Source organism: Ornithorhynchus anatinus, chromosome 11 (assembly GCF_004115215.2).
Source record: "Ornithorhynchus anatinus isolate Pmale09 chromosome 11, mOrnAna1.pri.v4, whole genome shotgun sequence".
Classification (NCBI taxonomy): Eukaryota; Metazoa; Chordata; class Mammalia; order Monotremata; family Ornithorhynchidae; genus Ornithorhynchus; species Ornithorhynchus anatinus.
In genome coordinates, this window is record NC_041738.1 from 15873776 (window position 1) to 16154949 (window position 281174).

General features: G+C 54.0%; 9 protein-coding genes across 11 annotated transcripts; 8 read left to right on the forward strand and 1 right to left on the reverse strand.

The window, feature by feature from the left end:
- Positions 1–4826: 4826 nt before the first annotated feature.
- DUSP3 (dual specificity phosphatase 3) lies at positions 4827–9311 on the reverse strand. The gene is made up of 3 exons (XM_029074727.2): positions 9166–9311; positions 8742–8965; positions 4827–5214 (listed from the first exon to the last, which is right to left on the reverse strand). Exons 1-3 carry the CDS (start codon positions 9288–9290, stop codon positions 5015–5017), a joined length of 549 nt encoding a protein of 182 aa, XP_028930560.1. The 5' UTR covers positions 9291–9311; the 3' UTR covers positions 4827–5014.
- Positions 9312–12299: 2988 nt separating this feature from the next.
- Positions 12300–14728, forward strand: CFAP97D1 (CFAP97 domain containing 1). Its single transcript, XM_029074728.2, has 6 exons — positions 12300–12462; positions 13077–13147; positions 13311–13429; positions 13782–13905; positions 14375–14431; positions 14598–14728. The coding sequence occupies exons 1-5, from the start codon at positions 12339–12341 to the stop codon at positions 14429–14431; spliced, it is 495 nt and encodes a 164-aa protein (XP_028930561.1). The 5' UTR covers positions 12300–12338; the 3' UTR covers positions 14598–14728.
- Positions 14729–36021: 21293 nt separating this feature from the next.
- Positions 36022–106482, forward strand: SCN4A (sodium voltage-gated channel alpha subunit 4). The gene is made up of 25 exons (XM_029075282.1): positions 36022–36321; positions 36744–36862; positions 45914–46003; positions 47292–47420; positions 49192–49283; positions 50701–51024; positions 56464–56527; positions 57489–57630; positions 58426–58638; positions 60946–61026; positions 61312–61372; positions 65716–65954; positions 66208–66381; positions 70049–70405; positions 78726–79238; positions 81388–81532; positions 82870–83024; positions 83969–84142; positions 84845–84967; positions 97876–98154; positions 99147–99200; positions 99494–99631; positions 100690–100794; positions 103029–103299; positions 105317–106482. Exons 1-25 carry the CDS (start codon positions 36022–36024, stop codon positions 106480–106482), a joined length of 5508 nt encoding a protein of 1835 aa, XP_028931115.1.
- Positions 106483–114493: 8011 nt separating this feature from the next.
- On the forward strand, positions 114494–118695 carry CD79B (CD79b molecule). Its single transcript, XM_029074714.2, has 6 exons — positions 114494–114640; positions 115160–115201; positions 116524–116841; positions 117100–117218; positions 117946–117987; positions 118211–118695. The coding sequence occupies exons 1-6, from the start codon at positions 114574–114576 to the stop codon at positions 118307–118309; spliced, it is 687 nt and encodes a 228-aa protein (XP_028930547.1). The 5' UTR covers positions 114494–114573; the 3' UTR covers positions 118310–118695.
- A 544-nt stretch (positions 118696–119239) lies between these two features.
- Positions 119240–128835, forward strand: GH1 (growth hormone 1). The gene is given in 6 exon segments (XM_029074725.1): positions 119240–119334; positions 124854–125005; positions 127526–127645; positions 128169–128330; positions 128520–128552; positions 128554–128835. Coding segments are annotated over 6 exon segments (660 nt in total). The 5' UTR covers positions 119240–119309; the 3' UTR covers positions 128722–128835.
- A 9560-nt stretch (positions 128836–138395) lies between these two features.
- On the forward strand, positions 138396–146444 carry RDM1 (RAD52 motif containing 1). Of its 3 annotated transcripts, none has more exons than XM_039913653.1 (7): positions 138396–138530; positions 138639–138818; positions 142314–142436; positions 142694–142859; positions 143591–143680; positions 144709–144785; positions 146359–146444. In XM_039913653.1, the coding sequence occupies exons 1-7, from the start codon at positions 138435–138437 to the stop codon at positions 146416–146418; spliced, it is 792 nt and encodes a 263-aa protein (XP_039769587.1). In that variant the 5' UTR covers positions 138396–138434; the 3' UTR covers positions 146419–146444. The 3 variants fall into 3 exon arrangements, with proteins under 3 accessions (XP_039769587.1, XP_039769588.1, XP_039769589.1); XM_039913654.1 differs by having other exon boundaries at positions 138666–138818; XM_039913655.1 differs by lacking the exon at positions 143591–143680.
- Positions 146445–146495: 51 nt separating this feature from the next.
- On the forward strand, positions 146496–203977 carry LOC100087479 (leucine-rich repeat-containing protein 37A2). The gene is made up of 14 exons (XM_029074690.2): positions 146496–146713; positions 155169–155240; positions 156168–156239; positions 158676–158747; positions 170468–170548; positions 180988–181059; positions 182448–182564; positions 186560–186678; positions 194101–195872; positions 196434–196538; positions 197855–197910; positions 199064–199130; positions 200291–200433; positions 203826–203977. Exons 1-13 carry the CDS (start codon positions 146517–146519, stop codon positions 200429–200431), a joined length of 2943 nt encoding a protein of 980 aa, XP_028930523.1. The 5' UTR covers positions 146496–146516; the 3' UTR covers positions 200432–200433; positions 203826–203977.
- A 13170-nt stretch (positions 203978–217147) lies between these two features.
- On the forward strand, positions 217148–229634 carry PLEKHM1 (pleckstrin homology and RUN domain containing M1). Its single transcript, XM_039913650.1, is given in 15 exon segments — positions 217148–217300; positions 217469–217560; positions 218549–218747; positions 218750–218789; positions 218934–219188; positions 219190–219397; positions 219399–219553; positions 220358–220637; positions 223967–224225; positions 226073–226951; positions 227534–227679; positions 227967–228160; positions 228628–228691; positions 228961–229118; positions 229274–229634. Coding segments are annotated over 14 exon segments (2994 nt in total). The 5' UTR covers positions 217148–217300; positions 217469–217512; the 3' UTR covers positions 229383–229634.
- Positions 229635–242844: 13210 nt separating this feature from the next.
- ARHGAP27 (Rho GTPase activating protein 27) lies at positions 242845–276498 on the forward strand. The gene is made up of 16 exons (XM_029074702.1): positions 242845–242941; positions 262493–262882; positions 262992–263186; positions 263570–263650; positions 263769–263873; positions 264628–264695; positions 265381–265471; positions 269515–269619; positions 270126–270218; positions 270500–270605; positions 271115–271243; positions 271460–271558; positions 271816–271893; positions 274050–274184; positions 274525–274630; positions 275085–276498. Exons 2-16 carry the CDS (start codon positions 262811–262813, stop codon positions 275260–275262), a joined length of 1641 nt encoding a protein of 546 aa, XP_028930535.1. The 5' UTR covers positions 242845–242941; positions 262493–262810; the 3' UTR covers positions 275263–276498.
- The last annotated feature ends 4676 nt before the right edge of the window (positions 276499–281174 follow it).

The window sequence follows — 281174 nt, forward strand, 5'->3', positions numbered from 1 at the left end:
AATAAAAATAATGTTGGTATTTGTGAAGCGCTTACTGTGTGCAGAGCACTGTTCTAAGCGCTGGGGGAGGTACAGGGTAATCAGATTGTCCCACGTGAGGCTCACAGTCTTCATCCCCATTTTACAGATGAGGTCACTGAGGCACAGAGAAGTGAAGTGACTTGCCCACAGTCACACAGCTGACAAATGGCAGAGCTGGGATTCAAACCCATGCCCTCTGACTCCCAAGCCCATGCTCTTTCCACTGAACTGAGGCCCAGAGAAGTGAAGTGACTTACCCCAGGTCACGCAGCAGACAAGTGGCAGAAGCCGTGACCTTCTGACTGCCCGGCGGGGATTGTCTCTATCTGTTGCCAATTGTCCATTCATTCATTCATTCAATAGTATTTATTGAGTGCTTACTATGTGCAGAGCACTGTACTAAGCGCTTGGAATGTACAAATCAGCATGTGCTGCGCTCCTGCCCCACTACCTGCCCTCCGTGCCCCAGCAGGAACACGACTGGCAGGGACCAGAGAGGAGATTGGCTCTGCATAAACCACAAGTCCTGTCATCAATTCCTTAGAGCGCTTACTGTGTGCAGGACACTGTGCTAGGCGCTTGGGAGAGTGCAACACAAAACACAGACACATTCCCTGCCCACGATGAGCTTACAGTCTAGAGGGGGAGTCATACATTAATATAAATGACATTTAACTCCCTCCTTAGGCCCCCATCCCCCACCTCTCCCATCCTTTATCCCAGTGACCTGGCCACCTACTTTATTAAGAAAATTGACACTATCGGGAGTGAGCTACCTAAAATCTCCCCTGCCCCTCTTCAGTCCTTCCCCCTTTCTGCCCCCTCTTCAACTCTTCCTTCTTTCCCAGAGTATCTCTACAGGAGATCTCCTGCCTCCTCTCAAAATCCACCCCCTCCACCTGTGCATCTGACCCCATTCCTTTGCACCTTATCAAAACACTTGCTTCTTCCCTTCTTCTCTTCCTAACAGCCATCTTCAACTGTTTGCTCTCCATGCCCATGTCTCCCCCAACCTACAAAAAACCTTTCCTTGACCCCACCAATCACTGCCCCATCTCCCTTCTACCGTTTTTCTCCAAACTCCTTAAGTGTGTTGTCTACACCCGCTGTCTCAAATTCCTCTCTTCCGATTCTCTCCTTAACCCCCTACACTCTGGCTTCCGTACCATTCACTCCACAGAAATTGTCTTCTCAAAGGTCACCAATGATCTTCTTCTTGCCAAATCCAACATCCATCATCTCAAATTTACCATTTCCAAAACAGAGCTCCTTATCTTCCCACCCAAACCCTGTCCTTCCCCTGACTTTCCCATCAATGGAGTCGGCACCACCATCCTTCCTGTCTCACAAGCCCATAACGTTGGTGTTATCCTTGTCTCCTTGCTCTCATTCAACCCACATATTTAATCCATCACTAAATCTTGTCGGTCCCTCGTTCGCAACATAGCTAAGACCCTCTCTTTCCTCTCCATCTAAACTACCTCGTTAATACCGTCACATCCTATCCTGTTTGGATTACTGCAACAGCTTCCTTGCTGACCTCCCAGCCTCTCGTCTCTCTCCGCTCCAGTCCATACTTCACTCTACTGCTCAGATCATTTTTCTACAGAAACGTTCAGGACATGTTTCCCCACTTCTCAAGAAACTCCAGTGGTTACCCATCCACCACTGAATCAAACAAAAACTCACCATTGGCTTTAAAGCACTCAATCACCTTGCCCTCTCCTACCTCACCTCGCTACTCTCCTAGTACAACCCAGCCCACACTCTTCGCTTCTCTAATGCTAACTTTTCAATGGGCCTCCATCTCGTCTATCTCACCGCCAACCCTTCACCCATATTCTGCCTCTGGCCTGGAACACCCTCTCGCCTCAAATCCAACAGACAATTACTCTCCCCACACCCCCTCACAGCCTTATTGAAGACACATCTCCTCCAAGAGGCCTTCCCTGACTAAGCCCCCCTTTCCTCTTCTCCCACCCCCTCTGTAGCACCCTGACTTGCTCCCTTTGTCTCCTCCTTTCCACCTTTCCAGGAAACCTTTCCCAACCAGTCACAGACACTCCAGAGACTCCCAGCCAACAGCCAAGCACAGCGTACGAACCCTGCTCCCAGAATGCTCAGTTGATCTCTCTATGTGCACGTCGTCTTTATTCACCAATTTCAACTTCCGCAGTCCTGCTTTCACATATCCTCGTTCTCTCTGTCTGTCCTCTTCCCTCTTGGAAACTCCTTCAGGTAGTGATTTTTAGTTTTATTGAATTCTTCCAGGCACTTAGTATGGTGCTCAAATAAATACCACTAATCAATCCATTAGTGGCATTTATTGAGCGCTTACTATGTGCAAAGCACTGTACTAAGCGCTTGGAAGAATGCAATACAACAAAATTAGCAGACTTGTTCCCAGCCCATAACAAGATCGATTGATGATCATTATCACTAATCAAGCAATCATATTTATTGAGTACTTACTGTGTGCATAGGACTGTACTAAGTGTTTTGGGGAGTAAAATACAAGAGCTGGTAGACAAGTTCCCTGCCCACAAGGAGCCTCCAGTCTAGAGGGAGAGACAGGTACAAAAATAAGTTTTCCATCAACATCATCAATGTTTATCGAGTAACCTTTATATACCTTTGTTTGCACTGGGTATCTACTGTATTCAGAGAGCTGTACTGGACACCTACTGGACACAAAGCACTGAAAGGGGCATTTGGGAGAATACCAGAAAAAGAAAAGACACAGTCACTGTTTTTGAGGCGCTTACAATCCAAAGGGGGAGGCAGGCTGACACAGATTACGAGCATGAAATAGAAGAGAAAGAACATAATTACAAATGATAAAAATGAAAGTAGACAAATGTATAAATAAAGGGGTGCCCTTCCCCGCCATGGACTGCAGAAATGTGAGCAGGGTGTCTGCGTCTTAATGATAATAATTGTGGTGTTAAGTGCTGGTATAGATACAAGATATCAATCAATCAATGGTATTTATTGTGCGCTGTTTGAAGAGCACAGTACTAAGTGCTTGATAATCAGGTTGGACACAGTCCCTGTCCCACGCGGGACTCTCTACGAGGGAGGGAAAACAAGTATTTAATCAGGTGAGGGAACTGAAGCACAGAGAAATTAAGTGATTTGTCCAAGGTCACACAGCAGACAAAGCAGGGATTAGAACCCAGGTCTCCGGATGCTCAGGTCCATGCTCTTTCTCTTCACCCTTCTGCTTCCTCCTTCCCATGCATTAAACGGGGCCCAGAGTCCCCCAGGGACGCTGTGGTTGGTGTGGAGGCGGCCACCACAGGCTTAGGCCTTCTCCTGCACACGTGCTCTCTCTCTCTCTGTTCCATGGTCAGATAGAGGGATTTCAGGATCTCACCCTCATGGTGGAGGCCGGAACTAACCAACTGTCCGTGATGGAGGTTTCCTGGTGTGGCTAGGCTCCGGGCTTTCCGGTCTGGAGTGGCTCTTCTGGAGGGGGAGTGGCACCCCAGTGAGTCCCGCCGGCTTCGGGGACAGAGTCAGTTTGGCTGGTCCTGCTAGTCGGCCGGGCTCTGTCCGGCAACTGGACAGGGTCCGGCGCGGGAGGAGTGGGGCAATGTAGGACCCCCGGCAGCCAGGGCAGCAGGGACAGCCCCAGAGCTCTCTTCCCGGCTAGGATAAGTTGGCAAGCCGAGGACGGGACGTGGGTGCGTTTGCCTTTTTCCAGCCCTGCCTGCTCCCCTCCCACATCCCACCCTCAACCAGCACACACTCAGCCGCACATGCTGCCTTGCCCCCTCCCTCCTCACTTCCAGCCTAGTCCTGCCCTCTCCCCACCCGCTCCCCATTGGTCCGGGCTGGGCTGGGCCATCCCTCTTAGCAGGTTTGCTAGCCACAGGAGCCCAACTGCTCATCCTCAGTCAGGGAACCCCAGAAAATCAGGCTTCCCTGAACGACACACAGGGACTTAGAAACCATTTTTTTAATGGTATTTACTAAGCGCTTACTATTTGCCAGGAAACACACCAAGCGCTGGGATAGAAACAAGCTAATCAAGTTGGACACAGGTCCCTCTCCCACATGGGGCTCACAATCTTAATCCCCATTTTACAGATGACGTTACTGAGGCAGAGATAATTTAAGTGACTTGTCCAAGGTCACGGAGTAGAAAAGTAGTGGGATGGGATTGGAACCCAGGCCCTTCTGATTCCCAGGTCTGTGCTCTCAAAGGCAGGATCAGAAATGAACATGGTGTGTGGACCTGGGGGCCCAGGGATGTGTCAGGCACTCTGATCCTGGACCCCGGGATGGGGGCCCAGGACAGCACCAGGCCCAGCCATTGCCTGCAAGGCCTTAGCTAGATCTGTCCATCCTTCCAGGCCTCCCTCTTTCCTCCAAGCATACACTCTGTCGCACGAGCTGCCTTGACTACACTCACCCACAGGCTGACACCTGAGTTCCCACCCATCCCCTCAGCGCTCACCTGCACGCTCCAGCCCCCCGCCTCCACCACCGTGCCCACACACGGAGCCAAACGCAGCACCCCATGACTCGGGCTGGGCACAGCATCCAGGTTGTGACCAGCTGGGAAGGGGCAGCCCAGCTTCTGGGATGAGGCTGAGGGGCAGGAGAGTCAAGCTGGGACAGGAGGGGTCAGAGAGGAGAGGGAAGACAGGGAGGAGGAGGAGACCAGTCAGAGGTGGGGGCACCTCTTTTCCCCCAGTGGCCCTCCTGGGTCTCTTTGCCCTATTCCCGGAGACTCAAGGGCTCCAGGGACTCCCAACCGGGGTTTAGGACCCCATACCATGCAGAAAGGACTTGGCAAGGCCTGTGAAGCAACTCCCCATCCAAATACTTTATTGGGCCCAGACAGGACCCTGGGGAGGCTGAGGGTCTGGTGGTCTGTGGGTCTGGGGTTCTGTAGGGCTGGGGAGGTCTGTGGGGCGAGGGGGTGTGTGAAGTTGGAAGCGGCCCGCGGAGCTGGGGGTGCGGCCCGGCCCAAGCCTCTGGGGGCTCAGGCCTTCCTCTCGGCGACGAGCCTCTCGTTGAGCTCACAAAGCTGCGCCAGGAAGCCATCGTTGGGCCCGATGGCGCGGTGCTGGCGTACGGTGCTCAGCGCCGTCCGCACGTCCATGCCCTGGCACAGCATCAGATAGGCGATGGCCAGCGTCGGGGCGCGGCTGTAGCCCTCCCGGCAGTGGACCAGCACGCGGCCTGCGGGCAGAAGGACGGAAGGTTGGATGGGGGTGGGGGGTGGAGAGGATCCACTGAGCTGGCAGGGAGTGACCCCAGTCTGGCAGAACCTTTGTGAAGTGTGCAGGGGCAGTCCCAAGGGTTGCGGGTGGCCGGCCAGGCCCAGGGTTCTCGGGTCCCTGTGGGACCGGCTGAGCAGCTGGACGCAGGGCAGGGGCCAGGGCCCAGGTCCAGGGGACCAGGATGGGGAGCCGGATCATGAGGGCAAACCAGGGAGACTGACGAGGAGGGTGGATGGGACAGCCTTCTTGCATCTCTAGAGTATAAGCTTGTTATGGGCAGGGAATATGTCTGCTACTTCTGTTGTAATGTATTCTCCCAAGTGCTTAGCACCATGCTCTGCACATAAGTGCCCGATAAATCCCCCTGATTGATTTCCCTTGTCCCAGGACTGCACCGTATCTGCAGGTCGGCCCCTTGTCCCCTGAGCCGGCAGGGCAGTGGCCCCCGAACGCCCCTGTCTCTTTGTTGCCCACCAGGCACCCGTCCGACTAGCAGGACCACCAAAGTCAGGGAAGCCGGGACAACTCAGCTGATCCCCGCCTTCTCCATGGTTCCTCCCTGTGGGGATGGTTGGGGGGGCCTGTCAACTCCCCGAGGTCAGGGCCTGGGCCTTGAAGGTTTTCAGGCACTCTTCATTTTCCCAGTCGAAACCTGTCCTCCCCGTGTCTATCCCATCACTATAGACAGCAGCACTTAGTTCAGTCCCTGGCTCATAGTAAGTGCTTAAATACCAAAAAATAATAATAAATAAACAGCACCACCATCCTCCGTCTTACAAGCCCACGACCATGGCATTATCCTCGACTCATTTCTCTCATTCAACCCACATATTCCATCTGTCACCAAATCCTGTCAATCAATCCATCAATGGCATTTATTGAGTGCTTACTATGTGCAGAGCACTGTACTAAGGGCTCGGGAGAGCAACAAACAATGGAATTAGCAAAACAGTTCAACCTTCACAGCATCGCTAAAATCCTTCCTTTCGTCTCCATCCAAGTTGCTGTCATGTTAAATCCAAGCACTTTTCCTAACCCACTTTGATTATTGTATCAGCCTCCTTGCTGACCTTCCTTTTTTCGGTCTCTACCCGCTGCAATCCATAATTCACTCTGCTTTTTCTAAAACATGTCCAGTCCACCTTTCCCCACTCCTCAAGAACCTCCAGTGATTGCCCATCCAACTCTGCATCAAAAAGTATCTCCTTACCATTGACTTAAATGGTAACATTCAATATCGCCAAGATCCGCCCTTGCCTCTCCATCCAAACTTTTACCTTGCTGGTACAATCTCTCGTAATATCCCGACTGGATTATTGTATCAGCCTCCTCTCTGATCTCCCATCCTCCTGTCTCTCCCCGCTTCAGTCTACACTTCACCCCGCTGCCTGTATTATCTATCTACAGAAACACTCTGGGCATGTCACTCCCCTCCTCAAAAATCTCCAGTGGTTGCCTATCAACCTTCGCGTGAAGCAAAAACTCCTCACTCTTGGCTTCAAAGCTCTCCAACACCTTGCCCCCTCCTACCTCACCTTCCTTCTCTCCTTCTAGATCTCAGCCCACACACTCGGCTCCTCTGCTGCTTACCTCCTCACTGTGCCTCGTTCTCGCCTGTTCTGCCATCGACCCCTGGCCCATGTCCTACCACTAACCTGGAATGCCCTCCCTCCTCACAACTGCCAAACTAACTCTCTTCCCCTCCTCAAAGCCCTAATGAGAGCTCACCTCCTCCAGGAGCCCTCCCTTTCCCTCTCCCTCGCCCTCTCCTCCCCATTGTGCTTACTCCCTCCATCTGCTCTACCCCCTTCCCCTCCCCACAACACTTGTGTATATTTGTATATATTATTACTCTATTTTATTAATGTGTATATATCTATGATGGTATTGATGCCTACTACTTGTTTTGTTTCGCTGTCTGTCTCCCCCTGTGAGCCTGTGAGCCTGTTGTTGGGCAGGGATTGTCTCTATCTGTTGCCAAATTGTACATTCCAAGCACTTAGTACAGTGCCCTGCCCATAGTAAGTACTCAGTAAATATGACTGAATGAATGAATGACTTAAAGCAATCCATCACCTTGCCCCCTCCTACTTTACCTAGCTGATTTCCTACTACACAGCCCAGCCCGCACACTCTGCTCTTCTAATGCCAACCTTCTTGATCTTGATCTTGTCTATCTTGCCACCCACTCATCACCCACATCCTGCCTCTGGCCTGGAACACTTTCCCTTTTCATAGATGAAAGACCATCTCTCTCCCCATCTTCAAAGCCTTATTAAAATCCCATTTCCAAGAAGCCTTTCTTGATTAGGCCTTCATTTCTCCCACTCCCTTCTGCCTCGCCCTTCCATTTGGATTTGTACCCTTTAAATACCTCCTATTCACTCCACCCTCAGGCTCACAGCACTTACGTACGTATCTATTTATTTTAATGTCTGTCTCCCCCCCTAGATGGCAACCCCCCCGTGGGTAGGGATTGTGTCTACTAACTCTCTTGTACTTTCCCAAGCACTTAGCACAGTGCTCTGTACACAGTAAGTGCTTAACAAGTACCACAGATTAATTAGAGGGAAGAGGAGATGTGGGACTGGATAGTGGGGGCGGGGGAGAGCTCAAGGCTGGAGAGGTAGATTTGGGAGTCATTAGCAGAGAGGTGGTCGCTGAAGCCACAGCGCAGAGAGCTTCCTGAGAGCACGAAGGCAGAAGGGATCAGCAGAGAACCTTCTGGGACACAAACGGTTAGGGATGAGTGGTGGACAAGGAGTCAGAAAAGGAATCGGAGGAGCGGTCAGTGACGTAGGAGGAGAAACACAAGAGTAACAAGGAGGCAAAACCAACCGGTGTTCTTAGGAGAAGGGGCCAGGGGATCGGTCAGGATTAGGACAGAGTAGAGTCGGGGTGGAGGAGGTGGGAGAAATGGAAACCATTCTAACAGTAATAGTTGAGAGTTGGTGGGGGGCAAGTGGAGACAGTTGGGGTAGACATCCTTTTCCAGATATTTGGACAGGGAGGGAGGAGGGAGATGGGGCGACGGCTGGAGAGGCCTGGGGGATCCTGAGGTTTAGTGGGTACAGGGGAGGCCGGAGCAGGGGAAGGAGGCGTCGGAGATCGCGGTAGGGGAGGGGAGGTGGGTGGAATGGAAGATTGGGTTTTTAAGATGTGAGGCGGGCTGGGGGGCGTTGGTCAGAGAACGATTTGAAGTGGCTGAAGTTAGCCTGGCCTGGTAGAGTGCTCTGCCTGCGGCGGGCTGCCAGTACGGAGTCAGTAAGGGACCTGTGTCCGGTGACGGCTGGTACAGCGCCCGGGGCACAGGGTACGCTCAATAAGTACGGATGGAGGGGGACTGTGTGAGAGAGAGAGAGAAAGGCGGAGGGAGGAAGGGGTTGGAGGGGGGGATTTGGCCCCAGGCTGCCTTAGGGACGGGGCCCGAGGCCCGGGGGGGCGTCAGGGCGCCCCCGCTTGGTGGGGCGTGTGTCGGGCCCTTACCGTCCTGGCCCAGCGCGCCGGCGATGAAGTCGGCGGCGCGGCCGAAGTAGGCGCCGAGGTTGAAGTCCGGCGAGTCGCTGGCGCGCAGGCCCAGGTAGGCGATGTCGGTGCCCGCGTAGAAGCGGGCGCCCGTGTCCACGTGCATGAAGGACTTGCCCTCGGCCGCGTTGAGGACGTGCGTGATGCCCAGCTGCCGCAGGCCCGGGATGTCCCGAGCCGCCGACCTGGGGGGGGGGGGGGGGGGGGGGGCACCCCGGCCGTCACCGGCTCGTTCCTCCGGCCGCCCGCCAGGGGGCGCCGCGCCGAGCCGAGCCGAGCCGAGCCGAGCCGAGCCGAGCCGAGCCGCGCCGCCGGCCCCGTCGCCCGCAACGCAGCCCCGCCGCCCGCCCCGCCGCCCCGCAGCCCCCGGGCCCGCCCGACTCACGCGTCGCCCACGAACAGCCGCGGGGCCACCTCGTTGCACGGCCGGTCGGGGAAGCTGTAGCCGCCGCCCATGTCGGCCAGCAGCTCGTTCAGGTCCCGCACGGAGATGGCGAAGCGGGCGGCCATGGCGGGGCTCGCGCGGGGCGGGGGAGGCGGGGCGGGGAGGGCGGGGCCCCGCGCCCGGGGGCGGGCCGGGCCGGGCCGGGCCCGGCCGGGCCGGACCCGTTCCTCCCGGGCCCCCCTAAGGCGCCGGCCCCCGGACCCGGACCCGCACCGCGGCCAGCCGAGGGCTCAGCGCCCAGCCGGAGGGCGGGGCGCTCTCCTCGAACTCAGATCCGGGGCGGGCCCCGGGCGTGAGCGCCCCCCGCTGGTGGGGGGGAGAGCGGGGAAGGGGCGGGGGAAGAAGGGATTCAGAACAACCGCTATTATTCTGGTATTTGTTGAGCGCTTACTAGGAGCCAAGCACTGTGCTAAGCGCCGGGGTGGGTACAAGGTGATCGGGTTCTCCCACTTGGGGCTCACAGTCTTCCTCCCCATTTTATAGATGAGGGAACGGAGGCACAGAAAAGTTAAGTGAGTTGTCCGAGGTCACACGGCAACCAACTGGCAACCAACTGCCTCGCCCTTCCGCTTGGATTTGTACCCTTTAAATGCCTTCTGTTCACTCCACCCTCAGGCCCACAGCACTTACGTACATATCCGCTATTTATTTTAATGTCTGTCTCCCCCCTCTAGACCGCAACCTCCTCGTGGGCAGGAATCGTTAAGTGAGTTGTCATTCATTCTATAGTATTTAGTGAGCTCTTCCTATGTGCACAGCACTATACCCAGCGTTTGGAATGGACAATTCGGCAACAGAAGAGACAATCCCTGCCCAGTGACGGGCTCACAATCTAAACGGATTAGAACCCACGCCCTCTGACTCCCAAGCCCGTGCTCTCCACTAAGCCACGCTGATAGGCTGAACCCTGTACTAAGCGCTGGGGTAATAACTGTGGGATTTGTTAAGCTCTTACTACGTGCCAAGCACTATACTAAGCACTGGGGTAGATACAAGATAATCAGGGCCCACAGGGGGCTCACAGTCTAAGTAGAAGGGCGAACAGGTCTTGAATCCCCATTTTGCAGACGAGGGAACTGGGGGCCTGAGAAGGGAAGTGACTTGCCCGAGGTCACACTGCAGGTCGAGAAGCAGCGTGGCTCAGTGGAAAGAGCCTGGGCTTGGGAGTCAGAGGTCATGGGTTGAATCCCGACTGTGCCACTTGGCAGCTGTGTGACTGTGGGCCAGTCACTTAACTTCTCTGTGCCTCAGTTACCTCATCTGTAAAATGGGGATTAAGATTGTGAGCCTCACATGGGACAACCTGATTACCCTGTATCTCCCCCGGCGCTTAGAACAGTGCTCTGCACATAGTAAGCGCTTAACAAATACCAACATTACTATTATTATTATTACATGGCAAAGCCGGAATCAGAACCCAGGTCCTCTGACTCCCAGACCTGTGCTCTTTCCGCTAGGTCACCCTGACGTTTTGAGTCGGTCCTACCACATACCTCTCCAGCTCTGGTGGGACCTTCACCCTCCCCCCACCCCGGGGCAGGGGCACTGGGGGATTGAGGATTCTCAGTACTAAGCGCTTGGGAGAGTACAATATAACAGAATTGCCCATAATGAACAGCTCTTATGTACAGATCTGTAATTTAATTCATTTCTATTCATGTCTGTTTCCCCCCTCTAGGCTGTAAGCTCACTGTGGGTAGGGAATGTGTCTATTTATTGTTTTATTGTACCCTCCTAAACGATTAGAACAGAGATCTGCACACAGTAAGTGCTCAATAAATACAACTGAATGAATGAAATAGGAAAATTAAGAATAATTCATTAAATGATTTATCGGACTATTTCTTTCAAGAGGCATAGCTCGACTAAGCACTCATTTCTCCTACCTGCTCTCCCCTCTGCATTGTCCCAGCCCCACAGCACTTCTGTACACATCCTTTTACTCTATTATTTCGCTTATCCGATATTTATTTTCATGTCTCTTCCCCTACACTCCAAACTGTATCCACAGGCAGGAATCATGTCTATCAACTCTGTTGTGTTGTAATTTCCCAAGTGCTTATTAATATAGTGCTCTACACACAGTAAATGCTCAAGAAGTACCTTTGATTGACGGCTGCATCCTTGGGTTTTCCTTCTGCTTCCAGTATTGAGATTTTCGTTTGTCTCCTCCATTAGAGGGAAGGCTCCTGGACGGATGTCTTGCTTGTGTTGTATGCATCCAAGTGCTCGATACAGTGCTCAGGACCCAGTAGGCACTCATTAAAATTAATTGACCCAGCCACACCCTCCCTGACTCTGGAAATTGCAACCCTGCCTCCTCCAGGCCTGCACCTCCCCAGACCGTAGTCAATCAATCAGTCAATTAATCAGTGCGATTTATTGAGCACTTTCTGGGTGCAGAGACCTGACCCTTTTTTGGTCAGTGCCCGCCTTTCCCTGCTCCTCCCCCAGCTCCGCTCAGTCCATCCTGAACTGTGGCCCCCAGCGCTGGCCGCCGCGTCCCTGGTTTAGGAGTCCCCAGGGGTCTCACGGGGGCAGGGCTGGACCTCTGTCCTGGCCTCTCTTCCATCTGGCCGCCACTGATGCCCCCTTCGTCCCTGGGTTGGGGGCACCGAGGGGCCACTGGGGGTGGGGCGTGGGCTCGCTGAGGGGGGTGGGGTGGGACTACCCTGGGGGCCCCCGGGATGTGGGCAGGGGCTGTCTCTCTTTAGTGCTGAATTGTACTTTCCAAGCGCTCAGTACAGTGCTCTGCCCACAGTGGGCGCTCAATAAATAATGAATGCATGTCAGGGTGTGGCACTCGGGTCCGCCTCGGCCCTTGCCAGGGCTGCAAGACGGCTCCCGCCTTTGACGTTGAGGCGGGGGTGGGGGCTCTGAGCTTGTGCAACGAGAGCATCGTTAGCGCCCCGGCCTCCCCGCTTGCCCCCCCCCGGCCCCCTCGGGCCGCGGGGTGGGGGGAGCGGGGGACACTCGGTGCCCGGGGCTTCGTTGTGCGGCGCCGGAGGAGGCCTCGTGACGTCATAGCCGGGTAGCCATGGCAACCGGGGGGGCTCCCGTTGCCGGGGCCGGCCAGCGCATTTCTGGGTGGGGGGCGGGGGTCCGCGCGGGCCATGAGCAGGTCGGTCCGGGCCTCGGCCTGCCTTGGCCAGGCTGGCAGCTCCAAGCAGAGCATGGGCTTCAGGAGTCGGCTGGACTCCAACCTCCTGACCGCTCACAAGAAGAAACCCCAAGTGGGTGCGTGTGGGCTGGGGAAATGCGGGGAGACCCCCCGGCGTCGACGAACCGGGGTGGGAGGGGGGCGGCCCGCGGCTGCGGGGGTCGCTGGGGGCAGGAGCAGCCTCCAGCATCAGGAGAGAGCGGAGGGGCTCTGGCTGTGGCCCCGCGGGGCAGCCCCTTCCCCTAGCCCCCCCACCGACCCGAGAGAGAGGGGTCCGGGAGCGGGGAGGTTAGGGGCGGCCCTCTCGGCTGACCCACCTCAGTGTCCTGTGGGGTCCAGGAGCTCTCTCTACCTCCCGCCGGCAGCCGGGCATTCCCGGATAGTGCCAGGCCCTAGATGGAGATGATACAGGAAAGGAGGCTGGGGTTCACCTTGCAGTCTCCTCCCGGCCCCCGTGAACTCTCTCTCGCCCTAACCGGCCTTAAACCAGAATGGGGATTAGCCGCTCCCCATCCCACCCCCAAGGCCTCCTCTCTCCTGTAAGCGCCCCTTCTTTTATGAGAACGTCCCCCCCCACACCCCACTCACAGGGCTGCCTCTTCCCCTGGAAGCCCCCCGCCCCCGAGATGCCCCTTCCCCCTGAACCCCCAAATTTGGAAGCTCCCCCGGCCGACCCACCCCTTTCCTTTAGTAAAGGCCACGGTGGATACCAGCGCGCCCGTGTTGCAGGTCTACCAGTTCCTGAGACTTTCCAAGCTGCAGGTAAGGGGGCCTGCCCACCCGGGGCAGCTCTCCGCGGGGGCTGAGGGGAGGGGGCTGGCGCCGTCCCCCCCTCCCCAGGGCCTCCGACCCCTGCCCTGCCGGGTCCGCCTCCCGAGCGGGGTCCCGGGGACGGGCCCGGTGCCAGCCGCGCCCCATCTTGCAGGCCGAACAGAAGAGACTCAACAGGATCGAGAACGAAAACAAGCAGCTGTGCATGAAGATCGCCAGCATCCAGCGCGGGCCCTCGCGGGTGGACTGCTGGAACGAGTACTGTTCTCGGAGGTGCGGGGCGGGGGGCGGGCGTCTTCGGGGTCCGGAAAGTGGGCCTCTGTCCGAGGGGACCCACACACGTCTTCAGTCGTCGGGAGAGGGGAGCCAGGGGCCTGCTTTGCCCGACAACACCCCGAGCCCCCGACCCGGCCGTGCTCCGGTCGGCCGGTCCCGGACAGGACTAAGCAGGGAGCAAGGCAAGGGGGAGGGGAGGTAGGCTCGGGGAGGGCAAGCAGGGGCTCCTAAAGGAGGCGGGGGCCAGACAGGGCCGCCGGGGTTCGGGGAGAGTGTCAAGGGCCTCGCATTAACAATCGACGGGCCTGCTGCCCTCCCTCCCCCGGCCCCTCGCTTTCCCGCCCCCCAGTCTGAACCGGGAGTTCCGGAACAGGGAGCTGGTGCGGATCACCGTGGAGAACCAGAACATCCTGAGGAGGCTCGCCGACCGAAAGTCCCACTACGATCGGAAGTCCTTCGAAACGGACTGGCAGGCACGAGGGTTGGAGGGCTCGATTGGGGTTCCCCCTCTCCCTCCCACCCCACGCAGGGACCAACCGGGGGTACGGAGGCGGGCTTGGGGGGTGGGGATCTCAGGAGCCCCGGGGTAGAGAAGCAGCGTGGCTCAGTGGAAAGAGCCCGGGCTTGGGAGTCAGAGGTCATGGGTTCTAATCCCGGCTCCAACACTTGTCAGCTGTGTGACTTTGGGCAAGTCACTTCACTTCTCTGAGCCTCAGTTCCCTCATCTGTAAAATGGGGATGAAGACGGTGAGCCCCACATGGGACAACCTGATCACTTTGTACCCCCCCCCAGCGCTTAGAACAGTGCTTTGCACATAGTAAGCGCTTAACAAATGCCATCATCGTTACTATTCTTATCCTCTGGGGACCCCCTACCCCAGGGTCCCGGGACCCCTCCCGCCGACCCTTGTTCAATCTCCCCCCCCCCCCCCGCCCCTTCAGAACTCGAGGCGCTTCATCCGGAACCACAAGCGGACGCTCCCCGAGCTGGGCCCCTAGGTGCGCATCGGACCGGACCGGACGGATGGCCGGCAGACCCTTCGCCTGGGGCGGGGACCCAGGGGGCCGGGCGGGGGCTGTGGGGCCAGCGGGTCCCGGAGAGAGGCTGGGCCCGGGGGGCTTCGGGCCCGGGTCTCACCGTGCGGCCCCGCTCCTCTCTGCACAGGGCTGTCGGGAGCCCCCACAACGGAGCATCTTGGCCCGTGGGGCTGAATAAACGGTGGCGCCGGGCGGCCTGGGGTCGCGGGGTCGCCCCCACGTTGTATTTCGAGGCTGAAGTGAAGCTCGCCGGGCGTGTGTGTGTGTCCAAGTGTGCTTATTTCTTCAGCGACGTTTAATCGGTGCGGATCTGTGTTCCCCCAGGGCAACGGGACCTCAGGACTCGTCCCTTTGGGGATGGAGCAGCGAGACGGGCCGGGAGGAGGCCCTACCGTCGAGGGGCCGGGGAGGGAGGGAGAGAGGGAGGACTCCGGCCGGGACCCACCCTGCAAGGTGGACCAGAGTGAAGAGGCCGGGACTGTGGGAGCCCTCCACTCCTCTGGGGGGCAGGTGTCTCGGAAGCCCCCCACTCCCAGGTAGGCCAGGACTGGTGCCAGGCTGGGATTGGGAGGAGGCTTTTCACTCGCAAAGCTCAGTCTGCAGTGCCTCAATGCCCGGCCTGCATTGTCCTACCAGCAGCGTGCTTCATTGACCGTCCTGCAGTGTCCACCCCTCAGTGCTGAAATGACTGGCCTGGAGTGTCCAGGCTGCAGTCCCTAGCCTGCAATGATAGGCCCGCAATGCCCAGCCTGCAGTGCCTTGATGCCCTGCCTGCAATGTCCTACCAGCAGTGCTTCAATGACCGTCTTGCAGTGTCTGTCCCCCAGTGTGGTAATGACCTGCCTATAATGTCCTGCCAGCAGCATCCAGACTGCAGTCCCCAGGCTGCAATGACAGGTCTGCGATGCCTTGCCTGCAGTACTGGCAAGTGCCTGGGCCCACAATGCCCAGCCCACAATAGTTAGGCCAGGTCAACCCTGCAGGAGTCCTTGCTGCTGACTTGCTGCCCCATGGCTTTCCTGCCCAGGCCACACTGCATAACAAGGTGACCAAACTGCTGCTTCCCGGTTGCCATCTGCATAGGCCTGGCCAAGCCAGAGTCAATGAGACTGCTGCCTTGCCTGCCCTACCTGCCTTGCCTGTTCCTGGCCCGCCTCCCCCTGCCCTGCCTGCTCCTACCTTGCCCCTTCCCTGCCTGTTCCTGCTCTGCCTGCTTCTGTCCTGTCTACCTCTGCCCCCCCCCCTGCCCCCGGCCCTGCCTGCCCCTGCCCTTTCTGCCTGCCCTGCCTGCCACTGCTTTGCCTGCTGTACCCTGGCTGCCCCTGCCCTGCCTGCCCCTTCCCTTCCTGTTTGCCACTTCTTTGCCTGCCCTACCCATCCTGGCCTGCCTGTCTTGCCTGCCACTTCTTTGCCTGGCCTACCCTGTCTGCCCCTTCCCTTCCTAATAATAATAATAATAATGTTGGTATTTGTTAAGCGCTTACTATGTGCCGAGCACTGTTCTAAGCGCTGGGGTAGACACAGGGGAAGCAGGTTGTCCCACGTGGGGCTCACAGTCTTAATCCCCATTTTACAGATGAGGGAACTGAGGCACAGAGAAGTTAAGTGACTTGCCCACAGTCACACAGCTGACAGGTGGCAGAGCTGGGATTCGAACTCATGAGCCCTGACTCCAAAGCCCGTGCTCTTTCCACTGCGCCACGCTGCTTCTCTGCTTCCTGCCTGCCATGCCTGCCACTTCTTTGCCTTCCCTTCCCTGCCTGTCCCTGCTCCTGCCCCCAGGCTTTCCTGACCCAGTCCCAAACATGGCCTCAGTCTCAGCCGTAACCCTAACCCCCAAACAAGTCCTCCAATCCCTTGGTATGAACCCTGGACTCCCCTGGACTCAGATTCTCAGACCCCTTATTACACAGCCCTGCCTTTCCCCAGCAGCCCTAGCCCACACTACCTCCCCATAACCTTGACCCTTCCCCAGCACTCCAGCCCAGACTACCCCCTCCTTAACCCTGCCCCTCCCCCAGCATCCACAGCCCAGACTACCCCCTTACACAGCTCTGCACTTCAACCCAGGCTACCCCCTCGATAGCCCTGTTCCTTCCCCGGCACCCCCAGCCCAAATTACTCCCTTCACAGCCCTGCCCCTCCCCTGGACCTCCCCAATCCAGACTCCCCTCCTACTTCGCCCTAACTCCTTCCCTCTGGCCCCTAGGCCTGACTCCACCAATATGCAACAAGGACTCTCATCCTCAAACTCCCAGACTTGCCCCCTACACAGCTCTGGATCGCCCCCCTACCCCCACCATGCCACCCCCCACAGTCCAGACATCTCCCCATGGGTTCTAATGCCGTTTCTGCCACTTGTCTGCTGTGTGACATTGGGGAACTCTCTAACTTCTCTGTGCCTCAGTTACCTCATCTGTAAAATGGGGGTTATGACTGTGAGCCCCATATACAACCTGATTAGCTTGTATCCACCCCAGTCCCTGGCACATAGTAAGCACTGAAGAAATACCATTAAAAACTCCCCAAAACACAGCTGCACCCCTCCCCACACAGCTTCCCCAGTCCTGGCTCCCTGGAAACACAGCTGAGATTCTCCTTTCCTTAGATCCAATACGCAATACACAATCCAACACACAATCTCCCAATACACAATCCTGACTCCTGCCTATTGCCTAGTCTCCTCCATTTCAACACATCAATAGTATTTTCTGAATGTTATAGGCATTCAGTGCAGAACTCTAAAGAAAGCACTTAGGAGAATACATTATAATAGAGTAGGTAGACAAGATCCCTGTTCTTAAGGAATTTGCAGTCCAGCAGGGTAGACACAAAATAATCTGCAAATAGAGGAGAAAGGAAAAATAGGGAACTTGAGTTAATTGGTAGGGGTTGAAAATTCATATGGACAGTAGTGCTGCAGGTGTGGTCTAGTGGATAGAGCATGGGCCTGGAAGTCAGAAGGCCCTGGGTTCAATCCTGGATCCAGTACTTGCCAGCTGCTTGACCTTAGACAAGTCACTTCACTTCTCTGTGCTTCAGTTACCTCTTCTGTAAAATGGGGATTAAGACTGTGAACCCTATGTGGGTCATGGACGGTGTCCATGCTGATTAGCTTTTATCTACCCCAGTGCTTAGTACGGTGCCTGGCACATAGTAAGCGCTTAACAAATACCATTACAAAAAGTGCCAAAGTGCTTAAATGGCACAGGAGGGTTGAGGTTTGAGTTGGGGGACATACCTAGGCAGACAAAGATTAATCTGGGAAGGGCTCTGAAAATGGGGAGAGCTGTCATCTGGTGGATTTGAAAGGGCAGAGGGATTTCAAATAGGGGAAAAGGGGTGAGCAAAAGGTTAGTGAAGGGAGAGGCAAAATTGAGGCACAATGGAGTAGTTTGAGAGAAATGAAGTGGACAGTCTGGGGGATGGTTGGGAGAAAGAGGCTGAAGTTAGATATCAAGCTGGGATATGACAAGTGCCTAAATCAGGTGATGACTGTCCAGATCAGATGGAGGGGAAAAGGATGGATCTGTGAATACAGTGGGGAAAAAACTGACAGGATTTAGTGACAGACTGAATGGAGGAGTTGAGGGAGAGTAGTCCGGGATTGCAGGTTTCTGGCACAGGAAGCATGGTGGAAATTTCAAGTGAATCAATGAGAGGATTTGGAAGGGAAGAGTTCAGTTTTGGACATTTTGAGCTTCAGGTGTTGGTGAGCTATTCCTGTGGCCATATTCTGGAGGCAGGAGATGTGGAATTGTAAAGGAGTTGAAAGACCAGAGCTAGTGAAGTCGATTTGGGAGTCATCCTCATAGAGGTGGTAGTTGAAGCCGAGAGGGCGGATAAGTTCTCAAGGCAGTGAGTGTAAAGTGAGAAGAGAAGACTTGAGTAATAGTAGTAGTTAATCAATCAATCAATCAATCAATCATGTTTATTGAGGTTTTACTATGTGCAGAGCACTGTACTAAGCACTTGGGAGAGTACAAAATAACAGAGTTGGTATAGACATCCTCCCTGCCCACAGGGTCCTTACAGTCTAGAGGGGAGACAGACATTAAAATAAATTAGGGATATGTACATAAGTTTTGTGGGGTTGAGGGTGAAGGTACAAATCCAAGTGCAAGTAGAAGTAGTATTTATTAAGTGCCTACTATGTGCAGAGCACTGTACTAAGTGCTGGGGAAAAAACTACACAACTGAGAATTAGACACCATGGGCTCACAGTCTGAAAATAAGGCAGAGAGGGGTTTGGTGACATACACCAGGAAGTAAATTCAAAAACTTCAAAGCTATCAAAGCATAGGTTCAGTGGGCAAAGGGAACTGTTGGGTGGGGAAGGGGAGGAGTAGGGGGAAGCTCAGGGCACTGCCCTCCAAGACCCTCTCCACGCCTCTCTCTCTGAATCTCCATCTCCTTTTAATAATAATAATAATAATAATTATGGTATTTAAGTGCTTACTCTGTGCCAAGCTCTCTTCTAAGCGCTGAGGTAGATGCAAGGTAATCAGATTTTCCCCCGGGGGGCTTACAGTTTTAATTCTCATTTTACAGATGAGATAACTGAGGCCCAGAGAAGTTAAGAGACTTGCCTAAGGTAACACAGCAGACGAGTGGCGGAGGCGGGATTAGAACCTATGACCTCTGACTCCCAAATCCGTGCTCTCTCCACTAAGCCATGCTGCTTCTGGGTTCCTCTCTAGGTGTCTCTTCGCCCTACTCCTCTCTGCATATCTGTCTCCCTGCCCCATCCACTGACTTGCTTCAGCATGGCTCAGTGGAAAGAGCCCGGGCTTGGGAGCCAGAGGTCATGGGTTCGAATCCCGGCTCTGCCACTTGTCAGCTGTGTGACTGTGGGCAAGTCACTTAACCTCTCTGGGCCTCAGTTCCCTCATCTGTAAAATGGGGATGAAGACTGTGAACATCACGTGGGACAACCTGTTGACCCATATCTAACCCAGCGCTTAGAACAGTACTCTGCACATAGTAAGCGCTTAACAAATACCAACATTATTATTATTATTATTAGTCAGGTGGCTGCTGAGTGTCCTGGACATTGAGAGGGGATGGACCCACCAGAGGGTCAATGGAAAGGTGTCGGGGGGGAATGCTCAGGGGGCTGCTGCCCAGGTCATCCAGATTCTGGTCACAACCAATCAATCAGTTGATCAATGGTATTTATTCAACTGTTACTGTGTGCAGAGTACCGAAGCTTCCCGTTCTAAATTTTGTATGGATCGTATGCTGCTGCTACTTAAATCTCTTGCGGCCCTATGGGCATAGGCAAGGCGGGTTGGGGGTGAGGGCCCTGGGTGAAGTGGTGGAAACCCTGAGGGACTCCCACAGTTAGAGGGAGAGCTACTGAAAAATCCCGAGAAGGAGCAATCAAGAGGTGTAAGAACCAGGAGAGGACAGTGTCAGAGAAACCAAGGTTAAAGAATGTTTCCAGGAGGAGGGGTTGTTCTAGTGTCCAAGGCAGCTGAGAAGCTGAACGACCCCTGTACACAACCTGGACTCCCTCTGTAATCAACGTGGACTCCCCCGTACGTGGCCCGGACTCTCCCTGTAACGGCCCGGACTTCCCCTGTACACGCCTGGACTCCCCCTGAACATGGCCTGGACTCTCCCTGTACTCATCCCCGATTCCTCAGTCTCTCCCAGATAAATGTCTCCTCTCCCTTCCGCTATAGGCCTCAATTCCCACCCCTGAAGGTCCTCAATTTCTTCCTTCCCATCCCCGGATAAGAACACATTCCTCCCCCTCACACCTATCATCAAACTGAAGTCTTCATCCTAATCCTCAGTGTGGAGAAGCAGCGTGGCGCAGTGGAAAGAGCACGGGCTTTGGAGTCAGGGCTCATGAGTTCGAATCCCAGCTCTGCCACTTGTCAGCCGTGTGACTGTGGGCAAGTCACTTAACTTCTCTGTGCCTCAGTTCCCTCATCTGTAAAATGGGGATTAAGACTGTGAGCCCCACGTGGGACAACCTGGTTCCCCTGTGTTTACCCCAGCGCTTAGAACAGTGCTCTGCACATAGTAAGCGCTTAACAAATACCAACATTATTATTATTAAATGAGTTTGCAGAGCACCGTATTAAGCACTTGGGAGAGTACAATACAGTCCCCCTTCAAATTGGGCTCCCGGATACACATCTTGGATCCTTGTTTCAGCCATCTCCTTGTCTTGCTCCAAACTTCTCCTGGCCACTGTGTCCCCTCCCGCCTCCTGGGACCCCCTCTTCTGTGGGAGGCTGGAGGGTCTCTCCCAAACCACTAAGGTTTGCACCCCTTCCTTGATCCTGAGTTCCCAGCCAGCCTGAGTTGGGGAGTCTGTCTGGTCTTTGTGGCTCGGAGAAGGGTTGGCTCTCTGCTCTGTGCGCTAGGGGTCACCACACCCACGCTAGGGTCTACCCGGTTGGCCCCCCTGCCCCAGAGGGACGGCCAAACAGGCCTGAACACACTCACCAGTTGATCTAGCTGTGTGGGTGAGCTCTAGGTTCTTGGGTTGTGTGTTTGTGTTTGTGTGTGTGTGTGTGTGTGTGTATCTGGGAGTCAAGGGTTGTGTCTCTCTCCACTTGGGGTGGTCAACAAGGTCAGTGACCCCCTGCCTCTCCCCTCCCCCACCATGCCCGCCCGCCTGAGCGGAGCAAATGTCCAAATGCCCGAAACCGGAGAGGCTGAGCTCCCACCTGAAGATCCGCCGGGTCCTCAGGTTTCACCCAGACCCTCTGACATCAGCAGTGGCGGCGGCGACGGCAGCTGTCTCCCCTCCTCCCCCCCAAACTTCTCCACCCCCCGCCCCCCACCCTCCCAGGCCAAGTGCCCTCCTGCCCGCCCTCCCCGAAGCTGAAGGAGAGTGAGCCAGACAGGCAAGAGCAGAGGCCTCGGGCCACGCCACGTCTACCAAAAAGTGAGTAACGGGCAGGGCTGGTGGGTGACTCTGGGCTCTGCCCACCCACCCGCCCTGGCTCCCCCAGTCAGCTGGTCTGGCCCTTCTCCTCTCCTGCCCCTCCCTGCCCCTGCCCTTACCCCTCTCCTTACCCCGGACTGTGCCCCTTTCCCTCCTTCTGCCCCTGTTTATGTTCTGTCCTTCTCCTTGACCCCGATCTTCTCCCTGCCCCTCTCCACGCCCTTTTCCTGTCCTGATTTCTCTCTTCCTCTCCCTTTCTGCTACTCTCTGTGTGTCTCTCTGCTCTTCTCGGTGCGCCTCCCCCTGCTCCTCTCTGAGTGTATCCCTCTCCTTGTCACTTTCTCTATGTCTCCCTCTCTCTACCCCTCTCTTCGTTTTTTCTTCTCCGTGTTCCTCTCTGAATATCCCCCTCTCCTTGCTCCGCTCTGTATATCTCCCTCTCCTTATTCCTCTCTGGGTTTCTCCGTCTCCCTGCTTCTCTTTGCATATCTCCTTCTCCTTATTCCTCTTTTTATGTCTCCTTTTTCCAGCCCTTCTCTGTATGTCTCCCTCTATCTGTTGTGCCTATCTTTCTGTACCCCTCTCTTGGTTTCTCCTTCTTCGTAATCCTCTCTGGATCACCCTCTCCCTACCTCTGTGTGTCTCCCTCTCCCTGCCCCATCCAGTGACTGGCTTCAGGTTCTCCAGTCAGGTGACTGCTGAGTGCCCTGCGCATTGAGAGGGGATGGCCTGGCCAGAGGGGCAGTGAATGCGATGGTCAGTGGCCCCTTTGGCCCAGTCATTGGCTACGGCCAAGGGAATCTGGAGGTTGGTGAAATCTGGATGGGGTGAGTGGGGGTCAGGGTTAGGGGTTCCAGAAGATCATACTGTGGAGTGGGCTTGGTGGGAGAGGTTGACGTGGCTTAGGGCATTCTAAATATAAACTCTTCTCATCGGGGAGGCAGAAGGGGAGGGAGCAATTCCGGATATCACACGCCACTGGGTGAGCAGGAAGAAGTGTGTATGTGTGTGTGCTGGTGTGTGTGTGTGTGTATGTGTTTATTTGTGTGTACGTGTGTGTAGAGGGGTGAGAGGATGATGAGTCTGTGTTCTTCCCCAGGGAAGGGAGAGAGGAAGATGGGGAAGGAGGGAGAGGGAAGGGGAACATGGCAGCCAGGGCCAGGCATTGCAGTTCTAGGGCTCTCTGAAGTGTTGCGGATGAAGATGGGTCTGGCCAGAAGGGACCAGGCAGAGCCCGAATCAGGGGCTGGTTTGGAAGACAGCAGAACTGGGCACAGTGGGACTCTCCTTGTTGCCCCTCTGCAGGCTGTTCTCATGTCTGACCCTCTAAAGTCAAGCGTTGTTGCTGGCCGGAGCCTGGCCATGGAGCGGCTCTCTGCCCCAGCCTGGTTCTCTGGCCCCAGATGCCGCCCAAGCTGCCTGTGGTTTGGCCCATGCGCTGGGGTCCAAACTGGCCTGGGAGGCTCTCTGAGGGAGGCTGGGCTCCGCTGCACCTGCTGGTCCAGATTGGCCCGTCTCCATGACCTGGGATTCCAGCAGGCGAGGGGTCGCTGCCCTCTGACCCGGTGGCAGGGTTTGCAGAACCAAGGTTGGGCCTCCTGTCCCTGGCTCAGACCCCACAGGCTGCTGGGGTTGTATGCAGAGCCGGCCCAGGGCTAACCCAAAGACCAATCGCAGGGAGGAAATGGCAGCCAATGGTTTGTCAACACTCTGGCTCATCTTCTGGAGACCTTGTGCCTCTGCCCTTCCCGAGTTCTGCCTGCTCTATGCCAGGGGGCTCGGTGCACTTCAGAATGCCAGCTCCACTGTGGCAAAGGCTTTGTGTGGTCAACAGACCAGCCGTGAACTACCCTAGCTCAGCCCTGTTGGCTGTTCAGCCCAGGACCCTACACCTCTGACTATCAAAAAGATGCTTGGCGGGACCATGTGCTGAGTGCCGTCCTGGATACCCATCCCCATGAATAAGGATGGACCATCCCACACCCTGACTCTCTCTTCTCCAAACCCGAGTCTCCTTTCTGTGACCCAGCATGGACCATCCCTACACCCCTGTCTCTCCCCTCTCCATCCCTGACTTTTTCTGGAGACCCAGCATGGACCACCCCACATCTCTGGCTCTCTTCTCTCCATCCCTGACCCTTCTCAGTGATCCAGCATGGACTATTCTACACCTCTGACTTTCCTCTCTTCATTCCTGACTCTCCTCAGAGACTCAGCACAGAACATCCCACCCCTCTAACTCTCCCCTCTCCATCCCTGAGTTTCCTCAGTGACCTCTCCCCTCTCCATCTTCCATGTTCCATCCTGGGAACCAGTGGAGATGCTTGTCCACGGATCTATCCAAAGCTCTCTGGAGTGGTTGGTACCTTCTGTCTGCAAAACTTCCTGTGGGGAGGAATTCCATTTGCTCACCAACAGAAGAATTTCCTTTTATTTGTTTCAAACCTACCACTTCCAGCTTCAGGAGTGCTCCCTCATTCCGATGGCAGGGCATGGGAAATGGACAGGTACAGATTATATACATACAGGGAGAGTGGGAGGAAAGGGGACGCTACAATGGGTAACAGTGAACGTATGGAGAAAAAAATACAATCTCTCACTCCATTCCAGGCTATATTTCACACTGCTTTCCTGATCATTTTGCTTAAAAAAAGTCAGTCCACATTTCCCCTCTCTTCAAAAATCTCCAGTGCCTGACTAGTATGTCCGTATCAATCTAACAGAAACTCCTCACCTTTGGCTTTTAGTCACTCAATTGACATTCCTCCTCTTACATTACCTCCCTGATTTCCTACTACAACTCAGTCCATACATTTCGCTCCTCTAACACCAACCTACTCACTGTTTCTCGATCTCATCTCTCGTCGCTGCCCTTTGTTTGTTCTCCCACTGCCCTGGAACTCTCTCCCCCTTTATAGCCATCAGAAGGTCACTCTCCCCATCTTCAAAGTTTCTCTAAAATGATATCTCCTCCAAGAGCCCTTCCCTGACCAAGCCCTCTTTTCCACCCTATGCGCCTTCCCTTTTATGTCACCTATGCACGTGGGTCTGCGCCCCTTAAGCACTTTGATACTCACGTCACCGTGTCCCCAGCTTCAAAGGACTTATCTACATATCCTTATACTCTGCCATTTCCCCTATCTGTAACTAATTTTAATGTCTGTCTCCCACTAGGCTGTAAGTTACATGAGGGCAGGGATCATGTCTACTAACTCTGTTATATTGTGCTCTCTCAATTGCTTCATACAGTACTCACCATACAGTAAGTGCTCAGTAAATACCACTGATTATTGATAAGTACTAAAGATGGTGGATGGAATACTGGAGGGCTGGAAATTAGTTGTAAAAGTCTCCTGAACAATTGGAATTTTAAGAGGGTTGAAAGGTGGGGAAAGCTGTGGTTTGCAGAGCTGGCAGTAGGGACAGTTCCAGACAACTGGAGAGAGACAGGGGCAAGATAAAAGGAGAATTTATGGGGACTAATTCTCCACCAATCAACAAATCAATAGGGGTCATTAAACTCCTACAGATTGCAAGGCACAGTATAAATCAATCTATTAAAAGTATTCATTGGGTGCTTACTGTATGCTAACTAAGATCTCAAGGATCTTATAATCTTTATTATTATAATTATTATTAATAATATTAACTTCCGTCGAGTCATTTCCAATTCATAGCAACTTGATGGATATACTTTCTCCAGAACATCCTGTCCTCTGCCATAATCTGCAACCTTTCTAATGGTGCTTCTGTTATCGTTGTTACGGTCTCTATCCATCTAGCTGCTGATCTGCCTCTTCCACATTTTCCCTGGACTTTTCCTAGCATCAGTGCTTTCTCCAGAGAATTAGTTCTCCTGATTACGTGTCCAAAATATGCTAATCTAAGTTGAGTCATTTGGCCTGCCAAAGACCACTGTGGTCGATGTACTCAAAGATTCATTTGTTTGTTTTTCGGAAAGTCCATGGTAGACGCAAAAGCCTTCTCCAACAACACCAAAGCATCAATGTTCTTTCTATACTGTTTTTTTCACTGTCCAGCTTCCGGATCCATACACTGTCTTACAGTCTAGTGGAACTAAAATAAATCGCAGGTAATAGGAAGAAATAGAGTATGAAGATAGGGGAGAGCAGCGGTCTGCCAGATATAAAGAAAGAGGAAAGTGCTTCAGAATTAATAACAGATGCGATCCACGCCTTCCTTATCCAGTGGAGAAAACAGATAAAAATTATTTACATGTAGTGAGAGCGGGACAATATAATAGAAAGGAGTTCCCCATAAGGGTGAAATAGCAGAACACATAATTGAATGCGCAAATAAAAATCCAAATAAAAATACACTTATTTATAAAAATAAAGGGGATAGGAATGAAATAAACTCTAAGGGTGAAGTGATTGGGGTGTTGTGAATTAACTGGGGAAGACTTCCAGAGGAAGTAGGATTTCAGGAGGAAAATAAAGATGGGATGAGTCTCTGTGTGTGTGTGTGTGTTGTGTACATGTGTAGAAGTATCTCAGTGTATGGTGTCCAGTTGTCCAAGTAGCATATACATGTGCGTTGTCCACCAATCAATCAATGGTATATATTGAATGCTTACTGTGTGCAGGGCACTGTACTAGTCTTTGGGAAAGTATAATAGCGTTGGAAGACAGAGTGCCTGTCCTCGAGGAGCTTCCAGCTCCTCATGTGTGTGTGTGTTATGTTCATATATACCTTTGGGTGAATTTTACCTCCAGAAGCATCTTAGAATATGCCATGAAGGGTAGCTCTGTAACATGCATGTCAATGTTTTTGTGTGTGTGTGTGTATGTGGCATCTGTGTGCCCAAGAATACAAATCCTAATGCAAAAGCAACACAGAAGGGAGTGGGAGAAGAGGAAATGAGGGCTTAGTCTGGGAAGGCCTCGTGGAGGAGATGTATTTTTAATAGGGCTTTGAAGGTGGGGAGAGTGATCATCTGTTGGATGTGAAGAGGGGGGTGTTCCAGGCCAGAGGCAGGACATGGGCGAGGGCTCAGTGGTGACATAGACCAGATCGAAGTAGAAGTGAGTAGGTTGGCATTAGAGGAGAGAAGTGTGCGGACTGGGTTGTAGTAAGAAATCAAAGAGGTAAGGTAGAAAAGGGGAAGGTGATAGGCATGTATCTGAATTGTGCAGAAATCAGTATGAGGTGCCTTTCTGTGAGTTTTTAGGCAGCTCCTTACCCTATATCATGCAATAAAAAACATCCGTGTGTACCGTACATGTCAGGTTATATTCATTTGTCTTCAACTAAGATGAGGGGAGGAAAAGGTCATCACAGGGAATGTGAGCCCCACATGGGACAGGGACTGTGTCTAAGCTTGTGGACAGGGAATGTGCCTGTCATGTGTTGCATTGTACTCTCCCCAGCACTTAGTACAGTAAGCGCACAATGAATACGATCCACTGACGACTGCTTTAAAGCCTATGGTAAGGAGTTTCTGTTTGATGTGGTGGTGGATGGGTGACCACTGGAAGTTCCTGAGTGGAGAAACATGAACTGAACGGTTTTGAAGAAAAACGATCAGGGCAGCAGAGTAAAGTATGGACTCGAATGGGGAGAAACAGGAAGCAGGGAGATCAGCAAGGAGGCTGATGCAGTAATCAAAGTGGAATAAGATGTCTTGCATTAATATGGTAGTGGTTTGGATGGAGAGGAAAGGGCGGATTTTAGTTATGTTGTGAAGGTTGAACCCACAGGATTTAGTTACAGATAGAGTATGTGGCTTGAATGAGAGAGAGGAGCCAAGGATAACTCCAAGTTTACGAACTTGTGAGACAGGGAAGTTGGTGGTGCTGTCTGCAGTGATGGGAAAGTCATGGGGAGGACACAGTTTGGGTGGGACTATGAAGAGTTCTGTTTTGGACCTGGTAAATTTGAAGTGTTGGCAAGACAACCAAATAGATATGCCCTGAGGCAGGAAGAAATACAAGACTGTAGAGAAGGAAAGAGATCAGGCTGGAGAGGTGGATTTGGGAATCATGTGCATAGAAATGGTAGTTGAAGCCATGGGAGTGAAATGAATTCTCCAAGGCAGTGGGAGTAGATGGAGAATAGAAGGGGATCCAGAACTGAGCCTTGAGGGACTCCCACAGTTGGGGGGGGGCGGTGGGAGGCAGAGGAGGAGCCTACGAAAGAGACTGAGAATGATGGCCAGAGGAGGAGAACTAGCAGAAGACAGTGTCAGTGAAGCCAAGGATGGATAATGTTTCCAGGAGAAGGGGGTGGTCTACAGTATCAAAGGCATCTGAGAGTTGGAAGAGGATTAAGATGGAGTAGAGGCAGTTGACTTTGGCAAGGAGATAAATGGTGACCTTTGGGAAGGAGGTTTTGGTGGAGAGAGGGGGGTGGAAGCCAGATTGGAGGGGGCTGAGGAGGGAATTGAAGGAGAGGAAGTGGAGGCAGTGGATGTAGACAACTCCCTCAAGGATTTTGGAGAGGAATGGTAGGAAGGAGATGGGGTGATAACTGGAGAGAGCAATGGGGTTAAGAGAGGGTTTTTTTTAGGATAGTGGAATAGTGGAATCAGAATAAATAATTCAGTCTTCAATTGAATGTACATATTTATACAAGTGCTAAAGAAATGAATTTATAGATACTAGAAATGGCTGATTATAATAATATAATAATATAATTATGGCATTTGATTCTTTTTATGGCATTTGTTAAGTGCTTACTATGTGCCAGGCACTCTTCTAAGTGCCGGGGTAGGTAATCAGTTTGAATTACAGTGTCTGTCCCACATCGGGCTCACCATCTTAATCCCCATTTTACAGATTAGGTAACTGAGCACAGAGAAGTTAAGTGACATGTCCAAGGTCACACAGCAGGCAAGTGGCAGAGCTAGTGCTAGAAGCCAAGTCCTTCTGACTCCCAGGCCCATGCTCTATCCACTAGGTCACGCTGCTTCTTTTGTTAAGCACCTACTAGGTGTCCAGGACTGTTTTAAGCACTGGGTTAGATACAAGTTAATTAGGCTGATGAGCTGCTGTGATTTGGGGACAAGGAAGTTTCCTGTGGAGATAGGATTTCAGGAGAGCATGGATCATAGGGAGAGCTGTGGTCTGGTGGATTTGGGGTGTTGGAGGGAGGGAGTTCCATCCAGGGGAAGAATGTGATCAAAGTGATAGAAGTGGGAGAATTGAGAGTGAGGTATGGTTTGCTTGGGAGGATTGAAGAGAGTGAGCTGGAGTACAGCAGGTGAGGAGAGCAGACGCATAAGATGAAGAGATTTGACAGAGAGCCTTGAAGCTCGTCAAGGGGAATTTTTCTTGCCTTTGGAAGGAACTGGGAAACCAGTGGAGGTTTTTGAAGAGTGGAGAGATGAGTGCTGAGAGACTTTTCAGGAAGATGATCTGGACAGCAGTGGGTAGTAAGATTGCAGGGAGGAGAGGGTAGAGGCAGGGAGACCAGCGACTAGGATGGTACAGTAATCTAGCCATGATATGACAAGATTTGGACCAGGGAAGTGGCTGTTTGGAAGGAAAGGGGCAGATCTGGGAAACATTATATAGGAAAAACTGGTAGGATTTTGCAGTTGAGTGAATTTTATAGTAACAATTAATAATGATAATTGTGGTATTTGTTAAAGACTCACTATGTGCCAAGCAGTGTTCTAAGCCCTGGGGTTGATACAAGGTAATCAGATTGGACACAGTCCCTGTCCCACATGGGGCTCACAATCTTAATCCTCATTTTACAGATGAGGTAACTGAGGCACAGAGAAGTGAAGTGACTTGCACAAGTTCCCACAGTAGACAAGTGGTGGAATGGGGATTAGAATCCAAGTCCTTTGACTCCTTAGCCTGTGCTCTTGCCACTAGGCCATGCTGCTTCCCACTGGTCCATGTGAGAGTGGAAAGACTGACGATCTGAGGATGACATCGAGAGTGTAGGCTCCTGAGATAGGGGTGGGTGGGGTGGTGTTGGTGCTTGTTACAGCTGAGATGGGAGAGTTGGGAGGAGGACTTGGTTGAGGAGGGAGAATGAGAAATTCACTTTTAGGTGTGTTGAATTTGAGGTGCTGGCGAGACAACCGAATGGAAGTGTGAGGGGAGATTCAGGGTTTCAGGTGAGGTGGGCTAGAGGGGTACATTTGAGAATCATCCATGTTGCGGGGGTGGTGCAGCTGAAACCACGTGAGCAGCTGTGTTCCCTTGTGGGAGAGACCGTAGAGCAAAAATGGAGGGGGCCCAGAACCGATCCCTACTTAGGGTATGAGAGGTGGATGAGGAGCCAGTGAATGAAACCAAGAAGAAGGGCTCACAGTGAGAGAGGATGAGAAATAGGGCCTTTGTGGAGAAACCGAGGCTTGACTGAACCTGTTGTTGGGTAGGGATTGTCTCTATCTGTTGCCAAATTGTACTTTCCAAGCGCTTAGTACAGTGCTTTGCACACGGTAAGCACTCAATAAATACGATTGAATGAATGAAGGGAGAGGGACTGGTCCATAGAACAGAAGGACAGTTGGGTGGATGCTGAGGGAGATGGGTGGAGCAAGATGAGGGGTTTGTGGACAGTCAAAACCTGCACTCTCTGGAACACCAGTCACAGGGGCCGAGACCAGAGGAACACAGACTTAGGCTTGGATGCACACAAGCAACCTGGCTCTTGACCAGCTTCCCGGGCCATTGCTGAAGGTTCTGGTGATTCTGGCCCAGGCATGTGGAACTGCCCTTCCCCCCACCCTAACTTCATGACCTAAGTGTCGGCTCCTTGATCTGACGCCACACCATCTTCTCCCTCTCCATTCTGACAGCCGTCCCTCAGCCTTGGCAAGGGAGGAGGGGAACCCTAGCCACTTCCCCCTTTCCTCTAGGAGTACTTGCCTTTGACCTTTGGCTTAGGAGTAAGGTGGGGAGGTCCTCGCTGAGGTCTGCAGTGTATCCTCTTGGGCCTGTCCACGGGTCTTCAGCCTCCAGGCCCTTGTACTCTTCTCCGGCTGTCTGACCTCTCTGACGACCCCTTCATCTCCTAACCTGGAGCTTCTGCCTCTCAGGCCCTGGCACGGAGTGGCCATGCCTCACTCCTGGGCCTTCTCTTCTCCTCTGTCGGGATCCCACCCACTTCCCTGGCTCCTGCAGTTGTGGACCAGATCCATTTCAGGAAGCATCGTCCATCATCTGAATTTCTGCTCCGGTTTGGGCCTTGTCCACTCCAGTCCACCTTCTCCAGCAGCAGGAACCCTGAACTTCTGAGGCTGAATGAATTTCTACTTCCTCCGTGCTTCCTTCTCTCCTCTTCATTTCATATCTCTCCAGATGCTTCCACAGAAATAAAATCAAAGCTTCCTTCCCCCTCAACCCACCAGGCCTTAACCATTCTGCCCAAACCCAAATGGCCCCACCCCCAACCATAGCACAGGAAACCCATTCCCCATCCCTGTTTCCTTCCTTCATTCATTCATATTTGAGTGCTTACACTGTGCAAAGCACTGTACTAAGCACTTGCAAACCACTTCCCAGCCTTCCCCCCGTCTGGAATGCTCTCAATCACCTCTTCAACAAACCATATCTCTCCTCGCCTTCCAATCCAACCCAAACCCTGGAAACCTTTTCAGATTAGTCCCACCTAACTCTGGTCTCATTAACCACTCTCAAAGCCCCACAGTGCAACACATTTTCATATCTTTGTCCTCTGCTATTGACTGTGATATTTGTTAAGCATTTATGCCTTATATGCCAAGCATTGTGTTACCGCTGGGGAAGATACAATAAAATCAGCCAAGTCCCTATCCCATAGTCTAAGGGGAAGGGGGAACAGAAATTTAATTGCCATGTAACAGAGAAGGAAACTGAGGCACAGAGACATTGTGACTTACCCCAGGTCACCCAGCAGACCTTGGGTGGAGCTGGCATTGGGACCCAGGGCTCCTGACTCCAGAGTCTTGCACTTTTCATTAGGCAACATGTGTGTGTGTGTGTGTTAGGGCTATGTCTAGTAGTAGTAGTCCCTGAGGGGCGGCATAGGAACTGGGCAAGGGGTGAACAGAGTAGGCAGGCATGCCCAGGGAAGGAGGTGTCGGAATTGAAAGAGGACAAACAGATTAGCCAAGGGCACTTGGCAGAGCCCATCTTTGGATGGAGAAGGTCTGGCCTGAGGGCTCCCTGGTAGCCAGGGGCTGGGTCTAAGTTGGGGGTGCAGCAGGGGCGGGGCCCCGGGCACAGGGTCCAGCCTGATAGGGGTCATCGCCCTTCCCCCGGCCTGGCCCTGCCCTGCCCGGCCCAGCCCCCTCTCTCCTCCGAGGAATGAGCGGAGTCATCCTGCTCCGGAAACCCGATTCCTTCAGTGATCTTGGGCGGCAGCTGGTGGAGCCTCGGCCGGGGGTGGGGCAGGGAGAAGCTGCCCTGGCCAAGGCGCCCAGGGACCGGCCGGGGGGCATTGCCCTTGCTGGGTTGGCGCATGGATGTATGTGCGTGGAGGTGTTTGTGTGTGTATACACGGGTCTGTACGCACATGGGTGTGTGTATGTGTAGGTATGTGAGGGTGCTTGCGCGGTATCTGGTCCAGCCCTTTGTCTCAGCCCAGCTGTTCTGTTCAGGAGGTCCCTCAAAGTGCTTTCTAGGCGTGTCCGATGAAGAGGGAACCAGAAACTTGATCACGCCACGCGGGGCCACTGCCCACTGCCCCTCCAGGCCCACGCAGGGCTCCCTTCGTCCCAATCGTCTCTCTGGATCCGGGACCCCAACGTCCTGGCAGAGGTCAACCACCAGTGAGCGTGGCCCAGGGATCAGTCAGGCAGCGGCGGCCTCTGGGGAGAACAGTGGACTAGATTGGGAGGGATTTATTGAGCGTCTCCCTGGCACATACCTTTATACTGACTACTCCCAAATCTACCTCTCTAGCCCTGACCTCTCACAATAATTGGTAAGTGTTTACTATTTGCCAAGCCCTGCACTAAGAGCTGGGGCAGATATAAGCTAATCAGGTCCCACAGTCTAGGCAGGAGGGAGAACATTCAATCTGCAATCCCACACTACCTGACCCCCAGGGACAGCCCCCCCTTCACTCTTCCACAGGCACCTCAACCTCATTATGTCTAAAACAGAGCAAATCTGACCCCTCCTTCCTCCCAACTCTCCCATCTCAGCTAATAATCTCCACAATCCAGAAGCCCACAGCCTCGGCCTAGAGAAGAAGCATGGCCTAGTGGAAAGGGCATGGGCATAAGAGTCAGAGGACCTGGGTTCTAATCCTGACTCTGCCACTTATCTGTTGTGTGATCTTAGGCAAGTCACTTATCTTCTCTCAATCACCCCCTTTTCCTAGAAACATTATCCAACCTAGCTTCACTGACACTGTCCTCTCCTGGTTCAGAGAAGCAGTGTGGCTGAGTGGAAAGAGCACAGGCTTGGGAGTCGGAGGTCATGGGTTCAAATCCTGCCTCTGCCACTTGTCAGCTGTGTGACTGTGGGCAAGTCACTTAACTTCTCTGTGCCTCAGTTACCTCATCTGTAAAATAGGAATTAAGACTGTGAGCCTCACGTGGGACAACCTGATTACCCTGTATCTTCCCCAGTGCTTAGAACAGTGCTCTGCACATAGTAAGTGCTTAACAAATACCAGCATTTTTATTATTATTATTTTTCTCTTCCCATCTCTCTGGCAGCTCATTTTCAGTTTCTCTCTCAAGCTCCTCCTCTGCCTCCCACCCCCTCACTGTGGGTGTCCCTCACTATTCAGTTCTGGGTCCCCTTCTGCCTCCTCTCTCTCCCTACTCCAGTCCACACTTCACTCTGCTGACTGCATCATTTTTTCTACAAAAAAGTTTCCCCACTCCTCAAGGACCTCCACTGGTTGCCCATCTATCTCTGCATCAAACAGAAAATTTGCTTTTTTTAAACACAAATCACCATTCCCCCTCCTACCTCACCTAGTGGCTCTCCTACTACAACCCAGCCCACACGCTTCCCTCCTGTAATGCCAGCCTTCTCACAGTACCTCGATCTCAGCTATCTTGCTGCCGATCTCTCACCCACGGCCTGCCTCTAGCCTGGAATGCCCTTCATTTTCCATATCTGACAGACATTTACTCTCCCCCTGCTTCAAAGCCTTGTTGAAGGCACATCTCCTCCAAGAGGGCTTCCCTGACTAAAGCCTCATTTCCTCTTTTCCCACTCCCTTCTGCATCACCCTGACTTGCTCCCTTTATTCACCCCTCACCACCACCCCCAGCCCCACAACACTTATGTACGTATCCATAATTTATTTATTTATGTTGCTGTCTGTCTCCCCTTCTAGACTGTAAGTTCATTTTGGGCTGGGAATGTGTCTGTTATATTATTGTGCTGTACTCTCCAAGTGCTTAGAACTGTGCTCTTTACACAGTAAGTGCTCAATAAATACAATTGATTGATCCCGCATCTGCAAAATGGGGATTCAATACCTCTTCTCCCTCCTTCTTAGGCTGTGAGCCCTAAATGGGACGTGATGGTCCATAATTACCCCAGCACCTAATATAATGTTTGGCACATAATGGGCGCTTGATAAAAAGCTCCCACACTCTTTGATTCCTCGTTGTCTCTCAACTCTCACATTCAGTCCACTGCTAAATCCTGCTGATTCTTTTTATACAACATTTTTGGATTCTGACCCCTTTTTTTCCACCAGAACAGCTCCTGCCCTGGTTCAAGCTCTGGTCATACCATGGTTAGGCTGCTGTATCAAGCCTTCCGGCTGGTTTCCCAACCGCCAGCCTCTCCCTGCTCTCATCTATCTGTTCTCCATGCTGCTGCTGCTCATGTCATCTTCCCGAGAAATCATTCAGCCCACATCTCCCCACTCCTCAAAACCCTCCACTGGCCCTCTGACTCTCCTCACATCAAACTAAAACTCGCGATCAACTTCAAGGCCCTCCACCAACTGGCCCCACCTGACCTACCAGCTCACTTCTGCTAGTCCACAGCTAGTTGTCTCTGCTCCTCCCAAGCCAACCTTGGCCGGCAGAGACAACACTGGGGGCCGGAACGGACCAGCTCAGCCTTGGGCCTGCCGTGGGACCTCAGGCGTGTCACTATGCCTTTCCAGCCCTCAGTGTCTTTGGCTGAAGGGGGGACAATGACCCTTGTCTCTGAAGCAGCATGGCATAGTGAATAGAGCACGGACCTGGGACGCAGCTGGTCATGGGTTCTAATCCCAGCTCCGCCACTTGTTTGCTGGGTGACCTTGGGCAAGTTACTTAATTTTTCTGGGCCTCCTCTGGGTCAGTTACCTCATCTGTAAAATGGGGATTAATAATAATAATAATAATAATAATGATGATATTTGTTTAGTGCTTACTATGTGCAAAGAACTGCTGGAGGGATACAAGGTGATCAGGTTGTCCCACATGGGACTCACAGTTTTAATCCCCATTTACAGATGAGGTAACTGAGGTGCAGAGAAGTGAACTGACTTGCCCAAAGTCACACAGCTGGCAAGCGGCGGAGTCGGGATTAGAACCCGTGACCTCTGACTCCCAAGCCCGGGCTCTTTCCATGGAAGATTGAGACTGTGAGCCCCACGTGGGACAAAGGACTATGTCCAACCCTATTTGCTTGTATCGAGTCCAGCGCTTAGTACAGTGCTTGGCACATAGTACATGCTTAACAAATACCACAATTATTATTATTAAATTCCACAGTACATAAACACTAATTCTATGATGACTACTACATAGTATTGTTCTAAGCACGTGGGCCTAGTGGAAAGAGCCCAAGCCTGGGAGTTAGAGGACTTGGGTTTTAATCCCAGTACTGCCACTTCTCTGCTGTGTGACCTTGGGCAAGTTACTTAACTTCTCTGCGCCTCAGTTATCTCAACTGTCAAATGGGGATTCAATACAGTTCTCTCCCCTACTTAGACTGTGAGCTCCATGTGTGACATGGACTGTGTCCAACCTGATTATCTTGTCTCTACCCCAGAGCTTAGTACAGTAGCTGGTACATAGTGAGCATTTAACAAATACCATTTTTAAAAAGGGGAGGGAGTGTGTCAAATCTGATTAACTCTTATCTGCCCCAGTGTTTAGAACAGTGCCTGATAGTAAGCACTTTATAAATACCACAGTTATTACTGGGGGAGTGTAAGCTCCTTGTGGGCAGGGCAGACATTCAATAATTAGTATTACTCCTTCTACTGCAACAGAAGTAAGGCACACATTCTCTGTCTTCAAGGCAGAGCTAATTTAACGGGGAGGCAGGGAACTTCAAACTGGCAGGAATTATTCAAAAATAGTGGAAGCAGAAGGATAAGCAAGGGAATATAATGAAGCGGTGCAAGTGTATCACAGTGGAAAATAGCCTGTGGACACACTGGTACCTGTCTGTAACCTGTAGGCACACTGGATACCTGTCTCTCTGGCCTGTGGGCACACCGGGTACCTGTCTCTCGGCATCCCATCTCCCTGAAGCTCCAGGCGTCCCTGCAGCCTCCCCTCCTCCAACTGGAGCAGTCTTGAACAGGGGTCTCCTACCACCCTGGGCCTTCCCCTGGATTACTAGCCCCCAGGGGTGGTCTCTGGGGATGGCATCATCAGACGGAGAGCAGTGGGAGGAGAGGCAGGGCTGGCCTGGGGGTCCTGACTGGGTACGGTGGGCCATGTCTTTGCAGGTGACGGGCTCAGGCTCCGGGTCAGAATGTGAGGATGGCATCCCAGGCGCCCCCCGTGCCTCCTGGTCCCTCTGCACCTCCAGTGCTGGTACCCCCTGGTCCGGAGAGCCTGCGCCCCTTCACCCGAGAGTCCCTGGCCGCCATTGAGCGGCGAGCAGAGGAGGAAGAAGCCCGGCGGCAACGCAACAAGCATCTGGAGGTCGAGGAGCAGGAGCGTAAACCCCGGGGAGACCTGGAGGCTGGGAGAAACCTGCCGCTCATCTATGGGGACCCACCCCCTGAGACTATCGGCACCCCTCTCGAGGACCTGGATCCCTTCTACTGTGACAAGAAGGTGAGGGGAGAGACCCTGGGGTGGGGAATGGTCTGGCAGAGACAGCGCCAGGGGCCGGTCACAGCTCAGTCCCGAGCCTGCTGTGGGACCTTGGGTGAGTCACCTTGCCTTCCCGGGGCCTCAGTGTCCTCAGCTGTAGAGTGAGGACAATGACCTTTGCCTCTGCCTGCCTCCCGGTGGATGCTGGAAATGGGACCCTAGATGTAAGGGTATGTCAGGAAAATGGAGGTGGGACTTGGGCTTTCTAAAACTCTCTCATACCCCCTGTGCCTTGCTGTCTCTCTGTACCTCTCTCTCCCTACCTCCATTTCTCTTCCCCATCTCCATCTCTCTCCTTGCATCTTTTCCTTTCTCTCCATCTCTGTCCTTCTCCCCACTTCTCTATTGCTCCTGCCATCTCTGTCTCTCTCTCCCTGTCTCAGACATTCATCGTGCTGAACAAGGGACGGGCTATATTCCGTTTCTCAGCAACCCCGGCCCTGTATCTGCTCAGCCCCTTCAGCCTGATCCGGAGAGGAGCCATCCGTGTGCTTATCCACTCATATCCTTCTTAGAGCTGGGAGGATGGGAGGCCAAGGGGATGGAAAGCCAAAGGGATGGGAGGCCGAGGGGACGGGAGGCCAAAGGGACAGGAGGCAGGAGACTGAGGGGATAGGAGGATGAGGGGATGGGAGGTTGAGGACCTGGGAGGATGGGAGGAGGAGGGAATGAAAGCTAAGGGGATGGAGGATGAAGAGACAGGAGGCCGAGGGGACAAGAGTCCAAGTGGATGGAAGGGTGGGGGGCTGGGGATGAGGGGTTGGGAGACAGGGAGGACGGAAGGCTGAGGGGATGAGAGGGCAAGATGACAGAAAGCAGAAGGGATGGGATGCTGAGGAGAAGGCAGGCTGAGAGGATGAGAGGTTATGTGGTTGTCTGTGGGAGGCCAGGAGTCCAAAGAGAGGAGAGGCAGAGAGGATGGGAGGCTGAGGTCTAGGAGACAGAAGGTGCAGTGAGACTGGGACCCCTGGGATGGAAGAGAGATGCCATCTGGGTCTAGAGTAGGAGAGGAGAAAGGTGGGCAGACTACAAGGTTGGAGACCCTTATTCAGCCCTGAGCACAAGCCCCAGGATGCTGAGGGTGGGAGCAGTGGAGTTCCAGGATCTAATCCACCCTTGGAGACCCGGCATTCTCAGCCCCACCCTGGGGAGGACTCAGAGTCTTGCGACTGTATGGTCTGGGGAGGATGAGGTCACTACATTCACCAACGGAGCCATACCCTGCGACAATCAATTAGTCTATCCATCACTTACACCTATTGATTGAATGCCAGCTGTCTGCTGAGATCTGTCCTGGGCCCTGGGGACAGTACAATACAGAAAGAAGACACAGTCCCCACCCCTAACATGCTCATGTTACCTCTATGCTAAAAAAACCCTCTCTTGACCCTGTTGCTCTCTCCAATTATCTCTCCATCTCCTATCATTCCTCTCCCAAAGCCTTGAACTAGTTGTCTACACCCACTGTCTCCAGTTCCTCTCCTCCAATTCTCTTCCTGACCCCCTCCACTTTGGCTTCTGCCCCCTTCACTTCACCAAAACTGTCCTCTCAAAGTCACCAGTGATCTCCTTCTTGCCAAATCCACTGGCCTTTACTCCATCCTTTTCTTAATGGTATTTAATTGCTTACTATGTATGTATCAAGCACTGCTCTAAGCGCTAATCCTCCTTGACCTCTTGGCTGCCTCTGACAGTATGGATCACCCACTTCTCTTGGAAACATTAGCCAACCTTGGCTTCACTGACACTGTCCTCTCCTGGTTCTCCTCCGGTGACCCTGGCTGCTCATTCGCAGTCTCTTTCACAGGGTCTTCCTCTGTTTCCAGCCCTCTTACTGTGGGAGTCCTTCGAGACTCAGTTCTGGGTCCCCTTCTATTCTCCAATTCACCCACTCCCTTGGAGAACTAATTCTCTCTCATCGCTTCAACTACCATTATGTGATGACTCAGGCAAGAGCACAGGCTTGGGAGCCAGAGGTCATGGGTTCTAATCCGGTACTCTGCCACTTAGCTGTGTGACTTTGGGCAAGTCACTTCACTGGGGCTCATTTACCTCAACTGTAAAATGGGGATTAAGACTGTGAGTCCCATGTGGGACAATCTGATTACCTTGTATTTACCCCAGCACTTAGAACAGTGGTTGGCACATAGTACTTGCTTAACAAATACCATAATTATATGGGAAACAGTACGGCTTAGTATGGAAAGCAGGGTGGCTTAGTGGAAAGAGCATGGGCTTGGGAGTCAGAGTTCATGCGTTCTAATCCCGGCTCCACCACTTGTCAGCTATGTGACTTTGGGCAAGTCATTTAACTTCTCTGTGCCTCAGTTACCTCATCTGTAAAATGGGGATAAAGACTGTGAGAGCCCCACATGGGACAACCTGATTACCTTGTATCTGTTCTAGCACTTAGAACAGTGCTTGACCATAGTTAAATGCTTAACAAATGCCATTATTATTATTATTATTATTATTATTCTACCTGTCCAGAACTGATCACTTTCCTTCTCTGCAGTCTCATATTTCCTCCTGCCTTAAGGGCATCTCTCCTCTGATGTCTTGCCAAAACTTCATAGTTAACATGTCTAAAACAGAACTCCTCCTCTTCCAACTCTAACCCTGTCCTTCTGCTGGCTTTCCGATCACTGTAGACAGCACCATCATCATCCTTGTTTCACAAGCCTATACCCTTGGTGTTATCCTCTACACATCTGTCTCATTCAACCCACATATTCAGCCTGTCACCAAATCCTGTAGGTTCAACCTTCACATCGCTAAAACTCGCCCTTTCCTCTCCATTCAAATTGCTAATCCAAAAATTTAATCCAAGTATTTATTCATTCAATCGTATTTATTGAGCATGTACTGTGTGCAGGACACTGTACTAAGTGCCTATTTATCCTATCCCGCCTGATTACTACATCAGCCTCCTTGCTGACCTCCTTGCCTCCTGTCTCTCCCCACTCCAGTCCTTTCCCTCAGCCCTAAGTACTCATGTACATATCCATTATATAATTTATTTCTTTATATTAATGTCTATCTCCCTCTTTAAACTGTAAGATCATTGTGTTCCTATATGTCTACCAACTCTGTTAGATTGTACTCTCCCAAGTGCTTAGTACAGAGAAAGGCATGCAATAAGTGCTCAATAAATATGATTTACTGATTGATTGATTGAGGAACTGAATGATCTGACAGAGGAAACAGTCACAGATTACATTCCCGTTAAGAGGAAGAAGAGAATGGAAAGAAAGATATGTAAATTAGTTAAACATATATATATGGTTGTCCTTTGTATTTGAAGACACCACTGACGGTAAAGTTCACCAAAAGTGGGCGTGTAGCTAAAAAGGCCATTGCAGAAGCTACACTGTGCTCATAAAAAGGTTGTTCTTGGTTGTGTTGTCATGCTTAATGTTTCCATCACCTCACGCTGTTTTCTTTTTTGCCACCTTGTCTCTCGCTCCTTACAAAGCTTTTGCTCAAAGAGAGCTGCTCCCTTCTTGACATTTGTGTGCCATGCTGGTCTGTCCTCAGCATTTGACTCCTGGTTTTCAGCTGGAAGGCAGCATTGTCTGACACTTTCTTTTACCCTCCCTTTAAAATACCTCCTCTGCTCTCCTGGCTTTCAGTTTACCAATTTTATCTCTCCAGACGGCAGCCTTTTTGATATCCTGTTGTCACTCATTCTCCTCACATGTCCCACCCAGACAGTGAAGCTGTGTTAAGGTGAGCAGAGCTTCAGCGGTAAACCAACTACAACCCAAAACTTCATTGTTTGTGATATCATCTTGCTATTGGAAATTTAATCTGGCCTGTGAACTGCTCAAGGATCCAGATGTGGCCTCCCTGGAGCCCATGTCTCACAGCCGTAGAGAAGTTTTGGATAACACCACTGCTCTGTAGACTTCCAGTTTGGTTCTGGAGCTGGATCCCAAGGTGCCATCACACACTTTGATGATCTCGCAAAGGATGTACGGACCTCCTTAACTCCATTTTCTACTTCTTTGTCTATCTTTGTGTCACGGGTCTCTGTCCTGCCTACGTAACAGAATTCTATCACAATCTTCAGCTCTGTGTTGCAGGTTTAAATTTTTGATTGTGTGTATGGTTTCCTTGGTGCAGGCTGATTCTCAAGTTCAGTTTTCTTTGAGGAAGCTTGTAATGCCTGCCTGATTCTTTGAAGTGATTTACATCCTTATGTACATTTACATCAGTAAATAAGTGCTTAAACAGGAGATTGCGGAAGCCGACCTGTACAAACATTTATGTGTAGCTGTGAGTACGTAAGTGGTAAGGTAGGAGTATATGACCCGAGGAGAAGAAAGTTAATCTGGGAGGAGGTGGGCTTTCAGGAGGCTTTGAAGATGGAGAGAGCTGGGGTCTGATAGATTTGAAGTGGGAGGGAGTTCCAGGCTGAAGGAATAATGTGCCCAAGAGGAACGATGGGAGGGAGGTGAGAGACACACATAGTGAAGTGGTTAATTTGGGAGGAGCCAAGATTGTGAATTAGGGTGCAGTGGGAGAAGAGAGCCATATTATGATGGAGAGAACTGTTGGAGTGACTCAAGCCTAGAGTCAGGAGTTTCTGCTTGTTGCAAATTTCTCAGTCGGCTTGCATGCACCTGCTGCCTCCACTTCCTCTCCTCCAGTTCCTACTTGACCCTCTACAATCTGGTTTCCACCCCCTTCACTCCCCTGAGACAGATCTCTCCTTCTTGCTAAATATAACAGAATCTATTCTAACCTGATCCTCCTCTACCTCTCGGCTGCCTTTGACATCATAGACTATTCCCTTCTCGCTAGTGATAATGATAATAATAATAGCAATAATATTTGTTAAGTACTTACTCTGAGTCAAGTACTCTTCTAAACCCTGGAGTAGATACAAGTTAATGAGGTCAGATAGAGTCTCTGTCCCACATGGGACTCACAGTCTAAGTAGGAAGGAGAACAGATTATTTAATCTTCATTTTATGGATGAGGAAACTGAGGTACAGAGAAGGTAAGTGACTTACCCAAGTCACAGAGAAGGCAATTCATACTTAGACTGTGAGCCCCAGGTGGGACAGGGTCTGTATCTAACCTAATTAACTTGCATCTTCACCAGCACTTAGAACAGTGCTTGCCACCTAATAAACACTTAACAGATACCATAATAATAATTAGCAGAGCCAGGTTTAGAACCCAGGTCCTCTGACTCCCAAGCCCATGCTCTTTCCATTAGGCCATGCTGCTCTGTCCATTTTCAAAGCCTCCTGAAATCCCACCTCCTCCTGGAGGCTTCCCCAGATTAATTTTCTTCACCCCAGGTTCCGTACTCCTTCCTTACCACTTTGGTGGTAAGAGCTACACATAGCGTATTTGTACATTTCAGCTTATACAGTCTCCTGTTTAAGCACTTAGCCTTGGTTTTACTGACAGTCCTCCTTCCTCTCTGGCCGCTCCTTCTCAGGCTCTTTCACAGGGTCTTCCTCTGTCTCCCACCCCCTAAATGTGAGATGTCCCTCAAGGCTCTGTTCTGGGTGCCCTGCTCTTCTTACTTGATGCTCACTCTCTTGGGGAATCTCATCTACTAACACAGCTTCGGCTACCATGTCTACACAGATTATTACCCAGTGTATCTCACTCAACCTGACTTCTCACCTCCTGGGCCATCTCTCATTTTCTCTGACCTCCAGGTCAGCTCCACAGGGATGTCTCACTGCCACCTTAAGCTCAATATGTCCCAATCTGAGCTCCTTATCTTCCCCACCAAATCCTCTCCTTCACCTAATTTTTCTATCACAGTTGACCACATCACCATCCTCTGCCTCTCTGAAGACCTCAACCTTGGTACAACCTCAAATCTTCCCTGTCTTTCAATCTTGACATTCCACCTACGGATCGTCATCTTCCCCAAATTTCCCAGCTCCACCCCTCCATCTCTATCCAGATAGCCACCACCTCAGTTCAGGCACTTGTCATATTCCAGTTTGACTACTACAGCCCTGGTCTCCCAACCTCTAATCTCTCCTCTCTCTAGTCCAAACTTCATTCTGTGTCCCAGATAATTTTTCTTATAGTTCTGTGCACATCTCCCTACTCCTCAAAAATCCACTCTTCTCCACCTCAAACATCAACCCTGCATATTTTTCACCGCTACCCCTCTTTGTTTCTCTCAAGCTAACCTACTCATTGTGACTTGCCCTGGTTTCTCTTGCTGTTGACCCCTTGTTCATGCCCTTCTTCTTGCCAGGAACTCCCTTTCCCTACAAATCCACCAGACCTCAGAGCTTTCCTCATCCTCAATCCTTCATGAAATCATATCTTCTCCTGGTGGCCTTTCTCTACTCGTTTTTCTTCTCCCCACGTCTTATTCCTTCTCTTCATGCCTTATCTGTCCTGTTCCCCGACAGAGGTCTCTAATTTTTTGACCTGCACCAATTTTCTCAAGTTATACTCCATTTAGTCTGTATAACCAAACTATCTTCCTTTGATGACCAAACTGATACCCTCAACATGACCCTCTGTACTGAACTTTACTCACTCGTTCTCCTATCCTTTCATCAATCTTGTACCACTAACCCAAGCCCTGGATCACCTCCACAGTGCACTTTCTTCACTTCTGTGAATGAGCTTTGGGGCACTGCTGGCAGAAATACAGATATCAGGCTGACGGTGCATCTTAAATTCATTCTCTCCTGCTTTAACTCTGTTCTCTCCTCTGCCCAGGAACAGTATTTCTCCATCTTTAGTGATTCTCATGCCCACTGCCCTTGCCAGTTATTTCAGAAGTTTAACTTTCTCCATAATCCCCCTGTACCCTGCCCCCTATCTCTTGCCCCTAATGACCTGGTCACATACTTTATTGAGAAAATTGAAAGCATCAGGCATGATCTCCCTAAACTCTCCCTTGCTCCTGTCCAGTTTCTCCCTTTTCCTGCCTCTTCTTCAACTTTCTTCATGATTCCCAACAGCATCTCAAGAGATCTGTCGTCTCCTCTCATAATCCACCCCCTCTACCTGATCCCATGTCTTTGCAGTTTATCAAAATACTTACTTCCTCCCTTCTTCCTTCCTTGACTATCATCTTCAACTGTTCTCTTTGCAGTAGCTTCTTAACCACAACTTTCGAACTTGCTTGTGTATCCCTGTCCTAAAAAAACAGACTCCAATTTATGTCCCCATCACCCTCCTACCATTCCTCTTAAAACTCCTTGAGCAAGTTGTTTACACCCACTGCTTCCACTTCCTCTCCTCCAGTTCTCTCCTTGACCCCCTTCAATCTGCCTTCCGCCACCTTCACGCCAACTAAACTGCCCTCTCAAAGGTCACTGATGCTTTCCTCCTTGCCAAATCCAGTGGTTTCTACTCCATCCTAATCCCTCTTGAACTCTTAGCTATCTTCAACACTGTGGACTGCCCCCTTACCCTGGAAACATTATTCAACCTTAGCTTCACTGACATTCTCCTCTCCTGGTTCTCCTCCTATGTCTCTGGCCACTCATTCACAGTCTCTTTCACGGGCTCCTCCTCTGCCTCCAATCCTCCTACTGTGGGAGTCCCTCAAGGCTCAGTTCTGGGCCCCCTCCAGGTACACTCACTCCCTTGGAGGACTCATTTGCTCCTAAGGCTTCAACTACCACTTCTATGTGGAAGATTCCCAAATCTACATCTCCAGCCCTCATTCTTTTCCTTTTCTGCAGTCTTATATTTCTTCCTGCCTTCAGGGCATCTTTATTTGGATGGGCCACCAACACCTCAAACTTAACATGTCCAAAACAGTTAACTCCATCTAAACCCTGCCCTCCCCTAGATTTTCCCATCACTATAGACAGCACCACAATCCTATCTGTCCCACTATCCCATAACCTTGGTGTTATCCTTTACTCCTCTCTCTCATTCAACCGGTATATTCAGTCTGTCACCAAATCCTATCAGGTGTACCTGCATAGCATTCCTAAAATTCACCCTTTCTTCTCCATCCAAACTGCTCTCACATTGATCCAAGCGCACTAATCCTACCTTACCTTGATTACTGTATCAGTCTCCTTGCTGACCTCTCTGCCTTCTTTCTCTCCTCATTCCAGTCCATATTTCACTCTGCTGCCCAGATCATTATTCCAAAAAAAAGTTCATTCTATGTATCCCCAGGCCTCAAGAACTTGCAGTGGTTGCCCATCCACCTCTGCTTCAAACAGAAACTCCTTACCATTGCTTAAAAATATTCAATCATTTCACCCCCTCCTATCTTACCTCTCTGAATTCCTACTACGAGTCAACACATTGACTGTACTCCTCTACACCAGCCTTCTCACTGTATCTCCTTCTTATTTCTCTTGTCTCTGATCTCTCACCCACGTTCTGCCTCTGGCTCGTAACTCCCCCTCCCTTCATATCCTACAGGCTATCACTGCACCCACCTTCAAAGTCTTATTAAAATAACTTCTCCTTCAAGAGACTGTCCCCAACTAAGTCTTCATTTCCTCTTGTCCCTCTCCTTTCTGCTTCATCCTTTCACTTGGATTTCTATTCTTTATTCACCTTACCCTTAGCTCCACAGCACTTACATACATATCTATAATTTATTTACATTAATGTCTGTTTCTCCCTCTAATGTAAGCTCCTTGTGGTCAAGGAACATGTCTATTAACTCTGTTATACTGTACTCTCCCAAGCGCTCAATAAATGATTGATTAACTGATTCCAACAACCATTTTATTACTTCTGCCAACTATGCCCTTACAACCATCTGAGCACTGCTGAGCAAACCAACTTACTTGCTTTAATATTTGAGCACTTACTTATCTACACATTCATTTTCCCTTTCTCTTCTATCTGTAAATTACTATAAGTCTGTCTCCCCCCCACGTTATAGCACCATGTTTTCAACTCTATGATACTCTCCTAAATGTTCTGCTCACGTACATATGATCAATTAGTTGACTGATGCAGAAAGGAATGGGTAACATTTGGAGTTTTGGGAGGTATCGAGAAAAGTGTGCAGGACAATGTTTTAGAAGAATGATCTGGGCAGCAGAGTGAAGTATGGACTAGAAAGGGGAGAGGCTGGATGCAGGGAGAGCAGTGAGGAGGGTGATTCAGTAGTCAAGTAGACAATTGCCTGGACCAGAGTGGTGGCGGCTGTTGGGCTGGGGAGAACGAGGCAGATCCAGGAAATATTATAAAGAAAAAATTTACAGGATTTTAGAAACAGATTGAATGTGAGAGCTGAGAGGGAAGAAGGAGTCAAATAACATGTCACTGTGTGGATAGAAAGAGATGGTTGAGGTTGGGCTAGACTACACAGGGTGTGGTGTGTCCAGGTTCTGGGATCATGAAGACAAAACTCCTTGGAGACAGTGAGGGTGGATTCTTGGAAGTGATAAGGGCACATTTATCTGGGACAGCTCGGATGGACTCTAAGGAATAGGGAAGAGAAGTAGTCAGAGGTTTGGGGAGGCACTGGGAGGGACTGGGATGCACTAGAAGGCATGGGGAGACACTGGGAGCATGGGGAGGCAGGCATAGGAAAGGAGCATGGACCCACTTTTCCTTGACTTTATTTCACGCTGTTCAGCCTTTTTATCATGATCACCATCCTGGCCAACTGTGTGTTCATGACCTTGAGTGATCCTCCATCCTGGGCCAAGATGGTGGAGTGAGCATGGGTGGAGCTGGGCTGGACTGGCCTGGCTAGGGCTGGGCACTGCTAAGGCTTGGTTAGGGCTAGGCATTGCTAGGGCTGGGCCGGGGCTGAGCTGTGCTGGGGCTGGAAGGTCCGAGGTTGGGCATGGCTGGAGCTGGGCAGGGCTGATTTTGGATATGGCTGTGGCTGAGCATGACTGGATTGATACTGGGGATGTCTGGGACTGGGACAAAGGGCTTTGCTGCAGAATCCAGTCTGGGGTGACTACCCTGCCCACACTACTCACTTTGTCCCTCCCACTGATTCTCCCCAGAGCCCCTCGAAGATCATTCCCACATCATCCCCATCCCATCAGTCTCCTCCTGACCACCTCCCTGGATACTCTCTCCTGCCCCACACACTTCCTCTGGACTCCCTGATGACTTCCCCCTCCCCCGCCCCCTCTGCCGCTGAGCCCATCATGGATTCTTCACTGTTACCCCTATTGTCCCACACCCACAGACTCTCCAGGAGCAGGTGCTCATGACCTTCCTCCTCTGTTCTCCCCAAGTGTCTCCCAGAACCCTTTAACCCAACGACCACCAGAGCGGTCACCCTGGGGCAGATCCAGGGGTCAGCCCCCTCAGTCTGCTGCTTCTTCGTGGTGTTTGTTATGAACCTGCCAGGCCACAGCTCCAGTGGGGGCTCTCACCCTGAGGGGCTGGCATCAGGTTGAGATCATGCCAGAATTGGGCCAGCACTGGACAGGGATTGGGTTGGGATTGGGAGAATGGTGACTCTATGTTCATGCTGTCCACATTCTTTCTGCCTCTGGAAATTCCAACCCTGCCCACTCCTGGCCTGTCTCTCCCCAGACCTTAGCATCCGGATCCTTCTGGTCAGTAGTCCCCCAGTCCTCATTGCCCGCATCTCTGTCCTTCTCCAGTTCTGCTGCTTATGTGAGTGACTACATTCCTTCTGTTTAGCTGAGTCTCACCCTGTACCCCACCCTTGCCCCATTCTATGCTCCATCCTATGTCCTATCCTGTGCCCCATTTTCTGCCCCTCCATGTGCCCCATCCTGGAAAGGCTGATTCCCTCCCATTCTGTGAAAGGTTTTGGGCAATGGGGGACGCTGAGAGATGGTGCAGGTTGAGGGGTGATGTAGACTGAGAGATGCTGCAGACCATGGGACACTGCAACTGAGGGACGCTTCAGGTTATAGGATGCTATAGGCTGTGGAATGCTGCAGGCTGTGAGACACTGTAGGCCATGAGACGCTGAGAGCAGCACCCTGACTGATGGTTGGCCTGGCCTGCAGGTACACGTTCACGGGCATCTACTCCTTTGAGTCCCTCATCAAGATGCTGGCCAGGGGCTTCTGCATTGATGATTTCACTTTCCTGCGGGACCCTTGGAACTGGCTGGACTTCAGTGTCATCATGATGGCGTGAGTGGGGAAGGGTTGGGAACAACCCTACAATAACCCTCAGCATCCCCATGGCAACCCTAGAACAACCCTTGGGCAATCCATGGCCGCCCCACAGCGTCCCATGATAATCCCACCCTGCTGACAAAACCACTCCTCTCCCTCCCCTTCTCTTGATTTCCTCCTTAAGGCCTTCCACAGGGCTTCTCCCCTCCTGTCTTCCCTTCAGTGAGGGCTAGACACAACTACCCCCATGGTCCCATCCTTATTTGGAGCTGGTCTTGCCCTTCCTCAGTTCTTTAGTCCTACCCTCTTTGGGGGTCTCAGTACAGATGCTGCCCTTGAGTTCATTGTTGGATTATTCATCAATGAGTTAGCCAGTCAGTCAGTCAGTTAACCAGCCAACCAGTCAGTCAGCCAGCCAACTGGTCAGTCATCTGGTCAGTCAGCCAACCAGTTATCTGTTCAGTCAGCCAGGCAGACAGCCAGTCATCTGGTCAGTCAGTAAGTCAATCATCTGGTCAGTCAGCCAAATAACCATCTGGTCAATCAGTCAGTCAGTCATCTGATCAGTCAGCCAATCAGTCAGTCAGTAATTTAGTCAGTCATCCGGTCAGTCAGCTAGTCAGTGATGTGATCAGCCAGTCAGTCATCTGATCAGGCAAACAATCAGTCAGTCAGTCAGTCAGTCAGTCAGTCAGTCAGTCAGTAAGTCAATCATCTGGTCAATCAGTCAGTCAGTCATCTGATCAGTCAGCCAATCAGTCAGCTAGTCAGTAATTTAGTCAGTCATCCGGTCAGTCAGCCAGTGAGTGATGTGATCAGTCAGTCAGTCATCTGATCAGGCAGAAAGTCAGTCAGTAAGTGAGCCAGTCAGTGAGCCAGTCAGTCATCTGGTCAGTCAGTCAGTCAGCTGGTCAGTCAGTGAGTAGGCCATTTATTGTAATGGAATACACAGTATGTCTTCAGTGCTCTCTCGAATAATAATAATAATTATGGTATTTGTTAAACTCTTACTGAATGCCAGACTCTGTACTAAGAGCTGGGGTGGATACAATTAAATTAGGTTAAACACAGTCCCTGTCCCACATGGGGCTCACAGTCTCATTCTCATTCCCCATTTTACAGATGAGGTAACTGAGGTATAGAGAAGTGAACTGACTTGCCCAAGGTAACCCAGCAGACAAGTGGCAGAGCCGGGATTAGAACCCACAGCTTTCTGACTCCCAGGCTATTTACTGCCTGTGTTGGCCCTGAGGGAGGGACAGAGGGAGGGGATGTGGACCGTTCCTGGAAAACTGCTTATCTGATTTAGGGCAATTGAACACCCTTATCCTTGTCACCCCTTACACACATACATGCCATTTGGCCATACATGTGCAGGCACGGTCTCTGCTTTTGGGAGTGGGGTGTGGAGGGGGCTGCCCCTCACCAGAATGGCATAAATGAAGACTCAGGAAACCCACATGATAGAATAATGGAGCAGATGAAGAGTTGCTAGGGAACACTTCCACCCAGCACCCCAACCCTCATCCCCCCAACTGAAGCATGGCCCTCCAGCCCCCACTCCCTCTAATCCTGAGTACAGCCCTCCAGCCCCCTTCCTCTCTCACCCCGACTCTGAACAGGGCCCTCTAGTTCCATCCCCTCCCTCCCGACCCAGAGCATGACCCGTCAGTCACCAGCCTCTCCCACTGGCCCTTCGACCCTGACTCCCTTGCATCCCACCTTTGAGCACGGTCCTCTGGCGTCCAGCCCCATGCTGGGTACTGCTATCTGGGTTGTCTCGCAGGTACCTCACAGAGTTTGTGGACATGGGGAACATCTCTGCGCTGCGGACCTTCCGTGTGCTGCGGGCCCTGAAGACCATCACTGTGATTCCAGGTGGGAGACCAGGCCAGCTCTGAACCAGACGGTGACTCGGTGGTCCCATGGGTGGGGCCGGACCTCCTTCCCCACCGGGGATGGGGTTGGCTCTCAGATGCCCTCTGAGGTTGGTGGACTAGACTGTGTTGTTTCCCTGGTGCTTGGGATCGGGATCCCAAGGGAAAGTCCTGCAAGGACCAAAAACCTGGGGTCCGGCCTGGCTTTGGACCACAACATCCCAGCGGTGGGCCTGGAGAGACTTCAGGGTTGCCTTGATAGGGATACTGGAAGTTGTGGTCAACTGTCTGGGGGTTGGTGTGTGTAGGGTGGGAATAGAAGGGACGGGGTGGGCTGTTGGGGGGTGAGTAGAGGGGATGGTATTGGTTGTGGGGTAGGGTAGAAGGGATGGGGGTGGGATTTGGGGGGTGGAAGAGGAGGAGGGAATGGGAGTAGGCTGTTGGGGGGTGGGAGTGGAGGCAATAAGGGTTGGGTTCTGGTGGGGATGGGAGTGGAGAGGATCTGGGATGGGCTCTGGGCTACCATCCTCCCAATCCCTGGAGCCCACAACCTTGGCATTATCTTTGACTCCTCCCTCTCTCTTTCAACTCCCACATTCAGTCTGTCCCCAAAACTTGTCCATTTTTCCTCCACAGCTTCTCTTGGACCCACCCTATCCTCTCCATCCAAACAGTCACCACACTTGTCCAGACCCTTGCCTATATTATTAACTACTGCATCAGCCTCCTGGTCTCCCTACCTCCAATATTTCCCCTCTCGAATCCACTGTGCTGCTCAGAGCACTCTTCTTAAACATCATCCTGCACACATCTCCTCCTTTGTCAGACTTGATTTTAAGACACTCATTCAGCTCTCACTTTCCACTCTCTTCTCCCATTGAACCCCAGCTCCAACTCTTCACTCCCTTCAAACAAACCTACTCATCGAGCTGCCTTCCTCTCTCTCCCACTCCAACTTCTTGCTCATGGCCTCCCCGCTGCCTGGAACTCCCTGCCCCTTCACATGAGCAGACCTGCTCTACTCATCTTTTAAGCCCTCCCAAACTCCCATCCCCTGGGGAGGTCTTCGCTGATTGATTTCTCCTCTTTCCATGTTATGCCCCCCCACTCCCCCAACCAAGGCATTTCTGTGATACCTGTACCCTTGTGAACTTATGCCCTACCGTAGTACTTATGTGCACATCTTACCTACCATGAAGCTTAAGCACTAACTCCTATCCTTACCCCTTTTCCTTCCCCTTTCCTGTAAAGTATTGTGGTGTCCATCTTCCCTTCTGGATTGCAAGCTCCTTGAGGGCAGGGAACATGTCTACTAACTCTACTGTCTTCTCTCTCCAGAGGTCCTCAAGAAATCCCACTGGGGAGGATGTGCGGGGCGGGAGGGGTGGGGAACAATTAGAGCCACGGTCTCCCCGCAGGGCTGAAGACCATCGTCGGGGCCCTGATCCAGTCCGTCAAGAAGCTGTCGGACGTCATGATCCTCACTGTGTTCTGCCTCAGCGTGTTTGCGCTTGTCGGTCTGCAGCTCTTCATGGGGAACCTGCGCCAGAAATGTGTGCGTTGGCCACCCCCCATCAATGAGACGCTGCAGTTCTACAGCCCCCTCTGGGCCAACGGGACTGGCTATGACAACGGCACCGGCTATGACGATGGCGTCATCTATGACAATGGCACCGGGTACCAAAACGAGTCATGGTACAGCAACTACACCTTTGATTGGGACTCCTACATCAGTGATGAAGGTCAGTGAGGGTACAAAGGAGGGGCATCCCCAACAGCTCCTCCAGTGTTTAATACAGTGCCCTGCTCGCAGTAGGCACTTTGTAAATACTATTAATGTTACTATGCCCCGCCTCTGGCCCCCAAAACCCTTAACCACTGAACTTTGACCCAGTCAGACACTTGGAAAAATCCACAGAGATACAACCATCCAACCAGGCTCACAGGTGGGGATGCAGTGGGAACAGGCATAAATTCAGATACACGCCTAGACACACCTAGACATAAACCCCACGACACACTCTCAAACATACACACAGACACCTAGACACATATTCAGACACACACCTAGGCACAATTTCAGGCTCCCCCCCAAAAAAACCCCACACACCTAGATACATACAGGAACACATATACACATGCACGCACATAGACACCCAGATACGCCCTCAGACACACCCCCAGGCACACATAGACATACACTGAAACACCTACCTAGACCCACACCCAGATACACTCACAGACACCTCCCCTCATATAGACACAAACACAAATATGTGCACACATACACAGAGGCACCCAGGTTTATTGCCATTGTTCTTGTCTGTCCGTCTCCCCCGATTAGACTGTAAGCCCGTCAAACAGCAGGGACTGTCTCTATCTGTTGCCGACTTGTTCATTCCAAGCGCTTAGTACAGTGCTCTGCACATAGTAAGCGCTCAATAAATACTATTGAATGAATGAATGAAAGGTTAATAAGACCCCCACCCAAATCCCCGCAGAGAAACCTCAGGAGACAGGTACAGAAGTCTACCACAGGCAGACATACAGCTCCCTAGATCCCCATTGGTTACCGGACTCACCTGACCCCCCACAAGCCCACACCCAGGCCCCCAGGCACTCTCCCGGACATCAGACATAGCTAGGTTCCCACAGATGCGCAGCTCGACAAACTCTTCAGAAATGTGACCACACACACACACACACACACACACACACACACACACACACACACACTCCCAAGCCACTCCAATTCTTCCCTCCTCCTCCTTCCCCCGGCTATTTTAGTCTGTTTTCTCTCTGGGCAGCTGGGGAGAACAAGGCTTGGGAGTGGGGGGGGGGGGGGTTCTGACCGTGCTGGGGCCCAGCTGGCCCACATGGCTCCCCAAGACTCCCATCCCCTTTGTGACCTGGTTGGCCCATCCTGAGCCTGGCCCTGAGCCTGTCCCCAAATCAGCCTGGATCTTCACGGGGGCAGTGGTCGGATGCCTGGGCTGGGCAGAGGCTCTGTCTGCTTCCTCTTCTGGTCTGGGTCAAGTACCTCTCTCAAACTGAACTCCCACCCCATCCTCACAGACCTGCAAAAAGACCGCTCCCTTTCTCCCTGTCACTGTGTCCCCCTCAAGATACCCACCGACCCCCTGGGGCCGAGGTCCGGTGAGGGAAAGGACCACTTGTTTAGCTTGGAACAGTGTGCCCAAACCCTCCACTGATTCCACAGCACAGATGGGTAAGCAGGAGAGCAGGCCAGCAGGAAACTGGGAGAGTGGATGAGCTGACCCGTGGGAGAGTGGATGAGCAGGCCAATGGGCTGATGAGAGAGCAGGCAAGCAGGCCGGGGGGCCAGCAGGAGAGTGAATGAGCAGCCAGTGGGCCAGTGGGAGATTGGGTGAGCTGGCCAGCAGGAGAGTGGATGAGCAGGCCAGTTAGCCAGTGGGAGAGTGGGCAAGCAGACCAGCAGGCCAGCAAGCCAGAGGGAGAGAGGATGAGAAGGCTGGTGGGGAAGTGGGTGAGGCAGGCCAGTAGGCCAGTGGAGGAGTGGATAAGAAGCCCGCTGGGCCAGCGCTTAACAAATACCAACATTATTATTATTATTATTGTTGTCACCTAGCCATTCACCTGCCCACATAAACAGATCCATTCGCACACTATCGATCAATCATCGGCATTTATGGAGTACATACAGAACACTGTAGTAAGCATTTGGAATAGAACAATAAAGTTGGTAGACATGATGCCTGCCTTCAAAGAGCTTACAGCCTAGTAGGGGAGACAGATATTAAAATAAATTGCAGCTATTCATTCATTCAATAGTATTTATTGAGCGCTTACTATGTGCAGAGCACTGTACTAAGTGCTTGGAATGTACAAATCGGTAACAGATAGAGACAGTCCCTGCTCTTTGACGGGGTTACAGTCTAATCGGGGGAGACAGCTATGGGAAGCAGCAGAGTGTAAGGACCTATACATAAGGGCTGAGGGGCTGGGTAAGCATCCAATTCCCTCCTCAAATCCCCGTCTTCCCTCCCTCCTCATCTTTTGCCCCTAATGACCTGATGTGATGTTACTGAGGGGTTTCAGCCCTGCTCACTCTAAAAGGCGTCCTACTCACTGTTCCCCAAGTCCTTGCACCCCTCTTGTTTCCACCACTCTATGGCTGAAGGTGTCTCTCTGAGGGATAGAGGTCACTGGGGACTGGCCTACCACCCCCTTCCTGGGGTTAGAGGTCTGTGGACAAAGTACCCCCACCCACTGCTCTCCAGGTCATAGGTCTCTCCAGCATCTGGGACTTCTCCCTCAGCTCCACAACAGGCAGATACCAAGATCTGGGATCATTACAATACTTAATATATTCTTAATAAGGTAACCATCAAAGAAAAATCAGGTGTAAGCCACATTTCCCTGGATCTAATACCGTTCCCACCTAGACTCTCTGTATTTCCCTGCAGGCAACCCGAGACTCATGTTCCACTCTCTCTCGGGCAGGATCCTCACTCCTCCGGACTCCTGGCTGCTGCACTCTGAGCCCTCCCTGTGCCTTTAGGATTCATAGTATGAGCTGCCTGTGTTCTGCTCTCCCAGGACCAGAGCTAACTTCTCTCCTCAAGATGGCCAAGGCTTTCCTTCTTCCCAAACTGCCCCTCTATTCCTCCCCAATTCTTCTCTCTGTTTGGTTCAGTTTATACTTCAGGGAGGGGAACAAGGGAATGACTCCCCTGCTTTCCTCCTTCTCTTGCACCTCACTGGTTACTTTATTGACAAAATCTCTACTCAGATGTTCATTCATTCATTAATAATAATGTTTGTATTTGTTAAGCGCTTACTTTGTGCAGAGCACTGTTCTAAGCACTGGGGTAGACACAGGGGAATCAAGCTGTCCCACGTGGGGCTCACAGTGTTAATCCCCATTTTACAAATGAGATAGCTGAGGCACAGAGAAGTGAAGTGACTTGCCCACAGTCACACAGCTGATAAGTGGCAGAGCTGGGATTCGAACTCATGACATCTGACTCCAAAGCCCGTGCTCTTTCCACTGAGCCACGATTCATTCATTCAATAGTATTTATTGAGCACTTACTATGTGCAGAGCACTGTACTAAGCCCTTGAAATGTACAAATTAGCAACAGATAGAGACAGTCCCTACCCTATGACGAGCTTACAGTCTAATCAGGTGTCCCACTGACACCTCAAACCTAACATGTCCAAAGCAGAACTCCTTCTCTTCCCACCCAAACTCTGCCCTCCCTCATCCTTCCCAGCACTGTAGACAACACCGCTATCTGCCCTGTCTCACAAGCTTGTCATTTTGGCATTATCTTTGATTTTTCTCTCTTATTTAACCCGCATATTTGACCTGACAATCAATGGTATTTACTGGGTGCAGAGTACTGTACTAAATACTGGGGAAAGTACTGTATGACCAAATTGACAGACACATTCCCTGCACACAAAGAGCTTACACCAAAACATCTTTTTAGAAACATCTCCCTCCAAACCACTATCACAGTGATCCAAGCTTGACCACTGCTTCAGCCTCCACAGTGACTTCTCTGCCTCCCGTATCTCCTGACTACAGTCTATACTTCACTTTGTTGCCCAGAGGATTTTTCAAAAAAAAATGTCCAGCCCACATCTCCCCACTCCTCAAGAACCTCCAGTGGTTATTCATCCATTTCCTCATCAAACAGAAACTGCAATATTGGCTTTAAATCCTTCAATCAACTCTCCCTCTCCTACTTTACTGCGTTGAGTTCCTGCTACAATCCAACTAACACACTTTGCTCCCCTAACTCCAACCAACTCACTGTGCCTCAATCTTGTCTTTCTTGCTGCTGACCCCTTGCTCAAATCCTCCCCCAGCCTAGAATTACTTCTCCCTTCATATCTGACAGACCAACACTCTCCCCACCTTTGAAGTCTTATTCAATTCACAATCAATCAATCAATCAATGGTATGTATTGAGTGCTTACTATATGCAAAACACAAATCCTCCAAGAGTCCTTCCCACTTATGTCCCCTCCTTTCTCTCTCTCTTCTTCTCTAGTTGGATCTGTACCCTTTAAGCCCTAGATATTCACCCCAACCTCAGCCCAACAGCACATATGTCCAGAGAAGCAGCATGGTGTGGTAGAGAAGCAGCATGGCCTAGTTGATAGAGCATAGCGGGTTTAAAGAAGGAGTTAGAAATCTGAAATAGCTGGTTCAGGTAATGAATACTGAAGTCAGTAAGAAAAGATTAGTATTGCTGCTGGGAGAAGGAGAGGGCAGAGTTAAAGCAGATATAGATAAATTTATGATGGAAGGGGTCTGGATTTCTGTCAGCCCACTCTGCTGCTTGAGTACTAAAGTGGAAGGAGCATACCGTGGAGGTGGTCCAGGGTTGTGGGGGTTGGAGGTACAAGAATGACTGAGGAAGAGAGGAGGGAAGGCACTGAGTTCAGTGGAGAGGGTGGTGTTCAGTGTGTGAGTTTCTACATCAAGAGATGGAAGGTTGAGTTTGGAGACCAGATCAAATAGGGTTAAGTAGAAGGGGTTGAAGAAGACAGATTTACAGGATGGGGGTGTGAGGGAGAGAAGGCAGGTGAGGAGGTTGTTGTTGAAGAATGGGACTTCAGAGCTGCTAAGATTTGAGAGTTTTCAGTGACCGGGGATGATATTGAGTGTGTGTCCAAGTGTCCGAGTGGGGTGGGGCAGGAGGTCAGTGGAGTTGAGGAGTAAGAGGAAGTGGGTGGCTGAAGGGTCATCAAGAACGTCTAAGTTTATTGAAGTCCCCAAGACTGCCCTCCTCTCCACCCAACCTCCAATCTCCTTGGCCACAGAGCCTTCTCCCTGGATTCCTTCCCTGACTAAGCCCCCCTTTCCTAGACTCTCACTTCCCTCTATGTCGCCCTTTCTCCCTTTGCTCATCCCCCCCTCCCAGCCCCACAGCCCTTACGTACATATCTGTAATTTATTTATTTATATTAGTGTCGATCTCCCCCACCTCCGGACTGCAAGCTCGTTGTGGGGAGGCAATGTGTCTGTTTACTGTTGTATCATACTCTCTCAAGCGCTTAGTATAGTTCTCTGTCAATAAAACAGTGCTCGGCACATAGTAAGCGCTTAACAAATACCAACATTATTAATAAATATGATTGAATGAATGAATGAATGAATGAATGTTTGCCTTTTGATCCCCAGGAAACTTCTACTTTCTGGAGGGATCCAATGATGCCTTGCTCTGCGGAAACAGTAGCGATGCTGGGTAAGTGGTGTGAGTGGTGCCCCAGGGGAAGGTATATAAGTGGTGCCCTGGTAGAGGGAATGAGTGATATTCCAGTGGAGGGGGTGAGTGGTGTCCTGGTGGAGGGGGTGAGTGGTACCCTGGTGGAGGGGTGAGTGGTGTCTGGGGGAGGGGGTGAGTGGTGTCCTGGTGGAGGGGTGAGTGGTACCCACACAGGTTCCAAACAAGGTCCACACATCGCTCTCACTACCCAGCCGATGGTGCCCACATGGTGTCCCCATGTGCTAACCATTGTTCACACTGTAATCACCTGGAGGTTCCAGTGCTCATTCAGGGCCCAGGTGGTTCCCTCAGTGCTCATGTGGTACCCATGGTGTTCATACAGTGCTCACACAGTGCCCACTCAGAGCCCACAAGGTGCCCTCCTGTCCATATGGTATCCACGGTGTTCACACTGCTCAACATAGTCACAACATGGGGGCCACAAGGTGTCGAGGGCTCACTGTATTCCCCAACGGCCCCACTTTGTGGTGGGTCAGCAAGAGAGAGGTGATCCCCACTCCCAATCCCACCCTGAAATCTGAGACCACACCCACTGCAGATACTGCTCCTCTCTGGCTGACCTTCCTTCCTCTTCTCTTCTTCCCTCCTACTCCCCTCTTCCCTTCCTTGCCTCTTCTCCTCCTGACCTCTTGCTCTCATCCCAGGTTTCTCACCCCTTCCCACTCATGCCCCGGCAGGCTGCCCTTCCTTCTGCCAATGTCTCTGCTTTCCTGGGCCTAACCAATCAATCAGTGGTACTTATTGAGGGCTTACTGTATGCAGAGCACTGTATTAAGGGTTTGGGAGAATACAATCAACAGAGCCAGAAGACACATTCCTTGCCCTAACCCAGTCCTCTCCCCTCCGACCTCCACTCCCCAACCTTCCCCCTTCCTCCTCCGGCCGCCCACCCCACCTCGACTCTCCCCTCTGCCACCAGGCACTGCCCAGAGGGATATCTGTGCATGAAGGCGGGGAGGAACCCCAACTACGGCTACACCAGCTACGACACCTTCAGCTGGGCCTTCCTGGCGCTCTTCCGCCTGATGACGCAGGACTACTGGGAGAACCTCTTCCAGCTGGTACATTTGGGCTCCCACAATCCCCTGCTTCTCTGGGATTGGTGGGGCCAGCTGTGGCTTCAAACACTCCCAGCCTGCTGGCCCTCTAGCCCTCCAGACTGCCAAGGAGGAGGGGTGTGCTGCTCAGAGCCTCTAGAGGATTTTCTCCCCAACACCCAGCTGCTCCCAGCTGGACTAGTCAATGGATAAGGGCCTGGAGCCATAGACCACTACTGGCTGGACATTTTCTAGAACTGGACACTCACTGTTCCTTGCCCTTGGTCCCCAATCTCAGGCCTCCTGCTCTCCAGCCCCGGAACTGAGGCTTTGCAGATCCTACCCTGTGACCCACAACCCGCCCTCTCCCTCTGACCCTCTACCCACCTCACTGCCAGTTTCCCACCTCTTTGGCTCTCCAGACCCAAGATCCTCTTCTCTGCACTATGTTCCCCTGTCTGCCAGCTGCTCACCCTCAACTTCTGCTCCCCTATGTGGGCTCTGTCCCACCTCAGCCAGCCCTGCCTCCAGTATCTAGAGAGAACTAGGGAGGGCTCCTACCACTACCTGGACCAGGGTGTTGAGCAGGCCCTGAGGGAGCACCATGGGGGGCTGCAGGGAGCACTGGGGGTTGTAGGGAGCACTGAGGGGTCTGAAAGGAGTTGGATGGGGGCTGTAGGAAACATGGGGGCCATGGGGATCACTGTGGTGGGGATGTGGGAAAGACTGTAAGGTGTCTGTGGAAAACACCACAGGGAGCATGGAGGGGGCATCAGGGAGTACCGGCGGGGGAGGTTCTGAAACTCTCCTGCTCTCCAGACCCTGCGAGCCGCTGGGAAAACCTACATGCTGTTCTTCGTGGTCATCATCTTCCTTGGCTCCTTCTACCTCATCAATCTGATCCTGGCCGTGGTGGCCATGGCCTATGCGGAGCAGAATGACGCCACCCTGCTGGAGGAGCAGGAGAAGGAGAAGGAATATCAGCAGCTCCTGGCCCAGCTAAAAAAACACCAGGAGGAGCAGGAGAAATCAGTGAGTTACTGTAGTGGGAACAAGCATTGGCCCAACCCCCGATCTGCCTGGACTGCCCACTCCTCTGTACTTGCAGGCTCCCTGAGTGCATCCCATTCCACAAACCCTGCCCTGTGCAGGGCTACAAGCTCGGTTTGTGGACCACTGGGACTGGGGCACTGGGCTTGGACCACCAGGGCTGGGTGGAGGGGGGCTGGACCACTGGGACTGGGTGACTGGAGCTGTATCACTGAGGCTGGACTACTGGGGCTTGGTGGTGGGGCTGGGCAGAGGGGGCTGGACCACTGGGACTGGGTGGCTGGGGCTGGACCACTAGGACTAGAAGGCTGGGACTGGATCCCTGGATTTGGCCTAGTGAGTCTGGATGGCTGGGGATGGACCACTGGGACAAGGAAGATGGGGCTGGACCAACTGGATCTGGGTGGCTGGGGCTGGTCCAGTGGGACTGGGTGGTTGGGGCTGGACCAACTGGGGATGCGTGGCTGGGGCTGGAACACTGGGACTGGGCAGCTGGGGTTGCTCTACTTGGATTGGGCAGCTGGCCTGGACAACTGGAACTTGGGGGCTGGGGCTGAACCTCCAGGGCTGGACTACCGGGGATGGCTGACTGGGGCTGGGCTGGGACTGGGAGGCTGGGACTGGGAGGCTGGAGTTGAACCATTGGGGCTGGGCAGCTGGGGCTGGACCACTGGGACTGGGAGACTGGAGCTAGATCACTGGGGCTGGACAGTTGGGACTGGGAAGCTGGTACTGGCCAGTGCAGGGTGGCTGGGGCTGGACCAACTCAGTCTGAGTAGCTGGATCTGGACCACTGGGACTGGGCAGCTGGGGCTGGACCACCAGGGCAACTAGGACTGAACCACTGGGGCTGGGTGGTTGGAGCTGGACCACCAGGACTGGGCAACTGGGCTGTACCACTGCGACTGGGTGGCTGGGGTGGACCACTGGGGGTGGATGGCTGCACCACTGGGATTGCACAAACGAGGCTGCACCACTGGGGCTGGACTACCCTGGCTGGGTGGCTGTGGCTGAACCACTGGGCCTGGGCAGCTAGAGTTGGGCCACTGGGACTGGGTGGCTGAGACTGGATCACTGGGATTAGGCGGTTGGGGCTGGACCAATGGGGCTGGGTGGCTGGCGCTGGATGACTGGAACTACGCAGCACCAAGCTCCAGCTGCTCAGCCCTAGTAGTCCATTCTCAATCATCCAGCCCCAAACACCTAGTCCCAGTGGTCCAGCTCCAGACTCCTTGGGGCTGGCACTGGACAACTCTGGCAAGCTGGGGCTGGAACAGCTGGGTCTGGGCATCTGAGGCTGGGCCACTGAGACTGGGTGGCTGGGGTTGGACCACTGGGGCTGGGAAGCTGGAGCTGGGCCACCAGAACTGGGCTGCTGGGACTGGGCCACTGTGGCTGAATCACCAGGACTGGGTAGCTGGGGCTGGACTACCAAATCTGGATTACCGGGGCTGGGTGGCTGGACTGAGTTGTGGTTTGTACCTTGAAATATTTTTCTCTTTTTCTAATCTCATGTCCAACAGCTCCTGTCCTTTTCTCTGCCCTATCCTGTTCTGCCCTCCTGGGGCCTGCCATGGGCTGAGAGATGTGACACTTCCTCCCCACGCCCCACATCCTCCCTGGCCAGTGTGGGTTGGGGGTTGTGTAAGGGAAACTCAGTAGGTTAGAAGTCGCCCTTCCTACCAGCTCAGCATGGGGAGCAATCTGGGAATAAGGGGTGGCGTTCGGTCCTCGAATATCAGCAGCCCAGGCTGACAGGCCCACAGCCATGGCCCGACAACCCCAAGACATCTTGAGAAAGAGGCCCTTTGGCCACAGTCTGCGTGCACCATTCCCCCCTTTCCAGCTCCAGGATGGACTGAGGGCTGGTCAGAGGGAAGGGGTAGCATGACCTAGTGGATAGACCACAGGCCTGGGAGTCAGGAAGCCCTGGGTTCTAATCCTGGTTCCTCCTCTTGTCTGCTGTGGGACCTTGGACAAGTCACTTAACTTCTCTGTGTCTCAGTTACTTGATCTATAAAATGGGAATTAAGACTATGAGCCCCCTGTGGGACAGGGGCTATGTCCAACATGATTAGTTTGTATCTATCTCAGTGCTTAGAACAGTGCCTGGCACATAGTAAGCACTTAACAAATACCATAAAGAAGTGGGGGCTGGGATCCTGGCCAGGAGATGGGATAGGGCCAGGATCTGACTGGGGGCCCTCTCCCCTCCCGCTGTTCTCCTCACAGAACCAGATCCACGGGTCCAAGGGCAGCTCCCTGGGCAGCAGCGCTGTGGGGAAGAAGCTGGGTGCCGAGGCCACCCTGGAGAATGGAGATGGAGATCCGGCCCAGAGGAAAGACTGCAATGGGGGGCTGGAACAGGAGGTGTGTCCTGGGGGTCTCCAGCTCCTCCCTGACAACGGGAATCTGGTGTCTATGCAGCGACTGGGATCTGAGAGCTGGGGTTGGGGGCTGCTCTGGGTCCTGGCCCCTCGCCCCGCCCTGGTCTCCATCCCTTTCCCCACCGGGCCCCAGCCTGCGAGGGCTCCTGCTCTATTGGTCTCTGTTCTGCAGTCCTCTGAGAGCCTCCTCATACCTGATCTATCCCTGCAGCCAAAGGCTTCTGAGAGACAGGACCAGCTCCCCCTGAGCTCCCAGAGCCCTGCAGAGGCGCCTGGTGCCCAGAAGCAGAGCAACAGCACCGACAGCGGCATCTCTGACGCCATGGAAGGTACCAGTCACGATGGTCGGGCTGCTGCGGTGGCCACTGCCGTCGCCAGTACTGGGCAGGTGCCCACGTGCTGGAGCCCAGGCCCTTTCGCCAGCCCCCTGTTGAGCCCCACACCCTGCCTGTCCCAGGCTCGGCCAGCTCCCCCGGCGACAGCTCTGGGGGACTGGGTGGCTCGGGCTCCTGGCCTTTGGGACACCGGTAATTTAATCTCAGCCCTGAGAAACAGCTGCGGCAAATATAGTCACCCTGCTGCCCCGCCGAGGGGGTGAGAGGGCGGGGGGCAGGCCGCGGGCCGGGAGCACTGGAGAAGAGAATTCAGCTGGGTTGCGGCAGGAAAGCCTCCGGTCTCTCTCCCTGTGGGCACGTGGACCTAGTTCCCAGTGGCTCCCAGCAGAAACAGCCTCATATCCCTCTCCAGTCCCAGCACAGGCACCCAGGCTGGTCTCAGCCTATGCCAGTTGGGGCCTAGGATTTCAGGCTGGCAGAGGGCGGGGTCTGGGCGGGGGGGCTGGAGGGCGGGAGAGGCTTCCCAAGATCAGGACTGAGTTCAAACCACCAGCCGACACATCCTGAAACTGGAGCTGGTCCCGGCCTCCAGGCCCCTGGGCCTTGGCCAAGCTCCACTGGGAGGAAAGAGAGGAACAAGGCCCAGGCTGGAGCCTGAACTTGGGACGAGGGATGCCTGGGACCCAGCTGCCCCCAAGGCCCCCAACTGAAGCAGAGGGTCCGGGTCCTGCAGTCGGCTCCCAGCGCAGACCCCCCGCCCCACCCTAGCAGCACTCTGAGCTGGGGCAGGGCTGGGGCAAGGGGCAGGGACAGGGGACAGACCAGGATAGGGGCTGACTCCTTCTGGAGCCCAACAGGTAGAGAAAGTTTTTCAAAGCCACGAATCACCCTCAGGTGCCCTGGTCTTATCATAGGGAGGGGTTGCAGGGTCCGGGGGCAGGGGAATGAACAGTGCCAAGCAACCAGCCAACCAACCAGTCAGTCAATCATCAATCAGTGGTATTTAGTGAGGAACTCCTGAATGCAGCACACTCTGCTGAGCATTGTGAAGAGAACAGAAGCAAGGCAGCCTGCCCTCAAGGAGGTCACAGTCTAGTGGGGAAAGCAGACAGAAAGGGGAGCAGCATGGCATAGTGAATAGAGCATGGACCTGAAAGTCAGAAGGTCATGGGTTCTAATCCTGGCTCTGCCACTTGTCTGCTGTGTGACCTTGAGACTGTGTGCCCCATGTGGGACAGGGGCTGTCTCCAACCCGATTTACTTGTATCCATCCCAGCGTTTAGTATAGTGCTTGGCACATAGTAAGCGATTATCAAATAACACAATTATAGAGAAGCAGCATGGCTTAGTGGATAGAACACGAGCTTGGGGGTCAGAAGGACCTGAGTTCTAATACCGATTCCACCATATGTCTCCCGTGTGACCTTGGCAAGTCACTTAAGTTCTCTGGGCCTCAGTTGCCTCATCTGCAAAATGGGAGTTAAGACAGTGAGCCCCATCTGGGACAGGGACTGTGTCTAACCTGATTAACTTGTATCTCCCCCCCCCCGGCACTTAGAACAATGCTTGACACATAGTAAGTGCTTAACAAGTACCAAAATAATAATAATTTAATAAAAATTATATTATTAAATGATATACAGATCATGGAAGCAGGAGAAAGACCAAGGATTTAACAGAAAGTGGCACAGATATTACAGCTGTACTATACACATGAACATTTATATACATGTATATGGTTGTCCATATTCAGGAAGACACCACTGATGGTGAACTTCACCTTTTCAGCATGAGTGGCTGAAAAGACCAATGCCGGATCAAATGTATTAAGATGAAATAGCTGAACAATTTTATGTCTATATAAACTAATATACACAGTGCTAAGGGTAGGGTTGTGTTGATGCAGCTGGGATGTTGGGAATTAATTGGGAAGGTTTCCCGGAAGAGATGGGATCTTAGGAGCACTTTGAAGGAGGGGAGAACTGAGGTTTGGTGCATTTGGTTGAGTAGAGAGTTTGGGGCTGGGGGAATAGACTGAGCGAGATGACGGAGATGGGAGAATCCAGAGTGAGGTAGAGTTAGAAGGTGAGAGCAAGCTTGGCAGTTGTGGGTGAAGAGAGCAGATATGTAAGATGGACAGAGCTGATGGACAGCCTGGAGGAGGTGAGAGAAGCCACTGGAGGTTTGTGAAAAGTGGAGAGATGTTGGATGAGCAATGAACACTTCAGGAAGATATTCCAGGAAGCAATGGAGGGAGAAGATGCCGGAAGCAGGGAGATCAGTGATGAGGCCGATACGCTACACATCTGACTAGATGTGGATCAGGGAAGTGGCTGAGTGGAGAGGAAGGGGCAGACCTGGGAAAAGTGATTTAGAAAGGACTGGCAGGATTTGACAGTTGAATGAATGTAAGAGTAGAAAGACGGTGGAAGAGTCGAGGATGACATCAAGATGTCAGGCTTCTGGGATGGGGAGGGTCGTGGTGCTCCTAATCAGCTGAGATGGGGGACTTGGCAGGAGGATTGAGTTTAGGAGGGAAGATGAGAAGTTCAGCTGATTTCTTGGGAAGGGGAAAGATGGATTGGTGGGTTGATTGACAGCCAGCTTGCAGGGGAGCTGGAGACTAGTTTCCCTAGCCACAGGACTCTGGAGGGCTCCGAGGCCACACTGCTTACACAAAGAACCATGACCACACTGCTCATACAAAGAACCACGACCACACTGTAGTCACAAAGGACCACGACCGTACTGCTCACACAAAGAATCTTGATCACACTGCTCACATAAAGGACCGCAACTACACTACTCTCACAAAGGACCATGACCACACTACAGTCACAAAGGACCATGACTGTACTGCTCACACAAAGAATCTTGATCACACTGTTCACACAAAGGACCGCAACTACACTACTCAAATAAAGGACCATGCCACAATGCTCACACAAAGAACCATGACCACACAAAGAACCATCGCCACGCAAAGGACCACAGCCACACTGCTCATACAAAAGGAGCATGAGCATGACCACACTGCAAACATAAAGAAGCACTGCTCACACAGAGGACCATGTCCACACTACAAACACAAAGAAACACTGCTCATACAAAGGACCATGACCACACCTTAGACACAAAGAAGCAGTGCTCACACAAAGGACCACAACCACACTGCTTAAAAGACAATGTCTTGTTTTGTCTTATGCTGTCAAATCGTTTCCGACCCATAGCGACATCACGGGCATATCTCTCCCAGAACACCCTGCTCTCCATCAACGATCTCCAATGAACCAGCAATTGTTCTGGTAGTGTATCCATAGAGTTTTCTTGGTAAAAGTATGGAAATGGTTTACTCCAGCGCAGTAAACTCAAGTCTCCGCCCTCAACTCTCTCCCATGCCGCTGCTGCCCAACATGGATGAGTTTTAGCTTGTAGCAGATGGACTTCCACTAGCTAGCCACTGCCCAAACTAAGAATGGAATGGGAAGGCCACTGCTTGACTCTCCCTCCCTTAGCTGAGACTGGTAGAGTACTGGAAACTCTCCAGGTGCGACCCAGAGAAGGGGGAAGGACAATGAGCACACTGCAAACACCAAGAAGCACTGTTCATGCAAAGGACCACGACCACGTTGCTCATATAAAGGACCACCACCACACTGCAAACACAAAGAAGCATTGATCACATAAAGAAACCTGACCACGACTGCAACCAAATTGCTTACATAAATGACCACTACTCACACAAAGGAACATGATCCTTTCTGTGCCCTCTGCTGTTTTCACTCTTACCTCCTTGTTTCACCATCCTCTTAGAGCTTCCATTCAGTCTGGATCCAACACACCACGCTGGTCTGCCTGGGCCAAGTGACTCCTGGGCTTTGGCCAAGCCACTGGCTCAGAGTGGCAGGGAGCCCTCCTCCTCTTCCCACCTCCTAGGTGTCCCAATTACCTCTGTCCTGACCAGCTCGTTATCCCGGTTTCCAAACAGCAGACAGGGTGACCTATTAACGCACTGGTCCTCTGCCTTGGGGATCTGGGGGGCCTCATGGTAGTGGTCTGGGTGGTGCTATCTGGGCGGATCCCACCCCGGCCTCCCTCCCTGTTTGGATAGAGACAGTGATGATTGTGCTTTTGTGGGTAGGGGAGATCCTTGGGTGTGAGGGGGGCGGTTGGGCACACATTCCAGTATCACACAGCAGAGCGGATGGCCTCCCTACCCCCTTTCCTTTCTGCCCCTCCCCTGCCATGCCTCCCTCCCTCCTTCCCTCTGTCCATCCTCCCCGAGGAGTCTGCCCTAGGCAGATTTGACCCACGCTGGTCTGTGTCTCTTGGTGCAGAGCTGGAAGAGGCCCACCAGAAGTGCCCACCCTGGTGGTACCGCTGTGCACACACCCTGCTGGTGTGGAACTGCTGTGGGCCTTGGGTGCGGCTGAAGGGGCTGGTGCGGCTCATCGTCATGGACCCCTTCGTGGACCTGGGTATCACCATTTGCATCGTCCTCAACACCCTGTTCATGGCCATGGAGCACTACCCCATGACCCCCCACTTTGAGAACGTGCTAAGCGTCGGCAACCTGGTAGGCCCAGGGGTGGGGCCCGCAGAGGCAGGTGGGCAGGAGAGAACAGAGAAGGCGGGGGTGGGGCGGGGCAGGAAGGGGCACACTGAGGAGGGGAATTTGGTGGTAGGGGAGGCTGGAGGGGAACAGCCTTCCCCAGCCCACCATCCCCGCCCTGGCCCTCGGTGCCCACGCCTGTGCCCGGGAGCCGTGAGGTTGTCCCATGTGGGCAGGGGGGGCCGGTCCGCCCTTGACGGGGCCGCTGCTCGCCCAGGTGTTCACCGGGATCTTCACAGCTGAGATGGTCCTGAAGCTGGTGGCCCTGGACCCCTACGAGTACTTCCAGCAGGGCTGGAACGTCTTCGACAGCATCATCGTCACGCTCAGCCTGGTGGAGCTGGGCCTGGCCGACGTGCAGGGCCTCTCTGTGCTCCGCTCCTTCCGCCTGGTGGGTCCGGGCGGGGGTGCTGGGGGGGAGCGGGCTCGGAGTGGGGGCAGCCGGGATGGCGGTGGGAGCTGGTCCGGGAAAGGGAAGGGGGTGGGAGCAAGGGAGAAGGGCTGGAGTAGGATCAGGGTTGGGAGGGCTAGAGCAGGAATGTCGGGGGGCGGGATCCACGGACCGGCTCACTTGTGGACCCTGAGGCACCGAGGGGCACTAACCTCACTCCTGTTCCCACCGTCGTGGGCATCGGAGCTTCGGGTCTGGGGAGGGCCCATGGAGCAGGGTAAATGAGTGTGTATCTGTGAGTGAGTGACACAGGTGTCTTCAGTTGTGTGAGAGCCTAATCCCTGTGACTTGGAGATTTGCTTCTATCTACCCCAGTTCTTAGTACAGTGCCTGGCACCTAGTAAGCACTTAACAAAAACCACAATTATTATTACTCTTATGTATGAGCAGATGGTTTGGAGTGAGTGTGTGCAAGTAACTGAGTTTCTTTTTGCCAAGGAAAAAGTGCAAGTAACTGAGTTTCAGTTTGCCATGGAAACTGCCCTCTCCAAGGTCACCTGTGACCTTCCTTCCAGATCTAACAGCCTCTACTGCATCCTAATCTTCCTTGGCCTCTTAGCTGCCTTTGACATTGTAGAACACCCTCTTCTCCTGGAAACATTATCCAGGCTTGGCTTCTCTGACTCTGTCCTCTCCTGGTTCTCCTCCTGTTTCCTGGATAGCCCATTCTCAGTCTCTTTCACGGGCTCTTCCTCTGCCTTCAACCCTCTGTCTGTGGGAGGCCCTCAAGGCCCAGTTCTGGGTTCCCTTCAATCTTCATCTACATCCACTCCCTTGGAGAACTCTTTCAATCCCACAGCTTCAACTACCATCTCTACTTGTGTGATTCCCAAATTTATATCCCCAGCTGAGACCTCTCTCCTCTGCAATCTCACGTTTCCTCCTGCCTTCAGGACATCTCTACTTGGAGATCCCACCAACACCACAAACTTAATGTGTCCAAAACTCCTCATCTTCCCATCCAAACCCTGACCCCTCCTAGACTTTCCCACCATTGTAGACATCACCATCTTCTCTGTCTCCCAAGTCAGCATTATCTTCTATTCGTTACTCTTGTTCAACCTGAATATTCAGTCCCTCACCAAATTCTGTTGGTTCTACCTTCTCAACATCTCTAGAATCTGCCCTTTCTTTCCCATCCAAACTCCTTCTACAGTGATCCAAACATTTATTTCCCACCTTGACTACTGCACTGGCCTCCTGGCTTATCTCCCTGCCTCCTGTCTCTCTCCTCTCCAGTCCATATTTCACTCTACTACTTAGATCATTCTTCTAAAAAAAATAATTCAGTCCATATCTCCCCACTCCTCAAAAACCTCCGGTGGTGGCCCATCTACCTCCATGTCAAACAGAAACTCCTCTCCCACTCCAACTTAATCTGGCTGATCTCCTACAACCCGGACTGCACACTCTGCTCCTCTAACACCAACCTCCTTTTGGTACCTTTGGAAGCTTTGATCTCATCTATCTCCCTGGTGATCCACTGCCCGCATCCCCCCTTGGGCCTGGAACTCCCTCCCCCTATATATATGACAGATGACCAATCTCCTTACCTCAAAAACCTCCTAAATTCACATCTCTTCCAGGAGGCCTTCCCAGATTAAGCTCTCATCTTCCCTTCTTGCCTTCCTTTCTAGGTTACCCATGCGCTTGACTCTGTACCCCTTAAGCACTAGTTATTCCCTGCACCTCCAGACCCTCAGCACATATGTACATATCTTTATACTTTGCCATTTTCCCTATCTGTAATTTATTTTAATATCGGTTTCCCCCTGTAGAGTGTAAGTTCCTAGTGGGCAGGAAGCTAATCATCAACTCAAATGAATTGTACTCTCCCAAAGGCTTAGTACAGTGCTCTGCACCGAGTAAGTGCTCAATAACTATCTTCATTTGATCAGTTGATTGATTGATTGATGTTTGGAATATTAAAATGTGAGGTGGGTGAAAGTGAGTGGGCATGGGAATGTCTGTGAAAGTGTCTTCTCTTTATCCCTCAAATGCCCTGGAGAGCCCTGTGTCCACAGTAAATTTTTTTTATGATATTTATTAAGCATTAACTATGTGCCAAGCACTATACTAAGCACTGGGATAGATACAAGATAATCGGATTGGACAGAGTCCCTGTCCCATTTAGTGCTCACAGTCCTAATCCCACTTTACAGATGAAGTAACTGAGTCACAGAGAAGTGAAGTGACTTGCCCAAGGTCACACAGCAGACAAGAGATAGAGCCAGGATCAGAGCCCAGGTCTTCTGATTCCCAGGCCTGGGCTCTTCCACTAGGTCACACTGCTTCTCAGAGTTCATTCTGAAGTGTCTGTGTGTTTTTGTGTGTTGTGTGTACGAGCGTGAATGCGAGTAAGTGTGGAAAAGTGTGTGTGATCACGTGTATGGATGTGTGGGTGAGAGATCTTATGGATGTGTGAGAGAGGGAGCTGGAGAAGGAAGGGGTGAGAGAGACCCTTTGGGGGTTGGCAAAGGAACTGGGGGAGCTCTGGCTGGCGGGGAGATGCAGCGGGTGGGCACCTGAGTGAGCTTACTTGTGGAGATAGGACAATGCTGGGGAGGGACTGGGCTTACTGGGCTAGGGTGGGGCTTTGGGGTTCAGGTTAGAATTCATCAAAGGAATTACAGTGTTATTAGTTAGTGCTCACTGGGTGCTGAACTATGGGCTAAGAGTCCATCATTGGTTTATTCATTCAATCGTATTTATTTAATGCTTGCTGTGTACAAAGCAATGTACTAAGCACCTGAAAGAGTACAACACAATAATAAACAGACACATTCCCTGCCCACAACTAGCTCACCATCTAGAGAGGAGACAGATGTTAACAGACCTGACCATCTAAGAGAGAGGGAGGGAGAGTGGATCGATTATCCCCATTTTACGGATGAGGAAACAGAGAGCCAGGATTAGAATTTAGGTCCCTTATCTTCCAGTACTGCGCTTTTCCACTAGGGCCCACTGCCTCCCTACAGCTGAAGAGGCAGATGTTCAGATTTTGGGAAACAAGCTAATTTAGGTCAAACAGGGCTATTGTTAGGGTCGGGGTTCGTCAGTGGCTGAGGTTCGTCAAGGGCTGGGGTTATGATCAGAACTGTGAGTGACAGGGTTAGTTTTGGCGTTAGGGTCATGGCTAAGGTTAGTGAGGGATGATCGGAGCTCAGGCTAGATTGGGGGTTAGGATTAGGCTTTACATGGTCTCCTTTGAGGTTGGGCCCTGCCCCCCTGGAAGAACGATGACCCACCCCCGCAGCCACTGCTGCAAACCCAGGGCGGCTTTTCATGCCTCTTCCTCTTCCCTCCCTCCTCCATTTTCCCTCATCCCTATTCCCCCCCTCTCATTTCTTCTCCATCTACCATTCTCTGTCTTCCCTCCTCCATATCTCTCTCCCTTCTCCCTCATCATATCTCTCTCCTTCCTCTTCCCTCCTCTTTCCTCTCCCCATTTTCCCTCCTCTCTCGTCCATTCTTTCCTTGCTCCTCCAATTTCCCTTCCCATCTCCCCTCCCAACTCCATTTCCCCTCCTGTCTCCTTCATTTTCTCTCTCCACCATCTACCCTTCTTCTTCCTCCCTCCCGCCCCCCCCCTCCGCCCCCCATACAGATGCGCGTGTTCAAGCTGGCCAAGTCGTGGCCGACGCTGAACATGTTGATCAAGATCATCGGGAACTCGGTGGGGGCGCTGGGGAACCTGACGCTGGTGCTGGCCATCATCGTCTTCATCTTTGCCGTGGTCGGCATGCAGCTGTTTGGCAAGAGCTACAAGGAGTGCGTGTGCAAGATCGCCGCCGACTGCAGCCTGCCGCGCTGGCACATGCACGACTTCTTCCACTCTTTCCTCATCGTCTTCCGCATCTTGTGTGGCGAGTGGATTGAGACCATGTGGGACTGCATGGAGGTGGCTGGCCAGGCCATGTGCCTCACCGTCTTCCTCATGGTCATGGTCATCGGCAACCTGGTGGTAAGGGGCCGTGGCCGCGGGGTGGCACGGGGGTCCCCGGGCTAGTCCGGACTGCATGCGTTCCAACTGAGCATGCTCCACAGAGCCCCTCTCTTCACCACCCCTCTCCCCCTTCCCCATCCTGGACAATCCCTCCCTTTTGTGGCCCACCCCTGCCTGGCCTCAAGGGGCCCACATCAGCCAGGTCCCAGAAGTCCCGAATCCACGAGCTTGCTGGGAAGGGTGGGCAGGGATGGGGTGGGGTAGGGAAGGAGAGGCCAGGGCCAGGACCGGGCAAGGCAGGGCAAGGCAGGACTGGGTAGGGCAGGACTAGACTGGGCAGGACTGAGGTAGGCAGGGCAAGTGGCCGGCATACATACTCCCAGTGTCAGTTAAGTGGCACAGAGACCTACCAGCTGCCCTCAACAGGATGGCAGAATGGTTAGAAGGAAGATGGGCGAGGTCCCTGTAGAGACGCCCTGGGCAGGGCTGGAGTGGATCAGATCTACACAGGGGAGAGCAGATGGCAGAAGCTGGGGGATCTCTGAAGGTGCTTGTCCCTGGGAATTGTTCTGAGGGTGTGTGTATGTGTGTGTGTGTGTGTGTGATAGTAAGATAATCATCAGTGGTATTTATTGAGCACCTACTAGGTGCACTATACTAAGCACTTGGGAGAGTACAATACCATAGAGTTGGCAGTCACGTTCCCTGACAACAGTGAGTTTACAATCTAGAGGAGCGGATAAATGATTTCTGCCTGTAATTTATTTCAGTGTCTGTCTCCGGGCTGGACTCTAAGCTCCTGGAAGGCAGGAGCCATGTCTGCTAACTCTATTTTGCTTTCCCCAATGCTTAGTACGGTGCTCTGAGCACAGTAGGCACTCAGTAAACACTACGGACTCCAGATACGGAGTCGATATCGCGGCTGTAAGGGAGACCAGGCTGCCTGATGAAGACCAGCTGGCAGAGGTCTTCACCTTCTTTTGGCGAGCTCTTCCCACTTCAGAGCATCTATCACACAGCTATAATAGTGGGCCTCGCAGAGCTACCTGGAGGCGTCAGGGACCGTCTGGAGCGGCTCTGCCTACCCCTGAGACTAAAGTGCTAAATGCTTAGTGTCCCATGATGAGGAACTCGACTTGAAGATGAAGAATGCTGTTTTAAAGATTAAGGCAAAATCACTGCAGGAGGACCAGTGTCCTGTCAACTATTTTAAATGGGAGGTTGCAGGGTCACAATTGGACATGATGGCCACTGAAAGAGGAAAGTCCTTGGATCTCATGGGATTGGCGAGCTCAGCACCGGGGTCCTTTTTCTGAATGAGTGCACCAAACACCACAGCCCAATCACAGATTCCATCTTTCACCTGGCCGGCAAAAGGAATGCCTCTTTGGATGCTTCCCCCAACTAAACAGTGGCATCTTATTGTCTACATCCCAGGGAGGCAGAGGGACCTCAAAGACACTCAGGTCGCAACAGAATGTTGGAATGTTGGATTGGGCTACCATTTAATACCCTCCAAAGCTCACGCTGTCCTTAGAACCACTGGCCTCCAAACACTTGGATGTTAAACTCCTGGAGAAGGAAAACATCTGCAAATACCCGCTGAAGAAAGAAAATCAAACTTCAGACAGCAGCGTGAACAGCGAATGGGCATTTCCCAGTGATGCCGGAAGCAGCATGGCCTAGCGGAAAGACTCTGGACCTGGGAGTCAAAAGACTTAGCTGCTAATCCTGGCTCTGCCACTTGCCAGCTGTGTGACCTTGGGCAAGTCACTTAACTTCTCTGAGCCTCGGGCTCCTCATCTATAAAATGGGAATTAAGACTGTGAGCTCCATCAGGGACAGGGACTGTGTCCAACCTGATTATCTTGTCTCTAACCCTGCTCCTAGTACGGTGTTTGGCACATAGTAAGTTTTTATAAATATTATTATTATTCCAGGCTGCTGGAATACCTGGGGCACCTCCAAGAGGAGGCACCAAAGCTGGTTTTATGAGAATGAGTTGGAAATGAAAGGCTTGCATAGAATCTATTGCACCAGCAGCATCGGCAACACCTGAGAAGTGAGGCAGGAGAGGAGCTTCCAGAAACCTGTAAACCAAATTAAGGAACATGCACGGCCGGTGGTAGGATACCAAAGTGGAAGAGATCCAGGGCTATTGAAACCAAAAAACTTGTAAGACTTCACCAAAGACATTCCATGGCCCTGTCCAGTACATGACCACCTCTGAAGCTCACTGCGGGCAGGTATCAAGTCTGTCATTCATTCAGTTATATTTATTGAGCACTTACAGAGCACCGCTTAAGTGCTTGGGTGAGAACAGTATAACAATAAACAGAAATATTCCCTTCCCACAATGAGCTTAGAGTCTAGCAGAGAAGAGAGACATTAATATAAATAAATAAAGGTGTTGTACTCTACCTGGCACTTAGTACAGTGCTCAGCATGCAGTGAGAACTCAGTGAATACCATCAATGGTGATGCTGATGAAGAGGGGTCCTGTGTCCTCACATACAAGGGAGGAAGCCTAAAAAGATGGCAAGAGCGTTTCAACAGTCTCTTCAAAATGCTTCCCCTATTGAAGATGAGTTTTGGCCTACATTAAGGAGCAGCGTGGCCTAATGGATAGGACACAGGACTGAGAGCCAGAGGACCTGGGTTCTAATCCTGACTCTGCCACTTGTCTGCTGTGTGATGATGGGAAAGTCCCTAAACTTCTCTGTGTTTCACTTATCTGTAAAATGGGGAGTAAGATTATGAGCCCTATGTGGGATAGGGACTGTGTCCAACCTGATCATGTCGTATTGATCCCAGTTCTTAGTAGAGTGCCCTGCACATATTAAGTGTTTGACGGTTACCATAAAAACAATAACAACAAAAAGAAAAACCACACAAAACCTCCCAATAGGTGAAGACAAGGACCTTGTGTACCAACCAACCTGGCCCTGCTGAGATCTTTGGACAAAGGGACCACTGTGCTTAAGCATCTGCACAAACTCTTCCTCAACAGACAGATAGTGAGGAAGGGCCGTGGGCTCTCCGAGAGGCCACCATCATCCCCATCTTCAGGAAGAAAGGCAAAAGATCAGAGCACGGCAGTGACCAAGATGCCTCATTATGCTCCGTCGTCGGCAAGATCCTAGAAGAATTCTTGAATTGGCTCCTAAAGAATGTCCTGGATTGGATACTCTTGGGGTGAAAATAATGAAAATAATAATGACGGTATTTGTTAAGTGCTTATTATGTGTCAAGCACCGCTCTAAGCACTGGGATAGATGCACATTAATCAGGCCAGGCACAGTCCTTGTCCCACAAGGGGCTCAGAATCTAAATAGGAGGGAGAACAGGTATTTTATCCCCGTTTTACAGCTGAGGAAACTGAGGCACAGAGAAGCTAAGTGACTTGTCCAGGGTCACACAGCAGGCGCATGGCAGAGCCGGGATCACTCTTTTGAGGTCACAGCGGGGTAGGAGAACCATGATTTTTTCTGTGTGTCAGGTGGCAGATACAGGAGAAGTGCACGGCTGGCTGGCCAGCAGGCCCTCTGCTCAGTTTTCATAGACCTTATCCACCCATCTCATCCGTTCAACGGATTTGGGCTCTGGAAACTTCTAAGCAAATTTGTCTGCCCTGAAAAATTTGTCAAGATTCCGAGACTGCTTCGTGATGGCACAGCTAGGCTGGGTCGGAGCCCACGGTGCCCTGTCTTGAGTCATTCTCCTCTGCCAGGGGAGCAAAGCCGGACGGCAGAGGGGTGGTGGGCCCTGTCCTGGTCCCTTATTCTCTGCAGACAGGCTGGAGGGGGCAACCAGAGACCTGGATGCAGGTGCAGGCACCCCTGTGGGAGTCTTCCATCTCAACAAACGGCAAGCGTCATCCAAAGCCAGCATGGCCTCCTGGAAAGAGCATGGGCCTGGGAGTCAGAGGACTTGGGTCCTAATCTGTGACTCTGATACTTGTCTTCTGTGTGACCTTGGACAAGTCACTTCACTTCTCTAAGCCTCTCTTACCTCGTCTGTCAGATCCATCAGTCAATCGTATTTTTTGAACTCTTAGTGTGTGCAGAGCACTGTACCAAATGCTTGGGAGAGTACAATACACTAATATAACAGATGCATTCTCTGCCCACAAAAAGCTTACAGTCCAGAGGAGGAGACAGGCATTAATTTAAATAAACAAATTATGGATATGTACATAAGTGCTGTGGGGCTGGGAGCAGGGGATGAAGAAAGGGAGTAAATCAGATGCAGAAGGGAGTGGGAAAAAAAGGGAAAGAGGGCTTAATCAGGGAAGGCCTTTGGAGGAGATGAACCTTCAATAAGGCTTTGAAGTGTGTGAGGGGGGTGGGGAGTCATTGTCTGTTGGATATGAATAGGGAGGGCAGTCCAAGCCAGAGGCAGGAAGTGGGGGAGAGGTTGGCGGCAAGTTAGACAAGATCAAAGTACAGTGAGTAGGTTGGCATTAGAGGAGTGAAGAGTGAAGGCTGGATTGTAGTAGAAGAGTAGCAAGTTGAGGTAGGAGAGGACAAGATGATTGGGAGCTGGAGTGAGATTTCCACCAGCAGCTCTCTGTATGTTGTGGACAAGAGTGACAGAAGCGTACTGTGGAGTTGATCTAGTGCTGTGTTTAGTGGTATGAGATCAACGAAGGGATAGGGGAGCAAGTGAATGAGTTCAGTAGAAAAGGTGGTGTTGAGAGCATCAGTCATAATAAGTACTTAAAAAACTGAAGATAGTTTGGGTATGAAGGCTAAATGGGGCATGGTGAATTGAGAAAATTGGATAGGGTCAAGATATCGGAGGCCTCTGTGGGGGAAAAGCACAGATTTGTGGCGTGGAAGTGTGTGGGAGAGAAGGCAGGTGAGGAAGCTGTCATCAGATAGAAAGATTTCAGAATTGGTGAGGGTAGAGATTGTTGAGAAGATGAGAACGAGTGTGTGTCCGGGTTGGTGAGTGGGAGAGCTGGGGTGGGGCAGGAGGCCAATGGAGTTGAGGAGTGATAGAAAGTAGGCAGTGGAAGGGTTGTCAGAACATCTATGTGGGTATTAAAATCTCCAAGAATCAAATGTAGGGATGGAGATAGAGAGAAGGAATGGGAGAAAAGGACCAAAATCATTCAAAAAGTTGGAGGGAGGGTCTGGGGTGGTGGTAGATGACCGTGACAAGTAATTGGAGTGGGTGATAAAGGCAGTTGATATGGACTTCAAGGGAAGGGTGAGAAAGGGATGGGGGAGGTGGAATGGTATGAAGCCTCACTGGGGTGTTGGAAGGAAGCCAACACCTCCTTCTTTCCCAGTGAGTTTGGGGAGTGGGTGAAGATGAGTCCCCCTCTAGAAAGACCGTGTTATCTTGGGAGAGCCAGGTTTCAGTGATGGTAAGGAGGAGAGTGATTGGGTCAGAAAAAGGTCAAGGATGAAGGGAAGCTTCCCCATGATCAAGCAGGGGTTCAAGCAGGCAGCGTTTGTTATGAAAAAATCTGGGTCATTGTCATCTGGTCAAACGAAGATTTGATACCTGTACACTCTCCTACTTAGACTGTGAGCCCCAAGTGGGAGAGACTGTGTCCAACTTGATTAACTTCTATCTACCCTGGTATTTAGAACAGTGCTTGGCACATAGTAAGTACTTTAAAATATTATTACTGTTATTTCTTCTGACTCCCAGGACTGAGCTCTTTTCCACCAGGCCTTGCTGAGAGGGGAGAAAGTTCCAGTCCTTGGGGACAAGATGAACAAGGGGTCAAAGGTGGGCAAGACGAGAGCAGGATCCAGTCAAGAGGTGGGCTTGGGAGGAATGAAGAGGAGGGGGAGAGGAGAGCTAAATGAATAAACGTGGAAAGGCTTAAACCTTAAGGTGTTTGGCTTGATGCGGAGGGTGTTGGGCAGCCAAGGGAGAGTTTTGAGGGGAGGGGAGACCTGTGCTGAACGATGTTTCAGGGAGGTGATCTGGATGGCAGTGTGGAATATGGACCAAAGGGGAAGTTGGAGGCAGGGAATCCAAGAGGTTGGTGCAATAGTCCAACAGAGAGTGACTAGTCCTTGAACCAGTCATTCAATTCATTCAATCGTGTTTATTGAGCACCTACTGTGTACAGAGCAGGGAAGTGGCTCTAGGGGAGGAGGGGAAGGGGTGGAGCCCAAGATGCTTCTGAGGAAAAACTGGCAGGTTTTGCCGATAGCTTGGATGTGAGAGTAGAGCCACAGTGAGGAGTTGAGGATACCGAGATCACAGTCTTCAGTCGTGGGAGGGGTGTGTGTGTGACCAGGGAAGGGTCTGGGTGTGTGTGTATGGGTGGTGTGGGTCTGTGTGGTTGGATGAGCAGGGGAGGCTTCCAGGTATGAGTGTATGTGTGTGTTTTTGTGTTTGTGTGTGTATGTGTGAGAGAGAGAGAGACGGGATGGTTCTGGGTGTGTCTAAGTGTGTGTGTCTGCGTGAGCACGCTGGCAGTCACGCGTGCACTCAAAAGAAACCAGGGAGGGTTCTGGGTGAGTGATTAGGCATATTCTCCTCTCATCCCCTTGCCCCCATCCGTTACCCCTCCCCTTTCTTCCATACACCCAAGGGCCCTTGAGGTCAAGGTGTGACACTTGACTCCAGTTTCTGACGCTTTACCCCTCCTGACTCCCCCTTAGCTCTTGTTCCGGACCAGGGTTGGGGCCGGGGAGCAGATGTCTGCTGAGGGGCAGGGCAGGGCAGGGGCTCGGGGGAGTGGGGTGGGGGGACCTGCGGCCAGGCATTTCCTTTGGGGCTATTATAGGAAAAGCAGAGGAAGCGACTCAGGTAACAGGGAAACCAGTGGTAGGCAGGACCTTGGTCTGCCCTGCCGGCCTCCTCTGCCCCTTCCGTAGCTTCTTAACCATGGCCCCTTAACAACAGAAGTGACATCAACTATTCAACGCTTACTATGGGTCAAGACCTGTGCTAAGCACTGGGGTAGATACCAGATCCTGGGACTGGACACATTCCCTGCCCCTCACAGGATTCAATCAATCGATAGTATTAGCTGAGCAATTACTATGTACGGAGCATTGTACTAAGTGCTTGGGAAAGTATTATAGAACGGAGTTAGTTCCCTGTCCACAACAAGCTACAGTCTAGAAATAGAGACAGATGAATGTAAATGAATAAATTAGGGATATGTATATAAGTGCTGTGGGGCAGGGGGTAGGGTGGGGTGAGAGAGCCGGTGTTTTATTCCCATTTTACAGATGAAGAAGCTGGAAGTCATATAGCAGGCTAGGGCAGTGGAGGAGTGGGGACGAGAACCCAGGTCTCAAGAGTCCCAGTCCCTTCCACCCCTTGGTTCTCCGTTCCTTTCGTGGACCGTCCTGGCCATCCCTTCCCAGGCCCAGGCCCTGTTCCCTCCCCTCCCTGACCCTGCTAGAGCACTGACAGGTTCTGCAAGAGTCACAACCTGGGCCAGAGTAGCCCCTGTCCGAGCCCCGAGGCGGGTCTAGGCCGAGCATGTCTGGATGGGAGGGAGGCCGTCCCGCTGCTCCAACCTGGGGCAGTTTTCAGTTTTCAGGTTTTGTAGTCCCAGCAGTGCAAGGGCCCCAGCATAGATAAGGGAGGAGTGTGCATGGCTAGTGGAGGAACTTGAGTGACTAGGAGAAGAGCATGTATGGCTAGGGGAAGAGCTTGTGCTTCTATGGGAGGAGAGCAGGTGGCTGGGGAGGGGCTTATGTGGCTAGAGGAGGGGGCATGTAGCTGGGGAGGAGCTTGGCTGGGGAGGAGGGTGCATGGCTGAGGAGGAGCTGGTGTGGCTAGGGGTGGAGAACAAGTGGCTAGGAGAAGGGCTTGTGTGGCTAGACGAGGTGGGCACCAGTGGCTGGGGAGGAACATGAACAACAAGGGAGGAGTGTACGTAGTTGAGGAGGGAGGGAGAGGGTTGGAGTAGGACCCTGGAAGGGGGATGGGTCTGTCATCGCAGGCCCACTGCCTGTGGCCCGTCTCTCCAGACTTGCTGGCCAAAATCCCTTGAGAGGCTGCAGGGGCTATCAGCTTAGAACAGTGCTCTGCACATAGTAAGTGCTTAACAAATACCAACATTATTATTATTATTATTTCCAAGGGCCTGTTGGGCAGGAGAGGAAGGGGCTCTGACTGCAGGGGCAGAGGGACCATGTGTGCATGTGCGGGCATGAGTGTGAGCACATGTGTTTGTGTGCGTGCATTTATGAGTAAATATGCACACAGGTAGTGAGTGGGTTGAAGTTATACCGGGGCTTCGGCCCGCGCCCTCACCCCCACTCAGGCGCCTACTTTTGCCCCTTCCCACGTCCCCACCCTCGCCCCTACCCCCACGCCCACCCCGACAACCCCTGCCTCCATCGTCCAGGTGCTGAACCTGTTCCTGGCACTGCTGCTGAGCTCGTTCAGCGCGGACAGCCTGGCGGCCTCCGACGACGACGGGGAGATGAACAACCTGCAGATCGCCATCGGGCGCATCACCCACGGCATCGACCTGGCCAAGCAGGCCGTGCTCGGGCTCCTGCCCGGCCGGGGCTCCGCGGGCTCGGCGGGGCAGGACGTCCCTCCAGGGGACGGCGCGGGGGATGGCGGAGGGGATGGCGGGGGGGACCGGGAGCCGCCCGGGGGAGAGGATGGGCCGCTAGACAAAGACGACCACGTCCTCAACCACGTGGGGCCGGAACCGGGGCCTGAAAGGACGGGCTGGCGGAACGAAGGGCCCGCCCGGTTGCCCGCCAACCTGATACCAATGGATCCGCTGGGCCACCTCAACTTCATCAACGACCCCCACCTGACCATCCAGGTGCCCATAGCCTCTGAGGAGTCTGACCTTGATTTCCCCACGGAGGAGGAGACCGACACCCTGTCCGAACCCGAGGAGGCCCAGGTGAACCGGAGCGCGCCGCCCTCCTGACTCCCTGCCGATGCCCTGCCTGTTCTCCTCCGCTTCCACCCGTCCATCTCTCCTTCCCCCCACTCTCACCCATCTGTCCTTCTCTCCCTCCACCCCCCACTGCCCGTCCCTCCCTTCCCCCTGGACGCAGAGGCCCATGGTCGTGACAGTAAAGGACGGTGCCACTCTTCCCCGAGGCCTAGGAGCGGGAAGACGGATGGAGCCTAGGGACAGGGGAGAGCCAGTTCATAGGCTCGGGGTCAGCGGGTCAGCACTGAGGCCGGGGAGGCCCCAGCTGAACTCCGAGCCAGGGGGAGGGGAGGCAGATCACCCCCACCGGTGATCCGGTTCTGCTGAGGGGGCACAGGCGTTACAGGCCAGAGAGCAGGAGGGGAAGGAAGAGTGGGGGACCTGTCACTCTCGCAGGGTGGCCATCCTCTCTCCGAGGGACCTGCCTCCATCCACTGCTGGGGCCCATGCTTCAGGGCAGCAGGGATATATGTACCGGATAATGCCAGGTCCTCTGTTGGCCAGACCACTGCCAGGACACTGCAAGAAAGAGGGGCGATGTCCTCAGCCTGGCCGGAACCCAACGAGGGGCGAGCAGAGGATCCAGGACTTCTCGCCCTGGGTGGGCTGGCCGGCAGAAGCTTCCTGGCTTCTCTGACAGGCCTGGCAGACCCCGGTGTCCATGGGCTTCTCGGTCCCCAGTGCAGATCCAGTGCAGGTCCAGTCCCGGCAGTGGTCCCGGCCCGGCCACTGGGGGGCAGCAAATGCCCTTTCCAAGTCCAGTCCTTTTTTTTTCCTTTTTTTTTTCCAGTCCTTTTCCAGTCCTTTCCAAGGACGATTGAGGGGTCGAGAAATTCACCCTCCCCGCGCTCTCTTCGCACGGTCCCCGCACCCTAACACCCAGTACACTCATACCTGCCCTCATCGCGGGCTCGCTCACACCCGTCTGCCAAGCATGCCCGCACTCACACACCCAGCACTCGCACCCAAGCCGGGGTCCCTCCTTGATCCTGGGGGGCATGCCCCGCCTTCAGCAACACTGTGCCCACACAGCGCAGACAGCAGCACCCGCAGACAGCATTGTCTGCTGACAGCAGTCCAGGCCAGGGTCAGATCTGCTCAGACTGGGCTGGTAGGGTGGGCCTTTGCACTGGTCAAAGGTTTACCTGGAGAGGGGAAGGGGCCCAGGACCCAGAGCCGTGGGGGAGGGGGGATACCTCCCTCAGAAACCATTGCCTGAACTTAGATCCACTTCAGCCTCGAAACTCGTGACCCCATCTCCCCTTGAAAGCCGGGACCTAGATGGCCCTTGAGGCCGGCGTCCAGTGGCTAAATATACCCCGGGAATGTGTCATCCGCGGGAGGGAGTGGAGAGTGGTGGGGAGGCGGGGTTGGAGGGTGGGGGTCTGGGCAGCCCAGGAAGCAGGAGTGGGATTCGGACCTGGCTCTCCACACAGTCAGGTGCCTGGGTCTCAGCTGCCCAGGCTTCATCTGTCCAGGACTCAGCTGCCCAGGACTCAGTTGCCCAGGCTTTATCTATCCAGTCCTCAGTTGCCCAGGCTGTATGGGCAGGGACCACAGAGTTGTGGGGCAGGGATTTGAGGCAGGGAAGTTGCTTTCCTTCTTCCCCCAAGTCTCTCTTTGCTCCTACCTATCATCCCTAACCACCCATTCTGCCTGGGTGAAGATGGGGCATGAGAAGCGGAAAGAGGGCAACCGAGGGTGAAGCTAGGAGTCTGTAGTGGGGGCTGGAGTGGCAGAGAAGGGAGCTGATTTTGGCGGTGGGGGTCTGCAGCTAGGAAGGGGGCATTTGGGCGGTGGGGCAACAGTCACCTGGGTCCTGATTGAGGGCCAGTGCAATCGATGACTGTACTTCCAGGTTCGGGCCCCTGCCCAGGTCCCCCAGAATCACCAGCTTCTGTTTCCACTGTGCTGATCACCCTCCGCTCCCCTCCAACACACCCAGCCCCAAGCAGGCTATGCAAAGGGTAGGGGGCAGGGGGGTGGGGGAGATGAGGACAGTGGGGATGGGGATGATGGGGTGTGCTGGGGGTGGGGTTGGCTTACCCATGCTCTGCCCACACCTCGCTCCTCATCCCAGGGTTCTACCTTGCAGAACACCGTGCAGACACCAAAGCCCCCGCAGCCTCACCCCTGCGATGGAAACTCCTCGGTTTGCAGCACCGCCGACTACCATCCACCTCCCGAGGAGGAGGAGGAGGAGGCTGAGGAGAACCCGGAGGGAGAGCTGCCCGAGGAATGCTTCACTGAGGGTGAGGGCCAAAAGGTCATTCCATCCCTCCCCTTGCCTCAGGGTACATCCTGGGGAGGCAGGGCAGGGGGAGCTGGTGCTGTTCCCTGCCGGACCCTAGACCCCAGCCCAGATCGAGATTCCTCTTGGGAAGGCGGCCCGCGCCCTCGGATCCCATGCAGTCTTGCCTCGAGTTCTAATTTAAGTGCTTAGTACAGTTCTCGGCACTCTAAGTGCCCAATAAATACGATGGGATGAATCTAAGTTCCTCCGGCTGCGGTTCCTTGCTAAATTCAGGGAGTTGGGGAGACACCCCATGGGCCAGGTCTTTTTGACTCTTCCAGGTCCCCAGAACTGCCCGGCCCCCTCAGGGTCATTGTCTCAACAGTATTGACTGAGTGCCCGCCATATGCAAAGTTCTGTATTAGGTGCCTACAGTGCCCGGAGCACTATACTAGGTGCCTATTTTGTGCAGGGCACTGTATAGAGCAGCTATTGTGTGCAGAGTACTATAGTGAGTACCTACTATGAGCAAAATACTGTATTAGGTGTCTAGAGAAGCAGCGTGGCTCAGTGGAAAGAGCCTGGGCTTCGGAGTCAGGGGTCGTGGGTTCGACTCCCGGCTCTGCCACTTGTCAGCTGTGTGACTGGTCAAGTCACTTAACTTCTCTGTGCCTCAGTTACCTCATCTGTAAAATGGGGATTAACTGTGAACCTCACGTGGGACAACCTGATTACCCTGCATCTACCCCAGCGCTTAGAACAGTGCTCTGCACATAGTAAGCGCTTAACAAATACCAACATTATTATTATTATTACTATGTGCAGGGCACAGTACTGGGTACCTTCAGAGTGCAGAACATCGTATAGATCACCTATTCTGTGCAGACTATAGTAGTGAGCACCTACTCTGAGGGAAACAGGGTACCAAGGGCTTGTAGTGTGAAGGATGCTGTCCTGGGCACCTACAGTGTGCAGGGTGGTGTACTGGGTGCCCATAGGGTGCAGGGTGTTGTAGGAAGAGCTTGGGATCACCCAGTTCAAGTAGGCACTTCCTGTCCCTTGAAGAGCTGCCGACGGTCTGGCTTTGCAGAGCCAAAGGTCGTGTGTGGTTGGAGCTGGGACCTTGGAGTCCTCCGTAAGGGAGGGATCTGGACGGAGCCGGAACTGGGTACCGGAAGCCCCAGAGGGGGCTCTGGCGGTGGGGAGGATTCCCAAGTGTTGGGAGGAGACTCAGGAGTTCAGGCCAAAGGCCTCCCCTCCCCTGAGGCCTGGGGTGCTGGCTGGGGCTTCCCCGGGGCCAGATCTCTCAGCCCCCACAGGCTCTGAGGTTGCCGGGCCTCCCCTGACTCCCCACAGCCTGTGTGAAACGGTTCCCCTTCCTGTACGTGGACGTGACCACTGATCGTGGCCGGATCTGGTGGAACCTGAGGAGGGCCTGCTTCAGGATCGTCGAGCACAACTGGTTCGAGTCCTTCATCGTCTTCATGATTCTGCTGAGCAGTGGTGCCCTGGTCAGTGTCTGTGTCCGTGACGGGGAAACTGGTCAGGGTCTGTGCCCTGGCGCTGGTCGGTGTTTGTGCCCAGAGGCTGGTCAATGTGTGGGGGCCAGTGGGGCTGGTCAGTGTTTATGTCCTTGGGGCTGGTCGGTGTCTACCCAGGGGCTGTTCACTTTTTCTGTCCAAGGGACAGGTAGTGACCAGTCCTACCTGGCCAATGACTGTGCCTGGAGGATCAGTCAGTGTCTGTTCTGGGAGAGGGGGCACTTGTGTCTTGCCTGTGGAATTAGTTTCTGGGCTTGCAGGACTGGTCAGTGTCTGTACCCTGGGGTGGGGGAAGGAGGCTGGTCAGTGTCAAAGCCTGGGAGTGGGTCTCTGCGTAGGGAATGGGTCTGGGACTCTGTTTGGCCTCCCCAGGATATCTGCTCTCATGGGCATGGCTATGCCAGGTCAAGCACCCAGTGCTCTGGACCCATTAGGGTCACTCAGTCAGCATCTCCACCCCTGGGGACTCCCAGGTCTCTGGGACATGTGCAGATATGAGAGGGCCTGGAGGTTTCCCACAGGCCCTACCCAGATGTCCCTCCTCTGGGCCCCAACCTTATTTCTACTGAGGCCAGTCTACGGGAGGTTCCCACAAGTGATGTAGACGCCACCTATCAAGCTACGTGGGCTCAGTCCCCCGTGGGGACTGCAGGAAGGAAGGGGCACAGGTACCAGGCTATTCCCAGGGCTGGACCTCAAGTCCATGAGCAAGGCCGGGAGGGGGTGACACCCAGGAACTCAGGGCTACAGGATGACTGCCCCCTCTCCCGGCCCCCTGGCAGTTCCCAGGCCCCACGGTGTCAACTCCCCCGGGAAAGCGTTTCCCGTCACCTCCCACCTGGGGACCTCATGGTTGGGGCAGGGCGGGAAGGAGCGGCTTCCCCACCTCAGTCCCCGGGTGCCCCCGCCACCAGGCCTTCGAGGACATCTACATCGAACAACGCAAGGTGATCCGCACCATCCTAGAGTATGCGGACAAGGTCTTCTCTTACGTCTTTGTCCTGGAGATGCTGCTCAAGTGGGTGGCCTATGGCTTCAAGGTCTATTTCACCAACGCCTGGTGCTGGCTCGACTTCCTCATTGTGGATGTGAGTGCTCACTACAGCTGGCCCCACTTCCACTGTGCCAGAACTGCTCAAACAGCATGCTGGGCTGTACTTTACTGGGACTGGGCTTGTGCTGAGCTGGGCTTGGGGCTGGGTTGGGCTTGGACCTGGGCCTAGTGGGACTGGGGCTGGGACTAACACTTAGCTGGGGCTTGGGGCTAGGGTGGGGGCTGGGGCTGAGGCTGGAGCAGGGCGGGATTGGGCTGGGCTGGGGTTGGTATTGGGACTAGGCTGGGATTAAACTGGCCTGGGGATTGGGTCTGGGCTGGGCTTGGATCTTGATTGAGTCTGAGGATGGGCTTAGGGCTGGGGCTGGGCCTGGGGCTGGGTCAGGGCTGGACTGGGCTAGCGTGGAGCTGGGGCTGGGACTAGGCTGGGCTGCGGTTGGGTCTGGGTCTGGACTGGGCTAGGGCTCGGCTGAGGTCTGGGACTGGGCCTGGGGTTGGGCTGTGGTGGGGATGGGGACTTGGGCTGAGGCAGGGTTGGTTTGGGCTAGACTGGATGCTGGGTCTGGGTCGGGGTCTTGATCTGGGGCTGGTTCGGGCTTCCCCTGGACTGCAGCCCCATGCCCCGGGCCCCGCAGAGCCAGCTACTCTGGCCAAGATCCCTGGGTGTCCCCGGGGTCCTTGGGTGTCTTGGGGCTGTGTTCGCTGATGCAACCGGCCGACTGCCTGTTCTCTGCAGGTGTCCATCATCAGCCTTGTGGCCAACTGGTTGGGCTACTCTGAGCTGGGGGCCATCAAGTCTCTGCGGACCCTGAGGGCCCTGCGGCCGCTGAGGGCGCTGTCCAGATTTGAAGGCATGAGGGTAGGTCGTCCCCCGCCCCGGGATTTGAGACAGCAGGCCTCAGGATGAAGTGGGAAGGGGGTGGGGCTGGCAGGGGCAACTCTGAGGCTCGTCTCCCCCGCTGAAGGGTAGGGGGCGGGAGCTGGGGAAGGAAAGCGAACGGCAGCCAGGAGTCCACAGCAGGCCGGACCCCTAACAGGCCAACAGGAACGAGTCGGGACATTGGGAGGGGGGCACCGGGGGCTGCCAACTTCACAACTCACTGATCCAGATGCCCCCAACCAAGGACATACACAACTCTGTTTCCTTTTGACTTTGTCTCCTTTTGTGAGTCTCTCCGTCTCTCCCTAGCTCTCATTCCCTGGACTCTCCCATGAATTTCCCTGTGTGTGCTGAGTGTCCCACCCTAGGGTTCTCTGTCCGCAGGGAGGCTTCCTGCTGACTGAATAGTCTCTGGATCCCACATCCACCAATCATTGCAACTTACTGGGTGTGAACCACTGTGCTAAGCACTTGGGAGAGTAGAACTGAAACAAGACACCCATTCCCTACCCTCGAGAAGCTCACAATCTATTGGAGGAGAGAGGCAAAATGAATGGATGAATCAGTAGTATTTACTGACCACCTACTTATGTGCCGAGAGCAACATACTAAGTACTTGGTAGAGTATCATAGAATTAGTAGACATGATCCCCTCCCTCAAGGAATTTACAGTCTAGCAGGGGAGACAGAAACTCAAATCAATTACCGACAGAAGGAAATGATAGACTATGAAGAGATGCCCAAAGGGGACAGTGGAGTTGGAGGTGGGTACTCCAGCCAGGCAGGGCTGAGGTGGCTCAGAAATGTTCACGGGGTAGCTGGGGCAATATAAAATAAAGAGATTAGAAATTCATCGGGGAGGGCATCCTGAAGGAGATGCCTGAGTTCGGAAGGGCTTTGAAGATGGGGAGAGCTTTAATCTCTTGGCTGAGCAGTGGAGGTGGGAGGGAGTTCTAGTCAGGGGTGGGACGAATGCAAGAGGTCAGTGGCAGGAAGGATAACAGCCCAACACAGTAAATACGTTGGCTTGAGAGGAAAGGAAGGTTTGAGCTGGAGTGCAGTGGGAGAAGAGAGTAGAGCAGTGTGGGGGGGAGAGCTGATGGAGAGCTTAAAGCCAATGGTCAGGAGTTTCTTTTAGAAGGGATGGGGGCAGAGGTGCAGTGTGGGGGGTGGGGGTAGGTTACCAAAATTATTTACATTATTTACAGAGAGTGGAAGCAAGAAGATCTCACAGGAAGTAGTTCAACTATGTCAGGATGAAATCACAGGATTAGTAATTGAATATACAAATGAAAATCCAAATATAAAAATACATCTAGACATAAGAGTTGAAGATGGGAATAAAATGAAATGCACAGGGGCCAAGTAAGGCTGTTAGAGTGTCGTTCCGTGTGCGACAGAGACTGTGATCCACTTGATTAACTTGTATCTGCCTCAGAGCTTAATACAGTGCTTGGCGGTACAGAGTAAGCACTTAAATATAATAATAAAAATAATGAGTAATAGGAAGAGATGAGAAAATCAGGACCGAGATACAATTTGAAGGTGAGCTTGGAATAGTGGGTGGTTGAACCTGATGTACCAGTCAATCAATCGTATTTATTGAGCGCTTACTGTGTGCAAAGCACAGTACTAAGTGCTTGGGAGAGTACAATATAATGGAGTTGGTAGACAAGTTCTCTGCCCGTAACAAACTTGCAGTCTGGAAGGACTGACAGACATTAATATAAAATAAATAACGGATATGTATGTAAGTGCTGTGAGGTTGAGGGGAGGGGTGGATAAAGGGTGCAAATCTAAGTGCGAGAGTAATGCAGAAGGGAGCGGAAGAGGAAGTGAGGGCTTCAGGAGATGTGCTTTTGATAAGGTTGGGAAGGTGTGGAGAGTGATAATCTTCATTTATGTAGAGGGAGGGCGTTCCAGGTCAGAGGCAGGCCATGGGTGAGGGATCAGGGGTGAGAGATGAGATCGAAGTACAGTGGGATTGGGTTGGGATTGGAGGAGGGTGCGGTCTGGGTTATAGTAGGAGAACAGCAAGGTGAGTTAGGAGGGGGCACGGTGATTGAGTGCTCTAAAGTCCGTGGTAAGGAGTTTCTGTTTTGATGTGGAGGTGGATGGGCAACCGCTGGAGGTTTTTGAGGAGTGGGGAAACACGGACTGGATGTTTTTCTACGGAAATGATCCAGGCAGCAGAGTGAAGTATGGAATGAAGTGGGGAAAGACGGGAGGCAGGGAGGTCAGCGAGGAGACTGATGCAGTAATCAAGGTGGGATAGGATGAATGCTTGGATTAACATGGTAACAGTTTGGATGGTGAGGAAAGGGCTGATTTTAAAGATATTATAAATAATCTATATCTATAGATATACAATATATCACCTCCAAATCAAACAGAAACGCCTTATCTTCGGCTTTAAAGCACTCAATCGCCTCCCCGCTTCCTACCTCACCTCGCTACTCTTCTACCACAACCCAGCCCGCTCACTTGGCTCCTCTAATGCTAACCTTCTCACTGTATCTCAATCTCTTCTATCTTACCGCCAACCCTCGCCCACATCCTGCGTCTGTTCTGGAAAGCCCTCCTTCCTCAAATCTGACAGGCAATTACTCTTCCCCCCTTCAAAGATATCTCCTACAAAAGGTCTTCCCTGACTAAGCCCTCCTTTCCTCTTCTCCAACTCCCTTCTATGTTGCCGTGACTCGTTCCCTTTATTCATCCCTCCTTCCAGCCCCACAGCACTTGTGCACATATCAGTATTTTATTTATTTATATTGTCTGTCTCTCCTTCTAGACTGTAAGCTTGTTGTGGGCAGGGAATGTATCTGTTTACTGTTATATTGTACTCTCCCAAGCTATTAGTACAGTGCTCTGCGCACAGTAAGCGCTCAATAAATACGATTGAATGAAGGAATGACTACGTATGAAATATATTAATAATGTTGGTATTTGTTAAGCGCTTACTATGTGCAGAGCACTGTTCTAAGCGCTGGGGTAGATACAGGGTCATCAGGTTGTCCCACGTGAGGCTCACAGTCTTCATCCCCATTTTACAGATGAGGTAAAGATGAGGTAGAGAAGCAGCATGGCTCAGTGGAAAGAGCACAGGCTTTGGAGTCAGAGGTCATGAGTTCAAATTCCGGCTCTGCCACTTGTCAGCTGTGTGACTGTGGGCAAGTCACTTAACTTCTCTGTGCCTCAGTTCCCTCATCTGTAAAATGGGGATTAAGACTGTGAGCCCCACGTGGGACATCCTGATTCCTCTGTGTCTACCCCAGCGCTTAGAACAGTGCTTGGCACATAGTAAGCGCTTAACAAATACCAACATTATTATTATTATTAGGTAACTGAGGCCCAGAGAAGTGAAGTGACTTGCCCACAGTCACACAACTGACACGTGGCAGAGCCGGGATTCGAACCAATGATCTCTCACTCCCAAGCCCGGGCTCTTTCCACTGAGCCACGCTGCTTCTGAGGTATTATATATATTAAAAATATTAGAGTGGAAACTCCCTGTGGCTGAGGGACTGTGTTTCATGCTTCTGTTGTGTTTTCCAAATGCTTATTACAGTGCATCGCACCCAGTGGGGGCTCATTAATTAACTACATACAGTGCTTCGCACAAAGTAAACACTTAACAAATACCATCATCATTATGATTATTATTACTACTGCTTTATAAGACAGGGAGAGTTGCTACAGAGGTTTGAAGGCAGTGGTGCAGAGGGAAATAGGAGGTCACTGAAGGTTTTTGAGGAGTGGCGATGCATGGGGAGCTAAGGAATGCTTCAGGAAGACAATCGGGCAATAGATTGGAGTTGAAAGAAACTAGAGGCAGGGAGACCAGTGAGGAGGTTGGTGCGATAGTCTAGCAGTGCTGTTACAAGAGTGTGGAGCAGGGTGGTAGCTATTTGGAGAGGAAGGAGTGAGATTTTAACAGTATGATTATTGTAAGAATCAAGGATGGCCTGGAAGTTGCAGGTTTCCTCAGCAGGGAGGACAGTGATGCTTTGGACAGAGGCAATCGGACATAAAATTATTTACACGTGGGAGGAAAGAGAAAGATACAAATGGTTGTAATAAAAGATTAAAATAAATGAGTGCTAAAATGCCCCTAATGGATTGTGTATGCCTGCTGCCTCCAGTTCATTCATTCAGTTGTAATTTATTGAGCCCTTACTGTGTGCAGAGCAGTGTACTAAATGCTTGAAAAGCACAATTCAGCAACAAAGAGAGACAATTCCTGCCCACACAGGGTTTACAGCGTAGAAGGGGGGAGACAGACATCAACACAAGTAAACAGGCATCGATATAAATCAATAGAATTATAGATATGTACACATCAAAACAAGTGAACAGGCATTAATATAAATAGACTTATAGATATGTACTTTTATACACAAGTGCTGTGGGGCGGGGAGAGGGGGGTAGAGCGAAGGGAGCGAGTTGGGGTGATGCAGAGGGGAGGGGGAGCTGAGGAAGAGGGGGGATTAGTCAGGGAAGGCCTCTTGGAGGAGGTGAGCCTTCAGTAGGGCTTTGAAGGGGGGAAGTTCTTGACCCTCTGCAATCCAGTCTCTGCCCCTTCACTCCACTGAGACCGCTCTCTCCAAGGTTGCCAATGACCTCCACTTGCCAAATCTAATGTACTCTGTCCCAATCCTCCTTGCCCTTTCAATTGCCTTCGACACTGTGGATCTCCCCCTTCTATTGGAGACATTATCCAGCCTTGGCTTCACTGACCTCTCCTGTTTCTCCTCCTATCTCTCTGGCTGCTCCTTCTCAGTCTCTTTCGCAGGCTGCTCCTCTGCCTCCCACCCGTTAACAGTGGGAGCCCTTCCAGGCTCAGTTCCGGGTCCCCTCCAATTCTCCATCTATACCCACTCCCTTGGGAGCCACCCTCACGGCTTCACCTACCTCCTCTTTGCCGATGATCCCAATCTGCCTTGCTAACCCTTGACCTGTCTCCTTCTTGGCAGTCCTTCATCTCCCCCTTCTTCGAGGATTCCCACCTAAGGCTCAACACATTTAAACCTGAACTCATCTTCCTTTCCTAAACCTCTCCTCCTCCTGATTCTCCCATCACAGTTAAGAGTGCCACCGTCCTCCTCAAGTCTGCCATCTTGGCATTGTCCTCGACTGCTCCTTTTCTTCCAATCCCCATATTCAATCCATCACAAAACCCTACTGGTTCTCTCTCCACGACATTCCCAGATTCCACCCCTTCCTTCCTTTCCAAATGGTCACCACACTGGTCCAGATGCTTGACCCTGTATCTCCCCCAGCACTTAGAACAGTGCTCTGCACATAGTAAGTGCTTAACAAGTACCAACATTATTATTATTATTTTCATATCATATCTCGACTACTGCATCAGCCTCCTTGCTGACCTCCCTGCCTCCAGTCTCTCCCTTCTCCAGGCAATCCTTCACTCTGCTGCCTGGATCACTTTGCGAAAATGTCGGTCTGCATACGTCACCCCACTCCTCAGAAATCTCCAGTGGTTGCCCACCCCTCACTGCATCAAACAGAAACTTCTGACCACTGGCTTCAAGGTACCCAATCAGATCTCTCCCTCCTACTTATCCGCTCTCATCTCCCACTAAATCTCAGCTCACATTCTTTCTTCCTCTCAAGCTAACCTGCTCAATGTTACACCTCTATCTTCTCTCCTGACCTCTTGCTCACACTGGAACTGCTCACACCCTGCCTGGAACAGTGGAAGGCAGACCACTGATCTTCTCCCCTTCACAGGCTTTCTGAAGTCATCTCTCCTCCAGGAGGCCTTTCCAGATTAATATAACATGTCCCCACCTTCTTTTCCCCCAAGGGCCACTTCAGCTCTCCCATTGGGTGCTCGAGGACTCTCAAGCCCCAGAATAATAATTAATAACACTAGTTGTGTTATTAGTTAAGCATTTACCATGTGCCAAGTACCGTACTAAGAACTAGGGTAGATACAAGATCAGGTCCCACATTGGGCTCATGGCTTAAATAGGAGGGAGAACAGGTATTGTATCCCCATTTTGTAGATGAAGGAACTGAGGCACAGATAAGTGAAGTGACTTATCCAAGGTCACACAGCAGGTACGTGGCACTCAATCAGTTCATCCCCTCCTACCTTTCCTTACTAACCTCATATGACAGCCCAGCCTGTACACTTTGCTTCTCTAGCGCCAGCTTGCTCACCATGCCCCGATCTTGCCTATCTCTCCACCAACCCCTTCCCACATCTTTCTCCTAGCCTGGACCTCTCTCCCCCTCCAAATATTCCAGACGACCCTCTCCCCACTTTCAAAGCATTATTTTAAGGTCACCTCTCCTTTAAGAAGCCTTCCCTGAATAAGCTCTCCTTCTCCCTGCTCCCTCTCCCTCCTGTATCATCTATGTACTTCCATCTGTGAATTTGGGGCATTTGATATTTGCCCCACCTTCAACCCCACAGCACTTATGTACACCCCTTTAAATTTTTTATTATAAATTATTTATATTAATGGCTGTCTCCCTCTCTAGACTATAAGCTCATTGTAGGCAGGGGGATGTCTGCCAATTCTGCTATACTTGACTTTCTCAAGCACTGAGTACAGTGCTCTGCACATAGTAAGTTCTAAATAAACACTGATGATGATGAGGATGATGATGGGATTAGAACCCAATTCCTCTGACTCCCAGGACCATGCTTTTTCCACTAGACCACACTCCGTCTGAGGAAGCACTTGAGTATCTATCATTATGATCTATTACTTCCTCCTACCTAAAATTTCTGTGATGAGTTTCCCTTGCTACCCTGTAAGCTCCTTGAGGGCAGGGATCATGTTTACTAACTCTATTTTCCTCTCCCAAGCACTTTGTAGAGTGCTCTTTTCACTGTAGGTGCTTAATAAATTTCAAATTCTACCCCCACCACCTGCACTTCTGACCCCGTCCCTTTGCACCCACTCCCTTCTTACTTCCATGACCTTCATCTTCAGCTGCTCTTATTCCAAAGGCTCCTTCCCTACTGCTTTCAAACAAGCCCACGTATCTCCCATAGTAAAAAAAAATACCTTCCCTTGACCTCACAACTCCCCCCAGTGATGGCCTCATCTCCCTCTTACCATTCCTCTCCAAACTCCTTGAGAGACTTGTCTACACTCATGGCCTCCACTTCCTCTCCTCCAATTTTCTCCTCAACCCCCTCCATCTGACTTCTCACTCCACTTAAACAGTCTTCTCTAAGGTCACCAGTGATCTCCTTCTTGCCAAATCCAATGACCTCTACTTCATCCTAATCCTCCTCAACCTATTAGTTGCCTTCAACACTGTGGAACACCCCCTTCTCCTGGTAACCTTATCTAACCTTGGCTTCCCTGGCAGAGAGTGTCCTCTCCTGTACTCCTCTTATCTTTCTGGCTGCTCCTTCTCAATCACTTTCACAGACTGCCTCCCACCCTCTAATTGTGGGAGTCCTTTCCTATTCTTCATCTAACGTCTCACATTTCCTCCTGCCAACATCTCTACTTGCATGTTTCGCTGACACCTCAAACTAAGCATGTCTAAAACAGAAGGCCTCATCTTCCTACCCAATGCTTCCTCTCCCAGCTTTCCCATCACTGTAAACAACGACACAATCCTCCCTCTCTCATAAATATGTAACATTGCATTATCTTCAGCTAATCTCCCCCATTCAACCCACATAACTCAATCTGTCATGAACTCCTACTGGTTATATCTTTGCTAAAACCTACCCTTCCAAAAAAACCCATCCATCCAAACTGCTACTGTGCTGATCCAAGCACTTACTGTAACCTTCCTGGACTACTGCATCAGGCTGCTCTGTGACCTCCCTACTTCCTCTCTCTCCCCTCTTCAGTCCTTCAATCTGCTGTCCTGATCGCTTTTCTGAAAAGTGTTCAGTCCACGTCTCCCCACTCCTCGAAAACCTCTAATCGTGGCCCTTCCATTTCTACATCAAACTGCTTATCGTTGGTTTTAAGGCACTCAGGCACTCCCTCCTACGTTACCACACTAATCTTTAATTACAATCTGTCTACTTCACTCCTCTAACACCAACCGACTCCCAGTACCCTGCTTTCATCTACATCACTGTCTATCCGCTTGTCTGCTGTGTGACCTTGGGCAAGTCACTTCACTTCTTTGTGCCTCAGTTACCTCGTCTGTAAAATTGGAGTTAAGACTGTGAGCCCCATATGGGACATTCACTGTATCCAACCCGATGTGCTTGTACTCACCCAGCATTTAGAACAGTGCCTGGTGCAAAATAAGTGCTTAAAATTACCATGATTATTATTATTATTATTATTACTTGAACTGCTGATCTCATGGAGGTTCCAGTCAAGCAGAAATGATTTTCAAAGAATTCCCCCATATCAGGATGAAAGGACAGGATCAGTAATTGAGTAGATCAAAGGATGTCCAAATAAAATGATACCTCAGTGCTGAGGAAGTGTTTCAATAACGATGGAAGTGTTGAGGGGATCATCGGGTTTCTGGGGCTTGAGAATCAAGTGGAGGGGGGAATTCTGTGCAGGAGCAAGGATGTGAGCAAGGGTTCGAATAGCGGAGAGTCGAGAGGGAGAGTCTGAGAGAGGTTGGTAGAGGCAGCCGGTGAAGAGAAGAAGATGGAGAGAGTTAGCAGGAAGCCTTGGACCCAGTTGTCTAAAATTGTGCTTGCTGTGGCAGGAGGTAGGGAACATTTGGAAGATTTTAAGATGTGGAGAGATGGGTGGTAGGGTGACATTTTGGAAGGCATGTGCTTGGCATGGATTGGAGAGTGTAGGGGACAGAAACTGGAGGCAGAGAGATAAGTGAGGAGGCTGATGCAGTCTCCTGGTCAGGAGATGCCAAGTGCCTGGACTGTCTATTTGGGTTGGGAAGAAAGTGGAGGGTCCTCAAATCCCCCAAAGGGACTTTTCTTAAGTCATTAGCTGGCACCCTTCTCAGTATTATCTTCCCACACAGAGTAGACACAGCCACACACCCCTCGACCCACACACCACACATTCACATATCAAAGCTTCACACACACACACACCCTAACATGCTCACATACACTGGGCCCACACATACATATCACTCTCCCCACACATGGAACACGCTCACCTACACAGGACCACACATATACCCCAGATGCTCACCCCCAGACCTCTCACTCCATGTACTCACCTATCACAAGTGCACCCATCAACACCATAAGCTCACACACCCCTCACACCCACACACTCACCTACCATACAAGCACCCATACACACACACACTCCACACATTCTCATACCACACGCCTTCCCCCGCCAAACACACACACAAATACCATCTCCTCCTCAGTCTAAGCAACCTAGATCCTGACTGGAACTTCTCACAGAAGGCTCCCCACCACCCCACCCACCCTACACAGCCCACACAGACAGTTCTCTGAAAAAGACACTCCGTCATAGGCTACTAGTCAGGCAGCTCAGAAGCCCGGTCAAAGACAAGGTCCCAAGAGCCAGGGCTGAGGAGTAGAGTCCCAGGGGTTGAGGTCGAGTGGCAGGGACGGAGGGACAGAGATCCAGGAGGAGGATACCTGGAACTGGGGCTGAGGAACAGGGGTCCAGGGGCAAGGGATCCAGGGGTTGGGGTTGAGGGGCAGGGGCTAATGGACAGAATCCCAGGGGGAAGGTCCCAGAAGGTGAGGCTGAGGAATAGGAGTGCAGAGGCAGGGTCCCACGGTTGGGCTGAGGGACAGGGGCCCAGGGACAGGGTCTCAGGGGCAGAGGTGTGCTTGGACCAAGTGGTGGATTCTGGCCCCAGCCTTCAGCCACCTGAAGCCACACTTTCTGGTGCCTCTGTGTTGGTGGGGAGATGGCGTAATGTGCGGATGCTGCCTCTTCCTTTCTAAAGAAAGAGAATCGCTGAGAAACAGCAGCTGCTCGTGCAGCTCCAGTGACCCCAGGAGTCTGGGACTTCCCCACAGTGAGAGGCACGGGCAGGGGAGAGGGCAGAATGGGGTAGGAGGGGTTAATGAGGTAGAGTCGGAGCCAGGCATATTGTGGGGAAGGGGCATGAGTTGGGGAGGAGTAGGAGCAGCGGAAATGGTATTTACTGAGTGCCCTCAGGGGACAATCCACTGAACTGAGCCCTAGGGAAAGTGTAACAGAATGCCTGAGACACTTCCACTGATACCAAGGAGCTTCAACTCTAACAGGGGGTGGCAGAGAAAAAGTAATCAGAATAAATAGTTGACCGTACAATTGATTATTTACGTCAGTTAATCATTCCTATTGAGCGCTTACTATGTGCAGAGCACTGGGTTAAGTGCTTGGGAGAGTACAAAATAACAATAAACAGAAACATTCCCTGCCCACAATGAGCTTTCTATCTAGAGTGGGAGACAGACATTAATATAAATAAGGAAGCCCACCTGTTGTGCTTGGGGACCTGCGGTCAGACTACCTGCCTTCTGAGAACTTAAAATCTACCTCGGGGGAGGGAGAAAGAAGCCCCATGGAAAATACCCCACCTATCCAGAAAAAGAGATGGGCTTCCCACTTCAGTATTTAACCCCTAAGAGCACTGAGCCAAAATCTTTCAATTCCGCCTCATCTTTTATTCTTGTCGAGCCCAAGCAACCGATCGTCACCCTTGAGATGATATCCAACTGGTTTTTTAAAGATCACTAGGGTCCGGAGGGATCTGGATTGAGGTTTTCAGAAATGACTGAAGAGGTGGTGGGGTAAGGGTATGGAAATCGGAAACGGCCAAAAAAACCTGAAATATTCAGATACCAGATAGCAGAGAAAACAATACGCATCTTGGTACTTGGAAGTCTGACATGTATACCCAAGGACTGATGAAGGTAGACACCAAGCACTGTCCTAAGTGCTGGGTAGATACAGTACAAACATGGCACAGACTGTCTAAGGGGGAGCGAGAACAGATATTTAATCCCAATTCTAGAGATGAGGAAACTGATGCATTGAGAAGTTAGGTGGTTTTTCCTAGGTCACACAGCAGGCAAATAGTAGAGCTGGGATTAGGACCCAGGTCTCAAGACACCAAGGCACAGCTGAAGTTCCTTTTTAGGCCACCCTGCATCCGCTAGAGATGATTTTCTGATTACTCCATATGAACATTTTCTTATGTCTCTGTCTCCCAATACAGTGTAGGTAGGGCATGTGTCTCTTCTTGCTGTTGGACTATCCCAAGTGCTTAGTAATCAATTTGATCAACAAATAAATAAGTCATATTTATTGAGTGCTTACTCTGTCCAGAGCACTGTACTAAGAGCTTGGCAGAGTACAATATAACAGATTATATAGAGAGAAAAACAACATGGTCCAGTGGATAGAGCACAGGTCTGGAAGTCAAAAGGACCTGGGTCTAATCCCAGTTGACTGGTCTGCTGTGTGACCTTGGAAAAGTCACTTCACTTCTCTATCTCTTGGTTACCTCATCTGTAAAGTAGGGATTAAGACTGTGAGTCCCATGTAGGACATGGATACCTGATTACCTTGTATCTACCCTGGTGCTAAGTACAATTCCTTGAACATAGGAAGTACTTAACAAATACCACTAAAACAAAACAACAACAGAAAAGCAGATTGGTAGGCAGATTGGTTCCCTGCCCACAGTGAGCTTACAGTAAAGAGGGGGAGACAGACATTATTAGAAATACATAAATTAAGGATAGGTACATAAGTGCTCTGGGGCTGAGGGAGGGTTGAATAAAGGGTGCAAATCCCAGTCCAAGGATGATGCAAAAGGGAGTGTGAGAAGAAGAAATGAGGGTTTAGACGGGGAAGGCCTCTTGAAGGAGATGTGCCTTCAATAAGGCTTTGAAGGTGGGGAGAGTGATCGTCTGTAGGATATGAGAAGGGAGGGCGCTCCAGGCCCGAGGCAGGACGTGATCTAGGGGTTGGCAGCGAGATAGATGAGACTGCGGTACAATAAGTAGGTTGGCATTAGAGGAGCAAAGTATGCAGGCTGGTTTTTAATAGGAAATCAGTGACATAAGGTAGAAGGGGTCAAGGTGATTGAGTGCTTTAAATCAAACAATCAGTCAATCATATTTATTGAGTGCTTACTGTGTGCAGAGCACTGTATTAGGTGGTTGGGAACGTACAATACAACAGAGTTTGAGGGGGAAGATGAGTTCTAATTTGGACATGTTATATTCGAGATGTTGGCCGGACAATCAGCTAGAGATGTCCCGAAGGCAGGAGAAAATGTGAGACAGCAGAGTAGGAGATAAATGAGGGCTGGAGATGTAGATTTGGGAATCATCCACATAGAGGGGGGAGTTGAAGCTATGAGAGGGAATGAGTTCTCCAAAGGAGTGGGTGTGAAGGGAGGGACTAGAAGAGGACCCAGAACTGAGCCTTGAGGGACTCTCACAGTTAGGGGTTGGGAGGTAGGGGACTAAAAAAATACTGTGCCCTCTACTGTCACCACCACCACCACTAGCAAAACTACCGCTGCTAATATGGGGTTGCTATGACTCGGGGAGTTGGGCCAGAGGCCCTGGAAGGGAGGACAGAGTTATCATGGCTCCCGTGGATCAGAGAGCAAAGATAGGAGAAGTGGCCTGGTGTAGTGGCTAAACCATGGGCCTGGGAGTCAGAAGGTCTTGGGTTCTAATCTCAGGTTGGTTATTATTCCCCCGCCCCTCAGCCCAGGTGGCCAGTCGCCCCCCACCCCCGGCCCCAGCGATGGGTCTGCCTGAATCTCTGTGGGAAGAGATGAGACAGAGACAGGTTGTGGGGGACTCCCTTCCGCGCCCCCTGCCCGCAGCTCCTACGCCCTGGCCTTTCCAGGAGTCGCAGACAGGGGAGTGGAGCGGGAGTCCTGAGGGTTCCCAGCTGCGTGACCCGTGATCTGTGACCCCGGGCCCTCGGGGCCACCTCCCGGGGCTGCAGGTGGTGGTGAACGCGCTGCTGGGGGCCATCCCGTCCATCATGAACGTGCTGTTGGTCTGCCTCATCTTCTGGCTCATCTTCAGCATCATGGGGGTCAACCTGTTTGCCGGCAAATACTACCGCTGCATTAACACCACCACCTCTGAAGTACTGCCCCTCAGCGTGGTCAACAACTACTCAGACTGCATGCGGCTGCTGCCCACTGGGGAGGTGCGCTGGGTCAACGTCAAGGTCAACTTCGACAATGTGGGCCTCGGCTACCTGTCCCTGCTGCAGGTGGTGAGTGCAGGCACCCCAGCTGGGCCAACTCCTCTCCATCCCATCCCCAGTCCCCAGTCCCCTTCAGCACAGCCTGCGATTCTCCTGGTCAGTGGCAGCAGAACCCTCAGAGGAACACTGGGCTGGCTGTCACCCTGAACACATATCATCATGGTTGGGGTGGACCATCCCATGCCCTAACTCTCTCTTTTATTACATTTTATGGTATTTGTTAAGTGCACACTATGTGTCGAGTACTGTTCTAAGCACTGGGTGGGTTAATCAGGCCAGATATAGTCCCTGTCCCACATGGGGCTCACAGTCTAAGTAGGAGGGAGAATAGATATTGAATCCCTAATCTCTCCCATCTCCATCCCTGTCATTCCCTCATTGACCCAGGATGGATCATCTCCCACCCGCACTGTCCCCTCTACATCCTTAATGCTTCCCTGTAACCCAGCATGACCATCCAGCACTCCTAACTCTCTCCTCTCTATTCCCTTCCCTCAAATTAGCCCTAATGACTTTTCACCATCTGCAAAGTTCTTCTTAAACAATCAGTCATATTTATTGACCTGCTCCTACTGGGTGCAGAGGACTGTGCACTTGGTAGAGTTCAACAGAGGTGAAAGACAGCCTCCACTTCCCCTTTGCCACCCCAGCTGCTCTGGGCATTGACTTTTGACTCCCATATCATGGCTCCTGCCCCTCCCTGGCCCCTTGTTCCATAAGTTAGAGTCAACAAGTCACCTAAGTGGCAGGGACAGGGCGGGACCCCTGCATGGATGAACCTGAGGGTGCAGAAAGGAGCAGGGCACTGGGGAAATGGCGGATTGTCCTTCAGCATGGAGCTCCAGTGAGAGAGAAATTGTGCTCTGACCAGGAGAAAAGGATGATATTCTGGGTGGGGAGGGGCTGCACCCTGGCATGGCGGGCCTTGGCCAGAGGATGGTGGCGGAGGGGTGCTGTAGCCCCAGAGGCCCCGTCCTAACTGGCACTCTGGCTGCCCACAGGCCACCTTCAAAGGCTGGATGGACATCATGTATGCCGCCGTGGACTCCCGCGAGGTGAGGGGCTTCCAGCTGCCAGTGGTGGTGGAAGCAGGGCCCTACGAGTCAGCTCCCCAGCCTTCCCTGGTTTCTAGGAACTCCTGGCCACCAGCCAGAGGGTTTTGGCCATCCCTGGGCCTCATAGGATTGAGCAGGGATGGACTAGCGGCCTTGGACCTTTGTGATCCTTGACCCTTCCCCAGTAACAAGCCTGGGCAACCTTGGGGCACGGAGGGAACAGGGGGTGGTTAGGATTGGAGGGTGGTGGTAGGAGGGGGAGTTTCACACTCTGCATACTCTCCCTGCCTCAGATCGAGGAACAGCCCGAGTATGAGATAAACCTCTACATGTACATCTACTTCGTCATCTTCATCATCTTTGGGGCCTTTTTCACTCTCAACCTCTTCATCGGCGTTATCATCGACAACTTCAACCAGCAGAAGAAGAAGATAAGTCTCCTCCCTGACCCCTAACTAAGGATCATAGTGAAATTTGTAGTATTTAGGTGCTTTCTACGTGCCAAGTACTGTGCTTAAGCACTGGCATTAATACAAGATGATCAGGTCAGACAGCCTCTACCCCCACATGGGGGTCACAGTCAAAGGGGGAGAGAGAGCAGGTACTGAAGCCCTGATTTTCAGATGAGGAAACTGAAGCATTGAGCAATCAAGCGACTTCCCCCAAATCACACAGCACTATCCCTGGCTCCTGTGGAGGAGTGGAGAGGGTACTGGGCAGGGAGGGGAAGTGGGCTAGGTCTGCCCTGAGGGCTGGGGTCTCTCAGGTCAGGAGCACTTGGGAGGGGCAAGGAAATGGGAAGAGGGGACAGGGAGAAAAGGGGCAGGCAGAATCTGAGACTGCCGGCGCACCTCATCTCACAGAGCGCATGTTGGTCCGATTCCCTCTGGTAACTCTCCTCTCCCAGAGAATATTTTGCCCCTGGCAGACACCCCTCCTGTGTAAAACACAAGGCCCAGTACTCAGTTTCCCCCCAGCCACAATACTCCTATGTAGAACCCCTCCACGCACCTTGCCACCCTCCCACCCCAGTATAACATGTCCCCGGTATAATGCATGCCCTCAGGTTAGAAGGGATCTCTGGGGGTGGGGGGGTGTTGTCTAGCACAGGGTGATGTTGTTGGGGTAGATGGATCTAGGGACCTGGACTTCTTTAAAGCACTCAATCACCTTGCCACCTCCTACCTATGGACCCAGCTCCGTCTGTGTGTTCATCTGCTCGGGGGAGGCTGGACTCAACTCTGTGTGTCCATCAGCCTGGAGGAGGCTGGACCCAGCTCCTTCTGCATCCTTAGGCCTGGGGGAGGCTGCACCCAGCTTTCTCTGTTTGCCTAACTGGCTGGGAGACAGGCTGGGGTTTTAGGCTGTTTGGGCATGTGCCTGCTAACTGCAAGGGGTTTTGGTGCTAAAAGAGAGTGGATGGGGGAGAGGGCATGAGTTGGGGGTGCTGGGGCTGGGTTCCCCAGCTCACCTGGCTTTTCTGCTGCACTTTGGGGGGAAGGACATCTTCATGACGGAGGAGCAGAAGAAATACTACAACGCCATGAAGAAGCTCGGCTCCAAGAAACCCCAGAAGCCCATTCCTCGGCCTCAGGTATGCCCCAGGAGGTGATGGAAGCTTCCTCTCTCTATCTCTGGGAAGCTCCCAGGAATGCCTCACCCCTCCCTGGACCCACACCGAGGATCTGAGCAATGGAGAACCTCCCCTCTCTGGCTGCCCCTGCCGAGACCCTAGAATCAATCAGTCAATGGTATTTCTTTCAATCAATCAATCAATCAATCAGGGGTATTTATTAGGGGTTTATTATGTACCGAGCACTATACTAAGCCCTGGGAAGAGTACAAAAAAAAGAATTAGCAGACATATTTCCTGCCCATAACGAGTTTACAGTCCTAGACAGAAAGATGTTGATATGGATAAATAAGTACTTTATCATATATAAAGATATCGACATAAGTGCTTTGAGGTTGGGGATGGAACTGGGAGTCAGAAGGTAATGGGTTCTAATCCTGATTTACCAATTATCTGATGGGTGGCCTTGGGGAAGTCCCTTAACTTCTCTGTCTCAGTTACCTCATCTGTAAACTGGGGATTGAGACTGTGAGCCCCATGTGCGATGGGGACTGTGTCCAACCCAATTTACTTGTATCCAGCGCTTAGTACAGTGCCTGGCACATAGTAAGCACTTAACAAAAACCACAATTATTATTATTATTATTATCAAATGTCCAAAAGGTCACGGATCCAAAGGCATAGGCAACACAGAAGGGAGAGTGAGACAGGGAAAAGAGGGCTTAATCCGGGAAGACCTCTTGGAGATGTGACCTTAATGATGCTTTGGTGGGGTAAAGAGTGGTGGTCTGGCATATATGGAGGGGGAGGGAGTTACAGGTTAGGGGAAGGACATGGGACAAGGGTTGGCGGTGTGATAGACAAGATTGGGACACGGGGAGTAACGGAGTGGAGCGGAGTGTGTGGGCCGAGCTGTAGTACGTCAGTGCGGTGACGTAAGATGGGGCTAGTTGAAGGAGTGCTTTAAAGCCGATGGTAAGGAGTTTGATGAAGAGGTAGATGGCAGCCACTGGAAGTTCCTGAGGAGTGGGAAGACCTAGACTGAATGTTTTTGTTGACAGAGAATTCGTGCAGCAAAGTGAAGTATGGACTGAAATGGGGAGAAACAGGAGGCTGGGAGGTCAACGAGGAGGCAAATGCAATAGTCAAGGAGGGACGGGATAAGTGCTTGGATTAATTAACCTTGGTAGCAGTATGGAAGGAGAGGAAAGGGCAGATTTTAGCCATGCTGTGAAGGTAGAAACGACAGGATTTGGTGACAGATTGAATATGTAGGGGTAATGAGAGAGATGAGTTGAGAATAATGCCAAGGTTACAGACTTGTGAGACAGGGAGAACAGTGGTGTTGACTACCGTTATGGGGAAGGATGGGGTTTGGGTGGGAAGATAAGGAGTTTGGTTTTGGACATGTTTAATTTGAGGTCTCAGCAGGACATCCAGGTAGATGTGTCTTGAAGGCGGGAGGAAATTAGAGATTGCAGGGAAGGAGAGAGGTCAGGGCTGGAGATGTAGATTTATCGAGCCCTTATTGGGTGCAGAGTCTTGTGTTTAGTGCTTGGAGAGTATGATTCAACAGAGTTGGTAGACATGTTCCTTGCCCACTAGGTGTTCTAGTGGGGGAGACAGAAATTAAAATAAATTACAGATGCAAAGAGACCCCCAGAGCAGGCTGGGCCACATGGAAATGCTGAGGGTCCAGAATACCAAGAGACCCTCGCTCCTTTCTCAGAAGAGTCCAAGCTGCAGAGTGACCCGCAGAGTGGGCCTGACCACAGAAAGGCCTGGGAGGTCCAGGCATCACAGAGGCTCCCAGAGGGGTCCGGACCACAGAGTGACCCCCTCCCCAACACTGAAATCCCCGATTGTACCGAGCTCAGAGAAAGCTCAGATAATCCTGGGCCTAGCTTTGTCCTATAGGTCAGATTGGCGCAGACCACATTTTTACCCTCCTACCTCCTCGGCCTGTCCCTCCCCTCTCCCTTCCCCCCACCTTTGCTCTCCTCCACCACCCAAACGAACAGACTGTTCCTGCCGCAGAGATGCAGGGGGTAGAGGCCAGTGTGCACAGTCCATTTCCCCTTGGGTGACCAGAAACTTTCTCTCTCTTTCTTCTGGCTGTGTGTGCTGTGCTTTCCTGTCACTGTACCTGTCTGCTGCCCCCAACCTCCCTACACCTTGGCCCCTTCCTCTCTCTGCCCCCCATCCCCACTGCTGTTTGTCCCCTGATCCCCTCTGCCCACCCTTGCCGGCTATAGAACAAGATTCAGGGGATGGTGTATGACTTTGTGACCAAGCAGGTGTTTGATATCACAATCATGGTGCTGATCTGCCTCAACATGGTCACCATGATGGTGGAGACAGATGACCAGAGTCAGCTCAAAATCGACATCCTCTACAACATCAACATGGTCTTCATCATCATCTTCACGGGCGAATGCGTGCTCAAGATGTTCGCGCTGCGGCAGTACTACTTTACTGTCGGCTGGAACATCTTCGACTTTGTCGTGGTCATCCTATCAATCGCGGGTGAGTGGTGGAGACGGTCCATGGGGGCGGCTGCTCCCGCAGCGGGCCGGACGAAGGGCAGCTGCAGCCTCCCTCGGGGGTCTGGGTGGGCAGGTGGATAGGTGGGCACGTGGGCTGTTAAGGGGAGCCCCTTGAGGATTGGCTTAACAAATGCCATACAACAAAAAAGTTCTCGGGTGGCTCAAGTCCAGATGCCTGGAGTAGGAGCTGCCTCCCTGGCTGCCGGCAGGACCCCCCTCCAGTCCTCCTCCTCACACCCTCATCTCCGTGCTGGACCAGGCCTACAGCACGGGGTCCCCAGTCTCCCTCCAGGCCCTTCCCTCCCTGTCCGCCTTTGGTCTGGGGCCGCAGGTCAGGGGTCTGGCCATCTTCCAAAATGGGGCCACAGCTCAGGCACATCCCTTCTCCAGGCCCATTTCCCACTTCAGGTCTACCTCCACCAGGCCCGTCCCCACTCTAGACCCATCCCCCCATTCAGCCCCATCCTCCCATCCAAGCCCATCCTCCCTCCAGACCCATCCTCATAACAAGCCCATCCCCTGCCCCAGACCCATCTCCCCTCAACGACTGTCCCCCTCCAGACCCATTCCCTCTCCAAGCCCATTCCCCATCCAGGCCCATCTCCACTCCAGACCTGTCTCCACTCCAGGCCCATGCCCCCTCCAGGCCTGTGTCCTCTGCAGGCCCATCCACCCACCAGGCCCATCTGTCTCCAGGCCTGACCCACCTCCAGGCCCATCACCCCATCCAGGACCATCCTCCCAACCAGGCACATCCCCACAGCCAGGCCCATCCTCCCTCAAGAGTCAAGCCACCCATTCCAGACCCATGCCTCCTCTGGGCCCATACTCTTTACAGGCCCCTCCCTGCTCCAGGCCCATCTTCCCTCCAAGCCCGCCCCTCCCCGTAGGCCCATCATCCTGCAGGCCCATTATTCTCCAGGCCCTCTCCCCTTCCAGGCCCATCCCTTCCTCTTGGCCCATCCTCACACCACACTCATCCCCTATCCAGGCCTATCCCCCCTTCAGGCCCATCTTCCCATTCAGGTCAGTACCCCTCCAGGCCTGGACCCCTCCAGACTCATCACTCTTCCAGGCCCATCCATCTTCCTGTCTCATTCCCGCCTCTAGGCCTGTCTCCTAGCCCACTCTCCTGGCCCATCTCTCCTCCAGGCCCATCTCTCCTCCAGGTCCAACCTCACTCCAGGCCCGTCCCCTCCTCCAGGCCTGTTCCCTCCTCCAGGCCCATCCTCTACCCTGGCCGGTCCCCCCTCCAGACCCATCCACACCTCCAGGCCCATCCCCCCTTTCTGGCCAAACCACTTCCAGGGCCGTCCCCCTTCCAGGCTCATTCTTCTCCAGGCCAGTCTCCCCAGTCCCTGCTCCAGGTCCATCCCATCTCCAGGCCCATTCTGACTCTAGACCCATTCCCTCTCTTGGCCCATTCCCCCTCCAGGCGCATCTCCTCTCCAGAACCATCCTCCCTTCTGGATTCGCCACCTCCAGGCCCGTCCCCTCCTCTAGGCCCAGCCCCTCTCCAGGCCCTTCCCCACTCCAGGCCCAGCCCCACACTAGTCTCATCCCCCCTCCAGGCCCATTCTCCCATTCAGACCCATCCCCCCGTCCAGGTCTATCCCCATCCAACCGAGTCGCCAACCACAGGCCCATTCCCACCTCCTGGTCCATCTCCTCTCCAAGCTTGTGTCCCAGTCCAGCGCCATCCCTCCACCAGGCTTATCCTCCCTCCAAGTCTGTCCCCTCCTCCGGACCTATTCCCCCCTCCAGGCCCATCCCCCCTCCAGACCCAGCCCCCCTCCAAGCCCATCCCCTCTCCAGGCCCATCCCCTATCCTGGCCGGTCCCTGCTCTGGGCCCATCCACACCTCCAGGCCCCCTACAGGTCCATTCTCCAGTCCAGGCCCATCCCCTCTCCAGTCCTATCCTCCCTCCAGGCCGATCCCCCCTCGGGCCCATTCCCCCTCCAAGCCCATCCCTCCAGCCCCATCTCTCTACCCACAGGCCTAGCCCTCTCGGACCTGATCCAGAAGTACTTTGTGTCACCCACGCTCTTCCGGGTGATCCGCCTGGCGAGGATTGGACGCGTGCTACGGCTGATCCGTGGAGCCAAGGGCATCCGGACGCTGCTGTTCGCCCTGATGATGTCACTGCCGGCCCTGTTCAACATCGGTCTGCTGCTCTTCCTGGTCATGTTCATCTACTCCATCTTCGGCATGTCAAACTTCGGCTACGTCCGGCACGAGTCCGGAATTGATGACATCTTCAACTTCGAGACCTTCGGCAACAGCATGATCTGCCTGTTCCAGATCACCACTTCGGCCGGCTGGGACGGGCTCCTGAACCCCGTGCTCAACAGCGGCCCCCCGGACTGCGACCCCACTCTGGAGCACCCGGGCAGCCCCGTCCGGGGTGACTGCGGGAACCCCTCCATGGGCATCTGCTTCTTCTGCAGCTATATCATCATCTCCTTCCTGATCGTGGTCAACATGTACATCGCCATCATCCTGGAGAACTTCGGTGTGGCCACGGAGGAGAGCACTGAGCCTCTGAGCGAGGACGACTTCGAGATGTTCTATGAGACCTGGGAGAAGTTCGACCCTGACGCCACCCAGTTCATCACCTACGACCGCCTCTCTGACTTCGTGGACACGCTGCAGGAGCCACTGCGCTTGGCCAAGCCCAACCGGATCAAGCTAGTCACGCTAGACCTGCCCATGGTGCCCGGAGACAAAATCCATTGCCTGGACATCCTGTTCGCCCTGACCAAGGAGGTGCTGGGCGACTCAGGAGAGATGGACGCCCTGAAGCAGACCATGGAGGAGAAGTTCATGGCAGCCAACCCATCCAAGGTGTCCTACGAACCCATCACCACCACCCTGCGACGCAAACACGAGGAGGTGTGCGCCACCAAGATCCAGCGGGCCTACCGCCGGCACCTGCTCAAACGCTCCGTCAAGCAGGCTTCCCACCTCTACCGGCAGCAGCAGGACGGGGCCGAGAACACCGAGGCCCCCGAGACCGAGGGACTCATCGCCGACGCCATGAGCAGGATGTATGGGCCCGGGGGACCCCCGGAGGAGCCTGCCCCTGGCCCCGCTGCTCCCCCTGTGGCAGAGGGACGGGGGGAGCGCAGGGGTCATCTGGGGGTCATGGAGTCCCTCGTCTGAAGGTCTGGGGATAGACATTCCCCTGCTCCGCCCCACTTGGGGCTGGGTCCCCTCCCTCCGGCCAGACTGCAGGCTTAGAAGTGTGAGCACACCACGCTGGGGCTACCGGGGGTAGAGACCAGGGTGGACGCTGGAGATGGAGGCCGGGACGGAGTGGAGTTTGGGGCTAGAGGCCGGGAATGGATATCGGGGGTGGAGGCCGGGGGAGGACCCCAGCTGGGCCACTGTTCCTGGGCCAGCTGAGGTCGGGAGCTTTGGGCTCTCACGTTTGACATGAAATGTCCATCCACCTCGGGGAAAAGTTGGGTGAGTTTCAGATGAGCTGTCTGGGAACAGCCCCAAGCCCGCTGGTCCTGCTGGCCTGGCTGGTCCTCTTCCTCTGCCCTCCCTACCCTCCGGCTCCTGCCCAACGTTTCATGGCCACTAGGTCTCATTGTTTTCTGGGAGGTGCCGCTCCTCGGGGCCGGGGTGTCCGAAGGGCACAGTTGAGGCCCCAAGAGACCCAACCTTCTGTCGGAGCAGCTGACCACCTTCTCATCCCAAGCCAAGACTGCTCCCCGCCTGCCTCCCCAGAGCCCAGATTGTCCCACCTCTCGTCTCCATCCCTCCCATCCCTCCTGCTCCCCTGTCCAAGTGGGAGGTCAAGTTCACTGCCTCGGACTCCTTTGGGCTCGTTGCCCCTGGCTAGATGAGTCCTCGGGGACAACGCTGAGCCTTGCAACTCACGTTTCGCTAGCCAAAGCGGCCTCTCCCACAGAGGCAGGAGAAGCAGGAGAAGCAATCAGGAGCAGAGCCCCAGGCCGGACCGTTGGAGAAACGGGCTATCCATCTCTCAGAACGTGACAAGTCAGGAGCGGCGGGAGGCGCAGTGCCAGGCTGTGGCCCCGGGGGCGGGGATGGACATTGGGTACTTCTGAAAGTCATTTTTTATGGAATCTCCTGGCTCTGACTGTGCGTTCGTCTGTTGCATCTGGGGCTCCTGTGGCCCCGTGGCTTCCCAATACATCAGAGCTGAAGTGTGGAGTTGGTTCTTAGCCGCTGGGCTGGGGAGAGTACTGCTAAGTGCTGGGGAAGAATCCACAGGTGGGATTTAGATATAATCCCTGTCTCTTGGGGCCTCACACTCTGAAAATTAAAAGGGGGAGGGGGATCGGTGACAGACTCACAAGCAGAGACAAAACACAAAATTAAGACAACAGAAAGACCAAAGCAAAGGTCATCAGGGCACTGTGGCAGGAGGAGCAGGATTATAGGATGGGTTCACGATCTCAACTGCAGCTACTCCAACAGCAGTTGCCCAGGTTCTCCCGAGGTTCGGTGGTGATAGTGCCAGACCACGGTGGCTTTTCTTGATCCTGACAGGGTGGTGAGAGGTGGGCTGGGATGGAGATTCCTTCATGGTACGGAGGAGATCCTGTCTGCGATCCTGGCGGGGGGAGCATGGTGGACCGCTGCTGGAGGAAGATGCTGAGGATCCTGGATGTCACGGATAGAAGGCAGTAGGTTTCCAGAGGGTTGCTCGGCCTTCTAGGGTCAAAGAACCAGGGAGGCATCTTGAAACTGCAGGCGTCTAGTGGAGAGAGGTCCGGGGTGCGATCTGCAGCGGCCTCGGTCCACACAGCTGGCATGCGCCAGGGGTGCTCCCGGAGGACGCACGAGTGGCCGTGTGGTGGAGAGAGGCCCGGGAGGTGATGCGGAGGTGTGGACGTGGGAGCAGGAGGAGCGGAGAGCTGGGAGAGTCAGTTAATCATATTTATTGAGCACTTACTGTGTGCAGAACACTGTACTAAGTGCTTGGGAAAGTACAGTATCACAACAAACAGACATTCCCTGCTCCCAACAAGCTTACGGCCTAGAGAAGCAGCGTGGTTTAGTGGAAAGAGCACGGGCTTGGGAGTTAGAGGTCGGGGGTTCTAATCCCGGCTCCGCCACTTATCAGCTGTGTGACTTTGGGCCAGTCACTTAACTTCTCCAGGCCTCAGTGACTTCATCTGTAAAATGGAGATTAAGACTGTGAGCCCCACATGGGACAACCTGATTCCCTTGTCTACTTAAAACAGTGCTTGGCACATAGTAAGCATTTAAAAAATTCCATCACTATTATTATTATTATTAGAAGGGGAGATGGACAGTAATATAAATAAGTAAATAACAGATACAGGGAGAAGTTGGAAAGAGTTTGGGAAGGGAGCAAGCGTCCAGGGGGATAAGGTGGCGGCCTTCCCAGGTATCGACCCTCCTCCCCAGCCTGTCCCTTGAACAACTGCTCCTGATCCAGGAGAGCCCTCGCCTGACACAGGCCACACAGGCCCAAGGGCACCACTATCGTCAACACACCGGGGCCTCCTGACCCTGGCGTCCTCATTAATGGGGGCTGGAGACGATCTACCTCCCTTCTGAGCTCAGTGGGGAATGTGTCCGCTGGTCAAAGAGCAGACGGCAGGGCAGGGGGGCGGCTGGGCGATCAGATGGCAGGTTGGCGGGGTGGGCGGGCAGCCGGGGCCGTTGATGGGACAGTCTGTGGTTCAAAGCTCGGTCCCTGGCTGATATCTTCACGGAGCTGTGATGGAGACTTCAACCAACCCTCCCCCAGCCTGAGACAGAATTGGGGCTCCCCCCGGCCCTTGAGCCAACAGCCCCAGGTTGCTGTCTCTGCCCCACAACTCCAGTCGTAGGGGTAGGAGGCTGGGGCAGAGCTGGGCCTGGGGGGTAGGATCGGAGCATGGGTGGGTCTAGGCTGGGGAGAGCTGGGGGCTGAAGCCTGGGGTTGAGAGTGGGGTTGGGGTTTGGGGCAGGACAGACTGGAGGCAGGGTTGGGACCCGGAGTGCGGTGGAAGTAGGCTGGCTCTGGGCTGGGATTGCAAATGGGGACTTGGGGCTGAGGCTGAGCTGGAGTCAGATTGAGGTCGGAGGTGGGACTGAGAGTTTGATTGAGGTCGGCTGGGGCTGGGGCTAGGGTTGGGGCTGAGGCTGGAGCTGGACAGGAATCAAGGTTGGGACCTAGAGTTGGGTTGAGGTGGGCTGGGCTGGGGCAAGGGTTGAGACAGGCCTGGAGTTTGACTGGGGGCTTGGGGCTGAGGCTGGAGCCGGCCTGGGGTCAGGGTTGGGACCTAGAGTCGGGTGGAGGTGGGCTGGGGCTGGGGCTGGGCTGGAAGTGCCAGGGCGGGAGGAGGAGATGAGGAAGCCCAGGTCTGCCCAGCCACCCAGGGGATGTCCTCGGTGATTACACCCTGCCCTGGGGGAAACATCTCCTCGCCCTTGGCTTGGTCCCTCAGCAGGCAGAGGGATCCAGTCCTGACTTTCCAGACTCCTGTTTTGGAGGAAAGGCCGGATGGTGGGTGGCAGGGGAGATGTGGTGGTTAGAGGGAGGGTGAGAAGGGAAGAGGAGAGCAAAAGGGACCCTAGCTGGATGGGGTGAGGGGCCACAGGTGACAGCCTGGAGGGGATGAGGGGATGAGGGGATGAGAGAGGGTATGGGCAGAGGGGCCCAGTTAGGGGGTGTTCCCCATCTCCCTTCCTCAGAGGGCTCAGGGGCAGTGGCCCCCCAGGACCCCCACTACCCAACTTCTTCTTTTTCGCCCTGTTTCTGGTGAGTGATCTCACGGAAACACCGGAACAACAAAACATTCAAAACAAGAGCTCTGGGCCCTGAAGCGTGAGGCCTGGTTACCTTCCTGCCTCCCTCCCCTCCACCTGCCTTGTCTGCCTGTCTGGGTCTCTCTCTATCTCGCTCTGTCTCTATCTCTTTCCCTTTCTCTCTCTCCCTGCTCCAATCTGTCTTTGCTCCTGTCTCCTCCCCCTCTGTCTCTGTTGTCTACTCATCTCCGCTCGTGGGTCTCTCGCTCTCTCTCTCTGTCTCTGCCTGTCTCTCTCTCTTTCACTCTCTGACACGTATGTGTTTGGGGTGTGTGGGTGTGTGTTTTTCTCCACCAGACTCTGCCTCTCTCTCTTTCTTGGCTCACTGACTACCTGCTCATCCTTTCTCTCTCTATTGGTCTTTCCCACTCTCTCCTTCTGTGGCCCTGTGTCTCTGTCAGCGCTGTTCGCCTCTGTGTCTCTTTCTGCCTCTGCATCTTTGTCTCTGAGAGGGAGGACAGGGAATGGGTGAAGTTCTCCTGAATATTTCTTAAAATGAGTCCATTTACCTGCCTGTCTGCCTCTCCTGGCTCCCGGAAAGTCCACTCCGCTTCGGGTTGGAGGGGTGGGGGCTGTGGGAGAGTGACCGTGGGGCAACGGGACTTAACCAGAGGCTGCTTCTCTTATATATAGTGATTGAGGACTTACCAGGGGCAGAGCACTGGGCTAAGCATTGGGACAGATGCGAGATAACAGCCCCTCTCCCTCCTGAGGCTTCCAGTCTAAGGCTGAGACTGAGTGGGATAATCAGAGAAGAAAGGGTGAGGGAAAGCAGAGCAAAAAGTTTCAGATCTGTCAATATTATTTATTGAGCACCTAATGTGGGCAGAGTTCTGCACCAAGCACTAGGGGAAGCACAATACAACGGAGTTGCTAGAGGGGATCCCTGCCCTCAAGCTTAGCATTTTGTTTTGTTCGGTTTTGCTTTGCTGTCTCTCTCCCCCGTTTAGAACGTGAGCCCATTATTGGGCGGGGATTGTCTCTATCTGTTGCCAAATTGTCCATTCCAAGCGCTTAGTACAGTGCTCTGCACATAGTAAGCGCTCAATAAATACTATTGAATGAATGAAAAAATGAATATGCAGAGCACTGTACTAACCACTCGGGAGAGAACAACACAGGTGGTAGACAAGATCCCTGCCCTGGAGGAGCACCTAGTCTACTGTGCTTCAGCCCTGCCCAGGACTCTGCCCAGCAGTCCGGAAACTGCCCCAGGGATGGGGCAGGGGGCAGGGAGGCTCTGCCCTGTCGCCCCCTCTGCAGCTCAGAAATGAGCTTTGCTGCCTTTACAACGTGGATGCCCCTTGGAGAGGGGGTTATGATGGGGGTGGGGGTCTCTGTTTTAGGGACCGGCTGAGGCTAGTAAAGCATGACTGGTCCTGAAGAGCATCCCTGCCCACTACAGCTCAGCTTGGCTTCTGTCCTTGCCCTCGCCTCCTTCTCACCCTTGGGTCCTGCACTCCCACTGCAGCTCAGACCTCTCCCCGAACTCCGCTTCTCCACTCCCAAGTCCCCTGCTCTGGTCCCTCCACCCCACTCCTGCCTAGCACCCCCTTCCCAGCTCCACCAGAGAGGAACTCTGAGGAGCTGGGACAAGGTCGGTGGATCTGGCTGCCGCTGGCAGGAGAAGGGAAGTCCCTGCAGCTGGAGGAACTGTTGTTTACATCCCCCCACACGACTCCACCTCCCTCTTTCCCTTCCCCTCCTCCTCCTCCTCCCCCGGGGCAGATTCTGAGCCCACAGGGGACCCCATGTCCCAGCCCGGACGTCGGGTGTCCGCGTGTCCAGGTAAATAACCCGTCACTGACCGCGGATGGGCGAGAAACCCGATCGTCCCAGCGTGAATAGTAATCGAGCACAAAGGCCACATCTGCATCTGGGGGCTGGGGGCCAGCTGGCACCTAGGGAAGGGGCTGAGGCCTGGGGAGCTGGAGGGCTGGGGGCCAGAGGTGCTGGGCCCAACTGGGTCCTTGGGAAGGAGCCAGGGACCGGGAAGTCGAGGGCCTGAGGGCTGGGGGGCCAGGGCCAGCTGGCACCTCAAAAAGGGGTCCAGGGCCAGGGGCCAGGCTGGGAGAGGGCTGGGTGGATAGAGTCCAGGAGAGGGCTCGGCGGGAAGGCTTTGAGAAGCAGGAGATGGGGCTGCAGCAGTGGGTGGAGAGATTAGGAGTTGGGGGGGGCGAACCGAAGCCGAAAGTCAGTGGCTGGGGGGTTCAGTGGTGGAGAGGAACCTGCTAGCACCCCGCTAGCTTGGCACAGATGTCCTGTGCCCCTTCCCCTATCAGGCATGGCTCTTCCGCCAGAAGCGGCTGCCCCCTGCTCCCCCACCCCCGGCACCTCGGTCGGACACCTGCTCCCTCCTATCTGGGTGCTTTAGAGCCCACCCTTCGGGCCCAGGTGTTGGCGGGTCTGTTTTGCTACAACCAGAGTCTGGGAGATGAGGTCGGGGAGCCTGCCCGGCTCAGCCCCTAGAGCGGCCCAGATCAGCAGCGGTGCCCCCAGGAGTATGGCCCCAGGGTTGGAGCGGCTAAGGCTCTTTCAGACCTGAACCCCGAGGTGGGTCTCACCTTGGGCAGGAGGGGAGGTCGAGGGAAGGTGCAGGAACAGAAAATAGAGGCACCGGATGGTGATCGGGAGAGTAGAGAAGAGTTCAGATGCTCCCACCCAGAGAACCAGAGACTTCCCCAGAAACTCCCAATCAGAAACTCCCATGGAGAGACCCAACTCTGTCCCTGTCCCTGCTCCTGCCCCACCCCTGCCCCTGGCCTTGGACCTGCCCCTGGCCCTGTTCCTGCCTCAGTCACTAACCCTGACATTGGTCCTGACCCTGTCCTAGACCTACCCTTGACCCTGCCCCCTAGCCCTCCGTCTCCTCCTGCCCCTGCCCCCAGTCTCATCCCGCCCAAAGCCCTACCTTGGGTCTTGTCCCTGCCCCTGGCTCTGCCCCGCCCCTGGCCCTGGGTCTAGAGCATAACTGCCGCAGAGCACTCTAGGCCTGGAGGCTAGTCCTGGTTTTAGAGGGAGTTGGGAAGGGACAGGAGAGGATTACAAGAGGTTCTGGTCTTGGAATCCTGGAATAAGGGGTAAAGGGTGAGTGGTGTGCTGGCCCTGGGGAATCGGAGCAGGAGAAGGGCCCTTGCCCTGGGGAGCTTGGAGGAAGAGTCATATGAGAGTGGGGCGAGAGGGGACGGGGCCAGCAGGAGACCGGGGTTAAGAGGAGGTGTGATTTGGACCATGAGGATGGTTTCCAGGGCCGTGGCAGTCTGGAACGCAGAGAAGAGTCATCAAAGGGCTGACTGGCATGGCCAAGAAACACCTCTGCTAACACAGGAGTAAGTGCCCAACCTGGACCAACCATTCAGTCGATCAATCGATAGTTTTTATTGAGAGCTTACTGTGTGTAGAGTATACCACAGTTGATAGACACATTTCCTGCCCACAGTGAGCTTACAGGGGGAGACAAACATTAATATAAATAAATCAATTAGGGCTACATACGTAAGTGCTGTGGGGATGAGGGCGGTGTGAATACCAAATGCCCAGAGAATCTTCAGAAGGGAGAGGGAATGGGGAGGGGGGCTTAGTCTGGAAAGGGCCCTCTGGTTCAGCCCCCCCAACCAGTCTGTGCCCCACCCCACCCTGGCTTATCTCTGCCCAGCCCCCACCCAAGCCCTACCCAGCCTAGCTTGGTCCAGCCCTCCCTCTCAGCCTCCAGCTCCTTGCCCCAGCCCCAGCCCCAGCCCCAGCCCATCCCAGCCTCCCCAGGAGCACCTCTGGAGCTGGAGAAATGTCCTGCTTGGACCTCTGCCCAGAGCCAGGTGTGTCCGGCTGGGAGAGGGTCGTGGGAAGCTTGGGGCAGACGGGCTGATGTCCGGAAGGTGGGGATCAATGACACCTGTGGGAGTCGGGGGGCAGAGGGGCTGCCCTTGCCCCTACACTGGCCCTTCTCCAGTGGTCCCAGTTTGGCCCCAGGGCAGCTGGCCCTCAGTGGTTTGGGATCTCTGGGCAACTGAAGTGAGGTCAGGGGGCACTGGGGGCTCCAGACATCTTGGGAAGGGGTTCCTGCAGCACAGAGAGTCTTCTCAGGCCTTCAGGAACCAGGAGTGCCCAAAGTCCCTCAGCAATGCGGCTGGGCCAGGGGCTGCAGGTGTCCAGTGAGCCCCCGGCCCCGTCTCCTTTGTCAGGGTGGGGCAAGAGACAGAGGAGGCTGGCCTCGCCAGTGGAGGTTCAGGTTGGTGAGTTCTGTTAGTTTAGTCTGGGCCCCTCACTGCCCCCAGCAGTCACCCTCCCCGGGGACAGGATTTGCATGGGCAGGAAGGGGGTGGGGAGGAGGGGAGGGTGTCAGGGGAAGGAGCGGCATTTCCCCAAACAGCTTCAGCCCGGGGACCAGACTGGACGGAACCGGATCGGAGAGGAGGGGACGGGACGGAACGAGGCTCTGTAGGCTGGGCCGGCACCATGATGCCTGGGCTGTGGGAGAGCCTGCTTCCTGTCAGGCAGCTCTGTATCCTGCTTCTGCTCACAGGTGGGTGGGGGGGGGCAGGAAGGGGGTCAATGAGGGGCTGATCCTGTCTTTCCCTCCTCCAGTTAGGAACTCTCCTCCAACGCGTCCTGCCCATCAGCCCAAATCTGTTTGCCTCCTCTGCTGGGAGGGATCATGGGGAGGAGTCTTCCTGGTTTGGGGGACTGTCGGGCGCAGTCTTGGGGGAGGGCAGTGGGGCCAGAGAGGGTCTGGCCAGGAGTTTGGAACGGCACCCCCAGTCCCTCAGCCCTGGCTCCTGCTCCTTTCTGTGGGTCCAGATAAGGACTGACCATGTGGACCAGGTCCTCCCTCTTCCCAGGCTGGGATTGCCCAAGGGTGAAGGAGACCCATGGCCCAGCCCGGGCACGCTTGGGGAGAGGAGGGGAAGGGCTCACCCTAGAGCCAAGGGGTGTGGGGAGGGTCCAAGAGCCAGAGTTGGGGGTAGGGGGCAGTTGGTTGGAAGGAAAAGACAGCGGGCTCCACCCTAATGCCCACCTGATGCCCATTTCCCTGTGCCCCCAGGTGATCTGGGCCTGGGAGCCGCCGCTACCCCAGGGATACCAGGTGAGTGAGCAGTTGCGGGTGGATGTGGGGAGAGGGGCGAAGGAGGAAGGTGGGGAGGGAAGGAGAGAAGCAGCATGGCCTAGTGGATAGAGCAGGGCCCTGCAAGTCAGAAGGGACCTGGGTTCTAATCCTGACTCCCCCACCTGTCTGCTGTGTGACCTTGGGCAAGTCATTTCAGTTCTCTGTTCTTTCATCTGTAAAACGGGGATTAAGACCGTGAGCCTCATGTGGGACATGAACTGTGTCCGACTTGATTACTTCGTATCTACCCCTCTGCTTAGAATAGGGTCTGGTGTATAGTAAGTGCTTACCAAATACCAAAAAGAGAGAGAGAGAAGGAGGGAGGAGGGGGTGGGGCCTGCTCTGGGGTTGTTTTCCACTGGGGAAAGCAGAGGGACCTGGGGGTGGTGGAGTGGGGGCGGTCAGTGAGTCACTCTCCGAGCTAGGGATGTGTCTCTGGGGTCACTCCCGTGGCCGCCTCGTGGCCTGTGTCTGGAAAGCAGTGAAATCTAGTGAAAAGAGCATAGGACTGGAGGTCAGGGGACCCGAGAAGGACTCCCAACTCTACCCCGGACCTGCTGTGTGATGCTGGGCAAGTCATCGAATCTCTCTGGGCCTCAATTTCCTCCGCGTTAGAAGGGTGGCATGAGGGGAGGATATGTGCTCTCCATCCCCCTTAGACAGTCCTGTGTGAAGTTGGGTCAGTGTCCCACCTCATTATCTGAAAGCTACTGCAGTGCTTAGCACACTGCTTGGCATGTAATAAGCACTTAATAAGTATAACTAACCCTATCATCTGTTCCTGGGATCAGCCCCCATGGCCTGACCATACGATCAGCCCGTGGCCTATCCCTGGGATCAGTTTGGGATCAGACCATGGTCTGTCCCTGCAGTCAGCCCTTGGTCCGAAGATGGCCTGTCCTTGTGATCAGTCCACGAACTGACCCCGTGGTCAGCCTGTGGTCAGTCTAGTGGCCTGGCTCAGGGATCATTGAATGTTCTCCCCTCCACTCTCCATTCTGAGAGGGCCACAGCGGAGATTGGGGAGATCCCAGACCAGGAAGTAGAGAGGAGGTTTCTGGGCTGTGGCAGCGAGGAGAGGGGCAGAATGGGCAGAGGGATAGAGGACTGTGGTGGTGGGCAGAGAAGTAGGGGGCAGAGGGGCCTTGCCAGTGGGCGGAGAGTCAGAGGGGCTGTGGTGGAGGGCAGAGAGTCGGGGGGCTCGGGTGGTGGGTAGAGAAGTAGAGGGGCAGAGGGGTCGTGCCGGTGGGCGGAGGGGCAGAGGGCCCACAGGGCCACAGACTCAGACCTGGCCTCTGCAGGGAGCCCGTGTGTTGGCCTGAGTCAGAGCCCCAGGTTCGTGGCCAGGAAGCGGGGCTCCACATTCCAAGTGGCCTGCTACTCTGCCTCGTCCTTGGGGGTCAACGTGAGCTGGTACCGGCAGCGGGAGCGGGAGCTGGAGCCCCAGGCCCTGTGGCCGGATGGGACGCGGATGGAAACGGTGAAGAACGGCTCGGGGTTCCTGCTCACCGTCCGCAAGATCCAGTTTGAGGACAATGGCGTGTACTACTGCCGTCTGGACGGTGCCAGCGACACTGGGGATGTCTTGTGGGGCTGCGGGACAGAGCTCAGGGTCATGGGTAAGGTCCGGCTCCCCACGTCTGAATCTCGGCTCCCCAGTCTCCACCGCCTAGTTTCAGCCCCTCCCCTGCTCGGACTCAGCCCTCCCCCCGGGGCTCAGATCCCTGCCCCTCCTTCTAACAGCTCAGTCCAACCCTCACCTCCTAGGACTCAACCCTGCCTTCCCACCCAAGATTCAGCTCCCCTTCACCCCCGCCAGATGAAGCTCTTTCCCGCCAGGGTTCAGCCACCCCTCATCCCCCCTCCCGCCCCCACAGGGTACAGCACCATTGCTGAGCTGCGCAGGCGCAACACGCTCAAGGATGCCATCATCATGGTCCAGACCCTGCTCATCATCCTATTTGTCAGCGTCCCGGTCTTCCTGTTGCTGGATAAGGTAAGACCCCCCCCCCCAGTCTCCAGCCATCCGTCATTGCCAGTCCCCGGCCGCCGGATCCCCAGGTTTTCCTGCTCCCTGGCCCCGCAACCTCCCAATCCCTAGCCCACATCCTGCTGATGACCCTTCAGACCCCACCAGCTGCTCCCCAATGCCACTCAAATCTGGCCACCCTCTCCCCCACCCAGGCCTCAACCATTCCTCTCCTCCCCCAACCTAACTGTGCCTGCCCACCCACCTTCCATTCCAGCACAGGAAACCCATTCCCCATCCCCAGACCTGGTTCTGCTGTCTCTAAACCATTGCCCAAGCCTTCCCCGACCTGGAATGCCTTCCCCTCACCTCTTCGCCAAACCGTATCCCTCCTCTCTTTCCAAACCGACCCAGCCCGTCTTTTTCCAGAAACCTTTTCAGATTAGGCTCTCTTAATGCTGGTCTCACTAACCACTTCAGAAGCCCCATACTGCAACACATTTTCACACCTCCGTCTTTGAGGTGTTCGTGGGTGTGTGTGAGACTAGCAGCCCCTCGAGGGCGGGGCTCACATCAGCTCCTTGTTCAGAGTGTCAGAGACAGGGTCAGAGGCCACTGGAGATCTAGTTTGGGTCAGCTCGACTCCTCCAGGCCAGGGAGAATGGGGCTGGGGGGCGGGGGTGAATAGATCCAGGGGTTGGGTGGGGGGAGAGGGATAGGGACAACAGCCTCACCACCTCCTCTACCCTTACAGGATGACAGCAAGACCAGCCTGGAGGATGATCACACCTATGAGGTAGGAGCTGAGCGGATTCAGGGTCTCTTCCCTCCTTTTCCCATCCTTCTCTCTGGCTCCCTGTGCTGAGCACCCCACGTGACCTTGTGGCTGTGGCTCGGGCTCCTTGTTGTTTTCCTGGTGAGGCTCTGGTGGACTGTGGGCTGGGGTCAAGGGTCAGGGGATCAGGGGCTGGCAGGGAGCGGGGCTGCACAGCCAGACCTGAACTTGGCCACCTCCCCAGGGGCTGGACATTGATCACACCGCCACTTATGAGGACATTGTGACGCTGCGCACGGGCGAAGTCAAGTGGACAGTGGGAGAGCATCCTGGTCAGGAGTGAGGGGACCAGCCACTCTGCCCCCCAGACTCTCCAGACCCCTGCCAGCCTGGTGCCTAGGCATCAGGGTCCTGGCTCAGCTAGACCCAGAGACCCCCACCCCAAGGTCATAGCCAGGAGCCCTCAGCTCCCCGACCCCTCCCCCGACCAGACCAGTCACCTCCCTGCAGTGACCCTTTGCTGGGTCACCTCTCAGGGTTCATCTCAGCCGGTGTTGACTAGGCTGAACCACAGCCGGCGACGGGGAGGTGGGGGCTGGGGGACGGAGAGGGGAAGGTCCACTCCAGACCTGTGCCCCTCCACCCTCCCACCAAGGTCCAGTCCAGGACTGTTTGTCCATACAACCCTGTCCTTGTCCCAAAAGACAGAATAAAACTGTTGGAAAGTTGCCCAGGGTTTGCTGGAGTCCTGGGGGTGGGGGGGAGGGGGCAGTGATTTTTGCTTGTGTGAGTGTGTGCTCTGTGTGTGTGTGCGTGTGCATGTGTGTGGTTCCACAGGGTCTACACCAGCAATAACCTGGTTTTACATGGTCAGCCGACTCCAGCAATGACCTAGTGGTACAAAGCCTACACCAGCAATGATGCAAATCCAGCAAGATCCCAATTCATGAAGTTTGCCCCAATAATGATCTGGTTCCACGGAGTCTCCCCGATAATGATCCAGATCCTTGAAGTCTCCCTGACGATGATCCAGATCCATGGAGCCTATCGGATAATGATCCAGATCCAGTTGGTTCCATGGGGTCGGACAGTGGCGGAGTCTTCCCCTGAAAATTGACAAGACAAGCCCCAGTCCTCAACCTGCCCAAAAGAATCGATTGTCGTGTTTGTCTCTTGGGCAATACCACTCGTGTTTTCTAATCCCTTCCAATTGTGCTTCTGCTGGGGCACACAGTAGGTGCTCAATAAATAGTATGGATTGATTTGATTGATTGATTGATTGGCTGCAACGTGCAGGACATCGCAAGGGACACACAAAGGTTTTCTAAGTGCAGGATTCATTTATGGCCGACATGGGGCCAAGAACTGGTTGGCAGATGGCTTCCTTCGTTGCTGCTGAGGTCTTGCCCATCCTCGTCAGCCAGTTATTTTTCTGGATTCCTTCTGGGCCCCGACCAGCTCACAGAACGCTCAGAAACCTTCGCCTCTGATGACTGAGCCCGACATGCCCAAAGGGGACTGGACCGATGTTCCGGGTTGCTTGATTTCACATACAGTGCTCCTACTCTGGCCAATGGAACAACAGCAGGGTTGTAACATGGCGTCTACAGCAGCGATGATGTGGTTCCACATTTCTGCGACAGCGATGACTTGGTTCCACAGTGTCTACATCAGCAGTGACATTGATTGACGCGTCTACACCTGCAATGCCTTGGTTCCACAGTCTCTAGACCGGTAATAGCATGGCTCCCCAGTGTCTACACCAGCAGTGTTATGGATCCACAGCATCTACACCAGCAAATCAGCTCCATAGTGTCAGCAGCTGTGTCCCTGGGCTGCACCAGTGTAGCAGGAAAAAAGTCCTTCACTCCAGGATGGGTCCCGTAGGCCTATCCGGGGAAGGGCATTGGTGACTGTTGACGTCTGATAAATGGATCTCCAGTCACGCCATGGAGAACAAGCTCAATCTTGGCGGCTCTGGCTTGGGACACTCAGGTCTAGGAGCCAGCATCCAAGTCTGGGGTCACTGTGGGCCAGGCGGTCAGCGTGGTAAGCCATTTTGCCTCGGGGCACAGTGCCGGAGGAGGTAGCCACACAACCTCTTGCCAAAATGGTGGTACCTTTGCCCTTGATAAAGACGGGCAGCTGAACAGAAATGATCTGTTACTAGGGCTACACCGAGGAGTGGAGAGGTCAAGGGGGAGGCAGGGCGGTAAAGATACGGGTAAGGGGAGGGGCCAGAGGAACTCCCCTCCACAGATGTTATGTCATAGCGATATAATACCCATAAAATGCTTAATGTGTGCACAGCACTGTATTAAGCCCTGGGAAAGGATTCAGAGGTTAGACAAATACCCTGTCCCTCAAGGGATTCACAGTTTAAGGAGAGAAAATGGGAGAAGGGACTGGAGACAGACACAACAGGAGTGAGGAAACAATGAAACACTATAACAACATAAAAGACAAAGACAAGCACACAAATTAAAATGAAAATCGGTAGGCTGCTGTGGCTAGAGGAACATCTCAGGCTCCTCATGCCTCAGAGTTCAAGGCACACCCGGAGCCACAGCCATCCATTACAGCAGCCCCTGAGTCTTCCCAAGGTTTTGTGGAGGCCTCAAGCTGGGGATGTTTTTCTCTTTCCCTTCGGGGTGGTGGAAGGCGGAACGAGATGGAGTTTCCTCGGCGGCATGGAAGAGAGCCAGGGCCAGTGCCCGGGGAGGCAGCGTGACCGGTGGTCCGGTGGAGGGGATGCTGAGAGCGCACGGCATCCATTTTATCCCCAGCCTGGCATACACGGAGTACATTGGAAATGTGGATTCTCGGCAGTGGGGAGGGGAGGCATCCATTTTATCCCCGGCCTGGTGTACATGGAGCATGTTGGGAGCAGGGATCCCTAGCAACCGGGGAGGGGAGGCAACTAGGTTCCCTGTTCCTTCACTCGGCAGTGGGGGAGGGGGATTGAGAACATGCAGGCAGGCGAGGTGGCAGTTACTGGTCGCTTGGCTTAGCCACAGTGGAAAGTTGCGCATAAAATCATTCCCTTGCGTTACATGCACTCGCAGAAGACGGCAATGAAACTTTTTCAGACAGCGTTCCACGCCTCAGGGCAGACTGATGCTGGAGACTACGGCTGCTATTGCTGCTGAGTCTTGGGGCTGGGCCAGGCCGTCAGAACTCCTGGGCTGGGAGGAGGAGATAGACAACTGTACTCATCCCCGCAGCCATGCTCCTATATAGCTCCCAAAACACATAAGCACACACACACCCCCGTAAACACATGGCCCACTCCCTTAATCGTGCTCACGCTCACTCCCAGATTCGATTCCCAGCCAGTCTCACATTCTGGCACTCTCCCTGGCTGCCACACCCACTCATAGCGGGTCACAAGTTACATACTCGGCTACCAATCCCCACTACTGAGGGTGCCGAGAGGAGAGTCCCCCGAGATCCTTCCTTGGCTCGCGACCGGCTCCCTACCCAGACCCTTAGCCTGGCCCCTAAGCCAGTCTCGCCCCAGCAGCCACGAGGGCACAGTCTGCCTGGTCTCGGGCACTGCGGCTCACTGGCTTGGGCCTGGCCTTCCTGCTGCTTTGCATAGCAGAGCTAAATCTGTCGCTGGCCGGGCCAGCCGGCTGTGCCAGGGGAAGTCTCTGAGGATTCAACTTGCCGTCCCGGGCTCCAGAGCAGGGGGCCAGGGATCAGTGGTGCCAGGGGAAGACAGCCATCCAGGCCCAGAGCCTCAACCATTCTTGGAAAGCAGACAAGAGACCTAGGGAGCACTGACTCAGCCCATGTGTGGGACTCCGTCTGCGTGCACCCTCACTGGCCAGGACTCTCGCTCCTCATCCCTCGCACCTGGCTCCCTTGCCCTGCTCCATCCATCTCGCCTTTCCCGACCCAGACTTCTGTGGGTCTGGACTAGGAGTGGCTTGAGGGCAGGAAGTTTGTCTTTTCTCCTGCTGTTTGCCCCCGAAGGTCCAGGACTGAGCTCTGCCCACAATACATGCCCAATTCATAGGCCCGCACACCCAGCAGATGCCCAGTCTACAGCCTTGCACAAACAGCAGGCATCCTCTGACCTCTCCCAGGAGAGGGATCGAGCCGGGACCCCAGACTCACACTCTGGGGACACTAGCATCCCCTGCTCAAATCTGGAGGGTTCAGGGGTGGGGTGGGGAATGTGCAGGGAGGTCTTCTGAAGGATGGGGAGGGTCACGTGCACCCACCCTGCGGCAGTGTGGATGCTCAGTGAGAACAGAGAGGAAATACCCAAGAAAATGTCCTGAGGTCAAGGCGAACAACGCACATTTGGGGGGCTACAGAGACTCAGTGAGGTCAGTAAGTGTGATGAGAACCAGGTGGACCTACATGGAGGGTCAGACAGACACACAGGGAGTACCGGATGGACCCACAGAGAGGGCCAGGTGGGCACATAGGTTAGCATTAGAGAAGTGAAGTGTGCAGGCTGGATTGTAGTAGGAGAGTAGTGAGGTGAGGTAGGATGGGGCAAGGTGATTGAATGCTTTAAAGTCAACAGTAAGGAGTTTCTGTTTAATGTGGAGGTGATGGACAACTATTGGAGGTTCTGGAGCAGAGAAACATGGACTGAACATTTTTGTAGGAAAATTATAATAAAAATAATATGGTGCTTGTTAAGCACTTACTACGTGCCACTCACTGTTCCAAGTGCTGGGTTAGATACAAGTTAATCAGGTAGGACACAGACTCTGTCCCGCATGGGGCTCACACTCTTAATCCCCATTTTTCAGATGAGGGAACTGAGGCTCAGAAAAGTTAAGGGACTTGCCCAAGTGCACACAGGAGACAAGTGGCAGAGCTGAGCAGCAGAATGAAGTAGGACTGGAGAGGGGAGAGACAGGGATCTGGGAGGTCAGCAAGGAGGCCGATACAGTAATCAAGACGGGATAGGATAAGGGCTTGGATTAACGTGGTAGTCATTGGGATGGAGAAGAAAAGACCGATTTTAGTGAAGTTACAGAAGTTGAACGGACGGGATTTGGTGATAGATCGAATATGTGGGTCGAATAGGAGAGAGGATAACACCAAGGTTATGGCTTGTGAGACAGAAAGGATTACGGTCTTGCTTACAGTGATGGGATAGTCAAGGGGAGGACAGGGTTTGGGTGGGAAGATAAGGAACCCTGTTTTAGACATATTAGTTTTAGGCGATGGCAGAACATCGAGGTACAGACGTCTTGAAGGCAGGAGGAAATGTTGGACTGCAGAGATGGAGAGAGATCAGGGCTGGAGTTGTAGATTTTGGAATTATTTGCATAGAGGTGTCATCGAAGCCACGGGAGAGAATGTGTTCTCCAAGGGAGTGGGCGTAGAGAGAGACTACGAAGGGACCCAGAACTGGACCTTGAGGGTTACCATCAGAGTTTCATACTACAACCCAATCGGCAGGCTTCCCTCACCTAATGCCAACCTACTCCCTGTACCTCGATCTTGTCTATCTCACCACCGACGCCTTCCCCACATCCTCTCTCTGGCCTGGAGCTCCCTCCCTCTTCATATACAGCAGACCACCACTCTCCCCACCTTCAAAGCCCTCCTATAATCACATCTCCTTTAAAGGGCCTTTCCCAACTAAACCTTCTGTTCCCTCCCTTCTGCATCACCTAGATACTTGAATCTGTACCCTTTAAGCACTTGATATCACTCCACCTTCAGCCCCACAGCACTTCATCATCATCATGGATGGTGATTATCGGATGCTTGGGTGAGTACAACAGAGTCGGTTAATGCGTTCCCTGCCCACAGCGAGCTTACAGCCTAAGAGGTGGAGATGGATGTTAATATAAATAATTTATAATATTGTATCCTTATGTCCCTATCAGTTCTCCTATCTGTAATGTATCACGTCGTTCGTCTCTCCCTCTAGACCATTGGCTTCTTGTAGGCAAAGATCTCGTCTACCAACTCCGGTGTATTGTATTTTCCCAAGTGCACTCCATAGACTGACGGATTGATGTACTATAAGGACCTCTGGAGAAGACCTGAGGATGCACGATGAGGGCTGTGAGGATGGACGGCGAGGATCGGGTGGACACGCAACAGGCACCATGAGGATGCACAGTGAGGACCGCGTGGCCTGGGACATGTAGTGAGGAAGCAGCTGGCTCAGGTCAGTGACCGGGGGGTGGGAGGAATGAGGTGGGGCGGGGCTGTGTGCAGCGTGTGCTGGTTGGGGGTAACTGGGGGGCCAGAACTGGTAAACAAGATCTGTGGGGGCGGAGGGGGATTAAGGGACCCTGTTCCCAGGCCCGGCAGCTCTGGACATTCCCCTCTGCATTTATGCAGCATGTAGCCCGTGGGGGGCTCTGTAGAGGGAGGGGGCTGTGGACATACTGCATACTTCATGAGACCTGCCGGGCTATAAGGCGTCGAATCTGGCGGTCACAAACCCACCAAGAGACTGAACCAAGACCTCAGGACCCACCACATCCCGGCTGCAATAATGGCTCCAGGTATCGTATGGGACCCCAGGCCCCCACCCCCCGCCCCGCTGGGTCCCGGATGCTCGGCGGAGATTTCTCGGTCACTTCGGGCACACTTTCAGGAGGGAAGGTCACCTCACACACCTGACCCCGATCCCTTTTGGTGTTTCCTGAGCACCCAAGGGTGCAGTTTCATCCACCGGCCCTGGGCAGGGGAGGATGGGGGGAAGGCTGGAGGGGAGAACAAGGAATGTCTCAGCCCCCCGGGGCCGATGCCGCTGCTGACAAAGAGTGGGGTGGATGGATGAAGGGAAGCGGATGGAGGGATGGACAGAGAGAAGGAAGGAGGGATGGGGGGACCCTGGCCCTCTCCAGCCCTGAGTGAATCTCTACCACCCACCCCAGGTCCCTGTGTCCCCCCAGCGATCTTGGCTGTGGCATTACTGCTGCTGGGCCTGCAATGGCCTCGGGAAGCAGCCGCGTTCCCCCCCATGCCTCTGTCCAGCCTGTTCGCCAATGCCGTCCTGCGGGCTCAGCACCTCCACCAGCTGGCTGCTGACACCTACAAGGAGTTTGTGAGTCCCAGAATGGGAATGTCGGGTCTGCCTTTCTGTGTGTGTGTGTGTATATGTGTGTGTGCCTGAGAGTCCCTTTAGATCTGGGTCTCTAGAGTGTTCCTTCCTGCTTGAGTCTTCGGGGTCCAGTGTGTCGGTCAGCACAGGGGTCTGTGGGCGCAGACGTGTGTCTCATCTGGTTACGTGTCTGCCTGTTTGAACGTGCCTGTGTGCCTTTGGGGCTTTGCCTGTATGTGTGTGACACAACATATCTGCCTGCCTTAGGTCTCTGGGGAGGGTTCTGTGAGTTTGGGCGTGTCCAAGACAGTGAACGTGTGTGGAAGCATGTGCCTATTTGTGCAACTCTCTGTGTTTGCGTTTATGTGCGGACTTCTGTGTTTAAACGTGTGCGTGTGTCGAATTTGTATATATAGACTATCTGCTTGGGCTTCTGGGATGTGGGTAAGTTGTGTTTGCGTATGAACGGTGGGTGGTGTATGTTGGGGGCTACGGTTGTGGGGGTGTTACCTAGTAGCAGTAGACGGTGATTATTAAGTGTTTACCATATAAAAAGCACTGCCCTAAGCACTTTATACACAGGTGGGACTTAGACATGATCCCTGTCCCTCAGGAGCTCACAGTCTAAGAGCCAGTATGTGTGCACAGGTTGGGTAAATGCATGCTATGCTTATGCTATCTTGTGGGTTGTGTGTGTTGGTCGTATGGTAGTAATAATATTCACTAAGAACCTGCTGAGTACCATAAATATGTGGGGAAGTACAGCAGAGATGAAGCCCACACACCCCACTCACAAGAGAGTTTATACTCTAATTCGGGAGACGGACATTCAGAAGGTTTATAAATGGTGGGAGCAGGAAGAAGACAAAGGCTCGCTAAAGGAATGGAACAAATACACCATCAAATATCAAAAGAAATTAGAGTACGTGAATGGATATCCCACTATATTGACCTAAGTGCTAGGGCAGCTGTCGAGTTGATGTGACTCAGGGTGTTGAGAATTAATCGGGGAAGGTTTCCTGGAAGAGGTGGGGTTTTAGAAGGACTTTGAAAATGGGGAGGACTGGGTCTGACAGCTTTAGCTGAGGGAGGTCCAGGCTGGGCAAGAGAATGGAGATGGGGGGCTGGGGAAGAGAGCATGAGCTTTGGAGGAGCGAAAAGAGTAGATACATAAAATGGAGAGAGCTGTGCGGGAGCTTGAGGCCAAGGGGGGGCAGTTTCTGTTGACCGCAGAGGGAGAGGGGAAGCTAGGGGAGGGTTCCGAAAATCAATCAACCAATAAATCAATGGTATTTACTGAACGCTTACCGAGTGCAAAGCACTGAGCGTTGGAAGAGTACAATGAGTAAAAGCGCTTAGTACAATAAATGCCATTGATTGATACAATGCGATTGAGTCGGTAGATTTGATCCCTGCCCAGGAAGGGCTTACAGTCCAGAGTGGGAGACAGACACTAAAATATATTACAGGTGGGGAAATGGCAAAGTTTAAGGAGATGTACACAAGTGCTGCGGAGCTGGGGGTGGGGTAAATGTGAAGTACTTAAGGAGTACGGACCCAAGTGCATGGATGATGCAGGAGGGAGGGTGGGTAGGGGAAATAATATCTTTGTTGGGCCTCTTGAAAAGGAGAGAGAAGTGTGCTGAGCAACGTTTCGGGAAGATGGTCCGGCAGACGTGTGGCGGGTGCGGGGCTGCAGGCAGAGAGGTCAGGGAGCAGACTGAGGCAGTAGCCCAGTAGTCCAACCGTGTTTGAAATGGCCAGTTTGGCCCAGGATGGGAAACCAATTTGGGAGAGAGGAAGGGGCAGGCCTGGGGAGCGTTGGGAAGGGAGAAATGGCAGGATTTAGTAGTTGGCTGGATGTCAGAGCTGGAAAAGAGTGAGGAGCTGAGGTTGGCGCCAAGGTAGAGAGAGAGGGATGCAGCCCTTGCCCCCTGGGGCTGGAGTGGGGGGGCAAAGGGGGCACATCACATGCCTGGAGCTGGATTGGCCTGCATCCTCAGCTGCTCCCACTGTTGATGGGGAAACCAGGTTGATGAGGGCTCTGGATCTTTGGCTTCTGATTATTTTGTCAGAAGCACTTAGTACAGTGCTTTGCACACAGTAAGCACTCAATAAATATGATTGAATGAATGAATAAACGAAATGTGTAGGACCAGTTGGTTCCACACTTTTGGGGATCCCATCGTGCACCAGCCCTAATCCCAAGGATCAGTGGACTGAGGGGAGGAGAGGGGTGGGGTAGACAGGGGCCGGAAAGGGGCAGAGGACCACAGGAGACAGGCCCCTTGGCACGGTCAGGCTGGCCACCCCCTCGGGATGCATGGTTCACCAGGTGCCATCTCGGAGGAATGCACTCCCATTTGCAAGCCCACCAGCCGAGGCCCACCCTGTGGTCTGGCTGGGCCTCCCTGGACCCTCAGTGCTGGGGTGGCTGGGGGCAGGGCGGGAGGATGCCCAGGGTGATGAGGGGATCCTGAGCCCCCTTCCATCACCTGGACGGGGTGGGTTTGGGCTCCTCAGGAGCGGGCGTACATCCCCGAGAGCCAGAGACATGCTGCTCAGAGCTCCCAGGCAGCCGCCTTCTGCTTCTCCGAGACCATCCCAGCCCCCACCGGCAAGGACGAAGCCCAGCAGAGATCCGTGAGTCTCTGCGTCTGCCTCCGGGACATGCTCTATCCAGCTGAGTACATCTGTCCCCTGGTCTATCCCCTGCTCCCAGATGGATGCCCTTGCCCCTGGTCTACACCATCTACCAGGCAAGGCCCACCCTTTGGTTTGTGCCCTGCCCCCCCAGTCTGTGCTTCCCCCCAGCCCGCGCCATGGCCTCGTGGCCTAAATTTCTCACCCCCCATTTATGCTTGCCCGCTGGTCTGCCCGGTCTTCATTTGTCTGTCCTTCCCCCAAAAGTCTAATCTTTCTACGACTCTGCACGCTGCCCTCCCAGCCTACCTACTACCTGCTCAGTCTACCTTCCCGGACTGATCTCGCCCTCCCTTTATCCTGCCCCAGACAGACCTTTTCTTCGGTACCCCGCCCCCCGCCAAACTTAATCCCCTTCCTCCCTTCCCCAAGAGGCCTTTCCCTCTCTAGCCTCCCTCCTCTCCCTACCCGTTCCGTGGCCCAAAGGAACCGTTCCCTTGTTTCCTGGGGGGCTGGGCCGCAGGACGTGGAACTGCTCCGCTTCTCGCTGCTGCTCATCCAGTCGTGGCTCAGTCCCGTGCAGTTCCTCAGCCGCGTCTTCACCAACAGCCTGGCCTTCGGCACCTCCGACCGCGTCTACGAGAAGCTGCGTGACCTGGAGGAGGGCGTCCAGGCCCTGATGCGGGTGGGGCTGGCCGTGAAGGGTGGGAGTGAGCAGGGTGGGAAGCGGGCAGGGCAGGGGCTGACAAGGCAGGGGGTAGATGGGGCTGGGGGGGAAAGGTTGGGGAGCAGACAAAGCGGGGATGGGCAGGTCGGGGTGGACGGGGCTCCCTCTCCGAGTGTGCCATCCCCCCACCCTTTTATCCCCTTTCAGGAACTGGAGGACGGTAGCCCCCGGGGGGGGCCTGGTTCTGCGGCCCACCTATGACAAGTTTGACACCAACCTGCGCAGCGAGGATGCCCTGGTCAAGAACTATGGGCTCCTGTCCTGCTTCAAGAAGGACCTGCACAAGGCTGAGACCTACCTACGTGTCATGAAGTGCCGGCGCTTCGTGGAGAGCGGCTGCGCTCTCTGAGCCCCTGCCAGCTCGACCCCAGTCTGTCCCTTCCTGCTGGCCACCCGGGGACTGGGCCACCCAAAGGGAGTGCTTCTCCCGGCTCCCACCCTAAATAAACCTGCAGAAACCAAAGGGGCCGTGTGATCTTCTGTGGGGCCTGGGGGAGGGAGTCCTGGGAATCCAGGTGAGGGGCCGAATACGCCCCAGGGCTCACCGGTGTCCAGTGTGGTGCTCACCGGGATCCAACTCAGTGCTCAACAATCCCTGGGGCAGTGCTCACCTGTCCCAGGCACAGTGCACACCCATCCCCGGCACGGTGCTTCTCAGTCCTCGACCCAGTGCACACCGGTCCTCTGCACAGTGCCCACCGGACCCCAGCACAGTGCTCACATGTCCCCAGCTCAGTGCTCACCGGTCCCTGACACAATTCCTGTTTGTTACCCAACACCAGGTTTCCATCGAGGTCACGGCCACTGTGGACTCACCTCCCCCAGTTCCAAGAGTGGAGAAGAAGCCTCTGAAATCATTAAGAAAGCTGGGCACCTGGGGCTAAGTTGAGGAGGGGCAGGGCTAGGCCGGAGCTACTCAGGACACTTCATTTCTCCCTGTCCCTCCAATAATTCCATCCCCTGACATTGGTGAGCACTACCCCCAACACGTGACCCCCACTCCTCCCGATCCGTCCCCTCCTCTACTCCTCCGATCTGGGGCCTCCTCTCCCCTAGCCTTCCCAAGCCACCCACTCCCAACATCTCACCCCAGAAGCTCACTCCCACCTCACCCCTCACGTCATCTCTCTCCGGTCGTTGCCCCACCACTCCAATTAAATGCAGCCTGCGGAAGCCTCGGCTTCAACATGGAAAAGCTTCCCATCACCTTTGATCTATTCCTGAACCTGTTGCTGCTCCTTCTCACCGTCAGTGAAACCTGGCTTTCCCCAGATGACACTGTTTCCCCCATCACTCTCTCGGGGGGTGGGGCAGCTCATCTTCCTTCACGCCCCCAGTCACTAAGGGGCAAACATTGGCCTCAGCGCCACTTTCACCCCACTCACCCCTCCACTTCTCTCTTTATCTCCCTTTGAAGCCCACAGCATCAGCCTCTCCCACCCACTCCAATTACCTGTGGTTGCTATCAACCGTCCCCCTCCCTGTCAGCCACCCAGCCCTCCTCCAACTTTATGACAACATTTTGATCCCACATTCCTTCTCTGTCCCTACACTGATCCTTGGGGACTTCGATATCAATGTGGATGTTCCCGATGACCTTTCCATCATCCGCTTCCTCTCGCTTTGCAACTTGGCCAACCTCCTGCTCCACCCTATTTCACCCATTCGCCACACATGCTCACTTATCATATCTAGTCACTGTACAGTCTTATCCTCACCAGCTCTGAAATTCCTCTGCCTGACCACAACCTCCTCACCTACACAACCCCTCCCCACAAAACTGCCCCATCCCTCCACAGAGATCTCTGCTCTCTTATACCTCCCTCCATTTATGCTGGGCCACTGTGCCTTCCCACCCACTCCCTCTTCTCTGATACACAAATCCTCCCTTACAACTCCACCATCTCCACAGATCTCACCTCCTTCATCCTCCCCTCCCCAAAACCACCTGACACCAAGCCCCAGCCCTGGATCCCCTCCCTCCAGAATTTGTTTTCTCCTCTTCTTCTCTCTTGTCACAGAGCCATTGGTGGAAACCCAGGCACTGGAACGTCTTTGGCCACCTCAAAGCCATTCTTTCCTGTAAGCATTCTGCCTTCTCCTCCACTAGGCAACCCAACTTTTCCTCCAACCCCATCTGTTTCCACTTTATTAAAACCTCCTGCCCCTACTCTTCTCCCCCACCCCTCCCCCGTCCATTATCTTCACCTGCTCACTCTCTAATGGTTCACACCTGAAACGGGTCACCTATCCTAAAAAAAAAGCCTTCCCTGCACCCGCTATCCCTTCTCCCTCCTCCCATTCTTGTGCAAGCTCCTTGAACATGTTTTTGCACCTGCTGAAATGAAATTATGGTACTTGTTAAGTGCTCACTATGTGCCGGGCGCTGTTTTAAGCCCTGGGGCAGATATAAGTGAAGCAGGTTGGACATAGTCCCTGTCCTATATGGGGCTCACACTCTTAATCCCCATTTTACAGGTGAGGGAACTGAAGTTGTGACTTGCCCAAGGTCACCCAGCAGACATGTGGCAGAGCTGGGATTAGAACCCATGTTCTTCTGACTCCCAGGCCCGGGCTCCATCCACCAAGCCACACTGCTTCTCTGCCTCCTGCTGCCTCCAACTCCCTCCCTGACCGTCTAGAAGTTGGCCTCCACCCCATCACTCCACTGAAACTGCTCTCTTCAAGGATGCCAGTCACCTCCTTCTTACCAAATCTAGCAGATTCTATTCCATCCTTATCCTCCTCTACCTCACAGCTGCCTTTGGCCCTGTGGACTGTCCCCTTCTCTTGGAAGCATAGTTGAACCTGGGTTTTTATAATAATAATAATTTTAAGTGCTTATTACGTACCAAACTCTGGGCTACGTGCTGTGGTACACACAGGATCATCAGGGTGGACAGCATCCCTGTCCCACATGATGCTCACTGATACTGTCTTCTGGTTCTCCTACTGCTTTGGCAGATCCTTCTCAATCTCCTCCCTTTCTTTCTCTGTCTCCACTCCCTGTGTGACGGAATCCCTCAAGGCTCTGTTCTAGGTCCTTTTTGATTTTTACTCACTCCCTCAGAGAGTTCTTCTGTTCCTATGACTTCAACTGCCACTTCTATGGGGTAAAGTTCAGTGGAACAAGTTCAGGGCCTTACTCACAGACTTAGCCCGCCGATAGGCCTTCCAAATTTTGACTTCAAAAGTAGAAAGGAGATCAGTGAGGTAAGGTAGGAGAGGATGAGCTGATTGAGTCCTTTAAAGCCCATGGTAAGGAGTTTCCGTTTGATGGGGGAGGTGGATGGGCATCCGCCAGTGGATTCCGAGGACTGGAGAAAGACGGACTGAAATCACTTGGAGAGCAGGTTGAACTATGGACCGGGGTGGGAGGAGACAGGGGGCAGGGAGCTCAGCAAGGGGGTTGACGCAGTCCTCGTCGAGCCTCCTAAATTCCCCATTACAGTTTGCGACCACCCTTTCCTCCTGTCCTTCAAACCTGTAACCTTGGAGTTAGCTTGACTCGTCCCTCACTTTAAACTCCCACATTCAGTCTGCCACCCGATCCGGTCGATTCTTCCTCTCCGACTTTTCACTCATCCACTCCTGACTCTCAGCCGGGGCAGCTTACCGGACCCCGACTGGACTTCTGCAGCGTGGCTTAGTGGAAAGGGCCTGGGTTTGGGAGCCAGAGGTCACGGACTAGATTGCCAGCTCCGCCACTTGGCAGCTGTGTGTGGGCAAGTCACTTCACTTCTCTGGGCCTCAGTGACCTCATCTGTAAAATGGGGATGAAGACTGTGAGCTTCACATGGGACAACCCGTTGACCCTGTATCGCCCCAGCGCTTAGAACAGTGCTCAGCGCATAGTAAGCGCTGAACAAATAGTGCTGAACAAATACCCACATTAAGATTATTATTATTCTGCATGGGCCTTCTGGTGACCGCCTATTCATTCATTCAATAGTATTTATTGAGTGCTTACTATGTGCAGAGCACTGTACTAAGCGCTTGGAATGTACAAATCGGTGACAGATAGGGACAGTCCCTGCCCTTTGATGGGCTTACAATCGGGGGAGACAGACAGACAAGAACAATAGCAATAAATAGAATCAAGGGGATGAACATCTCATTAAAACAATAGCAAATAAATAGAATTAAGGCGATGTACATTTCATTAAAAAATAAATAGGGTAATGAAAAATATATACAGTTGAGCAGATGAGTACAGTGCTGAGGGGATGGGAAGGGAGAGGGGGAGGAGCAGAGGGAGATGGGGGGAAAAGAAGGTTTAGCTGCGGAGAGGTGAAGGGGGCAGTAGAGGGAGTAGAGGGAGAAGGGGAGCTCAGTCTGGGAAGGCCCACCCTTCGCTGGGGTCCGGACAGGAGCGCAAAGCCACATGAGCCCCAAGGGGTGAGGTCTGGTGGGCGTGATCTAAAGGGTGGTGCCTGATGGACATTGTCTGATGGGCGAGGCCTAATGGGCGGAGCATGGTGGGCATGGTCTAAGGGGCACAGTCTAGTGGGTGTACCTGGTGGGCGTGGCATAATAATAATAATAATAATGTTGGTATTTAAGCGCTTACTATGTGCAGAGCACTGTTCTAAGCACTGAGGGAGATACAGGGTCATCAGGTGGTCCCATGTGAGGCTCACAGTTAATCCCCATTTTCCAGACGTTAGTCACTGAGGCCCAGAGAAGTGAGATTTGCCCACAGTCACACAGCTGCCAAGTAGCAGAGCCGGGATTCGAACCCATGACCTCTGACTCCCAAGCCCGGGCTCTTTCCACTGAGCCACGCTGCTTCTCTGCCTAATGTGCCTAGTCCATTAGTCCATGCCTAATGTCATCGCCTGCTTATTAACACTATTGTAGTGTGCCTTACTGTGGCATGTTGCTATATTTGCGATCTCACTTTTTATTGTTTATTGTCGTCAGACTTTGAATTTGATCAGGTCGCCCCTTAATCGAGTCTACCCCCGACCCTGATCATCACCCCTTTTATTAACACAACTATATTGTATCATACTGTATCATGTTGCTATATTAGCACCACTGTATTGTATCATATTGTATCATGTTGCTATATTACCGATTTCGTTTATTACTGTTTATTGTTGTCAGTGCTGCCACCCACCTCTCTGGCCTCGCCATGTCCCTCCTCCCCCCCTCCCCCCTCCCGCCCCTTCCTATCCTCCCCTTCCCCTTCCCCTCTCTCGCTCAGCTCTTTCCCGCTCTCTCCTCTGTCTCCTCCCCCCCTCCTCTCTCCCGCCCTAGAACCCCACTTTACCAGCGCTACCCCTCTTCCCCCTCCCCCTACTCTTCCCCCCACCAAACCCCCTCTTCACCCCCTCCCCCCTTCTCTCTTCCCCACCCATGCCCCATCCCAGTCCTCTTGTCCCACCGCCACCCGTCATCCCCCTCTCCTCGTCCAGGGCCCTGCCACCTCCTTCCCATCCAAACCCTCCCCTCCCCCCGCCCTTCCCCCCCTCCTCCCCTTGCACCCACAGCTACTTTCAAGTGTGGCCTCTGGAACCCCCGCTCTATTACAGGCAAGCTACCTTTCATCCATGACCTTTTCCTCTCCCGCTCTCTCCTCCTCCTCGCCCTTTCGGAAACGTGGCTCTCTCCCGAAGACACGGTCTCCGCCGCCGCTCTCTCCGGCGGAGGCCTCTCCTTCTCCCACTCCCCCAGACTCACCGGTAAGGGAGGAGGCGTCGGCTTCCTCCTCTCGCCCCGATGCCGCTTCCGCACTATCCCTCCTCCCCCCTCCCTCTCCTTCCCCTCCTTCGAAGCCCATATCATTCGCCTCTACCACCCACTCCAGTTACTTGTCGCCGCCATCTACGGCCCTCCCGGTCCCACCTCCGACTTCTTCAACCACCTTGACCCCTTTCTCACCTTCCTTCTCTCCTTCTCTCTGCCCACTCTGATCCTTGGAGACTTCAACATCCATACGGATGTACCCGACGACTCCTCTGCCGCCCGCCTGCTATCCCTCCTCGACTCTGCCGACCTCCTCCTCCACCTACCGCGCCCACTCACCGACTCGGTCACACCCTCGATCTCGTCATCTCCTACTGCTGCACTATCTCCTCACTCACCAACTCTGAAATCCCTCTCTCTGACCATAACCTTCTCACCTGCCTCATCTCTCACACTCCCTCCCCCTGCAAATCTTCGCTACTGCCCCCACAGAGACCTCCGCTCTCTCGATCCCATCCGTCTTTCCAATAGCATCTCTCCTCACCTTGCCGCCCTGTCCTCTCTTCCCACTCTCGACGAGCGGGTCTCCGCTCTCAACTCCACCCTCTCTACTCATCTCGACTCTCTCGCCCCCCTTTCCCTCCGCCGCTCTCGCTCCACTAACCCACAGCCCTGGATCACCTCCTCCTTCCGCCTCCTACGCTCCTATGCTCGAGCTGCTGAGCGCTGCTGGTGAAAGTCCAAGCACCAAGCCGACCTCACACACTTCAAATTTATCCTTTCCTGCCTTAACTCTGCCCTCTCCTCCGCCAGGCAAAGCTTCTTCTCCTCCCTCATCGACACCCATGCCCGTCACCCCCGCCGATTGTTCCGGACCTTTAACTCTCTCCTTAGGCCCCCTGTTCCTCCCCCTCCCCCATCTCTCACCCCCCCCCATCTCTCACCCCTAATGATCTGGCCACCTATTTCCTCACGAAAATCAACACGATCAGGTCTGAGCTCCCCAAAGTCACCCCTCCGCCTCTCCCCTCCCCCCCACCAACCCCCTCCCCTACTTTCCCATCCTTCCCTGCAGTATCCTCAGAGGAGATCTCCTCCCTCCTCGCAAGTGCCACCCCCTCCACCTGCGCCTCGGACCCCATTCCCTCTCACCTTCTTAAAACCATCGCCCCTGCCCTCCTCCCTTCCTTAACTTCTATTTTTAACCACTCAATCTCCAAGGGCTCCTTCCCCTCTGCCTTCAAACATGCCCACGTCTCCCCCATCCTAAAAAAAACCCGCTCTTGACCCCACTTCCCCCTCCAGTTATCGTCCTATCTCCCTACTACCCTTCCTTTCCAAAATCCTAGAACGAGTCGTCTACAATCGATGCCTAGAATTCCTTAACTCCCATTCTCTCCTAGACCCCCTCCAATCTGGCTTCCGTCCCCTCCACTCTACCGAGACTGCTCTCTCTAAGGTCACCCATGACCTCCTTCTTGCCAAATCCAATGGCTCCTACTCCATTCTGATCCTCCTTGACCTCTCTGCTGCCTTTGACACTGTCGACCATCCCCTCCTCCTCCATACCTTATCTCACCTTGGCTTCACGGACTCTGTCCTCTCCTGGTTCTCCTCTTACCTCTCTGGCCGATCATTCTCGGTCTCCTACGCTGGAGCCTCCTCCCTCTCCCATCCTTTAACTGTTGGAGTTTCTCAAGGGTCAGTTCTTGGCCCTCTTCTGTTCTCCATTTACACTCACTCCCTCGGTGAACTCATCCGCTCTCACGGCTTTGACTACCATCTCTACGCAGATGACACGCAGATCTACATCTCCGCCCCTGTCCTCTCCCCCTCCCTTCAGGCTCGCATCTCCTCCTGCCTCCGGGATGTCTCCACCTGGATGTCGGCCCGCCACCTAAAACTCAACATGAACAAGACTGAGCTCCTCATCTTCCCTCCCAAACCCGGTCCGCTCCCAGACTTCTCTATCACCGTGGATGGCACGACCATCCTTCCCGTCCCGCAGGCCCGCAATCTCGGCGTCATCCTTGACTCGTCCCTCTCGTTCACCCCACACATCCTATCCGTCACCAAGACCTGCCGGTTTCACCTCTACAATATCGCCAAGATCCGCCCTTTCCTCTCCACCCAAACGGCTACCTTACTATTACGGGCTCTCGTTATATCCCGGCTAGACTACTGTGTCAGCCTTCTCTCTGACCTCCCTTCCTCCTCTCTCGCCCCGCTCCGGTCTATTCTTCACTCCGCTGCCCGGCTCATCTTCCTGCAGAAACGATCTGGGCATGTCACTCCCCTTCTTAAACAACTCCAGTGGTTGCCTATCGACCTCCGCTCCAAACAAAAACTCCTCACTCTAGGCTTCGAGGCTCTCCATCATCTTGCCCCTTCCTACCTCTCCTCCCTTCTCTCTTTCTACCGCCCACCCCGCACGCTCCGCTCCTCCGCCGCCCACCTCCTCGCCGTCCCTCGGTCTCGCCTATCCCGCCGTCGACCCCTGGGTCACGTCCTCCCGCGGTCCTGGAACGCCCTCCCTCCTCACCTCCGCCAAACTGATTCTCTTTCCCTCTTCAAAACCTTACTTAAAAATCACCTCCTCCAAGAGGCCTTCCCAGACTGAGCTCCTCTTCCCCCTCTACTCCCTCTGCCATCCCCCCTTTACCTCTCCGCAGCTAAAGCCTCATTTTCCCCTTTTCCCTCTGCTCCTCCACCTCTCCCTTCCCATCCCCACAGCACTGTTCTCGTCCGCTCGACTGTATATATTTTCGTTACCCTATTTATTTTGTTAATGAATTGTACATCGCCTTGATTCTATTTAGTTGCCATTGTTTTTACGAGATGTTCTTCCCCTTGACGCTGTTTAGTGCCATTGTTCTTGTCTGTCCGTCTCCCCCGATTAGACTGTAAGCCTGTCAAACGGCAGGGACTGTCTCTATCTGTTGCCGACTTGTTCATCCCAAGCGCTTAGTACAGTGCTCTGCACATAGTAAGCGCTCAATAAATACTATTGAATGAATGAATGAATAATGTGCGGGGCCTGGTGGGCGTGGACTGATGGCCACTGTCTATTGGGTGTGACATGGTGGGCGAGGGTTGTTGGGCACAGTCGAATGGGCGTGACCTGGTGAGCGTGGTCTAATGGAGCGGGGCTTGGTGAGCGTGGCCTAATGGGCACAGTCCGATGGGAGTGGCCTGGTGGGCGTGGCCTAATAATAATAATGTTGATGTTTGTTAAGCACATACTATGTGCAGAGCACTGTTCTCAGCACTGGGGTAGATACAGGGTAATCAGGTTGTCCCACGTGAGGCTCACAGTCAATCCTCATTTTACCAATGAAGTAACTGAGGCCCAGAGAAGTGAAGTGACTTGCCCATAGTCACACAGCTGACAAAGGGCAGAGTCGTGATTCGAACCCATGACCACTGACTCCCAAACCCGGGCTCTTTCCACTGAGCCACGATGGGGCGGGACCTAGTGGGCGTGGCCTAATGGGGGCGTGGTGGGCGGAGCCTAATGGGCAGGGTCTAACGGGCGTGACTTGGTGGGCGAGGCCTTATGGGCACAGCTTAATGGGCGTGACCTGGTGGGCGGGGCCTGATGGACACATTCATTCATTCAATTCATTCATTCAATAGTATTTATTGAGCGTTTACTATGTGCAGAGCACTGTACTAAGCGCTTGGAATGGACAAATCGGCCACAGATAGAGACAGTCCCTACCCACTGATGGTCTTACAGTCTAATCGGGGGAGACAGACAGACAAAAACAATTGCAATAAATAGAATCAAGGGGATGTACATCTCATTGAAACAATAGTGATAAATAGAATCAAGGGGATGTACATCTCATTAACAAAATAAATAAGGTAATAAAAATATATACAAATGAGCACAGTGCTGAGGGGAGGGGAAGGGAGAAGGGGAGGAGCAGAGGGAAAGGGGGGGAAAGGAGGGGCTTAGCTGAGGGAAGGTGAAGGGGGGGCAGAGAGGGAGCAGAGGGAAACTGGGGGGGGGAAAGGGGGGCTTAGCTGAGGGGAGGTGAAGCGGGGGTAGAGAGGCAGCAGAGGAAGCAAAAGGAAAAGGGAAAGCTCAGTCCGGGAAAAGCGACCTGGTGGGCGGGGCCTAATGGGCGGGGCCGAATGGGGCGATGCATGGTGGGCGTGGCCTAACGGGCACAGTCTGACGGACGTGACCTGGTGGGCGGGGCCCAGTGGACGCCGCGTAATGGGCGACCCTCGCCACCCGCCTTAGGAGTTGAAGTTCCCGCTCGTCCCGGGGCTGGGTTTGCGCAGGCGCCGTGCCGCTCGCCCGCCCGCCCACCCACCCACCGCGCTTCTCCTCCCCCGGGCGGCGCTCCGGGGCCCCGCGCCATGGCCGAGCTGCTGCGCTTCGTGGTGCCCGCGGGCGGCGGCAAGACGCTGCTGGTGTGGGGGCTGAGCCCGGGCCCCTCGGCCGACGCCCTGCAGGTGAGGGGGCGGGGCGGGGCGGGGCGGGGGGCGGCCGGGGCCGGGCGGGTTGGGGGGTGCTCCCGGCCCCCTCGGTGACCCCCCTCTCCCCCCGCCCCCCGCGCCCAGCGCGCCTTGTTCTCCGTCTTCTCCCAGTTCGGCCTCCTCTACTCCGTGCGGGTGTCGGCCCACGCGTCCGGAGCCGCCCCGGGCTTCCACGCCGTCGTCAGTTTCTACTCGGCCCGCGACGCCCGCAGGGCCCGGGAGGCCTGTCACCGCCGGACCCTCTTCCAGAAATCTCCGGTGAAGGTGACCGCCCGCGGAAGGGGCGGCCGGGGCGGGACCGGGGGGCCAGGCGCCTTCCACCCGCCGCCCACCCCTCAGGCCCGATCCACAGCTAAGGATTCACTTTAGAGAGGGCAAACTAATCATCATAATGATAATGTTGGCATTTCTCAAGCGCTTACTGTGTGCCAGGCGCCTTCACCCCAGCGGCCACCCCTCAGGCCCGATCCACATCTAAGGATACACTTTAGAGAGGGCAAAATAATAATTCATTCATTCAATAGTATTTATTGAGCACTTACTGTGTGCAGAGGACTGTACTAAGCGTTTGGAATGTATAAATCGGTAACAGAGACAGTCCCTGCCCTTTGACGGGCTTACAGTCTAGTCAGGGGAGACAGACAAGAACAATAGCAATAAATAGAATCAAGGGGATGAACGTCTCATTGAAACAATAGCAAATAAATAGAATCAAGGTGATGTACATCTCATTAACAAAATAATAGAATCAAGGTGATGTACATCTCATCAACAAAATAAATAGGGTAATGAAAATATATACGGTTGAACGGACGAGTACAGTGCTGAGGGGAAGGGAGAGGGGGAAGAGCAGAGGGAAAGGGGTGAAAAGGGGCTTAGTTGAGGGGAGGTGAAGGGGGGGCAGAGAGGGAGCAGAGGGAAAAGGGGGAGCTCAGTCTGCGAAGGCCTCTTGGAGGAGGTGAGCTCTAAGTAGGGTTTTGAAGAGGGGAAGAGAATGAGTTTGGCGGAGGTGAGGAGGGAGGGCGTTCCGGGACCGCGGGAGGATGTGGCCCTGGGGTCGACGGCAGGATAGGCGAGAACGGGGGACACTGAGGAGGTGGGTGGCAGAGGAGCGGAGAGTGCGGGGTGGGCAGTAGAAAGAGAGAAGGGAGGAGAGGTAGGAGGGGGCAAGGTGATGGAGAGCCTTGAAGTCTAGAGTGAGAATAATAATAATGTTGGTATTTCGTAAGCACTTACTATGTGCCAGGCGCCTTCACCCCAGCGTCGGACCCCTCAGGCCCAATCCAAATCTAAGGATTTACTTTAGAGAGGGTGAGATAATAATAATAATGTTGGTATTTGTTAAGCGCTTACTATGTGCCGAGCATTGTTCTAAGCATTGGGGTAGACACAAGGGAATTGAGTTGTCCCTCAGAGGGCTCCCAGTCTTCATCCCCATCTTCCAGATGAAGGAACTGAGGCCCAGGGAAGTGGTGACTCACCCAAGGTCACACAGCTGACAAGCGGTGGAGCTGGGATTCGAACCCACGACCTCTGACTCCCAAGCCCGGGCTCTGCCACTGAACCACACTGCTTCTCAACTGAAAAGGAGAGCTTGAGGATCTAGGTCCTGTGACGCGTCCAGCTCCCATTAAACCAGCTGTAATCAGGTTGTATTATTAATAATAATAATGTGGGTATTTGTTAAGCACTTATTATGTGCCCAGCACTGTTCTAAGTGCTGGGGTAGATAGAGGGTCATCAGGTTGTCCCATGTGGGGCTCACACTTTTAATCCCCATTTTCCAGATGAGGTAACAGAGGCACCGAGAAGGGAAGTGACTTGCCCATAGTGACAAGTGGCAGAGCCGGCATTAGAACCCAAGACCTCTGACTCCTAAGCCCGGGCTCTTTCCCCTGAGCCACGCTTCTTCTCTATTATTTTTTATATATTATTATTATTTATTTATCTACTTATTATTATTATTAGGTACATGACTCTCCCCTCTCCATTCCTGACCCAAGTGGTCCAGCAAGGATCATCTGACACCTTTAACTCTCGCTTCTCCATCCCTCACTCCTCCCCAGTGACCCAGTCTGGCCCGCTCCTGCGAGGCAGCGTGGCTTAGCAGGAAGAGCCCGGGCTGGGGAGCCAGAGGTTGTGGGTTCTGATCTCGGCTCCGCCACTTGTCAGCTGTGTGACTCTGGCAAGGTCACTTGACTTCTCTGAACCTCGGTTACCTCATCTGTTAAATGGGGATTAAGACTGTGAGCCTCCCCTGGGACAACCCGATAACCTTGTACCTCCCCCAGTGCTTCGAACAGTGCTTGGCACATAGTAAGTGCTTAACAAATACCATCGTTATTATTATCTCTGGCTCTCCCCAGGGACCCAGCATGAACCATCCCACACCTTTAACTCTCCCCCCTCGCTACTTGACTTTTCCCCAGTGACCCAACGCAGACCACCCATCACCTGTAATTTTCCCCTTTCCATCGCTGACTGGCCCCCGTGTCCCAGCGCCGATCGTCCAACACCCTTAACTCTCCGTCTTCCATCCCTGACTCTTCCCCCGGTGACTCCCCAGCTCCAACTCCGTTGCCAATTGCAGCTGTAGTTCCTGAAATAAAGTGTATTGGCATGCTGGGGTTTGGGGTTTTTTTGGTACTTGTTAAGCACTTACTGTGTCAAACACGGTCCCAGGCGCTGGGTTAGATACAAGTTAATCGGGTCAGACTATCTGCCCCCCACAAGGGGGTCACAGTCTAAGAGGGAGGGAGAATGTCATTTTACAGATGAGGTAACTGAAGCACAGAGAGTTAAGCAACCTGCCCAGGGTCACACAGCAGGCGAGTGGCAAAGCTGGGATTAGAACCCAGATCCTTTGACCCCCTCCCCCCCCCAGGCCCGTGCTCTTTCTGTTAGGCCACAATTGTTTCCCTGCCCTGCGGATGCAGGGCCTTAAAGGTGGCCAAGTTTTCATTTCTGTGGGTGGGGTTCTGGAAGGGTTGTGGGAAACAATCAGATGTTCTGCAGGTGTTTGACCCTTGCCCAGTTCCACCTGGTAGAGGTGAAGACCTGGGAGAGTTGCCATTTGGGCTAGTGAGCGGCTCATTCCGCATTTGAGAAGCACAGTTTGGCGGTACTGGGCTCCCAGGAAGAAGTTATGCTAGCCGTAGTCCCAGAAAGTGACTCCTTGCCTGGCAGGGCCCCCCCCGAGGGGGCTGCAGAGGTCCGGAAGGATTGCTGGCTTGTTTTCAGTTTTGAGCGGGCCCTTGAATGCTCCAGTAAAGACACCAGTATGCAAACTTCCCCTCTCCCACTTGAGTCATCGAATGGTATGTGTTGAGCGTATACTGTACTGTAGTAAGCGCTTGGCAGAATACGACAGAGCTTGGTAGATGCGTTCCCTGTCCACAAGGACCTTGCATTCTACTTGGGGAGACAGACATTGAATTATGGGGCTGTCTGGGCAGCAGACTCACCCCCGTTGCAGCCCCTCTGCGAACAAGACTCTAAGTCTTCTAGACTGTTGTGGGCAGGGAATGTGTCTGTTCTTGTGTTACACTGTACGCTCTTAAAGGGCTTAATACAGTGCTCTGCACACAGCGCTCACTAAATATAGTTGACTGCCGTTGAGTGAGTTGGGAAGCGCGTGCTGTGGACCACGCCATTTGGAAACGGCCACCCTGCCTAAAGGAGCAAGTTCCTGCGTGGGTGTGCCCGCTCCTCTCGGGCTGGGGCTTTATAATGCTGCCGGTCTGTTTTGTTTGTGAGCAGGTTTGCACGGGCACCAGGCACTGGGGCTTTGAGCGGCGAGACCTCGTCTTGAGTAGCTCCAAGTGCCGGGACTTGGCCAACTACTACCTGGGCTTCAATGGATGGTCACAGCGTGTCCTCACGGTGAGCGGAGGTGGCGTGCACACGCTGAGCTGCACGGTGGGCGGTCGGGCCGGGAGGGGCCAGACGGACACACGCACGGGGAGGCAGGTTGGCTAGGAAGCCGTGCGCAGGCACCCACAGACAGCCCCCTGTCTTGGGGGTTGAACACTGAGCTCTTTGTGGGAGCTGCTGGTTTTCCAAGTTGCTCCAGGTAGGTAGAGAGCATTCCATGGCTTCTCCAGAATCCTGCTCCTAACCCCAAACTCTGCCTCCGACAGCTACAGAACCTCTCCGGCTTTGACGAGCAAGAGAACTCGGCCGCCGAGCTGCCGTGTTCCGGACAGAGAGTGCGGTATCTCTGCGTGGTGGAGGTGGTCCTCCCCGGCTACGCGTGTCAGAGCCGTGGGGTGGGCATAGCCGAAGAGCACGTCTCCCACAGGGCCGGTGCGTTCGGAGCCATGGAACCGAGGATTCCCCTTCCCTCCGCCGAGCCAGGCTGGGTGTGAGCGGACGCTGGTGGGGCCGAGCCTCCCGGGTCCACCCCCAAGATACCTGCTTTCTGCTTGTCCCTCCAGCTGCCTCTGGTAGAGCAGAGGCTCCTCTCCTGCAGGGATCTCAGGGGAGGAAGGGCGCAGGGCAGTCGCATCAGGACCTGAACTTTTTCTTGGGCAGAGCTGGGTTGGTCGTCCCCGTGGGATGAGGGCAGGGGAAGGGAAGGAAGGTGGGGTAGGGGTGGGAGGCAGACTTAGAGCTGGGATAGAATTGTTCCTGGGGATGGAGGAGGGAAGGGCAGAGTGAAGTGGTGTCAGAACGGTTAGGGTGGGTGATCGCAACCTCAGAGAAGAGGGGAGGGGAGGGGATGGGGCAGTTACTCCCTAACCCTCAGTGGGTTGCTGATGGGTGGTGGGTGATGCCCCTTCTTCTCCCAGTGGGCAGCTTCAGAGTCCCTGTGGAGCAGGGAGCGGGAGAGACGGCAGTGGAAGAGAGGCCTAGGGGAGGCGGCTGGGAGGGCAGGCCACTCGTGGCCATCCTGTGGACACCGCCTTCCTGCTGTCTGTGGGAATGGAGTCCGACTGTGGGGCCTCCAGCCTGAGCCTCCAGGCTTGGCGCCCCGGGGAAACCGGGCACGTGGCCGGCAGCTGACGGCAGCTCTGCTATGGATTTCTGTCCTTTAGAGCTTCTCGGAAAGGTGAAGGAAACTCAGAAGCTGGCTGTTCAGAAAGCCTTGTCGAATGCATTTCAAAAGCTGCAGCTTGTGGTTTTAGGTAAGACCGGCTCTAGCCCGTCCATGTCGGGGGTGTCGTCCAGTGGCCGGCGATGTTCCGGCTGGTCACGTGCCTGGGGTAATGCCCTAGTCGGTCAATCAAGTCTCAGAATTTATGGAGGGCCCCCTGCCTGCGCCTTTGAGGCTGGTTCAGCCAAAGAGGTCTGATTCCACCGGTCCGCATGCCAACTCTTGTCGGCCTGCCCTATCTTCGGGGCGCCAGGGCCGGAGAAAGAGTCTTGGTTATCTTGTGACTCTGAGTTCTTTCCCAGGCCCAGCTTCCAATGAGGCCTCAGTTTTCCTTCATACTGTCACTGCGGCTTGATGCCCTGAGAGGCGGCTCATTCCTGGGCCCTCAGCTCTGCCCCGGGGCTCAGGAGTCCGGAGCTGTAGCGCAGTGGCACTTGAGCAGTCTACACCAGTGGGGGATCTGGTTCACCTCTGCGTCCCACTGACCCTGGCAAACAGCCTGGGATCTCCTGGCCAGGCCAGCCGACTGGGCCTCTCCTTCCACACCTCTGTCAACCCCATCAGCAAACGCGAAGCCGAGCGGGACTCACTAGATGAGTTCCTGGCCCCGCCAGCTGCCCCAGCATCCTTGTGTTCATCGGTTTGTGGGTTTCCCTGGCCACTTGGCCCTTTCTAAATGAAAATCCCCCCTCCCCCTTCTAGCCAAGGGCTAGTTTTTGGTCCATCTGTTTTCCTCCTCACACCATTAACTCATAAGAAGCCAAAGCAGGAACTGGGCCTAGGGCAGAGCTGGGCCAGCCAGAAGGTGGTTGGCAACATCCCGGTGACTCGAGAGCTCCAGGCTAGAGGACAGTGCCATTCAGGTCCGTGATTGAAGGAAGACTACCAGCTGGGAAATGTGTGTGGAGGAAATCCAGCTGTTTTCTGCCAAAGGGAGGGAGGGAAAGTAGCCCAGGTTCAGGTGCCGAAGCCCGATTGCTCGGCCACCAGCGCTATTCCTGAGCTCTGGTCCTCAGCTTCGGCTCCCTTTACCCTTCCCTCGTCCCCTATGTGTTTCAGAGAGTGGCAAAGTAGTCGTGGAGTGCAGATCTTCTGGGGACTCAGAGATGGAGGAAGGGGTGGAGGGCTTGCTCCAGGTAAGCGGAGTTGGAGATGTATGTGTGTGGTGGGGGTGATGAGTAAGCGGCAGCAGCAGCCTGGTCCCAGTGGGGCCAGTCTGTGAGAGGGGGAGCCCACATTGGAGCCCAAGCCCAGGTTTGACCAGGACCCCCTCCCCCAGCCAAGCTCGGCACTCTCAGGACTCCGACCGCAGCACCAGAACTCTCAGAAGAACCATATGCTGGTCACCCCTCTGGGCATTCGTCCTTGTGGTTAGGCATGGACCATCCATGCCTAAATCCCCCGGGCCCCATTGGTGTGAAGAGCCCCACGGCTCCCCGTGGGCACGGAGTGCCCGGACTTGTCCGATGCTATGGGAGAGGAGTGCCTGGCGCTCTTTGTTCTGAACCTGTGACACCTCGGCCCCAATAGGTGCCTCTCAGGTGGGGTGGGGTGGGGGCAGGGAAGTGGCATGTCTGCGGTCTACCTCCCCACACCCATTATGGTCTCTGAACGGGCCGCAGAGGGCAGAGCAAGGCAGAGCATGGAGGTGGGGTGGGCTCAGTCTCCTTACTGGAAGTCCCTGCAGGCGAGACTTGTGAACCTTAACCAAAGCCTATGTCCGACTGCACATTTCCCACTCAGGACACCCGAGCCATGGCCGCTGAGCAGTGGGGGGGGGGGGGGGGTGGGACGGTGGGACAATGGTAACTCTACAGCCCTGACTCCCCCCCCCCCCCCTTGCCCACTCTGGCAGAGATCTTGTCTTGCCCATCCTTGGGAGGTGGGAGAGCAGGGGTCTTATCCTTCTTTTAGAGACGTGGAGGCAGAGAACCAGAGAGGCTCAGTTCCTTGACTTTGGCCCAGCTGGGCCTAGAGCCAAGGGCTCAAGCTTCTCAGCCCCCCTGCTCTTCCGGGTGCTCTTGACAGGGAGGCTGCTCTTGGCATCACAGGGCCTCTGTGATCACCGTGGGGGTCTGGGTGACTTAGGGCCGCCCAGTGCCAGTGCAGCTGCTCAGCCGAGTGTTGTGCTGGCGACTGGGGTGGTTCAGGACTCCCAGCTCTGCCACACCCAGGCCTTGAACCTTCCCCCATGCCTCTGGTTCTGACTGGACTCGCCCCGGGGCGTGGAAGACGCCGTACGGCAACCATCGGCCGTACGCTCCCCTAACCGACCCGGCTCCAGAGGATATCGCCCTTTTTTCATGCCGGTTCGGTGGGCGTATCAGATGTGCCCACTGTCCCCCGAACAAGGGCAGAGAGAGCTTCTTGACCGAGGGCGGGAACCGGCGTGTCGACCGGAGGTGATGGTGGCGTCCGTTGAGCGCTTCCTATGGGCCCAGCACTGTTATAAGCGCTGGGGTAGAGAAAGGTTCCTATGGTCTTCATCCCCATTTTCCAGATGAGGTCCCTGAGGCCAAGAGAAGTGAAGTGACTCGCCCAAGGTCACCTCGCTGACGAGCGCATTGGAACCTGTGACCCCTGGCTCACGGGTTCTTGCCACTGAGCCACGCAAGAGTGCGTGGCGTGGACTGGTCCCGGAGGGGGGGGCGGGGCTTCCTGGCCAGTTTTTACGGGGAGGCCCCAGGGTTGTACTGTGCGTTGTTGCAGGTCCGGGACGTGTCCGGGGAGGACGAGGGCCTGTCCGATTGCAGCGTGGGCGCCGAGTGACGGCGGGGCGGGGCCGCCGCATCACGTGACCGGGGGGCGCCAACGGCTCTCGCGCGCCGCCTGTTGGGCTGGATGGGGCGCGGCCCCGGCGGCTCCGCATGTCCCCGTCCCCGCCGGTGCCGCTGCTGGTCCTGGCCCTGGCGGGCTGGGCCGCGGCCCCGGCCGACGTGGGCTCCCGGTGCGCCGGGCCCTGCCGCTGCCTCGCCGCCACCTTGTCCTGCACCGGGCTCAGCCCCGCACTGCGCCTGCGTCGCCTCCCGCGGCCCGCCGTCCGCAACCTCACCGTCACCGTCCTGTGAGCGCCCCCTGCCGGCCGGCCGCCCGCCCCCTAGCCCCCCAACCGCCCCGGCCGCGCCCCCTACCGGCCGCCTTCTCCAACTCGGACATTCCCCTGCCCTCGTCCGGCCCTTAGTTTCTCGGCCTGGGGCCCGCCCATGGAGCCGCGGGGCGGACACCCCCGTCCCTCATCGCCACCTCCTCCTGCTCCGTAAAGCCGGAGCAGCCTTCTGAGCGTGGCTCGTATCGGTCCAGGGGTGCGGGGAGGCGCCCCGACTCAATAAATGCTATTTTCTGAGCACCTCCCGGGGGTAGAGTGCTGTTCTAATAATAATAACGTTGGTGATTGTTAAGCGCTTACTATGTGCAGAGCACTGTTCTAAGCGCTGGGGGGGGATACAGAATCATCAGGTTGTCCCACGTGAGGCTCACAGTCTTCACCCCCATTTTCCAGATGAAGTCACTGAGGCCCAGTGAAGTGACTTGCCCTCAGTCACACAGCTAAGTGGCAGAGTCGGGATTCGAACCCATGACCTCTGACTCCCAAGCCCGGGGTCTTTGCACTGAGCCACGCTGCTTCTCTAAGGGTTGGAGAGAGTGCAGCAGGACCAGGATTTCAATAATGTGGGGGGCGGGAGGGGGATGCACAGCACCCAGTTATCGAAGGGAAGGAGAAGATTCATTGAATCGATAGGTGTTAAAGTGCCCACGGTGATGATAATGACGACCTTTGTTAAGCGCTCACTATGGGCGAAGCACTGTTCTGAGCGCTGGGGGGGATACAAGGTGACCAGGTTGCCCCACATGGGGCTCCCGGTCTCTGCCACCTGTCAGCTGTGTGACTGTGGGCAGGTCATTTCTCTATTTCTTCATCCGGAAAATGGGGATTAACTGTGAGCCTCATATGGGACAACCTGATGACCCTGCCTCTCCCCCAGCGCTTAGAACAGTGCTCTGCACATAGTACGCGCTTAACAAATACCAACATTATTATTATTAGTAGTATTCATCCCCATTTTCCAGATGAGGGATCCGAGGCCCAGAGGAGTGAAGTGATTTTGCCCAGAGTCACACAGCTGACAGTGATCTTAGAACCCAAGCCCGGGCTCCCTCCACTGCGAGGGCATAGGTGCTGTGGGCCGAGTCAGGAGGGGGCTGTCGGAAGGGCCTTCTTGCTGAGCAGATTGGGGAGTTGTGACCTGGGGGTCGGAGGGCGCGGGGGCTTGAGAGGACTGTGAGGTGTGTGTGTAGTTAGGAGCAGTGAGAGAGGAGAGCTCGGTGGTTTTCTTCTTCCGTCCACATCAAGCAGAATCTCCTGCCTTTGGCTTCCAGGCTCTTCAGCACCTTGCTCTCTCCCATTCTCCCTTCACATCTCTCCTTGCCCATTTCCCTCCACCTTACGCTCTTCGTCCCTTCAAACCTACCTACTAACTGCCACACTCCCATCTCGTCCACCCACGACTCTGCTCCTGGTGTCCTGTGGATGTGAAACACCCGAAAACCTCGGAACCTACTCTCATCCCTTTCAAAATCCACCCCAAATGCCAGCTTCTCCTAATTACCAACCCCCTAAATCTCCCAACGGCAACTCCGGCACGCACTTACGTCTCCGGTGGGAATAAAGGTATTTATTGGACAGCCACTGGGTACAACAGTGCAGAGGAGCTTAAAAGAGTTGTAGTATTTGTTAAATGGTGATGGTGACGATGGTATTTAAGCCTTTACTATGTGCCAAGCGCTGTTCTAAGCGCTAAAGGTAATCAGGTTGTCCCACGTGGGGCTCACAGTCCCCATTTTACAGATGAGGGTGACTGAGGCACAGAGAAGTGAAGCGACTTGCCCAGAGTCACACAGCTGACAAGTGGCGGAGCTGGGATGAGAACCTTGCCCTCTGCTTCCCAAGCCGGTGCTCTTTCTACTGAGCCACAAAGCTTCCCTCACACTTACTTACACTTACTATGTGCCAAGCACTGTACTAAGCATCGAGGTAGTTACAGGACAAGCAGAATGAGAACAGCCCCCATCCCACATGGGATTCGGAGACTAAAGGAGAAGGAAAACGGCTATTTTATCTCCATTTTCATAGATGAGGGAACTCAGACTCGGAAAAGCAAAGTGACTTGCCCAAGGACTCAGAACAGGGAAGTGGCAGGTCCGGGATTAGAACCCAGCTCCCCGTACTCCAAGACTCGCGCTTTAGACACTAGGCTGTGCCGCTCTTCTAGAGTTTGCACGAGAACATAAAATGTTTACAGATAAAGCAGTCAATAATCATTGTATTTTTAAAAAATCTCGCCTTGTGCCAAGCACTGTGTTAAGGTGATCACAGCCCACGTGGGGCTCATAGTCTAAGCAGGAGGCAGAGCAGATATTGAATCTCTATTTAACAGATAAGGAAACAAAGGCAAAGATAAATAAAAAAAATAGTATTTAAGTGCTTACTATGTGCCAGGCACTGTTCTGAGTGCTGAGGTGGATACAAGGTAATTGAGTTGGACACAGTCCCTGTCTCACTTAAGACTGTCTCAGTCTTAATCCCCGCCTTTCATTTTAACTGAGGCACAGAGACGTTCAATAACTTGCCCGAGGTAACACAGCAGACAAGTGACACGGCCGGGATTAGAACTCAGGTCCTTGTGATGCCCAGGCCTTTTACTCTACTCAGTAGGCCACGTAAGTGACTTAGCCCCAGCAAGCTTGTGGTGGAGCCAGGATTAGGCCTGTGCTTTTTCCACCAAGCCATGCTGCTAATCAGGGCAAGTTTTGACTGTCCAGTTGATTTTATATATATATACACAAATGCTAGAGGTGGCTAGTTGAAGAAAGCGCATTAGATGGAGTGGGATCTGAGGGGAATTTGGAACATGGGGAGTGCTGCGGTTGTTGAATGTGGGTGGCGAAGGCATCCCAGTCCAGGAGAACAGTGTGAAAGAGAGAGGATGGAGAGTCGGGAGCGATGGACAGTGAGGGGATGAGCTTGGAAGCGGTGAGGAGAGCGAGCTGGGGCAAGCTGAGGCTTTAAACTGATCATGAAGAGTTTTGCTTGATGCGAAGGGAAGTGGGAAGCCAAAGGAAGAGTCCTAGTAGTGGAGAGATTTGTGGTGGGTGAGTAGTGCTTCAAGGAAGATGATCTGTTCAGCAATCGGAGGGAGAGTTTGGAGGCTGGGCGACCAGAGAGGAGGCCAGTGCAATAACATAACCCCCTTCTGACGTGAGCATGGAGCAGAGTGGTCACGGTTTGGGTGGAGAAGAGTGGATGGATCCGGGAAGAGAAGCCGCATGGTCTGGTGGATAGAGCAAGGGCCTGAGAATCGGAAGGACCTGAATTCTAATTCTGCCTCTGCCCCTTGTCTGCTGGGCGACCGTGGGCAAGTCGCTTCACTTCTCCGGGCCTCAGTTACCTTATCTGTGAAATGAGGATTAAGACTGCGAGCCCCAGGTGGGACATGGACTGGGTCCACCTGATTACTTTGTATCTACCCCCGCACTTAGAGCAGTGCCAGGCACATAGTAAGCACTTAACAAATACCGTTTTTTAAAAAAGTGTCAGGTGGGAAGAATCTGCTAGATTTAGCACTAGAGTGAACACTTAATTTATTCGTTCTGAGTTCACTTTTTTGTAGGTATTTTCGAATCTCCCTGTTAGAGCTCTTTGTGGACAGGGGATGTGTCTTGTCCTTCTGTTGTATCTTCCCACACCCCGGGTCTGGTGCATCGAAATCAGAAGGCACTTCATAAATGCCCCACTCCTGCTATGACGGAGAGCCTCAAAGCCACGCTTAGAAGCGGAGAGTTGTAGGTGAAACTCCCGGAGGCTTTCGAGGAGTGGAGAGAAATGTCTTGAGTGATGTTTTGGAAAGGTGGTCTGGGCAGGAGTCAGTAGTATTGACTGATAATAATAATAATGATGATAATGTTGGTATTTGTTAAGTGCTTACTATGTGCAGAGCCCTGTTCTAAGTGCTGGGGTAGATACAGGGTAATCAGGTTGTCCCACATGAGGCTGACAATTTAATCCCCATTTTATAGATGAGGTAACTGAGACCCAGAGAAGTGAAGCGACTTGCCCACAGTCACACAGCTGACAAGTGGCAGAGCCTGGGATTTGAACCCATGACCTCTGACTCCCAAGCCCGGGCTCTTTCCACTGAGCCGCACCTACCGTGTGCAGGGCACTGTACAAGACAACTGCAGGAGACCAGTAAAAGTCGAAGATGCAATATCTACAATATCCCAAGATCCGCCCTTTCCTCTCCACCCAAACGGCTACCTTACTGTTACAGGCTCTCGTTATATCCCGGCTAGACTACTGTGTCAGCCTTCTCTCTGATCTCCCTTCCTCCTCTCTCACCCCGCTCCAGTCTATTCTTCACTCCGCTGCCCGGCTCATCTTCCTGCAGAAACGATCTGGGCATGTCACTCCCCTTCTTAAACAACTCCAGTGGTTGCCTATCAACCTCCGCTCCAAACAAAAACTCCTCACTCTAGGCTTCGAGGCTCTCCATCACCTTGCCCCTTCCTACCTCTCCTCCCTTCTCTCTTTCTACCGCCCACCCCGCACGCTCCGCTCCTCCGCCGCCCACCTACTCACCGTCCCTCGGTCTCGCCTATCCCGCCGTCGACCCCTGGGTCACGTCCTCCCGCAGTCCTGGAACGCCCTCCCTCCTCACCTCCGCCAAACTGATTCTCTTTCCCTCTTCAAAACCCTACTTAAAACTCACCTCCTCCGAGAGGCGTTCCCAGACTGAGCTCCTCTTCTCCCTCTACTCCCTCTGCCATCCCCCCTTTACCTCTCCGCAGCTTAAGCCTCATTTTCCCCTTTTCCCTCTGCTCCTCCACCTCTCCCTTCCCATCCCCACAGCACTGTACTCCTCCGCTCGACTGTATATATTTTCGTTACCCTATTTATTTTGTTAATGAATTGTACATCGCCTCGATTCTATTTAGTTGCCATAGTTTTTACGAGATGTTCTTCCCCTTGACTCTATTTATTGCCATTGTTCTTGTCTGTCCGTCTCCCCCGATTAGACCGTAAGCCCGTCAAACGGCAGGGACTGTCTCTATCTGTTGCCAACTTGTTCATCCCAAGCACTTAGTACAGTGCTCTGCACATAGTAAGCGCTCAATAAATACTATTGAATGAATGAATGAAAGATGTAATCCCTGCCCTCAAGGAGTTTACCTTCCAGCAAGGGAGACAGATACAACATCGTTTACAGAGAGGAAGAAGATGTGTTTAAGTAGTAGAGTAAACGTGTCTGCTAATTCTGTTGTATTGCACTCTCCCGAGCGCGTAGTACAGTGTTCTGCACATAGTAAGACCTCAGCAAATACAGTGGATAGGTAAATACCACTGACTGAGGAGTAAATCAATGTGTCTGAAAGACCCACTGAAGGTTGTGATTGCAGAAGTGCTGAGATGAGAGGCGAGATGTTGGGACCTGGGGCAAAGAGAAATTAATCCGGGAATGCCTCCCGGCAGAAGTGAGATTTCAGAAAGGCTTAGAATCAATCAATAACACTTATTCAGTGCTTATGGTACGCAGAGCGCCATCCTAAGCGTTTGGAAGAGCTTACATTGAAAAATTACAGAGAGGGGAAACAGAAGAGTTTAAGGAAATGAACATTTGTGCACCATGATAGGGGCGGTGATGAGCATCAGATTGCTTAAAGAGGTTCTGCACCAGTGATCAGCAGGGAGGGAGAGTAGGTTGGGCAGAGGAGACATGACGTTAGCAGGGCTCTGAAGATGGGGAGATCAACGTTCTGCTGGATATGAAAGGGGAAGGAGTTCCAGGCCGGAGGGAGGACGTCAGCAGCGAGACAGTATTGAGATAAAGAGAGTAAACTGGGGTTAGAGAAATGACAAGAGTGAGCTAGATTGTAGTGGGGAAAGAGTAAGAGGAGAGATCTGTTATCTGGTGGATTTGAAGGGGAAGGGAGTTCTAGGCAGGGAAAAGGGGAGGCAAGAATGAGGCCCAGCGAGACGATAAACTGGAATGTAGTGGATAGAAGTGAGTGGATTGGTAAACCGAAGATTTCCTCAAAGCTAACAGACAAGAATCTCTGTGTTTGCCCAGCGAGGACTAGGTAACAACTAGAGGTTTTTAAGGATGGAAGAGGTCTGTGCAGAATGAAGTTTAAGGAAGATGATCTGAAGGAAGTATGGATTGGAGAGGGGAAAAGCTGGGGGCGGAGAGACCAAGGACGATGCTGCGGCACTAGTCAAATCAGGAGATGATGAGCAGCTGGAGTTGGGGGTGGGAAGGGAGGGGAGGGACTGTTTGGATGGAGAGGAAAAGGTGACTCTGGGAAATGTGGGTGTTAGATTAGATCGGGGAGTTGAAGAAGGGTGAAGGCGCAATGCCAGATAGGGAGGACGGTGAGGTTGTCAGTTGGGATTGGGGAGGATTCAGGAGGAAAGATGAGTTTAGCTTTTTTTTTTTAACTAAGGTGCAGATAGGATATCTGCATGAAGATGTCCCAGAGGCAAGGGGAGATTGCGAAAGGCAAGAGAAGTAGGGGCTAGTAAGACAGATTTTTGTAGTCATCTGCATGCAAACAATCAATCAATGGTATGTATTGTTTGCAGAGCACTATACTAAGCCCTTGGGAGAGCGCAAAAAATAGAGTTGTTAGACACCATCCCTGCCCGCAAGGAGCTTACGGTCTGGTAGGTGGAAGCCGGAGCTGAGGTGGTAGATGAGGTGTTTGAGGGAGTAAGCGTCAAGCGAGAAGAGTAGGGGACCCTGGGCAGAGCCTCGAGGGCACCCCCAGTTATGGGGGGAAGGAGCCAGCAAAATAATTGAGAAGAAATGGGTCAGAGGAAGGACCGTGGCAGTAAAACCAAGGTGGCATAGGAGGAGGAGTGAACGGGGCAGGAAAAGGTCAAGGGTGATGAGAGATGAGCAGGAGTTCCCTTTGCTGCATCTAGACATGCTTGAAAGGTGGAGACAGATTGAAGAGCCCACCTGCCCCAGAAAGCTTCCCTGAGTTGATTTTCCTCCCTCTGTCACCTCCTCCTAACCATCACTTAGGCCCAAATGCATCCTCAAGCCACCCGACTTTGCAGACGCACGTCGACTTAACGCACTTTATCATTTAAACCTGTTTCCATCCTCTCCTTCCTACTGTTTTAAAATGATTTTGGTCCTTAGGGGTTTTTTGAATAGCATTTGTCAAGCGCTTACTATGGGCCAGGTACTCTACTAAGTGCTGGAGTCGATACAAGCTAATCAGGTGGGAAACAGTCTGTGTCCCACATGGGGCTCAAAGTTCTTAATTCCATTTTACAGATGAGGAAACTAAGGCACGGAGAGGTTAAGTGACTTGCCCAAGGTCACACTGCAGGCTAGTAGCAGAGCCAGGATTACAACCTAGGTTCTTCTGACCCCCGGGCCTGTGCTCAATCCAGTAGACCACACTGCTTTAGATTGTAAGTTTTTTGAGGGCAGGGGTTTCTACTTTTAATGTACTATCCCAAGCATTTAATACAGTGCTGTGCCCTCGGTGAGTGCTCAGTAAGTTCCTGGGGTGCGGTGCTCTGGGGGTGGGACATTTGAGGCCAGAGAGAGAGAGCAGGGTAGGAATGTGGGGTGCAGGTGGGTAGGTGAAGTCCCAGTCGGAGCCACAGGATTTGCAACTTCCAACTGATCCATCAGTCCATTTGATGGAATTTACAGAGTGTCTACTGTACCATCATGAGCACTGTACTGAGCATTTGAAAGAGCACCGTACAAGGTGGTTGGTAGATGTGCTGTCCACCCTCAAGGAGCTTCTCATGTAGAGCACATCAGTGATCTCCAATCTTCACGGTGTTTGTTAGTGATGTTATCCTGATAGCTTCCTGTGGACAGAGATCACACCCTCCAACTCTAACTGTATTATGTTCTCCCAACTGCTTAGTACAGTGCTCTGCACACAATAAGCACTCAGTGGACATTGAGTAACTGATTGATTATTTCCTGATTGGTTTCCTCTTGCCTCCCCCTCCTTGTATTTTTTTTAATCATTCTGCCCATCCCATCGGATTGGAAGCTCCTTGAGGGCAGGGCCCATGGGTCTTGCTTCTGCTGTAGTCTTGCAAGGGCTTAGGAGGTGCTCATTAAAGACCGTTGATCGATTATTCTCCCCGTTTTGCAGATGAGGAACTGGAGGCCCAGAGAGGTTAAGCGGCTTGTCCGGGTCACCCAGCAGGCATGGGGCAGAGCGGGGATTAGAACCTGGGTCTCCCGCCTCCCGACCTCATGCTCTTGCCAGTAGGTCAAACTGCTTTTCCCAAATTGGCTGCCCCGCTGCCGTTTATGCTGCAACAGCTCCCCCAGTCAGTCTGCCCCGTACCCGGTTCGTTGTGAGGAAACCGCGAGCCGGGCACGTGGTTCGCATGTTGACACATTCACCCTGAAGTGCGTAACCGTTCTTCCTGTGTGCTCTGCAAGTTGAAGAGCGGTGATGGGAAACACGTTTCTTCACAGAGATTTCCGGGGAAATTCTATTTCTACCATTGAAGACAAAATTTGGAAGGCCTATCCGTGGGCTGAGAGTCTGTGAGTAAAGCCCTGAACTTTCTCATTTCCAACCCTGAAAACCCTTCCACTAGAAGAGGGAGTTCTAACTCTGAGGGACTGCCTTGTTTGTCCGTAAAGCTGTGATGAATGAAAACCTGCCCCCATGGCCCCAGTTCTTAGGTGAATCCTCAGCTGGCTGACCCAAGGATTTGAAGCTGGAGAAATGTAGGCAGCAGGGCTTCTCACGGCTTCCTCTTCCCCAGGAGCGAGAGGGAAATGGGGAGGGGAGAGTTCCCGCCCGCTTTCCGACAGGCAGTATGTAGCTGGTCGGAAGGAAGACGCTAGGATTGCCGTGGGATTTGACGGGGACACTGCTGGGCTACACCTACCTGGAAATGTATGCGAGGAAAGATGAGGAGAGAGGGTGTTGGGCATTCCCCTGGAACTCAGGTATCCCCCTTGGCACGGAAGAAGGATTGGAGGTGGTCCTGCTGTCACCCGGGCCAGGCTTAGCCTTTAGCCCTCGCAGAGGGAAGTGGCTCATGGGAGGCCCTGAACCCCCAGGGAAGAGAGGAGGTGGAGCTTCCGGGGATTAAAGCAGGTAGAGTAGGGAACATGCCCAGCCTCTATCCCTCTTATCCCAGGAACAGGTGCTACTCTGGTCCTTTTTATCCCAGGGACATGTCCCTTTCTTCCTGGAAGTATGTGTGAGTCCAATCTCTCCTATCCCAGGGTCCCAAGTGGCTCCAATCCCTCTTTCCCCAGGAGCATGTGTGACTCTAGTCCCTCATATCCAGGCACATGCAAGGCTCCAGTCCCGCTTTGCCCAGATCCCTACGCAGATCCAGTTCCTCTTTTTCTGGGAGAATGTGTGGCTCCAATCCCTCTTTTCCCAGCCTACCTCACAGACCAGAGCGTCCCAAGTGCTTTCCGTCTTGCTCCATCGATCCCCTCTTTTCCCCTCAGAACTCTCAGGGATAATGAGTTGAGTGAGCTGCACAAGGATTCATTTGATGGCCTGCTGACACTGAAATATTTGTAAGTTCATTTTTATGGGTTTTTTGAATTTTTTATGGTATTTGTTAAACACTTATTATGTATCAAGTTCTGTTCTAGGCACTGGATAGATTGAAGGTAATCAGGGTGAACACAATCCCTTTCTCGCATAAGGGTCCCAGTCTGAGTCGGAGGGAGGTGGGTTTAATTTTACAGATGAGGTAACTGAGGCACACAGAAGTGAAATAACTTGCCCAAGGTCCCCTCTAGACTGTAATCTTGTTGTGGGCAGGGGATGTGTCTGTTTGTTGATATATTGTTCTCTCCCAAGTGCTTAGTACCATGCTTTGCACACAGTAAGTGCTCAATAAATACAATTGAGACAAGTGACAGAGCTGGGATTAGAACGCATGTCCTCTGACTCCCAGGTCCATGCTCTTTCTGCTTCTTCCCAAGAGGCATAATGGCTTAATGAATAGAGCGCAAGCCTGGGAGTCAGAAGGACCTGGGTTCTAATTCCGGCTCCGCCACGTGCGTGCTGTATGAACTTGGGTAAGTCACTTCTCTGGGCCTCAGTTACCTCATCTGTAAAATGGGGATTAAGAGTGGGATGCCCGTGGGGAGCGACTGTGTCCAACCTGATTAACTTGTACCTACTCCAGTGCTTAGAACAGCGCTTGGCGCTTAGCAAGTGCTTAACAAGTACCATAATCATTATTGGTATTAATTATTATTGTCACTGAGTACTGGCAGTGCTTCAGGCACTGAACTCCTGCGTGAGGACTTTCTACTTGGGGAGTCTCCTGACTCCAGATCAACCCCTAAACTGGAAGGCCGAGGTTGGCCCACCAACTCCCCCTGTACCTGGACCTCAGACCTTCCGAAAGCCAGATGTCCGGGCTCCCCCCGGAACCGGTTGTGTCCTGGTGGTAGGTGAATCTGTAGAATGTGAGAAGCAGCATGGCGTAGTGGATAGAGCACAGGCCTGGGAGTCAGAAGGCACTCCCACTTGACTGCTGTGTGGCCTTGGGCAAGTCAGTCCACTTCTCTGGGCCTCAGTTACCTCATCTGTAAAATGGGGATTGAGACCATGAGCCCCACATGGGACTGTGTCCAATTGGATTTGCTTGCATCTGCCCCAGCGTTTAGTACGGCGCCTGAGATGTAAGTGCTTCACAAATGCCATAATTGTTTTAATTATTATTATTAAATGTAAAATGAGGACATCCCAGTGGTGGTTTATGCGAGGGGGCACTGAAGCAGGGAAGAATGTAAGGTTGGGTGGGGGCTGGTGGCAGGAAATGGCATTGAGCATCCCGGCAGCGGGCAAAGAACTAGAGAGGGCTGTGGCTGCTCCCTGGGAAGACCCTCTTCAATACACAGAGTGGGAAAACCTGGACCCCCGGAACTTAATGTTGGTATTTGTTAAACGCTTACTATGTGCCAAGCACTGTTCTAAGCACTGGGGTAGACACAGGGTAATCAGGTTGTCCCACGTGGGGCTCACAGTCTTAATCCCCATTTTACAGATGAGGTCACTGAGGCACCGAGAAGTGAAGTGACTTGCCCAAAGTCACACAGCTGACAAGTGGCCGAGCCGGGATTGCAAAGGACCAGGCTGGCTTGCTTCCGCCCAGGATTCTGGGCGGGGAGTTGACCGGGTGATGATGATGATTATTTTATCGTCGGTCTCCCCCGCTAGACTCTAAACTTGGTGTGAGCGGGGAATATGGCTACCAACACTGAGCTCTCCATGCAGTAAGCCCTCAATAAACATCATTGATGGATCGATTGATTGGAGACGACAGGGGCGTGTCCATCAGGAATGGTGGACGGGCCTTGGGATCGGGGACCCATGTGCAGGAGTGCTGGTGGCTAGAGGGCCGGTTATATTTCCCTGGGGGTCCGAGGTGTTAAAAGAGCATGTTGGCAGCGTGTGTGTGACAGCGGTGGGTAGGGAGGACGGTGAGTAGCCCCGTGGACGGGTATTTCTAAAGCCGGTGCTTCGCCAGGGCCCCACGACCCAGCAGGCACCGGCCTCGGGAGCCGCTGAGGTTTTCACCTGCACACATTTGGGTGGCTGTTCTCCAGGAGTGTGTCCACCTTGCTGCAGAACGGACTAGGTGGGTCATTGTCGGAAACCTCCACGGCCAACGACGTAGCCCAGCCGGCTGAACCGGGACCAGGACCCAGGTCGTCCGGTTTCCCGAGCTGAGCACTCTCCACTGGACCGGCAGCAGGGATGTGTAGTTTCGGGGGCCTGAAAGGCCGGCCCAAAGTGATTTCTTTCACGGTTTGAGATGAACACGTGAAAAATACTTTCTAAGGATAGAAGCCAATTTAAAATTATATGGAGCGTTCTTACAGGTGGGAATTCCAACAGAACTAACTAGCCAGTGGAAGCAGGATGTAATCGCTGCCCGTGAAATAAGTGGATCGTTCGAAGTTCAAAACTGTCTTTCAATTTCTTTTAAACAGGGATGCCTCCTGCAATAAAATCCAGGTCATTGAGAAGTGTACCTTTGAACCACTCCCCTTTCTGCAGTTTCTGTAAGTTTGCGATGGCGATTTTAATAAATGAGAGACTAACAGATTCAGCACCTCGTGGCTGATTTAGAAAGGTTGTGGAGGGATTCTCAGAGATAATCATTCAGTCGATTTATCCATTCATTCAATAGTATTTATTGAGTTCTTACTATGTGCAGAGCACTGTACTAAGCGCTTGGAATGTACAATTCGGCAACAGATAGAGACAATCCCTGCCCATTGACGGGCTTGCAGTCTAATCGGGGGAGACACACAGACAAAAACAATAGCAATAAATAGAATCAAGGGGATTTATCGAGCGGTTACTTTGTTCAGAGCACCGTGCTGAGCTCTTGAAAATTGCAGCGCAACAGAGTCTCAGAGGGTGCTCAGAGAAGCAGTGTGGCCTAGTGGATAGAGCACGGGCCTGGAAGTCAGAAAGACCTGGGTTCTAATCCTGGATCTACCGCTTATCTGCTGGATGAGCTTGGGCAAGTCACTTAACTTCTCTGGGTCTCAGTTACCTGCTCTGTAAAATGAGAAGACTGTGAGCCCCACGCGTGACATGGACTGTGTCCAACCTGATTAGCTTGTATCTACCACAGTGTTTAGTATAGTGCCTGGCACATAGCAAGTGCTTAATCATTATCATTTAAAAAAAAAATCCTCTCCACCCCTCACTGTCTTTCAGTTCTCACCTTCACTGCACTCGCCTTCACTGCTCTGCTAAGTTTTGTCAGTTCTTCTTACCCAGCATCTCAATCATCAGTTAATAAATCAGCGGTATTTATCAAGTATCTACTGAGGGCAGAGTACTGAGCTGAGTGCTTGGGAGAGTCCAGTTGAGGAAACCATGCAGCATGGCTCAGTGGAAAGAGCACGGGTTTAGGAGTCAGGTCGTGGGTTCTAATCCCGGCTCCGCCACTGTGTGCTGTGTGACTTTGGGCCAGTCACTTAACTTCTCTGGGCCTCAGTTACCTCATCTGTAAAATGGGGATGAAGACTGTGAGCCCCACGTGGGACAACCTGATTACCCCTTATCTCCCCCAGCGCTTAGAACAGTGCTCAGCACATAGTAAGCGCTTAACAAATACCAACAACAACAACAAAAAGAAGCCATGATCCCTGCCCTCAAGAAGCTGCCAGTCTCGCTCCGGGGTTAGACAAAAAATAATTTCCAAATGGGAGGAAGAAGTGCTCAAAACATCTAACAATATGATCAAAAGTTCTAGATTCTAAGCTACTCACGGACAGGGATCCTTTCTACCAACTCTACTGGGTTGGACTCTCCCAAGCGCTTGGCACAGAGCTCCTTGCACAACAGTCGTTCAGTAAGTACCATTGATTGGAAAGAGAAGAAATGGGCACAAAAGGGTGGAGTGGTCCCTTACCGAGCTCCCGTTGGTGCCGTATTCCAGGCCCTTGGGAAGAATGAAATAGCAAAATGACCCATCTCTGCTCACAAGGAGCTTACACCCTAATGAGAGAGGCAAACAGAAAAATACTTCCAACCAGAAAGGTCAGAATCGATGCATGAGGGGTATGGAGAGTCTAAATCAGTTCAGAAAGGTTCAGGTTGTCAGAAAGGGGTGTTGTGGCTCAGAATGCCGGGAAATTGATCAGAGAAGGCTTTTTGGAGGGAATTTTGGGAGGGATTTGAATGTGGGGAGAGCTGGGGTCTGTTTGCTGCAGTGGGTGAGGGAGTTGGAAGCTGGAATGGTACTAGGGAGGCTATAACTGGGGAGAACAAAAATAAATGCTTTGCACAGAGGGAGCGCTCAATGAGTACCACTGGGTAATTGGGAAAAGCCTTCTAGAGGAGGTGGGATTTCGATTTCAGTAAAGGTGGGGATTGCAGAGGCTTGGCAGATTGGAAAGGGGAGTGAGTTCATTTTACTGAGCGCTTACTGTGTGCAGAGCACTGTACTAAGCCTTTGGAAGAGTGCAATATAACGGAGTTGGTAGACACGTTCCTTACCTGCGACGAGCTTACAGTCTAGAGGGGGAAGCAGGCATTAATATAAATAAATTACAGATGTGTACGTGAGTGCTGTGGGGCTGAGGGAGGTGTGAATAAATTCAAATGCAAAGGTGACACAGAAGGGAGTAGGAGAAGAGGAAATGAGGGCCGAATTAGGGAAGGCCTCTTGGAGGAGACGTGCCTTCATTAAGGCTTTGAAGGTGAGGAAAGTGATGGTCTGATATGAAAGGTGAGGGAGTTCCAGGCCAGAGGTGAGATGTGGAGGTTTGTTCATTCGATAGTATTTATTGAGCACCTACTGTGTGCAGAGCACTGTACCGAGCACTTGGGGAAGTACAATATAACAATGAAATCCCCTGCCCACAAAAAGCTCACGGTCTAGAGGGACAGTGAGTAGCTTGGCATTAGAGGAGTCAAGGGTGCGGGCGAGGTTGTAGTAGGAAATCAGGGAGGTAAGGTAAGAAGGACCAAGGTGATGGAGTGCTTTAAAGCCTATGGTAAGGAATTTCTGTTTGAGGCAGAGGTGGATTGGCAACCACTGGAAGTTTTGAGAGGTGGGGAAACATGGAGTGAACATTTTTACAGAAACCCAATCGAGGCAGCAGAGTGAAGTGTGGACTGGAGTGGGGAGAAACAGGAGGCAGAGAGGTAAGATGGCTGTTACGGGAGTCACGGCGGGATAGGATACGTGCTTGAATGAATGTGGTAGCGTTTTGGATGGAAAGGAAACGGCAGATTTTAGCAGTGTCGTGAAGGTTGAACTGATAAGATTTGGTGGCAGATTGAATATCTGGGTTGAACGAGAGCAGTGAGTCGAGGGTAACTTGCAAACCAGGAAGCATGGTGGTGCTGTGTAGAGTGACAGGAAAGTCAGGGGGAGGGTCAGAGGGAAAGTCAGTGTGGGAAGCTAAGAAACTCTCTTTTGGACATGTTAAGTTGGAAGTGTCGGTGGGACATCTAGGTAGAGATGTTCTGAAGGCGGAAAGAAACGTGAGACTGCAGAGGAGAAGAGAGATCAGATCTGGAGATAGAGATTTGGCAGTCGTCTGCATAGAGATGGTAGCTGATTCCATGGGAGTGAATGTAGACGGAGAAGAGAAGGGGACCCAGAACTGAGCCCTGAGGGACTCCCACAGTTAGGCCGTGGGAGGCAGAGGAGGAGCCGCGAAAGAGACCGAGAATGAGGAGCCAGAGAGATATGGGGAGAACCAGGTGAGGACAGTGTCAGTGAAGCCAAAGTTGGATAAGAGAAGGGGGTGGTCGACAGCGTTGGAGGCGGCTGAGAGGGTAAGGAGGAGTAGGATGGAGTAGAGGCTATTGGATTTGGCAAGAAGGTGACCTTTGAGGGTGGTTTCTGTCGAGTGGAGGAGGCAGAAAGCAGATTGGAGGGGTGTCAGGGAGAGAATTGGAGGAGAAGAACTGGAGACAGCAGGTTTAGAAAACTCACTTGGGGCGTTTGGAGAGGAATTGTAGGAAGGAGATAGGGCAATAAGTGGAGGGAGCTGTGGGGTCTTTCCCCCTGTTCCCCTACAACCCCCCGCCCCCGGTCCTTCTCACACTCTTTGACTCTGTGTATTCCTTGCAGTAACCCAAACTTTCTCTCACCTCCTCTCCAAAGCTACCCCCTCTCTAAATCCACCCCTCCACCTGTGCTTCAGACCCCAACCCTTCATACCTTTTTAAAACACTTGCCCCCTCCCTTTCCTCTGTGACTGCCATCTTCAACTATTCACTTGTCATTGGCTTCTTCCCCACCACTTCAAACAAGTTTATGTGTCCCCTATCCTAAAAAACCCTCCCTTGACTTTCATTCATTCAATCAACCGTATTTATTGAGTGCTTATTGTGTTCAGAGCACTGTACTAAGCGCTTGGAAAGTACGGTGCGGGAATAAAGAGAGACAATCCCTGTCTACAATGGGCTTACAGTCTGGCGGGCTTGGCGGGGGGCGGGGATAGTGGGGAGACAGATGTCAAAACAAGTAAACAGGCATCATTATAAATAAATAGAATTATAGATTTATACACGTATACGTAAGTGCGGTGCGGAGGGGACGGTGGGATCTCACGACTCCCTCCATTTATCACCCCATCTCCCTTACCGTTTCTCTCCAAATTTCTTGAGAAAGTTGTTTACATCCACCATCTCTACTTCCTCTCTTCCAATTCTCTCCTAGATCCCTTCCAATTTGGCTTCCACCACTCCACCGAAACAGCCCTCTTTCAAGTAAGCGCGTACCTTCTTCTGCCGAATCTGATGGCCTCTACTGTATCCTCATCCTCCTTGACCTCTCAGCTGCCTTCAACACTGTAGACCTCCCCCTGCTCTTTGAAACTTTATCCAACCATGGCTTCACTGAAATTGTCCTCTCTTGGTTCTCCTCCAAGATCGCTTCTTCTCAGTTTCTTTTGCTGGCTTCCCTTCTGTCTCCCACCCTCCCTTAAGGTCCCTTAAAGACCTCCTTCTAGGTCCCCTTCTCTTCTCCATCTACACCCACTCCCTTAAGAGAACTTATTTGCTCCCTGGGCTTCAACTACAACCTCTATGCAGATGATTCCCAAATCTGTATCTCCAGCTGCGACCAGTCTCCTTCCCTGAAATCTCACATTTCCTCCTATCTTCGAGACATCTCTACCTGGATGGCGTCCTGCCAACGCCTCAAACTAAACATGTCCAAAACTGAACCCCTTATCTTCCCACCCAAACCCTATCCTCCCACTGATTTTCTCATCACTGTAGACAACATCACTCTCCTGTACCTTGATGTTGTCCCAATCCCTATGATTCCACCCTCATATTCAATCTGTCACCCAATCCTGTTGGTTCTACCTTCCCAACATTGCTAAAATCTGCCCTTTCCTCTCCATCCAAACCACTCCCTCTTGGATCCAAGCACTTATCCTATCCCTCCTTGAACTGCATCTGCCTCTGCTGACCTCCCAGTCTCTTGTCTCTCCCCACTCCAGTCCGTACTTCATTCTGCTGCACAGATCATTTTTCATCAAAAACATTCAGTCCATGCCTTCCCACTCATCGGGAGCCTCCAGTGGCTGTCCATCCACCTCTGCATCGAGCAGAAACTCCCTACCATTATCTTTAAAGCACTCGATCCTCTCACCCCATCCTAACTCACCTCACTGATCTGCTTCTACAGCTTAGCCTGTAAACTCTGATCTTCTAGCACCAGCTTACTCAGTGGACCCCCAATCTCATCTATCTCTCCACTGGCCCCTTTCCCATGTCCTCCCGCTAGCCTGGAATGTCCTTTATTGCCACCACTCTCTCCACCTTCAAAGCATTATTGAGGTCACATCTCCTCCAAGAAGCCTTCCCCATTAAGTCCTCCTTTCCCTTGCTCACTCTCCCCTCTGCGCCATCTGTGCACTTGGATCTGCAGCTTTGGACATTTGATATTTGCCCTACCCCCAACCTCTTAGCACTTATGTACATACCTTTGTGATGTATTATACACTATTTATTCATGTTAATGTCCATCTCCCCCTTGAGGCTGAAAGCTCATTTTGGGCAGGGAACATTCCTGCCAGTTCTGTTGTACTTCTCGAGGGCTTAATACAGTGCTCTGCCCCTGGGAAATGCTCATTAACAACCACTGATTGATTGATTGCTACAAGGTCAAAGGAAGGATAGGGGAGTGAGTGAGTTGAGTTCAGTAGAGAGGGTCGTGTTGAGTTCTGGGCGAGAATAAGCTTGAGAGACAGGGGCCACAGTCAGAGGCATTGAGGACAAAGCACGGTGAATAAGGGAGCTTGGGAGAAATGGAGAATACCAGCTGGTGGAAAGGAGAAGAGAGTGGAGAGGTAAGAGGGAAAGAGCCGGAGTTTCTGTTGGAAACAAAGGTGATTGGATGTTTGGGAGGAGAGGGGAGTGCAGAATGACATTTTAAAATGGTGACCCAATCAGCAGAGCCGAACTATAGACTGGAGAGGGGAGAGCCTGGAGGCAGGGAGATCCGTGAGGAGGTTGATATAGTAATCAAGCTGGAATAGAACAATTTCCTGGCCCGGGGTGGTGGTGGTGGTTTGGCTGGAGAAGAAAAGATGGACTCTGGAAGTGTTATGGAGGAAAACCAAACAGATTGGAGGTGAGTGTTGAAAAAGGGGGAGGAATCCAGGATAATGTCCAGGTTGCAGTCTTCAGGAAGAGGGAAGATGGCAGTGGTGGTGTGGGAAAGTTAGTAAGAGGAGATGATTTAGGAGGAGAGATGGAAAATTCATTTTTCTACATGCTTGAGTTCCTGGCAAGACAGTTTAATGGAGCTGTCTTGTAGGCAAGAGAAAATACAAGAGTATAGATAAAAGGGAGGCAAGGTCAGGGCTAGCAAGATAAATTTGGGAGACATTTGCATAGAGGTGATAGCTGAAACTGGGAGCAGATGAGGTCCCCAAGGGAATGAGTGTTTAGGGAAAAGGGTAGGGGACCTCAAATAGAGATTTGAGAGGGACCCCCAGTTTGGGGCCGAGAGGTGGAAGAGAAGCCTACGAAAGAGACTGAGAAGAAGCTGCCAGAGAGATAGGAGGAGAACCAGGAGAGGACTGTGTAGGTGAAGCCAAGCTTGTTGTGGACAGGGAAAGTGGTTTTTTATTGTTAGATTGTACTGTCCTAAGCAGTTAGTACAGTGCTCTGCATTCAGTGAGCACTCAATAAATATGATTGAATGAAGGGAGAAGGGAGAGTAGTCCACGTTGGCAAAGGCACCTGAGAGGTTGAGGAGAATTAGGATGGAGTAGACACCATTAGGCAAAGGGGAGGTCATTGATGACAGTGGAGAGAATGCAGTGCCAGTGGAGGGAAGGAGGTGGAAACCAGTTAGTAGCTCATTTTCTGACTCAACTGCATTCCACCCTCAACCATGCTGCCTCCATCCTCTCACTCACATCGCCTGGAACTCCCTTCCCCGGCCAAATCTTCCAGACAATCGCTCTTCCCCATTTAAAGCTTCCTGAAACCTCACTCCCCCCGCCCCAAACCTTCCCTTATTAATTCGGCCACCTCTAGCAACACCATTTTGGTTTGCACCCATCTGCATCACCCATGCTTATGTGTGGTCGGAGTAGCCTTCTATGCCTGGCTCCTCCATTATAGCATAAGCTCCTGGGGCTAAGGGAACCCCCTCTAGACTGTAAGCTCATGTGGGAAGGCAGTGTATCTATCAGCTCTGTAATATTATACTCTCCCAAGTGCTTAGTGCAGTGCTCTGCACAAAGTTCTCGATAAATAAGATTGTTTGGCTTCTCTTGAGCTTAGCAACTCTTCTGTACATCTCCCCTCTAGACTGTAAGCTCCTTGTGGGCAGGGGTTGCAGCTAGCAACTCCCAACTCTGTGCTCTGCACGGAGTAAGCCCTCAATAAATACCACTGTTTGATTGATCTCAACTTACAAACCCGAAGCCCTTACTTATCTCTGTCCGTCATCCCAGCCTCCGCCTCTGCTTTCTCTTCAGGTCCTGAACCTTTATTATTATTTTTTTTTCTATTACATTTGTTAAGCACTTACTATATTTCAAGCACTGTACTAAAGCTCTGGGTTGGATACAAGATAAGCAGGTTGTTCACAGTTCTTGACCCACATGGGGCTCATAGTTTAAGCAGGAGGGAGAGCAGACAACTTCTTTTGTGACTCTTTCCCCTACTAAAATTGTCAGCTCCTCAAAGGCAGGGATTGTGTCTCCTAATTCTGCCGGATCCTCCCAGGTGCTCAATAAATACACTGCAAGGAGCCACACCATCCCATTAGCCCCCCTTTTTACTTGGGTGTCTATCTGCCTATCTCTCACACTCCCTCCCCCTGCAAATCTTCGCTACTGCCCCACAGAGACCTCCGCTCTCTCGATCCCATCTGTCTTTCCAATAGCATCTCTCCTCACCTTGCCGCCCTGTCCTCTCTTCCCACTCTCGACGAGCGGGTCTCCGCTCTCAACTCCACCCTCTCTACTCATCTCGACTCTCTCGCCCCCCTTTCCCTCCGCCGCTCTCGCTCCACTAACCCACAGCCCTGGATCACCTCCTCCGTCCGCCTCCTACGCTCCTATGCTCGAGCTGCTGAGCGCTGCTGGTGAAAGTCCAAGCACCAAGCCGACCTCACACACTTCAAATTTATCCTTTCCTGCCTTAACTCTGCCCTCTCCTCCGCCATGCAAAGCTTCTTCTCCTCCCTCATCGACACCCATGCCCGTCACCCCCGCCGATTGTTCCGGACCTTTAACTCTCTCCTTAGGCCCCCTGTTCCTCCCCCTCCCCCATCTCTCACCCCCAATGATCTGGCCACCTATTTCCTCACGAAAATCAACACGATCAGGTCTGAGCTCCCCAAAGTCACCCCTCCGCCTCTCCCCTCCCCCCCACCAACCCCCTCCCCTACTTTCCCATCCTTCCCTGCAGTATCCTCAGAGGAGATCTCCTCCCTCCTCGCAAGTGCCACCCCCTCCACCTGCGCCTCGGACCCCATTCCCTCTCACCTTCTTAAAACCATCGCCCCTGCCCTCCTCCCTTCCTTAACTTCTATTTTTAACCACTCAATCTCCAAGGCCTCCTTCCCCTCTGCCTTCAAACATGCCCACGTCTCCCCCATCCTAAAAAAACCCGCTCTTGACCCCACTTCCCCCTCCAGTTATCGTCCTATCTCCCTACTACCCTTTCCTTTCCAAAATCCTAGAACGAGTCGTCTACAATCGATGCCTAGAATTCCTTAACTCCCATTCTCTCCTAGACCCCTCCAATCTGGCTTCCGTCCCCTCCACTCTACCGAGACTGCTCTCTCTAAGGTCACCCATGACCTCCTTCTTGCCAAATCCAATGGCTCCTACTCCATTCTGATCCTCCTTGACCTCTCTGCTGCCTTTGACACTGTCGACCATCCCCTCCTCCTCCATACCTTATCTCACCTTGGCTTCACGGACTCTGTCCTCTCCTGGTTCTCCTCTTACCTCTCTGGCCGATCATTCTCGGTCTCCTACGCTGGAGCCTCCTCCCCCTCCCATCCTTTAACTGTTGGAGTTCCTCAAGGGTCAGTTCTTGGCCCTCTTCTGTTCTCCATTTACACTCACTCCCTCGGTGAACTCATCCGCTCTCACGGCTTTGACTACCATCTCTACGCAGATGACACGCAGATCTACATCTCCGCCCCTGTCCTCTCCCCCTCCCTTCAGGCTCGCATCTCCTCCTGCCTTCGGGACGTCTCCACCTGGATGTCGGCCCGCCACCTAAAACTCAACATGAGCAAGACTGAGCTCCTCATCTTCCTTCCCAAACCCGGTCCGCTCCCAGACTTCTCTATCACCGTGGATGGCACGACCATCCTTCCCATCCCGCAGGCCCGCAATCTCGGCGTCATCCTTGACTCGTCCCTCTCGTTCACCCCACACATCCTATCCGTCACCAAGACCTGCCGGTTTCACTTCTACAATATCGCCAAGATCCACCCTTTCCTCTCCACCCAAACGGCTACCTTACTATTACGGGCTCTCGTTATATCCCGGCTAGACTACTGTGTCAGCCTTCTCTCTGACCTCCCTTCCTCCTCTCTCGCCCCGCTCCGGTCTATTCTTCACTCCGCTGCCCGGCTCATCTTCCTGCAGAAACGATCTGGACATGTCACTCCCCTTCTTAAACAACTCCAGTGGTTGCCTATCGACCTCCGCTCCAAACAAAAACTCCTCACTCTAGGCTTCAAGGCTCTCCATCACCTTGCCCCTTCCTACCTCTCCTCCCTTCTCTCTTTCTACCGCCCACCCCGCACGCTCCGCTCCTCTGCCGCCCACCTCCTCGCCGTCCCTCGGTCTCGCCTATCCCGCCGTCGACCCCTGGGTCACGTCCTCCCGCGGTCCTGGAACGCCCTCCCTCCTCACCTCCGCCAAACTGATTCTCTTTCCCTCTTCAAAACCTTACTTAAAAATCACCTCCTCCAAGAGGCGTTCCCAGACTGAGCTCCTCTTCCCCCTCTACTCCCTCTGCCATCCCCCCTTTACCTCTCCGCAGCTTAAGCCTCATTTTCCCCTTTTCCCTCTGCTCCTCCACCTCTCCCTTCCCATCCCCACAGCACTGTACTCCTCCGCTCAACTGTATATATTTTCGTTACCCTATTTATTTTGTTAATGAATTGTACATCGCCTTGATTCTATTTAGTTGCCATTGTTTTTACGAGATGTTCTTCCCCTTGACGCTGTTTAGTGCCATTGTTCTTGTCTGTCCGTCTCCCCCGATTAGACCGTAAGCCCGTCAAACGGCAGGGACTGTCTCTATCTGTTGCCAACTTGTTCATCCCAAGCGCTTAGTACAGTGCTCTGCACATAGTAAGCGCTCAATAAATACTATTGAATGAATGAATGAATAATTGCCTACTTTTGTTTTAGTTGTTTGGATTTTCCCTCTGCTTTACTCCCCCATTAAACTGGAAGCTTCTCAAGGGCAAGGGACCTTGCCTTTCACTTTTATTGGGTGTTTGCAAATGCCTGGCATACAGTACCTGCTCAGTAAATACTGTGGGTTCTAATTTGACATCTTGCTGACACCGAAATATTTGTAAATTACTTATTTATTGAGTGCCATCTGCACTGACCTGCCCCTGCCTGAGAGTTTCCAACCCAAAGAGGAAGCGTTGTTTAAACTCCCATCTTCTGAAGTCTAGGAGACCACTGGGGAAAGGGGGCTGAACAGACAAAGCCCACTTTAAGCCTTTTGTGGAATGTTCTCATCAGCTTGGCCTCAGCAGGGCCAGAAGGGTGAGGACGGGGAGGAGAGAGTACTGATTGCATTGAAACCAGCTGAGCACACACTGGTTAAGCATGATGTATCTCTGTCATAGAAGAAATAGTAGCAAAAATTATCGGTATCAACTGAGCACTCACTGAGTGCTATGCACTGTACTAAGCACTTGGGAAAGTACAGCAGAAACCAGGCACATGAGGAGCATAGAGAAGCAGCATGGCCTAGTGGAAAGGGAATCAGAGGACTTGGGTTCTAATTCTGGCTCTGCCTCTCTCCTCTTGTGTGACTTGCGGCAAGTCACTTCATTTCTCTCTGCCTCAGTTCCCTCACCTGCAAAACATTATGTTTTATCATAATAATGTTCCTCTCTGTGGCATACATTCTCTAACTCTGTCATCTCATCCGGTCCCAACACCCAGTGAAAACATGTTTCATTCTGGCTGAATGGCCCAAGCAGGAAGCCAAAATGCACCGGGGCGGGGGAGAAAGTTGTGCAGATTCAGGGAAATGTGTATTCAAAAATGAGGTCTCATGAGAATTTGGTGTTGGGCATCAAGGGAGGTTTAATGAGGCTTAAAAATTGTGGTGCGATGTACATTCCAACAACGGGGAGTGATTATCATTCGGAAAATAATTAAAAGTGAATGAGCTACGATTTCAAACACGTAATAAAAGGACATCCGATGTAGCCACCCCACTTCCTGTTCAGTGCATGTTATTTCTAAAGAAGATGCTTAAGTTGGGAGGGCAAAATTCCAGTAGATTTTCTTGAACGCAGGGATCTTTTTTTACTGAATAAGCTCCGTGTGGGTAGGGACTGTGTCTTCTACCTCTCTTGTCCTCTCCTAGGTGCTTACTACAGTGCTCTGCACAGTAGGCATCCACCAAGTGCCGTACCATTCTTTGACTAGTTGGCAGACAGATCACTAAGTGAGTAGAGAATCAGTCCTGAGTGCATCTCTGTAGGGTCAGCGTTGAGTGGTGACCACTGATGAGCTTGGGGGGGACCCACTGATTCTGCTTGTGTGTGTTTCCCCAGGAACCTGAGCTGCAACCTGCTCACAGAACTCAGTCATGGCACATTCCAGGCATGGCATGGGATGCAGTTTCTCCAGAAGTTGTAAGTGGGAATGGAGGGAGCAAGTGCAGCTGACCTCCTAACCCCGGGTACCTACGGGAGAGGGGACCCCTTCCTGCCTGACCCCCACGCTCCAAAGCAGATAGGCTTATGCCCAGCTGTTCCGGGTGAAGTTCTTGGCATCAGTGAAACCCGACACTCAGGGAACAACCCTTTCTCAGAGTTGACTTTTCAGACCTGGAAATACGTGCTCGGGGGAGCGTCGGGAACCCCGGTGGGTTTCAGGAGTGGGTCTGAGCCCCTCTACCCTCTGACTGCACCCGCTCTCCCTGCCGGCCTGTTTCTCGGCCTGGCCGACCCCCTCAGTGGTTCAGGCTTGCTAATATTTGGACGTTCTGACAGGCCCATTGGATGGTTGAGGCCTTGTGGGGGGCTGCGGTGGGTTGCAGGGCTCGGGGTGTGGATTTGAAGGCACCCCCCCAACACCCCTCACTGAAGTTTTTGCTTCCCAGAACCAGAGGGGTCCTCTAGGGCTCTGTGGAAGGGTACAGCCATTCTCAGGGCACAGCCTGTCCTGAGAGCTGCTGGGCCTGGACCCTGGGGCCCCCAGGCATCAGGGCAGCTGATGGCGACAGCAGGTCCGATGGGTTCCGGCCGCAGCTGGGTCAGTGGGGCCGGCCCAGGGCTCAGCTTGGCGACAGGACCCCTTAAGGGGACACTTCTTGCCAGTCAAGGAGGCGCAAGCTACTGAGCTGAGTAGGGCACAACCCTAGTCGTGGGGTGTGAAGGGACCCGGGGCTCCTGGGAATGCATCCGGGCCACAAGCCTGTGGCCTCAAAGCTACCCTGGTACCTGTCTGTCTCTTGGCCTGGGGGGCAAGGGTGGAGAATCTTTCTCCATCCCCTACACACATCCACACCAATACTTTACCTTTCCATTTCTGAGAGCAGGGGTTCCGATGGGTGCGGATGGCAACTTAGAACCTCGGGAGCCCCCCAACCCTCCAAACCTTATTTGCACGCCCGCCTCCCACACTAGAGTGTAAAGACCTTGAGGGCAGGGATCGTTACTTCCCACTCGATGGTGTTGTACTTTCCCAAGTGCTTAGAACAGGCCTCTGCATACAGTTCACGCTCAATAAATGTCACTGAGTGATCATTTCATCAATCCATCACCCGATTCCCCAAGTTCTGGGAACAGGGGGGACATCCTATTCCCGTAGCCCCTCGGCTCGTTTCTTTCCATAAATTCTCACTATCTGGAGCCAGATGGCCCTTCGGTCAGCTCTTTCTTCTGGCCTCTTGGGACCCAGGCTGGATTTGCCCAGCGGCTGAGGCCCCGCTGGAGACCCCTGACTGGTCCAACCCAGTCTGTCGCCCTACGGCTGAGAGTCGAGAACCCTGGAATGGTGTCGCCTCCCCGGCCACTTAATGCCGTAGGTTCTGAGAGCGAGAACCTGCTTGTGGCTCAGGGGAGGTGGTTACCAGGGCTAGGTCCTGTGCCCATGACGAGGGAATTGGAGGGTCTACCGCTCCCTTCGGTGATAGGTCGAGCCAGGAACCAAACCCGTGCTCATCCCTGTTACTTCCTAAGGTCCTTGGGCCAAAGGGTTCTTTTGGCCTGTCATTTGGTGCTCTTTTCTCAGCTCACCAAAGGTTCCACTTGAGGCCTGCCTTCACCCTCCTTGCTGAGGCTTCGGAGCATGAAGCTGGCTCTAAGGAAGCCAGAGACAGTGAAGGGAGTCTTCCACCCTGGTTGCCATAACACTCCATTCACCCAGGAACCTAGGATTCCCATCCCAACTATCAGGCCACCTGGTGCTTCTGAGCGGTGGGACTTTCAGGGCTACTCGGGGCAATGTTGCAGTCAGGGGCCGAGGCAGAGTTCACAGCCGACTCGAACTCATCTGAGAATTCCCGGAGGCGAAAGCTAGGCTCGTGGACTTGGTGAGTTCCTGGATCCCGGGGGTCAGCAGTGTGTTTGGTGCCTACTGGGCACCCTGCTTCCTTCTGCCGGCCTGGACAACTCTGGGAGATCGCGTTGGGTCTGACGTGCTCTGTGGCGGAGAGTTGGCCAAGGCAAGCGAGAATGGGGCAGATGTGATGAAATAGAGGGGAAGCCTGAGAGTGCCAGATGGATTTTGGTCAGCAGGGCTAGGGACCGGGCATCCTTGGAACCTTCCTGAAGGAGGGGTGTCACCATAGAGCCATCTGCCATTATTACTGAAGACCCCTCCTCCAGCATTTTAAAAGGGCAAAGTTCATGCCCACCTTTCGTTGGGGGCCAAGGGTGTGGGCTGGCCAGCTCAGCACTGATCCTTGGGAAGGCATCAAAGCCAACATACAGGCAGGCAGTTGGTCACCACATGGAAGAGCACAGGGCACTAAACCAAAAGCCTCTGGGCAGATGGCATCAAGAAGAGCACTTCCTGCTAGTGTGGAAGGGTGGGCATTTGACCCCGGAGGCATGGGGGAAGCTATAACTGGATCCTATGTAGGTGTCAGAGAAGTGTTGGTTTCCATCCCAGTACCATGAACCAAACCATCCGTCAGTTGGAGAAGCAGCGGCACCTGTCCATTGTGTGACCTTGGGCAAGTCACTTCACTTCTCTGTGCCTCAGTTACCTCATCTGTAAAATGGGGATCGAGACCAAGCCCCATGTGGGACAGGGCGATTTGCTTGTATTCACCCCAGGGCTTCGTACAGGGCCTGGCACATAGTAAGCACGTAACAAATACCACAATTCATAGTATTTATCGACCAGCTTACGGTGTGCAGAGCACTGCACTGAGTGCTTGGGAGAATAGAGTAGATAGGTAGACATGATCCCTGTTCAAAAGAAGCTTACAATCTAGTGGAGGAGACGGATATTGACGTACATTAGAGGCAGGGGAGAGCAGCAGAGTTTAAGGATGTGTAACTAAGGGCTGGGGGGCTGAGGGGCGAGTTAAGCAACAAAATGCTTAAAGGATACAAACTCAAGGCTTCTCAGAAGGGAAAGTGAATAGGGTTGCACGGGGAGGCCTCTCTCTGCTCCCCCTGGGTGGACCGGTTGGCCGCGGATCACACAAACCCAGACCCTTGACCCTGCCCTCTCCCCCGAACACTACTCTTTTTATTTTTTCAATGGTATTCATTAAGCACTTACTCTGTGTCAAGCAATATTCTAAGTGCTAGGGTAAAGGTTATCAAGTTGGACCCAGTCCCTGTCCCATGTGGGACTCCCAGTCCAAGTTGGAGGGAGGAGGATTCAATCCCTATTTCACAAATGAGGAAACTGAAGCACCGAGAAGCTAAGTAACATGTAACATGCTCCAACATGTAAGCGGCAGAGCTGGGATTAGAATCTGGGTCATCGGACTCCAGGCCTGGGCTCGTTGCACTAAGCCGTGCTGTGTCTATTCCTCTGTCGATTTCATGCACCGGGCTGACATCTGCCGTCCATCTACTGCACCTTCCCAAGCCCATTCTGTGGCATACCCTTGGCAGCCAATCCAGGCACCAGGCCAACTTCAGCCATTTCAGATTCATCCTCCTATGCCGTGCCTCCGTCCACCCTTCCACTCGGCAACATTGCTTCCGACACACTGACACCCCCAACCCTCCTTTCCACAACCCTGATGCCTCTGACGAAATTGAAACCATAAGAATAATAACGGCATCTTTTAAGCGCTTTCTATGTGCCAACCACTTTCTAAGTGAGTAATGTTGGTATTTGTTAAGTGCTTACTATGTGCTGAGCACTGTTCTAAGCGCTGGGGGAGATACAGGGTAATCAGGTTGTCCCACGTGAGGCTCACAGTTAATCCCCATTTTACAGATGAGGGAACTGAGGCACAGAGAAGTTAAGTGACTTGCCCACAGTCACACAGCTGACAAGTGGCAGAGCTGGGAGTCGAACTCATGACCTCTGACTCCGAAGCCCAGGCTCTTTTCCACTGAGCCACGCTGCTTCCCATAAAGCTGGGGGAGATTCAGGATAATCAGGCTGTCCCACGTGGGGCTCACCGTTTAATCCCCATTTTACAGATGAGGTGACTGAGGCACAGAGAAGTGAAGTGACTTGCCCGAGGAGACACACAGCAGACAGGTGGCGGAGCCGGTATTCGAACCCACATCCTCTGATTCCCAAGCCGGTGCTCTTTCCACTAAACCACACTGCTTCTTATCATCGTCTCCCCTACGTCTCCCCCCATCTCAACCAACCTCCCGCTACCTTCCCATTTATGGTCTCATTCTTATTAGGCATCTCTCAAGAGGTGATCTCCCACCGGCATTCAAAATCTACCACCTTTACCTAACCTTCCAGCCCTATCCCTCTAGAGAAGCAGTGTGGCTCAGTGGAAAGAGCCCCGGCTTGGGAGTTAGAGGTCATGGGTTCGAATTCCAGCTCTGCCACTTGTCAGCTGTGTGACTGTGGGCAAGTCACTTCACTTCTTTGTGCCTCAGCTCCCTCATCTGTAAAATGGGGATGAAGACGGTGAGCTTCACGTGGGACCACCTGATTACCCTGTATCTACCCCAGTGCTTAGGACAGTGCTCTGCACATAGTAAGCGCTTAACAAATACCAACATTATTATTATTATTATTATTAAATATGTTTGCATATCCCCTTCTTCTCTGGCGACCCTCTTCAGGTGCTCACTCCCTGATGGGTCCTTCCCCTCTTCCTTCAAGCAAACCCACTTCGGTCAATTGATCAACAGTATTTATTGAGCACTTACTGTGTGCAGCCAACTGTATTTAGTGCTTGGGAGACTACGTAAAACAGAGATGCCTACAAGGATCTTACAGTCTAGAGGGGGATACAAACATTAAAATAAATTACAGATATATATAGAAGTGCTGTAGACCTGAGGGTGGGATAATAATAACTGGTATTTAAGTGCTTACTGTGTGCCAGCACTGTACTAAGTTACAAGCAAATCGGGTTGGACACGGTCCCTTTCTTGCGTGGGGCTTGCAGCCTCAATCCCCATTTTACAGATGAGGTCCCTGAGGCACAGAGAAATGAAGTAACTTGCCCGAGGTCACAAAGCAGACAGGCGGCGGAGCCGGAATGAAAACCTATGGCCTCCCGACTCCCGGGCCCATGCTCTATCCACTACGCCATGCTGCGTCTCTGAATATCAAGTGCTCAAAGAGTTCAGACCTAGTTGATGCAGAAGGGAAAATGAGTAGAGGAGATGAGGACTTAGGGAAGGCCTCTTGGAGGATAAGTGATTTTAATATGGCTTTGCAGGTGGGGAGGGTGGTAAGGAGTTTCTCATTACCACTGGAGGTTCTTTAGGAGTGAGGAGACATGACCTGAACATTTTTGTTGATAAACGATTTGTGCAGTAGAGGGAGGTATGGATTGAAGTGGGGAGAGACAGGAGATCGGGAGGTCAGCGAGGAGGCAGGTGCACTTGCCGAGGCGGAGGCTGATGCAGTAATGAAGGCAGGATAGGAAAAGTGCTTGGATTCCATGGTAACAGTTTGGATGGAGAAGAAAAGGCAGAATTTAGCGATGTTGTGAAGATTGAGCCGAAAGGATTTAGTGACAGATTGAATATGTGGGTTGAATGAAGAATATCGCCGAGGTTACGGACCCGTAAACCAAGAAGGATGACGGAAAAATCGTGGGAGGGCAGGGTTTGGGTTTGAAGATGGGTTTGGATATGTTAAGTTTGAGGTGTCAGTGGGACATCCGAGTAGAGGTATCTAGAAGGCAGGAGGTAATGTGAGACTGCAAAGAAGGAGAGAGAGAAGGGCTGGAGATATAGATTTGGGAATCATCTGCATAGGGATGGTAGTTGAAGCCATGGGATTGACAGAATCTTGCAAGGAAGTGGGTGTAGATGAAGAATTGAAGGGGACCCTGTACTGAGCCTTGAGGTACTCTTACAGTGGGAGGCAGAGGAGGAGCCCGCGAAAGAGACTGAGAAGGAGCGTCAGGAGAGGAGGAGAATCAGCAGAGGACATTATCAGTGAAGCCAAAGTTGGATAATTTTTCCGGTAGAAGGAGATGTTTGCCACTCCTGGCACTGCTTTCTTTTCTGTCTTTCTATCTCTTGTTCTTTATGAAGACTTGCTCGTAGACAACCACACCTTTCTTGATGTTAGTGTGCCATGTTGGTCTGTCCTCAGCATTTGACTCCTGATTTTCAGCTGGGATGCGGCCTTGTCTGAGGTTTTGTTCTACCATGGTCTTGAAACATATCCTCTGCCCTCTGGCATTTGGTTTCTCGTTTTTAGCTCTCCATACAGTAGCCGTTTGGGGTTCTTGCTGTTGCTCATTCTCCTCGCATGGCCCACCGGGGCGGCCTATCTGTAGGAAGGCAAGCAGAGACCGACTATGTCCCAGAATTTCATTGTCTTGCCGTTGGATAATGAGTCTGACCCTATAAACTGACCCTGTGAGCCCAGGTCTCAAAGCCGTAGAGAAGGTTGGACTACCCCCGCCCCCCATTCTGTAGACCTTCAGTTTTGCCAGGAGCCGGATACACACCACCACCACCACAGTCTGCTTGACAACAAGGCTAGGATCGAGTCTGTAAGATTTGGCAGGGAGGATGAAGTCACCTCAATGACATATTTAGAAGCCGTGAGCATGGCCTATGGGTCCAGTAGACCCTGAGGGCAGTCCCCAGTGGCTCCCAGGGCCTTCAGGACCGAATGATTCTGAGTCGATAGCAAGAAACTGAGAACACATTCATCACAGGGCAGAAGGCGCTGGATCGGGCCGGGTTGCCAGCACTCTTGATCGAATGGAATTTACCGGGCGCTTGCTGTGTCCAGAGCTCTGCAGAACACACTTGGGAAAGTACAACAGAGGCCAAAGACAGAAATGGGCGGTGACCTGGACAGGATAATTAATTACACAAGACCTGGAGGGAATCCAATAAGGGTTCAGGCCTGAAAATATAACACTCATTTCCAAACAAAGAAGAGAGGAGAAGAGCCTGAGGGCCTAGTAGTCCCCATGGGGAATGTGAGCCGCCAATGGAGCATCTTGAGTGAAAACACACCACCAAATTTCCGGCAGGGAGTAACCATGCACTCAACCCAGTGAAGATCTGACCGGGCCGGAATTAAACGTCCAGTTCAGGCTATGGCCCGTAAGGGAGAGACAGTGGAGAGCAGCCACAGAGAAGTGAGAAGGACAACCGAAGGAACTGAAAGTTGGTTTGGGGAGGAAAGGAAGAGAGGAGACGCAACTGGAATCCAGCTAAGCCACAGTCTGAGAGTCTGCAGTGGTTTTCACAGGCCAGAAGCTGACTGCTCATCATCTCTGTTCACCAGAAATTGAGTTTAGAACTAAAGCAGGAGAGGTTGGGCCCGAAAGAACTAGACTCTGGGCAAGCTAGAATACTACTGCTGGTCACCCTCTCAGGAAGTATTGGAAACCAAGAGACCCCAGCGACTGGCTCTGGGTAACTGCCTGGAGGCAGGGGACTGGACCAGGTGACCTCCCCACTTCCCTGACAGTTGCCCAGGCCAAGGCTGGCACCAGCCATTCAGCTGGCTGAGGTGCCCACAGACCCCCCAACCCCACCCGCGGTCCAGGCTCGGCTGTTGGGGGTTTTGGCAGCTGAATTTGAAAGCCTTGGGGCCTCCACGCAAGAGCCCAGTGGCTTCTGGCTGCCCTGCTAATGGGCCCGCTAGGATGCCCGCCACTCTGTATGGACCCACAGTCCATCTAGGCACCAGCTCTTCTCTCCAAAGTCATGTTTTTCCAGACTTGGGAGGGTGAATCAAGGGGAAGTGGAATGCTTGGCATGTTGCCTCACCTGCTGTTTCACCTATCTGGGAGCCGAGGACCCTGCTCTTCCCCCACCTTCATAGAACCGGTGGCCCTCTTCTCCTGATGGTTTTGCCCTATTCTTCTTCACTACCTGTCAGGATTTCAGTACATGCAGGACTGTGGTGTCATGCTAAAGTTCTCCATTCTTCTGTCTCCTCTGTTAGTAGAGGAGAGACAGAGCTCATCGGTCTGGACCTGGGTAGAGGATTTGGAGAAAAAAGGATCGGGAAGAAACACTCCCTTATTTGGCAAGCTTGGTTAGCTGGCCTCTTGCAGCGTCCAAGACCCTCTGCAGTGGAGGCTTGATGGGTGCAGCTGAGGTTGCATCTTTGCTTTCTCCACTGATATGGCTGCCAGCTGCACTCGGAGCCATGAAGGCACCTGGAGGCCCCAGGCTGGGAGAGCTGGCCCATGGGCTAGAGTTAGCCAGTTTCCAAGTCATCGGCCAAGCCAGAGGAGAGGACCCCTTTGTCAGTTCCAGTGAGAAAAAGCCCAAGCGGCCTAAACTCTCATTGGCCACACCTGCCTGAACTGAATGTGATCCAAGTCTTGATTGGACCTGCCTCCAAACAGGAGAGGATTGGGCATTGGTCCTGCTGGGCACTGACCCTGCACACTGGTGCTGCTTGCTTCTGCCAGATGCTGGCAGTGGGTAGGGGTGCTGTGGGCTATGTTGGGCGTTAGTGTCGGTGCGGCTACAGGGTGCTGGCTCTGTTGGATGCTGACCTTGACGCTGGGCTCTGTAGACTGTAAGCTTAAGCTCCTTTTGGGTAGAGATTGCATCTACAAACTCTACTGGATCGTATTTTCCCAAGCACATAGTACAGTTCCCTGCACACAATTGATGGATTGATTGATTGTGTACTGGTCCTGTTGACAGCTCTGCGTGATCTGCAGGGTGCTGACCCTGCTGGGAGAGGTGCCGAGCAGGGACGTGGATTCCCGCACGTGAGCCCCGACCTGGGCAAACCTGACCACGGGGGCCACCCCCCGTGGTCTGCAGTCTCCCCGGCCTATGGGCGGGCCCTGCTTGGCCTAGTTTGGACCTTTGCTAGGTCAGGAGGAGGATGGGTAGCAGCAGGATACCCAAGGTGCTGCCGTGTGGAGAACTGAAGTCGGGAGGTTAAGAGCAGAGAGGCGAGAAGAAGCACTTTAACGAAGCCTCAGATGATGCTGCCTCCCAGGTGAAAACTGGCAGCCAATGCCACAGATTGACCGGCCTGACCCAAAGCCAGTGAGAAAGAAGCAGTTCTCTCAGAGTAGAAACTAGTAAGGATGGAGAGTCAGGAGGCAAACGCGAAAACAGTACCAGTTGTGTCAAACTTCAAAAGGGACAGTTGGGACTGTGGTTAGGCTTCGTTGGCCTTTTCAGTCCCACAGGCATCCAGGGGTGAATTTCATCGTCAGTGGTGCCTTCACTGAGATCGACGGGCAACTCTCCGTGATGTCTGAAACTCCATTCACAGCTGTCGGTTTGGGACCCGATACAAAGAGCCGGGGGTGCTGCCGGTGGTCCCAGGCAGCTGGTGATGGGGGAAGATTCAACTGCGAGGCCGTCCTTGGGCCCAGCCTCGCGCTTGGGTTTGGAACTCTGGGGCTCTGGACCCTGGGGCCGCCTTGATCCTGGGCAGACCGTCGATGCACACCCAGGCAGGGCATCAACAGGGCTGCTCCTCTTGGCAGGCCTCTTCTGCTTTCATGTGAGAGAGGACCCAATTTGAAGACCTTGCAGCTCCACTGGGAGGGAAGGGTGGGTTGGGCAGGAAGTGCCGAACTGCCAGTCCCAGAGTGGAGGCCTAGTCATTGTGAACTCGGGAACAGCCCCTCTCCAAAACATCCGAGTGAATGCCAAGAATCCCCTCCTCCCGGGAATCAGAGGGCCTAATCCCAGCTCCACCCTTGCCTGCCTCCCCCTAAGACAGTGAGCCCCTTGTCCAACCTGATGACCTTGGATCTACTCCGGGGCTTAATTTAGTGCTTTGGCAAGTAAATGCTTAACAAATCCCACAGTTGTTATGATCATGATTATCATCCTTCCTCTCCATTCCCTCCAGTGCTGAAAGTAAAGAAAAGTTATCGCTGGGATCGATGCGGTGACAGTGTTGAGCGGGAAAGGTGGTGAGCAGTCGCGAGAGGGAGTTATGCAGGGTCAGGAGAGAAGGAGGAGTGGGCCCAGTCAGGGCCTGCCATCTGGGTATAGCCTGTCCCTGGAGTTTGAAGCAGCCAGGAGAAATCCAGCTCAGCAAGGATATAGCTCTCAAGGCCCCAGAGCCCCTCCGTTCAACCTAAAGTTGAAGTCACTGCTCGATTGGAAGCCCTCTGAGGCCAAGGATTGTGTCTTCCAACTCTTTTGATGTCATCCAAGGGCTTAGGCACATAGGTCCCCAGTCAGTTCTGACTGCTTTGCTTACTGTGGGGAGACGGGGGAAGGATCCGTGAGGTCGAACCCTTCATTTCCCGACCTCCTCTCCAGGGTTAATGCCTGCTTCCTCTGACTGCCTGGTCCTGCCGAGGAATACGCTCTGTTGCCAAGAGTGCTGTTCCTCCTCCACGGCGAGGATCGACCAGGGAGATTTCCCTGGGCATGGCCACCTCTGTTGTGGTGGCCAAGAGGGCCAGCGCAGGGTGGGACGAGTTCAGCTGTCCTGGCAGTGAAACCACTTGTGATCAAATTCCACTGTGTTTGTCCCTCAGAATCCTCAGTCGTAACCCTCTGGTAACCATCGAAGATCCGTCTTTTTTTGACCTACCATCATTGAAATATTTGTAAGTAAGGGGAGTCACTGTTTGTGACACTGTTAGGCCAAATTCTAGGGTCCTTTCTTTTCTAGCAGAAATAGCTTATTCTGAAATGTCCTAAAAGGTCAGACCGGTTGGAGTTCAGCCCGTGTATAGCACGGGGTCCCGTCCTCAGATGCCGGTGGGTAGAAGAGCAGGAGTCTTCTCGGGGCAGAGTCTCAAGACACAAGTAGCCATGAGATGGGGAAGGAGACGAAGGGGCCGGGGGGGGGCGGTTTGGAAGCGGTGAGAGGAGAGCGACACGGGCAGTGGGAAGGCAGAGTGGAAGTCAGCAACCAGTGACAGGCTGAGGGGAAGTTTTCTCTTGCTGTCTACGTAAAAATACAACCAATTTTTAAAGGGACATCTAGAAATGGACATTTCTTGTGAGTGTATCTGTGTGTGTGTGTGTGTGTGTCCCTAAGGCAAGTCAGGTATTTCAGGGAAACAAACTTTTGGAAGGGTTCAAATGGATAGAGTCTCCTAAGATGAGGCCTGATCGAACCTCCGTAAGGGGACGGATGTCTCAGGCTACCTTCCCCTCTTCAGCCCAGGTCAGGAATGGTCTCTGGCACTGATTCCCACTATGCGGCAGGTTCCTAAATGGGATCGGAGGAACGGATCGGAGTGAAGTACGGATGGAAGGGGGGACAGACAGGAGGAGACTGAACCAGTAGTCCAGCAGGGACTAGATCGGGGTGGGGGGTGGGCTGTTTGGAAGATGGAGAAGAGAGGACCCACTCCCCTCATTTTGTAGTGTGGGAAGTAGAGGGAAGCAGTGTGGCTCAGTGGAAAGAGCCCGGGCTTGGGAGTTAGAGGTCATGGGCTCGAATCCCGGCTCTGCCACTTGTCAGCCGGGTGACTGTGGGCGAGTCACTTCATTTCTCTGGGCCTCATCTGGAAAATGGGGATGAAGACTGTTAGCCTCACGGGGGACAACCTGATACCCTGTATCTACCCCAGCGCTTAGAACCGTGCTCGGCTCATAGTAGCGTGTAACAAAAACCAACATTATTAGAGCGGGCCAAGTGGAAAGAGAGGGGCCTGGCAGTCAGAGGACCCATGTTCTAGTCCCGGCTCCACCACTTCTCTGCCGTGTGACCAAGTCACTTAACACCTCTAAACCTCAGTTACCTCATCTGATAAATGGGGATTAAGACCGCGAGCCCTGTGTGGGACATGGATTGTGGCTAATCTTATGAGTGTGTAGCTAAGTGCCTAGCTAATGTCATTAAGAAAAAACAAAATCAAAGCTAACCAGGGGGACCAAGGGTGGGGGAGGGAAAGGCAAGGGGTTGGACAGCCCCTTTGAAGGCAGAGGGAGGGGAAGAGAGTCTCCCCGCAACCCCCCTGCTCTCAGCCTTGCTCTGTTCCAGATTGCCAGGCTCAGCTGCGCGGCGGGCTCTGTTTCTCCCCAGAGATATGGATGCCACTCAAGTGACCCTGAAGGTGATTCAGTCCATTCTCATGATGTCCCTCAAACTGAAAACCATGTGAGTGCCTTTGGGCTTTCTTTGTCTCCTACCAACGGAAGCAGTGCGGCTCAGTGGAAAGAGCCCGGGCTGGGGAGTTGGAGGTCATGGGTTTGAATGGCCCCGCCACTTGTCAGCTGGGTGACTGTGGGCAAGTCACTTCACTTCTCAGTTATCTCATCTGGAAAATGGGGATGAAGACTTGACTGTGGGTAAGTCACTTCACTTCTCAGTTATCTCATCTGGAAAATGGGGATGAAGACTGTGAGCCTCACGTGGACGATCTGATGACCCTGCATCTACCGCTTAGAATGATGCTCTGCACGTAGTAAGCGCTTAACCAATACCAAATTATTATTATTATTATTCTTAACCCACTTAATTTATTCATTTTCCAGCTGGGGAAAGAGCATGGGGCTGGGAGTCAGAAGACCTGGGTTCTAGTGCCAGCATGGCCACGTGCTGGGATGGGTCACTGAGTTTCTCTGGGTCTCAGTTTGCCCATCCTTAAAAAGGGGGTAAAATTCTCGCTCTCCTTCCCCCTTGGACTGTGTCCCGTCTGATTACCTTATGTCTACACCGGGGCTAAGTACCATACCAAGTGTTTGATTAGACTGTGAGCCCGTCATTGGGCAGGGATGGTCTCTGTCTGTTGCCAAATTGTCCACTCCAAGCGCTTAGAACGGTGCTGTGCACATAGTAAGCGCTCAATAAATACTATTGAATGAATGAATACCAAGACTATTAGAAAGAGGTGTCCATCTCAGACACCTTCCCTAGTTCGATTGGGCTGCACTTCAGCCAGGCCTAGCTCAAAGGGTAACACATTTGATTTTGACTCGGGACTCTCTGATGGTTCAAGGGCCGCGGCTGAGGTGCTCAGTTTCCCTCTCTGCAGTCCAGCTGAGTTTCCCAGGCCCACCCCAGGCTATGGGCAGTTGGAAACATTAACGTCGGGCCCCAAGTGCCCCAAGTCTCAGGATCTACACCCTGGCCAGAACCTCATCCAGGCCAGGGGAGCAGAGGTGTAGGAAGAGTTCTCCACATCTAAAGACAGAGTCCCTGAAGAAATTATGTCTGCCCAGTGGTGTGGCCAGTCAGGAAGCAAGCAAGAGGTCATAGCCTCGGCTGAATTCTGGCCTCTACCGGCTCCACCTGGTGCTCCAGAACTCTGCTCGGCCAGTGGGTGTTAGCCGCCTGAACCCCCCATCATAGATGGCTGGCAGGCGGATGGAGATGTCATTAAGGGGGGCTTTGGATTCCTTGAACTTGGGGTGGCTTTCAGGGTGGGTGTGATGGGTGGCAGGAAGAAGGGTTGCCTGAGAGGTTAGGCATCGGCAGCCGCCACTGCACCCATCCTCTCCTCCTTTCTCTCTTTCTACTGCCCACTCCGCACGCTCCGCTCCGCTGCCGCTCACCTCCTCACCCTCCCCCATTCAAGCCTATCCTGCCGTCGACCCCTGGCCCACGTCCTCCCGCTGTCTTGGAATCCCCTCCCTCCTCACCTCCGCCAAACTAACTCTCTTCCCCTCTTCAGAGCCCTACTGAGAGCTCACCTCCTCCGAGAGGCCTTCCCAGACTGAGCTTCCCCTTTTCCCTCTGCTCCCTCTCTGCCCCCCTTCACCTCCCCTCAGCTAAGCCCCCTTTCCCTCTGCTCCTCCCCCCTCCCTTCTCATCCCCTCAGCACTGTGCTCATTTGTATATATTTTTATCACCCTATTTATTTTGTTCATGAGGTGTCCATCCCCTTGATTCTATTTATCGCGATTAAGTTGTCTTGTTTTTTTCCATCTGTCTCCCCCGATTAGACTGTGAGCCTGTCAATGGGCAGGGATTGTCTCGATCTGTTGCCGAATTGTCCATTCCAAGTGCTTAGTATAGTGCTCTGCACATAGTAAGCGCTCAGTAAATACTATTGAATGAATAAATCATTCATTCCCTGCTGGAGCCTGGATCAACTTGGAAATGTGGCAAGGCAGAATGGGATCTGCATGGCTCAACGCTGTTGGTGCTCTGGAGGCTCCAGCTCCACAGACGTGCATACATATGCATGAATGCCTGTACGTGTGCACAAATGTGTACTTCTGTGCATGTTTGCATGAATATGTGTGTGTTGAATGTTTATGCAGCGTGGCTCAGTGGAAAGAGCATGGGCTTTGGAGTCAGGGCTCATGAGTTCCAATCCCAGCTCTGCCACTTGTCGGCTGTGTGACTGTGGGCAAGTCACTTAACTTCTCTGTGCCTCAGTTCCCTCATCTGTAAAATGGGGATTAAGACTGTGAGCCCCACGTGGGACAACCTGATTCCCTTATGTCTACCCCAGCGCTTAGAACAGTGCTCTGCACATAGTAAGCGCTTAACAAATACCAACATTATTATTATTATTATTATTATTATGCGTGTACACATGTTGCTTGCATGAATGTGTGCGTGTGTGTGTGTGTGTGTGTGGTCGGGGGGAGTTGCGAGGTTGAATTTCTAGGAAATTCTTAGAGCCAGAAGCCACTCTAGCCACATATTAATTGCTTCTGCCGCTCGTCACTCCTAATTCTCAGCCCCCTTCTCTTCTCCATCTACACCCATTCCATTGGAGAATGCTTTTGCTCCCGTGGCTTCAACTAACCCAAATTCAGATTGGGTTAATGCAAACCCAAATCGGCCGATTCCCAAATCTACATCTCCAGCCCTTACCTCTTGCCATCTCTGCAGTCACATACCTCCTCCTACCTTCAGAACAACTCTGCTCGCCTATCTAGCCAACATCTCAAACGTAAGACGGTCAAAATATATCACCTCACCTTCCCACCCAAACCCTGTCCTGCCCTGGACTTTTCCATCACTGTAATAATAATGATAATAATAATGTTGGTATTTGTTAAGCGCTTACTATGTGCAGAGCACTGTTCTAAGCGCTGGGGTAGATACAGGGTCATCAGGTTGTCCCACGAGAGGCTCACAGTCTTCAACCCCATTTTACAGATGAGGTAACTGTGGCACAGAGAAGTTAAGTGACTTGCCCACAGTCACACTGTAGACAGCACCGTATTGATGCCTGTCTACTTGTTTTGTTTTGTTGTCTGTCTCCCCCTTCTAGACTGTGAGCCCGTTGCTGGGCAGGGATTGTCTCTATCTGTTGCCAAATTGTACATTCCAAGCACTTAGTACAGTGCTCTGCACGCAGTAAGCGCTCAGTAAATGCTATTGAATGAATGAATTAATTAATTGTCTCTATCTGTTGCCGAATTGTACTTTCCAAGCACTTAGTACATGCTCTGCATGGCTCAGTGGAAAGAGCCCAGGCTTGGGAGTCAGAGGTCATGGGTTCAAATCCCAGCCCTGCCACTTGTCAGCTGTGTGACTCTGGGAAAGTCACTTAACTTCTCTGTGCCTCAGTTACCTCATCTGTAAAATGGGGATGAAGACTGTGAGCCTCATGTGGGACCTTGATTCCATTTATTGCTATTGTTTTTGTCTGTCTGTCTCCCCTGATTAGACTGTAAGCCCATAGATATGGTCAGGGATTGTTTCTATCTGTTGCCGAATTGTACATTCCAAATGCTTAGTTCAGTGCTCTGCACATAGTAAGTGCTCAATAAATACTATTGAATGAATGAATGAATGAACAACTTGATTACCCTGTATCTACCCCAGCGCCTAGAACAGTGCTCTGCACATAGTAAACACTTAAATACCAACATTATTATTATTATTATCAATAAATACTATTGAATGAATGAATGAACGAATTGTCTCTATCGGTTGCCGAATTGTACTTTCCAAGCACTTAGTACAGTGCTCTGCACATCGTAAGTGCTCAATAAATGCCATTAAATGAATGAATGAACTTCCTGGTTCCCTGGTTTCTCCTCTGTGGGCTAGATAGGGTAGGTGTTACTCCCTACCTCTCACCCCGGGGCACTCCATCCCCTCTTTTTTCCCCTCTCCCCTTAGTCCCGTCATCATCCCCACCCTCCCAAGAATCTCAGCTCTTAATGCCTGTGTTTTCCCCTTTGCAGGATCCTGCCTGAGAATGTCGCCTGTTGCCTCTGCCAGTTTAAAAAGAGCATTGAAATTGTCTGCAAGACAATTAAGCTGCAGTGTGACCATCTCTGTGCCATCAATGCCACTCTTTGTGGTGGGTCTGAAATGCTCAGTTACAACGTTTGAAACGTAGTAAGCAACGCAGCAGCTTTTTAAGTTGGGTGTCCTCTGTGGGCCGAGCTGGTGGGTGACCAAGCACGTTCTGCCCAGCCTACTCTCTGGAAAATGGGTTGTTATTTTTGGGGTTTTTTTTAATGGTATTTTGTTAAGTGCTTACTATGTGCCAGGTACCGTCCTGAGCTCCAGGGTAGATCTGAGCTAATCAGGTCGGGTGCAGTCCCTGTCCCCCTTGGGGCTCACGGTCTTAATTCCTGTTTTATAGATGAGGGAACTGAGGCCCAGAGAAGTGAAGTAACTTGCCCGAGGTCACACAGCAGACAAGTGGATGAGAACCCAGGTCCTTCTGCCTCCCAGGCCCTCGCTCTGTCCACGAGGTTACATTTTTCAGAGATCTAGAATTGCCATTTTCCAGAGACCACCGCTTACCACGCTTAGAGAAGCAGCGTGGCTCAGTGGAAAGAGCCCGGGCTTGGGAGTTAGAAGTTGTGGGTTCCAATCTCGGCCCCACTGCTTGCCAGCTGTGTGACTTAGGGGAAGTCACTTCTCTGTGGCTCAGTTACCTCATCTGGAAAATGGGTATTAAAACTGTGAGCCCCCTGTGGGACATCCTGATCAGCTTGTATCCCCCCAGCGCTTAGAACAGTGCTTTGCACATAGTAAGGGCTTAACAAATACCCCCATTATTATCATTACAACTTATTTGCTTCCTCCTCTCAGGGTGCTGAATGCATATTTCCCACAGAGATGGGCCTCTGAGAGCAACCAGTTACACCTCAGAGCCTGCACTGGGATTCACAGACCTGGGGCCTGGATTCCTCCAGAAAAAGTTTTCCAATCCATAGCTTCCTGGCTGTGCCAACAGGAGGCCCGGGGCCAGCAGCACCCTCAGCTCTGTTGCTCCAGACTGGGCTAGATTTTGGGGGACCCAGCTTCACCAGGTAGCGGCTCCCGACCCCCACCGGGGCCATGCTCGAGCCTGCTCTGCTCCCCGAGGGATCATCGTTCCAGGTCAGGCTGCCTCCGGGTCCTGTTGGCTTGGTTCTGTGCCCAGTGTCATTAGGGACAGTGGATGCCCTGTTTTGAGGGCCTGGTGGGTGAAGGACACTGTGCTAAGTCCCGGCAAAAGGCCCCAGGTTATCAAATCACATCCGGCCCACGGTAGATAGAGGAGAATTGGAAGGGGCTGGCACAGCTGTGAGTTTCCAGGGGTGATAGGTTGAACTGAGATTGCCCTCTCTCCATATTGACCTGCTCCCTCGCCCCCTTGCCTGCATCCCTTTCCTGTGGTTGGCCCACCTGGCCGACCTTGGGAACCAGGGGTCCGGACTGGGAAATGAACAGCTTACAAATGGGCTGCCCCAGGGGTATAGGTGGGTGGTCCCCTCTGCGTGGGCAGGACGGCCGGGGGAGGGGGTGAACTTGGTTTAGGACACTGTTAGATTTGGATGAAAGCTGTAATAACTCTAAGGATGCCAGTGTTTCCGTTGCAAGTAATCAAGCAATCAACCATGTTTATGAGAAGCTGCGTGGCTGAGTGGAAAGAGCCCAGGCTTAGGAGTCAGAGGTCACGGGTTCTAATCCCGGCCCCCGCCACCTGTCAGCTGTGTGACTCCGGGCAAGTCGCTTCACTTCTCGGTGTCTCAGTTACCTCATCTGTAAAATGGGGATTAAAAAAATGTAAGCCCCCCGTGGGACAACCTGATGACCCTGGATCTACCCAAGTGCTTAGAACAGTGCTGGGCACATAGTAAGCGCTTAACAAATACCAACATGATTATTATTATTGAGTGCTTTACTGAGTGTTGAGCACAGTACTAAGCACTTGGGAGAGTATAGTGAAATAGAGTTGGTTGATACGTTCCCTCCCCACAGGGAGTTTACACTCTTGAAGGGAGACAGACATTAAAATTATGGACGTGTTCATAAGTGCTATGGGGCTAAGGGTGGGCTGAATACAGGGATCAAATTCAAGTGCTAGGGTGACACAGAAGGGAGTGGGAGGAGGGATACTGTGGGCTTAGTCGGGGAAGGCCTCTTGGAGGAGATGTGATTTAATAAGACTAATTCCGATTAGACTGTAAGCCCGTCAATGGGCAGGGACTGTTTTCTATCTGTTGCTGATTTGTACATTCCAAGCGCTTAGTACAGTGCTCTGCACATAGTAATTGCTCAATAAATACTATTGAATGAATAAGACTTTGAAGGTGGGGAGAGTGATCGACTGTCAGATATGAAGGGGGAGGGTGTTTCAGGCCGGAAACAGAATGTAAGTAAGGGTTTGGTAGTGAGACAGCCAAGGTCACTGTACAGTGAACATCTGTAAAACTTCAGTAAAACTGAACTTCTCATTTTCCCACCCTGCTCACTTTCCCATCACTGTTGATAGCACCACCACCCTACCCGTCTCACAAGCCTGTAACCTCGGTGTTATCCTTGATTCCTCTCTGTCATTCAGCGCACATATTCAAGCCTCACTAAATCCTGTCAATTCCACCTTTACAACATTGCTAAAATCTGCCCCTTCCTATCCATCCAAACTTCTACCTCATTAATGCAAGCACTTATCCTCTCCCACCTTGATTATTGTATCAACCTCCTTGCTGACCCCCCACTCCAGTCCATACTTTACTCTGCTGCCCGGATCATTTTTTCTACAAAAAAGTTCAGGCCACGTTTCCCCACTCCTCAAGAAACTCCAGTGGTTGCCTATCCATCTTCTTATCAAACGGGAACTCCTCACCGTGGGCTTTCACGCACTCAATCACCTTGCCCCCTCCTACCTCACCTTGCTACTCTTCTACTGCATCCCTGCCCGCACACTTCATTCCTCTAATGCTAATCTTCTCTCTCTACCTCGATCTCATCTATCTCGCCGCCGACCTCTCAGACCTCTCGCCCACATCCTGCCTCTGGCCTGGAAGGCCCTCCCTCCTCACATCCGACAGATAATTTATCTCCTCCACTTACTGCAGGCACATCTCCTCCAAGAAGACTTCCCTCTTCTAAAAATCAGCAAAGTAAAATGGGAGGGAGGAAGGTGGTTAAGTGCTTTAAAGCTAATGGTAAGGAGTTTCCGTTTGATGGGGAAGTGGATGGGCAACCATAAGAGGTCCTTGAGGAGTGGGAAAACATGGACTCCATGTTTTCGTAGAAAAATGATCCGGGAAGCAGAAAAGATAGTATGGGACTGGAGTAGGGAGAGGCAGGAGGCAGGGAGGTAAGCAAAGAGAGTGATGCAGTAGTCAAGGTGGGATAGGATGAGTGCTTGGATGAAGGTGATAGCAGTTTGGATGGAGGGTAAAGGGCAAATTTTGGCAATGTTGTGAAGATAGAACTGACAGGGCTTGTCAGATTGAAAACAGGGGTTGAATGAGAGAGAGTCAGGCTAATGCCAAGGTTAAGAGCTTCTGAGACATGGAGGGTGGAGATGCTGTCTACAGTGATGGAAAAATCAGGGGGAGGACAGAGTTTGGATGGGAAGATGAGTTCTCTTTTGGACAAGTTAAGTTTGAGGTGTCGGTGGGACATCCAAGTAGAGAGGTCCTGAGGCGGGAGGAAAAGCGAGGCTGCAGAGTGGGACAGAGATCAGGTCTAGAGATGAGAGATTTGGAAATCATCAGTATAGAGATGGTAATTGAAGCCATGGGAGTGTTTGAGATCTCCTTGGGAGGAGGTGTAAATGGAGACCAGATGGGGACCCAAAACTAAGCCCCGAGGGACTCCCAGAGCTAGGGGGAAGGAGGCAGATGAGGAGCCCCTTAAAGAGACTGAGAATGGGTGGCCAGAGAGGTAGGCAGAGAACCAGGAGAAGACTGTGTCAGTGAAACCAAGGTTGGATAATATTTCCCGGAGAAGGGGGTGGGCCACCATGTTGAAGGCATCTGAGAGAGGAGCTTTAGGATGGAGTAGAGACCATCAGATCATTGGTGATCTTTGAGAGGGCAGTTCCTGTGGAGTGAAGGGGGAGGAAGCCAGATTGGAGGGGATCAAGAAGAGAATTGGATGGGAGGCGGTGGGTGTGAACAACTCACTGGAAGAGTTTGGAGAGGAATGGTAGGAGGGAGCGCTGGGGTCAAAGGAGGGTTTTTTTTATAGGAGAGGGGAGGCATTGAGAAGCAGTGTGGCTTAGTGGAAAGAGCACAGGCTTGGGAGTCAGAGGTCGTGGGTTCTAATCCTGGCTCTGCCACTTGTCAGCTGTGAGACTTTGGGCAAATCACTTAATGTCTCTGTGGCTCAGTTACCTCACCTGTAAAATGGGAATTGAGACTGTGAGCCCCTCTTGGGACAACCTGATTACCTTTTGTCTCCCCCAGCGCTTAGAAGAGTGCTTGGCACATAGTAAACACTTAACAAATACCATCATTATTATTATTATTATATTAGCCTGTTTGAAAGCACTGGGGAAGAAGTCATTGGAGAATGAACAGTAGAAGATGGTGGTCATGGAGGTAAGAAGGGAGGAGGAAAGTGTTTTGATAAAGTGAGAAGGGGGGGGATCAGAAGGGCAGGTGGAGGGGGTAGATTTTTGAGAGGAGGTTCATTCATTTATTGAGTGCTTAGTGTGTGCAGAGCACTGTACTAAGTGCTTGGGAGAGTACAATATAACAGTAAACGGACACATCCCATCTAGACTGTAAGCCCCCTGGGGTTAGGGAGAGACAGAAATTAATATAAATGAATAAATTACAGATATGTACATAAGTGCTGTGGAGCTGGAAGCAGGGATGAATAAAGGGAGCAAGTCAGGGCGACAGAAGGGAGCGGGCGAAGAGGAAAAGAGGGCTTAGTTGGGGAAGGCCTCTCGGAGAAGAAGTACCTTCCGTAAGGCTTTGAAGGGGGTGCAGAGTAATTGTCGGATTTGAGGAGGGTAAGCATTTGAGGAGGAAGAGGCAGGATGTGGGAGAGGGGTTAGCGGTGACATAGATGAGATAAAAGTACAGTGAAGAGGTTAGCCTTAGAGGAGTGAAGTGTGTGGGCTAGGTTGCAGGAGAATAGTGAGGTGAGGTAGAAGGGGGCAAGGTGATTGAGTGCTTTAAAACTAATGGTGAGGAGTTTTTGTTTGATGTGGAGGTGGATGGTCAACCACTGCAGTTTCTTGAAAAGCGGGGAAACATGGCCTGAGCATTTCCGTAGAAAAACGATCCATGCAGAAGAGTGAAGTATGGATTGGAGTCGGGAGAACAGGAGGCAGGGAGGTCAGCAAGAAGGCTGATAGAGTATTCAAAGCAGGAGAGGATATGTGATTGTATTAACGTAGCTGCCATTTGGATGGAGAGGAAAGGGCACATTTTAGTGATGTCGTGAAGATGGAATCGACAGGATTTAGTGATGGATTGAATATGTGGGTTGAACGAGAGAGGAGGGGTCAAGGATAACACCAAGGTTGCAGTCTCGTGAGCCGAGAAGGATGGCGGTGCCATTACGGTGATGGGAAAGTCAGGGTGAGGACAGGGTTGGTGGGAGATAGTTCTGGGAAAGATGGGAGAGTGGAAGAAGGGGCAGGAGGAGGGAGGGACTGCAGAGGAGCAGGGGAGATTTTAGGGAGATCACACTTGATGGCTTCAATTTTATCACTAAAGTGCATGGCCAGGTCCTTACTGTTACAGGCTCTCGCTATATCCCGGCTAGACTACTGTGTCAGCCTTCTCTCTGACCTCCCTTCCTCCTCTCTCACCCCGCTCCGGTCTATTCTTCACTCCGCTGCCCGGCTCATCTTCCTGCAGAAACGATCTGGACATGTCACTCCCCTTCTTAAACAACTCCAGTGGTTGCCTATCAACCTCCGCTCCAAACAAAAACTCCTCACTCTAGGCTTCGAGGCTCTCCATCACCTTGCCCCTTCCTACCTCTCCTCCCTCCTCTCTTTCTACCGCCCACCCCGCACGCTCCGCTCCTCCGCCGCCCACCTCCTCACCGTCCCTCGGTCTCGCCTATCCCGCTGTCGACCCCTGGGTCACGTCCTCCCGCGGTCCTGGAACGCCCTCCCTCCTCACCTCCGCCAAACTGATTCTCTTTCCCTCTTCAAAACCCTACTTAAAACTCACCTCCTCCGAGAGGTGTTCCCAGACTGAGCTCCTCTTCTCCCTCTACTCCCTCTGCCATCCCCCCTTTACCTCTCCGCAGCTAAACCCTCTTTTTCCCCTTTTCCCTCTGCTCCTCCACCTCTCCCTTCCCATCCCCACAGCACTGTACTCCTCCGCTCGACTGTATATATTTTCGTTACCCTATTTATTTTGTTAATGAATTGTACATCGCCTTGATTCTATTTAGTTGCCATTGTTTTTACGAGATGTTCTTCCCCTTGACTCTATTTATTGCCATTGTTCTTGTCTGTCCAACTCCCCCGATTAGACCGTAAGCCCGTCAAACGGCAGGGACTGTCTCTATCTGTTGCCAACTTGTTCATCCCAAGCGCTTAGTACAGTGCTCTTCACATAGTAAGCGCTCAATAAATACTACTGAATGAATGAATGAATGAAAGGTCATTAGGGGCAAGAAATGGGGGCGGTGTGGAGTTTGAGACGGGAATGTTTAACTAAATGAAACGACTGGCAAGGGCAGTGGGCCTGGGAGCCAATAAGGATGGAGAAATAATTTTGCCGGGCAGAGTTAAAGCAGGCCAGGATTAACTTGAGTTGGACAAGGGCGAGCCTGGTATTTGGATTTCTGCCAGCCGTGCTCTTTAGATAGTGCACGGGAGCAAAGGAAGCGGATTGTGAAACTGTGGGTTAGTGGTAAGAGATTGGCAGAAGAGTAGGGGAGCAAATGAGTCAAGTTCAGTAGAGGGTGGTGTTGAGGGTGTCAGTTTGTGCATCGAGGGAAGGTAATTTGGATCTGGAGACTGAATGGACACGATGACTTGAGAAATTGGTGCAAGTCAAAAAATTGGAGGTCTTTGTGAGGGAACAGGACCGATTTCCAAGGAGGGGGTTTGTGGGAGAGAATGCAGGCGAGAATGCAGGGATTTCAGAGTTGGTGAGGTTAGAGATTAGAGACGATGAACTCGAGTGTGTGTCCAGTTGGACAAGTGGGCATTCTCAAGTTCAGCAGGTGCAAACCAAAATTACACTTTCGGGGCAACGCAGTGATTTCTGCGAAAATTTTCTCTTCAGATTAAAATGTGTTGAATTTTGTACTCGGAGCACATGGAATATTCTACTGCCCAGGAAGGCAGCACCCATGCAGCCCTCGAGCTTCCAGGTTCCACATCGGCCCTGGACAGTGTGGGTACCTGACCCTGACTGGACAGCTGGGGGCTGGTGACAGGGATCCTCTCAGACACTGGTCAGACACCCAGGCCGTGGTACTAGGCTACCCGTGATCAGTACCACCCAGCGGTGCGTGGGTGAGGGTCTGACTGATTTCTTAATTTTTCCGCTCCGATGTTTGAGCCCAGATGTCAAAGAACCCCTGGATGAGGTGAAAAAGGAGTTCGTCCAAGTTCTGGAGTCCCGAAAGAAGAACACAAGCTCCCTGCTGACCCTCCGGCCCCAGGTACTGGTCACTTCCAGCGGCAAGCTCAAGTCCACGACCCAGGCCCCCCGGCTGCAGACCCCCGGGCAGCAGGCCTCCCGGCCGCAGGGCCCGAGCATGGACGCCCATCTCCCCAAAGACCTGGACCTCCTCGATGAAGCCAATTTCCTTCTCCCCAAGCTCCTCTCCAAAGATGGGACCATCAGAGAGGTGGAATTGAAACTGTTGCCTCTCATAAGGCTGTTGAACTTGAACTTGCGGAGCCAGATGGTGACACCGTCACCCCCGTGGCCACCTGGCCCAACCGTGGCTTCCTTGGGGCCCGGGCACCTTGATCTGACCGACAAGGGGGAACTGCGGAAACTCTACCTCCTGACCAACCTTCTGGCAGCAGACCTGCGAGAGAAGATTTATAACGCTGAACACGCGGAGCGGGAGACTCTTCCCGGCTCTTCCTTCCCAGGAAACGGCCGCCCCAAGCTGCGAGGGCTGGGGAAGGACAGGAAAAGGTCCCTGCCACTGGCGAGCAGCCGGCCGTGGGATCCGGCCGTAAGGAACCACGGGAACATGGAGGGCTGGCACCCCGGCTTGGGGCAGGGAGCGGTCCAGAGAACAGGTGGCGAGGAGGGAAGGGGGTTGGGAGAGACAGCCCGAGGCTGGGGAGGGGTCCACTCAGAGATCAGTGGGCCCCTTGGGCCCGAGCCCCCCGAGAAAAGGAGGGTTTCGGGGAGCCCCGGGGGGCCAAGGGTGAGACCCCCTCTCAGGGCATCAGGGGGAAGAAAACCACCTGGGCCTGCCCTCGGCCTCCTTCTCCAGAAGCAGCCAATGCCCATCGGCCCTCTGACCTCCCTGCCGCAGCCCCCCTCTCTGGTGGATGTCAGGAACCAGTCCGATGACTTGATCGGGAAGATCGTGATTGTTCTGAAAAACGCGAACAAGACGGACACGGTGAAAGCCGTGGGGCCGGAGAAGGTTCCTGAGATGGACATCGTGCTGGGGGAGGAGGGTGGCCCGCCGGCAGCCACGCCTTCCAGCAAGGAACCTCCCCTTCTCCAGAAGGCCAAGCCAACGTCCAGCGACATGCCCGCGGATCTCCGGAAGAGCCAGGCGGCGGTGAACCGAAGCCGGACCGGTGAGCGGTCGAGGGGAAAGGGGAGTATTTCTAAAGGTGGCTCGAATCTCAAGGGTCTGTCCTGGGAGTGGGGCCAGGGGGCCGTTTCAGAGAATGCCTCGAGTCTTGGAGACCCCGACTCGGAGCAGGGACTGGGGGAGGCCTTTGACAGTTCTATGCCGAACCTCCAGAAGATGAACGAGACCCACTGGGTGTTCCACGAGGAGAAGTCAGAGCACTCCACCTTGCAGTCAGAGGCCCCGACCCCAGACAACTCCTCGGATCAAGGCGACCAGTTCGAAAGGGACCTGGACTGGCGGCTGCAGGCGCTCATCCCAAACAAGGCTGTGAGGAAGCTGATCTCCCACGTGATTCGAACCCTGAAAATGGACTGCACGGAGCCAGGGGTCCAGCTGGCCTGTGCCAAGCTCCTTTCCAAAACCGGGCTTCTGATGAAGCTCCTGAGCGAGCGTGAAGAGGCCGATGGGTCCCAGTTGATGTGGAGCTCCGGCCGCTGGAGAAACGGGGACTACTTCAACGGGAGTGTGGATGGGAACCTAACGGAAGACGAAGAGGCCAGAGAGGTATGGGTGGCCCAGCTTGGCCCATCCAGCTCCCCCGGGGGGAGCGGAGGGAGGGGCAGGGGACGGCAGGCCCAGGGCTGGTTCCGAGACCTGGGCGGGGGCCCTCCCAGACGGGCCCCTCGGTATCGGTGCCGGCTCTGGGGCAGGCTGCCCCAGGAGAGGGAGGGTTGGGGTTAAGCTTAAAGGTTTGGGGTGGGGGATTGGCCGTACTGGCCTCTTGATGTTGGTGCCGGGCTACCCCAGGAGAAAGAGGGTGGAGCCGGTGGGGCTAGCGGGTCGAGGCAGGGAGGCTGTGGGATGAGCAGGGGAGTCCCCAGCATGTGCCCTTGGCCGGGAGCGGGCCTCTTGCTAGAGAGGCTGGTCAGGCCCGCTGACGCTTCTCTGGGGCATGAGGGCCTTGGAAGGTCTACTGGGGGCCCGGGGGCAGGGGCGGACCGAGGCCTCTGAGCTCGAATACCCACGGGCCCCGCACCTGAGAAATCTGGCGGGGCAGGAGCTGGAGCTGCTCCTCCTTGCAGATCGAGGATCTCTCTCCCCAACAGCATTCCTTCTCTTCCCCAGCTAAGCCAAGACATTCCGAGTTACGGGTACGGCAACAAGCTTCTGCTGGCCATATCGGTGACCGTGGTGATCATGACCATCATTGCGGCCATCTGCCTGATAGAGGTAAGCTGGGTGAATTGACCCTGCCCCCAGTAAGGGCTTGAACCAGCTCCCTGCAGGTGCTAGGCACTCAGTAAGTACCACCTGTGTGGCGGGTTGGCGACACCAACCTCAGGAGCGGCTCTGCGGGCCCGATGGGGACGGGGTGCGGGGCACTGGGACAAGGAGTAGGGTGGGGATGGGAAGAGAGAGGGAAGAGCCACCTTGGCAGTGTGGGGCAGTGCTCACTCGAGGGGGTTGGTCCAATCCCTGGCCTGTTCACAGGGAGCTTTTCATTTATCTGGCGATCTGGGGGCCTGGAGAGTCCTCCCCGAAAAGAGGTTTCTCTGCTCTCCAATGCATCCACCCAGCCCTGTCTATCTGGGGAGCCAGGCAGTGGATCTTTCTTTCTGGCCGTTTGTCCTGTCAGACTCAGGGAGCCTGTGCAGGCGCCCACGGCCCACACCCCCTGGATACCGGCCCCACCCAGGACAAGAGTTTCAAGGAACTCCCAGTTCCCCAGTCAATGCCCAGAATAAATGGGGCCGCACGCAGTGTGGGAGGGTTGGGGATCTGCTTCAGCTCGTACCCCACCGGTGACGGCCCCCTCAGTTGACGGCTGCACGTGATCGGGCTGAAGATCGATAGGGAACGTGCCTGGATGGGGGGCGGCCCCTCCCAGTTGGTAGGTACACACGTATGGCCCCTGCCCTGGCGCTGGCGTGCAAGGACGGAGGCATTTCTGGGGAACGTATCTACCTACTCTGTTGTATTGTCCTTTCCCAGGCATTTAGTCCAGTGCTCTGCATGCAGTAAGTGCTCAATAAATACCTTTGATTGAATTGCCTTGAGCCCACACTACTAAACACAGGCACTCGGACTGGAAGCATGGTTCCAGAGATGGTTCCGCAAGCCCGAGCCTGCAGGGCCGGGTGCTGGGTGGATCCCCGAGCCCGGTGGGCCGCTCCCGGGCTGGTGTACCTGTGTACCTGCTGGATGGGCTGGGCCGGGGTTTCTGATGTACTTCCTGGGCCCCAATCCAGTGCATCGCAGTCAACAGGCGCTCAATAAATACAGTTAATTCCATTGCCAAATCCACACCTACCGTTTATTGGTTGACTGATTGGTCAGCTTAGTGAAGGGTGAGCCAGAAAACAAGACTGTGCTGGCAGGAAGGGGAGAGCCGGCCCCCGAGTCCACTGTGAGGGCTGGACAGGGCCTCCAGCGGTAAGACTTCGGACAGTGGCGATAGGAATAGCGTTGACTGAGTGCCCTCTGGGTAGAGTGCGTTGTGCTAAGCAGTGAGGAGTCGAGTGATGATTGTATTTTCTCCTGAACAGATCTGTTCTCAAAGAGCAAGCTCTGCGGAAGGTGCCAAGCAGACAGCATCTTTATGGTAACTCCAGGCCCGGGCCCTGGGCCAGTCCCTCACCCTCGCTCTGCTCACACTGGTCCCCCATTGTCCTTCCCTCGGCTCGGGCGAAATCGGTCTCGGGGAGCATTTCCCCGGCTCTGAACGTATCCGGCTGCCTGCCCCTCGTGGCAGCGTGTAGGGGCCTGCTGAGGGGGCTGCTGCCTGGGAGAGAGGGGTGGGGAGGAGAGCAAGGGAGGTGGGGCTCCAGCCTCCTTAGGCCTGACTTAGTGATTGGGATCCGATCTCCTTTAAGGAAAAAGGAGCCAAATCACGCCCTCACCCGCAGCCCCCTCAACCTCCACACACACACCTCCTTTGCCTTGGGCAACCAGAGCAGGGTCCCGATGAGCACGATGAGGCAGAAAGATGAAGATATTGGCAGGCTGGCAGGTGGGGGTCCAGATGTGGATGGGCTGAAGCGGGAGGCCAGATGTGAATGGGTTTCGGGGTGGGCGGTACATTCTAGAAGCTTCTGAGCCTCCAGTCCCTTGCCCTTCCCCATCCTGTCTCCCTGAAACGGGCTCCCAAGGAAGGCGCCTGTGATAGAGAGGGTCAGGAGGGAAGACTGACCTTCTGGAAGGTCCATGGCCTTCGACCTTGGGTGGGACCGGGAAGGACCAAGAGGGCAGGGTTGGTAGAGGAACTACAGCAGCTGGCCTAGGAGCTGGCACTACCGTCTCCACGGGGAAAAATAGCAGCCCTGCTTAGAGAACAACTTGCACGGCCTCTTCAGAGTCTGCAGTCGCAAGGGCGAATGGTAGAATCTTCAGAAGGGACTTGGGACTCACCTCTCCCTGCTCTGCCCCTGTCCGGTCCTGGCCTGCCCCATCTTCCCCTTCCCAACCCCAGCCTGCCCTAGCCCCACCCAGTTTTTGAGATCTGTAGCATGCCATCAGGAGGACCTCCTGGGGGCATTTAGGAGTGTAGCCGAGTGAGGGAGTTATGAGAGTTCTGAGAGAGCGTGGAGAACTGGAGAACTATTGCCGCTCCTAGCCTGGGGGACAATTCTGTTGCCAAATCGTACATTCCAAGCGCTTAGTCCGGTGTTCTGCACACAATAAATACGATTGAATGAATGAATGAATGAAAGTTAAGCCACCGCATCCCTCTGGGCTGATGTCTTGTATCTCCCAAGGTCCTTTCAGCAGAGCTCGCAAACGTTACCCCGGCAGACTTCAGAAAAGGACAACCAAGCTGCAAAGGTAAATCTGAAGCTCACACGTGTCCCCCTCCAGCTTAGCCAAGTCCTGGCCCCAGGACCGGGCAGCTCAAGAGACAGGACCATCGTAAACTCTGGACGAGTCCACAGCCTCTCATTCTCAGTCTCTTTTGTAGGCTCTTCCACTGCTTCCCACCCCCTAAATGTGGAAATCCCTCAAGGCTCAACTCTGAATCCCCTTCCGTTCTCCATCTGTACCCAGTCCGTCATTTGGTCCCATAGCTTCACCTACCATCCCATGGCTTCACCTCCCATCACCACAGATAATTCCCAAATTTACCTCTCCAGCCCTGACCTCTTTCCTCCGCAGTCTCGCATTCGCTCCTGTCTTCAGGACATCTCTACCTGGATGTCCCACCGACCCCTCCACCTAAACATGTCCAAAACAAAACTCTTGCTACCCAAACCTTTTCCTCCCCGATCTTTGATACCACTGTAGATAATACCACTTTCCTCCATATCTCACGAGCCCACACGCAGTAAGTGCTCAATAAATATGACTGACTGCATATGGTGTTCACCCTACACTCAGCTCCACAGCACTTATGTTCACAGGGTATGTACATGTCTTTCTTCCCCTCTAGGCTCACTGTGGGGAGGGGAAAGCATCTACCAACTCTGTTGTATTGTACCCTCTCAACCGCTTAATACAGTGCTCTGCACACAGCAAGAGCTCAGTAAATACCACTGGTTGATTAATCCCAACTCCTGGCCTCCACTAAGACCTGACCCTGAGCTGCAGCATCTCTCCCAGCCCTCACCTCTACTGAGTCCTAGCCCTGAGCGGTAATCCCCTCCCAGACTCTGGCCTCCCCGACCCGAACTGTAGCTCCTCTCCCAGCTCCCGACCCTCCAGATGCTAGTACGGGAACCCCGGGAGTCAGGTAGGTGTGGGGAATGAACTGGGCCCAGGCCGGCATTTCAGCAGTGAGTTGCGAGGGAGCCTGCAGGAGGAAGCGTGTGTGTGAGTGAGTCAGCGTGGCCTGGGCCCACACAGAGACAGCGGGTGATGGGGCAGGTGGGAGCTGGAGGCCGCAGCAGGGAGGGAATGTGGAAGAAAAGGGCAGGGCGAAGTCTTGTAGACCGGGCAGCCCCATGGCCTCTGCCAACATGAGCGAACGTGCCCACCCACTGTATTCCCAGGTAGGGAAGCCGCTCTGGCTCAGGGATATGTACCGACCGCTGGATTCCACCCGGAAGAAAAACATGGCTCAGAAGCTGCATGACCGAGATTCCTCCGACGAAGAGGAGATTTACAGCAAGGAATCACTTCAGGCTGGATAGAGGTCAGAGCCCATGAAAAACTGTTCTTTCCTCTCATTGACTATGAGTGGATCTGGACCCCATCTCCCCACCGACCCATCGGTCCCGGGACCCTTAGAGGCGCTGTGGGCCGCTGGCCATCACTCTCTGGCTAGGGGTGAGCAATCCCAACACCCCAAACGCTCAGAATAATAGTGACAAACGTAATTATTTTCATTATCATTGTGGGATTTATTAAGCACTGACTAGGTATCAAGCACTGTGTGCTAAATGCTAGGATTACAGTCAAAATTATTAGATCAGACACAATCCCTACCTCTCACAGTCTAAGAGGTAGAGAAAACGGGTGCCATTCCCATTGTACAGCTGAAGAAATTGAGGCCCAGAAGGATAAAGTGATTTGTCCAAGGTAATACAGCAAGCCAGGGCTTGAACTGGGATTAGAACTCAGGTCATCCTATTCTGAGTTCTGAGCTCTATCCTCTAGACTCTTCTACCTCCTCTCTCCGTCCATGACTCTCCCTCTAGTAACCGAACACGGACCATCCAACGCCCCTAACTCTCCTCTCTCCATCCCTGATTCTCCCTCCAGTGACCCAGCACGGACTGTCCAATACTCCCAACTCTCCCCTCTCCATCTCTGACTCCCTCCAGTGATCCAGCGTGGACTGTCCAATACTCCACACTCTCCCCTCTCCATCCTTGACTCCTTCCACTGACCCAGAACACTATCCAATACCCCCCCACTCTCCCCTTTCCATCCCTCACTCTCCCTTCAGTAACCCACCAAAGAGTGTCCAATACTCCTATCTCTCCTCTCTCCATCCCTGATTCTACCCAGCATGAGCCATTCCTCACCCCTAACCTTAACTGTTCAACAGTCCTGATTATCTTCCAGAATTCTCAACTGCACATAAATTCTGTCGGGCTGTGTGAGCATCGAAGTGCTTAGGGGGAACTGACCAACCGAGGAGGGGGGAAAGTTGATTGAGCTCCTGAAAGCCTATGGTGAGGCGTTTTTGTTGGCTGCAGAGGTTTCAGAAGAGTTAGCTAAGTGAAGTTAGCTTAGTAGGCTTAGGGCTTTACGTGACCAGGGGAAGGAGATCAAATAGGGTGGGAAGATGAGAGGTCGGTCAGGCAAGGCCTTTTAGAGGAGATAAGAAGAAGAAGAAAAAGAAGAATTAGAATTATGGTATTTGTTAAGCACTTGCTATGTGCCAAGCATCATTCTAAGCACTGGAGTAGATGTGAGGTGAACAAGTTGTCCCACGTGGGGTTCATAGTCGTAATCCCCATTTTGCAGATGAGGTAACTGAGGCACAGAGAAGTGAAATGGCTTACCCAAGGTCACACAGCGGGCAAGTGGCAGAGCTGGGATTATAACTCATGTCCTCTGACTCCCAAGCCCATGTTCTTTCCACAGAGCCACACTGCTGTGACTTTAGCGGGGCTTTGAAGGTCGGGAGAATGGTGTCCTGTTGGATATAAGGGGGAGGGAGTTCCAGGAAGGAAGGAAGGAAAATGCGGGCAAGGGGTTAGCAGCAAGAGAGACATGATTGAAGCACAGTGAATACAGTGGTCTTGAAGGAGCAAAGTATGGGGGCTGGATGGTAGTGGGAGTTTAGGAAGGTTAGAAGGAGGGGGAGAGTTGATTGAGCTCTTGAAAGCCGACGATGAGGAGTTTCTGTTGGCTGCAGCTGTTGGAGGTTTCAGAAGAGTTAGGGAGGTGTGCATAGAGCGACTCTTTAGAAAAATGATCTGGGCAGCAGAGGGAAGTATGGACTGAAGTGGGGAGGGATATGACAGGGCTTGGATCGGCATGGTAGTTTGGATAGAGAGGAAGGGGAAGATTCTGGAGATGGTGTGAAGGTAGAACAGATGGGATTTGGTGACAGACTGAGTAGGAGGGTTGAATGAGAGAGATGGTGCCAAGATTACAGAACTATCCCCACTTCAAATCTGCCAGACCTCAGATCTGTCCTCCTTCAGAGAGCCCACCTCCTCCAGCAGGCTTTCCCAGATTCCCAGCTCATCTCCTCCAACCACCCTCTCAGCACTTAGACACAGACGCTATGTAGACGCTATGCCCCTCGGTTAGTCCCAGGTGGGGTTCAGTGGGGTTTCTTTGCTAGCAAGTGGGCCTCAGAGTTAAATGAAAGAAGCAGGCTGGCACCGTAGACCGTCACCCTTCGAATGGAACACCGACAGCCGGTGGGAGGCCGGAGGCAGCCTGATACCCCATTGAGCACCACCACCGGCCCGCCAACATCCCCAGGAGCGGGCAAGGATCCAGAGAGCGAGCCTGGCTCAGCCTCCCACCTAGATCAAGCCCCCTGCCTCGTCTTTGATCACATCTTGACACTCTGCCCCTCAGCTTGTCACTCCCGCCCATCTGGGTCTCCTGCAGAAAGGCCTCAATGGCAGGTATTAACACCTCTTGACTTCTCAAGGACTCTCCACCCAAGTCTTTGACACCCTGGAGAGGTTCAGAGTTCAATCAATCATTCATTCATTCACTTGTGTTTATTGAGCGCTTACAGTGCGCACACCGTACTAAGCCCTTGGAAAATACAATGCAGCAATAAAGAGAGACAATCCCTGCCCACACTGGGCTTACAGTCTAGAAGGGGGGGAGAGAGACATCAAAACAAGTGAACAGGCATCAATAGAAGTAAATTGAATTATAGCTATAGACTAAAAAAATACATAAGTGCAATGGAGCAGGGATGGGGTAGAGCAAAGGGAGCGAGTCGAGGTGATGTGGAAGGGAGGGAGGGCTGAGGAAAAGGGGGGGGTAGTCTGGGAAGGCCTCTTGGAGGAGGTGAACCTTCAGTAGGGCTTTGAAGAGGGGAAGGGTGATTGGCGGATTTGAGGAGGGAGGACATTTCAGAACAGACGAAGGACGGGGTCCAGGGGTCGACGACGGGACAGGCGAGATCTGTATTTCCGCCACGACTTAGTGCATCGAGCACGGTCCTGGAACTCATAAGGTCGTGGGTTCTAATCCCAGCTCCGCCAAATGTCTGCTGTGTAACCACGGGCAAGTCTTTTTACTTCTCTTGGCCTCAGTTACCTCGTCTGTAAAATGGAGATTAAGAGTGTGAGCACTCTGTGTCTAACCTGATTACCTCGTATCTACCCCAGTGCTTAGAACAGTGCTTGGCACATAGTGAGCGCTTAAAAAGCACCATAATCATCATCATTTCCGTTATTTGTTTCCTATCCAGATACTATTTTGTACTGTCTCAGACTTTAGATTGAAAGCTCCTTGAGGACAGGGACTGTGAATTCTGTTGAATTTTCCCCAGTGCCCAGTAAATACAGTTGTTTGATAACGAGAGGTGGGAGAGGGTGTGAACATGGAAAATCAGCTATTCCAGAATCATATTGCCTGGTTTTTTTTCCCTTGTCCTAGGAAAAATAGAAAAAAATAAGGAATTCGTTAAATGAAAACCTCTCCAGAGACCTGCTGCCTTCTGATTGAGAATCCATGATCTCGAACAGTGTTTGGAATTGCCTTTCCTCATTAAATGCCAGGCCTCACCTTCCTTGGGCTCCCCCTGAAAAGGTGTCATCTCTAGCTGGTCATCGTGAAGTGGAGTGGAGTGCTTCTCCCAGGGCAGTTTAGAAGGTGGGAAGACCCTACGGGGCAGGGATCCTGAGGGCAAGGGTGGAACTGGGCCCCCTCCACGGGAGCCCCAGAATGGGCAACAGGAGGACCCATCCTGTCAGGGCAGGGCCGGTGTCAAAGGGCATCCGATCCTGACCTGCAGGAGAGTGGACCGGCAGCGTGGTCTAGTGAAGACGGCACGGGTCTGGGAGTCAGAAAGACCTGAGTTCTAATTCCAGCTCCGCCAATTGGTTGTTCTGTGACCTTTGGCAAATCACTTCACTTCTCTGTGCCTCAGTTTCTTCAGCTGTACAATGGGGATACCTGACCTCCCTCCTACTTAGACTGTGAGCCCCATGAGGGACAGAGATTTTGTCTGACCTAATTAATTTGCACCTACCCCACTGCATGGAGCAGTGTTTAACAAATACTGTAAAAAAAAATCACAAAACCACGCAGCCCTCTCTACGTGCCCCAAGATCTGGAAGTGGACCAAGAGCCTGCCACGTGCTTGTCCCCAAGCCGACAAAGAGAAGAAGCATTTTCCTCTGGTGATTTCAAAGTCTGCCAGCTGCAACGGCGTTCCTTGCCCTGCTGTGGTGGGGCTCGGGGAGCAGCCCTCCCCATTCACTCTGTCCACGTGCCCCTTCGATCCTGAAAGTGGCTCCTACTCTTACTCATCCCGACTGACTGATGTAGGGGGGACACATGGGGAGGAAGAGAAGGAATAGCTCGGCCCCCTCCCCGGCTGGCCCTGTCAGAATCCATTGAGCTTCCAGTCTTTCGGCAGGCTGGGGGTCTGAAGGGGAAGAAAACCAGGAGGGGAGGAGATGGGGAGGAAAGAAGAGAGGGCAGGAAGTGGGGAAGGAAGCAGGTGGCAAATGGGGAGAGCGTGCCGTTAGAGCTGGAGGGAGGGGGGCGTTCCATCCCAAATTGTCACAAATTGTGCCACCAAAAATATTTGACGGGTCCTAGAGGGTTCTGAAAAAGTCACAGTCTAGAGGGCCTTCAGAAGAAGTGGGACTGTTGGATAGTCCGGCCTTGGGTCACTGGGGAGAGTCAAGGATTCATTCAGTAGTATTTATTGAGTGCTTACTATGCATAGAGCACTGTACTAAGCACTTGGAATGGACAATTCGGCCACGGATAGAGACAATCCTAGCCCACTGACGGGCTTACAGTCTAAGGAGGGAGAGGGAAGAGTTGGGGGTTTTGGATGGTCCGTGCTGGGTCACCGGGAAGAGTCAGGGTTGCTGGATGTCGTACAATTGTTCCCGAATTGTACATTCCAAGCGCTTAGTACAGTGCTCTGCATATAGTAAGCGCTCAATAAATACTATTGAATGAATGAATGATGGCCCAGAAAAGCGACTTTGCACCTGATTCCACCAAGCATCCCGGTGCCCCTGTCGGACACATTTCCAGCGTGGCTCAGTGGAAAGAGCACGGGCTTTGGAGTCAGAAGTCATGGGTTCAAATCCCGGCTCGGCCATTTGTCAGCTGTGTGACTTTGGGCAAGTCACTTAACTTCTCGGTGCCTCAGTTACCTCATCTGTAAAATGGGGATTAAGACTGTGAGCCCCACGTGGGACAACCTGATTCCCTTGTGTCTACCCCAGTGCTTAGAACAGTGCTCGGCACATAGTAAGCGCTTAACAAATACCAACATTAATTTTGAAGCAGCGTGGCTCAGTGAAAAGAGCATGGGCTTTGGAGTCAGAGGTCATGAGTTCGAATCCCAGCTCTGCCACTTGTCAGCTGTGTGACTGTGGGCAAGTCACTTAACTTCTCTGTGCCTCAGTTCCCTCATCTGTAAAATGGGGATTAAGACTGTGAGCCCCACGCGGGACAATCTGATTCCCCTGTGTCTACCCCAGCGCTTAGAACAGTGCTCGGCACATAGTAAGCGCTTAACAAATACCAACATTATTATTTCCGGGCTCGGAGAGTTGGGGAACTGAGCCAGGGGATCGTGTTGGTAAACCGATGATTGACAAACACCCTAATACCTTGCCATGGCAAGCTGGGAGCTTAGGTGGCTGGGGGGGATGTGGGCACACCCTCCCTTGGGACGGTCCAGGTGGTGTTACTGAAGGTCTGCTGTAAAGTGGTTAGGGAGGGGTGGGGATGGAGCCCAGATCTCATGGGGTGGCCGGAGGCTGGTGGTGATAGCAGTTGAGTGGATCTAGAGGAAAATAAAGGAATTGAGAACGGGTTGTTCCACTGTGAGTGGGTAAGGCCCAGCAACCAACAGCCTCAGGGCAACCTCACTCTGGGCCTGCGGGCTTTTCGTCCTCTGCTCTTTTCAGCAGGCCCCGCTGCCTCTCAATCATCTGTTGAGAATATTGAGATGTAGAGAAGCAGCGTGGCTCAGTGGTCATGGGAGTCAGAGGTCATGGGTTCGAATCCTGGCTCTGCCATTTGCCAGCTGTATGACTTTGGGCAACTCACTTAACTTCCCTCATCTGTAAAATGGGGATTAAAAACTGTGAGCCCCACGTGGGACAACCTGATCGCCTTGTATAATAATGTTGGTATTTGGTATTTGTTAAGCACTTACTATGTGCAGAGCACTGTTCTTAGCGCCGGGGTAGATACAGGGTAATCACGTTGTCCCACATGAGGCTCACAGTCTTAATACCCATTTTCAAATGAGGGAACTGAGGCACAGAGAAGTTAAGTGACTCCCAAGCCCGGGCTCTTTCCACTGAGCCACGCAGTGCTTAGAACAGTGCTTTGCACACAGTAAGCGCTTAACAAATACCACATTAGTATTATTATCTTTCGATCCTCGCTAACATCTGCCATGAAATATGTGCATTCCTGGGTCTGGGGGATCTGTGCACCCTGGGTTGGATTAGCAGTATTTATTAAATGGTGTGCAGATGTCCAGGGTGACCCTGGGGTAATAATGATGATAATGTTGGTATTTGTTAAGCGCTTACTATGTGCAGGGAACTGTTTTAAGCGCTGGGGGAGATACAGGGTCATCAGGTTGTCCCAAGTGAGGCTCACAGTCTTCATCCCCATTTTACAGATGAGGTAACTGAGGCCCAGAGAAGTGAAGTTCATTCAATTCAATAGTATTTATTGAGAGCTTACTATGTGCAGAGCACTGTACTAAGCGCTTGGAATGAACAAGTCGGCAACAGAGACAGTCCCTGCCGTTTGACGGGTTTACAGTCTAAGTGAAGTGACTTGCCCACAGTCACACAGCTGACAAGCAGCAGATCGGGGATTCGAACCCGTGACCTCTGATTCCCAAGCCCAGGCTCTTTCCACTGAGCCACGCTGCTTCTCGACCCATCATCTAACGGTCAAATGCTATCTCATGCATTTGAAGAGAAGCAGCGTGTCTCAGTGGAAAGAACCTGGGTTTGGGAATCAGAGGTCACGGGTACTAATCCCGGCCCCGCCACCTGTCAGCGGTGTGACTTTGGGCAAGTCACTTCACTTCTCGGTGCCTCAGTTACCTCACCTGGCAAATGGGGATTAAAATTGTGAGCCCCACGTGGGCCCACCTGATCGCCTTGTATCTCTCCCAGCGCTTAGAACAGTGCTCGGCACAAAGCAAGCGCTTAACAAATACCAACATTATTATCTCATGACCCCCGAGCCAAGCGGAAGCAGCGTGGCTTAGTGGAAAGAGCAAGGGCTTGGGAGTCAGAGGTCGTGGGTTCTACTCCAAACTCTGCCACTTAGCTGTGTGACCTTGGGCAACTCACTTAACTTCTCTGTGCCTCAGTCACCTCATGAGGATTAAGACTGTAAACCCCACGTGGGATAACCTGATTACCTTGTTATTACCTTATTACCCCAGCACTTAGAACAGTACTTGGCACATAGTAAGCGCTTAACAAATACCATCATCATCATTTTATCACCCCCACAACCAAAACTGCTAGATAGACAGATGTTCCACACCCCCTTGCCCATCAAATTAGGTATGGAGGAAGGGCGAGGGCAGAGATTGGATAAACTGAGGCCGGCAGCTGGAATGGCCTAGGAACACTGGTGAGAAATACCAGCGGCCTCTGACCTCCTGTGTGGCGGATGGAGACCGGCAGCAGCCGGCTGCAGGGCGCCTCTGCCCAGAGCGTGAGAAGGCCGCTCTGCCTGCATCGAGTGAGGAGCCGTGGGATGGGTGAGCGTCCCGTCCTGCCGAATCCGGGGCTGGAAGCTTCGCCATGGATGTGTTATGCTTAAATAGATTCCTCCCAAGTGGGAAGTACTCGTGGGTGGGGAGCTAGCCACCTCACCACGTGTGAACAAACCATAACGGAGTTCGGCCTGGGTGGGGCCTGAATGTCCTGCCATGCACGAATAACATGTAAGCGTATTCATTCATTCAATAGTATTTATTGAGTGCTTACTATGTGCAGAGCACTGTACTAAGTGCTTGGAATGCACGATTCGGCAACAGAGACAATCCCGGACCACTGACGGGCTCACAGTCTAATCGGGGGAGACAGACGGCAGAGCAGAACAGAATAAAAACAAAAACAAGACATTATCACGATAAATAGAATCAAGGGGATGTACATCTCATTAGCAGAATAAATAGGGTAGTAAATAATATATCCAAATGAGGACAGTGCTGAGGGGAGGGGAAGGAGCAGAGGGTGGGGTGGGGAGGGGGAGCAGAGGGGAAGGCGGCTCAACTGAGGGGAGGTGAAGGGGGAAGGGGATATTCCTCCGGAGAGGGAAGTTCTAATAACATCAAATAACCGTATTTCTCCCAGAAGGGAGGTTCAATGCTCTGAGTCTAAAATAATCAAATAATTAAATTAGCTGGGTCCAAAACAATAAATTCAATTCACCTCATGGAATAACTTTTATATAAAACTCAGGCTCTCCGTCCCCGATCTCTCACCGATTCCCAGCCTCGTCCCTGGGCGACGGGCGACGGCAGAGTGCTGTACTAAGCGCTTGGCAAGACTGCACACGAGTGCGGTGGACATCAATTCCTGTCTCTTCGGGCTTCGGGGAGGAGGGCGGGGAGGTTCACACCTTGAGCTAGATGGAGTGCGGGTAATGAGTTTAATGGGTCGATGGTTTTAGCGGTTCATTAGGCGCCCCCCCACCCCCCAAAGTGGGGGACCCTGCAGGGCCGGGTCCCATCCAGGCCCATTTGATGGAATCCCAGCCGGGCCCCTCCCCAAGGCTTCATAAAGGGCAGCTCCCGACCCTGCCGGCCTGTTGACTTGATTTACTTGACTCCTACGCCACGGCCGGGGCTTTGAGGACGGAACCCGGACCTCCTTCCACTTCTTCCCCCCGGGGCCGGGGCCCCCTCCAGACCCATTGGGGAGGGAGGGTCTCTAAGCTTCTACTTGGTAAGTGAGGACCCTCCTCCCACCTTTGCTTTGCTTTCGACGTCTTTGCTTTCCAAAATTCATATTGTGGCCGACTCAGAGGCAGGTTGACTAGACGGAGACCGGTGGGGATTGGGGAATCTGGCGGGGGGGGGGGGGGGGGGCACCGAAAAGTGGACAGAGCACGGGCCTGGGTGTCAGCAGGGCCTGAATTATAATTCCGGCCACATGTCTCCTATGTGACCTTGAGCAAGTCACTTTCCTTCTTTGGGCCTCAGTTCCCTCATCTGTAAAAGGGGGATTTAGACTGTGAGCCCCATGTGGGACGGGGACTGCGTCCAACACGATTAACTTGTATCTCCCCCGGCGCTTAGAACGGTTCTTAGCACATAGTGCTTAACGGGTATTTTTAATTAATTAATGAATGTTAGTATTTAAGTGCTTACTATGTGCCGAGCACCGTTCTAAGTGCTGGGGGAGATACAAGGGAGTCAGGTTGTCCAGTGTGGGGCTCACAGTCTTCATCCCCATTTTACAGATGAGGTGACTGAGGCAGCAATAATAATAATAATAATAATAATAATAATAATGATTTGTTATTTGTTAAGCGCTTACTATGTGCAGAGCACCGTGCTAAGCACTCGGGGAGATACAAGGGAATCGGGTTGTTCCGCATGAGGCTCACAGTCTTCATCCCCATTTTACAGATGAGGTAACTGGGGCACAGAGAAGTTAAGTGACTTGCCCACAGTCACACAGCTGAGCCAGAATTCGAATCTATGACCTCTGACTCCCAAACCCGGGCTCTTTCCACTGAGCCACGTTACTTCTCTAATAACGATGACATTTGTTAAGTGCTGTGTGCAGAGTACTGTTCTAAGCGCTGGGGCAGTACAAGGTCATCAGGGCTCACAGACTTCATCCCCATTTTACAGATGAGGGAACTGAGGCCTAGAGAAGTGAAGTGACTTGGCCAAAGTCCCACAGCTGACAAGGGGCAGAAGCGGGACTAGAACTCACGACCTCTGGCTTCCGAGGTCACCTTGGGGGGTCGGTCGGATCGGCCTGGGGAGGGGGAGAGGAAGGGACGGACTCGGCTCTCTGTGCCCTGTCCTGCCAGGCCGTCCTCTCAGTAGTTACGGAACTCATTCTTAAGCCAAGAATGAGCCACCTTGTATCTCCCCCAGCGCTTAGAACAGTGCTTTGCACATACCAATATTATTAATAGGGAGCCACGTGCCCCCCCTCCACGTCCACCAACTTGCCGCCCTCCTTGAGGCTGCCTGCTGCCCTCGGCCGCCAGGAGGCGCTGTCGCCCCCAGCGTGGCCCCGCCCCCCGAGCCCCCGGGGATTGGCCACGCCCGGGGGCGGGGCCTCGGGCGACGTGATGACGTCAGACGCCGGCGGCGCTTCCGGTTTCCCGGGGCCGGCGGCTGCCGCTTCCGGGGGGGGGCGGTAGGGGTCGCTGTGGCTGCGGGAGCCCCCGGCCGCGGGTGAGTGACGCGTCCCCCCTCTTGCCCCGGGAGGGGTCGGTTCGGGGTCCCTTTTGCCCCCCCCCCATCGACCCCGACCACAGGATGCCCCTGCCGCTCTGCCCGCCCTCCTGGGCCGGGAGGGCGTAACGATGGTGTTGATTAAGCCCTTAGTAGGTGCCAGGCACTGTACTAAGCGCTGGGCACCTTACTAAGCGCCGGTCGGTGTCTTTTCATAATAATCATCGCGTTTGTTAAGCGCCTACTAGGTGCAGAGCGCTGTTCCAAGCGCTGCGGCGGGGGGAGGTTGTCCCCCATGGGGCTCCCAGTCTTAATCCCCATTTTCCAGATGAGAGAACTGAGGCCCAGAGAATAATAATAATGTTGGTATCTCTTAAGCGCTTACTAGGTGCAAAGCGCTGTTCTAAGCGCTGGGAGGGGGAAGGTTGTCCCCCGTGGGGCTCCCAGTTTAATCCCCATTTTCCAGATGAGGGAACTGAGGCCCCGAGAATAATAATAATCATGTTGTTAGCTGTTAAGCGTTTACTATGTGCAGAGCACTGTTCTGAGAGCTGGGGGAGATACAGGGTAATGAGGTTGTCCCACCTGAGGCTCACAGTTAATCTGCATTTTCCATATGAGGTCACTGACAACCAGTTAAGTGACTTGCCCACAGTCACACATCTGACATGGGGCAGAGCCGGGATTGGAACCCATGACCTCTGACTCCCAAGCGCGGGCTCTTTCCACTGAGCCACGCCCGGCCTAGCACCCTGACCCCGTAGCCCCGGCTGTAGGGCCCAGAGAGAGGGGCAGTCCAGGCATAGCCTCGGTCGGGACCTCCCCTCTGGCTGCCGTTGGGCTGCTTCTCAGAGCCCCGCTGCTGCCCACCTCCATCAGGCTGCCCCAGAGGGGCACAGGTCGATGCCCAGAGCTCCGGTGCCCCTTCCCGGGCTCCTGGCGCCCTGAGGGAGGCAGGGAGGTCCACGTGCCTGCCCTGCCAGCGGGTCACCCGCCTGGCACCTTTGACTCACCATGTAATCTCATTGCCTCGCCCCGATCCTCCAGCTGGACAACATGACTCACCTGGAGGAGCCGGCCGGTGACTTCAGCCGAACGCTCCGGGGTCGGTCCCGCCGGTGACCGGGTGAGCGAAGAGGTGATTTCTGAAGAACGGACCCGTCAACCGAACGATCGTTTGAGTGAAGAGTGGACAGGTCCCTTAGCCTGGACTCCAGGGAGCCCCCGAGCTCGACTGGGTGACGACATCCCACCTGCCATCTAATTTCTCTTGTCGTAAGTATTATCCGATTGATTGTCTAATAATTATTGAGAGAAACAGCGTGGCTCAGTGGAAAGAGCCTGGGCTTCGGAGTCAGAGGTCATGAGTTTGACTCCTGGCTCTGCCACTTTATTATGTTATTAATACATTATTATGGTATTTGTGAAGTACCTCCTTATGCGGATCCCACCCGCCCTCTAATTTCTCATGTCGTAAGTTTTCTCCGATTGAACGTGCAATAATAATTATGGTATTTGTGAAGTGCCGGGTACTGTACTAAGCGCTGCGGTGGATCGAGTTGGACTCAGTCCCTGTCCCAGTCTCAGTCCCCATTTTCCAGATGAGGTAACTGAGGCCCAGAGAAGTAAAGTGATTTGCCCGAGGTCGCACAGCCGACAAGCGGCGGAGCCGGGATTAGAACCCACGAACGTCTGACTCCTAGGCCCGTGCTCTAGCCACTCAGCCATGCTGCTTCTCTGTGCTGGTTGTGTTGGGATGAGGACGGGGTGGGAGGGTAGTGGGCAGAATGCGGGGCAAGAATCCGCCCGTCTGGCTCTGTCCTGGCTCCGCCATTGATGTACTGGGTGAGTGTCTCAACCTCTGTGCCTCGGTTTCTCACCGAAGCAGGTGAACAGGAATCTTGCCCCCTTGCTCACGGGAGAACCACCCAAATTGGGATCTGCCTGGGGTTCTCCTGGTTGGTCTGCCGCCCCTGTGCTCCAACGCTGTCTGAAGGGGATGAACGGTGGCCCTGCCCTCTGGTCTGCAGCTCGGGGAGGCGACCACCTCCTCTCCCCAAGAGTTGGGCCCCGCTCAAAGCCCTGCGGTTAAGAGTGGGCCGGGCTGATCTTGGTGCTGTTCCTGATGTTCCTCCTTGGTGCCGCCCTGAAGGCGGGCTCTGGGGCTATTATCGCCTCTTGACGGGCAGGTCCCCAAGAAGCCTCCAACTCATCAGGAGCCGTGGAGGGCAGTTGACCGGCGTTACTGCCCTCCTCTCCCCAGCACTCAGTACAGACCTCTGCCCTCAGTCGGCACTCAGTACCTACCGTTGGCTAACTGATGGGAGTCTCACCTTCTCTTCACTCCCCATTAATTCATGGGGCGTGCAGGAGAAGTCAGATGACCCACTGTGACTTTTGCCCCATCCCCCTCCTTTGCTTTCTCTCTCTCCTGTCGAATCCCACCCCTGTCCGTCTCCGCCACCCGCTGCGGCTCCTGCTCGTCTATGGTGGTGCTCTCCCGGTCTCACCTCTCAATTCCTTGCGGAGTCCGGTGCTTTTCTCACCTTCCACGCTCACTCCCTTCTCCTCCTCGAATCCTTGGGGAAATCACCTTCCACAGTCGATGACTCCTCCGACCGTCCAGCCCAGCCGCTCCTCTCACCGGTCAACTCTCCCGCCCTGGCTCCCCCGACCTTGGCCATGCATCTGTCCGGACACCCACCAGCCCAGCTCATCCCCTGGCCCTGCGCCATCTCTCACCTCTCCAACTCTGGCCTCCCGCTATCTGATCACGACCTTTTAACCTCCCTCCTCGCCCACACCCCTTCTGTCATCATCCCCTGCTGTAACCTCTGTATTTTGGTTCCTCCTCACCTTTTCCAGGGTCCCACACCCCTCCTGGACTTCCTCCCAGCCCTCTCTTTCCTTGAAGATGATGATAATTGTGGTATTTAAGTGCTTATTATATGCCAAGCACTCGCTTAGCTATGACCATAAGCAGTTCAGACAGTTTCTGTTGTTGGTTCAACCTTCACAACATCACTAAAAATCCGCCCTTTCCTCTCCATCCAAACAGCTGCCATGTTAATCCAAGCACTTATCCTACCCCGTCTCAATTACTGCGTCAGCCTCCTCGCTTACTTCCCCGCCTCCTGTCTCTCCCCACTTCAGGCCATACTTCACTCTGCTGCCCGGTTGATTTTTCTACAGAACCACTGACTCTGTTTCCCCATTCCTCAAGGACCTCCAGTGGTGGCCCATCCACCTCCACATCAAGCAGAGACTCCTTGTCCCCTCCCGTCTTACCTCGCTGATTTCCTGCTCCAACCCAGCTTGTAACGCCAATCTACTCTTTGAGCCTAGACGTCGCCTCTCTTGCTGCCGACCTCTCGCCCACATCCTGCTTCTGGCCTGGAACTCCCTTCCCCTTCACGTTCAACATATGATCACCCTCGCCCCCTTTTTTTTTTTAAATGGTATTTAAGTGCTTCCTCTGTGCCAGGTACTGTATCGAGTGCTGGGGTAGACACAAGATCGTCAGATTGGACACTGTCCCTGTTCCCAAACGGGCCTCACAGTTTTGATCCCCATTTTACAGATGGGGTAACTGAGGCACAGTGAAATTACGTGACTTGCCCAAGTTGACACTGCAGACAAGTGGTAGAGCCAGGATTAGAACCTAGGTCCTCCGACTCCCGGGCCCACGCTCTTTCCACTAGGCCTTGCCGCTTTACTTTCAAAAGCCTTATTAAAATCGCATCTCCTCGAAGCGGCCTTCCCTAAGTTCTCGGTTCCGGTACTCACTCTCACTTCTGCATTGCCTTGCACTTGGCTTTATACCCTTTATTCAACCTACCCTCAGCTCCACGGCATAATAATAATAATGATAATGTTGGTATTTGTTAAGCGCTTACTATGTGCAGAGCACTGTTCTAAGCGCTGGGGTGGATACAGGGTCATCAGGTTGTCCCACGTGAGGCTCAGAGTCTTCATCCCCATTTTACAGATGAGGTAACTGAGGCACAGAGAAGTGAAGCGACTGGCCCACAGTCACACAGCTGAGCCGGGATTCGAACCTATGACCTCTGACTCCCAAGCCCGGGCTCTTTCCACTGAGCCACGCTGCTTCTCTAAGCAGGATTTCTGTATATAGCCACAATTTATATTAATGTTTGTCTCTCCCTCTAGACTGTAAGGGAATGTGTCTACCAACTCTGCTCTGTTATACTCTCCCCAGCGAGTAGTTCAATGATCTGCACACACTAAGCGCTCAATAAATACGATCGATTGACGGGGCGTTCAGTCTCCAGGGGAGGGGGAACGGGGCCTTCGTACCCATTTTACAGAATGAGGAAGCAGTCACCGAGAAATGAAGTGAGCAAGCAAGGTGCCGAGTCAGGATTAGAACCCAGGTTACCTGACTCCCAGGGCAGCGCTCTTCCCACTAGGCCATCCTGCTGCTCTTGTTGGGAAAGTAGATTCCCTCAACTCTGCCCTCTCCATCAATCTCCCTTGGTCACTTCTCACACTTCCAACTTCTGCACTTCTCGCACCCCGGCAGCTGGCGGAAATCCAGGCACCAGTACAGCTTTTGCTATTGCAAATTGACTGTGTCCTGCTCTCTTCTCCTAGGCAAGCATTTATTTCTCCCTCGGTGAGTCAGTCAGTTAAATGTATTTATTGAGTGCTTACTGATTGCAGAGCATTATACTGAATGCTTGGGAGAATACAGTGTAACGGTATAATAGACACATTCCCCACCCACAGTGTGACGTAGAAGGTGGTTGAAGAAAAGGAAAAGAAGGTTTAATCAGTCTCTTGGAGTTGTGTACCTTTCAGTCATTCATTCATTGATTCAATCGTATTTATTGAGCGCTTACTGTGTGCAAAGCATTGTACTGAGCGCTTGGAGAGTACAATATAACAGTTATATTTGGACAGGACAACGTAATTGTCTAATTATCATGGGTTCGAATCCCGGCTCTGCCACTTGTCAGCTGTGTGACTGTGGGCAAGTCACTTAACTTCTCTGTGCCTCAGTTACCTCATCTGTAAATGGGGATTAACTGTGAGCCCCGCAGGGGACAATCTGATTACTCTGTATCCACCCCAGCGCTTACAACAGTGCTCTGCACATAGTAAGCGCTTAACAAATCCCAACATTATTATTATTATTATTGTTAGAGAAACGAAGTGTGTGGGCCGGGTTGTAGTAGGAGAGTAGTGAGGTGAGGTAGGAGGGGACAAGGTGATTGAATGTTTTAAAGCCAATGGTGGGGAATTTGATGTGGAGGTGGATGACCAACCGCTGGAGGTTCTTGAGGAGTGGGGAGACGTGGACTGGATGATTTTGCAGGAAAATGATGTGGGCAGCAGAGTGAAGTATGGACTGAAATGGGGAGAGACGGGAGGCAGGGAGGTCAGCGAAGAGGCTGATGCAGAAGTCAAAGTGGGGTAAGATACAGAGTTCTAGGTCCGGAGGAGAGGGGGGAAAGGGGTCGGTGGCTAGTTAGATGAGATGGGGGCAGAATGAGCAAGCTGGTGCTAGAGGAGCAGCGTGTGGGCTGTAGTAGGAGAGCAGCGAGGTGAGGTAGGAGAGGGCCAGGTGATTGAGCGCTTTAAAGCTGATGGTAAGGAGTTTCTGTTTGAGGCAGAGGTGGCTGGGCAACCGCTGGAGTTTCTTGAGGAATGGGGAGACATGGATGGACATTTTTGTTGATAAATGATGTGAGATCCATTTTTGTGTGCTTGCAGATGTGATTTTACAGTCAATTATTTCTTTGGATTTTCTTGTCGATATTGCTTTTATATCAGACTCCGGTGCTAGAGCACTTGTGGGCAGAGGATCCACTTAGTACAGGTACTCAGTGGGCGCACACTAAATAGCAGTACTGCTCCTGGAAGTTCTGGGGTCATTTCCAGTTGGGGATCAGCCCCTCGAAGAGCCGCCCGGGGCTCCCGGCAGCCAGTTGTAGGCTGGGATCGGCTGTCCGTCCGGAACCTGACCCTGAACGTGTGGTCACTCACAGAAAGGGAAGTCGGCCTGGGGGAGGGGAAGGGGAAGAACAGTGTGCTCGTGCTTTCAGGAGCACCGGGTGCCAGGTAAGGGCGGCGGGTAGCCCCGGGAGGGCCGGAGTGGCGGGAGGAAGCCTGATTTCCCTCACGAACCAAGGGAGGGAGACGAGGCATCTTCTCTCATTTTCAGATGAGGAAATTGAGGTCCAGAGAATTGAAGTGACTAGCCAGCGGGCCAGTGGCCGAGGCGGGACAAGAACCCGTGTCTCTTCAGTTCCAGTCTCGTGATCCTCCCCCTCGGCTGTGCTGCCTCAGGTTCCTCTTGGTGGCCAGGAAGACAGTGTTGTGCTCATCGGCGCCTAGCCAGACTGAGGCTGCCAACTGGGGCTGGCACCCGAGCACCCAGGGCTCGCCCACCCCGACCCCGCATAGCCGCAGCAGAGGGCTGTCGGTGGGATCCCCGTGTGCTGGCCTGGTGCGGGCTCTGACCTCCCTGCTCTTGCAAAAAAGCGGGGTTTCACTTGCTATTTCAGAATGGGCTTTTGGGTGCGGCGGGAACGGCTCCCGGGGAGAGGGAGACCGTGGGAAGGAGGGAGGGCGCCCAGGAAGCGGGACCCCAGTCACGTGCTGCCTATCTCCCCAGGGTTGCGGCGGTCACTTTGTGAGGAGCTCCGTGGGCCTCTGGAGATGCTCCCGGCACTAGACAACGGGCAGGACCCCTCGGCAGCCATCACGGTAAGCGGTCCGGGGGCTGGGAGCGGAGAAGGGGGTCGCCTCTGCCGTCTGTCCTCCAGCGCCCTCTGACCGAGGAGACCCACTGTCAGCCTGCGGACTCCACCTCACGGGCCCCTGTTCAGAGGGAGGTCCAGGGATGGGTGTTGGGCAAAGTCTCTGAATCCAGGACCGTCTTCTAAAGTTGACCTCTTTCCAGCCTTTGCCTCCTCTGTGATCCTGGCCCTTTTCCCCGTCGCCCCCTCTCCCCAGGCCTGGCAAAGGCCATCTAATCTACCTGTCTGTCGGCCCGTCCGTCCTCTCCTCCTGCGCACCGGCGCTCAGGCTCAGACCTGCAGGGGCTGGGAGAACTGGCTCAGAGGGACGACAGGAGGGCGGGCAGCTCCCCTCTCCTTCCCTCCCCTCCTCTTCCCCAGAGACTGTGGTTGAGGGCTGCTGGGGACCGCGGCTTCCAGCCAGGCTGACCGCTTCCGAGGTGGGTCCAGGAGACAGCGGCCCAGGTGGGCCAAGTTAGTAATGCTGTGCCAGCTGGGAGCCAGCCTGATGCCGACAGGGCTGGCTCTAAACCCTCCACATGCTCGGCTCGGGCCCAGATCGGCCCCAACCTCCTCCCTGGGCTCCGGGTCGGGGATGGGCGGCAGGGTCCAGGAGGGGCAGTGGCTTGAGGTGGGCGAGGGGGGGGATCTTGAGCGGTCAGTGGGCCTGAGCTAGGTTCCCGGGGGGATGCCGGCCAGACTGACTCACGGGAAACCAGCAGCGTTGCTGGGAGGGGGTAGCCCTGAGGCGCTGAGCCGGGCGTCGGTAGACCGGCGTCTCACTGAGAGTACCAGGACGTACGTGCGTCGGGCGGGTGGCCGGACTGCGGGCTCTGTGCCCCCCCACCCCGTTTCGCTCGGTTCCGTCCCCATTGCCAACCTCTACCATGCCCTGTGGGCCCCGGGGCAGGGGGCAGAAAGGTTCTGATGGCAAAGTGTCCGTATGTCCCCGTCAGGTCATCAAACGGACTCTGGTCAGCTCGGTGAAAGCACTGCAGAGGCATTTTGTGGCCTCGGACGCGGTGGTGACCAGTGAAGATGGCGATGCCAACACCCTGTGCTCGGCACTGGAAGCTGTGTTTATTCACGGGCTGAAAGCCAAGCACATCAAGGCCGAGGGCCGGCGGGAAGAAGGCCGGCGGCCGGGGTCCCTGCCACGCCGGTGTTCTGGCCACTCCTGAAAGCCGTCACCCACAGGTACGACCCAGGCTGAGGGGGGTCGGTGGGCAGAGCGCCCCCACCCTCAGACGTGAACAGGGCCCGGACTTAAGGGGTGGGAAGACCCTGGGGAAGCGCGGTGGTCCTCCTCCTGCCGCGGTCACTCCCTCTGTCCTCCCACAGGAACACGGTGGCGGATGTGGAGGGCCTGCCGTTCATCACCAGCGATGTGGGGCGCTGTCGGGCCTGGGTGCGCCTGGCCCTGAACGATGGGCTGGTGGGCTGTCACCTGCAGCTGCTGCTGCGCGAACGGGCGCTGCTGGCTGAGCACTACCTGCGGACTGCCTTGCTGCTCGACCCCGAGGAGGCGGAATTCCTCCTCAGCTTCCTGCAGGGGCTCACTTCCCTGACGTTTGACCTGTCCTACAGTCTGCCGTCCTGAAGAGTGGACGCTGACGCCCCTAGCCCTGTCGGGGCTATGCCCGTTCTCGGAGCCCGAGCCGGGGTGCGGGGCGGGGCGCGGGCCGGAGTCCTCGGACTCGGGCTCGGTGTCCTCGGGCTCGGACGACATCGAAGTGCGGCGCTGTGGGCTGCCCAGTGGCAGAGCCCGACCCAAGCGGAAGCTCACAGCGTCCTCGCTCAGCCTGGGACACCATCGGCTCCTCCCAGCTGTCCTGCAGCCTCAGCTCGGCCGGCGGCCGGGACAGGCCCGCCGAGCCCACGGACCGTTCTGACGAAGCCGCGGCCTGCGACTGGGACACCGGGCCCGTGCCTGACCATGATGCGGACCGCTCCCTGCAGGAGTGAGTGTCCGGGGGTCTGGGAGCGGAGTGATAGCGGGTGGATGGGCCGGCCCCTGTGAAGAGCTCGGGTTTGGACAGAAGGCATAGATGCGGAGGATTCTCGGGGGCTGATCTGGGGTTGGGGAGAGTTTCGGCCTCCTCGGGAGCGTTGGGCTGAGCGCAGAAGGGCAGGGGCCTCCAGTCAACCGGAGCAGAAGTCTGGTGTGTCCCTACAGTCAGAGGGAGTTGCCTTCACTGGCTTGCGCCGCCCCTCTGCCCGCTCATTCGCCTTCAGTTCCTCCCCATTGTGGCTAGTGATGTGCTGTCACGGGACGTCGTCCACCGCCCCAGCGACGGGAATGTTCCAGCCGGGGCTGAACAGCAGATATCGGAGCCACGGGAGTGCTCCCCCAGGGTCTGGGTGGCCAGGAGCGGGGGACTGTGGGTTGGCTGGCCGGTCATTGCCCTGAACTGTGTGGGTCGCTGGGCTGGGGCTCCCCTTCTCCAAGGCACTGGGAGTCGATAGGCAATGCGGGGAGTTAGTCGAAGGAGTGGAGGAGATTCACTCGTGTCCCCGAGTGCGTTTGCATTGGCCTCCCCGCTGCAGGTGGGGAGACCTCCATGCTGGTGAGGAGTGGGCCCGGCTGGGGATGGAAGTCACTGAGGCCTTTGGCTGCGACAGCTGGGGAGGTCGAAATGGGATCAGAACCCAGCTTCCCTCATAAGCAGGAGGGTGGGGGTCTCCTCGCCGGGCTTCTCTGACCCCGGCCAGCCACCAACCGGCCGCCTGCCTCACAGACTTTGTCTTGCCACTTGGATTTGAAGGGTCCTGACGGAATTCAGCAAAGCCCAGGTGAACGGCACGTCGGCCCATGGGCCCGGCCCCTGGGTAGAGACTCCGCCGTTGCCCCAGGAACCCCTCTTTCCCTGCGCCACTGGCACTACCGCGCACCTACGCTTCGACGGCCCCGCTGACCAGTCTGTCGACGCCACAGAAGGGAACCAAACTCCACCCCTCGTGGTCCCCACGGAAGAGGAGGGAGCGGCCATTCAGGAAGAGGACAGCCGAGGGGCGGAGAGCACCCCGCTCCCAGCGGCCTGTCCGGTAGGTGTTTCCGCTGTCAGTTCCGTGTGCTTTAGGGGCTGCAGCGGCACGGAACCAGGATGGCTGCTGCCCCTTCTCTCCTGCCCAGGGCCCCATGCCGTCTCCTTCCTCCCCCCCTCTCCTTCCTCCTCCCCCCCGTACCTCCTTTCTTTTCACCTCTTCTCCTTCCTCCCCACCCCATTCCACTGCAGAGGCAGGGGTAGGGGCCTGGGTAGAGTCTCTGTTGTGGGTTTCAGGGTCTGCAGCTCCCAGAAGGCAGGGCTGTGCGCAGGGCTCGCTCCCCTCTGGACCCAGTACCCCCAAATTGTGTCCCATTGAGCCCTGGGGCCATGAGCTGATCGGGCCAGGTCTGCCTGGCTGAGCCTCAAGCCTTCTCACTCCACAGTCCTCCTGCCCCCACTGCAGTTCATCCCTCGGAGGCATTTTCCGAGTTCTCAGCACTGTTGTGAGCTCTGGAAGGAGACCCGGGTTCCCTGCTCTCTAGTTGCTCCTGATCTAGTGAGGTGGCAATCGCAAATTGAATTTCCATGTCACAAGAATTTCCAAGCCGTTGTGACCGGATGAAGGGGTGCATATTCATCCCTGGCTCAGGGAGGGTCAGGCGACTGGGGGTGCCCAGTCCTAGCGAAGCTGCAGGAGGCAGGCAGGTGGGTTGAGGAAGGCAGGGTCAGGGTGGCTGAGGTCTGAGAGAGTTGTGCATCGCTTGATGCAGGTCCAGCCTCCCGGCCCAGCCTTTGCTCTGGGGCTTTTCGGCTCTGATTATCAAAGACCTGGGTCGAAGGAGGCCAGAGTCAGGCCCAAAAAGGCGTGGGTCATCACCCCCCATTGTCATGTCCTGCTGGAGCAATTCTGGTCTTTTGCTGCTCCAGCCAGAGTCGTAACCTTCCTTGGAGGGAGGAGAATCCAAACAGAGTCCCTTACCCGGGGCTGGAGCAGAGCGAGGGGCTGGGATTGTTAAGGCCAGGTGAGAGTATTGGTGTTAGGTGAAGGTTCTCAAGTGAAGAGGTCCAGTGGGGAGGGGTGCCAGGCTCCCTGTGGGGCCTTGAGAGTCTTGGGGGCCAGGAACAGGTTGTCCAGCTCAGGATCCCCTTGCCTTTGGCCCCAGTAGCCAGCAGTAGCTGGAACTCGGGACGGCTGCAAATGGAAAGACCTGCCCTGCTGTATCAGGATTTTTCCCTTTGGAAACGATTAGCTCAAGTTTTCCATTTCTTGCAAATCCCTGGGATGTAGATTCGGGTTTCTGTCCCATCCACCTCCTCTGCCCTCCCGGTGGCCTCTGTGGGCCCTGCTGGACCAGAGGGAACGGTCCTTGTGGCCTCCGCCCCGAGCCCAGTGGGGGTTCTTTGCGCTGTCACAGGGAGGGGCCCACTGCCTGGCCATGCCATGGCTCCAGGCGGCACCTGGCCCGACCTACCCGGCTGGCTCCCCAGGCTGGTAGGATGGCTGGGGTGGAGCCCAGTCCACGTGCCCACTTGCCATCCATCCGTTTGTCTGGCACACTCCATGAGTGGAATTTGCGGTTCCCTGGGGTCACTGCAGCCCTGGAGCTCGGAGCCGTGGGCCGTCTGCACGGTAAACTCGGCTGGCCGGTCTGCTGGCCACCCCCGCCCCCACACACTCATGGTAACGCACATGCGGTCAGCCCCAAATAGGTGACTCCAGTCACAGACCGTTGAGCCCCAAGGCCTGGAAGAATACGTCCTCGTCCATCACCCCCACTCACCCAGCCAGTCTCACACGGGGGCACCCAGATGCCCAGCTGTAACCCGGTGCCAGTCATCCTCTTTGAACCCCCATCCTCATGGCTAAGGACAGACCTCCTCGCTCGTGACTCTCCTCTCTCCATCTCTGACCCTCCGGTGATGCAGCTAAGACCGTCCAACACCCCTGACTGCCCTGTCACCGTGCTGGTCCAGGCACTTGTCATTTTCCCTCTTGACTACTGCATCAGCCTCCTTGCTAACATCCCTACCTCACATCTCCAGTCCATACTTCACTCGACCATCCAAATCATTTTTCTAAAACTGCCCTGCATGTCTCCCTACTCTTCAAAACCCTCCAGGGGTTGTACATTCTCTTGGTCCAACAGAAACTCCTGTCCATCAGCTTTAAGGCACCACATGAGCTCTCCCTCCAACGTATCCACTGTCTTCACTCACTATATCCCACCCCTCTTCTCCCCTCTCCAGCTAACCTACTCACTGTGTCTCATGCTCTAGTCTCTCCCACTGTTTAACTGCTTGCTCACCCCCTCCTCCCTGCCTGGCCCCTCTCCCTTCATATCTGACAGACCTACTCCTCTCCCTAACTTCAAAGACCTTTGGGAATCACATCCCTTCCAGAAAGTCTTTCCTGATTAATTTCTAATCTCCCCAATATATGTCCCTTCCAGCAGCCACTATAGGCCAGTGATCATGTCTACTAATTATGTTGTCCTCTCCCATGCTCTCAGTTCTGTGCTCTGCACACAGTAGGTGCTCAGAAAATGCTATTGACTAAACAATCCCTGATTCTCCTTCCAGTGACCCAGCAAGGACCAGTCAACCCCCCGACTTTCCCCTCTCTATCCCAGACTCCCCCCAGTGACCCAGTAAAGTCCATCCAAGCCCTCTGACTCTCTGACTCTCCATCCCTGACTCTCCTCTAGTGACCCAGGATTGTCCATCCAGCGCCACCTAACTCTCCCCTCTCCCTCCCTGACCCTCCCTCCTCTGACCCAGCCTGGAAGCTCACCCATGGATTTATCTTTAGACCCTTCTGGGCCCTGCTGATGTTTCCCAGCCCAGCTCCCAAAACAGAATCCCTGGACTCACCCTCACCCCTCCCTGCCCAGGTGAAAAAGGGTATACTGCTGTTGGTTCCCAGCCTGACCAACTCCCAAGACCCACGAGTGCCCATTGGAGTTGGTGCGCTGGGGGACAGTCAGGCCTGGTCCTCACGGTCTGTGGGGTGCTGTGTTGTGCACCAGTTCTAGGCGGGGCACCGTGCAAGACATTGAGGTCAGCAGTCCAGTCCTTGTCCTTTGGGAGTTTATGGTCTAATGGGGAAAATAGACGGACGTCAATGGTCCCATGCCCAGTGGGTAAAGAGGGGAGTGATGTACCCCATCTTTCTGCGGAGGCTGCCAGCTCCAGCATTTTCATAGCCTAGGAGCCCTCCTGTCCGGGCCTCCATCCTCCCATGCCTGGCTCTGGCCGTGGGGCCTGTGGGATTCGATTGTCCTCAGAGTCGGGTGGCAGACTGGCCTCCACTCCGCAGCCCCAGTTTTCCTCTCTGCCGTTTCCATGCTGGGCTGCTGCGAGTCGCAACGTCTGCCCTTGTTCCAACAGAAGAGCAGGAGCTGGATCTCGGAGGAGGACTTCTACCGTCCGACCCCCGCGCGCGGCCCAGACCCCGGCTCGGACTTTGGCGCGCTCTTCCCAGCGGCGGCGGCAAAGACGGTCGAGTCGGCTCTGGTCCAACCCGTCCCCGGGATCCTCTCAAAGAGCAGCCGCCCAGGAGCCGGCGAGCGAGCCGACCGGCCACCCCTCGATGTGGGAGCCCTGCGGGAGAGGGGGAATTTTCGTGTGATTCACCGAAGGCAGATAGGTACGTGTGGGTGGTCTGGGGCCACCTCAGAGGAAGGGCTGGGGCTGTTGGACAGGTCTTCCGGGTCCCCCGCGGCTTCCGGGGCAGTCCGCCGAGGGTCAGGGTGGGGACCCAACCCGGAGGGGCGGGCAGCTGGCCGGCTCAGCGTGAGTCTTAGGGGAGCGAGAGGCCTCAAGCTGGCCCACCCCAGGTTGCATCCGGGGGGCTGGCATCTTGTTGCCTCATGGTTGTCCTGGGGTTGAGTTTGGCCAACGAGCCCCAGAGGAGCCCAGAGGTCAGGGGAGTTGGGAGGGGTCCTCGGCAGATGGGATCCAGCCCCCCCAGCCCCACGCTATCTCTCTCTCTCCCTCCCCCTCTCCCCACCGGAGTGGTCTCCTTGGTCCGCGGACCTTCCCCTGTAGATCCCCAGTCTGTCTGGCTTCTGCCTTCCTGCCCTCTGGTCTGGCCCCAGGCTTGCCAACAGCAGTGGCTGCTGTGTGGACAGGGTGGGACCCAAGGAGGGAGCTGCCCACTGGACAGCCGGCCTCCCAGTCGGTGCTCCCCAAGCACTCGCATTTATTGAGGACTTGCGGTGTGCAAAGCACTGTACTAAGTGCTTGGGAGTGTACAGTATCTCAGAGTTGGTAGATAAGGGTCCCTGCCCACAACGAGCTGACAGTGTAGATGGGGAGACGGACGTTAATATAAACAAATCAGATTACAGATATGAACATAAGTGCTGCGGGGCAGAGGGAAGCGTGAAGAAAGCGTGCAATTCCAAGTGCCGAGGTGACGCAGAAGCAAGTGGGAATAGAGGAAATGAGGGCTGAGGCCTCTGGAAAGAGATGTGCTTTTGACGAGACTTTGAAGGAGGAGAATCTGTCAGATGTGAAGAGGATGGGAGTTCCAAGCCAGAGGCGGGTTGCGGGTGAGAGGTCAGCAGCGATAGAGGTGAGATCGAGATGTGTGGTGAATAGGTTGGTACTGGAGGAAAGAGGTGTGCAGGTTGGGTTGTAGTAGATAATTGAGGCGGTAAGGAAGGAGGGGGCAAGATGACTGGGTGCTTTAAAGAGTTTGTTTGATGCAGAGATGGATGGGCAACCATTCGAGGTTTTTGAGAAGTGGGGAAGCATTTCCGAATGTTTCCGTAGAGGTGTGCATCGGAGTGGGGAGAGGTAGGAGGCAGGGAGGTCAGCGAGGAGGCAGGTGCAGTCATCAAGGCTTGGATTAAGCAGTTCGGAGAGGAAAAGGCGGATTTTAACAACGTTGCGAAGGCCGAACCAGCAGGATGTGGTGACACACCTCCCCCCTCGTGTCAAGTGCCCGTGGTTCCCCTGCAGGCTTCTGAGGGGCGGGCAGCCAGGAGTGGGTTGTCTCCGTACCTATTCTGCACCGTTTCACAAATGGAGAAAAATGAAGTGTAGGGGGACAGGAGGAAGGGGTGTTGGGTTGGTGGGGCAACACACTGATGGGGTAGAGTGTGTCACCTGTGGGATTGAGGGATGGAGGAGGCCGGAGCACCGGTCGCAGTGTGACGGGACAAAGTGCTGAGCCGCCGAGCCAAGGGCTGGAGGTGGGAAGCCGGAGTTCACGGCTGGGGACAAGATTGCCAACTAGGTCCTGCACCCTAAAGATCGGTCCTCTTGGGTCCACGTTTGGGGTTCAGTCACCCTCCTCCGCCCCGGGTCCATGTCTGGGGGACATTCACTTCTTCCCTCCCCCAACGCTTCTCCTCCCAAGCTGAGGCTTGTGTCCCCGCGGCAGTGATTTCCTGGAAGCCGGCTCCCCGGTAGGGGTTCCCTTCCATCTCTCCCCGGCCCCACTGCCCTCGCCGGTGAGGTGAGCCGGCTCTCCGTCTGTGTCTGCAGGCCTCTCGAACCCATTCCGTGGACTCCTGAAACTGGGGACGCTGGAGCGCAGGGGCCCCATGGGGCTGTGGAAGGGGCTGCACTGCGAGCTGTCTCCCACCGAGCTGCGCTTCTTCGCCAGCCACGAGGACCGTACCTGCGTGGACAGCTGCTCCCTTCTGCGCTGCGAGTCCCTGGGCCGTGTACACCGCGATGGCCGCTTCGAGCTGGTCTTTGCCGGGAAGAAGCTGGCCCTGCGTGCTCCGTCCCGCGGGGAGGCCGAGGACTGGCTGGACCGGCTGCGGGAGGTCCTGCCCCAGAGCCGGACGCCACCCGAGGATGAGTGGGAGACCCTGGAGGACCCGGACCCGCGGGTCTCCCCGCCGGCGGACTCGGCGTCGGACTGGACGTCCCTACTGGCCCCAGAGCCGGGCGCCCTCAAGGAGGCGGTTGTGCGGGTGGCCCAGGGGGAGGCGTGGACCCCACAGCTCCTGTCCCTGTCGCCCGAGATGCTGCGGTGCTTCCGGCTGTGCGGGGGCGGCCCCGGTGGCGGCCCCGCCGCCAAGGAGCTGACCTGCAGCCACAGCGTGGGCACACTGCGGGACGTGCTGCCCGACCCCGGCCTCGGAGGCCCTGCCTGCTTCAGGATTGTCACGCCCACGGCCACGCTCAAGGTGCGGGCCCAGAGCGCGCGCGAGGCCACTCAATGGAGGCAGCTGCTGCGCCACGCCCTGGCCTGCGCCCAGGATGCCGCGGGGGCCGCGGAGGCAGCGGAGGGGCTCGGGCCCGACGGGCCAGAGACGGGGCAGCGGGCGGCCTGCACGGGCGGCTTCCAGCCACGGGACCTGCTGGCCCTGCCCGTGGAGAAGGGTCTGGATGCCCAGAGCTTCATCTGTGCAGGCAAGAGTGGTGGGGGGGGTCCTGCCGTCTCCTACCCTCCCCCGTCCTCTCACCCCACTACCTTCGTCATCATCATCATCATCAATCGTATTTACGGAGCGCTGACTGTGTGCAGAACACTGTACTGAGAGCTCTTGGGAGAGTACAACACAACGTAGTTGGTAGGCACGTTCCTTGCCCATAATAAGCTTACAATCTAGCACCTTCCCCATCCTCTGTCTTCCCCTTGCCCAGCGTGGGACTCTGCCCCAAATCCATGCACTCAAATGCCCAGTCAGTCAGTCGTATTTTCTGAGTGCTGACTGTGTGCAGAGCACTGAGAAGAGTACGGTATAACAGTAAACACACATTCCATGCCCACAGTGAGCTTACAGTCTAGAGGCAGGGACAGACACGAATATAAGGTGATAAATTACAGATATGTACAAAAGTGCTGTGGGGCCGGGAGTGGGGATGAGTAAAGGAAGCATGACGGGGTGACACAGAAGGGAATGGGAGAGGCGAGATTGGCAGCCGCTGCTCAGGACCTACCCTCTCCTCTTCCTCTTCCCCCTCCATTTCCTCCTCCCTGTCCTCTCGCAGGCTGCGCCCAGCCCATCGGCTTCTCGTTTGTGAGACCCAAGCTCTGCGCCTTCTCCGGCCTCTATTACTGCGACGCATGCCACCGGGACGATGACTCCGTGATCCCCGCCCGCGTCATCCACAACTGGGATCTCAGCCGGCGTGCCGTGAGTCCCACGCCCCGCCTTGGGGGAGCCCAGGGGATGCCCGGTCCCCATCCCGTGGTAGTGGCGGGGGAAGGGCCCCGGGGGCAAAGCCTCCACCGATGATCTGGGCCATGGGGGTGACGGACAGCCCCGGGGGTACGGGACCACGCCCCAGGCTGGAACAGTGGCAGGGACGGGGAAGTTGGCGGGGCTGGAGCCGGGAACGGATCACGGCCGAGCCCGGGCTTCTGATGTCCGTGCCCCAGGGTCCTGACCCGTGCCCTTTCCGTGCCTCCCCGGCTTTGCAGGTGTGCCGCCAGGCTCTGAGTTTCCTGGAACGGATCCGCGACCAGCCACTCATCAACCTGCAGCAGGTGAACTCCAGCCTGTACGAGCACGTGGAGCGCATGGGCGGCATCTGGAGGAGCCGAGAGCAACTGAAACTCCTCGGGGAATACCTGACCCTCTGCCGCAGCGGGGCCGGCAAAGAGCTCAGTCAGCGGTCAGTGCTGGCCAGAGCGGGGAGGGTGTGGTCGGCCCCGGGGAGAGGTGGAGAGGGAACGGACAGGGCGGCGGTGGATGGAGTGGTCAGTTCGGGGCAGGGCTGGAGGTGGGGAGGGAGCGGTCAGGGCCGGCCAGAGCTGGGAAGGGGACAGAGTGCTGGGGGCAAGAGGCAGTAGCTAGTCCTTGCTAGAGTGCTGGCGGGAAAGGGGAGGAGGGGGAGGCAGAACCTCTGCGGGAGACAGAAGGAGGGACAAGCAAGAAGCCAGGCTGTACATGGTGGATGGAACACTTCCTCTGTGCTGGGTTGGCCAGGGTGGGATGCTAGAAGCATAGGGTTTCACCACCCAGGAGGGGCCGCCCAGCTCTAGGGCTGGCTCCTTGCCCGCTGTGTGGGGAGGCTCCGGGCCCGCGACTCCCCCACTCCCACCCCTCCTCCACCATCCGTCGCTCTTGTGTCGTTGGCAGGGTCGGACACAGGCAGTACCTGCTGGAGTCTCCCCACAGGTACAGCGTCGCTGACCTGCGCCAGGTGAGCAGACACACCCCACCCTGGGGAGCGAGGTCTGGAAAATCGCAGCTTGGGGGCAACAGGCTGGGGGTGGGAGGGAGGTGCCCTAGAGACGAGGCTGGGTCAGGGTCCCCCGACCTGTGTCTCCAGACCCGGGGCCCCGGACCGGGGGTGGGATGTTCAGGCGAGCACACGGCGCAGCTCCTGGCTTGGTCCCGGGGTGACAGCGAGTCGCAACGGAGGCAGCGTGATATCATGTACCCTGCCCGACCCGGGGCTTGTGCCCGCAGATCGCGGATGGGGTGTTCGAAGGCTTCCTCCAGGCCGGGATCCAGTTCGCCTCCCATCACGTGTATCACTGCGACCTCTGCACCCAGCGGGGCTTCATCTGCCAGATCTGCAATCGCGATGACATCATCTTCCCCTTCGAGCTGGACACCACCACCAGGTGAGCCGGTGGGGCCGGGCTGGCAGTGGTGAACGAGGCTTGGGGGGCATTGGTTGGGTTCCCAGAGCCCAGAGGAACCGGGCCAGGTAGAGCTCCCCGGCAGGGGACCTGCTGGCCAGGCCCCGGGTCTGAGAGTGTTTCCTGGCTTCCCTCAGGTGCCAGGAATGCCGAACTGTGTTTCACCGCAGCTGCCAGGCTGGGGCACCGGACTGTCCACGCTGTGCCCGCCGGAGGAAGTACCAGGAGCAGAGGCTCCATGCCTAGCGCTGCTCCTGTCAGGTTGCCGGCCAGCTGGCCCGAGGCCCAGGGTCCACCCCATCCCTGCCGTGTTCTTCGTGGGCAGGCTGCGGTCCTGGGGACTGGCAACTGAGCGAACACGATGCTGACCCAGCCGGACCCCTTCTCTCCATCGACTCTCACCTGGAGCAGAGGGCACCAATGGTGGCTGACATGACATGACATGGGCCCCGTGGTGGCCCTGGGGTAGAGCTGATTAAAGTTTTTTAGGATTTTCCATTGTGGAACAAGTGTTTGTATCCGTCAGCCTGGTCCGGGGCTCGAGGTGCGGGATCAGTGGTTCTGAGGCCCCGATGGCCAGGAGCTTATTCTGTGCCCTCGACCACTGCAAATCCCTTCCTCTCTAGCCCCTGCTCTCATCCCCCACGGTAGGGTACCTTTCCTGCCTCCTGGATGCCACGGCCCCGATCTCCCAAGTTCGGAGGGTGAGAGCTCCCCGGCCGCCGGCTCCGCACCCTGCCAGCCCACGAGCAGGGAGCCAGGGAGCAAGAGGCTGAGATCCCGCTGGTTACTCCTGCTGCTCTCCCTGACTGCCTCAGCCAGCTCTGGAGCGGAGGGCTGGCCAGCTCGACCTTAGCAAGGCCGTGGGGGACCGGGCATCTTGTCTCCAATCTGTTCCTGCCAGGCTCCCGGCCTGCAAGCCATCAGTCAGTGCTACTTACCAAGCTCCTCCCGAGCTGAGCGCCAAGCTAGGCTCTTAGGAAAGGACAATCAAAGCTCAGCATGCTTTCCCTCCCCACAAGGAGCTTACAATCTAATGGGAGAGATGGACAGAACTGATTTATAAATAGTGGGACAGGAGGAAAGGACCTAAGGAGGGACCAGGAAGGACTGGATTAGGATGAGAAAGATGAATAAATGGGTATACTAATAAAAAATGGACAGAAGGGGGAAGGGTGAGTATTGGCTTGACAAGACTGGGTTATTGTGACTTAAGTGGGGCAGGTTTCCTGGAGAAGGTGGGATCTTAGGAAGGTATTGAAGAGGGTGAAGGGTCTCTGGGGAATGTGGTAGGGAAGGGAGTTCCAGGCCAGAGAAGAGTGGAGGAGAGCTTGAGAGGTGCAGATTATGAGTCAGTGGCTTAAAAAAAAAAAAGTGGAGAGCCCAAGTAGTCTCAGTTGGTGGGAAGGGAAAGGCGAGTAGTGGAGAGGTGCCGGCTGAGCAACGGCATTTCCAGAAGATGGTCAGCGTCGCTGAGGTCGGGGAAGCCAGCGATCAACAGCCTAGCTGGAATGTGACAGGAGCTTGGAGGCCGGGCCGGAGGGAACTGGTGGGAAATAGGGCAGGAGGAAGCATTAGCGAGACTCGGTGGTGGGTTGGAGGTCGAAGGCTGGAAGGCAATGAGGAGTCAAAGATGGCACCAAAATTGAAGGCTGCTGAGATAGGGAAGGTTAACAGTGGTGTTTGAGAGCTTACTGGGCCAAGCCTTTGAGAAAGTACAATGTAACACTTGGTAGACATGATCCTTGTGCACAGCGAGCTTCCAGTCTATGGGAGAGACGTTAAAATGGATTAGGGGTAGGAGAAAGAGTATGAGAACATTTGCATTAAGTACTGAGGGGCTGGGGCTATTAGGGGAGATAGGAAAGTTGGGAGGAAGAGAGGAGGGGGAGAAAGGTTAGTTTTAGACATGTCGAGTTGGAGGAAGGGCTGTAAATAAGTCTGAGCCGTGGGAGAGGTAGGACGAAACTGTGATGGCCAAGATGAGGCCAAAAGCACAAGCAGCGTGGCTCGGTGGAAAGAGCCTGGGCTTGGGAGTCAGAGGTCTTGGGTTCTAATCCCGGCTCCGCCACTCATCAGCTGTGTGACTTTGGTCAAGTCACTTAACTTCTCTGGCCTCAGTTACCTCATCTGGAAGATGGGGATTAAGACTGAGCCCCCTGTGGGACAACCTGATTACCTTGTATCTACCCAGCGCTTAGAACAGTGCTTGGCACTGTTACTATGGTAAGCGCTTAAATACCAAAAATATTATTATTATTAAAAATGTTTGAGAGAAGAGGGTGTGGTCCAGTATCCAAGAAGTCAAGGAAGGTTAGGACAGACTGTGAAGGGGTCATTGATGACTGGAGAGCCTGACCTAGTGGAGTGAGATTGAGGGGGAAAGCCTGACTGTAGAGGTCAAGAAGGGATTTTAAGGAGGAGACAGGAAGGCTGCAAGGTGTTTGATACATCCTGTTTGATTAAGACAGGAGAAGGGAGGTGAAGGGGGGCAATCAGTAGTTGGGAGCATGGGGTCCAGAGAAGGTGATTTTATTCATTCAATTATATTTATTGAGCATTTACTGTGTGCAGAGCACTATACTAAGCGCTTGGGAGAGGACAACACATTCCCTGCCCACAACATGCTTCAGTCTAGAGGGGGGGAGACAGACATGAAGACCAAAATATAAAATTACAGATATGTGCATAAGTGCTGTGGGGCTGGGAGGGAGCAAAGGGCAAAGGGAACAGGTCAAGGTGACACAGAAGTGAGTGGGAGATGAGTAAAGGTGGGGCTTAATCTGGGAAGGCCTCTTGGAGGAGATTGGCCTTCAATAAGGCTTTGAAGGAGGGAGAGTAATTGTCAGATTTGAGGAGGGAGGGCGTTCCAGGAGGGAGGGCGTTCCAGGCCAGAGGCAGGACGTGGGCTAGGGGTCGGCGGTGAGATAGGTGAGATTGTGGCACAGTGAGAAGGTTAGCACTAGAGGAGTGAAGAGTGTGGGCTGGGTTGTAGAAGGAGAGAAGCGAGGTGAGGTAGGAAGGGGTAAGGTGGTGGACTGCTTTAAAGCCAATGGTGAGGAGTTTCTGTTTGATGCGGGGGTGGATGGGCAACCACTTGAATTTCTTGAGGAGCGGGGTGACATATCCAGAACGTTTTTGTAGAAAAATGACCCGGGAAGCAGAATGCAGTCTGCAGACCGGAGTGGGGAAAGGCAGGGAGGTCAGCCAGGAGACTGATGTAGTAGAGAAGCAGCGTGGCTCAATGGAAAGAGCCTGGGCTTGGGAGTCAGAGGTCATGGGTTCGAATCCCAGATCGCCACTAGTCAGCTGTGTGACTGTGGGCAAGTCACTTCACTTCTCTGTGCCTCAGTTACCCCATCTGTAAAATGGGGATGAAGATTGTGAGCCTCACGTGGGACAACCTGATTACCCTGTATCTACCCCAGCGCTTAGAACAGTGCTCTGCACATAGTAAGTGCTTAACAAGTACCAGTATTATTAATCCAGGCGAGATAGGATGAGTGACTGTAGTAATGTCGTAGCGGTTGGGATGGGGAGGAACGGTCGTTTTAACTATTTTGTGAGGGTGGGACCAAAAGGATTTAGTGATGGACTGAATTTGTGAGTTGAATGAGAGAAAGGAGCCAAGGACGATGCCAAGATTACAGACTTGTGAGATAGGAAGGGAGGTGGTGCTGTCTACAGTAATGGGTGGGCAGAGTTTGGGTGGAAAGACAAGGAGCTCTGTTTTGGACATGTTAAGTTTGAGGTGATGGGAGGACATCTGAATAGAGATGTACCGCAGCTGCGAAGCCATCTGGGACAGGGGCGAGGGCCCGGTAAGGACCCTCGCCTGAGCCGGCGGACAGAGGCGGGGTTTGAGGGTCCGTGCGGCCAGCAAGAGGTCAGCAGAGTGGGGAGCGGCCCCTCCCCCAGCCCCCACCCCAGGAGGCAGAAGGGCAGACTTGGTGAAAGCCGTTATTTTGTGAAACGTGTCCAGCTGGTGGGATAGGGGACGGGGGGGGGGGGGGGGCGGCCGTTTGGGACAAAAGATCCCTGCGTCCGGGCGGAGGCAAGGCCTGTGACTCAGCCCTGGCCGTCCGGTTGTTGGCCCGGGGAAAGGGGTGCGGCCACCGCCCCGCCCCGCCCCCCCACCTCCCGCACTCACCCTCCCTGCCCTGCGTGGGCTGCGGGCCTAGGAGTCTGCGGGGCTGCGGAGGGCCCGGCCGGGGCCTCTCTGGCCTGTGGGGAGGCTCATCTGAATCCCTTGCCAGGCGCCTCCAGAAAGTGGGGGCTGCCGGGGCAGGGGCCGGGGCAGGGCCTTAGGGTCAGGGAGGGTTGGAGTGGGGCACGGTTGGGGCTGCCAGCCACCTTGACAACCGGCAGGGGTGGAGAATGATGGGGTTTCTGGGCTGGGCCTTCAGGAATCGGGGCCCTGGGAGTCTGCAACTCTGGAACTCCCTCCCCCTTCATATAATAATAATAATGAGGATGATGGTATTTGTCAAGCGCTTATTCTGTGCCGAGCACGGTTCTAAACTCTGGGGTAGATACAAGGTAATCAGGTGGTCCCACGTGGGGCTCACAGTCCTAATCCCCATTTTACAGATGAGGGAACTGAGGCCCAGAGAAGTGAAGTGACTGGCCTAAGGTCACACAGCTGATTAGTGGCGGAGCCGGGGTGAAACCCATGACCTCTGACTCCCATGCCCGTGCTCTTTCCACTGAGCCAAGCTGCTTCTCTGCCACTTGTGTGTGACTGTGGGCAAGTCACTCCACTTCTCTGTGCCTCAGTTACCTCATCTGTAAAATGGGGATTAACTATGAGCTTCATGTGGGACAACCTGATTACCCTGTATCTATTATTATTATTCTCCGATGACTACAGTTCCCTCCTTCTCCGAAGCCCTAATAAAATACAAATCCTCCAGGAAGATTTCCCTTCCTAATCTCTCATCTCCCCACCCTATTTCTCACTCTGCTTCCACTTCAGCACTTCCATGTTACCTAAGTACTTGGACCTTCAAGCCCCTCTCCAACCCCCCTCCCACTACATTTACATACCTCTCCTTACCCTCTATTGCTTCCTTTACCTATAATTTTTTTTAGTGCCATTCTCCCCAGACACTTCCAGGACTCAGCCATAGATGGGCTGGGATTGACACTAGTGCCAGTCCCTACCCTCAAGAGGCTGTCACTCCGATGGGAGAGACAGGGGACACTCACCTCTTACTGGGCCCCACAGGAAGGACCAAGGGAGGAGGAGCCACGGTTCTTGCCCTCCACAGGCTACCAGTCTGTTGGGGCAAATAGAACACCTACACGCGTCCTTCAGTTTGAAGGTGACAGTGTTGAGCAATGAGATTGTGTCCCTGGCTGTGAAATCCTTGCTCACTGTACCCACGAAAGTGCACCTTTTCTGGTCCCTGGGCATTCAGGTGAGCTCAGGCAGCTGTCATTCGGAGGGGAAAGCTCTGTTCTGCATCCAGCAAGACCTGCCCCGGAGTTGTTTTTGCAGAAGTGGCGAGGGTTTGCCGAGAGCCATCTGCCTTCTGTCTCCCTCTGCTCCAATGCCCAGGGGCCGGCATTATGAGATGGTTGGGGACGGGGACAGGGGATGGGAGGGGAAATCTGGGGTCTCCACTTTTATCAGTTTCGATCATCAGTAACCTTGAAACCTGCAGTAGAAGATACCATTCCAAGAGGTACATTTTAATGTGCTTCCGGATCTAAAATACAATTCAAGTAGGAACTGCCTCAAACCCACGAGTTTACCTTGCGGGTTTCCATGGCTTCTTAGACGAATGCTATTAATTCGGTGCATCTGAAAACCTTTGGTCCCGCCCCGCAGACACTTTGCCACATTTGAGATTCTGGCATCGCCGACAGGTCCTAGGAAGCAACCGCAGCATTGTATTGAATGTGGGAGAAGGCAGGAGGACACTGGGCCCAGGCCGCGGTCCGGCCGGGGGACTTGGTCCAACGAGGGGCGGCCGGGGTCGGGGTCGGGGCCCGGGAGAGACCCCGAGGCGCGGCCCAGGGGGGCCGCAGCCAGAGAGTCCATTCGGCCCAGTGGGGTGGAGTAACAGTATTCCGGCTCAGCGCCGCTTGGACCATTCCAGACGCCCTCCACGGCATTCCTCTCCTCCACCCTGGACCCCAGCAGGCAGCGGGGGTGAGACTTTCTGTAGCTGCCTGGAGGAGGTGGCCAACCAGCCTTGATTGACGCCAGGAGGAAAGGGGCCAGAAGGGGCCAAGCAGGGGGAACTGACGGATTGACCCCTCCACCCCGCCGACGGGTCAAGTCTCAGGGTCAAGAATTCTCTGAAGGCCACTAGAATTTGGAATCCTCCAGGGCGAAGGGGAAGGTCAAAGCAGCCATCCCCCTGCCTGGGTGGGACCAAGACAGGGCACAGGGTTCCTCCGGGGCAGCAGCGATGGTCTCGTGGGCCCGACTCTGGAGAGCGGTAAGCTCCTCCTCTAGACCGTAAGCTCGTCGTGCCCAGGGAATGTGTCTGGTTTTCGTTGTGTCCCACTCTCCCAAGTGGACACGCACCACATGGCTCAGTGGAAAGAGCCCGGGCTGGGGAGTCAGAGGTCATGGGTTCAAATCCCGGCTCCGCCGCATGTCGTCCGTGCGCCTTTGGGCAAGTTACTTCACTTCTCTGAGCCTCCGTTCCCTCATCTATAAAATGGGCACGAAGACCATAAGCCCCATGGGGGACAACCTGATCACCTCGTAACCTCCCCTGGGCTTAGAACGGTGCTTTGCACATAGTAAGCGCTTAACAGATGCCATCGTTATTATTAGTAGTAGCAGTCGCACTGCACACAGTAAGCACTCCATTCATTCGATCGTATTTATTGAACGCTCACTATGTGCACTAAGCGTTTGGAAATACATACGGCCCCCCGGCCCGGACGAGGGTGCCGGGAGCTCGTGAACTCGAGGGCGGGAAACGTGTCTACAAACTCTATCGGCCGGAGCGTTGGTTTAGTGCTCTACAGACAGTAAAAATCTCAGTAACTAGGGCCGATCGTCGGGGTCGCCGGGGGGGGGGGGGGGGGCGGGGTTGTGGCAGGCCGGGGCCTTGGGGCAGGAAGCCCGGTGGGCAACGGCGGGGGAGGAAGTGTCCCGTCCGAGCTCTCCCGGGGCGGCCGCCGCCGCCAGCCTTGCTTTTGTTCACAGGAAACCGCGGGCGGCGGCGGCGGGGGGCGGGCCGCGCGGCAGGTCGAGACGGGTCCGGGATTTCTCCGGCTCCGGCTCCCACGGGGCGGAGCGAGGCGGCGGGGCCGGTGAGAGCGGCCGCTCCGGGGCCCCGGCTCGGCCTGCGGGGCCCGTCTCTCCGCGCTCCGGAGCCGCAGGTACGGGCGGCGTCGCGGGGGGCTTCGCGGGGGGTCCGAAAGAGTTTGGAGGGACGCGGGGGACGGGACTGGGGCTGGGAGGGCTGGAAGGGGTGATGGGGGGGCGCTGGGCAAGGCTGGGGGGGCGGAGGACGGGGCCGGGGTTGGGAAGCTGGAAGGGGTGATGAGGGGGCGCTGGGCAAGGCTGGGGGTGGGTGGGGTGGGCGGCGGGGCTGGGGTTGGGAGGGCTGGAAGGGGTGATGAGGGGCGCTGGGTAAGACTGGGGGTGGGTGAGGTGGGGGACGGAGCTGGGAGGGCAGGAAGGGGTGTTGAGGGGACGCTGGGCAAAGCTGGGGGCTGGGAGGGCAGGAAGGGGTGATGAGGGGGCGCTGGATAAAGCTGGGGGGGGTGGGGTGGGGGACGGGGCTGGGGTTGGGAGGGCTGGAAGGGGTGATGAGGGGGCGCTGGATAAGGCTGGGGGGGTGGGGTGGGGGACGGGGCTGGGGTTGGGAGGGCTGGAAGGGGTGATGAGGGGCGCTGGATAAGGCTGGGGGGGGTGGGGTGGGGGACGGGGCTGGGGTTGGAAGGGCTGGAAGGGGTGATGAGGGGCGCTGGGTAAGACTGGGGGTGGGTGAGGTGGGGGACGGAGCTGGGAGGGCAGGAAGGGGTGTTGAGGGGGCGCCTGGGCAAAGCTGGGGGCTGGGAGGGCAGGAAGGGGTGATGAGGAGGCGCTGGATAGGCTGGGGGTGGGGTGGGGGTGGGGGACCGGGGCTGGGGTTGGGAGGGCTGGAAGGGGTGATGAGGGGCGCTGGGTAAGGCTGGGGGTGGGTTGGGGTGGGGGACGGGGCTGGGAGGGCAGGAAGGGGTGATGAGGGGCGCTGGGCAAGGTTTGGGGGGCTGGGCACCGCGGGAGGGCGGGGGCGCCGGAGTTGGCATTGGGAGCGGTGGGAAGGCAGGAAGGGGCACCGGAAGGTTCGGAGGAGCAGGAGGGAGCGCAGGAGGACCCGCGGGGGCGGGGGGAGACAAGAGGGGGCTTTAGGAGGGTATCGGGGACAGGGGGCAGGAGGTGGGGTTCGGGGGAGGGCGTTGGAAAGGACGCTAAAGGGCGAGGAGCTCTGGGGGGCGGCGGGAGGCAGGAGGGGCCCGGAGGTCCGGGGGGCAGAGGCGGTCGGTGGTGCTGGGGCATTTCAAGCGGACGCGAGGGGAGGGCACTGGCTTTTGGGGGGGCGGTGGGGGAGGGGTCGGAGGGGAGGGGCCGGGGGTGAAGGGGAAGCCAGCGAGGAGCTGAGAGGCGGGGGAGGTTCCAGGCTAGTTTCGGGGGACAGCGTCGGGTGCGGGATGTCATGCCCCGTTCGCTGCGTTTACTAAGGTCCTTTCCGCGGGCGAAGCGCGGGGCGAGGCGAGGTTAGCGAGGGAAGCAGCGGCGGCTCGGTGGAAAGAGTCAGAGGTCCTGGTTCTAATCCCAGCTCCGCCACTCGTCAGCTGTGTGACTTTGGGCAAGTCACTTCACCTCTCTGGGCCTCAGTGACCTCATCTGGAAAATGGGGCTGAAGACTGTGAGCCCCACGAGGGACAACCTGATATCCCCCCAGCGCTTAGAACGGTGCTTTGCAAATAGTAAGCCCTTAACAAATACCAACAACAACTACAAAAAAAAAAACCGATTCACTCCCCAGCCTGGGCAACTCCCGCCCCTTGGACTCTCGGCCCAGACCGTTCTCCTGCCTCCCGCCCCGCAGGACCCGAACAGGGCTCCCCGCCCCCACCCCCCTTCCGCTTAGCTCGGAGACCCTCCCCCCTCGTCCCCCGGCCTGGGGGTGGGAGGGCTCTGTCTCTGCGCTGTTTCTGTGCTATCTCTGTGCTTTCTCTGTGCTGTCTGCTCTCGGCCGGGCTCTCGGAAGCCCAAAAGGGAGCGCTTCCAGGCAGGGGGGTGGGAGTGGGGGGCGATCCGGGACCCCGAGGGAGGCAGCTGTCCCACCTCAGACCCAACTCCTACCCCAACCCGTGTCCGCTGGACTCTTCCCGTCGTCTACAGACGCAGAATGCAGTCTGCAGACCGGAGTGGGGAAAGGCAGGGAGGTCAGCCAGGAGACTGATGTAGTAGAGAAGCAGCGGTGGCTCAATGGGAAAGAGCATGGCTTGGGAGTCAGAGGTCGTGGTTCGAATCCCGCTCTGCCCACTTAGCTTGACTTTGGGCAAGTCGCTTTACCTTCCTATAAGGGGTATTTGAACTCTGCCCCGGCTCTCAGGGGTCCCGGGCACCCCTCCCCCGCGCCACTCTAACAGTGGGTGTCTGTGTTCATTCATTCTATTTATTGAGCGCCTACTGTGCGCTTGGAAAGTACAATACGGCAATAAAAGAGACATTCCTGCCCACCACGGGCTCACAGTCTAGAGGGGCGGGGGAGCCAGACATCGATACAAGTAAACAGGGCATCTATATAAATAAATAAACATGACAACTCTAAGTGCTTTTGAGGCGGGGAGGGGGGGGAAAGAGCAAAGGGAGCGAATCGCGGTGACGCGGAAGGGAGGGGAGGCTGAGGAAAAGCGGGGTTTAGTCTGGAAGGCCTCTGTTGGAGGAGGTGCACCCTCAGTCGGGCTTAGAAGGGGGGAAGAGAGGGATGGTTTGAGGAGGAGGGCGTTCAGGTCAGAGTAGGACGTGGGCCAGGGGTCGGCGCGGACAGGCGAGATGGAGACACAGTGAGAGGTTAGCGCCAGAGGAGCGGAGTGGGATGTAGAAAGAGAGAAGGGAGGTGAGGTAGGCGGGGAGCAAGAGGATGGAGAAACTTTAAAACCAATAGCTCTTCGGAAGGGGTCAACAGAACAAAACCAGCCGCAATAATCAACTTCCTCATCTCCTCGACATCAATAATTGTGGTAATTGTTAAGCCCTCACGAAGTGCCAACCCCACTCCAGTTCCTGCCCCGGGAGCTCAGAGGGGTCAGAGCGGGGAAGGGGGCTTCTCGGCGCCCCGGGTAGGGCGGTAGGACCTTTGGGCGGGTTCGCGGCTCAGTTTGCGGTGACGCGGAGGACCGGCCCGTCGAGGCCGGGAAAAGCCAGCCAACCGGTTCCGCCTGCCTCGCCCTGTCTCGCCAGCCCCGCCTGGCCCTTAAGCTTGACCCTTTGCCTGGCTCTTAGCCTGGCCGGGGAGCCCGCACGGACCCCCGGGGAGAGCGGAGCGGCCGGTACGGGAGGGGGACAGAGGGGGAAGGGGAGGGGGATATTTCTCCCGGGCCGGGCGAGGTTGTCGGGAGGGAAGCCGGGACCCTGGGGGCGGGGGGCGGGCCGGGGTCCCTGGGCTCTTTGTTTTTTGGGGCTCCCCAAGCCCCAGCTTCGCCCCGCAGGGTTCCTCGGGCCGGGCCGGCTGCGGGGGACGGAGGAGGATGGACAGTGGGGGTCTGGTCAGTCTCGGCTGTCGGCCAGCAAACTCTGCCGTAGGATCGTCCCCTCCCACCCCCTTCCAGCCCCACAGCCCCAACCCTTGTCCCAGCCCCAGGAGTGCCCGTCCTTCGCTTCCTGCTATGCTAATATTGGAGCAGGAAAGAGGCGCCAAGTCTGCTTTCCTCCTGAACGTCTGAGAGGGTGGGGAGCCGCTCGCCCGCCTTCTCACCGTGCCCTCTTTTGGGCCCCTCGCCCGCCGCGTCTCTGGGGGTCTCTCCGCGCTCCTCCCAGGGCCCCGGGCCCCGAGCAACGAGCCCCGCCGGGACCCCGAGGCCCCCACGCCGAAATGGGCCCCAGGGGAGGAGGCTAAGAAGCTTTCCCCCTTCCTCCGGACCGGAGTCGGGAGGCGGGGTGGATGGGAGACGGTAATCATAATAATAATGTTGGTATTTGTTAAGCGCTTACTACGTGCACAGCACTGTTCTAAGTGCTGGGGTAGATATAGGAGAATGAGGTTGTCCCACGTGAGGCTCACAGACTTCATCCCCATTTTCCAGATGAGGGAACTGAGGCCCAGAGAAGTGAAGTGACTTGCCCAAAGTCACACAGCTGACAAGGGGCAGAGTCGGTAATAATAATAATAATGTTGGTATTGGTTGAGCGCTCACTATGTGCCAAGCACTATTCTAAGCGCTGGGGTAGATACAAGGTCATCAGTTTGTGCCACGTAGGGGGGTCACAGTCTTCATCCCCATTTTCCAGATGAGGTCACTGAGGCCCAGAGAAGTGAAGTGACTTGCGCAAAGTCACCCAGCTGCCAAGCGGCGGAGCCGGGATTAGAACCCATGACCTCTGACTCCCAAGCCCGTGCTCTTGCCACTGAGGCGGGCCCGCTGCGCCCCTCCCGCCGGCTCTGACCCCCCGCCCCTCTCCTCGTCTCGCAGGCGGGCCGGACCGGACTTGGAGCGGACCTGGAGCGGGCAATGGCGCTGCCCCGCGGGCCGAGGGAGCCCGAGGTGTACGTTTCTGGTGGAGCACGGGTTCCAGTACACGGGCCGGGACGGGCTGCCCGTCGCCATCCAGCCCAACGAGGCGGTACCAGCTCCTGCGGAGAAGCAACGCGCACTGGTGGCAATGTGCGCAGGGACCCCGGCCAGCCGCCCCTTCTACCTGCCCGCGCTCTACGTGCGGGAGCTCCCGACCGCCCCGGCCGCAGCGCCCCCGGCCCGGCCCCGGCCTCTCCCCGGCCCCGCTGCGCCCCGGCCCGCTGACCTACCATACAAGTTCGTGAGCGCGTCCGAGGCGGGCCCGGCTCCCCCGCGGCCAGCCCCCGCGGACGATGAGCACCCGCCCCGGAGCTTCGTACCCCCCGGACGGCGCCCCTCCTTCCAGCCCTTCCCCGGACAGCCCTCCTCCGGACAGCGGCCCCCCCGGACGACGCCCCTCCGGACGACGCTCCTCCGGACAACGCCCCCTCGGACGGCGCCTCCTCGGACAGCGCTCTCCGGACAGCGCCTCCCCCGGCCAAGCGCAGGCCCCACCGGGCCAGCTGGCCCCCCGGACAGTGCATCGGGCGCTTCAGCTGCCTTCCGCCAGCCCAGAAGCGCAGCCGCGCCCAGGGCCAGCGCAGTCCAACACGGCCCCCGGGGCTCCGCTCCGGCATCTACCATCCACGACGGCCCCGCCATCCGGCCTCCCCGCCCACTTCTGGACGACCCTGGCGCGACCCCCGGCCGCCCCCCCCGGGAGCCGCACCAAGGGGCCCGCACAAAGCCGTGAGCGTGGCCGGCTCTCGGTCTGTCCCCCGCGCCCTGTCCGGCAGCGACACGGACGCCTCTACGAGTCCCTCCGGGACTTGGAGGGGCCGGCGGAGACGCGACCGTTCCGGCCTGGACGGGCCCCAACCGCTCAGGTACCATCTGGGGGGAAGCCGCCCCTTCGGCAAGATTCCGGGGGACCGGCCCGGATCCCTTCGGGACGCCCCCCAGGGCAGCGGCACCCGCCTCGGCCCAACCGGGCCGGACCCCGGGTCCACTGGGCACTGCGGCTGTGGGGAGGGGCTGGCGAGGAGGGGAGGGCATGGTCTCGGGGGGCGACCGGAGGGGGTGGGCCGAAGGTCCCCATCGTCCTGCAGGCCCCGAGCAGGGTAGGGGGGGTCACGGCGAGGGAGAAGAGAAACTAGGCCCAAGGCCAGAGAGCGGTCAAGCTGGGTCTACTCCGAGCCCCAAATGGGGCAACCTGATTACCTTCTATCTAGCCCAGCGCTTAGAACAGTGCTCGACACAGAGTAAACGCGTAACACACATTATCGTTATTACTACTATTAGGGGAGGCAGCGTGGCTCAGGGGAAAGAGCCGGGGCTTGGGAGTCAGAGGGTCATGGCTTCTGATCCCGCCTCCGCACTTAACTGTGTGATCTTGGGCAAGTCACTCAACTTCTCTGTGCCTCAGTTACCTCATCTGTAAAATGGGGATTAAGACTGTGAGCCTCACGTGGGACAACCTGATCACCTTGTATCCCTCCCAGCGCTTAGAACAGGGCTTGGCACCTAGTAAGCGCTTAACAAATGCCATTATTATTATTATTATTGTTATTAAGAGAAAGCAGCGTGGCTCAGTGGAGAAGAGCCCGGGCTTGGGAGTCAGAGGTCTTGGCTTCTAATCCCGACTCCGCCACTTAACTGTGTGATCTTGGGCAAGTCACTTAACTTTTCTTTGCCTCAGTTACCTCATCTGCAAAAATGGGGATTAAGACTGTGAGCCCCCACGTGGGACCACCTGATCACCTGGTATGCCCCCCAGCTCTTAGAAAAGTGCTTTGCACATAAGGAAGCGCTTAACCAATGCCATCATCATTATTCCTAGAGAGTCTACCGGGCTGAGCTCCGGCCGGCCCGTCTGGGAAAGGGTTAAGTCCAAGGAGGACCCCACCCCCGGCCCGGGGCCGCCCCCAACCTCCGGCCCCGCCCCCGGGTCCGTGGTGACCAGGAGAGAGCGGCACCTGTGGGGAGGGGACGCCCGAGCGAGCTGGGCCGGAAGAGGGCAGGAAGGAGGAGAGGCAATCGCGGCTCGCTTCCACTTTGCGCTGGCCACTGTGAGTACCAGATTGGGATTCCAGGTCCCCCGCGCTGCAACAGATTTCTCCTGGGCCGGGGCCTCTCCGGGCCCTGGGGGACTGTTTAGCGGCTTAGTTTGGTGGCAGCCCCTGCCCCGAGGCACAGGTGTGCCGACCCCGCCTCCTCATCCCCGGGGCCGCGGGACAGGTGTGCAGCCCCTCCCTCACCTGGAGTGTGGGCCTAGGGGGCCCATGTGGCTGGGGCTTTGGGGGCCACCCAAGGGGGTAATTTGCAGGGGTGAGGCTGGGCGAGGGCTCTCCTAGGACATTCCTCTGCCGAGGCTGATTTAGCCGGTCCTTCCTATCCCTCCTGGTCCCCACAGGACGAGCAGCAGGGCCCCAGTCACCCTGCGCCCACCCTCCTGGCCCCAGGGTCCCTAGCGTCCAGGAGCCCAGGGGGGCAATTCAACCCTTTCCTCTCCCCCTGCCCTGCCCAGACTGTCCTAGTTTTGAACGGGTGGGGCTGGCAGAGCTGGTGGGGCCGGGCCTGGAGGAGCCAGCCCGTCGGTCCTGCCCTCGGCCCTGAACTCTGCCCCCGGGTTCACCCGGCTCCTGCCTGCCATACCCTGGCCATTCATTTCAGGGTATGCCATTCATTCCCTGTGGCTGGGGATGATGTGTCTGGGCAGCTGTTTCCCGGGCCCTGCCCTGGCCGGTCCTTGTTCCGCCCCGTTCCCACGTGCCCCTTCCTTTTCCCGTTCCCACCAGCTATCTGCCCACCCCGCTCCTCATGTGCGCACACAGGCGCGTGTGCACACAAACACACTGAACTGAGCGCCAGGAGTGTTCATTCGCTTCATTCAGTTGAATCTATGAGTGCTTACCATGTGCTGAGGCACTGTGCTAAGTACTTGAGAGAGTACAATATAACAATAAACAGACCCATTCCCTGCCTACAACTAGAATAGGAAGGACAGGGGAAGAAGGAGGGGCAATCATTGTCTTTGAGGGGCTGCCAGTCTTTTCAGGAGAAGGGACATGTGCAAACACACACACACACACACACACACACACACACACACTATCCTGGCCACTGGGAAAGGAGTCCCAGTTTCTCTCTGCTGGATGTTGCCATTCTGATGGGACGACAAGGGGACAGTCAACTGGCCAAGTAGTGGAAAGGACCTGGTGAAGCCTGGAATGGTCCATGAGTGTTGGCACTAGTCTTGGGTCCTGCAGTTTAGAGAGTCCCCGGGAAGCTGGCAGGGGTCAGGTGCTATTCATCTGTGATGACTTTGTGGAGAACATGGGAATCTAGTAGCCATTGCAGGCGGGAGGGTCTTGGTGTTTTCGGTGAAGAGGACCGGGGGGCCAGGAGGCAGAGCTTTGGGTGCTGGGGGGAATAGTGCTGTGACACAGACTGGGGATGGTGGTGTCAGGGGCAGTGGGTTGTGGGACTTTGGGACAAAGACCAGAGCAGGGAGGGGTGTCTGACCATTGGGGAGGTGTGGCCTTGGGGCTGCATGACCTATAGTGACCTCTGTTTTGGGTGATTGGAGATTTCGTCCACTGCCATGGCTCTGAGAGATCAGCCTTAAACTGGGCCAGGTCAAGGAGTCAAGCCCAGGAGCCAGGGAGGGAAGCAGCCACTGGGTTGGCCAGACTCTGGGGACTCAGAGGACCAGGCCAGGAAAGCCATCAGAGAAAAGGGGAACAGAGACCTCTGGGGACTGTGAGCTCGCCCTCTAGACTGTGAGCTCATTTTGGGCAGGGATCGTCTCTCTTTATTACTGTATTGTACTTTCCCAAGCGCTTAGTACAGTGTTCTGCACCAAGTAAGTTCTCACTAAATACAATTGAATTGAACGAATGAGAGCCTGGCCAGGGTGGAGGCTCCAGAGACAACTGTGGCTGTCAGGGAGATGGGACAGGGGAGGAGAGGGGGACAACCCTTGGTCAGCACTGGGACCCTCAGAGGAGGTATGAATTTCCAGAATTGACCCTGCTTCTCCTCCCCTGGATGTCTGGATGGTAGCAGGATGGCAGAGGCAGAAGCAGTGGGCAAGAAAAGAGACAAGGCTGGGGCAGAGGCATGGGATGAGAGAGGGGGAGGAGTGGGGTTGGGGACTGAGACAGGGGCCCATGTAGTCAGGTGAAAGGATGGTACTGAGGGTTTCTGGGCAGCTTGACACCATTCATTCAGTAATATTTAGTGAACGCTTACTGTGTGCAGAGCACTGTACTAAGCGCTTGGAAAGTACAAGTCGGCAAGGGATAGAGACAATCCCGCCCCGACAACGGGCTCACAGTCTAGAAGGGGGGAGATGGGACAACATAACAGAACAAGTAGTCAGGCATCAATGGCATCAGAATAGATAACTAGAATTATAGATATATGCACATCATTATTAAAATAAATAGAATAATAAATATGTCCAAATATAACTCAAGTGCTGTGGGGCGGGGGAGGGGGATGGAGCAGAGGGAGGGAGTAGGGGTGATGGGGAGGGGAAGGAGGAGCAGAGGAGAGGGAGGGCTCAGTCTGGAGGACTGGAGGGCTTCAGCCTGGAGGAGATGAGCTCTCAGTGGGGCTTTGAAGAGGGGAAGAGAGTTAGTTTTGGAGGATGTGAGGAGGGAGGGCATTCCCAGGTCAGAGGTATGACGTGGGCCAGGGGTCGATGGCGGGACAGGCGGGAACGAGGAGGTTAGCGGCAGAAGAGCAGAGTGTGTGGGCTGGGCTGTAGGAGGAGAGAAGTGAGGTGAGGTAGGAGGAGGCAAGCTGATGGAGAGCTTTGAAGCCAATAGTGAGGAGTTTTTGGTTCATGTGAAGGTTGATAGGCAACCACTGGAGAGTTTTGAGGAGGGGAGCGACATGCCCAGAGCGTTTCTGCAGAAAGATAATCCAGGCAGCGGAGTGAAGTATAGACAGAAGCGGGGAGAGACAGGAGGATGGGAGATCAGAAAGGAGGCTGATGCAGGATATTGTTAGTCAGGATATTATAAGAAATTTGTACCAGCAAGGAAGCAGTTTGGGTGGAGAGGAAGGGGCGGATCTTGGCGATAATGTGAAGGTGACACTGGCAGGTTTTGGTGATGGATTGATGTGTGGGTTGAGTGAGAGAGCAGAGTCAAGGATGACACCCAAGTTGCAGGCTTGTGAGAGGAGAAGGATGGTAGTGCCTTCCACAGTGATTGGAAAATCAGGGAGAGGACAGGGTTTGGGAGGGAAGAAGGAGATCAGTCTTGGACCTGTTGAGTTTTAGGTGGTGGGCAGACACTCAGGTGGAGATCTCCTGAAGGCAGGAGGGGATGCAAACCTGAAGGGAGGGAGAGAGAACAGGGGAGGAGATGTAGATTTGGGGGGCATCTGCATAGAAATGATAGTTGAAGCCGTGGGAGCAAATGAGTTCATCAAGGGAGTGAATATAGATGGAGAACAGGAGGGGACCAAGAATTGACCCTTGAGGAACCCCTACAGTTAGGGGATGGGACGGGGAGGAGGAGCCCGTGAAGGAGACTGAGAATGAACGGCCAGAGAGATGAGGAGAACCAGGAGAGGACGGAATCAGTGAAGCCAAGGTTGGATAACATGTGGAGGAGAAGGGGATGGTCGACAGTGTCCAAGGCAGCTTAGAGGTCGAGGAGGATTAGAATAGAGTAGGAGCCATTGGATTTGGTAAGAAGGTGGTCATGGGTGACCTTTGAGAGGGCAGTTTCAGTGGAGTGGAGGGGAGGGAAGCCAGATTGAAGGGGGTCAAGGAGAGAGTTGGAATTGAAGAATTCGAGGCAGCGAGTGTAGATGAGTTTGGAAAGGAAGGGTAGAAGGGAGATGGGACGATAACTGGAGGGGGCAGTGGGGTCAAGAGAGGGGTTTTTTTAGGATGAGGGAGACGTGGGCATGTTTGAAGGCAGAGGGGTAGAAGCTGTTGGAGAGTGAGTGGTTGAAGATGGAAACTGAGGAGGGAAGGGGTGAGAGTTTTTATAAGGTGAGAGGTAATGGGGTCCAAAGCACAGGGGTGGGGGGCAGTTGAGAGGAGGGAGGAGATCTCCTTTGAAGATACTGCTGGGAAGGATGGGAAAGTAGAGGAGGGGGTCGAGAGCGGGGGGGAGGATGGAGAAGGGGGGTGACTTTGGGGAGCTCAGATCTCATCTGATGGTGTTAATTTTCCTAATGAAGTATGTGGCCAGATGGTTGGGGATGAGGGATGGGGGAGGGTGAGGAACAGGGGGCCTGAGTTAAATGTCCAAAACAGCTGATGGGGGTGACGGGCATGGGTGTCAATTAGGGAAGAAAAATAGTTTTGCCTGGCAGAAGAGAGGGGAGAGTTGAGGTAAGAAAAGATAAATTTAAAGTGAACAAGCTTGGCCTGGTGTTTAGACTTCCGCCAGCAATGTTCAGCAGCTCAAGCAAAAGAGCGAAGGAGGCGGACATTGGCAGTGATCCAGAGCTGTTGGTTAGTTGTGCGAGAGCGATGTTGTGTTCAACCAGGGTAGTTGTGGGCACCGGACACTGGTCTGCTGGGATTCCTGGCTGGGCCGTGGCCAGACTCCTGCCCCGGCTTCCAGTCTCCCATCTTTCCCAGCAGAATCTCAAGAGGAGATCTTTCACCACCTCCCAAGATCTACCCCCTCCACCCGTACCTCTGACCCTACCCGTTAGCCCTTTATCAAAACACTTGCTCCCTCCTTTCTTCCCTTCCTGACCACCATCTTCAACCATTCACTTCTAATGGCTTCTTCCCCACTGCTTTCAAAAACACTCATGTCTCCTTTATCCTAAAAAAATCCTCTCTTGTTCGTTTGGCTCCCTCCAGTTGTTACCCGCCTCTCCTCTTTACCATGCCTCTCCCAAACTCCTTGAGAGAGTTGTTTACGCCCTCTGCCTCCACTTCCTCTCCTTCAGTTCTCTCCTTGACTCCCTGCAATCTAACTTCCACCCCCTTCAGCCCATGGAAAACCACCTTCTCAAAGGTCACCAATGTTCTTCTTGCCAAATCCAGTGGCCTCTATTCCATCCTAATCTTCCTCAACCCCCAACTGCCTTCAACACTGTAGACCACCCTCTTCTCCCTGGAAATATTAGCCTACCTTGGCTTCCCTGACCCTGTCCTCTCCCGATTCTCCTCCTATCTCTCTGGCTGCTTCTTCTCAGTCTCTTTCTCAACCTTCTCTTCTGCCTTTATCTCTCTATTGTGAGAGCCCCTCAAGGCCCCAAGTTTTGGGTCCCCTTCTATTTTCCATCTACGTCCACTCCCTTGGAGAACCCATTCAGTCCCATAGCTTCAACTACCATTTCTATGCAAATAATTCCCAAATCTACACTACCTGTTCTCCCTCCTACTTAGACTGTGAGCCCAATTTGGGACAGGGTCTGAGGTTTTTACTTTTTTAAAAATGGTGTTTAGGTGCTTATTATGTGCCAAGCACTGTACTAAGTGTTGGGAGTAGATACAAGCTAATCAGGTTGGACACAGTTCATGTCCTAAATGGGGCTCACAGTCAATCCCCATTTTATAGATGAGGTAACCCAGGTACAGAGAAATGAAGTGACTTGCCCAAGGTCACACAACAGACAAGTGACAGAACGAGGATGAGAACCCAGGTCCTTCTGAATCTCTGGCTCATGCTCTATTCAATAGGCCATGTTGTTTCTCTGACCTGATTAACTTGTATCTACCCCAGCACTTAGAACAGTGCTTGACACATAGTAAGCACATGATGATAATAATAATAATAACTGTGGTATTTGTTAAGCACTTACTATGTGCCAGACACTGTTCCAAGCCCTGGGTTAGGTACAAAATAATCAGGTTGGACTCAGTCCCTGTCCCACATGGGGCTCACATTCAATCCTCATTTAATAGATGAGGTACCTGAGACCCAGGGAAGTGAAGCGACTTCCTCAAGGCCACAGAGCAGATAAGTGGTAGAACAGGGATTAGAACCCAGATCCTCTGACTCCCACACTCATGCTCTTTCCACCAATCTATTTCTCCCTCCCCTCCATCCTCTCTGCTTCTCTGTAGTCTTGTATTTCCTCCTGATTTCAGGACATCTCCATTTAGATGTCCCCCTGATACCTCAGACTTAACATATCCAAAACTCAAGCTCTCATCTTCTCACCCAAATCTTGTCCTTCCCGTCTTTTCCATCCCTGTAGACAACACCACTAATCTCCTTGTCCTCCAAGCCTATAATGTTGACATTATCCTTGATTAATCTCTTTAATTCAATCCATATATTCAGTCTGTCATCAAGTTCTGTCACTTCTACTTTCACAACATCTCTAGAATCCGCCCTTTCCTCTCCATCCAAACTGCTTCCACATTGATCCAAGCAATTTATCCTATCCTGCTTTGAGTATTGCATCGGCCTCCTTGCTGACCTCCCTGTTCCCTGTCTCACCCCACTCAGGTTCTTCCTTCACTCTGCTGCCATGACCGTTTTTCTGAAAAAACATTCGGTCCGTGTCTCCCCACTTCTCAAGAACCCCCATAGTTGCCTATCTACCCTCCCATTAAACACAAACTCCTTTCCATCGTATTTAAAGCACTTAATCTCCTTGCCTCCTCCTAAACTACCTCCCTGATTTCTTACTACCACTCAGCCCACATACTATGCTACTGTACCTCGTTCTTGTCTATCCCACCACTGACCCTTTGCCCAAGTCCTGCTCTGGCCTGGAACTCCCTCACCTTTCACATACAAAAGACAATCACCCTCCCTACCTCCTAAAATCGCATCTCCTCTGAGCCCTTCCCCTACTCCCTCTCCCTTCTGCGTTGCCTATGCACCCGGTTCTTCACCTTTTAAGCACTTGATATTCACCCCACCCTCAGCTCCACAGCACTCACGAGCATATCTGTAATTTCTTTTAATGTCTCTCTCCCCTTCTAGGCTGTAAACTCGTCATGGGCAGGAAACGTGTCTTTCAACTCTGTTGTATTCTCCTGTCCCAAGCACTTAGTCCTGTGCTCTGCACATGGGAAGCACTCAATAAATACCATTGATAGCTTGACCAAAGACCCACTCCCCCAACAGAACCAGACTCTTGGGGGCCATGGGGCCCTCGAACGGAGGGCTTGGGGGATTTGCTCTGGATTAGCCTGGGCTGCATTCCAGCTGCATTCTGGAAGAGTGGGTTCTTGGACTACTCTATGGCCCCACCTTCTCTGCAATGGCCTCTGTCTTGCCTTGCCTTCCCCAGCCGGGCTAACGTGGGCAGAGCATGAGCTGGACAGGGCAATCAAGCCACCAGTCAACTTTCGAATGGCTATTGTGTACGGATCACTCTATTGATCATGGGACTGAGTGCAGTGGAGTTAGGTGACACAGTGCCTGCCCTCAAGGAGTTGACACTCTAGGGCCAGGACAGAGGCAGGGATGGGGCCGGCTGGAATTCTTTGCAGTGGCACAACTTCTAGCTGGATCACGGGATGCCCTTGTCTCTCTTTCTCTTTCTCTTCCTCTTCCTGTCTCTCTCCCCCGAGGCTGGCCCATCACTGCTGCTCTGGGTCCGAGGGGGAGCCGAGCCTGGGCAAAGGGAGGAGGCTTAGTGGGGCAAAGCCACAGAAACAGCTATCCCAAGTGGCCAGGTAAGGAAGAGAAGCCAGAAGGCTTTGCGACCCACCCCTCTCGGGGAGGGCTGCGGGACGGGGGCTCTAGATCTCTTCGAATGGGCTGAAGGCACTGACTTCCTCTCCTCCAACTCCCTTCTTGACCCTCTACTCTCTGATTTCTGCTCCCTTCACTCCACCGAGTCTATCCTCTCCATACCAGTGACCTCCTCCTTGCCGAATCTAGTAGACTCTGTCCTAATCCTCGACCTCTCGGCTTCCTTTGACAGTGTGGACTCCTCCCTCCTCCTGGATATGTTCTCCAGGTTCTCGGGCCACTCTTTCACCGGCTCCTCTTCTCCCTCTCGCCCGCTAATTGTGGACATCCCTCAAGACTAGGCTCTGGGTCCTTTGCTTTTCTTGCGCTTTTACTCATCACCACAGGAAGCTCATGAGCTCCATAGCTTCACTTGTCACACCTTGATGCCGATGACTCCCCAATCTATTTTGCTAGCCCTGACTTGTCTCATCATCTGCAGTCTTACCTTTTCTCTTACCTCATGAATATCTCCTGGCACCTTAAATTCATTTTGTCTAAAACTTAATCCATCTTCCATCCCAAATCCTCTCCTCTGCTTAATTTTCCCCCTCTAGCTGATGACATTACCACTCTCTGTTAATAGTATTTATTGAGTATTTACTGGGAGTATATAATGTAAAGAAGTAGCATAGCCTAGAGCATGGGCCTGGGAGCCAGAGGACCTGTGCTCTTATGCCAGCTTTGCCTTGTACCTCCTGTGTGACCTTGGGCAAGTCACTTAACTTCTCTGTGCCTCTGTCCCTCATCTGAAAAATGGGGATTCAATGCCTGTTCTCCCTTCTACTTGATAATAATAATAACTGTGGTATTTGTTAAGCGCTTACTACATGTCAGGCACTGTACTAAGCAAATCGGCTTGGGCACAGTCCCTGTCTCACATTTTACAAATGAGGGAATTGAGGCACAGTGAAGTGAAGTGGCTTGCTCAAGGTCACATAGATCTGATTTTAGGTGGAAAGGATGGGGCAACCATTGAAGGTTTTTGAGGAGTGGGAAGGTGTGCACAAAACCATGTATTAGAATATTGAGCTGAGCAGCAGAGAGACTGGAGACAGGGAAGTCAGCGAGGAGGAGACTGATGCAGTAGTCAGAATGGCAGTATCCAGTACTCCTTTGCTGTTTTTTCCATTTTTATAATTCAACCTGTTGCTAATTTCTGTCAGTTTTTTGGCCAAAACATTTCCAGAGTCCCCCCTTTCCTCTCCATCTAAATGGTCCCGACCATGGTTCGGACCCGCATCATATCCTGGTTTGACTAATGTGTAAGCCTCTTCGCTGGCCTTCAGGCGTCCAACCTCTCCCGCCTCTAGCCCGTTTGTTTTCTGGATGATTTTTCTAAAGCGTTCTGCACACACCTTTCTCCACTCCTCAGAAAGTTTCAGTGGTTACCCATTCTTCTCCATTCAGAAATGCCTACCCAAAAGGCACTCCATCAGCTCTCTCTCACTCTTGTCCTCCTCTTCAGCTCAATTATTCACTGTACCTTATTCCTGAATCCCCCTCCTCTGACGTTGAACTCACACCCTTCCTTCTGCCTGGAATTCTCTCTACATTCAAATCCACCAGATCTCAGCTCTCCCTATCTTCAAAGCTCTTCTGAAATCCTGCCTCCTCCAGGAAGCTTTCTCCGATTAATTTTCCTCCCCCACAGCTTCCACCCTCCCAACGTTCATCTCTGCATGTATGCATCACCTCAGGACTTTAACATATATTGATTTTCGTACATTAATTCATCAGTGGGTATTTCTTGAGCACTTACTGGGTGCAGAGCACTGTACTAAACCCTTGGGAAAGTACCATACAATGCAGTTGGGTAGACACAGTCCCCTGCCCACAAGGAGTCTACAGTCGCTCGGGGGGAGACAGACAATAAAATAAATTAGAGAAAGGGGAAATGGCAGAATGTGAAGGGAATGTGCTTAAGTACTGTGGGCTTAGGTGAAATAGCAAGTGCTTATAGGCTACAGAATCCGAGTTCAGAGGTGATGGGGAGAGGAGCTGATAAGAGGAAATAGGATTTAGTCAGGGAAGGCCTCTTGGAGGAGATGTGATCTTAACAAGGCTTTGAAGGTGGGGGGAGTGTTGGTCTGTTGTATATGAAGGGGGAGGGAGTTCCAGGCCAGAGGGAGGGCGTGGGCATGGGGACGGCAGTGGAATAGATGAGTTCAGGGTAGATTGTGTGATCAGTCAATCAGTGGTATTTACTGAGTGTTTACTATGTGCACTATTCTAAGGGCTTGGGGGAGTACAATAACAAGAGAAATTAGCAAGAAACTTTCCCTGCCCACAATGAGCTTAGCGTCTAGAAGGGAAGGCAGTCAATATGAATAAATAAGTAATTTATAATAAATAATTTAGAGATATGTACATAGGTGGAAGAGACACGGTGGCATAATACAGACAGAGTTGATAGAGGAACAAGTGTGCGAGTTGGGTTGTAGAAGAGATTAGTAAGGTAAGGTAGGAGGGAGAATGCTGATTGAATGATTTAAAACCAATTTAGGCATTTCATTTCTACCTAGGGATTTCTCCCTTCTGCTTTCAATTATCGTGTCCCTCTCCCCCTTTAAATTGTAAGTTTCGTTTATGGGTAAAGATCATGTCTTTGACCTCTGCCCACAGTATCTGCTCAAACAAATTATATTGAGTGTGATCGATTGATTGACTGGGGTTTAAATACAAAGTTAACAAGCTTCTTGACAGAGTTTCAGACACCACACCTTTGCAAGAATGTGGATAGAAAAGTGATCTAGTGGCCTGTGCTCCTTACTGAGAGAGTGTCAGGGAGGGAGAAGGGAAAGTCAGGGTGTTGGGTGGTCCTTGCTGGGTCACTGGAAGGGGAAGTGAGGGATAGAGAAGGAGAGTTAGGGTGCAGAATGCTCCATGCTGAGTCACTGGAGGAGAGTCAGGTATGGAGAGGGGGGAAAGTGAGGGGCGTTGGATAATTCATCTTTAAAAGTAAGAGTGGGCATCCAGGACAGTGACCAGGCCCTGACTCCTCCAAGCAATCTGGGGATTCTGGGTCAAGGGGTGGGGAGTCCTGGACCGGACAGGCCATGACGTTGCCTCAGGCTCCGTGTGCTCAGACATGAACAGCCACCAGATACTGGGTCGAGTCCACAAGAAAAAGGTCTTGTCTCCATGGGTTCCCGCTGATTCTTTGCTTTGGTGTTGATATTTTGCAACGTGGCATTTCTGTGGACCCCTCGCCCTCAGCCCGGGACCCGCAGCCACTCTCGCTAGGTGGCTCAGGGATGAGGAAGTGAGAAAAGCACCACGTGGATTTGTATGGCGAATCCCAGCTGATTGCGGGCTATCCCCGTGCTGCACTTTGCCCTATCCCCCTGGACCGAAGCTGTGCAGGAGCGGCAGGTTCAGGGAGCACTCTGGAGAGGCACAGTGGGCCTGAATTCCAGGAGGAGTCCAACCAGGACTGGAAAGGTGCGTTTCTGGCTGCAGTTTCCTTGTGGGTGGCCGTTCCCTGTTCCAGACTCAAGCCACTTTGCTTTGGCTTTGGGGCAGGACTGGTTGTGTGGGACTGGTCTATTAGCCCACAACCAGTCTGGACCAGGCCCTTGGGGTTCCCGGGAGAGATGTGCATCCCTCGCCACACTTCCCTCACCACTGGGTGGCTGTGGGGGGTGGAGGAGAACTGTTTCCCAGGGCTTCTGGGTGGGCTGTCTGCCCTCCTATCCCCATTCCTACCCTCCAGCCTGCCCCCACACCCCACAGCTCAGCCTGCCCGATCTCACCCTGTCTGCCCCGGCTCAGCCCCCATTCTGGTTCCTAGGAGCTCATGGTGGGCGGGTGGGATAGGCTGGGAGAGCATATTGGGGCTGCTCCTCTGGGTGATTTCTTCGGGGCAGGAAACACAGGGTGGCCGGCGAGAGCTGCCAGCTACCGTGCGGGGACCTGGCTGCCTCCCACGGAAACCCTCCTCTCAGGCTGTGGAGCCTCAGGCAGTTGGGCTCCCACGGGCAGGCGGGTGCCACCCTGCAGGGGGTAGGTGAGCTGGCGGGCAGGCGGGCTGCAGGTTTGGGAGGTGGAGGGGAGCAGATAGCATCCTGCAGGTAGAGGGAGGCAGGCTGTAGCCTGCAGGGAGCAGGGAGGCTAGCTGCTCTGGTGCTGGGGAGGAGAGAGGCAGGTTGTAACTTTCAGGTAGGAGGGGGTGGGCAGTCAGACTACAGGAGCCCTGAGAGCGGGGAGCCCATGGAGCTGCCCGGTTGTCATATCTCCTCTGTGCCACCAGGACCTCACAGAGGGCACCACGTGAGAAGGGTAGCAGCAGCTGGGCTGGGGTGACTGCGCCGGCCAGGAACCAAGTCCCGCCTCACCTGCTGCCCCTGCCCTGAGCGCCCACCTTGGCTAGCAACTGACTCCAACCCCCACATCTGCCCCCGCCCCCCGCCACCACAGGACCACTGACCCAGCATGCCAGGCAGCACATTCACCCTGTGGGCCACTGTAGGTCTTTGAATTGTGGAGAAATGTGTGCAGAGCAATTTTTAGAAAAAGGAACAGGGCAGCAGAGTGAAGTCTGGTTTGGAGAAGGGAGAGGCTGGAATCAGGAAGGTTAATAGGTGGGGGTAGTGAGCCTGGGATTTGAGGAGGAAGGAGGAGAAATGGAGAAGCAATGTGGCCCAGAAAGGTCATGACCCTGGGACTCAGCAGACCTGGATTCTAATCCTGACTCTGCAGCTTACCTGCTGGGTAAAATGGGGATTCACTACCTCTTCTTCCTCCAACTTAAACTGAAATGCTCATTGGGATGGGGGTTACGTCCATTCTGATTAACTTGTTTCTATCCCAGGGCTCAGTATAAGTGCTTGGCATGGAGTAAGCGCTGAACCACTATTATTATTATGATCATTATTAGAAGTGCTGAGCAAAAGAGAGGGCGGAGGTATAGCAGGCGAAGTTGAGCATCACTATGTGCAGACAACAGTACTCAGCTCTGGGGAGAGTAAAATAGAAGTAGCAGATGGGATGTTTGCCCTCAGAGAGCTTACGGTCTAATGGAGGAATAGGAGGCAGGGACAGGAGTCAGTGCTGTGGGGGGCCCTGGGGTGGGTACGTTTGCAGGTTTGCTGCCCTGCCAGTGAGTCTAGAGGGAGATCTAGTGTATGCGGGTGTATGTGTGTGTAACCTCTGAATCTGGATGGAGGTCGTGTTTGTGTTTGTGTGGGGGGTCGGGGGCCGGGTGGGTGGCTGGTGCTGGCTGGGCTCTTTGCCCGGCCCCTTCCCTCACAGGCCAAAGGGCTTTTCCTGTCCTTTGGGAACTGTGTCAGAGCAGAAAGGGGAAGGACAGAGCTGGTTCCTCCTCTGGAGTTGGGGCCCCAGCCTGGCTTCCTTTTGTCAGTCAATGAAATTTATCCCACACTTACCCAGGGCACTGCACTGCACTGTTTTAAGCGCCTGGGAGAGTTCAGCAGCAGCAGAAGAAGAGAACCCACCCCATCCCCCCACCCCTCAAGGATCTTACAGTCAAGTGTGGGAAACAGACTAAGATTATTGACAAATAATAATAATAATAATGTTGGTGTTTGTTAAGCACTTACTATGTTCAGAGCACTGTTCTAAGCGCATGGGTAGATACAGGGTAATCAGGTTGTCCCATGTGGGGCTCACAGTCTTAACCCCCATTTTACAGATGAGGTAACTGAGGCACAGAGAAGTTAAGTGACTTGCCCACAGTCACACAGCTGACAAGTGGTAGAGCTGGGAGTCGAACCCACGACCCCTGACTCCCAAGCCTGGGCTCTTTCACTGAGCCATGCTGCTTCGTGGAGAGGCATCCTGGTTTTAGCAAGGGAGATAGGGAGAGTTCTGGTCAGAGAAACAGCAGGAGCAGAGGGGGTGTGGCGCAAGATGGGAGAAGCAGCGTGGCTCAGTGGAAAGAGCACGGGCTTTGGAGTCAGGGCTCGTGAGTTTGAATCCCAGCTCTGCCACTTGTAGGCTGTGTGACTGTGGGCAAGTCACTTAACTTCTCTGTGCCTCAGTTCCCTCATCTGTAAAATGGCGATTAAGACTGTGAGCCCCACGTGGGACAACCTGATTCCCCTATGTCTACCCCAGCACTTAGAACAGTGCTCGGCACATAGTAAGCGCTTAACAAATACCAACATTATTATTATTATTTGGGAGTGACGAACAGCTAGACCTGGGAGTCAGAGGATTTGGGTTCTAATCCTGGCTCTACCTCTCGTCTGCTATGTGACCTGGGGCAAATCCCTTAATTTTTCAGGGCCTCAGTCCATAAAATAGGGATGGAATACCTATTCTCCCTCCCTTTTGATTCTGAGTCCCATGTGGGACAGGGACTGTGTCCTACCTGATTATCCTGGATCTATTTTAGCACTCTGTACAGAGCTTGACCTGTAGTTACTACTTGACAAATGCCACCATCAATCAATCAGTAGTATTTATTGAATGCTTACTGTGTTCAGAACATTGACCCAAGTGCTTGGGAGATTACAGTACAACAGTTGGTAGGTGCGAACTCTGAAAGCAAGTTGGAAGAGAGCCGGGACCAGCCGTGTAACTGATGGTCAGAGTTTTTGCTTGACGTGGAGGGTGATGGGCACAACCACATCCTTTAGAGGATTGCTATAGTCCCGTAATCCTCGGGGAGCAGTGGAGTTGAGCTGTTTGTCCCGTGGGGTCTGATTGGGGGTCTGAATGGGGGTGGCCCCAGAGAGCCAGGCTAGACTGGGAGTTGAGGATCCAACTGCTCCCTGCCCACCTCTTCAGGTGAGGGGAATGTCAGCCTGCTGGTCCTGGAGCGGGTAGGAAGGGGCTGGGGGAGGAGGAGAGGGGACTCGTTGCACTCAGAGCTGGGCGACAGGACCCCTGTGTCCTCACCGACACTGGATCTCTCCAGCCTGGGCCTGTACGAGCAGGCCTATGACCTGATCCAGGCATGCCCTGTGGCTCTGAAGAGGCTGGCAAGGTGCCTCTGCCCTCACTGCAGCCACCGAGGGGGCTGGCGGGGCTGTGGCCACGCTGGGTGGGGTGAGTGTGAGATGGAGGGTGCGCACACGCATTCTGGGATCGTGTGTGGGTGAGTATACGTGCTCCGACATTTGTGTGTGCACTCTGGGAGCCGAGAGTGTGTGCAAGTCTGTTAGGGTGCGTGTATGTAGAGTGGGGTGGGGTGCTGGGATGTGCAGGTCTTGGAATCTTGGACTCCCTGATTACGATGGGATGCCACAGGATAGGCCCCCTGAGCTTCCTACTACCCTCTCCTGCCGTGGCCTCCCCTGTTCTGATACTACCCGTGCCCTTGACTTCCTTCTGCCCTCCTGCTGCCCCTGGGCCACCCCGCCTACCCCTGGCCCCCTGCTGCCCTTGCGCTATCTTTGCCTACCCCTGCCCCTCTGGCCTCAACCTCCTCCTGCCCTCCTGCTGCTCCTGGGCCCCCCCCGCCCAGCTTACATCTGCCCCCCTGCCGCTGAGCTACCTCTGCCCTCCGACTGGTGCTCTTCCGCTAGGCCCTGCTTCCTTACCTGGCACGGGCCCTGGAGCGCCCCAAGAATAAGGTGGTGGGGAGAGCTGAGGATGCCTGCTGCAAAGATGACGTGGGGTGATTTGGAGCCTGAGCCCCGGCGACACCTCCTTTATCTTTCACGTCACCGCCTGGATCCCAGGCTCCCTGGCCTAGCCCTGCTCCTGGCCCAGCCCTGCTCCTGACCCCCGCCTCCCCCAGGGCCCCCGCCTCCCCCAGGGCCGCCCCCACCTCCGGCTTGGTGTCTGCAACCCCAGCAACGCTTCCGCCTTGAAGCCCAGCAGGAAGCTAGCTGCAACCTCGCGCCATCTCAGGACGACCGCTGCTGCTTCCCTGTGTGCCAGGGTTGTCTGGCACCGCTCACACCGACCCGGCCCCCACTACCCTGGCCCGGCCCTACTCACCCCCAGCCTGGCCCTGCTCTCCCCCGGCCCTGCTCACCCCCGGCCCTTCGCAGTGGGATGGTAGACACGATGGCAAAGCGGTCAGGGGGTGGTCGCAGTGCACGGCTCACCCGGGCGGCTCAGGTACGGACCTGACTGGGGAAGGGTGGTAGTGGGGTGTGATGCGGGGGAGGGGGGAGTAGGCTGGAGTCAGGGGGAACTGCACAGGGGCATTTCCTGCCACTGCACTGGGTTGGGGGAGGGAAAGAGAAAAGGGTGCTGGGACGGGAGGGATGTCTACTGGGGAGGTCGCCAGGAGGCCACATTTGTCCTGGCCTGGGGCAGGATTGCAGAGGGGGACCCCTCGATCCAGCAAGCCCCCCAGCCTGAGAGGTGACGCTGAGCACCTGGGTCCAAGTGGACCATAGGAAGCTGTGTGAGGGCCCAGTTTGCCTGAGGGGCCGGCAGGGGTGGGACGCTTAGGCTCAACAGGGGCTCCTCCCTGCTCTTCTCCCCCACTTCGGCACTACGCACCAGCCTGCACACTCTGCTCCTCTAACACCACCCTACTCGCCGTATCCACCTCTTTGGCCTCATCACTGATCAGTCAATCGCTTTACTTGAGCACTGTGTGCAGGGCACTGTACTAAGCGCTTGGGAGAGTGTAATATAACAGAGGTGGTAGACACATTCTCAGCTCACAACGTGCTTACCGTCTACAGGGACCCCTTGCTCACTTCCTCTAGCCTGGAACTCCCTCCTTCTTCATATCCAACAGACCACCACTCTCTAGGTCTTCGTAGCCGTCCTAAAATCACACCTCCTCCAGAAAGCCTTCCCAGACTAATCGCTCATCTCCGTACCCTATTTTTCCTCCCTTCTGTATCGCTTATGCACTTGAGCCTGTACTCTTATAAACACTTCGATGTTCACCCCAGCCCCACGGCACTTATGACAGATCCTTTTACTTGGCTACATCCCCCATCTGAAATTTGTTATAGGGTAAGATCGCATCTTGTTGAGGGCAGGGATCAGGCTTAGCAACTCGGTTTTATTGAACTCTCCCAACTGCTTAGTACCTTATTCTGTACACAGGAAGTGCTCAGTAAATACCATTAATGGATTGAGAAAGGAGGAGTGGCTGACGGAAGGAAGAACTCAAAGGGCGGGGCTTCCCCTGGTTGTGACAAAACCCACAGTGGCTGGAAACACCTGACCAGAGGGGAGGGGGTGGGGAGGGGTGCGTTCCCGGCCTGAGAGTGTTCTCACTGGGGGTAGCCTGAGACCAGCTCTGCTGGAGCTTCCAGGGGCCTGGGTCTTGTCCCCTCCCCACCTCGCTGCCTGCCCCAAGACCTCCCAAGGGTCCTCTGATATCGGACCCGTCTGTGCACCTGTGCCCGGCCCCTCGCCCCACTCCACCTCCTGGTAAGGAGCTGTGCTGGTTGTCTCCAACTGGTTGCCAGTCAATCAGTGGTATTTACTGAGTACCTAGGTGTGCAGTACACAGTCCTAAGCGCTCGGGAGAGTGCGCTACAAGGGAGGGAAAAAGGGTTGGGGTGATGAGAGGCTGCTCAGAGAAGGCTTCTTAGAGGAGATATGATTTTAGCAGGACTCTGAAGAAAGGAGAGAGGGGGCCTGTCAGATATGAATGGAAAGGCAGCTCCGGGACAGAGAGAGGAGGTGGATCAGGGGTAGGCAGAGGGTAAGGAGAGAGTGAGGCATAGGGAGTAGGTTGGTATTAGAAGAGTGAACCTTGTGGGATGGGTTGTAGTGGGAGAGGAGGGAAGTTAGGTAGGAAGTGATGACTGAGACTTAAACCGATGGTGAGGAGTTTGATAATAATAATAGTAATAATAATTATGGTATTTGTAAAGCACTTACTATATGCCAAACACTGTTCTAAGCACTGGAGTAGATACGAAGTAATCAGGTTGTCCCAAATGGGACTCACACTCCTAATCCCCATTTTACAGATGAGGCAGCTGAGGCCCAGAGAACTTTAAGTGATTTGCCCAAGGTCATAGAGGAGCCGGGTGGCGGAGCCAGGATTAGAACCCAGGTTCTTCTGATTCCCAGGGCCATGCTCTATCCACTAAGCCATGCTGCTTCTCTTTTTAGAAGAAGGATCATGGTAGCAGAGAGTAAGCAGTGTGAGTGGGAGAGGGGAAAGGCTGGAGGCAGGAGGAGTGGAAGTGGAATATGACAAATGTTTGGACCAGCTTGGTAGCAGTTTCACTGGAGAGAAAGGGGGAGATTCTAGAGATGTTATGGAGGTAGAAAAGACAGTTTTCAGTGACAGGTTGAATATGTGAGTTGAATGGGAGAGAGGAGTTGGGGATAGTTCCCAAGGTTATAGGCTCATTATGCAGGGAGAATGGTGGTGGTGTCTGTGATGTTGGAAAAGTAGGAGGAGGAGAGGGTTTAGGTGGGAAGTTGGAGTTGTGTTGTGGACCTGTTGGTGGGATGTCTGGGTAGAAATGTCCTGAAGGCAGGAGGAAATGCGTAACTGCAGAGGAGGAGAGAGGTTGGGTGGGGAGTCATCCAATCAATCAATCACTGGTGTTTACTGAATGCTTACTGTGTGCAGAAGATTCTCACAGAAGTTTTATTTCATGTGAGTGAATGAGTTCTCCCAGGCGATGAGTATAGATGAAGAATAGAGACCCAGAACTGAACTTGGAGGGAATCTCACAGTAAGGGAGAGGGAGGCAGAGAAGGAACTGTCCTTCCTGTTAGCTTTAAAGCACTTCATCGGCTCTCCCCCTCCTACTTAACCTTGCTGATTTCCAACGACCACCCAGCCCGCCCACCCTGCTTCTCTTAACACCAACCTACTTTCTGTAGTTTGATTTTGTCAATCTCACCGCTGACCCCTTGCCCATGTCCTCCCTCTGGCCTGGAGCTTCCTCCCCCTCCATATCCAGCAGACCACCTCTCTCCCCACCTTCAAAACCTTTAAAATCACTTCTCCTCCAAGAAGGTTTGCAAACAATCAATAAATTAATGCCACTTACAGAACACTGTACTAAGTGCTTGGGAGGGATCAGGACAACAGAGTTGGTAAACATGTTCCCTGCCCATAAGGAGCTCCATTCATGTCCTCTTTTCCCCTACTCCCTCTCCCTTCTGCTTCGCCTAGGAACTTGGATCTGCATCCTTAAAGCACTTGATATTTGCCCTGCAGTGATTACATACTTATCCATAATTTATTAATATTAATGTCATTTATTTCCCCCTCTAGACTGTAAGCTTCTTGTGGGTAGGGAACATACCTACCGACTCTGTTGTCTTATACTCTACTAAGGGCTTAGTATGGTACTCTATGTACAGGAAGCACTTAATAATTACACTGATTGACTGAACCAGGAAAAGTGACTGAGAAGGCCAGAGAGAACCAGGAGAAGCCAGTGGCAGTGAAATTAAAGTTGGTTAAGGTTGCCAGGAGTGGTGGGAGGTACGCAGTGTTGAAGGCAGATGAGAGATTGAGGGGGATTAAGGTGGAGTAGAGGTTTAGTGATTTAGAGAGGCCATTTATGGGATGTGGAGATAGGATAGCCAGACTGAGGGGGCGGTCTGGGAGGGAGTTGAGGCTGCCGGTTGCTTATCCATCCTCACAGGCCCAGCCACCTCCCTGGCTTCTGGCTGCCAGGGGCTGGGTGTGGGAGCAAAGGAGAGGGTTTGGGTTTTTTTACTGAAGGGAGGTCCTACAGGCCATTGGGCAGGGGGCTATATCAGCTGTCTTCCAGAGAAGCAGCCATGACCACCCCCACCTCTCCAACCCACACCTGGATCAGCCTAGCCTGTGTGGCCCTGCCCACTATAAACCTGCCCTCTCACTTCTCACCCTCCTCCTCTGCAGATGGGCAGAAATGTCCCCCTCCTTCCCCCCACCCGATAGCCCCAACCCCAAGGTCCTGCTCCCAGTTCTGCCCATCTCACTTCCCACCCTCCTTGACAGGTGGGCTGCAGCCCGCCCCCCCATGCTCCACCCTCCACGGCCCCCTCTCCAGCTCTGCCCAGCTTACCTCTCTCCCTCCTCATCGGCAGGTGAGCAGCGATCCAGTTCCCCCAGACCCAGTGTATGTGAACTTGGAGGCTCTGCGGAGGGTCGTCCCACCTGACTCCTGGGAGACGCATACCGATGCGGACAGTGGACAGCCGTACTACTACAACCCTGGTACCGGAGAGACCACGTGGGAGCCCCCGGCCGACCCAGGCCCCTCCTCGCCCGTCCCCTCCAGCCCGGTAGTTCCGGAGGCCCCGGAGGCCTCAGAGATTCCAGAGGTCCCAGAGGTGGAGTGGGAGAAGTACTGGGACGAGGAGAGCCAGCGCATCTTCTATTACAATCCGCTGACCAGGGAGGCCATGTGGGAGGAGCCTAGCCTCCTGGAGATGCAACCCGACCCGAACAGTCCCTGCAGCCCCCTAGATCCGAGGGTAAGCGCCAGGGGCGGGGCCGATCCGGGGTAGGGAGTGGCGCTGGGGCTCAGTCAGCGGGTGAGGGATACCTGGACGTGGTTGAAATGACCTGGTGGTGCTCCCACAGCCCCCTACGCCGGAGACGGACTACCCTGGCGCTCTGGATGGCTACCCTGCCGAGGACTACTTCCCCAGGGACGATGACGATGGCGCTCCCCTGTCCCCGCAGCTCTGTGAGGATGAGGTCTCGTCTCCTGGATGGCAGTGCCAAACTGCAGACGATGGGCAGAGATTCTATACGAGCCTCTACTCACAGGGCCTGGTATGGCTGGCGGGCTGTCCTGTTGGCCACCATGATCCTCTGTCCCTTTGGTTGGGGACCCTGCTTAGGCCCCAGCTTCCTTACCCCCCACCCCTCTTCTTGCCCTCCAGCTGCCCCTCCTAGCCTCCTTCTGCTCCTCCTGGCCCCCATCTGCTCCTCCCCATCTCTACCCAGTCCCACCACCATCACGCTCTCTCCAGCGTCTGGGCCAATCATTCATTCATTCATTCATTCGTATTTATTGAGCACTTAGCGTGTGCAGAGCACTGTACTAAGTGCTTGGAATGTGCACTTAGGCAACGGAAAGAGACAATCCCTGCCCGACAACGGGCAACTAGCAACTGACACTAATTGGGCCTTCTTACTGTCTGTTCTGCGGCCAGTGGATCGAGTCTGAAGATGAGCAGGGAAAACCATATTTCTACAATCCAGATGAACGTTTGTCCCTGTGGGAGCTGCCGCAGGTACGGCCCACCCCACCACCTCCAGCTGCCCGGCTTGGGCCTGGGTGGTCTTTCACCAGCCCTGCCCCAGCCAGCCCTGCCCCGGGCAGCAGAAACTGATTACCCACCTCCCTTCTAGGTCCAGATCCCCAGCCCCCATTCCCTCCCCAAGGCCAGCAGTGAATCCAGCCTGGACAGTGGCCACGTGGGACCCTGGCCGGAGCCCAACAAGCCCGAAGAGAAGGTGAGCACCGGGGCTGGTGATGGAGGGTTACTTATTTTGGAGACAGGAGGGGTGGAGGGTGGCCTCAGGCACCAAGGAGTTTGGCCATTTTCCTTTTTAGATTGTGGCTTTGTTTGTTTTCTGTGATCAGATGGGTGGCTGGGTGTGTGCACATAGGTTTGTGTGACTATGTGAGAGCTTGTGTTTGTATGTTGGAGTGCAGGGCAGTGTACTTGAGTACACATGGGACCTAGAAAACAGTTCTCAGTACTTAGTACATACGTGCATACCCATTTGTAATTTATTTGAAGGTCCATCTTCCTCTCTAGTCTGTAAACCCTTTGTGGGCATGGACTGTGTCCACCAACTCTTGCTTTAGTCGACCATGCACCGAGTATGGTGCTCTACTCACAGTAAGCGCTCAATAAATACCATTGATTAGTTCAGTGCCCCGCACCCAGGAGGTGCCTAATCAATACGATTGCTACTTCTGCTCCCATGCTCTGCTACTGCGGCCCTGGCTTCCAAGGATCCCACTCCACAGCGGTCTCCGTTGGGTTGTGTTTCTGTTCTAATCTGCTGTGTGACTGTAGCCCTTCCCTGACCCTCTCTGGTCCCTACCTGAGGCTTGGGAGAAAGGAAACAGAAGAGGGAAGTTCCAATTCCATGCAGAAGACCAAGCCCAGCTGGGAGGGACAGCAGAGATTTCCACTCCAGTGGGCCCAGGGCTACTGCACTGGCTCCTCTCATGAGGCTGACTGTCTCTTCCCACCAGGTAAAGACCCTTGATAAAGCTGGCGTTCTCTTCCGGACCAGAACTGTGGACAGAGGGAAGCGTCTGCGGTGAGTAGAGTGGGTGGGGGTCCACCTGTACAGCCACACGCTGGAGGGACAGTGAGCCCAGATGATGCTGGGGATCTGAGCTGTCATCCCGGCTGACCGCGGGAAATCTAAGCTGTGACACTGTCTGATCCTAGGGGAATCTGAGCTGTGACTCCAGCTGATCTTGGTCAGTGTAGCCAAGTGGATAGTACCTGGACCCGAGAGTCCGAGGACCTGGATTCTGGTTCTGGCTCTGCCACTTGCGTACTGTGTGACCTTGAGCAAAGCATGTGACTGCTCTGTATGCGTCAGTTACCCCATCTATATAATGGGGATAAAATACCTGTTCCCCCTTCCTCTTAGACTGTGAACCCTGTGTTATACAGGGACTAAATCCCATCTGCCTAGATTGTTTACTATTTTATATCAATCCCAGAATTTATCACCATGGTTTGTACGTAGTAAATGCTTAACAAATGCCACAATTACTGTATATATATCAAATGAGGAGTTGGGGTGGGGAGAGAGGGAGGGATGGAGGTCCGGGGAAAGGCCAGAAGCAGGTTGGAGTCTCCCTCACTGGCCCTGAACCAGAGGCCCCCAGCTGGGCCTCCCAGGGCTCTGGGACCGCTAGGTCGGGGTGGGAAGGATGAGGGGTCACAGTCCTCAGAGACTGATGACCTTTGGCATGCCTTCTGCCATCCAGAAAGAAGAACTGGAGCTCATCCTGGACAGTGCTGGAAGGTGGCGTGCTGACCTTCTTTAAGGATTCGAAGACCTCGACAGCCAGCGGTTTGGTGAGACCCCTGTCCACCTCCCTCCCCGCACCCTGCGGGCTGCAGCCGCCCCTCTGGACTGAGCCACACTCGCCCTGGCAGACTGGGGCTGTGGGTGTCTGCCCAAGTGGAGCCATAAAGAAAGCTAATCCTAACACTGTTCTGCCACCTAGGATGGAAGGGGTTGGGGTTGGCTCCTTCTGTCTCCATGGCCTGTATCACCCCCTGGGGAGGGGCTGGGGTAGTCCGGGGCTTTGGGAGCTTTTGTGGTTAGTGAATGTCTTTGAGCCTGCCTGGAGTGGCCTGGGGAAACCTCTAAAGGGAGTGGAGTCAGTGGAGGGGGCAAGTCCCCAGTGGAGTGTTGCCAGAGGGGACAAGCCAAGGAGGGAATATGGCCACAAAGGGGGAGCGGCTAGAGGAGTCAGGTTTAGGCAGGATGAGGGGCGTGGCCAGGGGAGGCAGGGGCAGAAGAGGCATGACAGGAGACCACAAGGCCAGAGAGGGGACCCTGCTAAGTTGCCTTGGCAGTGGTGGGAGTGGGAGGGTTGGGAGTTGAGCTTCCTGGAGGAGATATGATTTCAGAATATGAGGAGAAGGGTGGTCGCCGAATGTGAAATGGGAAGGAGTTCTGGGCAGGAGCAGAAGGTCCAGGAGTCAATTGTATTGGGAGTTGGGGTCGTTGGGGAAGGGGACCTTCTTTGGGTCAGACAGAACACCCATTCACACAGAGCCTGGAACCAGGCCGGAGGAGGAGGAGGGAGAGTGCCAGGGGAAAATTAAAGAACCAGTTATGCCCACCCTGCGGGAATGTGTGCAAGTATTGGGGTTTGGGGCATGGATGGGGGCAGTTGGGAGTGAATCTGGGCAAGATTTCTCTCAGAGTGCCTGGGAAAGAATGGGGATGGCTGGGGGAGGAGAATCCAGATGGCAGAATGGCTGGCAGTTGGCTTGGACTGTCCCACTGAAGGGATGAGGAAGAACTCTGCTCGAGCTTGGCCTGGGGAGAAGGAACAGTGGGGGAAGGAGTTGAGGAGACCAGAGTCAGGTGGTGGAGGTTAAGGCTTCATCTGACTGGAGCAGTCACAGGGACCCGCTGGAGGCTTTGGAGCGGTGAGTGATCTTGGCGGAGCCGGCTGGAGCCGAAGGAAGGAAGGAAGAAAGGAAGGAAGGAAGCTTTTTCAGGAAATCAGGGGTGGGTCAGGCAGAGTCTGTCCTCGAAGAGAGGAAGGGTGGAGTGGTGGCTGGAGAGAGCCTTGAGTCTGGGGACAGACTCTGCGTAGAGGACATTGAGAGGGAGGAGTCCAAGTGTGAGCATGGGAGGCAGGGAGGGGGATGGTGGTGTGGTTTAGGAGGGCCAGGTCGGGTGAAGAGCAGTCCCTTTAAAGTGTGAGCTCGTTGGGGCAGGGATTGTGACTCTTTATTGCTATATTGCACTTTCCCAAGCGTTTAGTACAGTGCTGTACACACAGTAAGTGCTCAATAAATACGATTGCAAGAAAGAAAAAAACAGTGACTGGAACATAGTAAGTGCTTAACAAGTACCATAAAAAAAAAGGAGGAAGGAGTGGGTTTAGCGGGGAAGGAGAGGAATTCAGCCTAGGTCATGCCGAGTGCTGGGTCCCGGGGGCCGTCCAGACAATAGTGACCCAGAGTCCAGTTGGGGCCGGAGAGGGAGATCTGGGAGTCCCATTCGTGGAGAATATAAGAAGCTGTGTGGCCTAGTAGAAAGAGCCTGGGCCTGGGAGTCAGAGGACCTGGGTTCTAATCCCACCTTCCCCAGCCATCCTCCCTGTTGTATGACCTTGGGCAAGTCACTTAATTTCTCTGGGCCTCAGTTCCCTCATCTGCAAAATTTGTATTCAATACCTGTTCTCCCTTCTACTTGGACTGTGAGTTCTCTGTGGGACCTGATTATCATGTAGCGCTTAATACAGTGCTTGGCACAAAGGCACAAAGCTTAAATATCACAATTATTAATTATTATTGCCGAAGTCCAGGAAGCGGATGAACTCCCTGAGTGAGTCAGCGTAGGCAAGAGTGAGGGAGCTCAAACTGGAGCAGGGCAGAGCCTTCTCGCAGGACTCTGCCCCCGTAGCTGGGCACCTGGGGAAAGGAGGAAGAGGAACTAGGGAATGAGATTAAGAAGGAGTGGTCAGAGAGGTGTAGGAAGCGAGCCGGGGACAGCACAGATCCTGAAACTGAGGCTGGGGAGAGTATCTTGGGGATATAATGTCCTCCCATGCCAAAGGCACAGAGAGGTGAGGAGCCTCAGAGCAGGGAGTGCTTGGGGGCCCAGAGGATGGGGTCTCAGTGGAGGAAAAAGGCAGAGAAACAACAGGGCCTAGTGGATGGAGCCTGGGCCTGAAAGGTAGAGGACCTGGGGTCTTATCTTAGCTCTGCTCCTTGTTTGCTGAGTGACCTCAGCAAGCCACTTGACTTCTCTGGGTCTCTGTTTCCTTATTTGTGATTTTCATTCATTCATTCATTCATTCATTCATATTGAGCCCTTACTGTGTGCAGAGCGCTGTACTAAGCGCTTGGGAGAGTACAATATAACAATAAACAGATACATTCCCCACCCACAACAAGCTTACAGTCTAGGAGGGGGTTCAATACCTGTCCTCCCTCCTACTTAGACTGTGAGCCCCTTGGGGGGCAGGGACTGTGTCTGACCTGATTATCTTGAATTGAACCCAGCACTTAGTATAGGGAATAGTATAGGGAAGCAGCGTGGCTCAGTGGAAAGAGCCCGGGCTTGGGAGTCAGAGGTCATGGGTTCGAATCCCTACTCTGCCATTTGTCAGCTGTGTGACTGTGGGCAAGTCACTTAACTTCTCTGGGCCTCAGTGACCTCATCTGTAAAATGGGAATGAAGACCGTGAGCCTCACATGGGACAACCTGATTACCCTGTATCTCCCCCAGCGCTTAGAACAGTGCTCTGCACATAGTAAGTGCTTAACAAATGCCAACATTATTATTATTATTATAATGCTTGGCACATATTAAGTGTTTAACCAATACCACGTTTTTTGTTTTTATTATTATTACTAATGTTATAAATGTTGTTATGTATTGATGTTAATAACAACAACAATAATAATAATGAAATCCAGATGGCAGGGAGGAAGTGGAGAGAGCAGGTGTCTGAGGAGTCCAGACCAAATCTGGGGTCAGGATGGTTTTGCAGGGAGGGGCCATGTGTGATGGTTTTGCAGATGAGGAGGTTGTGGTCGAAGAGTGAGATTTCAGAATTGATGAGGTTAGACATGAAGCAATGAAGCCATCTGGGTTCAGGTTGATGCCTATGGCGGGGGGAGTGGAGCAGGAGGTTGGCAGAGTTACGTTTGTATCTCTAAACTCTGCTGCTTCCGCCAGCCTGTCATTTCTTTAGCGTCCATCTCCCTGTAGAATATAAGCTGCTTGTGGGCTGGGATCATGTCTCCCAACTCTTTTTTATTGTCCTCTCCCAAGTGTTTAGTAAACTGTGGCACATAGCAAGTGATCAAATACCAACAACTGATTGATTGAACGGGTGAGGAGGGACAAGGAGTTGGGCGCTAGCTGCAGTAGGTAAGGCTAAGAGGGTGAGTTTTGGAGCAGAAGGGAGGGAAAATTTTAACTGAGGGAGCTGGGGACCAGCAAGGAGGGGGTCGTGAGCAGGGGGCCAGGGAGCAGGGGCCAGTGGCTAGAGGAAGTCCATTCCTGCACTCACTGCTGTCTGCCTGGCCCAGGGGGCAAGGTCCACGTGCAGTTCATTCAATAGTATTTATTCAATAGTATTTATTGAGCGCTTACTATGTGCAGAGCACTGTACTAAGCGCTTGGAATGAACAAGTCGGCAACAGATAGAGACAGTCCCTGCCGTTTGACAGGCTTACAGTCTAATCAGTTGGTTACAGTTGGTTTCCCCTCCCTGGATCCGAGCGGCCCTAGGTTACAGTTTGGCCGGGCCGAGGTTTGAGGTGGCCAGGTTGACCTGATCGGAGCTGGGCGGGACCTTTCGAAGACTGAGGGGGACCCTGGGTGATGACACCCCTTTCATGCTCTCCCCACACTCGGTCAGAGGCAACCATCCACGCTGTCCACGCCTGAGTTCACGGTGGAGCTGCGGGGTGCGGTCGTGTCCTCGGCGTCCAGGGATAAGTCCAGCAAGAAAAACGTCCTTGAGGTGAGTGTGCGGGCCACAGGCAAACAGCCGAGGTCTGGGGTTATGGAGTCTGGGGGCGGGGCAGGGGCCTGTGCAGATCTAGAGTCTGACAACCCTGCTTGGCTTTGCGGAACTGGATCCTGGAGACCTGAATTCTTCTAAAGCTGCTGGAGTTAAAGCTAGCACCCTCTCACCAGCACTGCCTCCGACACCCCCTCCCCTCCAGGTCGTCCCACACACCCTTCTCCTACACTCCCATACCCTCCACACACCCTATTCATCTCTCTCCCACACCCTCCTCTCACCTCCCCACTTCCACACCTCACTCTCCCCACTCATCCGGCTCCTACCCCCACCTCCCTATGCACTCCACACACTCCCCACTTCCCCCGCACACATTCCTTCCTCCTCCTCTTTGCTCCTTCCTCTTCCCCTTTTCTCCCCTCCCCGCTCCCTCCCTCCCAAACCTTCCTCCCTTTGGACCTACCTTTTCTGCCCCCCTGCCCATCTGCCTGTGGTCCTTGCAGCTGAAGAGCAGAGATGGCTCCGAGTACCTGATCCGGCACGACTCAGAGACCATCATTGACAACTGGCACATTGCAATCGCTGAAGGCATCCGGGTGAGGAGATAGCCACTGGTGGTGGCCCCCCCCCCCCCCACTGCCCCTGGAGTGGGTGTGCAAGGGGCTGTGTGACCATGTGGAATGTGTTGAGGGTCTGGGCTCCTCTGTGTGTGTTCTCAGGGTGGTAGGTGTGTGAATTTGGGCAGGGAAGGGTAGCATGGCTACCTCGGTGACCATGTGGGGTGTTATGAGGTGCGTGTTTGTGTTATGAGGCTCTCTCTCTTTCTTTCTTTCTTTCTCCCTCTCTGGCCGGCTGGCCCTGACTATCGTTCTTACAGTCTGCCGAATTGCCTCCCGAGAGCGAGAACACGTCCAGTTCTGGGGCTGGTGAGAGGCTGGATGGCGGAAGGGATAAGAGGGAGGAAGAGGACAGAAGGCACCTAGGTGTGTGATGCTCACAGGGTTCCTGGGCCCCTGAGGCTCCTGGATCTCCCAGGGCTCCCGGGGTTTGGGTTGGGAGCCCCCTCTCTGTCCTGGGGAAGGTTGGGTGGGGACATCTGTCCAGCCAACCTGGGACTCACAGTCTGCCAGAGGTGAAGGCACTGGACTCCTGACTGCTGAAACTTGGGGGTGTGCCTGGGACTGGGGGTTGTGTCCATGATGGCTGGGACCTTCCTGGTTCCCCTGGCCCTGTCAAGATCCGCTGCCCTCCCCATCTCCCTGCCGCTCCTCAGGTGGGACCAGGCACGGGACAGGGCCCTGGGGGGAGCTGAGGGCTGGAGGCCCCAGGTCCGGACTTGACCTTGCTGGATTGGGGGTGGGACTGACCATGCCAGTGCTTCAAGTATGATGCGTTGGAGCGTTGGAGTCTGGTGCCAGTCTGGGCCCCTGGGCTCCCCTCTCTACGAGCTCTCCTGATAGCCACTCCTCTCCATTGCTGGCCACGTCCCCAGGTCACTCCCAGGCCGCCGCCCCCCCTGGCCCCGAGAATCTTGATTCCCACAAAGTTGGCTACAAACTGCGCAAGTTTCTGCTGCGGAGGCCCACCCTGCAGGCCCTGCGGGACAAGGGCTACATCAAAGGTCAGGAAGGGTTCATGGCAGGGGCCGAGGGAGGGCAGAGAAGGAGCCGGGGCTGGGGAGATGGGGGCTGCAGTGGGGGGGCTGAGAAGAAGCACCTGGTGGGGGCTAGGGGTGGGGGGCTGGCCCCCAGTGGCAGCGACAGCCGGGCATAATGGTCGGCGGGGGGATGGGGTGGCGTGAGGGAGACGGAGGCCAGTGTGGACTTCCTGTCTGCAGACCAGGTGTTCGGCTGTTCCCTGCCTGTACTGTGCGAGCGAGAGAAGAGGTCGGTCCCAGCCTTCGTGCAACAGTGCATCCAGGCTGTGGAAGCTCGGGGTATGTGAGGATGGCCAACCCCGGTGGGAAACTGAGGCCCGAGTCCTGCTGGCTGCGGACTCAGCAGCCCCTCCATCTGGGCCTCGTCCCCCTCCGCCTTGTTGTCCCCCATTGCTCTTTCTCAATCCCTCGTTTCCCCTCCCCTCTGCTCCTACCCTTCTCTCTCCTCCTCTTCCCTCCTTCCCTCCCCTTCTGGCCCCCTCCCTTTACTCTCATCATATCTTCTCTCATGTGGGCTGGTTCCCCTCTTTCCTCAGGGCTGGACATCGATGGGCTGTACCGCATCAGCGGGAACCTGGCCACCATTCAGAAACTGCGCTACAGAGTGGATCATGGTAGGTGGGGGCTGTCCGGCCCGGCTGGACGGGGGTGGAGCAGGCCAGCCCCGGGACAATGGAGAGGGATGGACTGCGGCACAAGGGTCTGAGGTGGTGCTGGAGTTATAGTAATTGTCATAGTAGAAACAGTGGGGTGCTTGGCACTGTACTAGGCGCTTGGAAACACAAAAAAGTGATATGTTCTCTGCCCAGAAGGAGCTTACACTCCAACAGGGAAAACAGGTATAAACTATTTACAACTCTAGAAATTAAAATAAATCATGGAATGCAAATCAAACACATGAGTACTAAGTGCAGAGGGTAAGGCAGTATATCCTCAAGGGCTGGGAATGGTTGGTGGGTTGACATGGTTCGGGTGTTGGGGACTAAGCAGGGAAGGCTTCTGTGAGGAGGGATTTTACCGGAGCACCAAGGCCCTTCAGATTTGGGGAGGAGGAAGTTCCAGGTTGGGGACACAGCGTGAGCGAGGGGATGGAGGCAAGAGAGTCACGAGCAAGGTATGGACAAGAGAGGGAAGGAGGAATGAAGAAAGCCCACTGGGGAATAGTGAGGGAAGATGGTAGAAGTGTGAGGTGAGGACAGCTGTTGGAGAGGTTCGAAGCTGATTGGAAGGAGGTTTGTTTGCTCCGTTAGATAGATGGGAAGCTAATGTAGAGTACTGAGGAGCAGAGAGATGTAACCCTGATAGGAGGATTGCCTTCAGGAGACAATCTGTGCAGGTTCCTATGGTGCGGGTTGGATGTGGGGAGAGGCTAGAAGCAGGGAGACCAGTGAGGATATCTCCTGCCTGCTTTCAAAACGTACCCTCCTTTCCTGCCCCACCAACCCCATCCCTCTTCACCTTATAAAACCCCTGGTACCCATTCTCTTCCCTCTCTGACTGCCCTCTTCAACCACCTGTTCTCAGATGGCTCCTGCCCCTCTGTCTTCAAGCAGGTTCACATTTCTCCCCTACCCCCACCAAAACCTTCTGTGAATCCCACTGCCCCATCCACCTATGGCTCCTTCTCCCTCCCCTCACTCCTGTCCAAACTTGGTGAATTTGTTTTTGATACCTTCCGTGTCCTCTTCCTCTCCTCCAACTCCCTTCTTGACCCCCAATGATCCAGCTGCTGCCCTCTTCACTCCATTGAGACCATTCTCTCCAAGGTCATCAATGGCCTCTTCTTGTCAAACCTAATGGCCTCTACACCATCCTAATCCTTCTGGACCTCTCGGTTGCCTTCGCTGCTGTGGATTATCCCCCTTCTGGAAATGCTAGCTAACCTTGGTTTTATTGGTCCGGTTTCTCCTTTACCTCCCTGGCCACTCCTTCTTCGTCTCTCTCTGGCTCTCACCCCCAATCACGGGTGTCCCTCATGGCTCTCTTCTGTGTTCTCTTTTCTTCTCACTTTACACTCACTCCCTTGGGTCACTCATTCACTCCCAATGATACCCCTTCTATGCAGATGACTCCCCAATCTACCTCACTCGATGTAACCTCTCACCACCTCTCCTTTCCTCCAGAATATCTCTCCGTGGATGCCATGAAAGAACTTTAAGCTCAGTGTGTCCATAACTAAATCCCTCAACTTCCTTCCCAGATTTTACCTTCCCTGCATCACAGTCAATGACCCCACCATTCTCTCTGCCTCTGAAGTCCACGACCTTGGCATTATCCTTGACTCCTGCCTTTCTTTCAACCCCCACCTTCCGTCCATTGTGAAATCTTGTCCTGTTTTTCCTCCACAACATTTCCAGGATCCTCCCCTTCTCCATCCAAAGGCCACCACACTGGCTCAGACACTTATCATATTCTGACTCGACTACTGCATCAGCCGCCTACCTGATCTCCTTGTCTCCAGCCTTTCCCCTCTCTAGTCCACACTTCATTCTTCTGCCTGGATTGTTGTTTGATAGTGTTATTATTATTATCATTATTGTTTTTTGAAAGTGTTATTATCATTATTATTATTGTTACTACTAATAATGATAATAGTAATAAATGGTATTTGTTAAACAACTTACTATGTGCTTAACTACTCCCCCACCCCCGTTCCCCAGTCTCTGCTCCCCAGCCCCTATTCATCGCTCTCTGCTCCCCGTTTCCTCGTCTGCACTAACCTGCCCCCGTTCACTGTTCTGTGCACCCACTCTCTGGTCTCTGCCCACAGAGGAGCATCTTGACCTGCAGGACGGGCGCTGGGAAGATGTCCACATCCTAACTGGGGCCCTGAAACTCTTCTTCCGGGAGCTACCTGAGCCTCTCTTCCCGTTCAGCCACTTTCAGCAGTTCATCGCGGCCGTCAGTAAGGAGGCGGGCCGGGGCAGTGGGGCCTGGGAGCCAGGGCAGCAGGACTATGGGCGCAGGTCAGACCCAGAGTCCCACCCAGCATCTTTTCCTTCCACCCCGCCGCTCAGGAGCGTGCCTACCTAGGGGTCCTGTTGGTAAGGTAGACCCTAGTGGGGTGAGGCAGGGGGGATCTCCAGGTCCCAGGGTTGTCCCCTCACCCACATTAAGTCCCCAGGGTCATCCCCCCGATATACACCCCAGCTTCTGGATTGCCTCTCCGAGGCCGGGCCCTGATTCCTTGGTGCCCAGCCCGGCAGTGACCGCTGGCAGTGACAGCCGCTGCTGTTCCTTTGCAGAGCTGCAGGATCCTGCCCAGCGGAGCCGCTGCACCCGTGACCTTGTGCGCACTCTCCCTTCAGTCAACCAGAACACCATGCGTGTCCTCTTTCAGCACCTGTGCCGGTGAGACGTTTCCCCCGCTCCCCCTCACCCCTCCAATTCCACCCTAGCCCCTGCCCCTGCTGCGCCCAGAAACCCACGTGCTGGGGTTTGGGAGGGAATGCGGTGTAGGCAGGCTGGCCTTTCCTTGCCTCTGTGACTCTCTGGACTGGATCCCACCCAGGGCTTCCAGGGGCTGGCAGACTGCTGCCCTCCTCTCTTTCCTTCTGTCCCTCACCCCTTCTCCCTAGCCTGATTTGGCTGCTTCCCTCTTCTCCTCCTTTCCTTTCTCCCTCTCCTCTCCATCCCCTCACCCCTATCCCCAGCTGTGCCTAGCTGCTGAACATATTCCCTGCCCTGCGTCCGCTGACCCCTCCCCCCACGGCCACTATCCTCCCCCCCCCACCCCCCCACCCCCGGCCGTCGATACCACCCTGGGGCCACACTGATCCTTCTCCCTCCCCGGCCGCCGCCCCAGGGTTGTCGAGCACCAGGAGGAGAACCGCATGTCCGTGCAGAGCGTGGCCATCGTGTTCGGGCCGACGCTGCTGAAGCCTGAGCGGGATGAAGGCAACATGACTGTGAACATGGTGTTCCAGAACCAGCTGGTGGAGCTGATGCTGCAGCAGTGCCACTACATCTTCCCCGAGGCCTGAGCCTCCGGGCCTGTCCGTCGGCCCCAACCCAGAGTGCGGGCCGGGAGCCGGGGGTTGGGGGCCGGGGACTTCAGCCTGGGACCCGGGGTGGTACCCAGGACACCACTGGAGGGGAGGACTGGTCAATAAATGGAGACACTGGAGCTGTGTGGCCCTGCGAAGAGCCTGCCACTGCCCCTGGGCCCACCCTGGCCCCACTGCTGCCCCCTCCCCACCCCGCCCTCCTGTACTCAGCCCCTGCAAGATTTCGGGGCCCTGGCTTCCCCTGGCTCAGCCCTGCCAGATTCTCCAGCATGGGGCCAGGACCAGCTCCCACCCACCACAGCCAGAGCCGTCAGCCCAGCCCACTGGGCCTCTGACTCCCTGGGTTCCTCAGCTGCTCTCCCTCCAGCTGAAGTGTCCCTCACCGCTCGCTCCTGCTCCGGATCCCGAGGGTGCGGGGGGTCATTTGATCTCCCAACCCCTGCGGGTCTGAGGAAGGAGTGATCTCAGAGACTACCGGGAACTTTTCTTCTCCCGGAAGTGCAGTATTTCTCCAGGGTGCAGGGACTCCTCTTTCGACCAGAAAAGAGACCCAGCATGTCTCTAGGAGCCACAGTGGGACTGGAGATGGGGGGCTGGGACTCAATCCGTCCCTATCCGGCAGTTGGTCTGACCCGCTCGCTCACCAGAAGAGACAGGTCACAGAGCAGCTCCCAACCCCAGCCCGGCTCTCTGCTGGACTGAGCCACGCCCAGCCAATGTCCAGGCCCCAGCCTGCCCTGGCCTCAGCCCACGCTGCTGCGCTCTGCCCACATATCGGCCTTCCCCCTGCCCCCGTGTGCCGTCCCGCCCCCCTCCCCTCGTTCTCCCACCCTCCTCATCCCCCTCTCCTCACCCTCATTGCCACCCGCAGAACAGGGCTCGCAGCCCTAAATCCATCCTGAGTGCCTGCTGTGTACTGAGGTGACGGAGCCCCAGGCCCTGGCTTTAAAGGAGCAGTAAGAGAAGCTGTGAAATGCCTCCTGTAGGAAAAACGCTGTACTGAGTATCGGAAGATTACTAGACATGGTTCCTGGCCCCTGAGGGGCTCATGGTCAAAGAAGCAGAATGGGCCTATTTTTGGAGGCTTCTGTCCAGTCAGTGTGCAGCAGTAATAATAATCATATTTATTGAGCATCCACCTCGTGCAATGCACTGTAATAAACGCTTAGGGCAGTCCAACAGGAGCATATCATGCTCCCTGCCCACAATCAATCAATGGTTATTATTGAGTGCTTCACGTGGTCTGGGGTACTAGGCGCCTGGGAGGGAACAGTACAGTTCAGTTGATGATACATTCCCTGCCCACAAGGAACTCACAGTTTAGAGGGGCAGACAGACATTTAAAATAAGTTACTGATTTGGGAAGTACAAGCAGCTAACACTCTAACTGAAGAGACAGTTATAAAGATATTTATAAATAATCAGTAATGGTATTAAGCACCTGCACTGTGCTAAGTACTGGGATGTTCATCTCAATCATATTTACTTAGTGCTTACATATCAGAAGTGGGACCCTTGTGCCTACGCCCCTCACCTTCAGACTTGATTCTCCAAAGCCATCTGCAACCCTTCTAATAACAATAACTGTGGTATTCATTGAGCGCTTACTATGGGCCAAGCACTGTGCTAAGCCCTAGGGTAGATATAAGATCATCAAATAGGACCCGGTCCCTGTCCCACATGGGGCTGACAAGTTAGGGAGAGGGAGAACAAGTATTGAATCCTCATTTTACAGATGAAGAAATTGAGGCACAGAGCAGTCAAATGATTTGTCCTTATACCCTGGGCTGGTCTAGCTCTCCCAGCCACCCTCTCCTCACTCTCTGGTGAGGAGAAGGGGAAAAGCTGGCTGGCTCTGGAAGTGTGTCCTGTTCCCACACTCTGCCACTGAGAAGTGATCTTCACTAGTGATTACGTATGTCCGTAAAGTAATAATAATAATGATGATACTTGTTAAGTGCTTACTCTGTGCCAAGTACTGTTCTAAGCACTGGGATGGATACAAGGTAATCTGGTTGTCCCGTGTAGGACTCACGGTCTTCATCCCCATTTTACAGATGAGGTAACTGAGGCACAGAGAAGGCACAGAGGTCACACTGCAGGCAAGTGGAAGAATCAGGATTAGAACCCATGACCTCTGACTCCCAAGCCCGTGCTCTTTCTACTAAGCCATGCTGCTTCACTAGGCCAGTGAAGCTGAAAGGATGGATGTGTGAGAAGTCAACCGGCTGTTGTGTTCAGCAAAGAAATCGCTCAGGGTCTCCCCAGCCATGAGGGTAGCTATCTGAGGGGGGTGAAGCTGGGGAAGAAGGGAGGCAAGAAAAAAAGTCTCAGGGGGTGATGGGGTCAGGGCAGAGCCCAAGCTCCCTTTTAGACCTCAGTTTAGCAGGGTTTCTCCTGGATCCCCTTCCCCTCCCAGACCCACTAAACAACGGGCTGGAGCTGCCTGGCTGGGGTGGGCCCAAAAAGCTGGGCCACGCACAGCATCTGTCTATCTTGGAGAGGGCCGGCTTTGCGATGGCATCACCGGGATGCACCACATTTGACGTCATTGCGACGTATGGTCATCTGTGTCACAGGCCACATGAGGGGTCTGGCAGGACGAATCACTCCCAGGCCCCAGCTTCGGTTAATTCGGCCCTCCTCGGGACTCCACTATGTTGTGGAGACTTCATGGGATGCACTGAGGTAACGTCATCACAGGAGCAGGGAGGACTCTGACATGCTGAGGGGAGAGGGAGGAGGCTCAGGCCTGGGGAAGCCTTGACTGAGGTGGGCAGGAGAGACCTCTGCTAGACTGTAAGATCCTGGAGGACAGGGATCGGGACTACCAGCTCTAATGATGATAAGAGTATCTGTTAAGCGCTAACTATGTGCAAGCAATGTTCTAAGCGCTGCGGTAGATATAGGGTAATCAGGTTGTCCCATGTAGGGCTCACAGTTTTCATCCCCACTTTCCAGATGAGGTAACTGAGGCACAAAGAAGTTAAGCGGCTTGCCCAAGGTCACACAGGAGACAAGTGGCGGAGTCGGATTTAGAACCCACATCCTCTGACTCCCAAGCCCGGGCTCTTTCCACTGAATCATGCTGCTACTCTCTCAAGTGCTTAATACAGTGCTCCTGCTCAAAAAATACCACTGATGGATGGGTGGATTGACTGGGAGGTGGGACAGCAGCAGGAACTATTGGCATCATGGGGAAGGGAGGCTGACTCCTTGCCCTGCCCTGCCCTGCCTGGGCTGGTTGGGAGACAAGCTCAGGCACTGGGTTCCAAGCAGACATGAACAACCCCTCCCTGATGGACCTGTGCTAATGGGGTTGATGAGCTCCTGCTAGACGACAGCTTAACCGGGCAGTCAGCAGTCCAGTGACAAGGCGATGATGAACCTCGGACTGGGTAACTGTTGATCAGAGTGGCCTAGTGGAAAGGTCATGGGCTGGGAGTCAGAGGACCTGGATTCCAATTCTAGCTCTGCCACTTGTCTGCTATGTGACCTTGGACAAGTCACTTAACTTCCCTGTGACTCAGTTACCTCATCTGTAAAATGGGGATTAAGACTGTAAGCCCCACGTGGGACATGGACTGTATCCAATCTGATTATCTTTTATTTATCCCTGAGCTTAGCACAGTGCCTGACGCATATTGAGTGCTTAACAAATACCATAAAGAAACCCAAAAAACCCAGCTCAGCCAGCAGTTCCGCAGCAGCCCAAAGGGGCCCACAGCATGCAGGGATCGCGTGTTATACCCGGGGATACTGCTTGCGTAGCCAAAGCACAGCCTTGTTCTTTTCGTGGAGGGCTAGGAGGGGGAGGGAGGGAAGAGGGAGGTGGAATAAGAGGGAAAGAGGGAGGGGAGAGGAAGGGACGGAGGGAGGGAGAGGGTAGGAGAGGAAGAGAAAGGGGGGTGGGGAGACTGGGAGAGGGAAAGGCAAGATAGGCAGCCACATTTTTGCCCCATCCCTCTAGGGGAGCAACGCAGCCCAAATGCCAAAATCAGGATCTGGCTGTCACTGAAAAGCCACTGAGAAACGTGTTATAATGTTGGTATTTGTTAAGCGCTTACTATGTGCAGAGCACTGTTCTAAGCGCTTGGGTAGAATACAGGGTAATCAGGTTGTCCCACATGAGGCTCACAGTCTTAATCCCCATTTTACAGATGAGGTAATTGAGGCACAGAGAAGTTAAGTGACTTGCCCACAGTCACTCAGCTGACAAGTGACAGAGCTGCAGGTCTGGAATCCCCTCAACCACCCAGGAGTTCAGGGGAACCTGGAGTGGTGGAGGGAAATTGATTTTGGGCCACTGATAACCCCTTCTCTGGACTGTAAGCCTTTTGAGGCAGGGAATGTATTTATTGTTATAGCGTACTCTCCCTGGCGCCTAGTACAGTGCTCTACATACAGCAAGTGCTCAATAAATACAATTGACTGACTGCCCTAGCCAGGGGAGCCCAGTGAGGCTTGAGATGGTTCCCAGTTTGGGGCACCTCCCCACATTATGCAAGACCAAGTAAATTCCAGTCTCCCCCTCTCCCAGGATTAGGATAATAATAATTATGATGATGATGATAATAATAGTATTTGTTAGGTGCTTACTATGTGCCCATCACTGTACTAGGCACTGGGGTAGATAAAATGCAAATCACATACAGTCTCTATTCCACTTGGGGCTCACCACCTGGAGGAGGGAGAATGGGTATTGATTCCCCATTTTACACAGGAGGGAACCTGAGGTCCAGACAAGGTAAGTGTCTTGCCCAAAGTCACACAGCAGGTAAGTGGAAGAGCTGGGAGCAGAACCCAGGCTCCCTGACTCCTGGGTCTGTACTCTTTCCATTAGGGTGTCTGTGTCATGCCCCCGTGAGGCCCCAGAATGGCTACAGGGTTGGGCTGGGGGGGGGTCACTGGTCTCTGCCTGAATTACGCACAGTCCAGGTAGCCAGTCAGTCACATTTACTGAGCACATACTCTATGCAAAGCAGTTCGCTAAGCGCCTGGCAGTGTGGCTCAGTGGAAAGAGCCCGGGCTTGGGAGTCAGAGGTCATGGGTTCGAACCCCTGCTCTGCCACTTGTCAGCTGTGTGACTGTGGGCAAGTCACTTAACTTCTCTGTGCCTCAGTTACCTCATCTGTAAAATGGGGATTAAGACTGTGAGCCCCAAGTAGGACAACCTAATTACCCTGTATTTACCCCAGCGATTAGAACAGTGCTCTGCACATAGTAAGCGCTTAACAAATACCAACATTATTATTATTATTACAATATAACAATAAACAAACACATTCCCTGCCCATAATGAGCTTACAGTCTACACACTGCCCTTGCCCAATCCTGACTGTGGCCCTGGGCTTCCTCTGGGCATTTAGTAGGGGTCTGATGGAGAAGCAGCATGGTGAATAGACCACGGACCTGGGAGTCAGAGGGTCATGGGTTCTGATCCCGGCTCCACCACTTGTCTGCTGTGTGACCTTGGGCAAGGCACTAGAGAAGCAGCGTGGCTCAGTGGAAAGAGCCCGGGCTTTGGAGTCAGAGGTCATGGGTTCGAATTCCGGCTCTGCCACTTGTCGGCTGTGTGACTGTGGGCAAGTCACAACTTCTCTGTGCCTCAGTTACCTCATCTGTAAAATGGGAATGAAGACTGTGAGCCCCACGTGGGACAAGCTGATTCGCCTGTGTCTACCCCAGCGCTTAGAACAGTGCTCTGCACATAGTAAGCACTTAACAAATACCAACATTATTATTACTTCACTTCTCTGGGCCATCACCTCATCTGTAAAATGGGGATTGAGACTGTGAACCCCACGTGTGAGAGGGATTGGGTCCAACCTGATTTGCTTGTATCCACCCCAGGGCTTAGAACGGTTCTGAGCCCATAGTAAGTGCTT

Coding starts and splice junctions, on each gene's coding strand:
- DUSP3 (XM_029074727.2), bottom strand. CDS start 9,290: ATGGCCGCCCGCTTCGCCATCTCCGTGCGGGACCTGAACGAGCTGCTG. Junction 8,966..9,165: donor CGGCTGTTCGTGGGCGACGC/GTGAGTCGGGCG, acceptor CCCCCCCCCCAG/GTCGGCGGCTCGGGACATCC. Junction 5,215..8,741: donor CGGCGCGCTGGGCCAGGACG/GTAAGGGCCCGA, acceptor TTCTGCCCGCAG/GCCGCGTGCTGGTCCACTGC.
- CFAP97D1 (XM_029074728.2), top strand. CDS start 12,339: ATGAGCAGGTCGGTCCGGGCCTCGGCCTGCCTTGGCCAGGCTGGCAGC. Junction 12,463..13,076: donor CAAGAAGAAACCCCAAGTGG/GTGCGTGTGGGC, acceptor CCTTTCCTTTAG/TAAAGGCCACGGTGGATACC. Junction 13,430..13,781: donor AACGAGTACTGTTCTCGGAG/GTGCGGGGCGGG, acceptor CCCGCCCCCCAG/TCTGAACCGGGAGTTCCGGA.
- SCN4A (XM_029075282.1), top strand. CDS start 36,022: ATGGCATCCCAGGCGCCCCCCGTGCCTCCTGGTCCCTCTGCACCTCCA. Junction 47,421..49,191: donor TTCAGTGTCATCATGATGGC/GTGAGTGGGGAA, acceptor GTTGTCTCGCAG/GTACCTCACAGAGTTTGTGG. Junction 56,528..57,488: donor GGAAACAGTAGCGATGCTGG/GTAAGTGGTGTG, acceptor CTCTGCCACCAG/GCACTGCCCAGAGGGATATC.
- CD79B (XM_029074714.2), top strand. CDS start 114,574: ATGATGCCTGGGCTGTGGGAGAGCCTGCTTCCTGTCAGGCAGCTCTGT. Junction 115,202..116,523: donor CGCTACCCCAGGGATACCAG/GTGAGTGAGCAG, acceptor TGGCCTCTGCAG/GGAGCCCGTGTGTTGGCCTG. Junction 117,219..117,945: donor TCTTCCTGTTGCTGGATAAG/GTAAGACCCCCC, acceptor CTACCCTTACAG/GATGACAGCAAGACCAGCCT.
- RDM1 (XM_039913653.1), top strand. CDS start 138,435: ATGGCCGAGCTGCTGCGCTTCGTGGTGCCCGCGGGCGGCGGCAAGACG. Junction 138,531..138,638: donor CCTCGGCCGACGCCCTGCAG/GTGAGGGGGCGG, acceptor CCCCGCGCCCAG/CGCGCCTTGTTCTCCGTCTT. Junction 142,437..142,693: donor GGTCACAGCGTGTCCTCACG/GTGAGCGGAGGT, acceptor TGCCTCCGACAG/CTACAGAACCTCTCCGGCTT.
- LOC100087479 (XM_029074690.2), top strand. CDS start 146,517: ATGTCCCCGTCCCCGCCGGTGCCGCTGCTGGTCCTGGCCCTGGCGGGC. Junction 196,539..197,854: donor CGGCCATCTGCCTGATAGAG/GTAAGCTGGGTG, acceptor TCTCCTGAACAG/ATCTGTTCTCAAAGAGCAAG. Junction 197,911..199,063: donor AAGCAGACAGCATCTTTATG/GTAACTCCAGGC, acceptor GTATCTCCCAAG/GTCCTTTCAGCAGAGCTCGC.
- ARHGAP27 (XM_029074702.1), top strand. CDS start 262,811: ATGTGGGAGGAGCCTAGCCTCCTGGAGATGCAACCCGACCCGAACAGT. Junction 263,874..264,627: donor CCAACAAGCCCGAAGAGAAG/GTGAGCACCGGG, acceptor TCTTCCCACCAG/GTAAAGACCCTTGATAAAGC. Junction 271,244..271,459: donor GGACAAGGGCTACATCAAAG/GTCAGGAAGGGT, acceptor TCCTGTCTGCAG/ACCAGGTGTTCGGCTGTTCC.